Source organism: Rissa tridactyla, chromosome 4, assembly GCF_028500815.1.
Source record: "Rissa tridactyla isolate bRisTri1 chromosome 4, bRisTri1.patW.cur.20221130, whole genome shotgun sequence".
In the NCBI taxonomy this organism is placed as follows: domain Eukaryota; kingdom Metazoa; phylum Chordata; class Aves; order Charadriiformes; family Laridae; genus Rissa; species Rissa tridactyla.
In genome coordinates this window covers 39330424-39596386 of record NC_071469.1, presented here as the reverse complement: position 1 = coordinate 39596386, position 265963 = coordinate 39330424, and the positions used below count along the sequence as shown (strand labels likewise).

Here is a 265963-nt window from a genome sequence, read left to right as displayed (position 1 = left end):
GCAATGTCACCCTGTCAACTCCACAATGAATTTCACCCTTCCGCTACTGGTCCTGACCCATATGTCTGCTGAAGCTGTGGGAATGGTGAGACTGTGACGTGCTGAATGGTGCGCTATTGAGGGTATTTTTAAAGGGAAAAATGACATATGTGCTAGGATCAAACGAGAACGCAGATATGTGGAGGTCTTGCCTTGTTTTACCAGCAATATCTGCTGCGGGATTACAAGTAGAAGGACCACGGAATGCCTGTTCATATTCATGGGAGCTCTGCACATGGACCAAGCACTATCGAGTATTAGCAAAATTTGACAACAAAGGTTTTTAATAATGTCCTTCAAAAGAGTCTGTCTTTCAAACTGGCATTTGTGATCATTTGCAAAAAATGCCTACCTTTTGCCTTTGATTGTTTTAGCAAGAAGAAATACCTCAAGGAACTGATAAAAGATCCTAGGACAATCTTTTACAGTTCCTAAAGACTTCAGTGGTCTCTGTTTCTTTGGTTTGCATGTGTTCACGCAGGTGTTACACAGCTCAGTTCTTCTCCACCAGGAAAAGCAGAAAAGACCAAACACATCAAATGCACTGGAATGTAATTGTGTGCGTGTGCGTGTGTGTGTGTGCGCATGTGTGTTCTTAAACCGAATGCAGTCTGACATCCCCTACCCCTTCTTTCTTCCACGTGCCTCACCTTCCCCCTTAGCCACAGAAAGGAGGGTCTCTTCCTGCGAATCCCATGCTGGAAGTTGGTTTCTGGGAAGCGAAACCTGATGTCTGTGGGCTGTTTTTTAAAGCCATGTTTCAGTTCTGTCTTCAGACTCTTTGCTGCCTTTGGGGAATGGAGGGGTGGGAAGGGTAGATTCTTAAACTGTTTTTAAAATCTATTATGGAAATTTTGCATGTATAAAGTTATTCTTAAATCTAAAGGAGTCTCCCCGATTTGTGGACATAGCTCCAGGAGAGCATCGTCACAGATTCCTCAACTCCGGTTTTCATCAGACTATTCTGAAAGGAAAATTTGATGACCAAAGGGGGAGAGAGTGGTGTGATGGAAAGATGACATTGTCAGTATCTCCTTAAATAAATGACAAAAATCAGGCTTGTAAAAGGGAAATTTCAAAACAGCCCAAGGGATTTGTATGTCTGTTTCCACTGGCTGCATTTGAAAATCCTGCCGCTAAATTTGAGTTTGGGTATCTATCTAGACTGTTGGGGGTTTTTTGGTAAAACTAATCATGTATCTCTTCTTCTGTTCTCTTCAATGGTATGGAGTTCAGTCTCCCAGGTTTCTAGGTAAAATTCACTGATGAGTGAAACGTGGATTCACATTTTCTCTCTCCTTTTCCTGCATGACTTTTCTATTTTGGTGGGATACTTTTTTTTTTTCCTTTTTAAAACTTCAGAGCCCTTCATCTGGAAAACAAAAAGGGTGAGGTGAGCTAGAATTTGCAATGTACTTAGTAAACTTTCCCTCAATGAAGGGTTTCCCCATGAGTTCTGATATTCACCAGAATATGATACTGTCCTGCTGCAGAAGTAAACCCGATGCTCTCCTGTGAGATTTCTGTCTGGATTAGTCCTGAAGTGCACACACCTTCTTTGCCATGGACTGAGACCCAGTGAGAATGTAGCATTTTGTTTATCCTGGTTGTGTGCCTCCAGGACTCCTGCCTGTACCAATGGTGACTGGGCAGAGCTCCTTTTTTTTGTATCTGTGCAGTATATTTGCTTTGTGCTTTCTTTCTTTGGTGCTTTTTAATACTTTAATACTTGGATTTTTTTTTCTAATAACTGGTACAATTTTTAATAAAATTGTTAAATTCTTTGTCTGTGGTCCTTGTTTTATTTTTTAAGGAATGGAGGGCATTTACATAGCTGGCCTGTTCTGGAGTTACCCAAATAAGTAAGTGAGTGATACAATTTCCATTGTTCAGCTTTGAAAATATCTGGTAGATCCTTTTACGTGCATTCTAATACCAGGCCCTGCAACAAAGACAAGATTTGCTTTCCAGATTGGACTGCTCTCCTTGGGCATGATTTAATTTGTGAAACGGTCTTTCAAGGAGGTATATACCCCTGCTTGGATAGAGAACTGCTGCTACTTGGAGCTGCATGGTTAACTTGCTGCTTCAAATCAGGAAGATCTCTTAAGACATATGTGGAATGCATCCTTCAAATTTCCAAAATGTAATATTTGATTGATGGCTGCTTACCTACTGTCTACGCAAGTACACTTAAAGGCATTCAGGCCTTGAGGATACATTCTTATTGGTTGGTAATCCTGCCAGGAAAGCATGATTCTCACTGGTCTTCTGACGTAAAGGCAGCGGAGGAAGGTGGCTGTGCCTTTCAGAGGGCTTGTAAAGCGGTGATGACTCCTCAAACACAGACATGAGAATGTCTTGGCCATCCCAAGTGACAGCAAGACACGTGTTTTGGTAATCATCAGGCCTGTCCTTAAGTTTTACTCTGCTCCTGTAGGGAAAAAATACCTCCATTAAGTAACGATAGTTGACATGGCTGGAACAGAAATGGTGATGTGTGTATTGCAAACTATTTATAATGTAGCTGGTCACACTCCTTCAACCACATGCCGTCTCCAGTGCGATGCTGCTCGTAGAGTGTTCATGGGAGGCTTTAGGGAACTCAGTTAACAATCCCACCCGATGTTAAGTTGCCTCGGCTGGTGTGTGCATGTTACAAAAGGGCCTTTCATTCCAAGAACACATGATGTGTGTGGTATGAAAAGCCACATGTGCATCTAAGACCACAGGGGGAAAAAGACAGTTTTTCTTTTCATTGTATTAGATCTAGTGAGAAGTGTGTCCCCTGGCCAGCCTCATGTGACCGTGAAAGAGCCTGTTGTAACACACTGATACGAGGGGACAGAAGTGAGATTGACTTAGATGGGAGGGTTGGCTCTGAATTTCCTCATTCTTGTGTGGTTAAATTCTCACCGTTAATTAAATTCTCACTCTTACAAGCTTTAATAATTCTTGTATCAAAGAGAAGAAGGCTTTTACAAATGAACAGTTTGTAATGTTACCGCAGAAGCATTTGCCAAAGCAGCAGGATGCACTGCACCTTCCTCAAAGCAAAGGCAAGTGTGCAGATGTATGGACGGCCTCCCTTCCTCTGAGATCTCCTGGATTAATCTTGGCTCTTTGGTTTGGCTCTGTCATGACCTGCTACCTGTCACCCAGCCATGGCAAAGTAGACTCAGGGTGCATGGAAACATTGTCAAGGGTAGGCATCAGGACCAAACACTACAGGCTGGAATGTTCCTATTACAACAGATATTAATACATTTTAATTTTTTTTGTAGTTTGAAAGAAACTGGATATGCCAGAAAATGTGCTTCAGAAAAGCTTTCTTCTTAAAATACTAAGCCTGCATGCTAACAGGGCACTTTCCATCTATTTCCAGCCATGACCCCTTTCATGGCAATCACATGTCCCTCGCTTGCTGTACTAGCACGACTAGCACTTTAAGGGAAAATGAATTTCGTTATTAAGTTCCTAGTGGTATGCTGTAGGGACAAGGTAAAAAGTTTAAGTAGGATTACTGCTTCAAGGAAAAAATGTTTATCAAGAAGTGCTCAGCCTGTCTCGTTAAAAATAATAAAGCACTCTGAGGATGAGAAAGTTCTTTGGTTGCGCAAGCTACTGCACAAAGCACTCTATTTTCATGGCTCTGGCTGCTGAAGTTTAGAAGCCACTACAGTATATGGATTGGGGAATATTTTTCATGCACTCGTGACATTGCTTTACAGCGCAGTAAACGTGCCGGTCCTTAGTCTCTGCAGTGCATATGCAAGCTTAAAAGCAGCTCTGCTAACCTGAGTAATTCAGAAATAATCCAGCCCCATTTCCTCCTTTTTCCCCCCTCCTCCCCCTTTTTCTATTTATGGAGAGATGGGCTTTTGGAAGGAAAAAGTGTCCTGAAAGCAATTTTTGACAGTTTTGGGAGATTGTTATTAAAATGCAAGAGCTGCAGTTGCTTCATTGTCCTTATCACTAGTTCCTATTGAAAGGCTTGAACTGAAAGAAACCTGTTTCCAACAGGAATCTAACAAAGAGCGGATTACAATTTCTGGCAGCGAGTTGTCTTCCACCTGACATGATGCGTGGTACCCTAACACACGTACAGAGTCCAACAACAAACCACCAGGCGTGACGCGCTGACGTCAGTATTCATATTCCCCTCTATAAGTCCTTTAAATCTTGATTTCTCTTACATGAATTATGTTCTCTGTAACGTTCATAATGGACTCTTTTCTTTCTCCATTAAAGTCTGTGTCAGCATTCTCCTTCTCTGTGTTTTGCCTCAGGGCTCTTGATGTATACAAAGGCTCCTCTGTTTTCTGCTCTTAGTCACACGCTTTCACTCTTAACCTCAGCGCTATAAACTAAACATCCACCCACTACGGCTGGAGATGACCCTGTTTACGTCTGCTGCTCAAATCACGACAGCAACAGTCATGAAACTATGTTTTCATGGAGACAGTTAGCTCTTAATAAGAGGACAATGAGGCTTGACTTCTTACAACACTATAAGTTTTTGCAAAAATGTCAACAGAAATAAATAGCTGGGAAAAGTTAATGGAATTGGTAAAGAAATGGCTTGTTTCAATCATTTTACTTCTTACTACTACTTACCTTTTTAAATTACTCTAGATGATTCATTGCAGCAGTTCACTGTGGTATTGGGACATGCCAACTCAACCCGAGACAGCAAGGGCACAGGGAGGGGAGTGGGGCTTATGTTAACGTTTCGGCGCTGGTCATGGTGATCAGTCTGGAGCACAACTCTCTGCTATGCCACCAGCAGATCTAGACATCTCTGAGACATTCCCATTTTTGGACGCCTTACTGCAACAACTGCTAAGCCAGGGGCTGGTTGAGAAGATGGCTCCTCCTAAGACCACCAACCCGTAGGAAGCAGGGTGAGCAGCGACAGGCTTGGGAACACGAGGGAAAGGGGCAGGAACACTGTTAACAACTCACAGTGTGGGACAACTTCTTTTGTTGGCTGTTGAAACAGGCTGCCAAGCTGGAGCCGGGTTTATTTCTCTGCAAGCATGGCCAGCTGAAGAGTATGTGGGGACCAAGGTGCATTTCTCCATGAGGGGCTGCTGCTCTTCTGGCCAGGTCTCAGCAGGTGCTGCTGGAGGCAGGACAGCCCTGGAAGACCAGCCTGTTGCTCTGACCCCCTGCCTCACCCGTGGTCACCTGCTGTGCTCCCCGTTCCTTTTCATCGTTTGGCAAGAAGGTGCTGAGATGCTGATTTCAGTGTCCTCTCAACAGGTCTCCCCTGCGACCTTGCCCATCTTGTCCAGTGCTGGGGCGGCAGCTTGCTGGCCCTCCTCGCACCGCTCGCCTTCATGCAGGGAAGCGCATGGCTCTGCAGCTGTCAGACAGCTCGCTCGGTCTCCTCGGTGCTCGCACACAGCCCTCCTCCAGCAGGACGGGGTCGCAGAGCTCATTTTGCCTGTCAGTGCAAGCACGCTCCCCGTGGAATATTTCCTGGCACTTTCATTAGTCTAATGTTAAATATCCCAAGTGAATGCCTTTCCACTATTTCCCTTGGGAGACTGCCGTACCTACTAATAAATCTCACTGACAAAAGGTTTTCCCCTATATCCATCCTAACTTCTTTCTCTCTTAATTATATTCCAATACCCTAGTTGTATGTCCTTGTGTCACTTTGCAAGGAAACCTTACCAAAGTCATTTCTATAACTTATGCACCCCAGAGCTCACTGAACTCCTTCGCAAAAGCTCCTGCTGACTTCAGTGTACTTGCAACTGGCTTTTGGGGAAAGATCAGCCTTCCCCCTCACTGCAAGCCTATATCCCTGGAGCCAGCGTGGTGCGTCACGGCACGGCACAGCACGGCTTGGTCAGTGTCGCCACCCAGCCCTTTCACTGCTGCCCTCATACCCTTTTTGCCTGGGACCAACAAAGATTTCAGTGGGGGGCCGAAAATGGAAAACAAGATATTTTTCAGGTTTTGGAGGTTCCCAGCACCCCTGCCTGCTGGCACTGGCTCCCCCAGCAGGGCTGGCAGCCTGTGGGATTTGGGGCCAAAGCTCCAGCAGTATGGTTTGGCACGTATGTCCTGGGAGCAGCTCACCTGGGAGCAGCAACCTGGCTCCACCCCAACTACCACTGGTCTGGCAGCCACAGCTGTGCCCCTGCATGGCAATATCCCTGCCTGGGGTTACACTAGTAACAACAACATGACATTCGTTGCCGCAAAGTCGGATGTAGTAAGGCATTTCCCTTAATTTCCTTCCCTGTACAATCGTGAGTCATGCTTCCTAGGAGCAGATAACTGGGGAAACCAAACAGTGCCTCGAGTTGTGCCCAAACATGAGCAAATACTTAATCAATCAGGGATTTATCAGAAAAAGAAATGTTTAATGATGTAAGCTGTTATTTGGAGTTGACATTATGTGGTCTTTATGCCTCCACCAGAACTAGGCACTTTTCCTGCGGGTAGCCTCACCCACAGGAACAAAAGCGTCCTCACTCCCACTGCACTAGTTCATTTGCCCCTTTGGAAAAGAAGAACCAAAGCAGAGCACCTGGCTTTGCACCAACCGCCCGTGAAGTTGCCTTGGGGGAGTCTCTCTTGCTGGGGGGGGTTCACCACAGCCCACATCTACAGCAGGTCTCTCCTTGACGTGGTAGATGTGGCTTGCAATTCCTAATATCTCACTGCATTGTGATCTTTAGTTAAAGGTGCTTAGAGTCAGACAACCGATTTGGCACTTCGTCAGAGTGAATAAATTCTCCTTATTTCCTTTGTGCCTCAGTGACCCTCCCATCTGTCTCCCTACTGAGGACACCAGCCTGAGTGGCCTCCACTCATGGACATCTACTGCTTCTTATGTTGCCTGAGGGGCAGCTTGGGTGCCTGGTTCAGGGTGGTGGAGGTGATGGAGTGGCTAGGCACCCAAAAGTTGGGTGTTGCAGAGTTCAAAGTTAGGATGTTAACTTCCCTTTGTCTTTGTGCTTCTACTTGCTCATGACTGTGTAAAATAGGGTAGTGCATTTTGTTAATCTCAGAATAGACGCAGTTCTATAATGGGACATTACTTCTGTGCACTGCACTTCTTTGTCTGCGATAAGATACAGTTTCTAATGTCTCATTTTTTTTTGAGTTGGTACTTGTCCAGAGCACTTCTTCATCTTGCCAACTAGTGATTAATTGGCTGTACTGAAAGGTTCAACACTTTTCTGTACGTTTACCAGAGGAGGTAGAGGAATGTGTGCTCTATACAGAGTAAAAGCATGCCCTAAGTGGGTTTAAAAATGGGCCATCACTTGCTCATCTTAGAATCTGTGCCCTTAAAACACATAAGGAAAGGTGCCCTACCTTTTCGGTACTATTTTTAAAAATCTAATGGTGAGTGGGAATCTCAGTGGAAAGTTCAGAGACTTCTGTTTATCTTCAGGTAAACAGTACAGATGGCTCAAGCACGAACCTCCTTGTCTTACCTCAATGTTGTCAGCTGTCATAAAGAATGTGGTTTTGTCCCTTGCTGCAGGAATTCCCATGATGATACAATTTTTACCTCTTGACAGTTCAGGGGGGAAAAAATTATTACAAGAGGTTGGCCTAGGCAGAGGCTTGTCATCCATAGTTTCAATTACAGTACCTATGCTGACCGAGGTGTCTGTCAGCATGCTGAGCCCTGTATTAAGGCTTTGGAGGGTTAACGGTCCACTTCACAGCTAGGAGACTCGAGAACACTTTGAGCAAAGCTTGGACTGGGGCCCAGCTCTCTAATTCACAGAACTACGTCTCAGCTACTTGCTACACAGCCTTTTAAAAGGAAATCCCAAATTAGGACCTTCTACAACCCTTGTTGTCACCCTTCTGCAAGAGAAGTTCGTGAAGCAATTTGACCTTGTTCCTACTTCTGTGTTAGCATCTTATTCGTTAGCCCTAAGGTTGGAAATTCATGCTCTTGCAACCAGACAACCATGGTTCATGTCTTGCAGATGACCCAAACATGGGTGTGTTTCAGCTGGCCATGATGCTTGTAACCACTAGACCACAATCTGCTCACAGAGCCAAGAATAGCAGGAAGATTTCTGATGTTCAACTTTCAACAAAGCTGTCTCACTTGCAAGACATTTTGGAGTGTTGGCAATGTTAGTAAACTGACAGGGATCCTAGGAGTGGGCAGGTAGAATTGGAAAAGGAAAGGCAGGACAAAGAAGAAAAAGGATTTTTTTAAAGCATTTTCTAGTCTTGATTTTTTTGTGTAGGTTTTGTTTGTTTGGGTTTTTTTCGAGTCTGACTCACAATTTTTAAATTTGTGGTAGGTTACAGTGTTGCCAAACCTAATATATCTTATCCTTCATCTAATCCTGTCTCCAAAGTTTTCATGCTTATTCAGTCCTTGATCTGTCTTTTGGGATGGCTTCTAAGGATACCAACCAGTAGCAGATGTGATACAGGTTTTTTTTGTATTGTGGACATCTCCTGAAAAAAATTGCACCAAAATAACAAAACAGCAACAGCTTTTGGGAGCTACCAAACACCCTCCAGACAGTCGCTACTTGTGGTCATTGCCAGCTTAAGTTGATTTGAACAGAGAACTGATAAAGAAATGCTGTCAAGCCCAGGCAAGTTATGTTTCTGTTTCTCCATCTGAATCATTTCTTGACTGCTTGTTGAATGCTTGAGAGCAAGTTGGGTGCCTTCCAAAACAAAGCAAAGATAGCCTCCCTGTCCCACAGAGGTTACAGTGCAAACAGAGACTACCCAGAACATAATAGCAATCTGCGCGTATGGGAAGCAACGGAGGCCGTTGATCATATGGATTGTGTAGCCAGGACCTAAAGATGGATGTGAGGACATACTAGTCGCTTGTCTGTTTTATTGGCCTGTTGGAGTTCCCTGGTGCCCCCAGAGGAGGGGAGGTGAGTCTTGGAGGATGTGCTGGCCAGCCCTGGGGTCAGCCTGGTGGCCTTGCCACCTGCAGCTCGCCGCCTGCCCTCCTGCAGGGGACGTGGGGCAGAAAAAAACATAAGGTCTTTTGCCCGCACTGCTTGTCCCAAGGGCAGGGAGCTTTAGGCAGCACAAGCCTGGGTTGAATTGAGGCTACCTATCTTGGACACTAGGTAGCGTGGGGAGGAACCTGGGAGCACTTCATGTCAGGGACAGGAGGGACGCAGCCCAGGGCAGGTCACTGAGCCAAGACATGTCCCACTGGTTGCGCTGTACACACACGTAATGTTTTAAACTGGGCTCAGTAAAAGGATTTGCATGGATATCCCACATGATCCAAGTTACCAAGGTTTAGTTACCAAGCTTTTCAACAGGAAAGGAGGCTTCTGGATCAGAAATTATAATGTTTCAGCACACATAAATTACAGGTTCATCTCCCTGTGTACTGACAGTTATAAACAACTCTTTCTTGGCCCTAGGTCGGATGTATGGCTTTGACCATAATTACGTTTTTCGTAGATAACTTATTTTTGTTTTGGGTACCAGAGTTTTTGTAATGGACCTGGCCTTTGCGTTGCTGTTTGTGTCTCCTGCTCCCTTTTTCTGACACAATTGCCACCTCCTGCCGCCAGCAGCTTCTGGGTGCTCAGCACAAGGGACGTGCAGCGTGGGGTCACCAGCAAAGGGGAGGGGAGCCCACTGGGAAAAGCTCTGACTTTTGAGCAGGACCCGTGACAGCAGCCTATTGAGAAGCCCTGGTGTGGTGGTGTGCAGTGAAGGGGGCTTTGCCCTGCCTGCCTTCCTGCCTGCCGGAGGAGGAAGCGGTGTTCTTTATCACTCTTGTTTCCCTCTGTCCTGCAGTCAGGTTTTCTGCTTGTTTTTCATTGTGCCCTTCATGTGTTTTCCATCTCTCCAGAAATCACTGGCTTTGTTTAAAATAGACTGGGAGTGGCTGCCAAGACTTTATCCAGAGAGAGAGAGAAAAGCGCACGGACGCCAAGTTCCTATAGAGTTATCAAAAGCTTTCACTCCCCATCAAGATCTCAGTATACCAGAAACCTGGTCTTCTCAGGAGGAGCTCTGCGTAGTCACTGTAGCTCTTCCTGCAAGAGCCACCAAAGCGTTTCTGCCCAGGAGAGTGCACCTCAGCTCCCAGTGGTGTCTCCCAAGATCTGCTTGTAAGTGCCCTCACAATTCTCTTACGTACTGGGATTTTTGCCTTCCTTTGCAGTGCACTGAATGTGTACAGAAAAATCACGAAGTTAGAGGAAAATGGCTTAAGGCTGTTTGACTCAGAAACATTAAAAGGTACTATGCTCATAAAGTAATAGATTTCACCGGAGCACAGCTTTGTGTTGTGGGCTTGTAGCCAAGGAGGATTCACCTTGGGGGTCTTTGCTGTCCGTGTTTGCCTTCTCTTTATGCTTCACCACTTTTTTCTAACCCAACCCTAAAGGGACTTCCTGCTTTGTCTCCAAAAGGAGATGCTATTGCTAATTCCCAGCTGGGAGCTCAACATCTCCTTCCCTCTGCAACAGTTCATGTCAGCAAGATGATAAGTACATGTAAAATTGAAAACAACCAGCTCCTCCATCACCAGAGCAAAAGATAATAAAATGGAGACGAAAAGGAATGTCCTTTGCTTTTAGGTAGAACAGTTTGATTTACGTCTGGCTTTTGGACCTGTTTTCTAATATTTCTTGATCAGAAAAGCTTACTGGAAATACTTGAGATGGCTGGTGGGGAGACCTTTCCTAACAGGAGCAGGTCTTTCCGATATAAAGTAAACAAGCCTGGAGCAGGCTTTATGAGCACCACTCCTCCCACCGGGAGTGAAAACGCAATCGCTGAAAGCCAGCAGCTCTGAAGTTTCAGTTGCTGTGATGTACGTCCAAAAGACACCAGGAGCAAAGGGGTGTTCCTTGCTCGCTTTGGTTCCAAAGGGGCAGCCAGGTCTCATTTTGACTGGGGCCGTCTCTTGCCACCTGCTCTTTCCCTCCCAGTACAGCACCAGGGAGAGAAAGCTGCTCCGAAGGGAGCACGTGGTGGATGCCAGACTTTTTTAATGTTTAAAGGAAGGGGAGAGTTGCAATTTTAGACAAAGTGTAAAAATTATGATCTCCTGTTTCTCGTCCTAATGCTCATCTCCCTGCTTCCCTTAAAGGGTGTCCTTCTCTTCTCTCGGCTCTGTCACAGGCAATCTTCGTTTGGTGCAGCTGCTTTTGCTACCTTCCTCCTCTTACTTCTCCTAGGAAAATAACATCGTCTTGCCACTATTTTTCCCTGCATGCTGAGACTGATACTAGCAAACTCTTCTACAAGTCCTGGCTGCACATTGCATTAGTGAAGGCAGCGCAGGTCTTCTGTGAGGCCTGGGAGAGCTGGGTGCCAAGGTCCTTCCCAGCTCCGCCACTGGCACAGGTGCAGCGTTTTCAGGGAACTGGGGGTGTCTCTGACTATGCCTCCCGTGTACGTGTGTGTATCCTTATTGTGATTAAGTCTGCAATTATGATAATAAGCACATGGAGAGCTCAATGCACAAAGTATGAACCCGTTGTTTTGGAAGTCTGGGCAATAACATCTTGATGACTCACTTTATTTCTGTAAATAATGGCTGAAAAATACTTATTTCTTCATAGTATTGTGAAGATTCAGAATACTTCAGAAAGCGTTTTGGGGGAAATTGCTGCTCCTAGTACTATTATAAATTAAATCTTCGGTCATTGACCTCATTCATGGTGTTAACACTGCATAAGAAAGGAGTGCTACTTTCATTGCTTTTTTCTCCAATAATGTTTTTCTGCATAAGCAGGGAATAGTCATTTAGCCCCAAAAAATCTTGAGTCCCAAAATATCTTGCTATTTAAGCTGATGCATAGAATACCTAATTCAGCACTGAGCTAGGTGGTGATCGGATCTCCCAGAAAGCTTGGCATCTGTTCCAGAAATTAGCTTTAAGTGTTGATGAGACATACACGCAGACGCACACACACTTACATTGGGGAGGGGGGAAGGAAGTTAAGAGACAGAGTAACACAAAAACGCTGGTGGTGTGAAAAACAGAGCAAGGTGTAAGAGGGAAGAGATGCGACACCCTGAGTAACCAGCAAGAACAAAGCACAAATTAAGCCCTTGCACAGCAAACAGAAACGTATAAAAGGCATCAGACCAGGATGCTGCTTTTTTAGTTCTTTCTGAACATTTGAACAGTTCTGAAAATGGAGAGAATTAATAGTTTCCAAACCTAGCAGGTAAATTTGCAGCAAGCAGAAACATGAGAATAAAGAGGGTAGTAAAGCAATATTAAAAAAGAAGATTACAGACTGGAAATTGGGCTCAGTGCAAAATCTTTTTTTTCTCTCCTTTTTTTTTTTTTAGTTACTGTAACTATAAGCAAGAAACGCGTGCCAGAGGAAATGAGAATTTAAGAAAATATAGACAGCTTGGCAGGGCCACAAAATGAAAGCTTTAAGGAAAGAAACTTTAGAGAACAGAAGGAAATATTAGTTGGAGAAATGATAGCAGCATAGAAACATCAACTTTTCAAAGAAATAATCTTGCACCCAACTTTTCAACGCCAAAGTTCTTTACTGCATGAAAATGACAAGTTTTGTCATATTGATCCTGGGTGAGGGGGAAATTGCATGCATGCTTTTTTTTTTTTTAACCTGTTGGGAGGAAAAAAAAGCATACACAAAGGCAGGGAAAGAGGAAACCAATTCCAGCAATTGAATAGTTAAGCTGTTGGAATAGTTACCAGACACTGTTTCTGTAGGAATGATGAAGCTGAGATTTAGAAGACGTTGAAAGAATTGTGATTCCGAATGGCCAAATACACATTAGTGCCCCCACCTTGACACAAATAAACCACAGCTGCCTGGACAGCATAATTCCCTTTTGGCTTGAAACTGTATATGTTATTTAGAAGGCTCTTTGAGAATAGAAGTAGCCCAGTGAGAGAATCACAGAGAAGCCAGGGATCTAAAGCTGACCCAGCAAATAACTGCTTCTCGCTGCCTGTGCAAGAAAACTGAGGCAGTTGGATCCTCAGCAAAGGTGGCTGGAGATACAGAAAAATAAGCCCTGATCCTTTCCTCTAAGAAGATAACAAAGCAACAGCAGGTGCTCAGAGGCCACTGTGAAAAGCCTGGTGTTGAATCCCTACTCGCGTGAAGCTTGCGCTGCCATGTTGGCCTTCAGTTGGTTGTTAGCAAGGCGCGGTATCTGGCTCCTCCTCATTCTGTAATGTGTAATTTTTAGTCTCTCCAATACATGAAGTCACCGAACCTCCTGACCTGTTTACTCAGTGCTTCCAGAGGCCGCTCGTTTCCAAACATTATCGTGTTACAGGTACTTGGAGTCCCCAGCTCAACCTTTTATAGTAGTTATTTATTACTTTGGTTTGGTCTGTGAATGCTGAAGCAGCAGATTTTTCCTGACCAACTCTGCCACTGCAGATCTGCACCTTCTGCCTTTGCTGCCCACAACGCCCTGGTCCTTGTGCAAGAGCTGCTTTGGCAATTCATTCGGCCAGACAGTGCTGGGTCCACAGACCCTTAGCCTGCACCTACATCTGCAAACAACATGCTGGCCATGAGTGCAGAACCCATGGAAGGCACCAGATGCGTCACGCCGGAGGCAGAGACATCAAATTATCCACAAGGCCAAGGATGGAAAGGGCAGCCTGCCCGTGGTTGCCTTTCATGAGACTTCATCCAAGGTTCATACGAAGTATACCCAGGGAAAAAAGGGACAATGGGAAGAGCTTGGTGGCATGGTGGGACTTTTGGATTGCTTTGTACCTGTTCCCACAGTGTGCCAGCTTCCAATCATTGATAGAGAAGTGAAAGGCTGAGGAAGATGGTGGAGTAAGCTTGTTTAGGCGGGGTCTGCCAGAACTAACAGTCTACCTGTAACCATGTAGGACTCGGCCTAGGATGGAAAACTGGCCTGAGAAAACTAAATATTTGAGCAGCTAATCTCTGCTACATTATCAGTACCTGCGCTAGGTAATTAAAGCTAGCTCTTGCGCAGCTACAAAGTCTTTGGTCATGTCTTTATGTTGCAGAGTAGGCATACCTCTGGTGTCTGAAAACATTTGATTCAAGCCTCCCTTTGTAATTATTTAATGTGCTAAATGCATCGTACGGTGGGGTTCAGGGATATCTGGTCAGACATAAATATCCCTGAGGGAGAGCATTCCTTGATGCAAATCGTTGCTGTTCATGCTTTGGGATATTCTGCTCCAAGATGCTGCACTGCGCTGGGACAGGCAGGTCACTGCTTCCCAGAAGGAAGCAACCACGAATGCACTGTACACACAGTTTCTCCCTTTCTTTTGCCTTTCAGCCTGCCAAGTGCTTTGGTAGCCTCACAACTGCAGGCATCACGTCAGCAAATCTTTGGATGTTTGCTCCTATCAGTTCTGTTGGTTAAACATTTGGGAAAGCCGGCTATATACCATGCAGCTCACTGAAATGCAGGAGGGATCCCAAAGTGTTTTACAAATGATGAAGTGCTGGCGACCTGGAGACATCTGTCTTTGTCCCACTGGGAATTCCCCTGCTTGCAGTGGGGTGGGTGGAGGGGGAGCTGTTGTCTCATGGAGTGCCTGGGATATGGGCAAACCCCTCTGTTTGCTGGCCTTGATTGCTTCACATCCCTTCCAGGCGTGATCTAACACAACAGTGTGTGTCTCCCTGAAATGGCCCTTCTTACAGCTGGAAACACCGTGGGATGTTGGTTTGCTTCGCCAAAGATGGGAGAAGCACATTGCTCCTTCGCAGGAAACCGGGGAAACCCCTGACTGCAGAGGGAAGGCTCGGAGGTGCTGCTGGTGGAAAGCATGGAGATGAGTCTGGGCCAGGTAAACCCACCAGGCCACACAGGACGGTTAGCAAAATGAGTCAGGAAGAGAGGAACATGCTTCAGAGCATGTGTATGTGTGGGACCAGCATACAGAAAGGCTCTGTGATTCATAGGATAAGCTGTGAACTGCTGGAAAAGGGTCCTGGACCCCCTCCTTCTTCCTAAGCAAAGCTCGGAGCTTGTTCTGCAGTGCAGAGGAGCCAAGGTGGGGAAATGCCGGTGATGCTCACTACTCTCGCCAAGGTCTACATATTGTGCTATTGAGGGGAAGGATTACTTGCTTTAGAGTCCTGGGGAAAGTCTGCATGTTATGTGCTGAACCCAGTGCATGCCCTGTGAAGATTTAGACCATTCCCTGATGCAAGCCTGGAGCTTTCGGGCAGGGTGTGCCAGACCTGCTGTGGGTCTCTCCAGAGTTGGATTCATCCTTGGACCTTAGCGCAGCTAGATGTGTCAGCTTTTCTGCCTGTGAGAGGGGAAGGGATGGAAAACTGAAGAAGGCACAGTGCTGTAGCCCATTTAAATCACAGTATTCATAAATTTAGTGGATTATGGACCAATACAGCCACCAGGCTCCCTTCTGGTCTTACTGCAGCAGCAGCAGCGTACGCCAAGCACGCGTTGCTCAAGAGGAGAAGTGGTCCTCTCTGCTCTTTTACAAGGAGCTTGATGGATGCTTTGAAAATACCAGTCCTGGTGGGGACATGAGGGATGCCCTGTGCTTTCTGACCCAACTGGCCTAGCAAAATGCTTGTGTCTTGACATTGCGAGTGTATGTGTCTCAGGAGGGGTGGTGGTGACTTCGCTCCCCTTGGTGCTGTGGTACCAGTCCATTCCCAGCACTCTGCTGCTGGTGCAGTGGTATGCTGGGCCATCTAAGCGCTGCCTTTCCTTTTCAGATGCAGTGTGTAATTAATCAGTGGGACTCACTGCCACATCACTGTGTCCAAGTGTGACTAAACGATGCTAGATGGTTCTGTGCAAGAATATTGACTTTCAATGTTAAATTAAAAAAGAGATGTGATATGAAAAACATAAATCAAACTCTTGCTATTGGCAACAGAGAAGCAGTTTTCCCCAGGATAGATTACTGCAGAAGATTTCTTACATCTTCTGGAAAAAGAAATGTTGGCTGCTGCCAGAGAGATGATACCAGAACAAACAGACTACGTGTAGGTATGACATTTCAGGTCCATGAGTCAATGGGCCACAGTGGAAACAAACAGCTGTCCCCCACTGCACTGCTGAACATGTTTCCTGAAGTGAGAACAAAATACTGTTGCCTGTGTCCCCAACCTTGGAGGTAATAAAGATCAGCTGGCCATGTGAAAAGCCACCCTTGCTTTGACCCTCCCCTATCTGCAGCAAACATCCTGGGCTACTCGCAGGGGAGGGTGGTGGGCCACCCTGCTCCCCTCCATGGCTGCCCCAGCTCCCCTTGCTCCCCAGGTCGCCTTCCACCCCCACCGTGGGGCTGCCTCCACCACCCTGGCAGGGAGGGTGAAGCTCAGCTGCCTGTAATCTTTAATGTGATACGTGTACAGGCTCTTCGTGTTACACTCGGGCTCAGCAGGTACAAGATGCAAAGGTGGATATTAAAAGCTGCTTAGAGGATTGATTTTTCATTAAGATGAATCTGTTGTAATTAAGCCTAACAGAGATGTTCGTGCTAATGCTACGTTATTTATTGCCTGAATACAATCCTTCTTTTTTCTTTTTTTTTTAAAGCATGTGAAGTTTCTTTACCTTTCTTTCTTTTTCTTTCAGTCTTGTACTATTCCTGCTTCTCCCTCTAGAATATATGTCGATGTGCCTTTTCTTCTTTCAGTGTCTGTTTTCTCTCAAGACCAATTTTTTTATGTTGTATTTAATTGTTTTTCTCCTGATTTATTGTTCCAAGCCCATGCTAGGCAGTCTGTTTATTTATAATTTGGACTATTTTAAAATGGATCCAGAGCTCTAGGTCAGTGTTTAAAAATTAACTAATAAAATACACAAATGAGGCCCAATGGTCAACATAAGATTACACATCCTCTAGGATTTGCAGGCTACTCCAAATAAACCACTGGGGAATACCAGCCCCAGGCCCTGAAGGAATGGAAAATTCAGTAATCTGGACTGAAATGGGCTGGTATGGAAAATATATATGGGGACCCTTCACTGATAGCACCAGGCCACTCTTCTTCTGATTGAGCCAGCAGGTGTTACTGCGAGTGCTCGAGAGGAGCAAGGGTGATGGTGGGGTATGGCAGGGAAACGCTGGACTCTGCCAAGCCCAGGTGTCCACCTCCCAAGGAACCGACCCTCTCACTTCTAGGTGTTGTGCGAGAAGGCCGCTCAAAGGACAGTAAGTATATCGTGCTCCACACAACACAAGTCAGGAGACCACAACGTCCCAGACTTCTCCTGCACCTTCCCCCTTCCACCATGGAGGCTGCTGGTTCCCATTGAAAAGGAAAACAAGTGGGAGGCAATGTGTCGTGTTCTGCACGGAGACACAAACCCACCCATCACCTCCCCTCCACTGTTTTGGCACTACCCCGCGCCTGGTACCCTGAAAGTTATATCCCTCTCTTCACACTCCATTGCAAAAATTCCCCAGTAAACAAACAAGTGGTATCAGCCACTGTGCATATTTGGAGAGGCAGCTTTGGCTTGTGGAGGAGGCCGGGTGGGAGCCACAGACCCGGGGAGGGAGCGGGGTGTGGAAGCAGCCCCGCTGGCAGCAGGCTGAAGGGGCGGCCGTGCCGCAGACCAGCTCTGCCGCTTGTGGTATGGCAGGGCAACGGGACCAAGCCAGCCCGTCACCCGAAGCCAAGCCATCGCGGTAGTCAGCTGGCAGCCACAGACACTGCCCCCACGCACCCCCTGGCAAGCGCGGTGTCCCGCGGCTGGAGCCATCCATGCTGTGAGGTCGGTTGTCCCTGCATACAGGGTGCGTGCAGGCTGGGGGCTGGCTGGAGGCGTCGGGGAGGAGGCGGTGTCCTTGTCCATGCTCAGAGACACCTCGCTGGACAGGCCAAAGAGGAAAGCACAGAGGCTTTGACGCGCTGGCTTGACAACTGGGCACATTGAGTTGGTTTGCAGGAACACATGAAGCAGTGGCAGGGGGTGGCCAGTGCAGCGTGTCCTGCTCCCCTCCCTGCAGACGTGGGGGCATGTCCAGCAAAGGTAAGAAAACTTCTGGAGCTGCAGGAACTAAATCTACCTGCTCTGTCAGTCCCAGCCTGGCTTGCTGCTGCCCTCAAGACGTACAAGTCTTTCACATTGGTGCAAAGTGGGAGCAAAACCTCCCCCCGGGTGTTGGCTGGATGGTGTCCCCAGACAGACTTAGGGCCAGCGTGCGGAGATGCCGACGCTGGACTCAGGAACCAGCGCCACTCCCACTGCGAACAGAAGGGTGTTTTAGCAGTTGCCCCAATGAAAACAAGATCAGGCTTTTTAGTGCGGTGTTAACAGCTATGTTAAAATCCTCACACTTTCCAACAAAAGAAAGGCCCTCAGAGAAACCCAAACAAACACTCACACAAGCAACACTGGAAGTTGGCTTGAGTTACAAACACAGGAAATTAAATACAAAACCATGTTACAATAGCATTGAGGATCTGACTTAAAACAAGCCAGACAAGAGCATGCACTGTTCAGATTGCTGTGTTTTTCCCTACCCCCACTCCCAGGGGGATCGTCTCCATAAATACACACGTGCATGTAAGTAGTGTATGTTTGTATACACACATACATACATGCACAGTTTTAACCACATTAAATAAATCAGTAGAATTAAAATGATACAGTAGCCTTTCTCTGGACCGAGCTTACCCAATATACATGTGCATGAAGGTGCTTTAGCCAGGACCACAAATGTCCTGTTATGGGGAAAAAGTTTGTTGCTGTTTGGAAGTTTTCTTCTTTCCTATACTGAGATCCTTGCAAAGATTCAGTCTACAGCACAATTTCACAACAAATGAAGGTGCAACTGAGAACAGCGCAAAGGTGAGAGCAAGGACGAGAAGGCAGGAGTTCTCTAAATAGGTTTTAGCGCTGAAGAAAACGTAATGTTTAAGCTTCAATTGCATTAGCAGAAGTCACCTTGACTCCAACCAAAACGCTCACCAAGGGTTGTACCGGACAGCAGCGTTGCCCGGAAGAAAACCCCTCTCCTGATGGGCAAAGCTTGACTGGGCTTTACAACTGGTCTCCTGGTGCGCTCTTTCATACCACAGCCAGCGTGCTGCCATCAGGTGACATTATGTGCCCGCTGCAGAAGCCTCTTCCCACCTCCCATCGCAGCCGCAAGCTGCTGGAGGTCGGTGGAAAGGGGAGGGCGGCCTCAGGTTAACATGTCTTGACTTGTTCCTTTCTCTAGGCAAAGTCCTTTCCCTTCGCTGCAAACCCCTATCTCGTGGCCTCAGTCCTGGGGTAGGCGCTTGTTTTTCTCCTTTTATCTTCAAAACACTCACAAATGTATTTCAAATGAGAACTCTATTATGTTTTCCTTTCCTTTATTACACTTTGCTACAGTTTGTCAATACTGGCTACCGGTGTTATTTGAGGCCACACTTAAAAAAAAAAAAGGTCCTTCCCGAGCTCTGAACATTTATCTGAAGTTCTGCATAAGGTCACATGTCTCCTCCAGCAGAAGGTCTTGCAAAGTTAAACAAAGTCCCCTCGCTTGCTCTGTCTGAGTAAATACAGACCATATTGGAGTAAATAAACAGCCAGGCAGTGTCCCAGACAATGGGCCTTGGCGATGAATTAATAAACTCTGCCTCTCGCATTAGCAGAGTGTGACTGGAACTGGCAGGAGGCCCTGGCGGGACTCCAGAAACGATTATTACTAGACAGAGCCAAAGGAGACTTGGCACGGCGCGGAGCCCACAGCTGGAGATTAGGTAACAGAGCCGGAGCGCTCGCGGAGCTGCCAGGGCGTTGGTTCCCCTGCCTGAGGAGAGGGTCAGGACTCTGTTTTTGTAGCTCGTATTCACGTCGGGTGCCTATCTCCACAACTCACGCTGCTCTGGTTTGTAATCCATAGATTTATATTCCGCAGGATCAAATTGCCATCCCAAACTGAGGCAGTCGACCAGAACGCCTGTCTGGGTGAAACCACAGAGGACAAGCGTGCACCATCCCTGTCCTCTCCACCACAGACTGGTCTCCTTGGGTGGAACGGGGCTTGGTGGCACTGGAAAGGGGACAGCCAGGCCATGCTGCGGGGCAGTGCTGTTTTGGGCGGGGGAGCAAGATTTGTTTCCATAAAGAAAAGCTTTATCTGGGCTTGTCTTCTGAGCTGGGGCTTGAATCTGGAGGTCTGCTGAGGAAGGAAAGCCCTCCTAATCGCTTGCACTGAGGGCACTGAGGGCCCTCCTAATGGCTGACACCTGTGGGGAGCTACTGCTAAGCCAGCCTCTTCACAAGCTGGATAAAAGTTGTCACTCAGACACACTAATGAAGGAGGTGTAAATAGGAAGGCACTGTGGACAGCTGGTAAAAGTCATCCCCCCAGTTCTCACATCGACAGAAACGGTGTCTGCGTTTCTTCATGGACTGTGGTGCAGCAGCCCCTGAGCTCTCTCCTAAACCAGAAGAACCATCACCTTGGAGTTTGGAAGCCCAGCAGCCATGCTAGATGAACGCTGCAGCAACTTCAGGTAGCAGGTTTATCAGCTGGGCTACCTCCAGTGTGAATAGATGCTCGGCTGACATGGCTGTCCTGCTTCCAAGAGCTGAGCTACTTTCTTCACCTGGTGTTGTACTGGTTTATTCAGACCTGCTTCTTGGATCTCTGACATGGGTCTGCTCATTGCCATGCACAGACATGCCTGTTTGCAGCCCACATCCCCACAATAAGCTATAAACATGTTAGCAACATCAGGTGGGCTTGGCACTTGTGTGCTAGAGTATAGGTGGAGGGGGAAGTGATACCTACTCCCGCTGTGCAGCATTTTGAGAAGTATGAATGAAAAACTCAAGCTTCTTCAGTGTCTGCTGAAGAAGGGAGGCTGTGCGCTAAACTACCCTCTTCTCATTCATACACGGTGAGAAAACTGGGGGCTGAGCTCCATCCCTGGGGGGCCCCCATACCGTTTTGATGGCCGTAACTGCAGGAACATCTCTCTTTGGAGCCCATGTATTTTACATCTCAAAGACTGCAACCCTGGAAATGAAAAAGAGGAAGAAATCAGTCTTTCTTAGTGCCATTACCGTGAATGGAACTACCTGGACTGCTTCGAAAACACACTTCGCTAAATATACGGTGGTCACTAAAGTTACTGAAATGAAGGGAAAGAAGTCTTTTATTTCACATATATGCTCGAATAAATGGCATTTCTTATCCTCATTTACTGCTGAATCCCCAACCTGTCCCGGACTGAATGCCCCCAAAGAAAAACAATAATAGTTTCCAGCTCTGAATACTGTCTTTTGTCATCAGGTTTGAAAGCCCTTCACAAAGGAGAGGAATCTCATTTTCTTTGTTTTTTCCACAGGGAGAAAGGGGGTCACGCGGGTGTAGCCTGAGCCCCCCAGAGCCCCGCTCAGCTCAGTGCCAGCCCCCCAGTCCTCGGACCCCGCTGCGCCCTCGCCAGCCCACCCCCCTCCACAGAGGCCCAAATGCCGAATGCGACTTGTGTGGACTTGTCCTGTAAGCATTGGTTATCTATGCATGGGACAGCAAACGCTCCGAGCGTGAGGAGCTGATGGTTGGGTCAAAGAGAGGACTCTTCCAGTTAATGCTGACTAGGGCTAAGGTAAAACTGATTCCGCAGCCCTTTTGCTCACTCCCCAAGCTCCTTCTTCCTTAGCAATCAACTGGGTTTTCTTCCTTCATAACAAAATTTGAAGCAAAGAATTGCTTTCCATTAGCCAAGGCGCAGATTTTGTTCTTCTCCTTAAATCACCTTCAGCTTGATGAGCATGGGCACTCCTTGCTGGTGCCTCTAAACATTGCCTGGAGAGAAAACCTCTGCGGAAAGTGAAATTCAGAAGAGCTAATAAAACATTTTCTGAAGGGTTTGAATCTCTCATTCCAAAGAAAACAAAGAGGTCGGCTGACCTTTCAACCTGACCCTTTTCTTTTTTTTCTAAGGCATTAAGAAAAACATTCTGCAAACAATGACTACTCGTGGTAATTGTCCCTCCCCTGTGCCCCAGTTCTTGCCAAAAGCAACATTTCAATGGCTATGGGGGGTGGCGGTTGAAAGCAAATGAGTGAGCAAGCAAATGCTGGCTTTCACACATCAGTGGCTGGCTACGCCCTGGCCACATCCAAGGAGGTTCAAGGTGAGGGAGTCAAGCTCTCAGGCTGTTCCTCACTGAGTTTTACAGTTGCAGGTATCTGAAATATTGTGGTCCAAGTATGGAAATCTGTGTCGGAAGCACTCAGAAAGACCAGTCAAAGGGTAAGGAAAAGGGTCACACAGTGGTAGAGTGAAGTATAATTTAGATCAACATCTCTCCAATCGACTGCTGAATTCCACCTTCACGTCACCTGCCACATCCACTCATCCCTCAGCCTGTCGCAGTCCTTCTCCTGGTGTCAGGGAGAGGCCTGGTGTGAAAAGAATTTCACATCAGAAAAAAAAAAGTGCTGGTTTTAGTTGAGAAAAACCTTCTTGTACGGTTTATCTCCATTGTTTTCCAGCACTAGGACCTGCAGAGGATCCTGCTGTGACATGTTTCCAGCTGCAAAAGGAATCAAAAGATTTAGGGTTGAGTTCCCTCCTGATTCTGGAACATGTTCCACTGTGCAATCTTTTGTAATATCTCTCTGCAATAAAAGCACTAATGCTCTCCAAGAGGCCTCCCCCTTTCACTTTCCTCATAAGAGGTGATGACAAGCTCCCAGCCCAATTGTCTACACACATCCTTAACTGTAGGGAGCCAGAGATTTAGCTACCTTTCCTGGTTCTGACACTAACCTGTATGCTGGTCGTGGGCAAATCGCTTAAGCTTTACCCCATCCGGACAAAATTTTCATAGAATTCCCTTCTTGCTAATACTGGAGCAGCAACGTTAGCACTGCTGGGAGATGGCTGTAGACAGGGGGGCCTTCAGCAGTCTTTGGGACTCTGCTGCCAGAAAAGGAGACCTGCCTATGCCAGGTCTCATCTTGCTAACGCTGGGGCAGCTGAATCAGTTTAGTAGAAGCACACTGGTACTGTCAAGGTCCTGCCTTTGAACGTGTTTCTCCAGCTGTAAAATGTGGATAGAAACACTGAGCCAACTCTGTAAAGGTCTGCTGAGATTTAAGCTATGTTGGCATCCTCCTCCTCGGTGTCAGTAGAGCTGGCAGACACAAGGAGAGCGCAGGACAATTTCTACTTTTCTTTGAATCATACTGTAAAACCCCACAGCCCTGAGAACAGACCTCGTAATTCCCAACAAGCACACAAGTGGGTTTAGGTGCTCGTGTGGGAGGGAAAGAAGAGGTTCGGAGGGGTTAAGTAAACAGTGCATCCAGAATCTTTTTGCTACCCTCCAGATTTACTTCTCCTCTTCAGCAGGAGTTTGTACAGCAAAGTACAATTTTGTGGCTCTTCTTCAAGACCATTAACTCAATATAAAAATATCAGCACTGTTTTTATTATCTGAAAAAAAAAAGAGCTCGGAGCTGAGTTTTTGTGAGCAATGCTTGGTTCATTAAACAATGACTCAGAGTAGGTTTTGTGGTGGAGCATTCAGCTTTTCCTTAGTGGTGAGATCAAGATGTCCTGTTTTCATGATAATCTACCTTTCATCTCTCTCACGTTGCAAAATTCATTTTTACCTTGATCCCACACGAACCTCTTAGTTTCTTGCTTTTGTTATTGTAAATTATTTACTTTAGAAATGCTGAATCATGACATTGAGGTTAGAGAAAATTGCACTTGTATTTAAAGTAAGGATTGTTCCCACATCTTCTGAAGTTTCCTGGATTTTTATTTTTGTATGTCCTTACGTTTTATGGTTTAAAAAAGTTCCAGTGGCGCTTGGTTTGGCCCTCCTCAGAGAGGTCTCAACCTGGACCTTTTACTCTGGAGGTATTTAATTCTCGCAAACGATGCCTGCTGACACTCCGTGGGAGGAACTGTGCCTAGACAACGGAGAGCTGCGTGGGCAGTTGCAGTGCTGGCTTCCCTCAGACCGCCCCAGAGCATGTCCGCCTAGGCCGCTGCCGGCTGACCTCCTGGAAGCCTGGGGAGGCAGAGAACCGGTGGGTCCCCGGCTGCAGCCGTGTGGGCTTGTGCTGTCGGTGAACGGCATGGCATGCATCGTGAGAGAAGCAGGCTGCAGTTCAGAGAAGTGCTCCAGAGTTTCTGTGAACAACACCTGAAGCCTACATTAACACCCTGGGCTTGCAAAAATTGGGCTAGAAATCTCCTGAAAACGTATTTGTAATTCCCAGTTCTGATTTGACCAGAAACACTAGGAGAGGGAGCCAGAGCCCCAGCCCCAGGTGTGCACCGCAGCTGCTGAGCAGCCTGGGAACACCAGTAAACCACGGTCTGGGCCCACAGTTTGGCTATTATGCAGCTCCAACACTGGCCCACCACTGGCCTCCTGCCCACGTTCCTCACCACAAGCTGTGCCCTGGCAGCTCAATCGCATCTCCTGCAACTGAAGACACCGTACTGGTTACCCATCATCTACCGATAGGCAGTTACCAAGGCTCCCTCCATATGCAGTCACATATTAAACTAATAACTTGTTTGTGTGTCAGATGGCTAAAGAGACTGCGAAAGCTGAGACAGGGTGACCTGCAACGTGGTGTGTGCAGTACAGTAGCGAGTGGCTACTATGGATAAAAATGCATCTGAGCCTGGTATCTTTTTTTTTTTTTAATTTTTTTGAAGGTTCTTATGAATGCAAAGGTGAGATGCAGTGGGGCAGCTATAAGTATGCATCTGAAAAAGCCATAATTTACACTTTCCTGTGTGGTATCCGCTTACAAGTGCCTGTTTTACCACCCTGCGCCCTGCCTATGGGATTACTGCAAAACCAGCACTACTGTGAGAGCGAAGCTGATCAGGAGAGGACCAGCAGGTTGGTGCGCATGGCTCCTGTGGCCTCTTCTTGAAGGCAGGCAGTAGCCCACTGCATCTTAACAGCGGCAGCCGCTCGCCTGCTGCATCTCTGCTCCACTGAGCAACGTCTGACATGCAGAGAGGCAGATAGGGGCCACCTCTTTAGTCATTTAATGAGTAAACAAACCATTTCTTCAGCATTATCCAGGATCACTCAGCCTGAGCCGGGACGCCAGCCTGGCAGAAAAGGGGCTCTTGGCCTGGCCCCCCTCCACAGCAGCCAGTGAGGAGCTTGTCCCTCGAAGAAGGGGCTGCCACTGTCTACAAAGGCTGTGGGTCACAACCTGTGCCAACGACGTTTTCCAGAGGCCACCTCAACCCCCATCAGTCAGTCCATGTTTTCTGTGCATTAGACCCCAAGTTCTTTGTATTACCACTGATAGTTGAATTTTCCATTTTAGTGGCTTTCATCTTCTGGAGATGTCAGCAGTGCTCTGTAATTGAGGATTATTTAAGCCTCAGCACATCTTTAAGGCAGGTTTTATACCCCCCATTTACAGAAGCGCTGGGTGAGGCCAGGCAGCCATTGGAGGGTATGTGCCAAGCTGCATCACGGCCAGGGATAAAGCCTCATTTTCCTCTGTTTGTTTCTGCAATGAGACATTGTCTGTTTAATCCAGGCAACTGTCAAGGGATGGGGTTTCCCAGCAGGACGGCGTGATGGTTTGTGTGCGTGTGAGAGCCCAAGCAGAAGCCCAAACAAGCGCTGAAGTGCTGCTGGCTTCTCCAGTGGCAAAGTAACTATTTTACCTGTTAGTTGCCCTGCATTTTACAGCCCTTCCCATCCTGCCAAGACCTCACTCCTTCATGGATGGGCTCTCAGGTAGCGTTAGTCTGCTTACAGCTCCAGGGCAGCCACTAATTTAACCCAGGCTGTGAGGAGAGATGTTGGAGTGCAGAGCTGTGAGGAGCTATAGGACAGCGGTACCGCTGCTCCCAGGGTTTATCTTGTCTCCCAGGCTTTATCAGGACGCCGTGCACGCATTTGGTACTTGCTCCTGCTCCTTGTGTGAGTCTTTGCCGCCCTGTGAAGGAACTGCAGGCGTGCTGTCCCTGCCAGCTGGGAGGCAGGGCTGCGGGCAGACAGCCCGCCATGCCCTCGCTGCCTGCACCCTGCGGCGGGGCAAGGGGAGAAGGGTGTGCTGGGGCATCTTGAAGCAATGCAGGACTCGGGGCGGGGGGAGGAGAGAGAGCGCAGGACTCACGAAGCAGGAACTTCTGGGTCGCGTGTTAGCGCTAGAAACCTGCCAGAAACGGGACAAATGCAGGAGTGCAATTAGCGAACCGTATTCCCGACTGTTTCCAGGGAGCGTGCGTTCCCCCTTCCCAGCTGTGCTGGGGTGGAGGTGAATTTCCAGTGCAGCAGGAGCACTAACAAGTTAATGTTTAACATTATTATTACCTCATCTTCCAGAGGCTCCTTCTAAACATAACAATTGACGACAGGCTCCTGATAGTTTGGAGGAGACCGACCTCAGCCCTAAGACTATGATGAATATGATTTCCCTTCCCCCTCTGTTTTGATTTTCTGCTCTGTTACTCCAGAGCATTGGCTGGCCATGACCCCTGGCTGCTTTTTCTGTAATTACCAGCTCCTGCCAGATTTACTGTGGAAGTTAATGTCTGTTCCAGCCAAGTCAGCCCCACTGTTATATTGTACGAGACAGTAACCCCTTCAGTACAGGCAGAGCTTTAGCGAAACAAAACAAAGAGGCAGGGAAGGGGCTTCTCAAGGCCCTGGGGAAAGCCTCACGTGCTCGACGAGGGTGCTGCATTAACACTAGCGCTTTCATTGCGCGGAGGCAGGCCACAAAAATCTTCCTCGGGGTCTTTCAAATGCTGCGGAGCACACGGGGTGCGCGGTGAGGAAGGAGCAAGAAAGCGACTCCTACAAGAGCTCTGACCGACTCTCAGGCCTTGCTCTCAGTCCACTCTGCTCCTCTGGGCCTTCTCTTCAGGGCCCGTCCATGTCTGGCGGGACTTTCTTTAATAAATTAACATTCTGGACGGTTACCCTTAAAAGTGGAAGGATTTTTTTCAGATGTTTTTGCAAGCAGTTTTTTTTACATGCTCAAATGAAGCTTGCTAAAAAGGGCAAGATTCAGGCTCAGATGGCTATGGAGTAGAGGCACACGTCTCAGCTCCAGTCCAGCCATCAGACACACCTCGTCTTGCATCCACACGTTCTGCCCGGCGGATCAGAGCAGCTCCTGGGCTGCACTCATTGCAACAGTGCACAAGTACGAGAGTATTTTAAAAGTCCGTAGAAGATGAAACATACTTGAAATATAGTCAAGGGCTAAATGCAGTTAAAATAAAGGCCAGATTCTGATGAAAATTATATTCAGCTATGCCTGGACTAATTCCATCTAAACCAGCGGAGCTGTGGGGTGCAAGTCCTGTGCTGTGGCGTCATGGGGAAACTAGTTGAGTAGCCTTAGTATGGTGTGAACCACATGAGCAGAAGTGGTCACAACAGCCGCGAACAATGGCAGAAACTTCTACTCTAGACACAGCATGAGATGATCATGAGGAATCCAAGAGATCACGCAAGTACCAACCTGTTAATGTGACCCGTTACTACGGATGGGAAGACAGTAAGAATAGACCAAGTAGGCCTGAGTAACACATTTGCAGCAAATTCTCCTCTAGGGCTCCTATATTTCTGTTCAAGTTTTTGCAGACAGATGCACAGTAAGTGCATGGTGGAAGTTAAGTCTGGTGCTTCCAGGAAGTATCGTCGGATGTGGCGCGTGTGCCCTGCACAGTTATTCTTTGCATTTTAGGTTGATATTTGGATATATCAGGCAGTACACATGTGGTAGGCCTGTGCGTCGGACTTAGTCCATGCGGCTGGTTTGGCACAGAGCATGTGCACAACAGCGTGAGTTGGGGTGCTGCCTGTCCCAAACACCCCAGGGTGACTCCTGGGCATCTTTCTGAGACTCTGAGATGTGCTGCAGTGTAGCAAGGGGCTTTTGATCTGATGGACCAACCAGATATTCAGAAAACCATGAGAAATCTACAAAGCTTAAACAACAACAAAAAAAATAAATCCAAAAAGATCCAACTGGAGATATTTATGTGTGGAAAATGAGGACATATCTGAAAATGTAGATGTATGGGCAGCCCAGCCCTAGTCTTCACCACAATTTGAATCTGTGGTTCATGGCAGATAGCCTACTCTTGAGGAAAAAACAGCACTCTCTTCTTCATCAAGGCCATCAGAGCCAACTTTCGGGTTTGTGCGGCTGCGAGCGGGACCAGGCACCGGAGCCACTTGGAAGGAGAAGCTCTGTGCTTATTCCCACTGTGGAAGCTGGGACTGGAGACATGCCAGGACAGTGGGGCTGGCAGTAGCAGTTTGACATGTGGGGACTCACACAGAACCCGGCTTTCGGGTAAAAGAGTTTTGGATCAGCCAGCGACTACAGACACCCTTCAGGTGTGAAGAACCACTGGCTTTCTGCATCCAAATTTGACCTGAGCTCACCCGTACCGATGTCCCCGTGGGTGGGTCGGGGTGGGCCCAGGGCTTTCTGGGTCTCCATGCCTTTCTGCACCGATGGGGAACCGGGAGGAAATGTCTCTGCCCTGGCAACATTGGCAGCGGACTGCAAAACACAAACAAGAGTAAACACAAAGTATCCCCATCAGAAAGCAGGAGAGATGAAGAGCTGAAGTCATCTGCAGTGCTCTGGGCACCAATTCTGGACCAAAACTAGGAGGAAGCTCACCTGCCAGCCCCTCTAAGCCCCGGGCTGAGTGAGGACAGCAGAGGGGACCCTGCACGGGCCTCTCAGTGATGAGGCAGACCTCTCAACTCTTTTCTAGCGCGTGAGACAACCCAGTGGCCTGTCACGCGACGGGGGGACGTGTCTGGCAGGCTGGCCCTGCGAGATGCAGGGGCTGTGGCAGGAGGCCACGGCCGCCTGGCCGCCCGCCAGCCCGTGAGGTTCGCCTCCGCCAGCAACCTGCCAATCTGCCGCCCCTGGACGTGCCGTCGGGGAGCGGGAGAGATCGGCCCAGCCCCGCGCTGCGCTCCGGCGGGAGGTATTTATTATCCCCGCAGCGGGGAGGCGTGAGTCGGGAGTGGGATCTATCTGTGAGGAAGGCAAGGGGCTGGCTCTGCCCTCAGCGGCACCTTGAGCCGGGGGGGCAGGAGGGTGCCACGGGAGCCGTGGCGCTGCGGGTGAAGATCTCCATCTTCTTGAGGTGCGCCAGGGTGCCACAGGTGCTTGTTGTTGAAAGTTGGCAAAAATAATCCCCTCTCCCTGCCCTCCCCCTGCGCTGCCTGGGAGGACACCTCAGCCCTGTTCCCAGGAGATCTCCGCACGGCTCCTGCCCCCTTCCACCAGGCTGGCGGGGTCTGCAGCACTGCCGGCAATGTGCTGTAGGGAGCATGCCGGGCACACTCGGGCACACTGGCCTGTCCTCTGGGTGCCACCAGAGGTTTTTGGAAGCACCCCAGGGTGACACTGTGGGAGGCTGTGGCAGGCATGCAGAGATGCCGATGAGTGTCCCAGGGTGAACAAGGGGTGATGCTCCCCCTCGCCTCCCCGCGCGTGCCAAAGCCCCGCATAAATGCTGTTGCTGAGTTGTTTTAAGGCATAGTGTGAAGCACCCCACGGGGTGTCGGGGACTGCCGCTGTGGGGCAGACTGCTGGTCTGGTTTGGTTGTCCGGGTGCCTGCCTCTAGCCATGGCTTGTAGCCACACTGTGGAGTGGAAGGATGCCCATTCCTGCATCTGGGCGGCGAGGCAATGCTGGACTCTGGGCAGGGGCTCCCCAGCCCACACTCCGGGGTGTCGTCCACCTCGGGGGGGCACAGAGTGATTCTATCCATCCTTCATCCCTTCTCCCTTCGGTACGGGGTATGTTCCTGGATGTGTGGGAAGCCACCAGGTACTTTCATGTCAGGACTCACACAGGATAGATAAGCATGTGTTACAGGCCACGTGTTACAGGCCACGTGCAACATCTTTCCTTTGATGAAGTTTAAAACAGTTTCCAACAGTTGCAGCGTGACATCACCTTGGGTACTCAAATAAATTCAAACCTTCAGTTTCACAATATGGAAAGAGTTGGACTGGTGAAAAATGAGACTTAGGCTTTCATAATTTTTATTTCACTCATTGTCTGTTTTTGAAAACGTATTTCCAACCTGTATTGAAAGGCAAAATATATTGTCAGCATCTTCTAAAGTGTCTTCAGGTGCAAGTAGATGTGATGGGAAGCCCTTGAACCAGGGCAGGAGTGGGATGTAGCCCTGTTGGCCTCATTTATGATGCAGAGTGGGATTTACTGCTGAATTTGTTGAGTTTGACTGCAGTTTTCTTTTGATTTTTGGGGTGGGTATGTGCACTGTTTGAGTATCTATTTTAATAGTTACATAGTTATAGAGAATACAATTTTGTGTCTGTAACTCTGATGGTAAGGATGTGGAATTTGTCAGTTTGAAAACAGAAGGATTACACCTATATTGGTGTGTTGATCAACAATTACCTATAAGCAGACTGTTTGTTATTGGCAATTACGGGTACCGGAGAGCCTGTGTAGTGAAATGCTCCCTATCGTAAACACGCTCAGCTGCCTGGTCATCAAGCTGTGGGTTTTTTCTTGCGGGGATGGAAGCTGACACCGAACCCAGCAACAGAACAAAAGCCTGGTCAGAGGGAAGGGGGTTTGCAGCGCGTGGAGTGAGTTTTGATTCATTCCCAAGCTCAGATGTTGCTTTGGGAAATGTATTCTCTTCAGGTCTCTCGCTGTGACTCTATAAACAGAGGCAGCGACTTGCATTTGGAGGCACTAAAAGTGATTTAAATGATTCAGCCTGGGATTTTTGCCAAGCAGCACCTCCTTCTGTTTGCTGCGGGGGCTTTTCTGCCCTCCCCCTTGCCGGTGGGTTGGTTGTTGGTTTTTTTTTTTTTCCTCCTTCCATGCAAAATTTTTTGAGATTGTCCTTTGAGACAGTCTCCTTCTGCTAAAAGAAGGAGAAGGGAAAAAAAAAAGTTTGCTTCTCCAGATGGACAGCTGCTCCCTGCTCCTTTTGATGTTGCTTTTATCTGCCAGGCCAGTGCTCTCTCACCCTCTCCCCTCCCCCGGAGGCAGTTTCCATGGGGGTCTCGGGGGAGCTTTGTCTCTCACATGTGTTTAAAGAGAAATGTGGAGCTGACACAAAGGCTCCACGGCTCGACCTTTCGCCCTCCGCAGTTATGAGGGCCATAAAGCTCGAGTCCCTGGTAACAGCGCCGATGACCAGGGCAGTTCTGGACACAGACAGAGCTTTTTTGGCAGAAAATTGTTTAACTAAAAATAGTTCTAGGGAGGAAAATAAAAGGTTGTGCAAACTAAGCAATGTCTTTTATTGCCTTATTTGGTGTTACTGGTAGTAGTATAAATTTCTTCAGTATGGCCAGAGGCAGATGGCTTCATTGCATTTAATATCAGATTTGAAATGCATCGGGCACAGATAAAACATGACACCCGCTGAGGTGAAGGGGCGCAAACCGGTGATGGCCAGGCTGCAGATGCAAGGGATGAAGGCTGCTCTGCTGCAGCACCTGACCTCCATCCAGGCAGAGCTCAGCGGTGGCCCAGGATGAGGCAGAACCGTCAGGCGTTGAGGCTTTCTTCACCAGGCAGTGGGAGAGCTGCTTCTCCTTGATAGAGAGGAGGAACCTCAGTGTCCAGCAAAGGCCTGAGGAGACACCAAGCCAGCCACCAAGCAACCTTCAGTCTCAAGTCTTGCAAAAGTACTCAAGTGCCTTAGCTCCAGAGCAGAGGAAGGTTTTGCTGTTCCCTTACCACTCGTGCGATGCTCTCCTTGAGCTAGATGTCCAAGCTGGGTGTCTCCCACCATGATTTGAGTCATTAGTAGGGCAATTTTTCTCTTTTTTTAATACCTGTTCAGGCTGGCTAATAACAGATGTTGGATCCAGGTGCTCCACAGCTGAGGCAAAAGGTTCACTAGCATTTGCTTCTCTGCTGAAGCTCTTGCCCTCTGCCTAAAATGGGCCAGACATAGAATGAAAGGGGAGAAAAAACCCCTGATTCTCTTGCCTCCCACAGAGGGTATTTATTTGCAGGAAAGTGTTCAGTCCCTATGCATAAGTTATAACAAGTGGAAAAGCTTCCACAGACAGGTGACTCATTCAGGACATTTATTAGCCTAAACAGAGACGAAGCTGCTCTCCTCAGAGGTGCCAGATACCAGAACAGAAATTGAGAGGTGGATCCTTCATTTCCTTAAGGGAAGCTCTGATGTTTGAACGCTGGGCGTGATAAAGGGCAGGTGACCATGAAGCCTTGTCTTACAGTTTTCTTTCCTCCAAGTTAGACTTGCTGCAATGTGGCCTGGCCGTTCAGATAGCATGGGGGAGGGGTGGCGGGGGGGCAGCTGCTGCTCAGCAGGGGTTTGACTGTGTACATGAAGACTTTGAGCAGGAGCTTCAAAACCTTTATAGCACCTACATATTGTGAGAAAACGCCTCATTCTCTTTGGGAGCAGGTTGTTTGGGAGCAGGGGCCACCTGTTACATATGTATGTTGCGGGTATGTCAGCTCAATGGGGTTCTTATCAAGGCTTAGGGCTATGGCAGTAATAAGACATTTCCCAGGAATCTTTTCTTAAACTTTTGTTCTTCTAAACCAGATAAAGCGAGGGTCACTTGCTGTGCAACAGAGGGACAGGTTTTTTGTACTCACAAAAAAACTCAGGAGACTTTTATTTTAGGTTAAATAAAACAAAGCCAAGAAGCAGGAGGGGAGGGGGGAAATCAAGTGTCCAAAAGAAAGAAAAACCTCAGTGATTTATGCTGAGGCATTTTGTGTTTTTAACCTAAATGCAGCTACTGTGAGATCAGACAAGGAGAACTTTTACACCAAAAGGTACACACAGAAAACACAGCCAGCATCTCTTTCCACTTACATGATCTCTCACCCTGGTAGTCTTTTTCCTTGAAACGAGCAGCTTTGTGCGTGAACACGAAGTAAAACTCCCTGTGCAACCCTGCACCAACAACCACATGCAGTAATTCTTCGTGTAGCTACGTTTGTCTGCCTGTCTTCCATGATAAGGTGCACATATGCACTCTCATTTTCTTCCTATAAATCTCCGTTTCTTTTCAGAAAGTTGTAAACCTAAAGATAACAGCACACACTCTCTTAAAAGCAAAATTGACGCTGAAATCCTTGGCTTAGAAGTGTTGCCTGGAGGAGAAAAATCTCCATCATCCCAAAAGCAGCAGATTTGGCTCATCTGCCAATTGTCACTCTCCCACCACACCATGGGGAACATGCCGGGGGAAGGAACGGTGCAAAAAAGGAGTGCAAAGGGCAAGCAGTCCTTTGGCTCTGGCGATCCTTCAGTGGTATATGAGCCTTAAGGGGATCACATGGTGGGAACAGAGTAAAACAACCATCCAGCTCCTCTAAATCACATCACCTTGTAGGATCAGCGGACACAATCTCTTCCCTCCCATATATCACCCTCACACGAATGCAGAGGAGAATTGAACGCTTCTGCTCCAGAGCATGCGTCTGCAGTTAATAACAGATGATCCTAATCACCGCTCCTGGAGCCCAGGGCTAGCTGATAACTCTCTCTTCTGACTCCTGACCCCCATAATCTTCTCATTCCTGAGAAGGAGCAGATATTGTGAATGATGGGTTTTAGCAATTGCGACAAAAATAGTCCTCCTTTTGCTCAAGGAATTCAGATAGCAAACTAAGGGAGCAGCAGAGTGGCTGAGCAGCCAAACTCCAGGGCTGGGAAAGATCTGCATCGCGTATCTGCCTCTGCCACAGGCTTGCTCTCGGTGACCCTTAGGAAAATTAGCTAAGGTCTCACGGTCTCATTTTCTTCTTCTGGAGTAATCAAGATAATAACAGACAGCCGCTCCAGAATGGCATTGCGAGGATACATCATGAACTGGTATTTATAACACGCGTTGAATTTTCCAGGGTAAGATGGGACATAACATTAACAGCTGAGAAACAGGCTTTGCTGAAACTGCTGCTTTACTCAGAGTGGTTTCACTGCTTCTGCAGCAGCCCTTGAGGCTGCATTACCACTGAAGGGTAGCCTCACCGACTCTCCATTTACACTTTAAAACCTCTACACAGGCAGCAGCAGAGTCACAGATGCAGCTGCAAGAAGAAACCACACACCACAGTTGTGCAGGTGCATATGGGCCCCAGTGGGAAAGAATATTAACTATTTCCTGGTAATAGGGACACAGAGGTCCTTCAGGCAGATGAAATAATCTCAGCACCGTTACAGGACACAGCCTGTGTGGGAAGCTACTATCCAAGTGAATACACGCCTGTGCTTAACAGATCCTAGCCTAAAGGACTACAGACTAAATATTCTGAATTCTCTTTCAAATTCGGCTAAGTTTGTGCATTGTGTGCCCCATGTTTTCGATGTGGCAGGGAAAGCTTTCATCCTATGACTTCCATTAGTGTCAGTTTAAAGCTTTGTGTCTGGAAGGCATAGTTGATATTTCCCCCAGTATTTCAAGATTGGATCCATTGTTTCAACAAGCTAATCATGTTATTTGCATCTCTCCTTGACAAAAAGTTGCAGAGGGATCATTCTTTGTGCCCATAAGGTGCCTGGGAATTAGAAGAATAAATCATAATTGGTACTTTTTTAGAAGAGTTTTCTTGTTGCAAGAAAATTGTCTGTTTTGAATCTTCTAATATATTCTATAATTACAATTATTGTCTGAAATGGAAACTGCATGATTATTTGCAAAAGTAACAAGGCATGTTTCCCTTCTCTGAAAAGACTGAAGTGAGAATCAGGCTTCCAGTACGCGTGTATATATAACTACATTTTAAAATCATTTTCTATGAAATTGCTTCCAGTTATCTGGTTTCCTAGAATATTAAGATGCAAATCTAGGCAAAGTAGATTTTTTTATACACTTAATATCTGTGAACCCAGTAGGATTGGCTGAGCTGAAGCTGCTGCAGGAGATAACGTCCTGCTGAAACACAGCCACGCTTCAATAAACCCTGGTGATGATAATGCATTGAAATAACAACATGTGGCATTGCAATCCACCCACACATCACCGTGCATCACACCGAAAATGTCACGATGTGATGATGGTTAAGTTTCTCTTCTAAAATCACAAAGCTGGCAGTTCTAGCTGCAAGCCTCACAACAAACTGTACTTTTTCATTTCATGTCTTTGGCCAGTTTCAGTCATACCCAGGACCTTTCTTACTTGAGATGGTGACGGTGGATGCTCCTTAAGCATTTAAAAATGGCATTCAGAAAAATCCTTAGCCGTCCAAGTTTCCGCTCTTACAGAGCCCCACCTGAACAGTAGGAGGCTGTAAAACTAGGCAGAAAGTCTAGTAAGAAAGAAGTCTGGCACCAGATTTCCATGCCTTCTTGCTTTCAAGCAGGGCAGAAAGTAGCCTCTGTCTTTTGATTCTACTTGAAATATAACTTCTGCAGGTTTTCCAAATGCCTTTGCACTTACAAACGTTTGAAAACTTAGATTTGGCACAAGTTTCAGCAAAGGTTTAGGGTGGCAGCTAGTTGGAATGATGTCAGAAGTGGAATTTTATCTTCTCTCTATGTCATGATAACAAAATAGTTATGAAAACTTCTTTTTATATTTGCCGCCTTGTCTGTTTGATAAATAAGACAACACATTCAGAGTCACTTACCTTCAAAAGCTTCCACTTTTCCTACCACTGGTGAAGATAAAGTAAAGATGAAAAATTTTAGGAAAAATTGCTTGAATGGATCAGGCTAAGTCCAAAGAAGGCCTACCTGTATTTACGTTGTGGCCTGGATGGAGTTTTGGTGTGTATACCCTAAATTTTAACTTTGATAACCTCAGCTACTGCTTAACTCTGCAAATACCTACTTTCAATAGGTGCTTCAGCTCTTAGTATCAAAAAATCCTAAGCACTCTTAAAGTTCTGTATCTACACATGCTTACTAGCACTTCAGTCTTCGTAGGTCAGAGAAGTACAACTCCCCACAACAAAGGTCAGTGGAGATCCAGACAGAAAACACCTCTTCTCTCCAGCATTCCCTCATTTTCCCTGTTGGGCTGGATGATGATGCCTGCTGCTTTTTTTTTATTTTGCCTCAAAGCAATAGTGATGATGATGATGATGATGAACCTTTGTTTTCACACAAGAGCTTGGCAGTTGCGTCAGCCTTCCTAGGATATACATTAGATACCACAAAGTCAGTGACAGTCTTAAACACAGTTAAAAGTCCATTAGGACTTCTTCCATTCTAACCAAGGGGAGTGCTGTCCTGCTCCTATTTCCAAGCTACTGGGAAGATGGACATAATTCCTTTCTGAAGGACTTGAAATCCACATTTCCTACCTCCCTAGAAAGCGTTATAATGATCAGGGGCAAGACTGGAGTGGGACATTTCTCCTCTTGTAGGTCTTCCAGCAGGGAAGGAAAAGAAAATTGGATTCACTATGTCAGAGAGAAGAGTGGTCATGGCTGTGATGCCTACCGGCTGGAGCACTTGCCTAGCCACAGCCTTGGCTTCCTTGCCCGGCCTCAGGATTGCTTCTGCATTTTGCACTAAGCAGCTATTGCATGAAGTACCCAAATAAACAGTCCTGAGATCAGTATGTGGAGCCCAATGTGTCCCTTACCACCTGAGTGCAAACTAAACAGTTATGTACTTTCCTTCTGGTCCAAGTCGTTTCTAATCCTTTCCTAAAGTTGTCTTTCCAACAAAAGAGCTTGGGAGTACCCCCAAATCTCTCATCTAGTGGCCAGTGTACTCCAAGAAGCTGTGGCATTATGGGGCTGGAGGGGTAGGAAAGGGCAACAGCAGGGCTCCGTTGCGTTTCACACTTTTGGCCAATTGCACCTGCTAAGATACCACACACTCATGAATTACGTGATGCGACAGTGGTCGTGCAACTGTGAGCTACGTATTTCCCTCTGCACTTAGATCAGAGCTGTGTCTGTCCCTGCCTCCTAGGAGGTCTGAACCTCCTCAGGGTCCTGGCTTCTGCTCCATGGGACTGAAAATTCAGTATCGCAAAGCCTGGCCCTGCAGTGACAAAGTTCCTCTTTTGGACCCAGCAAGTGCAGTGTGGGAGTGAAGCCTAATTATATTTTGGTGCCATTCAGTCCTCAGTCTTTTAGGTGATACTGACAGTAATAACTGGCAGTGATGGGCATTTAGTTATGGCAGTGATGGGCATTTAGTTATGGCAGTGATATTTTGTTATGGGAACCCCCATCCACTGCCCACTGAACTGAGCCCACAGGTGTCCCATCGTAAAGGCAAGTGAGCAGCTCTTCAGCAGTAAGAGCTTTGGATGGCTCTTGGGCACAGGCAGGTTTAAAAACAAGGAAAGGTCTTACAGACCCCATCACTGCTCAACAGAGTCACCGACTGCTGCAGCATGGTCAGCACACAAATATAAAAGTAAATGTGACGCAGTGCATGGTGTTCTTAGGGAAGGGACTTTGGGAACTTCCTGTACAGACGTGGGCCGCGTCTCCTCCTTGTACATACCGCAGGGGAAATGGAAGACAAGAAAGACCAAGGGTGGGAATTAAGACTGTGTTTTCATTTCCTCTTTCTTGTTTGTTACTTGGTCCTTCACTAGCAAAAGAAAAAAAAAATATATACGACAACAAAAAACCCAGCTGCACCTGTTTTTTTACATAAATGTTCTCTTGCACTTAAACTCGTTCACCTCCTGGCAACACTGAACTCCAGAAAATACGGTGTACTCTCTCTTTAAGAAAGACTGCTCCCTGCCCAGCTGTTGACTTGCCTGAAGGTGAGACCTCTGCTTAAATTCATGGCTCCAGCTGTCAAAAGCAAAGAAAAGCAGCTTTTCCTTGGCGGCTCTCTGCTTTGGGTAGAATTTGACATCTTCCTCAGTCAGCAGAATTTAATCAGCATCAAGTGCCCACAGCCGCTCAGCTCCACCACTGCTGGGCTGGGGCTGGGGCTGGGGCTGGGGAGCCAGACCTGCCGAGGGGAAGAGGGGGAGAGTCCACCACACAGCAGGCACAAGCAGACACAGCACAATCGCCCATTTCTATAAGCAATCCAAAGCTTGTCACCGTCTAGGGAGAGCCTCATTATACACTTTGACTTCAGAATTGCTGTTATCACGCGGTAACCTTACCCGGCTTAGGCGCTGCTGTCCTCCTGAGCAGCTGAGAGCAGGTAAATGGAGTGAGTTATTGACAGCTGACAATGATACTAATTTCCAAAAGAAAGCTGGTGGAATGGGCTCAGGGATATGGTTTCACAGACTTCAGTGGTGAACAAGTAAAGCCAAGGGAGCGACTCTTGAGATCACTGTGCCCTGTTTGCCTTCCTCCTTGGGGAAAAGAGTGCCTTCAGCGATTTTCACATAGATGTCAATAAACGGAATGATCCAGCTCATGTAGTAAAACTGTTAAGGTGAGTGCCTAACCCATAAAGCCCAGCATTTTGATGCATTCATGAACCTCAAACAGTCAGATTGGACAGGGGCGTGTAGACACAGGTACACGCAGACACAGGTACATGCAGACTTGCATAGGGATCTACCACAGCAGGAAGGCATTTGCTTTTCCTCAGTATTGCCACCTCCTTCCTGCCACCAAGCCCCAAAATCCATCAGAGAGCTCAGGCTAAGGTGGCAGGCGGGGAGGTGGTGGCATGGCAGTTCCCGTGATGGGTTTTGGCCCTGCGAGATGTGCTGGGGGCCATGCTGGCCGCCTCCCTCCTGCTGTCCTGTGCCATCAGGACAGGGACAGGGACAGGGACAGGGAGCCAGCCTGGCTGCCCTGAGACCCGTGTTTCAGGGGGCTCGGTCAGGGTGAGACGGCTGCTGGTACAGCAGGAGTGTGCATGGAGTGTTTTCTCAAGGAGACTTTATATTCGTGCTTACCCATTTAAAATAACCTATTCACAGTAAATATCATCTGCCCATGTGTTTTCAACACCCAGACTCCAGACGTTCCTATACATGTAGTTCATTTCTCGCACCTGCAGCTGTTACCCATTTCCTGACAATATCATCGTGCCCATTGAGGAGAGGAAGGACATGTTGGGTTGTTTGGTTTTTTTAATGTTTACCTCTTCCACCTGTTTGATATTAGCCTGCATAATGGCAGGGAGTTGAGGCAAAGGAGGCAGCAAACAGGAAACGAAGCAATGCCCGAGGTGAGGGAGGCCACAGGCAGTGGGGCTGCCGAGAAACAAGTGTGGGGGGGTATTGACTTGCCTCCAGATTGGGGAGGGGTCTTAGTTCTCTTCTCTTAGTTCTCCCCATATCCCAGCTAGGTACGAGGGGACACTAAAGCACCGAATGCCCCCAGTTGGAAAGGAAGAGGGGTGAGAAAGGAGATGTGTAAGGGGGGAGATGCTGTGGATGGAGGGGGGAGGGCAGGTAAAGGCTTGCTGCTGGGCGAGTGGGGGGAGCTCGCAGGTGCATCACAGCCCAGGAGCTTGACAGTGATCAATGTAGAGCTCAGGCTGTGAACTGTGTACTCTCCTAGCCTGTAGCCATGAATGTGGTGGGGTGTTCCCCCCCCCACCCTGTTCCTTTGTATTTGGGGAATGAACTTCATAAAACCTGCATTCATCGCTTCTGCTCAGCCACGTGACAAACTTCTACTGAACTGTGTCCTGGAGGGGTGATGCAGCCACAATAACAAGATCCCTCCTGCTCCAGTCATTAAAAACACTGCATTTCTCATTTCACAGCGCTGGGGGAGGGGACCGAGAGCAGCCGAGGAAGCAAATCCCACTGAGGATACTGTTACAATATGAAAGAGACCATTAACCCAGCGCACTTACCTACAGAACTTACCAACAAATGTCCGACCAAAAGACACACTTTTAATCTTATCCTAGGATTGCTCATCTTTCTCAACATTTACCTTTGAAAAAGCTGTTCCCGATAAGCAAAATTACAATCTTGCTTCCCTTCTTAAACCTCTTTATTTAAAACTTTGCAGTGCTAAAAGGTACAATGCTGATCTTGTGTAGCATCTGGAGTCTCCTCTTCTCAAATGATATCCCCCTTATATGAACAGCTAACTGAAGACATCTGTTGGATGCAATTATCTGAACGTTGCACATTTGTTTTATACGTATTGTTTTCTATATTACTCAGGGATAATGGATCTAATTCTGTTTTTCTGACAGTGATGTTATTTGTGAAGGCGGTTTTCCACTGTCAGCCAAGTGCAGTGAGTAGTCAAATACTTTGTCAAAATTCTGCTAGAATTTTGTTATCGATTAATGAAGTAGATGTGCACATTTAATTATTTTAATAATTCTTCTCAGCCTCCTGTAACTAGGAGCGGCGAAATGCACACTCAGGTGCAGACCCTTAGCTTTCATTCACTGTAACAGATTTTCGTGGCAGGAGGTGAACTCCGTTACAAGCTTTAGGGCTGCAGGATTACCTGCTGTACAGCTCTCTGCTGGCGGGAAAGGGGCCAACTAATAACATCGGATTAAAGAATAGATGGAAATGACTGAAACATATTTTCTTTCGGAGTCAGAAATATTTTGCTAGAACTTCTAAAATATTCATTAAATTTTGTGACAGCAGCTCACGCTGATTATTTTATAAAGTACTAGGGAAAACACTTTCAGCAAACGTCTGCAGAAAGCTTTTCTCTACCAACTCCATTTTATCTGTCTTCTAAAAAAAAAGGCCCTGTAGGCTCTGACACAGCCAAGTTGCTGTGGCTTACTAAAATACCAGTGTTAGCTGAACCCTGGTAATTGTCCGAACACGTGCTTTTAGCTGGGGCAGACACAAGATAAATGACATTAACTTTTCTCTTGGGTATAAACTAACATGTTTCACCTCACAGCGGGAGACGTGATTGCAGGTCAGGCAGAGCAGCTCGGCGGATGGGCAGTGACTCGCTACGCTGAGGTTAGCCTGAAGATGCATCTCAGCGTGGTGTGAAGCCCTGGTCCTTCCCAACAAGGACAACAAGGGTCCTTCCCTCGTGCCTGGCCTGGTGAGCACAGAGAGAAAGCGTATTATTAGTGTTATTTAATTTGCATTACTGTGATACTTAAGAGCTCCGGTTTGGATTAGGACTCTGTTGTGCTAGGCGCTGTATAAACACACATGAAAGCATGACACTGTCCTCAAGAGCTGCCTGCCTTGTACAAACACACATGGGAGTCGGGTACGGTTTCACGCTGAGGTTGGGCTTTGTCTTCCTCAGTGCCTTCTGCTGTGCCAAGGATGTTGTCAGCTCTTGCAGATCCTCCGTATTTAACAGCCCGCACCTCAGCCTGCTCTTTGCTGAATTGGTGATTTAGCAAGCTCCTGTGTTTGTATAGTGTGCAGTAGGTTACCCAGAAGGATACTTGAGGCCAAGCCGGGACAGACCATGTGAGTCTATTTTAAGGGCAGCTACAAAAAGTCCCCACGTATTGCTGAGTTGTGAGCGGAGAGAGCTTGAAGTGGCTGAGGAAAACAAGCCCCTCGCAGCAGGCAACCCAGGGGTCAGGAGAAGACGCTGCTGAGCTAGAAGGCTGGTTGGGTTTGCTACGTGCGTGACCCGTGCAGGACGACTGAGCGGCCTGAAGGGCTGCAGGGCTCACTGTCCCATGGGAAGCATCTGGCCATCAATGTTGAGACAGGCTGTTGATAAACAATAACAAAATTGTCTTTATATACCTTGGAGGAGGTGACTAAAGCAGGAGCAGACAGCAGCAGTTTGTTTACTCTGTGAGAAATGTTTATCCACTTTCCCTATAGGCTGTTAATAGGACATCTGGCTTTAGCAGAAGAAATCCCACCTTGTTCTCTGAAACTTGCTCAATAAAGATGAGTCATAAGTAATTTCCATGTTTTGAAGCAGTGATCCTTCCTTCACCCTATGTAGGAATGGCAGGGTGACGCCTGAAAAGGAACTGGATAAAAACCTGTTTGGATGATACACTGCGTTCAGTGGCCTATAGTCATAGTCTCATAGTGGTGTGCATCCAAACAGTGCTTGGGATTTCTCATTTTCTAAAAGTAAGTAAAGAGCAGTAATCTTCTCCTAATTCCCCCTCTTCCTCTCAACATTAAAGATCTGACTACATTACTCCTTCAAAACTCATTTAGAAAAGCTACATCCGTTTTTATAGATGGCCGGTAAGTTCAGTTGTGTTTAAGACCTTCTGTCTTGACCTTGTGTCAAGACCTGCAGAGTGTCCTTCAGGACAGAGCTCACCCGTCTGGCTACAGCATCATTTATGGATATGTGGTGTGCTGCTTGCAACTGCGGCATCTTGTGGGTTGAACAAGTGATGTGGGCAGATTGAGGCGGCACAGCGTTCACGTATCAAAAGGTGTAAGAATTCTCCAAACCGGTATAAACCTAATAAACAAGTCTCATCAGGTGTTGTTCAAGGCGGTTTGCTTTTGTTCGGAAGTGAAAATGCAACGCAGTCAAGGTGTTGCGGTCTGACTGATAAACAAGTTCTGGTCAAGACAGGGCCCAAAGCCTACACCGTTGAACCAACCTCGCAGCACAACTGAAGCGTCTCGCCTTTGTTTCGGCGTATTACACTCTGGCTCACTCACGTGATCAGTCACTCCCTATTAAAAATACACATTTTTACTCTTGTAGACAAAATGCATAAACATTTGACCCCTGGAAATATGATATACAGCTAAAGAGAGCCTTTTTAAAACCGGGAGTATGTACGCACATTATAAATTCCTCCTCTCTCACAGGACCAGCATAGTAGGAAAAAAGATAATCGGTCGTGTCTCTTGGGCTCGCTCTCCACCCAGCTTTTTCACCTCCCCTGCGCTCCCCCTCCTTTTTGCTGCGGGATGTGCCAGCACACGTCTTGGCAAAAGCCAGTCTTGGATCTTAAGACTGAAGGGAAATCCAGTGAGTTTGTGCTCTCATAAATCAGAGCTTTGCAATGTGTGTACATGCACGTGCGAAATGCATGTGTGCGAAGGGTGTGTAAACGCGTGTGCCCCACAGCCAGACACTACCAGTGGTGGGACAACAACAGGGCATCGCCATGCCAGTCTGGTCTTGGTCTATGTTTTCAGTGGGGAAGTCAAATGAACAAGTGCTTTGCCGCCAGTCGTAGGGACCTCGATGAGGGTCCTTGTCTGTACTCAGGGCAGGTAACATCAGCTGACGGCTGCAAGATTACCACCCACCACCCTCCGCTACACCCCACCCAGCTACTGCCTTGTTCGCTTTCCCTGTCCAAGCAATCATTGGCCTTTCTAGAAAGATTGCCTGCAAGACTTCCCACCATCACCGCTTTTGGCGGTGGTGGTTTCACGATGCCGAAAACTGCATCTTAGGAGTTGCGCAGCAGCTCATTTTCCAAAGAAGCTACCAAACAACAAAAAGTGACAAAGTGACAAAGCTCTAATTCTCCAGCCACACACAGCCTGGTCAAGGACCGAGATATGACAGGTTTCAGTTCTTACCCCCAGTACCTAATGGTAACTTGTCCTGATCTTTAAAAATGAAATCACCACGTGAGTAAACACCCATGCTGTTCTGAGTGCATATGCATCTATAAGGTCCACGCCAGGACTTTGAATGGAAAAGGGCCTTCTACATGGTCATGGAAATGGGCCTTCTACATCACAAAAAGTTGTTAATAATTTGTGAAGCTCCAACCTAAGCTTGTTCTCTGATTTGCCTTTTTTAAATTTAACGGATTTTTTTTTATACAAGCTTGTTCCCCTAGTCGTTGTTTTATGCCATATTGTTCTGGTATTAAGGTCATGCTTTAGTTTCAATAATTAGTTTTCTCTCTCTGTTCTCTTCTCTTCTGACATATTGAAAGGTTTCTGTCCCTATTTATCCATTCCTGTTGTTTTGTTGCTATATAAATCAGTTTATTTTATGGACTTCTAAGAGAGACTTCTAATTTCCCTGATCATCAGTTGTTCTGGTCTATCTTTTTTTGTAAATATGAGTGACAAGTGCTGTATATGTTGTTCTGGATGATGTTTTGATACTGCCTTACACAACAGCGGTAATGCTTTTCTCATTAGCTAAAGTATCTTGTCTAATACATCCTGTAACCGCATTTACCTCTTCCACGGCTGTCACGCTGGTGGCTCAGTTACCCTGTAATGGATGACACAACCTTGGTCTTTCTTCACCCCTGTTTCTTCCGAATGCTGTGTTCCTGTCTTTACAGCAGGAATTCCTGCTGCCTAGGTGTATGACCTTTTGCGCTGTGAGTTTCTGACACCATCTCTTTTTTCTTGATATTCTACTTGTCCTCTCTGTTGGTGATACACGTTGTCTTCAGTAAATTTCATTAGCATAATAATAATAATAATAATAATATGCTGCCTCCATCAGCCCTGCTTAAGACAAATGATAACAAAAGCTCCTTAACTTTCATCCTATGCTATTCCTGCACCTCATTCCTTAAGTTACAACACAAAACTTCTGTTGCAACTGCTTTTCATCAATGGCAGAAGCTATGCATCTACCTTTCCCCGTCTGTTTCTCCTGGATATTTTTCTCCAGTGCAAGAAAGGCAAGAGGAAAGCAGACTTCTTAACCACGCAGCAGAGAACAGAAGCACACCATGATATGATCACTCCTGAGAAGAGCTGAGGGCAGGGTCCCTTGATGCACTTGGCAAAGCAGTTGACATACCTATGGAGGGGGACAGAAAAGGATTTCTGCTACTTGTACACTCTTCCCAAATGTGCTTTATCCCAGAGCAATCTGGGAGCCATTGCGCATGCACATTTTACCAGGGTTCAGCAATACCTATCTGTGCCCTTTACTCCAAGCGCAGAAGCTAGAAAACCCCACAGTCTCGAGTTTGTGTGGCAGATCATCGTCTTCGGTCTGGTCAGCTGCATGGGGGAAGTCTCAGGGCTTTGTGTGCAGCATTTCCAAACACTGAGAACAAACCCTAAGCATTTGTAAAAACCGCAGAGCGTACAGTTAATACACCCAGATGTGCTCTCAGCCCCACAGCACCGCACTGGAGTGGATGGAGCGCGTAAATCTTGGAAAGGTTAAAGCTGAGAGACCAGTGATATGCATAAAGACTCGTGTTCCTTCCAGGAGGAGGAGGGGGGTGAGGTGTTATCATTCTCCATTAATCACTTACATCTCCAACCTGCCTAAATCCTCTGAAAAGAACCAGCAAAGAAAACACCAGCTGCTGTAGCTCCTACTTTTTCCTCCGTACCCTCCAGTCTCCCTCCCTCCTCCCTGCCTTCCCCAGACTGTGTTTATTTTTACTGCTCGTGAATCAGCCAGGAACTTGCTCCCTGCAACAGGATCAGCTGAGAACAAGCTGCAGATTGAATGTTCCCTGAAATCCTGGGTTTGTTTTGTAGCTTACGACCAGCAGCAAAACAGTGGAGGAAAGGAGAGAAAGTGATACATGTCGTCTTTCTCACCCGGGAAGACGGGACTTTCATTCTGCAGAGAGCGGGACTTCCCCAACTTGCTCTTTGAACGCATGGCAGCTTTCACTAGAGATTTTGAGCATGCTTAACTTATGAAAGTCACTTAAACTGTAAGCGCTTTGGGAAGGCAACCATTGTTTTATATAGGAGCTCCTAGCTCTTACAGTAACCCGGACCTAAACCATGACACCGCACCGTAACGCGCACAACAGCTCTCCCTTCCACAACGGCTCTTCTTCTCACATCGCTATGATGTAAGAATTGTCCTGTCTTGAACACCAAAAGGATTCACCCACCAAGGTCAATAGCGCCATGGCTACCCCAGCTCCGGCATCGGTGCCACAGCTCGCACCGGGGGCAGGGGCAGGCAAGCCCCTGTGTTGGCAAAGGCCCTGCCCTGCTGAGCAGAACCCATCCCGGGTGGCAGCAGCCAGGTGCAGGACAGGGGGCAGCGAGGAATGGCAACTGGTGACAGAGAAGTGACTGATGGGGAGGAGAGAGATGAGAGCAACAAGAGGGAAAAGATGGAAAGGAAAAAAAGGAATTGAAACATACCCCCCCCCAAAAAAGTGTATGTGGGAAAACAAGAAAAAGAAAAGGCAAAAATATTCCTGGGAGAAGAACCGTCTTCCTCAGCCGGGGTAGGGGTGTCTCTCTGGTGCCTCTCTGAAGCCGCACTGTCTAACCAGAGCATCCACGAGTGCAAGGCCTGTCCCAGGATGCATTCTCCTGCCACGATGTGCTCCCGGTCCCTCGGAGGATCACGCTTTTGATCCCCAAGCAGTGAGAACCTCGGGAACCAGTTTTGGAGTCCTGCCCTCCACAGAGCAGGGAAATTCTTATTTACAGAGCCACCGAAATACTAGCTTTCTCCAGACTCTTGTGTTCAAACAGTCCAAAGGCCACCCCGACACGCGCCATCCGACAAATCATTTGCCATCCAATTTACACCCAGCATTTCAACTCATACGACTTTGAAAGGCATGAAGCGCTACCCTTGTCACCAAGCCGAATGGAAAAGCACTCGAGCCGTGGAGAGGGCTGCGTCCCCAGCGCAGCGCTCCACCACGGCACACACCCGGAGGCTAACTTGTCACTTCGGCACTGGCCCGGTACAGAACTGCTAATCTCTTTCAGATTGAAGAGGCTGTTGGCTGCCAAGACTTCTCTGCCAAAAGATAACTTTATAATACTGATAATCAGGCGCCCTGTGATGATAAAATGCCTGTTGCTTGCCTCTGTATGAAGAGTTTCTTGCTGACAAGCTGCTTATTATGGCAAAGCATTTGTGTTATGGAAAAAGCAGAGCCTTCTACTGAAAAGGAGCAAAAAAATCTTATCTTAGCCGAGAAGTGGAGAAAGTGCAATTAATTAATTTGTTTCTGAGTCTGACCTCTAGACATAATAGATTTTATAGCAGAGGTATATATTGTAATTACAGGATAGAGCAAGCCTACAGTGTAGCTTGTAGTTGAGTGCGTAATGAGGAGTGAAAGATTGATGTTCAGTGTGGTCAGATGACTAATACACTGGTAAAGACCGAACTGGTCGAGCAAGAGTAACAGGCACCTGAGATAACATTTGATGTCTCGCTGAATAATGGCGGTGTTTCCTATGTTGATTATCTTCCTCTAACCTGGTAATTAACTTGTCCTGACAGCATTGAGTGCAATGCAACATTCGGGATGCTGCTGCCCCGTGTGTAGCTGATGTCATGCCACTGCTCATCCCTGTGCTCTTTGTCCTCCCTCAAGAGCACCATGGGATTTTCCCAGACTGCACACAGTAAGTATGGGCATATAAACACAAATGACAGGTGATAGATGCCTTCTGAGAAACTTGCTTTAAAGATAATCTTTGGTCTTGTCTGGGAAAACAAAGAAAGAAAAGACGAACGTGAGAGAACATCACGCCTTGATTGCAAAATAATGTTAGGTAAACCTTTAGCATAGAAGAAGCCAGTTTCATCCTAAGATACGTTGGAGGGTTTTTTGGTCTTGAACATAGCCATTTTGTGATGTTCTTCATAAAGACCCAGAGCACTCCTCCTCCAATGGAGTTCAATGGGGTTCTAGCTCTCCTGTTGTGTTCACGTGATGATAAAACACCGCTGGGTCATTACGAGGTTTAAGTGTGACAGACGCCCTACGTTACCGGGTCTCACTGACTGAGCTCTACGCCAAACAAAAGAAATCCTTCGATGTGGAGGTTTCTGGCATGGTATTCTGTAAACCTAGTGCAATACTTGCATGCCATATCTTCAAGCAATGCCACTCCTGAGCTTTAAAAGCTGTAGGACTCAATTGTCACAGTTTTTTTAAGGCTACAGGCAATAACAAAGGAATTGCATTTGTAATACCTGCATTGCTGCTGAGAATTTCCTTGGCAGGGTTGTATTCAAGGCTCTGCGAGCTTGATTGGCAATGGCTGGGTTACCTGCTACTGCAAGCCGGGGTGACTCACCTGGGATTTCTATAGCCTGAGCACTAACAAAGAGCCTGTGACTTCCAATCTGCCTGGGGCTCCTGCCTGCTGCTCTGTGTGTGTCTGAAAACAACATGTATTCAGAAACAGAGAGGGGGAGGCAGAAATAAAGGGACAGGGATAGCAACCAACTCAGATTACAGTTTGGGTACCTGCATTTCCCGTTTCTGAGTGACTCCAGTCGCAGTTACGATGCTTAGTTAGTTTCATCTCCTTTACAGAGCTACCCCCTGCAACCCTTAATCGCAGAAGATGCATTTGAAAAACACGGGCAGTAAATGAGGTAGGGTTTGGATAAGAACGGGGATCATGCAAGCCAGCTCCGGCATGGTAGCAAGGGATGCTGCCTGAGTGTGTAGGCAGTAGGAGGAGAGAAGGAGAGTAAAGGCACTCTGTGAGCTGATAAGGGTGGATTAAGGATTTGGCACTGAGCAAACCATTAGAGAAGGATGATGTTAAGAAAGGCAGAGTGAGGAATCGCTGCCAATGCCGTTCCCGCTCTAATGAACTGACCACGGCTGGAAATGGTTATCTCAGGATGGTGCTGAAAACCATCTACTAGGACAGATGAGATGTTTTAGGTGTTGTAAGAAGGCATGAGCGACTCTTGCTGACACTGATGCTCCAGAAGCGCTGCATGTGGATCTCATTTTCTTTCTCCTGGGAGGCAGGAGGAAAGACACAAACTAGTAATATTCAGCTGCTATTTCAGACCCACTGCCACAGGGTCCAGGCTACTTACATGGCAGGGGTACATACAAGCTCTCGTTACCGCCGTCTTGAGTGCCTCTGCCTGCTCTCCTCCGCTGCCGGCCGGGGTGGGCACAGGAGGTGGGGGGCGGCCGGGGCAGAGCGGGGAGGCAGGAGGACAGCTCATGTAGAAAACAGTTTTACTCTGCTTAGATCCTGCAGTTTTTTCTTTCCCCCTATTGTTAAGTGGCATTGAGCGCCAGCAAAACAGGAAGCCGCTTCCTCCCGCCGCTGACCCGGCCAACCCAGGGTAGCTGCTGGCTGCACAGAGTGGCCTCCCCACGCCACCCGGTTCCTAGAAAGTGTCTGGACATTTGGAGGAGCCTTAGGGAAGAGCAAGAAATATCAGTAAAGCTTGAATAAGCAGGTACACTTGGCAGCTCTTACGAGACGGGAGTCATACTGGAAATACCTGGTGGTAACAGTCAAAGCCATCTCTGTTTTTCCACACTTAGGGCCTATGGAAGTGACAGCAATCATGTCTAAGCCAACCTCGGTCACCTCACTCATCTGGTAACTAACTTAATTGTCTCTTTGTTGTGCCGTGTAGCTCTTGTATCAGACATCCTCACTTAGGCTGTGAAGAAACTATTGTTTTACAGGCACCGCAGCTTGTGTTGTGATCCTTAAATCCCAGAAGTCCAGCCAGGTCTCGCTTCACTGGGCAGCCTTAGCAGAGGCAGGAAACGGTGCTGGTGAGGTGGTAGGTGACCCTTTTCTTCCTGAGAAAGCAACACCCCACGGTATCAAGAGACTATAGGCTGCTTGGGTTTCTGTCCTTCTGAGGAGACTGCAAATGGAGGATAGCAAAGACCTTGTGGCTCCTTTTCTAATTGCACATCCCCTGGTGCTCTCTGATATCAAGGACAATGTTGTCCTCCCTGGTGACATTCTGCTGACCTAGAATTCCCATTGACTTGTTTTGTTGTGTTTTGTTTTGTTTTGTTCTTAACATGGTGTGATATTCTTCATTCTGTCTCCTAAAGACTTACATAGAAAAAAAAATCCTATAACCTCACTGGGAATGTCTGGTGGATATTTTTCACGACTGCATTTCTGTGTTTCTGAAAGTAGGACACATCGACGTGAAAGAAATTATGCTCAACCCAATCTCTGTCACCTCATTACTCTTGAGCTCCAACTTAATTACCTCCCTGATGCTTTGTACAGCTCTCAACCAGACATTCGGTGTCTGCTTAGAAATCTGCCATGCAAAATGAAGTGATGACTGTATACCCTCTTCCTGCTGGAGAGATGAGCTGTGAAGTTTGGTAAATATCATTTCTAGAGCACCCAGAAGGTGCATCGTATTGTACAGTCCCGAACCTGCATCACTGGAGTTCACAGACGACTTACAAAGACCCACTGAAACCATGCTGAAAGCTCATATCACAAAATTGGTTTAAAGATAATAGCAAAGTTTTAACCCCAGTGCATTTGTGGTTTATAGGTTAGAGCTCCAAAGACAGGAGTTACCTTAACAGCTCCCAAGTTCTGACCTCCTGTATACCACTACGGCTGTACTGATGCCAGCGGGATTGCAAGGAAGAAGAATTTGATGGTTGATTTTTCAGAAAGTCAGTCCCTTGTGTGAAAGTTCATACCCCAAAGTGGAGGGGACATGTCCGAACGCCTTGTAAAACTCACTCCTGGTTCAAACGCAGACCAAGGTCTGCCATTTGAGTAGCCCTGTATCCCTCAAAAAATATGTGAGATATACACTGAAAATTAATTTCACATGCCTAAAAATTTAAAATACACTAGTTTTAAGAGTAACAAATAATATGAGCTTATAAGATATATAGTATCTTATAATATATAATATCACAATAAGATATATAATATCTTATAATTTTGGCCATGGAGAAGATAAACTGGAACTTAACCACAGTAAACACCTCACTGTTGCAAGGATATGAGCACATCCTGATACATTTTTGTTTGTTTCTATATGAGTGTCTCATGTGTCTGAACTCGAACCCGATGCTATTGTTAAGTCACTTCTAAAGACTCGTTCTGCCACGTGGTGCAGCACTCTCGGCCACGCAGTCTCCAGCCCACGTACGTGCGTACGGTGCGGTGTCTCTTGCCAGCGGCAGCAGAGGAGCGGAGAGGCTGTGGGAGGAGAGCGGCAGCGGGGACAGGGCAGCTCAGCTGCGTCACCTCACAGGTGCGCTCCGTCACAACAGGCTGTTCCTACACTTCCCTCTGCTCTGCTCGCAACTGAAAGTTATCGGGACAAACGTACCTTCAAAACGCAGTGTGGATGCCCATACTGCATATCTCTTCTTTTTTTTTTTTTTACTGACTGTTGTACTGCAGTGTTTTGCGTTGGTTTTGGAGCTCTGTGGGACTGTGTTTTGTTTGCCATGTCCTTCAAAAGTAAACACATCTGTCGACACGTTGCTTCTTCTCCCTAGGTCCTTCCTCACACCCAGGGAGTTAACGGAATTGCCTCTTTAATTTCACCGTGCCCAGAGGCGTGTTGTGCCCTACGGCATTTTTCACGGATTCATAACACACGTGTCATTGCAGGGATGCACCTTCTCTGCTGCATCGTCCCCAGGGTGAGCTGTGCCGCCGGGTTTCCCTAGAGACCACAGATGACACCATCAGTTGTACAGATGACCAATTCAGCATCCGGGCTGCCATTTTTTGGGCCTTTTTTCACCCCATTTATTTGTGACACAGGGGCACGTCACAAAACCATTTTGAGCATGTGCGAGACACTTAGCAACAGAGTAAATACACATCCCTTATCTTCCCTGACAGAGAGCTTTCTAAAATCTGGACGGTACTTCAAAACCGTGAAGCCCTTTTCCAACAAACAATCTTTTTGTGTCTCACTCCAGCCAGGCTTTGGTTTCCACTACAATAGTAATGTGGTGCATTAGAGTTTTAAGAAACATATCTCTATCTATTTCCTGGTCTCCCTCACAAAATATAAATCACCATTAACACTGCTATTACACAACGAAAGTCAGTGCCTGTTGAACTCAAGGTTACGCTTAACCTACCTTTGAAACTCATTTTGTGTAAATAGAACATAATATTAAATAAAATAGGAGAACTTCACTAAGATGAACAGAAACGTTCAGGAAAGAGCTCGGGGTACATGAACAAGTTCCTAAGACATGGGAGAACACCTCCCGCTTCTCTGTGGAAGTTGAGCTTCTCACCAGGGGCTCAGCAGCTTTCTGGTGGCATGTCCTGGTCACGGAAAGATCTTTCAAAAATACCTTGTGTAGTTCTCTGTCTGAATCTACAAAGTATTCAGAATATTTCTCTTTTTCACGGCTACCAGCTGATCAGGCAAAGAATACCATTTTGTGCACATAGATCTGTCCTGTTCAACTGCTCTCTGATCGTCGTTCTCTTGCATGTCATTTATTTCTTTTCACAAGGGACACTTAAAAAGAGCGTTAAGACCTGATCTGGGGACTGACATTCACCTGTACCCATGTAACCTGCTAACCGCTTTGTTGGAAGCCCACCTACCACTAGAAAAGAGTGAAACTGTTCACTGCTGTAGTTAGAACTTTTCCTCTTTGTTTCCCTGGCAGAGAGCTTGGGGATGTTTTGGTAGCTATTCCAGGGTTAATTGTCTTTCTGCCCAACCAGCCGCTGTTAAATGTTGGCCCTGGAAGGCTTTTCCTTTGCCCATTAATCTCAGATCTGGTGAGGCCGGTAAGGCAGTGAGGTGTGCATCTCTGTTTTTACAGTACTAATGATAGACTTGTGAAGGGGGGGGAGGCTGTGACTGGGGTGTTGCTACAACACTGACTCTTTTTCCTGCACATAGCTGTACTTTGACTGGTATGCTTGAATTTACAGATCAAAGAGAATTACCAAAATGATCCACTTGTGAATTGTGGGCCATTATCTGTTATTAACTCATCTTGAGCACTGTGGTAAGCAAACTGTAATTTACAGTATGTTATTACATTTCTGCTCACTGTGATGTACAGCAGCTGAATGTGTGTGTGTGTGATAGTCCATAACGAGAAGTAATCTTTGCTAGCTAATTCAAATAGATCTTTGCCAATCCCTACTGAGGCTGAACAAGATTTTAATTTACTTCTAATAATTTTGTTTTTCTGCTTCCTGCCCCTCCCACCACATTTAGGAGAGGAGAAGGTTTCACATTCTCCCTTTCTCTTCGGTACACGCTTGCTTCCAGGAAAACTTGGAAGCGCAGCAACAACCTCCTCCAGTTCTCTGCCAGATTTCCTTCAGGACTTAATGATTCAGGTGGCTTCATTTGCTAAATTTTTGCCAAAAAAAAGTAGTTCTCTACTGACACCATATAATAAAGTTGAGCAAACAGGAGGGCTGGTAGGAGACTTATTTTTATTGCCTGGCTCTAGTCACATGACAGATCAGGTTACAAAATACGAATACCCCTGCCAGCTCTCAGGATCCACCAATTCCTCTTGCTACTGTTTTAATCCAACCTGTCTTTTCTTTTTTCTTCGCCTTCTTCCCCCTCTCCCCCCCCTTTTTTTTTTCTGAGGGCAGAGGGTGAAGGGGAAGGCATTAGACTGGGGCAGGAGATAGAGTAGAAAGCAAGTATATCATGATTGGGAGTATCCCTTTAGCTCCTTCAGTGTTTGTTCAGCACTTTTTCGCCAGCTGAATAGCTTATTCCCTCTGAGTGTTGGCAGCCTTTGGCAAAAGTAAAGCAATGTCAGCATTCCCCTGTTCCATCTATTTTTTGGAAAAGAATCATTTAAAATATTCCATTTTCACCTTGTTTGCAAGTTGTGATGAAGGCTTCTCCCCCAATTAAATTGTGACATTCTGGCTCGAAAAACAACTTTAAGATCAAGAAGATAAGCTAATACACATGCATGCACACACACACAAAATCCTCCTTATGGAAAGAAATTCAGCAATTCCGTGGAGCCACTTCTTTTGTTAGCAGTGAGACAAATATATTTTCAGAAAAATTGCTGATAAAACAATAGATTTGAAAAATGTAAACTTTATGCAACTCCCTGGAGTTCTTCACAGTGGTTTCCCCTTTGTCCCTTCTTCCAGCCTACAGCAGTACCAGAAACTTTGGCGCCACGGGTTCCTGCAAGGAATCTACCTAGATAGGTAGATGCAGAAGATCTTTGTACGGTCTCTGATGCTGTAACGACACTGCTACTGATACCTCAAGGTGGACATGACTGTGTCCACAGCGCACTGAAGGCACAGCTCAGCAACAGAAGTAGCTTCTAATAGTGGGTTGAGATTTTTGTGCAAAAGGGGAAAAAAAAACTCCATGGTGCTCATCCCACAGGCATTGATGGGTTTTGTTGCATAAAAGGTATAGAGAATAACTACGTATCTTTCTCCACCTTCACGAAATAAAAGCTGTGGTACAGGGAAATCAGGAGACCTGTTCAAAGCAACACAAGACTTCTCTGGTGAATTCAAAAGTCAGAATTCAGGCGAGAGTTGTAGTCCCCGTGTTTCAGCTAGGAGACCACCCGTCTTCTCCTTTGGCAAACATGAGTGGAAACGTACTTCCGTGTTCCACTGTCTGTGACCGTGATAGTTTCCAAGGGGCAGTATGTTGCAACTGGTTTAGTTTTTTAATTTCTTCTCTTCTTCCACAAGTTGCCTATGAAAATCTGCAACACTAGTGCACTATTGCATCGTCCTCATTCAGAGCTCTCTTGAAAACACAATCCCACTCTGATTTCTGGTACAACAACCTCTTGTAATTAGGAACCTGTTATAACTGCTCCTGCAACCAGGCAGGGTGAGAGGAAGAAACGTGTCAGCAGCAAGTGACTCCTTGCATCCACCTGTCTTCACTTGTTGCGGGCACCGACTGTAAGCTTTTAGGGGCAGGGACCATCACTTTCTACAACTGTACAAGGCTTTGGCCTGTCGGTACTTCTGATCACAGCACTGATGATGTCCCTTTAGAATGCCTGTTTTCAGAAGACTTAAATAACATATATTCTTCACTTCAGTTTTTATGAGTTTTTTAATGCTATGAGAAACAATGAAAATTATTTTTCTGAAGCCTTTCCTCCTCAACTGCAAATAATTCAATTGCAAAAACATCAAGAGGGTAATACCATCCACAGTTAGGGAAAGGCAGTGTTGGATCTCTGCACTTGCTTTGACTCCAACATAATGGATTTAATTTAATAAAATGATAGATTTTGATAAACCACGGCCGTGTTGCGATGACCTGCTTCTTGGGCATTTCCTTGTTCTTTAGGCAGTTTCATTTGTGTGTGTGCAATCACAGCACCCTCTACTGCCTCTTGCTTAACCTGCAAAAGGACAGCAAACGATTGTAAACTCGAAAGAGGACTTTTGGAGTGACTAGACTCTCCGAAGTGTCGTTTTATACATGAAACAAAGCCCCCGCCTTGAGAAGGGAAAAGAAAGAACGTGTTTCGGCTCCGTCTAGAAGGCACTCCCGAGCTCCTGAATTAACAGGATCAGTTCCTCAGGGGCTCAAGCACCCATAGCCTGACCGTTTTTCCCTTTTATCTGTATATAAGGCATTATCTTCCACTTTTGTTAAGTCCCTGGAGGAAAAAGGCATCAATTGTCCTTGTGAGAAACATCAAGAGGCACTAGATCAAATGGTAATTCTGCGTCTTCCCGCATGAACTAACTGAAAACTCCCTTTCCAGAACCTGCCCCTCAGGAGCTTCAAGTCTGCCGGGGGGGAGGTGTCCTCTCGCCCCACCCAGACGCCGGCTTCCTCTTCCCCGTTCCTTGTGCAACCCTCGGGGCCTCCTTCCTTCCCTCTCCCTTCACCCTGCGAGCCTCCGCCCAGCCGCCGAGCCCCTTTCCCCCGGCCATTTCACCCCTTCGCTGGCAACGCCGGCCCAACCACTTCTCTGCTTTCACGGGGGGCCAACGGGGCGCCCGGGGTCGCCGAGCCACGGCCGGCGGCCACCACCCGCTGCAGTGACGAGGAGTCCGAGCTGGCCGACCACCCCCCGCCCCTGCGAGGCACAGGCCAGCACCCCGCTCCTCGGCAGGCCGCGGCCTACTGGCGGCCGAGTCGTTCAGCCCCGCGTCCCGGCCGGCGGGTGACGGGATTCGCCCGCCCGGGGGAGGCGGCCACGGGCCTGCTGGGGTAACGCAGCGTGTGAGGAGGCGCACGGTCACCGTTACCGTGCCGCCGCGGGGGGGTATAACGGGGGGAGCCGTGTAACGGCGGCGGCAGCGGCCGCAGAGCCCGGCGGGGACCGGCGGCTCCTCCTCCTCGGCGGCCGCGCGGAGGGGCGGGGCCGGGGCGGGGCGGTGGCCGCGCGGGGCTGACGTGGCGCTCCCCGGGAGGCGCGTTCCGCCCGCTCCCTTCCTCCCGCCGCGTGCGTGCGTTGCGTGTGTGCGTGCGTGCGTTGCGCGCGCGCGGCGTTTCCGGCGCGGCGGTGCAGGATGGTGCTGCTGGAGAGCGAGCAGGTCGGGAGGGGCTGGGTGGCCGGGACGGTCCCCGGGCGGTCCCCGCCGTCGCGACTGGCCGCCCGGGGTGTGCCTTGTGCCGGCTGCTGGTGGCGGAGGGGAAAGCCCCGCAAGGCCCTGGGGTGCGGCGGGCCCGCGCTGGGCCGGCCCCTCGCCTGCCCCGGCGGCGGGGGAGGGGAGCCAGCATCGCTGTACCCGGTGACTTGGGCGAGGGAGAGGCAAAAACGCTGGGGCCGCGGCAGGTCTGGCGGGTGTTAGAGCTCGTTTTCCGGCTGGGCCTCGTGTCCCGCAGCTCCTGGGTGGGGAAAGCCGGGAGTTCACCGTTCCTTGGTGCTTGTTCCCGCGGAACTGGGGGAGCCCGGCCTGGGGTAACGGCGAGGCCGGGGCTGCTCCACGGGCTTCTCCCTGCGCAGGGTGAAACGCTTGCGAGGTGGCCAAGGATGGGGTCTCTTTCTCTTGCAGTTCCTGACAGAGCTTACCAGGCTCTTTCAGAAGTGCAGGACTTCGGGGAGTGTTTTCATAACGCTGAAGAAATGTAAGTAAGTTTTAAGTCTGTTGCTCGATTAAAGAGGTGTTCATGTAAATCAAACGTACGGTGTTGTTAGCATGTATTTTAAAAGATGCGGTTGTAATTCAGAGTATCTACAAACAGGAGAAATCATATGGACAAATGAATCATCTTAGCTGCAGTATTAATAACCTTGAAGTAAGACTGAGTTTCAAACTGCAGGAAATATTGGAACTTTAGAGTTATTAAACAATAATTGGAGATCCTTAGATCTCTATAAAAGGAGAATTATAGCGTTGCTGTTGTGTGTCTCTGTTTCTCTGGTTTCTGGCTAGCTGGTGCTGCCCGAGAAGTCAAGTGTCCTCGGCTGCAGTTTGACATGCATTTAAAACATACTGCTGCTGGAGCAGGTGGTTCATACAGCATGTCAGGGGAAGGATTTACATTTTTTCCCGGCAGATGTAGTTTATGGAACAGATCCTGGTGGGGTTACAGAGGAAGGGGTCTGTCAGCAATTTGGCAGCAATGTCAGTTCAGATGACCTTAAATTCCAAGGCGTTTTACAGATCTTCTCATGAGCAATTTTTAACATCTCATGCCAGGAAGCATCCAGTGATTTTAGTGAAATATGAATAAACATTCTCTTTCAATACAGATGATGGCCGAACAAAACCAGTCCCACGCAAAGGCCATGTAGAAAGTTTTGAACCAGCAGACAATAAGTGTCTTCTAAGAGCAACTGATGGAAAGAAGAAAATTAGCACAGTGGTAAGTGACAACTTGGATTAGAAGGATTAGTGGCCCTACTTGTCTTTTATTTAATGCCCCATATTTTAAGTGAAATTTGACTTTATATGAATTCCATGAGAACTACCCTCTTCATTCCAGAGAAACCATATGGTAGTTAAACACACAACTGAAGCTGGGATGCTGAAGTGTTACGCTTACCTGAAGTCTTAATACTTACAGTCAGCATTACAAATGGGTCAGTTGTTTATAGTTTTGCTCTGTATGCTGGATTTTGCTTCAAAGTGGTATTGCAGGACAGCAGAAAGGGACCCTGCCTGTTTTCAGCAGCCTTGGCTGTTTTGAGTCGGGTGGAATTGTTTGGAGGGAAGGGCAGAGACATGGGCAGAAGGACACAGGGCAGATACGGAACCTGCAGTATGAGGACAAACAGTGTGGCTCTGAGGAGAAGAAAAGTCCTGCACACCTATGCTCAAGCCTCAGGTGACAAAGAGGTAGTTTCTTATAGACCTTGATGGAATTACCGAAGGTCCTTACAATCCAGGAAAGAACAGGATGTTCCCAGGCTGTAAAACAGTAGGAAAGGGATCCTTGTTGCCTGGCAAGAACGTGTAGGTGTGCGTGGACTCTTTTAAGCCTTAATCTTGCTTAGCATACCTATTTTTTTCTCATTTACAGAGCTATTTGTATTTTGGGAAACGTTAACTGAAGTTGAAAAGCTGAAAAGTTGAAAACCACTTTTGTTGTGGTTTAGCCCCAGCTGGGAGCTAGAACCACGCAGCTGCTCACTCCCTCCCCCCAGTTTGGATGGGGGAGAGAATTGGAAGAGTAGGAGTGAGGAAAAAAAACCTCATGGATTGAGATAAAGACGGTTTAATAGGTAGAGCAAAAGCCACGCAAGGAAAGCAACACAAGGCATTCGTTCACTGCTTCCCATCACTCAAAATGCACACACACACCCCCCCCTTTCTTCTTCCCCCAGCTTTATATACTGAGCACGATGTCCCACGGCACGGAATATCCCTTCGGTCAGTTGGGGTCTGCTGTCCCGGCTGTGTCCCCTCCCAGCTTCTTGTGCCCCCCCCATCCTGCTGGCTGGCAGGGCGGTGTGAGGAGCAGAAAAGGCCTTGAGAGCTTAGCAACAACTAAAAACATCAGTGCACTATCGAAAAGTTTTTCTCATCCCAAATCCAAAACATAGCACTATACCAGCTGCCAATAAAAAAGTTAACTCTGTCCCAAATGAAACCACGACAACTTTGAGTGAGAGACTGGGAAAGGCTTTAGCTGACTTCATCTCTCCTCTGTGATGTAACCCAAGGAAAAATGTTACTTAGAGAAATCATTGAGAGAATCTGGGCTGCGACATAGTTTTATGGCCCCACAGGTAAATAAAACCTTCCTTAGAATGTTTCTTCACATTCTTCCCATTTGAAAACACAGGAATTTGGGACAAATGGCCACCAGAGGATTTTGTTAATCGAGTAGGGAGTGTGTTCAGTTTTCTAAATCAGCAAAGTCCTATGACATGTCAGTACAGCCTACCTTCCACTGAACGTCATGAGTTGATCCAACTGCTGCTAAAAAGACTGGATGGTCGCTGGGGGGTAAACACATACTGATACTTGGTTTGTAATAGTAATAACCAGTGTTCTCTTGGTTAACCTCCAGTATTACTTTTGTAGGTGAGCTCAAAGGAAGTAAATAAATTCCAGATGGTAAGTTTTGTATGCCTTTTATCTTCCTTTTCTGTAGGTATGGGGGAATGGTCAGCTGTGAACGGGTTGATTCAGTGCGGAACTGCCATACAGATTAACCTTGGACTACCCACGTATCTGCGTTTGTTTAAAAAAAAGAAATAAAAATTCCATTGTATTTTATCTAAGTTTCTGCATTGGTTTAGAAACAATAGTTTCCCAGTGTAGGGTGTAAGAGCATGATTCTCTAACTGAGAAAATGCAGATACCTATTCATTATCAATATATAAAATGTTACCTCTAGTATATTGTCGCTTACATATTTGTTCTTGTAATGGTTCTAATTGTTTTTGCAGGCATATTCAAATTTGCTGAGAGCTAACATGGATGGCTTGAAGAAAAAAGACAAGAAAAGCAAAAACAAGAAGAGTAAAGCAACACAGTGACGGAGCAGTGTCCTACCATCACTATAACAGACTTGACCCTTGCTCAAAGCAAAGTCCATTTCTTTTTGAGTTACCACTTGTCTTTGGCTTTCCTTCCAGCAGGATACTGGGATGTTATCAGTACTTTTGTTTAAACTGAGAGCAGAAGGTGCTTTCTCTGGATTGTTGTACGGCAGCAGTATTTACAGGGTTATACTGAAATAGCTTTACACTCAGCTGCCAACTAGTTTTGTACTTATACTGCTGTTTGTTTTGTATTATACAAGTGGGCAATATAAAAAACCTGTCTGGGGGGTAACGTGGGGTGAAGAGAAATGCACTGTGCCAGGAGCAAAGTGAGACCAGAGCAGGAGTCTCCGTGACAGATGCCCAGTTTTATAGATAAGCCTCAGTAGTACTAGGGAAGGTGGGTGCCAACATATTATCAGGAACAGCAGCTTTCCTGTTTCTGTCTTATTTTGAGGGATGCGCCTACGTGATGCAGTGCAGATACCCCTAAGGCTCTTTCAAAGCCAGGCAGCTGTGCCGTTGCTCCATGCTTATCCAGCTGTGCTGACCCTGGCTCAGGCTGGGGGGAGGGCAGGCCTCTGTATCATGTTCCCTTCAGAAAATGCTCATGTCTCCTAAACTTTTTCTTTTAAAGCTTCATCCTTTAGTATATTCAGGGATCTGAATTTCCCCATACTTCACATCTTAAAGTAGCTCCTTCATTTGAGCAGATGTAAAAGACGAATACTTAATTGTTTCTATTAAAGACAATGAAAAATGGATTTGATTGTAATGACTGATGTGACTTATCTTAGTGAATGGCTGGGCATAGTATGGTTATCTGTGCCTTTAGGACTGACTCCCCTGATGCTACTTTGTATGTTGCTCAGAAGTTCTTGTGTTTGTCTTTAAAGTTACCTCTTTACATATTTTAACTTTGCCCTCCTCTTTATGACAAGAAAAGGGCAGGAAAAGTAAGTAGTATTTCTTAATGCAATAAGCCTGCAGTGCTAAAGGCAATCATTTGAGTTAAAGGAAAAAAAAAAAAAACCACAAGAGTAAGCTGTTTAAACAGAAGGTACCAGGTGGGGAGGGAGGGTAAACACCAGTGTATTTCTACAAATCCCTAACATTTTTTTCCTGCATATTTGCTCCAGTATTATAAGCAATTTGATGTGAAATACAATGCATAGTTAACTATGGCTGCTGTAACTCATCTTCAGATTTACTCAGCTTCGTTTGTCTTGATGGGGTTGTGTTACAGCTCAGCTTCAAGAAGATAATTACAACATTGCCATCATTACTATGACTTTAACTTCAAACTTAATCAGACAACCCAAGTGAAGAAAGCTAGTTCAAAACTTTGGTTATGACTCTAGCACACGCAGGTTACTGTTTCTCTTAAAAGTCTTCATTTTAGGTCTGAAACACGTTTTTCATGTATCTGATCTTATTTCATCTCCCAGGAAGCCACTGCTTGATTTTAATGCAAAAGTAGAGGCAGAACAAGCATACGCAGCCAGGCTTGCAACAACTCAAGTTAAAAGCTATTCTCTCTTATATAGAAATTAAACCAATAGGTTTATTAAAAAACAAACACAAAAAGCTTGCACTACACATTTCAAGAAGGCTCGGTAGCCAAACCTTTTATTACGTAAAAACCCTTCTTCAAAAAAGTTTAAAACAGTTACAGCTGAAGATAATTCATCTTCTTTAATCCTTGAACTGAGTTTCTCATTTCAGTACTACTGTTGCATATTGACATAAAAGGCATTCTGAAACTATGTACAAAGAGAAAGCAGTTTTACACCTGCACAGCTGATATGCCTTTTTTGTGGCATAAGGGGACAAGAATTACATGATAATACGTATCTCCAGCTGTAGTCAGACTTGCTCTTTAAGCGCCTATAAAACATTTATTTCCACTTTTTGACATAAATTTACAGTTTTATGTTACATATGAAATTCAGTCTGGACACATAAAGAAGCATCAGTTGCCTGTCTTGCATTATTACAGCTTTTTGAAATTCCTTCAACAAAACACTGTTGTCTGTTAATGAAAGCATCCCATAAAAGATGCTTTAAGTACTAAAACAAAACTTTGTATTCATCTCGGTAACTGTACAGGATAAGCACAGGAACCCTGCAGAAGGAAGGAAAAGAGAATATTTTTAAACTTTGAAACTGCAGGTTCAAAAGCTGTGGCAAATCTTAGCAACAAGCTAGAAAGAAAGGTTCGCTAGAACAGCAGGAAGTTTTAGTTCCTTTGTGGCTGCAATTCCCCCCTTGATTCTCTTTCCATTTATCTAGCCTGTTTAGTTTTCATTCAGTGATGTTGAAGGCTTATGGCTAAGCAGCGTTTTGTGTGCAGGCATCAAATGGGAAAGGAAGACTTTGTCAGGGACTGCATTACATTCATATCCAACACGGTGTGGAGCATTATTCATATGCAGTAGTTGGGTTTTGTTGCTTACAGCCTTGCAAGCTCCAGGAAGAAAAAAAAAAATAATTCATTTGATACTTAGTTGCCTTAGTGAACATTAGCAAACCTGAAGCAGTTTTGGTGCAAAGTCAATTTTTAGTCTCATTTTAAGATTAAGTAGTACCTTCAAGCTGAACACAGGTTTAAGAAAACGCATGTTAAATGAAGCCCACAATAGGGCATAAACACCCAGCTATCACTTAACTGTACCAGTACACACAAGAGTTGAAGATTTGCGGCTTAAAACTAGATGTGCCCAGACTATCAGGTTTCAGCCTCGCCAGAATCCAACAAGGAGACTAGGAGTCGAACATAAATGTTTTTATGCTTAAAAGACAGAAACAGGCTTTACAGTACACACTGGGAGAGCATGCCTTGTGTTTGCTTAAAGATGGGCTGTCTGTCATCTGTGCCAGATTCCCATTGTACTCCTTTAGAGCAGGAGGAATTCAATGTGCTCCAGAGTTTTAAAAGGCACGCCGAGTCCCCTCCACGAGAAAAGGAGGTCACTGTGTAGTAGAACAGCAGTATACCTGAATGGATATAGTCGTTTGCTTTTCGTTTTTATGAACAAAGCAGCAAATGAGATAATAATGGGGATACATTTTAGAATTTCTTAATTTATAAAAATTAAGAATTTACATGACCAAAAATGAGTATTTTACCACAAGTGAGGATTAGATGTCTGGTAAAATCCTACCATTTTGTTTCATGTTAGCGAAAAAATAGTACCCAAGGAAGTACACACATTTCCTGAACAGTTCTTTTTCCCCTCAGGGAGAGGGAAAGGGGAGGACAAATTAAGAGCAGTTTATTTATTAAAATCTGAATGCAAAAAATAATTGAGATGTCTTATGTACCTTAAGAACTTAACAAAATTTACCTCTTTTCCATTTTGATACTGTAAATTTCATCACAAATTGCTTGTAAGTATGAACATCTCTGTTTTGGCCATCGTGACATCAGTTGTCTCACAGCAGCATCAAAGGCTTGTCTATCTCCATCAAACTAAGAAAAAAAATTGACAAGGAGCCATGATACAGTCTTATTCTCTTTGAAGGAAATACTTCTGATTGGATTCAGTCTTATGAACATTGTGTAATGTCAATGCTCCTTAATTAAACATGTTATTAAAAAGGTTTCAAACAAAATCCATACAAACAACATGTGCAACTTGATTTTTTAATTTTTGGGGTTTTTTTTTAAGAAGATGAATGAAGAATTTAGTGATCAGTTTCTTAACACAGATAGTTTAGCAATAAAAAGGCGTAAGCAACGAAAAGGGCTCTATCAGTTTTGTGATGCTTGACAGAATATGAGAACTGGTGTAGGGGTAGTCAAAAGTGAACGATGCAAGCTGATAGTGCGCATTTTTTATTTTAATTTTTTTTTTTTTAAAGTAAAAGGTGATAAATTATCTCCATGATTTGAATAGACTGGATGAACCAAGTATTTTGAAAATATTTCCAAATGTTTCACTGGGGTCTGATGACCAGACAAGCACTGCGTCAGAGCAGCAGCTGTAAGGTGTGAAAGTCCTACATCCGGTTCCAGGCAGGATGCCATTCTCAAGTTTGCTTTTTTGGGCGGTGGGGAGGTGTCCATCTCTCCAATAAGAACTTCTGACTTTAAAGCTACTGTTGTCACTGGAGGAAAGAAAAGAACTTTGTCTTTGGTGGGTTTTTTCCCCCCCTTATCGAGCAGTTTCTGAATTGTTAAGAGTGTCAATGTAATGGTTATACATCCCTTTTTTATTTTGGCTTCACTAAGAGATGTTTCAGCTACTGTACTCAAAACAATTCCCTCTGTGTTTTGGGTCCTCCTTCACTAAGCTTCAAGAAACACCTTTGTTGAAACTGCTATTAGTGCTTATTGGTTTCCGAAAACGAGCAGTAAGACTTAATTTCAGTTAATTATTCCTGGAAATAAAAACAGCTTTGGATTAGGACTTCCTAATGGTGTCTTGTGTAATTTGGGTATTCAACAAAAAGATTTTTATAGCCTCAGTCAAGCTCCATGGGTAAAGAAAAAAAATCCTTTCAAGTTTTAAAGCCTAATTCAAACTCCTTGAAGGAGAAAAACTACAATGGCTGAATTTTATGTTCCACCTCATTAGGAACAGAATTTATCATCTATTGTTCAATTAGAGTTTCAACAACACTACTTAACTGCTTACCTTTAATGATAAGAAGGGCATCACAGTTGCTTTTGGCAGATCTACCTGCAAAAACGTTATCAAGAAATCAATACTTCTCAAGTTCTTCTGTTACCAGTTTGCCAACTGGAGATTAGGTGTACTTAAGGGAGTCAGACTTTGCCAAAGAAGCAATTGTGCTGATAGAACTGTGAGTCTACCAAGCTTTTAAACTTGATCTGCTCATGACAGATTCCACTATGGGAAGTTCCAAATAGGCGTAGGCAAATAGGCAGTATGCTTCCTGAAAAGCATATACCCATTTTGAAGTTCTTTGTGACATGGTCAGTGAAGTCCAAAAGCTATATACAAACAACAGCTACGCTGGTTTAAATAGGAGAGCAAATCAACAGCTACGCTGGTTTAAATAGGAGAGCAAATCTCTTTTGCTCTTACAAGTTATTAAATCCACCACAGTAGTTAGCGTAAGTACAGATTAAGAATTTACAACTGAATACTTGTTAAATTTTGTTCTATGAAACTGTCCAATACACACAATTTGAGATACTTTTCAAGCATTAAAGAAACATGCCATGGCTCTCATTTAAGCAGAAGTTTGTTTCATTTGGTATCTCTAAAGTGAGGCTATTGGCAGTAGTTTGTTCCAGACAGCAACTGCATCATCCAATTCAATTAAGAATTTGAAAGTAATTCAGGATTCTGACAAATACTTACTGCTAAAATCTCAATCTCACTTGTTTTCTGTTGCAGGCTAGAAATGAATGTTTGAAGTCTTGTTTGCACCTGCCAAGAAAAGACAGGCAAAAGTAAAATACACTGCTTCTGTGACACAGGTTGGGAACACTTACTTTTATTTCATAGATGATGAGAACAGAGGAGGCTGCACCTAACATGAGATGTAAACTACATCATATTTAAACCAAAATTCACATTTAATATAATTTTCAGGAACAATTCCACAACAATCCTTGAAGAGCAGACAGGAAGGAGACTGGGGCTGAGCCACTCTTGCAGCAATGGTAAAGATTTGATAATACTGGTATGGTAGTAAAGCAGATAGAACTGCATGTTACAATGTGAATTCCCACAAACGTGGTGAAAAACTGCATTTCTGTTTCTGGGTGTTAGATAACTTTTCAGAGGAATGTCAGAACCTGTGGCTGGATACAGTGAATCACCTCTAGCTGAAGAAAGATTTGAAAACCAAACCAAAGTATGGGCTATGCCTGCTAACACTTTTTTCCAGAGCAAGCTGTAACCCTGCAAAGACAGCACTTTACAAAATGTAGCAGCAGCCTTGCACTGCATTGTATTTTGTACCTTAGAGAGAAGCTTTTGTATATTAAAAACATGAAAGCAGAATGTCCGATTAGCTCAAAGCTCAGAGAATAACATCCACTTCTTTATTTGGGTGCCAAGAACTATTTATAGGGGGCATTTTTTGTTGCACACCCAAATTTCAACTGAGAAGGGGATAAGGTTACAGTTTTGTTTTACTATGTACTCTAAGTATCTTGAAGCCAATAGTCCTAAATGAGCAAATTCTGACATTTGTTTCTAGCATCATTTAATCTTTCCTGCATTATATTATAACATATTTTAGGCAGGTTTTTGTTGCTTTGGTTTTTTTTTTTTTTTAAATTTGCAATTTTTTCTTAGGCCTTTAGTTTGAGACAACAGAATGAGATATATGTGTCACAAACATGTTGCAAATTAAAAGTATGCTGAACTTGCACTTTTAACACACTTCAGCATTTATAAAAGAATGGAAAATTCCAGAACCATGGTTCCTACTAAAGTAAGATTTCTAGCCTATATACGTACAATGATGGCTGAGCCACAACAATGTCACAGATAATCCCCACGATCCGAAACGTTAAATAAAGGGGGTCTTTGCCTTCAACCTTTTGTGTTGTTCATCATCTACTTTATGAATAAATAACAAACAAGATGTTAGGTGATAGTGAAAATATGAATCCTACCATCCCTTAACTTTAAGTGTCGCTTCTTAATACTTATTTGATGTGCATGTACCTGAATTTCTTGACGACGCCTGGCACTGGCAGATAACTTTTCAGGAGCTATAACACTAACATTAGGTACTACAAGAGTTCCATGCGATTCAAACACACCTAAAATGCAAACATAGTTTTAGATTATATTTTTCCTTATACAAGAAGTAGGAAGAAACAGAAAATTCAAAAATATTAATAAACTCAGGTTCAAAAAGCTGCTAAAAACCCCCAAAGTCAGTCAAGTAGATAGGATAATAAAACATGTGCATGTAAATTCTCAAATGCTCAGTGCTCACTTATGACTTTGAAAGACTAGTTGCTAAGAATAAGAAATCTGGTATTTTACATCAGCATTCCCTGAAAATAATAAAAGGTTCCAAATGGCTTATGGGAGGAAGTGTTTCTTAAAAAAAAAAGTAATCACCACCCACTATATGAGTACTTAATAAAATAATTATCAAAAATGGCAAAGTATCCACACAAAGAGTATTTACTTATTTTTTGTCTACAAATTTCTACTGTCGGATTAAGGAATGCAAATCTGTACCTAGAAATGTAAAGGTGTTTTCATTTGAAGAAAAAAAAAAATCTTAGTAGAACAGCAGGTCTCAACACTGTACCAATCACAAATGACAGGTCACGACGTTTTTCATCAAGATGACATTTAATTTCTCCTCAGCTAGGAAACGTTAATGATTTTTGGCCTCCTCATCCTCCCCAAATCACTGCATCAATGAATGCTTGTATGGGGAATATTCTGTCTGTTGGCCTAAGCACTTATTTTATTAGTTTGGAGAAAAATTCAGTTTTAGATCACTTGGAACAACATTTGAGATTAGGAGGAAGTGTCTAACCAGAAGCACAGCTAGAAAACATTTTCTTGCTCTGACTTTGGTGATGCTTCTAAAATGAATGTTCCAGCAGTATTTTCTTATAATACAGTTTTTAAGCAGAAAGGGAAAGAGATTGTATGTTCTATAACTAGAGACTAAATACCTGAATTATTAGTAAATGATCCCTTTTGATTTGGTACTGAAAGACTATCCGGGGTTTCTCTAAAAATAAACAAAGCTAGTTAGGGAAACAAATTTACAATAATGAAGAAATACTGTAATAATACATGGTTTCAGATTATCACACAAACATACTTATTTAATTCCAACAGATAAAGAAATTTATGGAGACATCCCAGCACATATCTGCAGATTAAATTCTATTCTGGAACAGACAGGAAATCATACAAAATTACATTACAAAATCTGATCTAGATGCAATTTTTATGTTTCCTATGGATATGAAAAAATACGCTCTCCATCATGGAAGAGTGATTTAGATCCTAATACCAGAATGTATTATGAGAATATTCTCTCCAAATTCTTGATTTAATCTATAATTTCTTACAGGTTTCTGTGAGATAATACTAACGTATCAAAGTAGTATTTATATTTAAGATCACACATATTCAAAGAAGCTTTAAATTACTAGTTTGGACCCCTTTGGCTTTCCACATTCATGATTCATTAACAAAGAAATTTGCCAGTGTTACTACAATCATAATTACTGCATTTCTCTGTTTAGTATTACTAAATACAGGTTTTTCCTCTATTCTGTTTCTCAGGATCTAGAAATAAGTTAACTCATAGAAAGAATGATTTTCTTTCACAGCTTCTAATAGATCCTGTAGCTCTGTCACAAAACACACCAGAATCAGGTTAGTTCCAAAGTTAAATGCCAAGACTCGCTGAGGCCAGACAAAAGAGATGGAAGAGGTGGGTAGCAGAAGACATCAGCTGCTTGCACAAACTACTGCTCGAGTTAAGCATTTCTCAGCTTAACAATTTCCTTAATTGTTGGGAAAAAAAAAATGGAAATCCTTAATTTCCTTAATTTTCTGTTCAGAAATGCTATGGATGTCAAATCTGTTAGTTTCTGAAATCAAGTTTGTATGAAAAAGCCACATCTGTTCCTGCTGCCACTACATACATATGTATGTACACACATATAAATATATATAGATGTGTTTGTAATTATGTATTTACAAAGCGATATGAGTGAATAACAGTTACACTGCTTATGCACACAGGAGTGACTGTAGCCTCTCCTGTGATATCCATACTAACTTCTATTTGTGACAATAAATAGTAATTTCAACAAAGATAGGATGATGGGGTGTTGTGTACCCTGAGCCTTTGCCGGGTGTTACTTTCACTTGTGCCAGCCAAAGTGTAGAGGCGTGCTACAACTAACACCTTCACTTTTACCGTATCAACACAGCTTCAGAATGAAAGGGATTTGCCGCTTTAATTCTTTGATTACACAGTACATGACCGTAATGGATGTCTGGTCAGTAGCAGGGACTTGCAGGCCCTCCTGCCAGACAAGCAGTACTGGTGTTCTAGTAGCGTTTGAGCTGGATAACTGCAAGACCTTTTAATTTATAAAGGACTATGGACGTTTGAATGTAACAGCAGCTAGGGAAGAATCAGTCTCTTTCTTAATCCCACTAAAATTCTATAACCAAGCCTTTTGCTTTTTTCCCCCTCCTCAAAAGGAATTCAGCAAAGCTCTTATTCTTTATCAAACAAAATCAAGGTTTAAGTGAGCATATCTTAAAATTATTTCATTAAAACAAACATACATTCACTTCTGATTTTGACGATTCACATTGACATGTTATGCTACTTACCTACTACATCTTTCGTCACAGATTTTAGTTTTCAGTTTCTGGATCAGGTGATCTACTAAGTCAGATTCTAAAATCCTTTTCTCCGTCTGTCTGTCTTTCTCAAAGGATTTCACCTATGATGTAGTTCAGTGGTTCTTAAGATTGTTGATTTTTAAAATGGCATACGAATACACTTATCAAATTTAATCAAAACCAAACCGGATTATTCACCCATTGGAGGTGAAGCAGTCAAAGGTAGGAAGCTATCATCATTACCAATCAATCACTGCCAATTAAATCTTTGATTAGATTTTTATTTTGTTTTTCAACCAACTAATTTCTCTGCATTCCCAAAGCTTAAACTAGTTTGGCTACTTATATTTACTATGTGATAATTAATTTTTTAACAGAATAGCCTATAGGTACAAATACCATATTAATAGCAGCATATTTGGTTTGGAGCTTTTTTTTTTTTTAGTTAAGAATTAGGTTAGAATAAGGGTTGCCTTTCAGTTTGCAATAGTTAGACTCTGCTCCATCTTTACTGGGAAGATATTCATCAGTAACACCACCACTAACCTCATTAGCATGCTCTTTGCTAGTTTTGCTTCAATAAAGCCGTATTTAAAAAACCGCTCTGCAATAGTCTTGTGGAAGACATTGATATATCGCATTCTCATCATCAAAATCTACTTGCTCATAGTTACTGCACAGTTATTTGTTGTTAAAATGACTGTTGAGAAATATAAGTTGTTTAGCTTAAGTTTCAGAATAAAAAATTACTTAGGGTTATAACATGGTGTGATTTATGCCATTTGCTTAGCTTTACTTAGCAGAAGTAGCTAGATTTGCAGAAGCCTTTAGGCCGCAATAGAGTTAATTTTCTTAGTAATTTTCCTAGCAGCTGGTACAGATTGCAAGGGTGTAGTGTGCGCAACTCCTTGAATGCTGTGTGAATGCTCGGGCAGCAGCTTCTCCTTTAACAATGAGAAGGAGAGTGAATAACAACTGAAAAATATTTCAGTAATACACATCAGCTAGGTATGCCACAATCTGTCAAATGATAACTTTTTTTTCAGTCAAAGAATCAATCTTTATTCAAAGAATAATAACCTTTTTCGTAATCAAGATTATTTTAAAACTTTTAACTTCTAAAAAGGTACCAGAACCACAGGCTGCAGAGCACAGAAGGTGGTAGTTCATGTTGTGACACAGTCCAGTCTTTCCATCTTAACCTTATCTTTCAGAGATAAGGAATGTGGTTCAGACTCTGCCTGTTTAAACTACTTGGATTTTTTTAGATTTACATTTTAGTTTGTTTGGGTTTTTTTGTGAGGTTTTTTTTTTTGGTGTAACATGGAAAGATGACTTAGTCAACTAATTAATTTTGTAGATTCAAAGAAATCAGAGACAACAGAAACCTTTTTCCAGGTTCAAGGAGGCCTGTGAGTAATGGTGTTACAGAGGGATAAAAACCAGGCTACTTCATAACTTTCTACTACTTAGCAACTGAAACTGTATTTACCTGAAATTCCATCTACTTAAATACTTTATTGAAAATAATCATGATCTTAAAGGAAAAAAAAGAAACGTAGAACCACAGATTATAAATCTGAAACATCGTCAAGCATCCTCTGGTCCCACACTTACCTTCACATGACTTCCTTCTTTATCTGACACAAGAGCCACATATGTAATGCCAGAGCATCTGCAATACTGCTGCAGTTCTTCCTGAGACTAAAATGGGAACAGGGGAAGGGGAATGAGACAGAAATTTTCAGATCGTAAAATGATCACTTAAGTAATCAAAGTCTCCTGTCCTTCATTAAAATAACTTGATATGCAGCAGTTACACCAGTTATATAAGCTTCTGAGAGAGGAAAGCTTTAACAAAAACTCCAGGAGGTGAAACTTCATTATGCTTGTATTTATCCACCTAATGCTCCTTAAAAATCGAAATCTAAGCCTACACTAGACAGAGAGAATGCCTAGGCCCTGCAGTCCTAGTTCCCACATGGAAGGGGCTAGCTGGAGCTAGAAGTGCCGGTCTAGATAACTAAAGATGCGCAATGTAACGTCAATCAAACAGTTACCACCCCACCATCTGCAACTTTCAGTCGTAGCTCAGTCCTGCATGACTGGTACTCTGTCATGAACGCTGACTCCAGCTGTGTTTCATGTAAACCTGAGGCTGACTTACATCATCCTCAGTGCTGAGCTCACTGAAGGGCTCGCTCTGCTGACTTAGCAGTGGGTCGCATTAGTGCTGCAGTAGACAGTGTCAGTAACTACCTAAATCTTCATTCCTTAAGAATTGCAAAAAGAAGAGAACCCAGGGTGATCATAGGAAAAGCACAAAGATCTGGATTTTCTTCAATTCTGAAGGACTGAAACTGTCAAAAATGTTATGCCAAAAGATTACAAAAGAAGTCAGGCAATTAAGCGAGCGAGCTCAAAACTGTCTGCTCTGCAGCGCATGACTCAGAATGGACAACTGCACCATGTTTCTTTTGTTAGTCACCAACTGGCATACTTAAAGGTGAACCAGTTTCGTAATACTCAGATAACTGGGATTTCAGCATTGCTGTGTAGCTGACTACTCCAGTGAGGCAGTAGTGGCTAAAGGTCTCCGTGGTTTCAACTGGAGGAAAGAGGGCAGAACTCAGCTTGCCACTCTCTCTCCTTCCTACCATGCATCTACTACATGGGGACCCCAGAGCATATATAATAGCTCAGTTCACTAAACTGCTTTTCTAACAGTAGAATGATGTCAATATTCCCTCTGAACCTGACAGTCTTCAGCCATCTGGATGTGTTTAAAAGTTGATGCTACTGTTCTGTTCCAGATGTGCCCTTTATTAAGGATTAACTCATGAATTCAGGGATGCCACTTGCAGCCCTCACTGAAAGGAAAACTTATTGCCTTCACTGGTACAAAATATGCTTCTACTTTGAAGCATCCTCACTTCACTTAATTGGAGCTAAAGGGACTCATTTTAAATTCATTATGTGACTTTCCTCCTTGATTTCAATAGGCCTTGGACTCCACACTCAGTGTATAATTATTTGGGAAGGTCACTTAATTCCTCTGTGCTCTGAGAAGCACATAAAGATCCTCCACTGCACTTTAAAATACTCTGGGAGGCAGAGAGGAAGAATGCTGCAAGGCCCGAGAGACTTTCTTAACATTACTGTACCTGAATAGCATCCTACATGCTCAGTTTTATGAGTCTGTAACTCAATAAAAACTAGAAAAAAATGGAAAAAGGATGGTCTTGGGCTGCACTAATCTTAGCAAACAACAATATAGTTTATGCACAGAAACAGAAATTCTACCTGGGACCAGTCATACATTATTTCAGCTGGAATTCCTGCAGTCCAGAGTTTCTGAACAATATTGATAGCTCTACCCATTGACATCTGACCAACACTTACAACCAGCAGGTCACATGAGCTGACAGAAACCTGAAGGGAAAGTAAAAACAAAGGGAGACAGTATGAGCCACAAGACCATCTTTTCCCCTTCATAAGGCAGTTAAAGTAATAAAGGATAAATACACTAATGTTTTTCAAAATGCATCAAACTGAAATAAAGGGATTACATACACCTCTTTTTAGAGCCACCACCTAACTAAGCGTGTTTGAAAGTCACTGAAGCTTTATCTTTGACGAAAAGCATCTGCACAGCCTCAGCTTGCAAACTACCCTAGCCTATTGTGTTCTTTCCTTCCCACTCTACCTAGCAATGTTAATTTATTCTTATAAAGAAAAGTTAATAAAATACACATTCCACAACCAAGTGAAGTTGGGTGACGCTGTACGAAGCAGTCCATTTTCTTAAGTTTCCTTCCTTCTCCACCTTCTATACTTTTATAAAGGCAGAAGTGGTAGGGGCAAAGTAACAATAGCTGAATATCTATAGTTGTACTCTTTATCTGAAACAATCCACAGGCTGAGAAAAATGTCCCATTTAAATTAAAAATAAAAGGGCATAAGCCCGAAGACCCTCTCTTCCGCTAGTTCTTATTTTACTAACCAATTCTATGTAGAGTAACAGAAGAAAACAGGTCATCTTGATGTTTGCTGTCTGTTTCAGTATGGTATTATTTTGGGATACATCTGAACATTTTATTTTTTGCCCCTCTGTGGCTACAATTAGGTTACTGAACTGTCAGGAGTAAACAAAGAAGCAACCCCCCCCCCCCCCCCCCCCCAAAAAAACCAGACTTACAGACTCTTCCATGCTGGAAATAGCAGCAGTTATTTTATCTATAGCTATGCTGACTCCAACAGCTGAAGGAACTGGTCCTACCATCTGCGGCCCTCTAAATTGTGGAATCTCAGAACAAAACAAAACAAAACAGAAGACCCAAATAGTTATCTTTGCAAAATGTCAAAAAGGTTTTTAATATTTTCATGGTTCAAAAAAAAAAGAAAAAATAATCTAAATTAATTATAAGAGATGAGCACATACCAAATGATCATATCTGCCCCCCGCAGCAAGAATTTCAGGCACAGTTCTTTGTCTTCTTTTGATGTATGCTATAAACTGAAAGATAATACCATTGTGCTGCTGTATTTTGTAAACTAGTCCCAGATTTATAGATACCTGTAAAATAAAAATGAATATGTGTACAAGACCTGTACCAATATTACCAGTTAATATAATCAGTTTCCTATTAGCAGTATGGATTGAAAACGCTGTTCTCACATCAGACAGACATACGGAAACACTCTGTATCTCCAGAAATTTAAAATACAATTAAAAATAAGGAAATGATGCTTTAATCTTAAAGCATCCACAGAGACCTATAGCACAAAACCCAAACAGCAAGCCTCAAGGAAGGTAAAGGAGGGGAGGCCTTTCGTAGTCATCAGCTTTCTGTATTTTTAAAATATTTATAGTTTGTTTCAAAATGTAAAATTCCTTTATGCTCTAGGTAAGGCTTTTGACCTCAGTTGAAGAAAAAAAAAAAGTCTGTGTGTCATTAGAAAGAAATTAAGACAGAGACCTCTGACTGGAAGCGGTCTTATTCTTAAAATGCGTCTTTTTTTAAAACAAACAAACAAACAAACCCACAAAAACCCCAAAACCAACCAACCAAAAAAATCAACACCAGTATTATTACTTGTCATCAAAAGACACTTTGATGTGCTTTTTCTATTCTAAAATATCATTACTTTGTTTCCTGGCAAATTACAAGGCCCAGCAGCCTATAAATCCATTAATTTATTAGCAGAGTATTCTACAAACCTGAAGTTTTATTCCAAGTTGCTTTAACAGACCAATGATTTCCTCCAAATCCTTCATGCCATGCTTCAACAGCTGAGTGACACCTGGCTTTTGTTTTATCATTGTGTTTAAAAATGGAAATACATTACTTGCTTCCCCCTTCTGCTCAATGAATCTGTAGAGGCGAGAAAGCTAAAAACAAAATGCAAATAAAAAAGCCATAGGTAGCATCACTGACAGCACTCACAATAGGTCACATCTAAAAAAAAAAAAAAAGAAAAATATTTGACTTGGTGTAAGTAAAATATCTGCATTTTCTGCTTGTTTTGCCTATCAGCCTGTTTTTACCTAGCGAGTTGAGGAAAGGAATGGACAGGCACAAGTCTCATCAGGGCGTCCAGGAGTTAACCTCAACTCTTTATGCACATTCCTCAACATCTGCAATTATTTTTTGTAAAGTTTCTCTCTGTTTGCTTTACTAAATACCACTGTACAGTATTCCATTTACTCTTTAATTGTTTCCACAGTCTGAAAAATACATTTAAAAGAAGAAAGAAACTTGGACAGTTGCAATACTGACTTCCAGAGAGGACAGAGAACAAAATCAGACCACTATGAAAGAGACTGATCTATTTGGAACAGCAGATGTACAGTTTATTTTTCTTACTCTGATTGATTAAATGGCAGTAAATAAAATATTGCTGACTTATGTCAAGTTACAGTGAAATTAACATTGAATTAAAATTACTTACACTATTTGATGTGAGAGAAAGATTACAGAATTTGGCTTCTACTTCTCTTTTCGTTAGCTTTTCAGTCTACAAGAGAAACAGATTCAAATGTACTCTACAACTGAGTTACCAAAAAAACTAAATTACTATTGCCGAGAAGAATTAAACCACAACTTTAGTATCTTCAATTATAGGTTGCATTTTCAAACTGCAGTAATACTGTAAAAGAACAAAACCAATAAACACATTTTCCACCTATCTTGTAGTGAGGCCACATTCGTCTTGGTTTCAAGAAGCAACAAAAAGTATAAAAATACCGATTTTGTTGAAAAACACTGCTGTATAAATACTGAAATGCTTATGTAAATTAGTAAATAAAAAAGAATAAAATTAAGGGAAATAAAATAGGCATTTTGTTGGGATTTAAACACTAGCTTAATTATTCAAATGAATTTAATCTATTTTCTCTGCTTATAAGGTAGAAAAGATCAACATGATATTAAGATACACTTTAAAGTTTTTATTGAATAGCCTACCAGTTCTTACACAGGGGTATAATTCTCTCATAAATACACATTTAAAAATCATCTTAAAACAACCCAATCCAGAAGTACCAAAAAAGTGATTAATCTAAGTTTACAGCCCAAAGATAGACAGTCTTTTTATATATCAACAGGATGTTCCTTATTATGCTGGCGATGGGCTGTTACTCATTTCGGGAGATAGCTCCACAAAATAAGATACTCTACAATGATGATTACAGAGATTAGGTTAATAACTAATATCTTACCACAGCATCATAGAGAATGATGTAAACTTGATTGAGTTTATCCTCTGGTATCCCACAGTGCAAAAGTATAGCTTTCAGTAAGGCAGTGTGGTTCAAGTAAATACTGTAATTTCTTTCCTAACAAACGGTAAGGAAAAAAGAAAGGAAGAAAGGGAAAAAAAAGTTTTACTTCCACTCCATTTTATTAAAAAGAAAAAAAAGAAAAATGGTTTTTCCTAAATATTTAATAGTAGTTAAAAACTAACGTCAGACTTCTTATTCCACCCCCTTACCTTCCATCTAGAGCTAAAGAACAGGCAAGACTTGTACTATTTTACCATAATCACTTATCTGACAGAAGAAAGACTATTTCAATGGCACTGTAACGATTCAATTACTATTTCCTTTGCACACAAACCTATGCCTCATTTTAAGCTTACCTATGAAACATGTTTTTTATTTAAATGACAGTGTCCTATAACTGACTATTGATAAAATGTGAAAACAGTTCTGTACTTGCTAAGGTTAAAGTATCTATCCTTTTTAAGCACGTTAGACAAAAATATTTACTTAGATTAAAATTTTAGGATAGAAAAAGAGAGCAAGAGGGATGATTAGAGAATCTACCTGTAGCACTGAAAACTCCTGAATGATTTCTGAAATGGCATAAATTGTTTCTGCTATAGGCAAAAAGCTATTTCCAGTAGATGTAATAATGTCAAATGCACATTCTAGGAGTTCTTTGGGATGACAGCGGTCTAACTTCCGAGGTCTGAAAACTCGCTCTATACAGTATCTAAAGGAAACAATGAAGAACGAATCAGCATCTTCAGTGGTCACTGTCATAAAGCATAGCATCTGTGCAAAACGTCACCTCTCCGTCCTTTACCTTTTCAAGTTTGATATGTTATTTCGAGCTACAAATCTTGCAAAAGGAATCTGAAAAATAAAGTACATAAAAATCATTAAAGAAAAACTTTCAGTCTGACTAGACTCTGAAACTTGGTATAAATTATTACTGTTCAGTAACACTTGTACTCTCACATGTGTAATAATGCCTTAAATATTTACCATAGCCAAGTAATATTAATGTAACCATCCTTGCTGCAGATTTTAAATAAAAACATCCCGCCCCCCAAGTTCCTAGAAGAGCTTGGAGAAGGACACAAGGACCTTTCTTAATTACCCAAATACGTGCAAAATACATCATAAATTGACTACAAGCCTATTAAAATGTACAAACAGGTATTTTGCTGTCTACGTAAAGATGTAAAGGAATATTTTTCAGTAAGTCTTTGGTCAACACATTTTCTAAAACAAGTAATTTCAACGGTAAGATCACATTTTTAGATCCTGCACAAATCCTTAACTGTGAATCATATCGTATAGCTTGATGTTACAAATGCAAAGGAAGGGTGAGTTTAACGGACCTTTAATTAATGGAACAGAATATAAAGAGTCAGGTTCTTTAACTGTCAATAATAAACAAAAAAATATATAACTTAAAGCATTTAGGTGTTAAATTAAATACAAGGTAATTAACTAGGTCAACCTTGCATATAATTGGGTAGTACTGATAGAGGAATCCCAGACAGTAGAATTTCAACCGCGCAAACAGCTGTTCCTCTCAAGAGTAGAATGATCCTTGACAACACCTGTTTGAGGAACATAAGACTGGGTTGCCTGTTCCCCACATTCTCTATAAAGACTTACAGATAAGAAAGGGATGGGAATATTTCACTGGCCATTGGAAAACTCTTGTCTCTTATTATGTGCAGAACAAAACCCCAAAAAACCAAGAACTGACATCTATCACATTTATAATATGGCATTATTTTCACCTAGGTTTTTTAAAAAAAAAAAAAAAAGGGGGGGGGAAATGGAAGAAAAAAAAAAAAGGTAAAGTATATTTCTTTCCGGTGCAATCAGGGCTCCAGCCATCAAGACCAGGAATACGGCACTAAGGAATACAGGAACAGACATGACACTGAAAGACAGATACACTGCTTCAGCAGTCAGAAGTATAAGCCTCAACCAAATTTATGACTAGCAAATCAAAGGTATCTACAAACACCACAGCTCTCTTCAAACCCAGCTTTGCCTGTAGAGATGATACTACTTACTCTGAGGTCATAAGGAAGCATTACCAGCATCCCACTGTGATCCATGAAATACGAAGCTTCATTATGTTCATATAATTTTTTATTTCTGGGCATTAGCAGTGGAGTATGCAGCTTGATGGCTCCTGCATAAAACCAGTAAAATACCATTATCTCCCATTTCAGAAGCAGCATCTGCTTTTTCACAAGCTCATGAAGAGCCTTGCAGGGTATGATATCTCAACTGACACCTTAAAAAAATGACATTATTTTAAATGTCTTTAGTAGACTTTCTTCTTCCACCATTTAAAGAAAGCTACCAAATAAACTTTGATGTTCTATCTTGCACACTTCTCGGGCTCAGCAGGCAGCCCAACAGAGAACTGCCAATTCCACAGCCCCAGCAGAATCCTCACCTTGCCCTCTCTCTTTAAACACCACCCTTCACAAAAGCCTGCATACACAACAGATGAGAAACTCTCCAGATACCAATAGTGCTGTTTTGGACCAGAAGCACTTCCATAGAGAACAAGTATTGTCCGGAAACGTTGTATCCTGTGTCTCAAAAACATACTGGAAGTGTTTGTGGTTCATTTTAAAACCTCATAAATACCATCTTTTGCTGACTATATTTTGCAACCCTCTATCTGTATGAATCCTTACTATTAATAATATTGCTAATAATTGAAAAATACCTTCCTGTTTTAAATTCTCTACTGATTCTCAAGCAGCTACTTTATTATAGAGGCTTTACTCACATCTTCAATTAGATTTCAACATAAGCACTTAAATCGGGAAAAAAAACCCAGCCTCAAATACAACGAAATACTTCTATCCATTGCAGATGGCAGATACAGACTAAGGGAGAAAATACATATCCAAAAAACCCCAATTTTTTTTCAAAATTAATTAAAACATTTCAATCTCTAAAATGCTGACAAACACTTTCCAAAGTCTGTCAAGCTTTAAATGGGTGGTCTGGGGGAGTAACTTCTCCTTACTCGATGTTGCATTTTTAAGTTTCTCATTCTTTTGTATTATCAAACCCTGATCATGCTTCATCGTATTATGATATATTAGGAAATCTCTCAGTTTCTAATTCTGTATTTTATATAAAATAATATCATGAATCATTACAGTATTTCAAATGTGACTGTGCGCATAAATTTTCTTCGTCTCTTAAAAACTAATTTTAAGCAAATACTATTACTAATGACTGGATAGAGTCCTGGAAAGAAAAGGCTTTAAACACCATGATACCAGCTCTGGATCAGGAAGTTCCTGAGCAGCCAATTATTGCTAAAAGCAATATCACTGAAAGTACCACTAAACACTTGCTCTGTTTCCACACTCCTGAGGCCATTCCCATCCTGGCTATGTTCAGACACAGGTTACTGTGCTATATGGATGCCTGGTCTTTCACCATAGAGCCATCCTTATACTTAGATCTAGATTTTACACAACACTCCCTACCTCTAAAAGCTCATACAGACTTACCAGAACAACCAAATACATTTGAAGATATACTTAAGATTTTCACTGTTCCTTCTACAGAAATAATAATTCAGATTTCAAGTTAACAGCTATTACTGGGATGCCAAAATAACAGCAAAAAACAATGGAAAGCTTCAAATGATATGCAACTATTGAACATAGTGCCTGGACAATTTTCTTAAATCTATTCAGTCACGAAAAAGGAAACGAACAACTGTTGTAAGCACACCCACCGTGTCTTTTAAATATCCGGCTGACAATCTCACATACATGCTGCTGTATCTTGGCTGCCCAAATAGAAAAACTACCCTGAAACCATCACAAATAAACAGAACATATATAATTCATGTACCAAGAACACTCCATGTAATATAGGCAATAAGCATTCTGATATCTTGTCCTACTATAATAAATTGTAATGCTTACATAATAAAAAAAAACCAAACATAGCTATATAAAGCATTACTGTACCACATTACCTTGTATTTCTTTAGATTTAGAAAGAATTAAGAATTGAGAAACCAAGAATTACTTCAATTGCCATGATTAAAAAGGGAAGAAAACAGTCACAGGCAAATCAGGTGCAAGTACCATTAGTTTGATAGAAATGAAGAGTGAAGAAAGCAATCATTTGGACAGAAGCTTAAAGCTCTAGCTGCTACAATCAAAAACTACTCTCATCACTGAGGAATGAACGTAAAGTTCAAATAGGAAGTGATAATTCAAGCCCACATACTACAGATCTGTAGTTTTAAATGGGAACTAACATGAAGGTTAAGAGATAACGCAATTCTCTCAAACATGTTTTGAGTTTACCCAGCAAAACATTTTTTTTAAAATCCAACATAGGAAAACAACCCTACACATCCCCTAAAGACCTACAAACCTTCAGCAAATCACTGTCATAGGTATAGTCTATAGCTGGAGACACACGCTGTGAAAATATCTGACTCATCATAGTCCGGTAGGCCTTTCCATCCACATTTGCTAAGGTGTGGTGGAGTACTTCATGGAGTTCAGACTCTTCCATCTGTGGTGGTGGAAGATGTTCACTTTTTAACAGCTCCACAGCTGTTGGTCGTGCTGCAGGATCATGGTTCAGGAGCCATGTAATAACTGATCTCTACAAATTAAATCAAAATTTTATAGTTCAGAAAATTTTTATATATTAGCAGTATTTACAACAAACATTAATAAAAAAATTATGAGACTGTATAAGGGACAAAAAAGAAAGCAGGACCTAAATCTTTAGAGTGGATATTCTTTGCTTATGAAATTCTAAATATCTTTTATTGTGTTACTATCTGAATAAAATTTACTAAACCACAAAAATTATTAGAAATTTATCTCTTGGGATGACATAACATGTAGTATCCTTTTGTTGTTCTATGTTATGCTAGCTCTGGCATCTCTTTATTAACAAAGTTAAGAGAAAGCAGAATCATAGGCACAACAAGAAAGATTTGAGAGTTACAGATATTAAAGAAGGGCAAATCAAATCTTCCTGGCATATTTCAGTAAACTGTACAGGATAGAAACATTTTTATGGTACCAGTAACAGGCAGATTGCTGTTCCACAAGCATAAGAGACAAAAAGCTAAGGCTAATGGTCACTGAAAGAGTCCACTAGCACAAGGAAAAAACTTATCTACATGGTGCAGAAAAGATTACACTGCTCCTTATCACTTCATTTCTTTGCCACAGAAGCATCCACAACAGCTCTTTACAAACACAGAGCAGTCAATTTAGCTTGCAGATCTCTTTCTGTTCTGTGATGCAGATTTCAAAAGTTTAAATTAAGGGTTAGACAATATAGCTGCCATTTGTCTGAGCCTAAAAAATGAAAATTGTCCCTCAGAGCTTAAAAGGTATGCCAGCGAACTCTGCATTTCTTCCTGACTGTGCTCAGGGCATTTTGTAGGTAAGCATATTTCCTCATCAACTTCGTATATTCTTTCAAGATTTTTTTTTTTTTTTCTTATTTTGTTCTAATGTCACGTAATAAGAACTTGGCAGAGATTACTAATGTAAAATTAAGTGGGAAAAATAATAATTACCGTTTCTTGACAGGGATACCTAACAGTTAAATTGTCTTCAAAATTACCTGTTTTGCATTCTTGACTTCATCAAAGTCTTTAGGAAATACAATACTGGGCTATAAAAAACAAAAACAAAACCCTTGAATTATAACAGGCAGTCCACCTTGCTCAGCCTAGTCTTATTTTTAAGTTCTACATATTTAAACAAGGAAACTAAGCATTTTTATTGCCCGTGGGCGGGGCAGAGAAAGCAGAAAACACATGGCAAATTTAGTTTAAAGAGCTAAAAGGGAAAAGAATGTCACTGATATGCTTTTATGATGTCTTATAAAATGAAGATACAGTCCATAATCACAGGCATTTATCAGCTACGCTGACTGATGGTAATACCATTAGAAAATACACAGTGCATGAAGGCAATGTCAGTACCAGCTCCAAACTTTATTCTTCACTTTTCATTAGATAAACTTTTTTTTTTTTTTTAAACACTCCCCGAGAAAACATTTTTGACATGTTTTGCATCCTTTTCCTTCTCTTAAACTACTTCATGCACAGAATTAGTACCTTTTATATCTGTATACTTACCAGTCTTAGCTGGCCAAGAACAAAGATCCTTTCTGATGCAGTACTCATGGGATGGTAAGACATTTCAAAGAATATTATACCCAGACTGAATAGGTCCACTTTCTAAGGAAGAAAAAAAATGGAAACTTAAATGTAATACCGGTGAATTCTCTGCAGAAGATGACAGCAGAGAAAAAAATAATAATGTTTTGGTTAAGTGTCACAATATATTACATCCAGAGAGAGGAGTGTTTTTTTTGTTGTTGCTGTTTTTGTTTTTCAAATTTTTGTTAAATAACATGATCCAGTAAGATTTGGTAGACTTCAATGCCTTCTATCATCACAGCACTGCTATGGCGCAAAGGACTCCCACTTTGAAAGCAGTCTTGCTTTGAAATTCAGCGCATCTCTGCGTACAAGCAGGATCCTCTTTGATGAAAAAAAATGCACCCCCACCTCCCAAAATTAGGAATTCATGAGAGCAATACATAATTCTGATTATGACATTTTACCTTAACTGAAGACTGCAAGACTTCTATCCAATTTAGTTATAAAGGTCCTCCATGATTACACGCTTTTGACTTGAAGTCACTTGCACCTAGTCATCATCACAGCACCAGCATAAAAACCGACTAGCCCACATCCTTCTACCCTTGGTCTCCTCTCAGAGGAATATTTCTCACTCCCTTGCTTATCGCAGCAGTCCCATCACACCCCATTCCACCTTGAATTCACTTTTGTTGAGCAGGAATGACGCAAATTGTCGATGGTACCTTAGATTCCACGATATCTTTCTCCTAGGCCTGCTTAATCTTACCTGATTGTACGTGGACTTAGTGCTTCCTTGGACCTCTGGGCTGACATACAGCGCAGTGCCAACCATCCCCGTCAAATTACCTACATGGCAAAAGATAAGAGTGCTGGTTTTGACAAAGTGGGAGAGAAATGCAGCATCAAAAGTCAAGAAAATACTTGCTCATCTTCTGTCCTAATTTCTTCTAGGTTGGAATGCATTCCTTATTGAGAGAGACCCAGTCGAGAACAGTTTGCAGAACAGACACGTCTTACCTTCACATGTCAACGATCTGCGTCTGCCTGTAGTATCTAAACCTATCTACTGCTTTACAGAATTGTAGTAGGTCAGCACACAAGTGATACAACTAAATTTCACTTCCATTACACTCATCTTAAGACACATAATGTAGTAAAGTTTTCTCAAAACACAAAATTCAACCTGTTACGGAAGGTGTCAAAAAAACCCTACCAAACAAAAAATCCCTGAAGTCTTGAAATTGTCCCGTACAAGCAGGAAAATGGAAGTGCAGATGGAACATTTTTACAGGATCTCTATATACTTTACCATAAGAAAATCACTTATCTATGGCAGAAGGCTAGCAGTGGAAGAAAATGAATTTTTAGATAACAGACAAAACTGCCAGATTATATGTAACACATCTACCGAAAAGTTGGTGATTGCTTTCCCCCCCACCCCCCATAAAAAAGGTTTTATTTTCAAAGCATGAATGGAAGTTCTAACAGAGTATATAAGACTGCAGAATATAATTGTTTGCTTAAAATAATTTAGAACAAGTTGCTATGTAAACTAACCTGATGGGTCAGATATAGCAAAACTATCCGAGTGATTTTCTTCTTGTTTAGAGACCACCTGAAATCAGGAAAACAAACATCTGAAATGCTTCTATTGGCTTTTCTTACCGCTTTGGTTGGCAGTACATGGTTTAATTCCAGAACCTTAGAATTAAAAAAGTTATGGCATTCGTGGAGTCTCCATTTCTGGAGACATTCAAAACCCGCCTGGACACGTTCCTGTGTAACCTGCTCTAAGGTGACCCTGCTCTGGCAGGAGGGTTGGACTAGATGATTTCCAGAGGTCCCTTCCAACCCTATGATTCTATGATTCACAATATAAAGTCCAATGAGCACTATATTTTTGTGTTTTGTTTTCAACTTTCATGTTAATACAACAGTAAATTCAAGTTTTTTCATTCACTTTCAGTTGTACTTACTGCATTTGCTGGATGATCTGTAGCTAAACCAAAATCACCAATTTTGACATGATCATCTGAATCTAAAAAAATGTTCACAGGTTTCAAGTCTCTGTGGATCATTCCCTGTTACAGCAGGAGGAAAAAAAAAAAAAAAAAGGAGACCCACGGAATATTAAACAATAAACACAACTGAAAATAAAACTCTCTTTATAACAGACTGGAAAACTGTATTACATACTTTTCTTACAGTGGGAAGTCTACTGCATTAAGTCACCAACGATTAATTTTGAAGTAAGACTATAGTCTGTAGCCCAGAAGCTAGAAACAATTTTCAGTGCTACTAGATACCTACAAAATGTTTTTAAAGGTGGTCAAGTTTTTGTGACAAAGGGAAAAATCTAAAGTGTTTCATTACAATAATTCACGTTTATGATAAAAATATTCTAAACCCCTAAACAGATTAATAAATGGCAAGGAACAAATCTTGTTAATAAGCACACAAAAATGAACAGAACATGAAGAAATCCATATAGAAAGAGGTGCAACACAGATATTACAGACAGGTCATAACTTGTCATATTCACTGACCTTTTCATGGATGTAAGCTAACCCATCCAAAATTTCTCGGAAAAGTCTCCAGAGCCGACTGGTGTCTTCATATAACCCTTGGTCAATAGTATCCCTTAACGTGCTCTTTTCACAATACTCCATCTTGAGTCGTGCATGTGAAGGGGGCAGAGGGAAGAAAGAGCAGTTTTGTCAAGAAAAGAAACTATCAGAAACTTTTTTTTTTTTTAATCTGTGTGCATATTAATGCCTGGTTCTGTAACACACAGTTCAGGAGCAAACAGTACCACCAAAACATTCAGCTGTTTGGTATTTTCCCGAGACCTGTCTTTTAGCTAGAAAACATGCATTCACTTACAGGTCCTACCCCATTTGCTGGGACAATGATAGACTTTGTAGAGTAGTACATTCTCTAAAGTAAATTTTAAGAACAAGGTGAAACCAGCCAAGCCATAATGCACACTTAAACCATACTTTAAAGAATCTCTGGCTTTATTTTACTTGGCGTCTTAACTGCTTATATTATGAACATATGCAGAACAAGCTTATTAAAATCTAATTCCATTAATTGCATCTTTCTTCTAGACAAGCTCTAGCATTGTCTGTTATAAAAAAAACACACATCACCACAGAACAGTTAGCTATGATAATCAACTTCTCTCAGAAACAGTCTAAGTCCTAACACAAAGGATATGTTGTCAGTAGTAAAGCCTGAAGTTGCAAACCTGCAGGAATTTTATTTTGTGCCTACTGTTAGGGCCATACAATGGCTTTGCAAGTCACTGTTTTCTGTTAAAAGAAAGCGCATACACAACATAATGCCTTTGAAGAGAACGCATCTGTGAAATACAACTTCACCTCTGGAAGTTAATACAGTAGACTTCAACTCCACATTGGGAATTAACACCACAACCAAACCGAAGAACGCCAGCTACAGTGTTATGGGGTTGGGTGGATATTCTAAACAAACAACAAGCACAAGGCAAACAATGCTTTGGAAGCCACAGACTCAAACCAGTTGTTTGGGTGGGTTGTTCTAAGGTTAGGTCAGGAGTTGCTAACTTTTACTTGTACATAAGCCGCAGCAGCAATCCCATTACACACTATGGCACTACAAAACTTTGCTCTCTCCAGGCATAACTACGGCACCTTGGAAGGCATAACAAGCCATGTGCATTGCACAGTGCCTTCCACAAAACCAGTCTATTGTAAAACCAACACTGAACCCAGTCTCATTCGCGTTTTTTAAAGGTCATTTCTTTTCTCATGAAAACCAGCAATTAATCTCTGCAGGCTGGAAAAAACAATATTCTTTTATCTGAAAATGCAAGCACATTTGTACCTGAATATACAGGTAATGCACTGTCTGAATGACTGGTGCCCTGTCTTCTCCTCCATGGCTATTCTTCTCACTGCCTTCTTCATCCTTTATCACAATAAAAGTAACAGAACAGTTACTACAGGAAGATGTCCAGAGTTTTTTTATGCATACTACTATTTTTTAATGGCTGTAACACATTGATGAGAACTCACCTTCCACGGCTAGGTTTGAATAACAGCAAAATAATATATTGACATTTCTGTAATGCCACTAGTTCTAAATAAACTAGAAAAACAGGTGTGACCCAACTTTCATTTTCAAAGTGAGAACATGTAACATTTTGCCATCATTAGACACTGGAGGAAAAACATTCCAGAAGATCTGGATGAAACCTAAATCTCAAAGTATATCATCATGTTTTTTTAAAAAAAATTAAAAAATAAAAAAATCTGAAACTAAAATATACTAAGCTCACTTAATGCAATTAACATGCAACACCCGCCCCCAAGCAATAATTTTGGTATAGCATATATAGTGACAAAATGCACTACCATATGATTAAATGAGGCATTGAAAGCTTTTTCATGCCAATGTACATTACAACAGAAAGAGGAAGGAGATGAAGCTTTAATAAGAGCATCTTACAGATCATTGGGATTGGCAACGACAGATTCTAGATGCTGTAGTAAAACTGTGCATTAGCTCTCCAGTGAAACAGTGCCCTGACTGTTCACAGCAAGTGCTGTGGCACAAACTCTTATAATCACCTAAAACCTTACACATTATCCTGACTTTCCATCTCTTTTTGACTGCTAGCAACACGTATTGTCACCACTTTCAAAAAAGTGACTACCATGAGCAAATATATTGGTTTATATCATCTAAAAGCAGAACAGAATTTCAACTTCCAGATAATGTAAGGCAATCCATATGGTTAACTGATAAATCAAGTACATACTGAAGTGTTAAACTTGCAATAACCAGGCTCATGACTAAAGCGCAACACACGTTTAGCTCAATGTACACTATGGGAAACAGAGTCTAGCCTAGCTGCATCAGACTATGATTTCTATGGAACGCAGCTCATGATGGCACAACATTTTCTCTGATGGAACATAACCTTATGTGGTTCTGTACTTACACCAGCAGTGAAACAAAACTTCCCAACTAACCTGTTTGCTTGTCAAAGACTATTTTATGAGCTTTTCATTTTCACTAGCTCTATCTTGATACTTACTGGAGGATGATCTTTACTGTTTTCATCCTCGTTATCAAAAATTATTTCGCTGTCAGAATCTGTGGTCGGCCTGTTTAAAAAAGACAAAGAAAAAACCCTAAAGTTTTGGTTTTCCTTAGATAAATATTACCAAGAAATATTGACTAAAAAATATGGAAACTATTTGTGGAAAAAAGAGAAAAAAAGAAAGTCTAAGCTTCTGCTGAAGATGATCTATATGCCTTAAACAAAAAAGCAAAACAAAACAAAACCTGAGAAAGTATCCTGCTTGCAAAGCAACACTTCCTTTGACAGCCCAGTCTCTTAAAGGAAAGGTATATATTTGCATCAGTAAAATTGAATTTCTATATTCAATAAGCAACACTGATAAGTTTACTTACCTGCTTAAACAAAAAAACACCATGAGTGAAAGAACCACTCCATACACAGAGGCAGGTATGGCTTACATTTATAAAAATCAAAACAAAAAGGGCAGACAAGATATTTTTCAGGATTTCTAATATTTCAGGATTGTTTATTAAAAACTTCACTCTCAAGGTTGGAAAAGGCAGCACAACATAAAGTAAACAACATAAAGTTGTGCATTCTGACACAAATGCTATGAAACTTCTAGAAGCCTAAATCAGAATTTTCCTCTCACACTGACAGTTTTTAGCTACAAATTTTCCTCTCCCTGGTTATCTGACTGCTGGAAAATACACTGATATTGAACCAGGGGACACAATGGAAATGCAGTGAGTTACCTCTGACAAAAGAAGTGAGAATAAAAGACGCAAACTTGGAAAAACCAACTCTGCTGACATTCACTACAGTGCCAATACCGAAGCCTACTTACAAAAATGAATGCGAGAACACTCCATCACCATCATCATCGTCATCACTGGACTCCTGATCAGCTCCACTGAATTTGTTGCTGGAGGATCTTTCGCATGAAGTACTCCACTCAACTGAACTTGTCAAAACCAGAGGAGGAGCATTAGCTTCCACATCATTTGTCTCCTCAGCAGCATGGATGAAGAGACCAGCTTTGGTAGGCACTCTTTTCTCTTCAGTTGTTTCAGATGATGACAGAGTGGGAACAGGACTTTCATGTTTTTCTATCCAAGCATTGTAATACCTCACAATATTCTCATGGTTCAAGCGGGAAAGTAATGTTACTTCCCCCTTAATCCTCCGAAATTGCTTGCTGGCAGGGTTTATGCGGATACGTTTCACAGCATAATAGCAACCATCAAGCTTATTTCTCACCTGCAAAATTAAAATAAATCTAAAGTCAAATGCTTATAAATGTCTTACCAAGAGAGCCAGACGTAGAATGATTTAATGGAAGAGGAAGTTTTCCTTCCACCTGGGAAATGACTACAATTCAAATGCAAGCTTCCTCATAATGACAGGCTTCTCCCCAGACTCACAGCAATCTCTCGCAAAACTTATCAGCCTACAGAATTCCGGATAAAAATCACAACACAGGCACAGCACACTAGAAAGTAATAAATAAAACCATGCATACATTGAATATATCGTTTTGCTTCAGAGAAAACAAATACATCCCCAAAAGGATTCCACAGAAGGAAGTAATTTTTTTACCATACCTTGATGACTGCTCCAAAAGCCCCTTTACCAAGTAATTTCAGCTCTTCAAACTCATTGTAGTAGCGTGAAAATTGTCTCTGTGTTTCTGTGAAGAACGAAGCGCTGGATATCTGACTGCTGGGTACAACTGTCTCGATGCAATCTATACCTGCTGAATCTGTAACAAGGACATCAAAATTACCACCACTAGCAGTATGGGGCCATGGGGATAAAGCACAAGGGAATAACAAATAAGCATCAGGAAGAAGATAAAAACTAAACAACTTCAAGTGCAACTAAAACCTAAAATACAGAAGTGCTCTGCTGTGTAGAGTTAAGCTCTGGTACAAGAATAAACCTTAATACAGTTTTAATTACTAACATTAATTATGATGGACAAAGGAACCGATTCTAACAAGAACATAATGAGGAAAGAAGTCTCATTGGAACAGCATCTTCCAAGGACAAAGTTAAGTCTGACATTTACACCATGCAGGAGGTGGATGAATCTACAGGCTTAATTAAAGCATCAGCTGCTTCTATTGATGAGACCACAGCAGTCGGCCTACACCAGCTAGTCATGGATATAAAAGCTAGTATGGTCTTTAATTTCTAGGTTAGTTAATATAAAACACTTGTGCAGTCTTGTGAAGCTCTAGCACAGCTCAATTCTTCTGTTACTGCAGGCATGTAGTCCATTTATTTAGCAGAATACAAAAAGAACCAAGTTTCTTACCATCTAGATTTTCTTCAGCTACAGGTATTTTCATTCGTGGAATGTTTATAAAACTGTGTTGTAACAACTGCTGAGGAGTCCATCTTTCCTTATCTTCCAAGCAAACGCATCTATTAGCAAACCAAGGAGAGATCTGTTCAAAGCTCTACTCCACAGCAGGCCTAAATGTTCAAAGAGGTCTCCTTATATTTAAGAAATTATCACCTTTATCATTCAGATGGGAATCAGAAGCAAAGACAGACTAAATGACTTATCCGCAGTGACACACAGAGTTGGTGGCAGGGCAGAGAAGAAAAGAGCACCAGACCTGTTCGCCCGAACCCCAGAGTAGCAGCCTGAGCCATTAGTGAGCAACCACCTCTTCTCTAAAAACTATGACTAGCGACACAGGGGGATTTAGCTGTTCTTTCAAAAAAACGTTCAAGTCTTTAAAAAAAAAGAAAAAAAAAAAGTCAAAGACAAAAAGATAGAGGAACGCAACAAACATACTTTTCCAGAAAGTCTTGGAAGTCAGCAGGTAAACTGGTAGGAACAGCAACTGGATATTCCTTGGTTAGTTGGCCCTGGCTGAGTGATAGCAGAAGCAAGCCCAGACTCCACACATCTCCTTTTTTTCCAGGTTTGCTGGGAAGACCATCCTCACTAAAACGAACTTTGGTTTGCTCAAAAACATCTGCTTTGCAGATATCAGCTAAGCGTTTGGAAATGCTGTAGTCTGTCACCTTGATGTTTCCTTCAGCATCTACCAGGACACTGGAAGCACAAAGAACTTTGTGCACTACTGAATTATTGTGCAAGTAGTCAAGAGCTGACAAGATCTGGGTCACATAATGTCGCAACTGCTCAACTGGAACTGGAGTCTCTTTGTGTAAGTATGTAGAAAGGCTGTAACCACTTATGTGCTCCACTAAAATGTCCACCACAATTGAATCGTCCCGTTCTTTAAGGTTCATACATTTATAATGTACTATGTTTGGGTGACTTAGCTTCATCAGTGAGCTGAACTCTGTTTCTGCACCCTGAAGCTGTTAGAGAAACACAACATAACATGCATTGTGTCATACCTCATGAACACACCACTACAAAAATATATAACATATACAAAATACATATAAAGTATATGACATTCTCATCCTTTTCTGGAAAGGAAGTGTTGTACACAAGGGGCAAGAACAACTTTGGTTTCTGCCAGGTAAGCTTGATTCCCTCTTTCTCTAGAATTTTAATATTTTATTAATTTATTTATGCATACTTGCAAATACACTTTCTTCCATTTATTTTATTGTAAATGAACTCGTGAATACCCCAATACGCCCATCTTCCGTGGTGCAGATACTCTAAACCCTAGCATTTTCAAGCTCATCATCACCCTCTCAAGTTTAATATGAACTAGCAGCCTCAAGAAAAAGCACTGAACCCCACCTATGCTTTATTAAGCCAAATACAAAATAAGGGCATTACCTGTTTCTTACACTTCTCAATCTTTTCTATTTCTTGCGATGTAAGAAACCTTCCCATTTTTTTTTGCCAGTGCAGAACCCACTCATATACTAAAACAAAGTCTCCACTGCGAATTTCCAAGGCATTGTAGACCGATTTACCAAGCTGTTCATCTTTGCCTATACATAAAGAGAAAGAAGAGGAACATGGCTTCTTTTGTTTCTAAAGACTTGACAAGAGCTCCTACAAATGCTAAACAAACAAGCAGTAAGCCTGTTTCTACAATTTCAGAAACACAAACCTAATTACAACTAAACAAGCTCCATACCTACCATGGTAGGTACAGAAAATGGTATGATGAGACTGAATGCTATGCGGCAGTAGTCAAATGAAAGCAATAACACTTTGGCAAAAAACTGCTGCACATTTTAAAGAATTTCAGGTTTTAATAAACGAACACTCTTCCTGCTGAGCAAATCCCAAGCTCTACACTCAGTAACATAATTGTTTATCCTCAAACTGCAAAACAATAAAATTCTCTTTGCCCTAGAGTCTTTCTGGCTATACCTGAAGGTGTATAGCACTGAGGAAGTGCTACGTTAACAATCAACAATGAAAACATTTGATGGTTCGTTCATGGAGGTCTTTCAGCTCTGACGGTCTCATATCGTTGCCTGTGTTTATGTTTTCGCTAAAATGTCTGCTTTTATGCCATTGCTATCAGCAGCAATGGAAGGACTGTAAGCATGCATTTCTAACCCTGTGCTCATCGCTGGTTTCACACGTTACTGAAAGCTAAATGACTTCTTGCTTGGTAGTCATGTGTATCTGACAAGCTAGCTATTTAAATTTACAAGTAAATAGTTTTCAGTATTATTTTAGTTACATAGAGAATATAAAATGTTGAGAAAGTGCAGGCTTTTTTTGTATGGCCATTCAGTTACGTAATTGTATCTGGAGAAGCAAATTTTTACTTAAAATAGTCCTAAGAAAATACAAAATATTTACCACAAAGTAACTTTTCCTAGTACGCTCTCCCACTCGACTGGGACATTTCACACTCCACAACAATATTCTCTCCGCCCTTGCTGCTAGTACCTCTTAACATTGTTTAAGTTCTCCCTCTCAAAAAGAGCAACAGCCCAAACCCCAATATTTCGAGCTGCAATGGTAATTTTGCTTACCTAGACATTTTCCTTTATGGACAATAAGTTGTCCAGAACCACTTGTGCTGAAGTTCAAAACTTCGTAATTTCCAGGAGACTCTTCGTTATTACTAACAGAAAAGTGGCGTTCTCGTCTGCAACGTGAACAGAACATTTGTCTCCACCTCAAAAAGATATTATTGTTGCAGTCCCTAAGTCCTTAAAGGTATCAGTTTTGCAAGAGGATTAGCTTTCAGAGACTTTTGCATCCAATGATAATATCCATTGATTTTAAAGACACTGAGTTAGTGCAAAGATATATGTTTGATTAGAAATCCAGCATTTTAGCAGCAACCTCATGCTACACTGGGTCGCTATATTCAAAGCCAGAAATAGAACCCAAAACTGAAAACTTCTGCATCTTAGGATGACACTCATAGTAAACATTTTACAGCTCTGAAAAATACATAAGTTTGACTTGATTTGCGTTCTCTTTCAAAACATTACAAACAAAGCAAATAAATACAATTTTGGAAGTTCATTCCAGCTTTAGCTTAATTATTTTTCCTAATTTAAAATGGATTTCCCATTTGCCTCCTTTACTACCCTAAACTCCTCCTTCAAGAAAAGGGAAGTTTTGCAAAAAACTTTCAAAGTAAGTATGATTAGGGTGTTTCTTCTCATGTTCATGTACAGAGCTGCACTCAAGACCAGAAAGAACTCAAGACCACTAAACCAAATCAACCTCCACTCCTTCTTGGTACAATCTATTTAAAAATTAATAGAAATATCACCACTGTAAGAGTATCCTCCAAATAAATGCAATCACGTATAGAGATCACAGGAGTGTATGAAGGGTAATGTAGACGCTCTTTCAAAATATTGAATTTATTAAAAGAAAACAAAAAGAGGTAAAAAGTGCTACATAGAAAGGAGGTACCACAGGGAACTTCTTACAATTGCTTCATAAAGAAAAATAGACAAAAGAAAGCATCTGGCTTTCTGAATTCATATATATATTTTATAAAGGAAATTATTTTAGATTTTAATAGTCTTCTAAAAGTTTGTATCACAATATCCAAAGTTTCAGGCTTCATAAACAGATAAAAATACAGCACCATTCTTCCTGTGAAGAGAGACCTCAAAACTAAACACATCTAGCTTTTGCTTAACTCTACAAACATGGCATCATTAGAAGTTTCAACATTTCAAAATCCTTTGTGATTATTTTCATCACTGTTAAAATAAGTAACTCTGCCTTTTTGGTTTTGTTAGGTTTTGGTTTTTTTCTTAATAAGAACACATAATATAGGAATTTGTGTGGAAAGTCAACATAAGTCCACTGTGCTCTTCATTAAAGCATAGTAACAAACCTTTGAGACGCACATCATGTTCCGCAAGCACAGACAGCGTCTCATTTGTTAGCAAGAGGATAGAAAGAGAGATTTATGGACTATCAAACACTATATAGAAACAACTGCCAAATACGACTTGGGATAGGCAAAGGGAAGAGATGACAGCAAGAGTCAAAGTAGGATAGATCAAAGAAAAACTTCTGCTTCAGGTAGCCAGTGTTGCTGATGCATGATGCGAAAACAATTTTGAAGTCTATAGACAAGAAAAAAAAGCAGGAATGCACTATTTCGATTAAAACAGCAGTCCAAATAACAAGTCATTGGCACAACCTGAATGAAAACTAGGAAAATTAATACCAGGATATCTCCACTGTCTTTGACAGTTATATTAGCTATGAACACAGGAAAGGGGGGAAAAAAGAAAATTAAAAAAACCCCCAAAACCTCAAAACAAAACCAAAACCCCAACCTACCAATCCTCACCTAGACAAGTTATGTACCAGCAAAAGAATCCTCCAATAACTCTGATCTTCCCTGCAATAAGTTGCTCTGCAAATGCAATCAGCATTATCCCATTCTCCAACAAGGAACTTTATACTGATGTATCTTCACAGCAAATGTTTTGAGATCAATACAAGCTTTAAGTTACTGTGCTATTACAAAACCTTCATTAGCTGATTTTAAATATTTTTTTCTGCAACTGCCAATATATTGCATACTTTTAAGAAACTAAGTAAGCCCTGAATATACCTTCCAATGATGGCCAAATACTTTCTAAGGTAAACTAAGGGCCAAGCTGACTCTCTTAATTGGAAAGTTCCCAACTACAGCATGTGAATGAGTTAAACCATAACAAATGAAGTGGGGGAGGAACGGGAGGGGGCAGACCAAAACAAACAGCTAAGCAACACAGCACATTACTCTCTTGCCTTCAAATTTCACTTTGAAATCTAATGTTTGAAAAAAAATTAATAAAAAATCCACATGCAAACAGACATACTTACTTTGAACGTCCAGCTGAATTTGGTCGGTGTTTATTATTCACTTTATGTTCCAAACAGCTCCCATTTAAACTGGAACCAACTCTATATCCTGCAGCATCTCTCCTCTGAGAATTTTCTTGATTTGTCAGAGCAGCTATTTCTAAACGTTCCTATAAATCAGGAAAAACACCAAATAAGTACAGAAACTGCTTCCTATCCTCAAAATATGCCTGTACTTGACTACCATTCTACAAAGTCACCCAGATCACAGAAGAAATAGGCTGAGAAAGATGTGCTGAGATTTAGAAAATACCTTTCAGCACTGCCCATGGGAAAGAAGTAAAGATTCTTTATAATGAAACTGGAAACATTAACACACTGGCTTTTTTCTACATCTGCTTGAAAATGTCCATCTCAGTACACTTAAGATGCTAATATATTAAATTACTTTGCCTTACAGTTGATTTTATTCCAGAAATAAACTCCATATAATCAAGAACTTATTTTAACCTAGGTCTATTAGAAGCACTGTATGAGAAAAGATGTCCAGGACAATTCAGTCATGTAAATTTCTCAAATTTTTATAAGCATATGCTACAGTCCTGGGAAAAAGTTACTGCGATGGTTTTTGCACACCTGCTTAGAAAGAATACCTGTTTGGCAATCTCTTTCTTTTTTCTTTCTTCTCTTTTCTCTTCTTCCCTTCTCTGAATTTCTTTAAGGATTTCACGTTGCTGAAATTAATTTCAGTGTTGTTAGAGATGCAACAGTACATACAATATAACTGCTAATTTTACCCTGGTTAAAAAAACAAACAAAACAAAACACAAAAAACGATTTCATGCCGATTTTTCAAAAGCGTTAAAGACAACTTGTGGATCTCACAAGAATAAAAATATAGAAGTCAAATTATCTCTCCTAAGCAATTTAACAGCATTAGTTGTATGATATAGGAGAACAGAGTTGTTGACAGAAGAAAATTACTGCTCCTGACAGACCCAACAATAAAGTTTCATACACAGGAAACACTGCGGAATAAGCTAAAACATTTTTTTTAAAAAAAAAAATATATTCTATTCGTATTCCCAGCGTGGAGACTCCACACTACTAGTCTCTGTGAGACTATTAATAAATCCCCTCATTTCTAGTGAGGAATGTATGTGGGTCCAAGGTCCCCTTACAATAAATGTATTATGCTCTCTAGAGAATTTTGTCACAGTGAACATTTGAGCCACCCTATAGGTGAATGAAGGTATGATTACATATCTCTGCAGCTAATACTTCCTAGTTTAAGATGGAACACACTTAACCTATATATTTGCTTATGCTTTTGTATAAGGTCCTCTTTGTAAGTGATTTCCATAGGACCAGAAATCAACATTAAGGCTTGTTTCAGGCATAACTATTTCTCAGGTTTAAAAACACACAATTAAAATATTACAATTGCAGCAGTAGATAGTTCATATAGTACACATTGATCAACTCACACTGACAGGTCTGACAAAGTAATAATTCATTAAAACCCACTGCTATGCAGGATGATTTACAGAATCATGATTGTTTATGTTATTTTAAGAATGCAGAGTTATTCACACTTTAATTTCTCTTACCTCCTGCTCCTCTCTTCTCTTAACTTCTTGTGCCCTACGCAATTCCTCCTGAGCCAGTCTTTCCTGTTCTTTTTGATGATTTTTCAGCATTTCTTCATGAAAAGACTTGGAAGGTGGTTTATTGTACTCACTGAGAAATGACTGTACATGATCAGCAAGTTCAAATATCATCACCTGAAAGAAAACAAACACGAATCACACGCAGGGATCAAAGAACAAGTAGATCACACAGTAAAATGACACCCAACTCAAAAAAGCAATACAGCAGCACCACAACTGCTCATTTTGTTACTTATCAGGGAGAATTTACTGTATTTTGGTATTTTTTGTCAGAACTATTTATTAATAAACTGTAACATGAAAAATCCCTGACCACAGTAGCAAATACAGCAAAAATTACTGAAAGACAGCCAACTTCAAATATCTTCTTTTTCTAAAAAAAATTTGAAGTTAAAAAAATTTTTCCTCTTCTCATCTTCTTTTAGGCATATTTTGCCATTCACAAGGATATGTTTATGACATATGGGCCACAACAGAATAAATCCTTTGCAATTTTTATTACTGTATCTACTGCTATGAAATACTTCTTTCACTGCTAACATGAAATCCAATCCTTCCTCTGCAAACTGGACTGCCCAGTTAGAGTTCTAACTAGAACTGTAAAGCCACTTAAATCATTCCGCCTTGATATAACCACAACTACTAAAATAAAGATTGCACTGAAATATCAGCTGAATTCTGCTACATGGTCTGCAAGGTTGGAATCAATTTTCAGTTACTGTTTACTTGAACTGGGTATGTATTGATGATCTGTTGACCTGTCAAGGGCTTAAGCTTTCATCAGTCTAGTAGCATCCCTTTATCAATTCAAGCAATACACAGTGCTAACAGACCATCATATCTCCAAAATTAAAGAGCAGTATGTCAGAAAGATGCATCCCAGCAGTCAGCAGCAGCACTGAGCTGGATCTGCATGTATGGGTGGGAGAACAGCCAAACTAAATTCTACCATCTGCCTGTAACAGGCTGACATTTAGAAGATTCTCAAACTCTGAATCCCCTGCTTGAAAAAGAATGAAGCCAAGAGGCAAGTCAGAACAGAAAGAATAGCACAATATGCATGTATCTGACATGTACAAACTAAAATATCTTTCCCAGGTTACCATTCAGAAGGCAAGGCAATCAATCATGCCCGCACACACATATTAAAAAAAAAAGGATGAATCTCAATTAATTAAAAAACCACAAACAATCTGCTGTTCAGTTTGACAGGTAACTGAGGTATTTTCAAATTTTACATATTGCATGATACACTTTTAACAGAGAATACCTGTCAAGGCAGAGAGAACAGTTACCTCCCTTTCCCTGCAGAGAAAGTAGTTCAGGACTGTACTGTGTACATCATTCACCAAAAATGTGTATCATACCTGTAACTCATAACTGCATCTACACATTGCTGGAGCAAGCACAGTTCTTGCTTTGGGAAATAAAAGTTAGGAAAACCTATGACACATTTTTATCTCCTTTTAATGAGATCAGAAATCAAACTGGGATTTGAAGCCCTATAGGCCAATAGCTCTCCTGGGGTCAAGTGTGAGCAGACTGAGTATATATCGCATGGTTTAGTGGTTACTTAGGAAATACAAGGCTCAATTTCCCTATCAATTGTCCATAGCACAGTCATTACAAAAAAGAAAAAAAAAATAACTCCAGAATATGCTGTTAAACTGCCAATTTCCAAAGATACTGAAAAAATTTAGGAAGTTCTTGGTTACTGAACAGAATGAACAAAAGAGTATCTGGCTAAAACAGTTCTTTTGATGGCATCTGCATAAAAATTTACAATCAAACCAGAAGTATAGTATACAAATGGAAAAAAGGCTTCATGTGGCAAGACTAAACAATGGGCAACCCCATCCAAACCTGTAAAGCCGACAGGCTTCATAAACTGAAAACAGACTATTATCCCATTTCAGCATATAATAAACTTCCACAGCTGTGTATTTCTCACTTTTAAAAAGGAAACTTAAGCAAATCAAATGAGTTCACCTGTAACATTCACAAATAGTGATAAGAATACACCATAAGCCCTTTCGCCAAGAATTTAATGTTTGCTAATAATTCTTTGAATCATTTCAGCCCTCCGCAACAATGGAAAGGTATTGTTAATACCAAACATACCTGGGGACTTACAAAATCCCTTAAAATAAATACAAGTTCTAAGCTTCACGTATTTCTCCATCTTACTCTTTTTATCCTATTCAGAGGGAAGTCAAGTAGAAAAAAAAAAAAGGATAATGTCACGGAGTAACTGTGCTACAGCCACAAAAGTCAACTGTTGAGCAAGCGTTATAACTAAGGTCTCCTGCTCTTCAGTTCAGCATTAGATGAACAAGATCACACTGAAAAACTCCCCAAGTAATAACTGTTTGCTTAAACAAGTATAGCAACTTACAATATTCGAAATTATCTGAAAAGTGCAGAAAACTATTTTAGAGTTAGTATTGCCCTTCATACTGTGAAATAAATCTGAGAATGACATGAACCTTTAAATCTGCCTTTAAACAGGGACAAAGCTCGCATTATTTAACAGCGTGCATATTCTGAACTTTCCTTAATCAGAAACATTATTAAGAAAGAAGGTAAGTGTCTCCTTCCTTAGGAGCAATGAAATATATACTTCCAATGTTTAAGTATTTCATTATATTATACCACGCATTCTTTTAGAACTATTTAGGTCCAGAGTATATTTCTCAAGTAAGTAAAAAGCTCTTACCTCTCCACAGCGCTGTTTTGCCAGTTCAGCTAGTCTGGATTTTAATTCATTGATTTTCTCATTTGACAAGCCTTTTGAATTTTTCAGTTGTATTTCGGGGACACTGGGGGACAGCAACAAAACATAAGAAAAGTCCTCATTAGAAAAACTGAATCTAAAAAGTAATTGTGTAAGACACAGAATGTCGATAAAAATTTGTAGGTGAGGGAAAAGGAATGGAGTTTGTAGTCACCTGTCAATTAGCCAATGCTCAAATAAGCAGTATATAAATATTACATATACAATATAGAATAAAGCCAGAAATAATGTTTTATATTTCCTGACATTAAATTTTCTGGCTGCAGATTGTCAGTTATACTTAGCATAAGAACTATCAAAGAAACCCTCCTGACACTAATAATTCAGCTCTAATCAGTAATTTACATAACAGTCCTTTGAAAATATTACTAGCACAACATTCAGGTACCTAAAATTTATTACCACTATATAGGTTACACAAACTTAAAGAAAAATGGGCAATAAATAAATACCAGCTACATTAAAAAAATGTTTATAATAAAGTAAACAAGTAAAATATCTGTAGCTGTGCTACCTTAAATTAAAAAAAAAAAATAAGAGTGGCTGTTATATCCCTTGTTACAGGTTATAACTGAGTTATCACTTGGTAAGGAATAGCACTCCCCTGCACACTGCTCATGCCACAGCACAAATGCATGAACTAAGGGGAGTTATGCTGTGGACACAACCAGTGGCATAAGGACTGAACAAAACTAGGCTCACAGAGCAACTGTTAACCCAGAAATCACTTGCCAGCCCAAAAAGCGGGGGGGGGGGGGGGGGGGCTCATCACCTGCAATTTTTTTTTGCATGGAGAACTCTCCCAAAACGCTAACCCAGCAATAAACAGGAACACCAGACTGCTTTAAAAACGAAGATTCAGTCCTTCTCTCAGCAGTTCATGAGCTCAAAAAGTTTAAAAAGGGGACTAAGATGCTAGCAGGTACACCTGAGTTTATGCCTCTTCAAGCTACAAACTGGAGCTGCAGTCTTGCACTAACAAATGCACCCCTATTATTCTCCATTGCACATGACAACACATCCAATTCAGGTGCCAAATTTTATAGTCACCTATTATGAAATACCACAGGCTTAACAAATACTGACATGCAGAAAGCAAGAATAAGGTGAATAAAACTATATGGTTTTTTTCAATTTGCACTTTACTATGGAAAACAGAGAAAAAATGTTCAGGGAAAAAAGGTTGTATTTTAATGTTCACTCACGTATCAGGGTAAGTATGTGGACACTTGACCCACAGATCAACTTTGGCATATACTTCATTATCACCAGTCAATCCCTGAGGACGCAGAACTAAATTAATTTCAGGAGGCTGTCGTACCTAAAATGGAAAACAAAATGTTTGATTTAAAAGGTTTTTTTGGTTTTATTTTAATGAAAGCACACAACTCTTTCAACCTGTATTATGGCAGAATTCAGGTTAGACCATCCAAACCATGAAAAAAATATATTAATGTATTGACGTTGTTCAATGAGAGTGAACAGGTTCACTGATTATCACAGTTTAGCCAGTATATTTTTAGAACTTCTTCAATAAGTGTAGTTAGAGTTATTAAAAAGATAATTCAGACTGAGCAAAAAAGAGGTTTTACAATACAATCTTTGTATTCTGCTTACTGTAAGCTAGTAGTAGGAAAATAAGTGTAACACAGGTTGTCTATGGTATATTACAAATTAAACCACTCATTATAAGAATAATATTGTTTCTTTTGTGTTTGTTTTGGATCACTGATAAAACACCAGTTAATATTTTATTTTCTGACATGACAACAGACTATAAAATCACATCTATGTACACCCTGTGTGGCCAAACAAATGGACAGTACTTCTTTTCCTATTTACATTTTCATGTTTGGCATAAACCAGAATTTTAACAAGTATTGCCATTCCTCTCCATCCTGTTCAAGCTGCCTACTCAAAATCAGATTAAAGTAAAACATGCCTGTATAAACACTCTAAACTTTTTCTTTTCAATTAGAAAAAAAAAAATTGGAAAAAAACCACAAAACAATCCAGACCTTAGTAACTTGACAAAAAGGTCGGGAAGTAACACCACATGTAATAACAAATATGGAAACAGGTTAAAAGATGGTCACTACCCCCTCTGCTTTCCCTTTGCATTTCTAACAGGGAAAAGAACAGGTTAAGTCAAGAGTACGTCAGGTATGAATTTAATAGAGTGAGATCTGCAACACTTCTGAAAATCCAACAACTTACTAACAGTGTTCACATGAAACTGTGCAAAAAAACCCCAAACAACAACACAAAACCCAACCAAAACAAAAACCCACAACAAAACCCCAAAACCACGACCAACAAAAAGAAGTCATAGGCTTCTGCAAGAATTTCAAGTTCTTCATAGCAGAAAACAACAGCACGGGCTATGACATTTCGTAGAAACTAAAAGACCAAAGAACAGAAGCAGATATGACAGTAACAGTGAGCTTGGGGAACTGAAAAGGGTGACCAAGTACCTCCAGGTACAGGAAAACAGTGCCACAGATGCAGCTGGAAAAAAAATTCTCAATTAGACATTGTGGACACGAAAGAGAAATGGGAAAGAATACTGAGTACTAGACCTGAACATTAGTTAGTTGTAATTAAAACAAAAAAACAAAACAAAACAAACCCAAAGCAAAACTATAAAAATAAAAGTTCTCATGAAAACACACAGTTTGAGTAAACCACAGTATATAACAAATGTGCAAAAATCAGCAACACGTATACACCAATGAGATGAATTAACTAAACAAGTATGTAATTTGTTGGTTAAGGGATGAATTAAGAGGCAATTTAAAAACCAAACCTGACAATTAATCAAAAGGCAAGTTACAGCCACAGCGCTAATTACAGCGCGAAGGCATGGATCGAGAGGATTAACTGCGAAGGCGGCCAGTTAATGGCGGGGGAGGACATGGGCAAACAGCCAGAGGCCGGGATGCGCCCGGCAAGAAATAAAGGGACTTGACAGCAACGGGAAAGCACCAACGACCGAGGTGCCCCCACCCAGCCCCGCAAATGACAAGGACCCGCTCTGCCTCCTGCTGCTCCCCCTTAGCCCGGCAGGGAGGAGAACCAGGGGCTCTTCCTCTCTTGCGAGGGAGACAGAGAAGGGACGGGGGGGCGGACAGCCCGGCGGGACCCCGCCGGCCTCCCCGTGCCCCGGCGCCCGGCCAGCTCCACGCTCGTTACCTTCCAGGCCTGGCTCTGCCGCAGATCCTGGAAGTCCTGCCCGTAAATGGACTCCAGCACCTGGAGCTCATTCTCCTGCCGCAGCTGGTAGCTCTCCGGCGGCTCGGCGGCCACCTCCCCCGGCAGCTGCTGGGCGCCGCTCGCCCGGGCCATGTCAGCTCCCCGGGCGGGGGCGGGCGGCAGCCATGGCGGGCTGACCCGCGCGCTGCCACCCTGGAAGTGGCGGCGGCCCAAGGGGCGGCCGCGCTCCCCAGCCCCGCCTCCGCGGCGGCGGGAGGAGGAGCCGGGGGGGGCCAGGGTGGGCCCGTCGCGCTTCGGAACTGGTGATGCCTCCGGTAAGAGGGGCTGCGGAGCCACCAGGTGAGGGAGCGCGGCGCACTGCCTGCCGCCGCCGTGCCCCGCTCAGCCCCCGCGGTCACCAGTGGTCCCGCCTGCCTCGTCCCGGCCCTCACAGCTGCCGAGGCCTCGAGTGGCTGTGCCGCAGAGAATCGCGGGCTGCCGAGAGTCGGAAGGGACCCGTAAGGATCATGGAGTCCCCGTCCCGGCTCCTCGCAGGACTACCTGAAACTAAGCCCTGTGACTAAGAGCATCGCCCAGACGGTCCCTGAACACTCTCAGGCTTGGTACCGTGGCCCCTTCCCCCTTCCAGAGACCGACCGCTCGCCCAGTGAAGAACCTCTTCCCAACGTCCAGTCTGAGCTTCCCCAAGATACGCCCCCAGGTATATCTGCAAGAGATACAACAACAAATAGTTACTGTAGATTTCTTTTGTAGACCTTGAGAGAGATTAGCAAAGGGGGAAAAAGAACCACAAAACTGAGAATGGATTTCACGTAGAGCTGGGCCAGGATACAAATCCATGTGGAAACTAAAAAAACCCATTTCCACTGAGGATTACTTCAGTGACTATGAGGAGGTAGAAGGTGAGCAGTATCGGGTCTTTGGTTGAGGTGCCCACACAAAGCCAGGCGAGACCCTGTGCGCACCCCCCAGCCCCGGGGTCTCCTCGGTGGGACGTGCTGGAGAGGCAGCTGGGGGTTTTCAGAGGAGTGGCAGCAAGCGGGGAAGGAAATGTGCTTTTCTTCAGTCACTTTGTGTGCTAACTAGTGAAGGATTGCCACAAGATGATGTGGCCTGTAAGGTTTTGGGTTCTTAATGAAAAACCCCCAAGTAAATTATCTACTAAGTTTGTAATCCCCAGGCAAAGAAAAATGCCAGAGTAGTCCGTAGCTTGCTACCATGCACCCACAGACTATACATACTTAGGTGATTTCATTTGTTAGGAAATGTAGGGAACAAGTGTGATCCTCTGAAATGGAATTAACAATCTTGGGAGTTTTCCTTCTGCCTTAGACCTAGTCATGTTCGTACCAGGATCCCGATTAGTTATCTTTTCTCTAAAGATCAAATTCCTTCTTCTTAATTGAAAACCAGTGTGGCTCTAAAACAAGTTTCAGAGCCATACTTGCATTATTTTACATCTCTGCTGTTGCAGTATAATAGACCCATTTTTTCTTTAGTTTTGTAACTGCATGGAACATCTTCTGATGCTTCCTTTTTAGTTACAAGGTTTTTAGCAGTGGAGTTCTGGTGATCTTCACGTTAATCCCTCACGTTCAAGTACGGACTTTTTGTTATTAATAGATACTTAAGGAGGGACGTACTCTAATGAGTAATTTCTGTAGCCCTCAGTTTGTCCTTCTGAAATTGAAAACTTGTTACACGCATACTTTTGTTTATATTTCCATAATTCTTATGGCCCCGCTGGGATTATAATTTATCTGATAACTGGCAGTTTCATAATGTCATCAGTATCTAACCAAAACCAAATCTTAAACTGTATCACTGTTCCGATGCTATTCTCTGTTCCTTACCATGCCTTGGAATGCCTGGAATGTATCGTTAGTGGTAGCGTTTTTCTGTCTCATCTTTTTTTTTTTGATGGGAAATGCATGACCAAAGCTGTGTAGTGTTTATCTAACAACACCAGAAATCTTCTTTTGCACAGTCAAATGTGACCTGGGGGATTGGAATCGTCCAGTAGTTTCTTGCACTTTCTTAGAAGTAACTGCTATGTTTGACCCACTGCTGCAATTGGGTATGCTGATCTATCAATTTGTATAAATAGTCTCTTTGTGTTAAAGACCAGAAATAAAAGTTTCCAGACCACAGATTCGTCTTCTTTCCCCCACAAAGACACAGCAAGAATGGCCAATTTGAAGACATGATGCAGTAAGTAATTAAGAAACTTGAGTAAAATGTTCTTTAACACAAATCATGGGGTTTTGTGTGGGGCACGCAGCCCAGCACATGGGAAACTTCTCCCGTGTTAGATTGCATAATGATGGGTGGGTCAGGTAACGTTAAGCATTGTTAAAGCTGCCCGATGATTCCCGTTCTTCATGACTTGGCAAAATTTTAACCAGTTGGGATGAAATCTTCTAGACCAGACGTCTACCTCAGTCTGTTTAATTTTTTTGCTCTTAATTTCTCCTACAATGATTCATTGTTTCCAAGAAGAAACCAGAAAAAAATAACATCATAATACAAGCATTCTGAGGATTTCTTTTAAAAAGTCTTGTACCCCAACAGAAGTGTGAAAATTTGATGAGTGAGGGCGAAGAGACAACATTTTTCAGTGCTGTGGCTTTGCTCACTAGCCTTGTGAAAACCTGCACAAAGTAAACCAAATTCTGTTATTTGGGGAGGAAAAAAAAAAGTAAGTATTCACATGCTCTGCACAGATTTACCGGAGTACAGTGAACATCATTGAAGAGTCCACCTGCCCTGAACATGTGCCAGACTGCATCCGGACAGAAGCTTCCCTTCCAAAATTTAAAACTCTTGCATCCCACAACACTAAAATGTAATGAGGTGAGAGTGTGCTCTCACTTCCCCCTGTGCATGGTGAGAGGAGGTGAGTCTCCTGAGAGAGGGGAAGGGTCCCAGAGGGAGGAGCTGTGCGAGGAGAAGCACCTTGTGGGTGGTGGGGAGATGAAGGGGGGGGAGGACACAGCCTGGTCACAGAGACTGGCCAGAATGGCCACAGGAAGATTGGGGGACGAAAAGGAGGAAGAAGCCAATTCAGGAGTCCCAGGAAACAAGGATGAGGGGAAAGCAAGATGGAAGCTGCTATTGCCTGGGGGAGCTGGGATACATATGGGAGTGTCTGGACAAGGTGAAAGGGTTGGGATAGGAAAGGGTAGGAGAGTGAGTGAGCCTGGGGCCAGGCTGGGAGTGGGGAAAGCCATAAATTACTAGAAAAGAGCCTGGAGCAGGGAGCTGAGAGACCTGGGCTCCCAGAGGAGCAAGAGGAGGCTGCCGAGGACAGGCCCTGAAAGCAGGGAGGCAAAAGGGAGGTTTGTCCAACAGCCTCAGGGCCTGTGGTGGGACGCAGCAGTGGCAGCCCCCGTTTCCCTGTGGTCAGCAGATGTCTTTGAACATGGGGCAGAGCACCCAGCTCTTTTTCTGGATCATCCCAGTTCACAGCAGATGGGGGACAGCCCACGGAAACACGTTTTGTCGGTCTGGGGTCCCTGAGGCGGCCTCGCTGTGTGGGGGTTATGCTCACGGGCAGCTCTTCTTCCAGCAGGCGCTTCCAGATCTGCCGGCTAATGGCTGAAAAAATTTTGGCATTTTGTCTAGCTGTCCTCCTAAAATGTTTAAATTAAAGGCAAATGTGCACCTGCTATGTGGATACACACTTTTTGCACAATTAAAACACAAACTTATTATGCTTACAGAGGAGCCTTCCTGGCAAATTGTGCCTTAGCGTGTCTAGAAGTCATCACTGTCTTTTGAAATTCTGCCCTCGAAATTACGAACCTGTTTTAAAATACCGGTTTAGAGATTGTGACTCCCAGACAGCACTCGCCTCCCGAAAAGGGGCTGGAGGCGTAAGGCCGGGCCGCAGCCGCCGGCCTCCCGCTCAAAATGGCGGCCCCGCACCCCCTGCCCAGCCCCGCGGCCACGTGATGGCGGCGCCCCCCGCCCCTGGGGAGCGCGGCGGAGGCGGGAGCTCGGCGGCCCGCCCCCAGCCTAGCCCGCCCCGCCGGGCTACCGCCTCCCGCGGGTGGCGGGGCTTGGCGGCCGTCCGCAGTGTGGAGCGGCGGGGTGGCGGGCAGCGGTGGCGGCGCAGCGCGGCGGCTGGGCCGGGATGTTGGGGCACGTACGAGGAGCAGGGGTGTCACCGGCGGCCGCGCTCGCTGCGGGCCGCGCTCGGAGCGGGATCATCATACGGAGGCTTTTTGGTTCATTGGAGGCTCGAGTGCCCACCGCCTTGGGATTCAAAAGCAAATTAATCTTCCCCGAGAGTGCAGTGGAAGCCACTGAGCAGTCATTTACTTCTCTGGGCGCTGTGTAAGGGTCTTCTGGGCGTCCAGCGCGGCGCAGAGCAAGGAGGGACGAAGCCATGGCTTGCCCCAGGAGGAGCAGGCAGGAGGAGGGAAGGGAGCGCTAGGAGATGTGCCAGGGGGAAAGGGGTGTCCTTGCCTTCTCAGGGCTTAACGCCAAGGCCGAGGGCGGAGCGGGGGGCACAGAGCGGATTGTCCACCAACTTTCCTAAACTGGCGTCGGTGTGCAGGGAGCCCCTGTGCGCGGCGGGCGCCAGGTGACCTTCTGGCGGGGTTGGGAAGATGAGCCGCCGTGTGGATTGTCATCTTCTGGCTCACGTTTATTGCAGTAAAGCGTGCTGAGGAAACGCTCTGGTATCGTGAAGGAGGAAATATGGGACAGCTGATGGCAAGGAGGAGCCTGCTTTATTTTCTGCTTTTCTTTACTGGCTATGATGATTTACGAGGTAGAAACGTGAAAAGCCATCCCTGCTTTCTGGGACACAGAAATGTGGTGAAGATGCCTGAGAGTGTCAGAGAGGGGGCTTTATCCTCAGAAGCGCTTTTTTGCCTGTGGGCTCTGTTCAGTCATTAAAGGCTCAATAATAACCTGTGGTTATCAGGTGGCATTGAGGACGGCAGGAACTTCATCATGGGGTACGACAAAAGCTGGATCTCGAGGAACGAAAGCCATCACGCCCCGTTCCAGGCTGCCGGTAGCGCTCTGGAGATGAGGAACACCTCGACTGGGCAGATGGTGTGGCAGGGTGGGAACGGCAGCCAGACCGGTGCGCCGGAGAGCGAGGAGCACGGCGAAGAGCAGACCTACCGGCATTTCACTACCACCGTGCAAATCGTCATCTTCGTTGGCTCTTTGCTGGGTGAGTGAGCGCTGCTGGAGTTTTTTTTGTTGATGAGGTTTGTTTATCCTGTCGGTCAGGGACTGCAGACCAAATGGGAACCACCATCATTTGCTGCCTTAGTGACTCTTCTTTCTGCATTTTAAACCCACAGGTGTATGATTTCGAGTTCCTTGTGGGTTTTGATGTGTAAAAGCTATTGCTATAAAATGCTATTCATCACAGATGAGAACTGGTACGTTACATGCATGTATTGCTTGTATTGCTTAGTAAACTTTTCTATCGGAATTTAAACAGGCAAAACCAAAATGGGTTGGTTACACCCTTATATTACACTGTAAAGGGATCTGTTGTCTTTACCACAGAAAAAGATGCGGAGTGTTTTAAACAAGTTTTACTGAATTTTGGTTTCATGCTATAGTAATTCTGTGTTTGTGTCCTGCAGATTTAAATTAATCCTTTGAAAGTACTGTATGCTGTAAATATGTATAACCACGTGCAGTTTTGCTTACTTGTTATCCTCAAAGTAGGAATCATACGTTTTAGATACACGGTAGTAAATAAGTAATATATTGCCATATAACTTTGCGAATGTGTGTATGTTTGCTTTCTAGCTACTTATAGTGTTGATTTGTTAGGAATACATGTGCATTTCTTACCAAAAATACCCAAAAACCAAAATAAGCCTTATGGTGAGCACTGTTAGCTCACCATAGCTCAAGTTAGCACTGTTTGGGAGATCAGTAGGCTGGATTTCAGTAAAATGCCACTGCTAGCTAAATCATTCAAAGCTGGTTACTGGAAATGGTGAGGCTTTTCACACAAGTCTCCAGCTCTCTTAGGAGAGTTCGGCAGGACTTTGCTGATGGTCATTGGCTCTTATTATCAAGGATTTGGTTTTGTTTTTCTTGATCTTGAGTAATGCTAAAATCTGTTTCTGTGGTCATGGTAATTAATTCTAATATAAATTTCTTCTTGGTAATACTTAATATCACTTCAATAATTTCGAAGAAGATGGTAAGCATAGTCTTGAAACAGCGTTGAGCTCTGAGGTCAGTCAGCAATACGCTTACTGGTTATTACTGTGAGTCACTGAGTCTTCTGGCCTCAATTATTCCTCTTTTCAGTGGGGTTAATCCTCATGTTTCTTGCTTTTCTTCTATGTAGTGCATAGGTGGTATGGGGAAGGAACTGTCTTTTTCCATGTGTTGGATAGTCCCTGGCACAAACTGGTAGCCAGCAAATAGTGTCCTAAGAATAACAAGATTAGATGAGAAAAGTCAGACTTTTAGTTCATTATCTTTTGGGTCGTGTGTCCAGACTTATTTTCATGAGCATGGATTCTTGAATTTTATTTGAAGAAAAAAACAGACGCTCTCAAGGAATCACACCTTCAGCAGCCAGGAGTTTATGAAAATCAACCAGCCAAAAAATACCATAGCTATACATTTTGCAAGGCTACTGTAAGTCATGGTTTGGCAGTCCTGCAGTTTGCTTTCGAGATGTGGATTCTGTGAAAAGACTTAGACCTGTTATAAGGGGTTTATCTGCAAATTGGATGTCTGGGAGGCTGATGAAGCTTCCAGATTAGTAACTTCACCAGGCCCTTCAAAGAGCAAAACGGGAGAGGAAACGTGTTTTTAAAATAGGAAAATGCAGTAGTCCAATGACAAATGTTAGCAGCAGGCCTCAAGAATTTACAGTGATGGAAACAACTTGATATTTACCTCACTCTTATGCTTGTACAAACGCCAGTAATTAAGTTTTCATCTTCATTTTTTCTCTGCCATGGTCCTTAGAGCATGGGTGGCATCCAGCTCTTTTCTCCATCAGGTAGGCCCCTCAGTTGAGCTGCAGAATAGCAGTTCTTTGGTCTGGTGAGTCTCAGGTTCCTCTTTGCACAGGGGAAACCCTTAAAGGGGAATTAGGACTCTCCTTCCCCCAGAGCATGAGATGGGGGGCACTCTCCTCAGAGGTAGGATGTGCGTGCTTGAATCCTTTCTGGTTTGGGTGGATGCACAACTTGTACATCCGGGCCACTTTGCTATTGGATAAAATATCTCTGCCCTTTTAAAAGGAAGGAATGATTTCTACTTCCAGCTTGAAAGGGAACAAGCGTATATGCCTCAGTCTTGATAGTGAATACTGGGCTCTGACATAAGCGGCGGTCTACAGCATGGAGGGGTCCAGGTCCTACAAGAGGGATGAATCACAGTCGGGGTTGTGAATTTAATTTGGGTTCCTGTTGCGCAGAAGAATGTGGTAGTCAGTTGTGAGAGAGATGTACACTGCTTTTTTTCTTCTGTTTAAGACCCTTATTAGAGGCCTGTGGGGAGACTTGTAACACTATGAGAAATTCTTGTGTTAGTTTTTGCTGTTTTGTGAAAGGACAGGGCTATGGTGAGTGTCTCATGATACCTGCAAAGGGCAAGAAAGAGTCAAACTGTTCTTGCTTATGGTTACTTTACAATACATTGAAAGCACATCCTTAATTTATTTATTTACTTATTTTAGCAAGCAATAATGATGATACCTGACTTTAGAATTTTTGTTTGTCTTTAAAAGGGATTATGTAGCTGTCACAAGCTTGCCAAAGCTTGAACCTGGCTGTGATCTTCACATACATGTCAGAGGATCTAACTGGTAGAATGAACAAGAAGTATCAAGAAGAGGCTTGTTAATTGGTAGATTTTTTTCCTACTGTTTTTTGTCCTAATTTGCAGAAAGTTTTCATTGTTAAAGATTTCTGATTCTGTAAAAAATCAGATTATTCCATGTTTGGAATGAACAAAACATAATTATTAGTCTAAAAATCACTTATAATTTAGGGCATTTAGAGATGAGAGTTCTTCAGATAACTTGGTCATGAGCTACTGAGTTAATGAAGCCATGATGTGCTTATATGCTCCAGTTTTAAATAGCTGTTCCTGTGACTTTGAGTCTGCTTGCACAAACTTACTACTGTTGCTCTTCCACTGCTTGTGTGGAAGTTCTCACTTAGCAGACTACCTATGATTTTAATATTCAAGGAGTGAGGAATAAGATGGGGTAAATCTGCATCTCTATACTTTGAACCCAGCTGGTACTACCCGTTACGCACTCCTTTGGCTGTAGCCTACCACGAGGTTTCTGCACAGGACAGGAAGCATTGGAGGGAGGAATTTGGTCAATTTAGTTATGCTGATCAGCGGCTCGGTTTGCCTCTGTGAAGGCAAGATTTGCAGTATATTCAGGACTTGCAAGGCATTTCTGTGACGCTTAACTGAGTGCATGAACTGGGGAATTCATCTGGGGAGCTTTAAATTCTTTGCACATGTTGACGGACTTATTTACCAAATGCACGAGGTGAGGTACCAAGTATGTATGAGACTAGAAGGCCTTGTTAACACTGTCTTCCTGTGCAGCTCCATGGCTAGTAATGGCAGTTCTCATAGTAATGGCATTTCCTAGCCTGTAAGCCATCAACTCAGGGCAGGGCTAGGAGAAAACAGTGCAAACACTTGCAACCGGTGTTTCTCGTTCTGCTGTTTGAACTATGCTTGGATCAGGGACTGCGGACCATGTTACAGAAAAAAATACAAGTGTGCTGAGTATCAGCAGAAGAACTAGGACTAGGACTAGGAACTTCTCCTTACCACTTTCCTTTGCTGATCCACATGTGTACTTCGTACTCCCTGAAATCAAGAGAGCGGGTGCGTCAGGAACTCTGGAATGACAAGCGCATGTGTGGAGATGTGTTTCTGGTGTAGGGTCAGGTGAGTTGCACTCAGTAGTATGCTTAGGCCATAGTTGTGCAGGTACAGTATGATTAAATCTGTTGCTTCTAAGAAAAGTTACTATAGGAGAATAGAAGCTAAAATAATTATGCTGCTTCTGTCAACTCTGTCGTCTGACTACCTGTTTTTTGGATCCCTCAATTGTCCCTCATTGGCTTAGCAAAAGGAAAGCTGATGTGTTGAATTTCTGTGTGTAATGCAGCAACTTTCATTACCTTAAATGTGAGGGAAACTGAAAGGCACCAATGGCAAGAACTATATGATTTTAGTGGCCACTGGAATGATGCAGATGGGAGCAGCGTGACATGAGCAGCAACACATGCTGTCAGTACTGATGCCCTGTGGTTGACTTAATCTTGTGTGGTGAAAGGTGTCAAGAGATTCGAGCTTTGCATGTCCAAACTTGTTTTGAAAGGATGTAGAAGTCGTCAATGGAAGAACAAGAATGGTAGAGAATCGCTTTGAGATTGATTGCTTCACTTCTGCTAATCCTGCACAGATCTATCTGCTCTGCGGGTCCCTGAGTATTCTGCCCGACTCAGGGTAGATCCATTTTTTACTGCCTTGTAAGAACTGCAGGAACTGTTTTGCTTTGTCTCACCGGTGTTTCAGGCCAGTTGCCTCCACCTGCCACCAAGTGGATGTGGCTAAGATGACACAGTCAGGATTACTTGTGCACGTGAATGATGATTTGCACTCACGGCATTACTGGCTAGGGTCATTAGCTGGCAAATTCAAATGGCTGCTATCGAAGGGATGATGCTGTTCATGTGAGGTTGATAAAAGGAAGGGTAAATAAAATTTAGGTTTATAACTACGGTCTTGTTGAATTACTGACGTTTTGAAGATGGAAACTGCATTCTCCATCCTCATAATTTTTTTTGGCCTGTTACCCTGTTTGTCTGTCTCTGGGTTCTTGTTTCAGAGTCTTCTGAGTCTGTCCACGATGTTGTTCTGCCACCTATTGCCATAATAGCAGAGTGGCATCAGTGATACAAATCCATAACGAAAGCGCAGTTTTTCATGTAGTTTCTAAAGTTGCTTCACTTTGAGCAGGAGTAAAGTTCTGCTTGGGATTTTTTTTTCTTCTTTAAATCAAAAAAAGAAATTTGATGAGTTGTGCTGATTGTGTAGGGATTTATTTAGAAAATGACTGACAAGTACGATTTGAATGGCAGAGAAGGAAAGTTTATAGTGTTCCCATGTCCATGGGAAGTTGGTTCCCCTTGCTGGAGAACAGTTATGCTTCAGCTTTTATATAGTTTGTTGTGATCATAATGATTGGCATGTCCCAGAGCAATGCAGGGCACTGGTGGTTGTGCCCATGACCATCATTGTGCTAGCTCGTCTGGACCTTACCGTATGTGGATAGGGCTTGTTCTCACAGGGCAAGGTGAGGAACCAGGAAGTTCAGGAGCCTTTCAAGGGGAGACCAGTTTTTGTTGCCTGCTGCTGTGGTGAAGAGTATGATTTGACTGGCTGAGATCCATGTGCCAGGAAAGCGAGACTCCACTGGCTTCTCCCATAGTGACTAATAGCCTGGGAGCTACATCTGGCTGTGCAGATGTATCTGCAGTGGCTTTACATATAAGAGTACCCTAAGGTAAAGAAATTCCTGCTATTTGAGAAGCATGCTGCGCAGCAATTCTGTTATATTACCCTAGGAAAGGATGTCTTGGTTTTTGTTTTCCATTCTCCCCCTCCTGAGACCTGAGTAAGCTGGGTGCATTCTACATGTTCTCTTGTTTGTTCTCTCATTGTGAAGACCATATAGTGAGATGGAGCTCATGCAGTGAGCTCTCTTCCATTTTTTTGGGGCATGTCTCAGGCTGTGTGGGCTTCTAATATACCGAGCATGCTGTGAGGATTAACTGCAGCATGGTAGGATTGCAACTAGGACTGCAGTATGTTTCAGCAACGCACAGCAGAGCAGCCAGGCTGCAAAGGGGGATCATTAATGCTGTTGGTGTTACTCATCCACACACTCACAGTCAGAAGAGATAGAGGCTTCAGATCTTTCAGTCCGAGGTCAGAGGGGTAGAGCAAAGTTTATAGGTTGTTTTTAATTTGATTTAAGAATTTAAATTTGTAACCTGAAATTTATTTTTTTAAATTTATTTTTTAAATTCAGATAATTTATTCCCTCCACCCCCTCCTCCAGCATGAAAAGAAACCAGCAAAAAGCTTTAGTGTACTCTTGGCTGCTCTTCAAACATGAATTAACAGTTTATGAAAATAGAATATTTGAACATGGTAACTGTGAAAGAATACTAGCTATTTGATTCATTAGAATATGGAGTTACTGCTTTTACTCTTGTGGTTTGAAAAAGAATATATGTGGACAATAACTTTCAAATAGATGACAATTTAACTGATGAATGGCTTTTTTTTTTTTTAAAGCTAGGGATGACATAGGGCTCCTTTTCAGTGAGTAAATTTTTAATAGCTTCCTTTTTATCAAAGAAGATTCTTGAGATCAGATTTGCAGTGAATATAGGAATACAGCAATATTGCTCTACAAAGGTTATTTTTTCTCTTGCCATTAGAGGTGATCAATCTGCAGAGATTAATTATTACTTTAGCACAGCAACCAAATCTTTGACATAAGGAAGAGGGAGTATTACTTCTGAGCTTTGTTGGGGAGAGGTCACTGGAGGTGGCTGCAGCTGCTTCCAGTTGAGTGCAAGCAGTGAGAGGGGATCTTGGAAATGAAGAAGAGAATCTCCAAAGAGTGCTTGTAGCCAGCATGCACAGTGAGCTTAACTTGAAAAGGAGATAAAATTGATGGATGAAATGCAATGGACCTTCCGTTATTCTCAGGAGAAGGAAAAAGAAGACCAGGAATGACTGTTTTGACACTTATTTATGTACAAATTTACATACTATTATAACTGCAGTTAAATGGGGGAGCTTATATGAGTTGTGCTGTTACTGGCGGTAGCCTGCGTGTAGCTGAATGTTCATGTCATGTTAGGCTTAGGTGTGATTATATCCCATTACCATGGTTTGTAGTTTCTATTCTTTTCATATTTCCCAGCTCTGAGAGCCTGCAGGTGCCCCTGAGGTTATTTGAGTCTTTTCATAATTTTCGTGTTAGCCACGTAGGTAAAACTGCATGAATCTCTTCTTTACAAAACCATTCCTTTCAGGAAAAAAACACCCTACCCTAGACAATTGATGAAAATTATAATGAGAGAGAGATGTCCTCAGTGCCAGTGTCTACTCCTCAGACTGAATATGCATCTTACAGTTAGTAAAAAATGCACAGAAAATATCCCAAAAAATCCTAAATCCAGGAAACTTCCCCAAACCTTGTAAATCAGTGCCTTAATTAGGGTTTGTAGAATGAGGCTCTTTTATTACTTACTCTTCTGTCTTCCCAAATCTGTCTTGTACAGAAGGAAACTTTACTGGACAGGTTGAGGATGCTCTGATATAGTTTGCACTCTAATCTAGTGGTTACAGCACTTTTTGGGAAGCTGTGGGTTAGATTGGTTACCTCCTGGTTTCTAACCACACTGTGGTGATATCCAAGGGAGGTGTCCTTTGAAAGAAAACAGTGCGCTTTGAAAGAGACACCAGATTTCCAAGTGAAAAGTGAAGCCCTGCGGCCTTCCCAGTGTCCTGCAGGACAAGCAGGGGCAAGGCTTCAGGCTCACCCCTTTTCCTGAGCATTTCCCATGAGCTGTTTGGCTCCGGTGTCTCCCTGCTCTTGAAACTGATTTTCATCTCCCTGTCTTGACATCTGTGCACAGCAGATGTAAAATGGAATTGTTACAGCACCTAATTTATAAAGGGATAGATCCTTTCCAGGATACAATCCTACATTATCTGGCAGGCTAGGTAACGTGTTTGTAAAGGCAAATGCATAGTAGCGTAATGAATAAATGTTTGTATTTTGAAATAGCTACCAGAGAAGTTTGCCACAAGCATCTTCTCTAAAGGATGAAGCAGGGAGTCTTGCAGTAAAAAATACTGCAGGTACACGATTAAAGGCTAGACTGAGTGAAGTTCTAAAGAAGGAGAGGCATATCTGCAATAGCTCCAGCAAAAATTTGTATCCCTGCCCCCCAAAAAGGGGAACCATCAGAGGGCAAAAAAAAGTGTACTAATGATTTGGGGATGGGAAGGATGATGTTTTGTTTCTACTGGTGTCACTCTTAGAAAACTAGGATTGTTTTAGATGGAATCTGTTAAACCAAGCACTTTGCACAGAGGAGTTTTGTGGGTGATCAGCTGGAATAGTTAAAGTTCGGCAAAGCAAAAAGTGAATGAAAACCAAGTCTAATGAGAAGCCTCAGGCAAATGTAATGATATGAGTGGTAATATGTTCATGTAATAATAATTGCACAGTAATAACATATTACAGTATCATTGCAGTAATGATTTTCCTGTGCATTTTCCTATGGGTGGTTCCAAGCCTCAGGAATAACGGGCCCTGCAGCAGTAAGCTCAGTTCAGGCCGCACCCTTGATAAAGTCTGTCTGGAATAGGTATTATGCTTTTGCTTTGTGTGTGCGTCTTCAGGTGGGCTACTAAGCCATTCTCTTTGGAAGAAAAATTGAATTTGGGGAGTGGGTGAAGAGGAGGGGTTGTGAGAGCCCCCGTGGTCCCCGTTGCTATGGAGACCTCTCTTCTTCCTCGGCTTCAGCAGAGGTGCCTTGTCTGGCTTTGGCTGAGGGGCTACTCGGATAGCACCACCGTATTTTAAGAGAGAGATATGGGGAAAATAACGATTTACCCAGTCTGGAAATGTGTGAGATGCAATGATTTATACTTGTAATGCAAGTGCCTGGTATTCTGGGGGTACTGTATGCTAGAGCATTCCTCAGACATATACTGTGTTAGCCGATGTCTTTAAACATTGTGTGTGTTGAGAATGTTAAACTGATCCCTGTTTAGGCTGAAACTGATTGATATCAGTCACTTTATTGTCTGTCGCCCCCATGTGAGCACTTTAATGACAACTATGAACCAGAGCTGTTTAAGTAAGTGACTGGATGTCATGTTTTGCTTTTCATTGTGAGTTACATTTGCTCAAATGCCAGCTGGTGTATATATCACTGACTGTTTTGAATTTCAATGAAAGTTTAGATACATCAAGGTTTTGTATTGGATATTATGGGCAGTAAGTGTTTCAGGCTTGAATGAACCCAAGCACTTAGGAATGGTGTTAGTTCTGTTGCTGATCTCATTTATTGGCTTGCTATTGAGAAGGTGCCATGAGCAATCAAATGAGGTTTTTATTTTCTTCTGTTCATCTCTAGTAATTAATGTCTTATTTGTGTGGAGTTGGAAAAAGTAAGTTTGCCACTTATTGGGAACACTTTTTCAAGATCTAGGAAATTGTATACTTTTCTCCCACTCAGAAAAGATGCTGCTAAGTGTTTAGGTGCTGCTGAACCCCAGAGGCCGATAGAGGTGAGCCCACTGCAGCTCTGTGTCCTTGGGTCCAGCCATAGCAAGGCTGAGCACATATTTCCAAGAGGCACACAGGCACATAATAACATATGTACATACATGTATGAGCAGCCAGCCAGACTGACACAGAAGAAAATGCAGCACTCATGCAAACACAAAGAGCAGCAACAGCCTCTTCATCTTCCCTCTCTGGTCGCTCAGGATGAAAGCTCATTAGTGTAAAATATGTGAGCGTATATATATATGCACATCAGTATGGATCCCTCTGTAGTAGCTGGTCTTAGACACCCATCTATGCAGTAGCTGGCCCAGGATTCCCTAGTCTCCCTGTTGCCTCACACACAAGATGCACAGATGTAGATGGATCTCTCCAGTTGCTGGCCTGGAACTATTGACCTTACCAGTAGCTGACCTCCAAATCCCAAGGTCTCTCTGGTAGCTGGCTTGGACCTTCTGGTCTTCGACTAGTCAACTTTCAGAGCCCTCTTGTCCCCCTCGGGTATCTAGCCCAGATTTATGGCCACACCAATACTTGCCTCCTAAGCATCTTGTCCTACTTGCTGGCTAGTATAGCTTGATGTTCAGTCGTGATTACACGCCAACGTACACACCCACACAAATGCACACTGCCTCGTAGTCTGACTCCCAGTTACTGCACTTGGATCTCTGCGTGCACACAGACCCATGGAGTAGTGAGCCCCTCACCCACGAGAAGAGCTGAAAACGGAGTTTAATGAGAAGACAGGATAGACTGTGCTAATCAGGTGCAGGGCATGGCCAGACAAGCATACTGACCAAATGCTAGTTGTAGATGGCTTTTATCCCCTTTTCCCTCTAGTCTCCCACACTTGTTCCTCCCCAAACCACCCTGAACTCTCCCTTTTTCCCTTATCATAATAGGTTTTGTACAGTCCCACAATGTTCGTCCCCTGCATCCCACAATGACTCCCACACCCCAAGGTTAAACCCTCTCAGTCTGAAGGAAGTCCCAGAGAGCCTCCCCCAAACACTCGCGGATGACGTTCACCTCTGGCTCATGGGGCTGAGGCTCCCCTGCAGCAGCAGCCCTGGGAGGGGCTGGGGCTCCTTTCCCTGAGTAGGTGGGTTATTGGGGTTCCCCCACCTGCTGTTGTGCCTTTCTACTCCTTTTTCTTTATAGAGACAAGACTGTAACCACGTTTCCTAATATAAGCTACATACAAACTGCAATTCTTTTTGATAATTTGAGTATAATGAGGCTCTGCATACTAGTAGGAGGATCAATTTGAAGTGTTTTGCAGAGAAAACCAAAAGTGGATTTTATACATATCCTGTATATATTTAAGGAAAAATTCCCAAATAATCGAGATAATATTTTGTTTTCCTGCTGTACTTCTTTTGATTCTCCCCCTCCCCCCTGGTCCATCTTCGAATTTGTAAATGACTCTGCATTCTTGGGTGTCCAGTAAAGGTGGTCACTGAGGCAACACCTGAACTGGAAGTCCAAAGACTTGGGACTTGTCTGTGTTATGTTTCTTATACTTGCTGTCTCAATATCTACATAGAAGGAGTTCTCAAAATGTTCTCAGAGTGGGCTAGGTACCGCTAGAATGTTTGCAAATGGCAGAAATAACAGTGAAACAATTATTGTATTGTACCTCTCTTCATTTCACTGATGATTAAATGCTATCCCTGTAGGAAGTACGGCCTCTTGCTTTCTGAACAGTACTATTACATGTAAGCCTTTTTATTTTTAGCATCTTTAAATTAAATTTAGCAGCTGGAAGCAAGGACGAGAAGTGATGCCTTGTAGTCAGCCAGCTTCCATAAAAACATTGCAATAAGGAGAAAATCCTGTATTGGAAGGCTGGTTGGGTAAGAAGTCACATAACCTCTCATGGTAAGGCATTAGATCAACCAGACAATGCAAATGGCAATTAGGGTAGTAACAAAAGCAGTAGTGAAGCTGAAATGGTGATGGCAGGGAGGGCTATAATTGTCTTAGTCTCTGCTCGTGGTCTTTTGCTGTTGTTGGGGATTGCTGGGAGATTGCTGTGGGCTGCTGCCTTTTTAAATGCTGTATTAGTTATTATATTCAACCTTGTAATTTACAGTCTTCTCCATCATGAATAGTCTGGCTGACTTCCTGACAAATGTGGTCCTTCCTTCTGTTCTCCTAATTCTCTTGTGGGGGGGGGGAAAAAGCCTGTGATTTCTGGGGCGGACAGGCTCTGGTTTTTGTCTGCTGTTTTCTACCACCTTTGACTTACTCTCTTGTCTGTCAAAGCAATTCCATGCAATAACTCAACAATTTTTTCCAGGAGACTGATAAAATATGAAGTGATTTTGCTTCTCATGTAAACTCCTGTATCACTCGGCTTGTGTTCAGATGCCAGCAGGCCTTACTTTTGCTGTGTGCCTGTGTTTCTTATGGCATAACCAGATCATTTCTGTGATACTGTAGAACAAAGAACAAAGTCAGTCCTACAGGGAGCTAAAATACATTTTCTACTGCTATTGCCTGAATTGATTGGAAAAAGTGGAAAATATTGAGGTAGGGTGTTTTTTGTGATTGTTTCATTCTAGTAGCTGTAATTTTAATCAGTATCTAGAACATAAGGGTAGTCTGATTTGCCTTTTCCATTTGCTGTATTAGGCTGTTTATTTCCCTTAGACTTTTCAGAGGAGCATTAGCTACAACCCCTTTGGGACTGTGTCAGTCTAAATCAGAAACTCCTTTGTGCCTTTTGGCTTTCCTCAGCTTTTAGTTTAAATGTTTTGCTACAGTTTTCAGCCTGACTCCATTTTGGTTAAGGTACAGCCAGCCTGTCTTTCTTTTACAGGTCTGTCTTGTCCCAAAAGGTATCACATTTCTTAACGTATCTAAAACCCCCTTCTCAGCATGACCATCTCATTCATGCATTGAGACTCCAGATCTCTGCCTGCCCTTAACATACAGGGCTCTTAAAAAGTCTTGTAATGGAAGTGGTTATGGAGGTCCTTGGCTTCAGTATCTTGATTGATCGCCTGAATTGAGCGTTCAGAACGTCCCTCCAACACTTCCCTGTGTCGCCAGTACTGATACAGACTGAGCATTGGCCCTGTTCTTCCTTGAGACCTATTTGGAGATCCCTGGAGGTCCGTTCTCTTTGCAACTGACTGGCAATCCTCTATGATATCTCAAAGCCAGCTAACTCTGTGCCTACTAAAGCAGCCTCCTGCCACTGCTGCTTCTTGTCATTGGAGTCCTTTCTCTGCAGGACGTCCAGTATGCAAGAGGACACTCTTGCCCAGATGGATACTGTCCTTCCCTGGGACTCGTGTCCCCAGCACGAGCTGCTGCAGTGGAGGTGAGACTATGCAGCAGTGTCCCTGTAGGCCTTATCTGGGACCTTTTTATTTCTCTGAGCTGTTCCAATTTAGCCATGGCTACCTGAAGGGGATGAGGGCCAGGAACTCTTTGCACTTTACACACACAGACAAAAACCCTGCCCCTGAATAGTTAATCGCATGTGCTACACTCCAGCCAGTAGCACTATCTGTTTCTGGACTTTGGCACGTTGAGCTTAACATTTTAGAGTTTTAGTTTTTTAGTTTTATTAGTTTAGCTAGTCTTTTGCTACAGTGATTAAGATTGATGTCCTCCTACTGTACTGTACCCTCTTAAAGATGCTTAGCAGTGAAGTAAGATGTAGCATATATGAGATAAACTGAGGAGTGAGTGTGTGCACATGTGTGTGAGGCTGTGTGGAGAAGCAGGCTCATCTGTACCTTTACCAGTGCAGGCTCCCGGTGCACTCTGCCGTCTTGGCTGCCCCATTCACTCCACTCCTCTGGTTATTTGGCTTCTGCCTTTTGCCCTGTTGTCACCTCCGCCCTGGGTATGCTCAGCCCCCTTGTCAGGATCAAGGGACCACCTTGCAGACCCCTTTGCATCCCAGCCCCTCACACCCTCCACTGCAGTTGCTTGTCAAACACTCAGAGCAGCCTCAGCAAACTCCCACTTACCCAAAACACATGGCCACCAAAGGAAGCAGGCCAGCCCCAAACCCACCAGTCTTGCTTGCCTTCCTGTCTTTCCTGGGCAAAACAGCTGTGCCACCTGCCCTGTTTGATTGGTCTTTGTTTGCTACATGTACTCCCACCGCAGAGAGATAAGCTTTCATCCCGTTTTGTTTGGAGTGCACAAATACCTTGTGATGGCTGGACGTAACATCCGTCTGTTTTTTTGCAGGTAGATCGTGTCTCCATTGGGTGTAGATTAAGTCTGGGAAATTACACATATGTATACAGTAACACTGTGTATATGACCACTAATAATCAGGAAATTATACTGGGATGTTGCCACATACACTACTCTGTGACATGTCCATATTTTTTTGGAGCGCATGTTTTAAAAGATACAGTTCTTATTTTGCCCACTTCACCAAACATTGATGCATTAATAGAAAAAGGGAACATTGCAAGGAACATCATGTACAGGTCAGCAGAATTACTATAATACTTCCAGAAAAAGCTACAGAGTGCAATAGTGTATTACAGAATGTTCTTTTATTTCACTTATAAAAAATTTTATCTATTATCCTTATTTTCATCCAGTACAGTTCTTTAGTGCTCATGCTAGATTTGGCTAAGTTCAGTATTCTATGTCTGCAATTTAATTTGAAAAAAGAAATAAATTGCCACCACACCACACTGAAACTTTTCTGACTGTAACAAGCGTCTGTAACATTCATTTTTTAAAACATTGTCAGCAGAAGAAAAGAATCTCATTAAAGGAGATACTGAAACATCCATGCCTTTGGCAGAGGCAGATGTGGTACCAGACTCTGGAGACTTATTTTGATTATTTTAAGCGTTTAAGGAAGTAAAATTGCACTTCACGTTCCAAAGGAGCTGAAAAACACTGAACTACTCTTTGGATTCTGTTTCTCCAGTAATTTCTAAGAGCATAATGTGGTCAGATCCAAATAAGTAGCTCTCTGAGAAAACCTTATATTTGATGGGGCCAATCCAATGGTCAGAGGTGATTGCTTTGCAGCTGAAAACGCAGGCTACATGGTCAAAGACATGTCTATGTGATAGGGTCTAAAACAAATAAATTATATGTGGAAGTGTCTAGGAAGGGCAAATAGAGCCCTAGAACCTCTGGTGTCTATATGAGCTGCTAGTAAGTGGTCTTCGTTTAATATCATGTAGAGAGCTAACAAAGATGGTAGCTATTTGCACAGTAGTCTCTTAATAATGTTACAATTAGATGCATCTTAGCATCGTTGATGCAGTGTTGTTAACAGTCTCTGTCCATACATTCCGCTGTTTTCAGAGAGCAGGTAACTTTGCAGTCCCGAGAATCTGACATCTGCAAGAGAATTTCTTTGATTTTTGTTTGGAGGGCTGGAGGGAGACCAGGTTCAGGTCTGTCCCTAGGTGAGTTAAGATGCTTGCAGGCTGTCTGCAAGGCTTCCCTGTGGACTGGGAGAGAGGCAGGCTGCTTTGGTTTTCGGTCAAGGCCATCTTCATATATTGTATTGTCATATCTATCCAATAAAATGTTGAAATCTGACTCTATGGGTTATCTGTGCTGTATATCCAGCTCTAGTTCGAAGGTAGATTATCTCTGAGACTGGTGTGGCAGCTTGGGGTGAGATGACTGTCTTATGTTGCTGCAGGGTAGAAAGAACATGTAAACCCAAGCAGTAAGAATAGACTCAATGTGACCAATTCTACACATATTATATGGCAAGTAAATGGCTCTATGCAGTCTGTGTTGGAGCCTCAGGTGGCAAAAACGCTACTGCATTGCATAAAGTACAACATGATCAATATAAGGTAGCAGCAACTCTTTAAATAAAGTAATTTTTGGTTAATTGTTTGCTTTTAAGGTATAGAATTTCTCAAATATCTTTGTTTTCTTTTAGACATGGACTTAATGACTTGATGTGTTTGGCTTTACCACTGACTTACCTGAGCACACTAAAGAAGAACATACTTTTGTTGTGCAACAAATTAAATCTGTTTATCTAGTCATCTTTTAAAGATGGGTTTTCTGGGAGAGAGAGCAAACTGTCCCAAAAGGCTCGCCTTCCTGTTTAAAAAAAGAAAAAGAGACAGTATCCATCTTTGTACACACTTTTGCTTTGCTGACTAGTAGTTGAGATTATTTACCTAATACATTATCTCTCTCATCTAAGAGCAAAGCTTTTATCTGGTGTCTCTTCTTATTCAGGCTATTATACTAGCTAACATTATAATTTGTAAGCTGTGTTAACACACAAAGTGCGTTCATTTACATATACCTGTTATAAATGATCACTCTTATTCAGTGTCAGCACCTCTATTCAGATTAAAATGAAGAAATGTTCAAATGGTCTCTTGCACCTGGTAAGAGAGCCATAGTGTGCTTGGGGTGACACTTGAATTGAACTACCACACCCCGGGGACAAGCATATTGGCATCCCGGGCTGAGGTTTTTTGGTGCCTGGCCTTATTAAGTGACAGGTGCTTTAACCACTTAGTTTACTCTGATAGCACAGTCATTTCTCTTGAGCTTTGATACTTTTGTCATTAAACTTATGAAATTAAAATTTCACACACACAAGTGATTGGCCCTAGCGGAAAAAATTCTCCCCTTCTTTCCCTTGCCTTCTCCAGCCTCTTGTTTTGTAACCTTTAGTTTAACACTGGGGGAAGAACAAGACTTAGTGAATATCAATGTAAGTTATAGCTATTTAAATATCTGATAAGCATCCCCCAATCATGTACGTACACAAAGCTTAGCAATAAGCAATGTGCAGCTCTTAAACCTGATGAGGTGTGCTCCAGGCAGTGCTGAGCGTCATAAGCGTGTGTGGGAATCGTGGCATTTGAGCGTGTCCTGATGAAAAGTACTGTTTTTACTATGGAAAAGCATAGTGAAAGTCATCAGCAGCCTCACCATCTTCAACATCACCACCTACTGCACTCGCAAGGGCACCAAAGGGAGGACATTTGTCTTGAGACCCCATTGCTTCCCCTCCCTGTCACTATGGGGGAGAGTTTTTCTTATTTCCCTTCTCTCTAGCTTTCTCTCCTTTGTTTTTTTTAATCTGTAAATTAACTTTGAAGTCCATGCATGCCATCAGCTATGGACCCCATGAATAAATTTTTGTGCGTTTAAGCTGGCGTCAAAATGCTTTGGACAATGAATGGAAAGTGCTCAGACTAGTCAAGACTATGTAACTTTGCTTTTTGCTGTAACAATTTACTTCATGGATATAATGCTTCTAATTTCTAGAGTGGTTTCCTTAGCTATGTCTTGAACTAATTTACTGTTCTTTTATTCTTTCCTGACTTAACAATTTTGGTTAAGTTTTAAACTCAAAATGAGCTTGTACTGTGTATTCTGGATCAATATTTGGAATTGTGCTTCCCCAGCATTTGGAACCCTTCAACATGTTTGTGTAAGTCACTCTTGATTTTGCCTGAAGTTGTCTGAAGAGCTTCTAGTTTAGATTTCTTAAGCCCAAAGAGTAAAAGAACATGTAAAAGAAACTAGAGTATGTGAAGGTTAATAGCAGAAGGAGCAATGGTTGTGGTGTGCATATATGTCCATACAGGAGAAGTTGTTGGAAATTATGAGTGAGTTCTGGCTGGCTGTCCTGAGAAGCTGTACAGATGGATGTTCACCATCTCCTGATGGCTTAGGGTGTCACCCAGCAGAATCATTATCTGCTCTTGCAAAATTGGGCCATAAGTGACTTCCAAAGGTAATGTGACTACTTGGGGAACCCTGTGATGTGATCTTGTCTCAATACTTCTATTTTGGATCTCTCATTCTAGACAGTCGCCAGGCTGTACCTTTGGAAGCTCTAGAAATCAAATTTTCATATACTTTTGATTTAAAAAAAACAAACCACACACACAAAAAACCCACTCTATTTTGCTTCAGCTAAGCTATTTTTAAAATAGATTTTGATTTGCAGAATGATTCACTACATTGGAAGAGTCTTAATTAGAACATCCCTGCTGGCTGTTGAGTGCTTTGAGTTACTCTGATTAATCGGGTACTACCACTGTGTGGAATAATTCTGCCATAACTTGGGGAGTCTTTTGAACAATTTGCTGCTGCTCAGGGGTTCCCAAAAGATTGATTATAAACCGAGACCATCACAGGAGCATGCAATAAAAAAAATAAAATCATTCTGTGTGGTTTTAACTATGAAAGTTGCAAAGCTTGTAAAGAACTGGAATAAAGACTGAAATCTGACTGCAGATGCAGAGGTAAGTTACAGAAAATTATTTTGGTCTATGGAGAAGACAGCAATCAGACTGAAGAGTTTCCTCACATCTCCTTTTTCCTGTAACCTTTGGACTCTTGCTTTGTTGCTAAACCTCCTGAGTGCAATCAGAGAGATTTTTTTGAGAATTGTCTTTTTGGCATGGTAACTACTGCAACAGCAGCATGTAATAGCAGTCACGGATACTAGTAGTGTGTTAGTAGTCAGCAGCGAGTATTTACTTACAGACTTGTACTGCAGCAATAAGTACTGCAGCTAATAACTTATAGACCTGCACCGCACCCAAGAAATACATGCTAGACAGTGCCATGCATTTCAGTGAAGCAGTGGGGAACCTGGGTTTGCTCTTAAGTATAAATGAGAGCTTTTGATTTGTTGTATTTAACTTTCTTTCATGTTAGGAAACCAGCCACAGAGATAGCTACCCCAGCTGTAATGGAGAGGGAGCTTCTCTAGTCAAAATAAAAAAAGAAGCTACGTACAGGTTAAGAGTAGATTTTGTGTGAGATGTTTGCTATCTTTTTGATGTTCTCTCTCTTACGGAGGAGGAAAGGGGCAGTACACACTGTTCAATCTCTTTAACTGGAAAATGAAGTGACATAGGTCTGAGATCCATGCAAGAGACAGGCAGACCTGTAACATGGCTGATGCCAGGACGGCGTGCCAAGGTCAGAGCGTAAAGGCAGCTGCTGGAGCCAAGGGCAGGGGCTGGTGGTCCCAGGTGAGGCCAGCGGGGGCCCTTGAGGCCCTCATAGTTGGCCTGTGTGAAATTCGCTTTGGCACATAATCGTAAAAAGCGTGCGTGCAAGATTAATGGTAATACAAGACATTATGTCTGTGTGAAGGTACATCTGTAACCTTACTTTGAGTGTGGCAATGGTTAGTGCTTCTCTGAACACCTTTCTGGCAGAGAGAGGGTGGCCTGCTTTCTGCCTTTCTTGCCCAATCTTGCCCAATCTACATCCCCACTTAAAAAGCTAAGAAAAGTGATAGGTGCGGTACCTTGCTGAAAACCCGTTAGGCAGTGCAACCAGATCTGTAATATGCTTCCCTCTCCCTGCTCTGGTCACTCAGGCATAGTAAGGGGAAAAACGTACGCTCAGCTCTCTGGAGCATCTCGTACCCTCTGGTAACTGGTAAGAGAAAGAGACTGAAATCTCAGTGCGGCAGTTAGCCTTGGTTACTTTTCATGAAGGTTTTCACAGGAAGATTTGTAGGGAAGTCAGTCATCAGAGCAAAATGTTTTCAAAATAGAATAGAAAACTTGCTCAAAAGTTATAAATGTGAGAGTTGATAACTGGCTAACCTTTTATTTACTGCTGCTAACAAGGACAGTAGCCTATATTTTTTTGTAACATCTGAGATCAGAAACTGTTGGCAGGTCTGAGTTTTCTTTTATGGGTCCAACCAGGACCTCAGAACTGTAACAAAGAAAGTACGGGAGTTTGCTTTGGTTTTCCTTGCACAAATGAGTAGGTGTCAGGGAACTCAGTGTCGTCCCTGGAGTAGTGGGACTGCTCTGTCCTGACTGTGTGGGCTCAAGGTACAGTGGGAGTACGCTGAAGTGTTTGTCATCCTCTGCATCCAAAGCTATGAAGTCATGGATGTGATTTGTACTTAAGAAACAAGCATTCAGACTCCTCATGGCTGTTCCTTGCAAAACAAAATCTTTGTGGCACGATGCCGTACTGAGAGGGCTCATTTTGTAAGGTTGTTTTGTTCCAGCAGATTAATGGAGTTCGGGATGACCCAAAGCTTCTAAAAATAGAAATGTTGGCCTGCCTTTCAAGTGTTGTTAAAACGTTTTTCTGCATTTATACAGGTTTTTCATGATAAAGGCAATTTTAACATTGTTAAAGCTGTAAATTTGTAGATTATCAACTATTCCAGGGTAAAAAAAGAGGTTGTCTTTAATCAAGTTAGTTTATTTTCAGTGTTTTATCCTTAATTCAGTTGGGTTAGCATGATCAGAACTAAGCCTCTTCTGGCCCAGTAAATATCTGCAAGATTTTATTTTGAAAGGTGCAGAGTGAAGAATACGAGAGATTTCCTTAATGTATTTGACTGTTAATGTTCCCCTGTGTTTTTTAAACATTTTTTGCTAAAGGTCACAAAAGCACAAATCATTTTTGTCTACAAACAGCAAAATAGAGGGCTCTGGATGATCCTGCCACTGGTACCAAACATAAAAAAAGTGAAATAACACTGCAGTTTTACCTCCAGCTGCTCTGATTGCAGGCTGTGTGGTATTGTGTGGAGCAAGTGCCATGATAATCCAAATAGACAAAATTTAAGTTTAAGGGCGCATAAGTAAACGTTTTTAGGTAAATATGCTGGAAAGTGCTTATGGAAATAGTTAAGTACTATTATTCCATCCAAATAAACAGGTGAGCTGTGTACACGTTACAATATTAATACAGTATTTGTCACGATGACAGCATTGTTAGAGTCACAAAACTTAGCTTTGAAGATTACTTAGTATTCACATTTGTCATGAACTCTGCTTTATTTTGCATTTTGTTTACCTGCATTTCAGTAAATATAAGAAATATTCTACCAGGTTTGTGCTAAACCAGATAAAACAGAGCTCTTGTAAATAATAATCAAAGAATAAATAATAGATCAAAGAGTACTGAACAGCTCTCATGTCTGAGAGGTCTGTCTGCAGCCTGAACGGTTCTCTTCCCCCCCCCCCCCCCCAGCTTTTGCAGTTGGTTTAATAAAAGATACTGCCTCCTGTACCATCTTGGCCTCTCATTACTTTGCAGAGCTGTGGTTCTTGTGGGTGTTTGTTGTACTGAAATGGTAATTTGAGATTAGATTTTTTTTTCCCCTTCATCATCTGAAAAGACGCAAAGACCTCACCTGCAGAGCAATTCCATGAAAAGTACATGACTATTCCAATATAGCTTTATTAATAGGTATTGAAAATGTGTTTAAAAAACCAAGCAACCATGAACAATTCAAATAGGGTAAAAATGGAAAATGAATAAGTAAATAGAATTAATAATGTTCACAAATGTAACACTTGGCAGAAAGAGGATACACTGAGGGGAAAAAAATTTACCCACTAATATCTATTGTAGCCAACACAGCGTGAAAACAGTCTTTGTGAATCTTCTTGTTTCTAAATGTGATAAAGATTTCTTAGAAACAAAAAATTACCCTAAGAGTATATATGTGGACAAAGAGGAGGAGGTATGCATTTCTTCTTCAATATTTGCTCTGTTTCCCAGCAACATGAAATTGGTAAAATAAGTTAACAAAACAAAAGTCAGAATAGAGGAGAGGGAATAATTTTTTATGTATTTTCAGAGCAGTGTGAATCCAGTAATCATATTATCAGTATTCATCTAAATGTGATGTTTGAAGGAAGCAGGAATTTAGCCAGATAATGCCTTCTGGTTCCTCTGGTAGGCTGTGGAGAGGAACACTGAGGTATGTTAACACTGAGCACACCGAGGTGACGTTAGGTGGTGTATGATGGCAGCTTGGGCTAGGTCCTTTGTTGCAGAGAGAACTAAAAGTGGTGATCAGATCAATACAGATCAGTCTCTGAGTTTGTGCCTCTGGGAGGCTAGAGCTATACTTTTATGCTCCCAGTAGAATTTGAACTTGGCAAGTGTGATACGCTTACAGTCTCTTCTTCTCTTCCTTTTTTTCCCCTCGCTTTGTATTTCACAGAAAAAACACTGATAAAAGGGTTGAAAGTGTAAACTGTCCATCTTCTTCTCCTCTTCATTCAGTTGTCCGTAGCAGGGAGAATTAGAGATGACCTGCAAGTTCGGCTTTCTTGTCACTGCTTGTGTCACAGTCTTAGCAGGGTTGAGAAGGCAGTAAGGTAGCTTTGTCATCATGTTCATCTAAACAAGTATGGGACAGCCAAATTAATTGACAGTGACCTGCTTGAAGGATGAAAAGTGGCTTCAAGTCAGTTTTGCATTTTGTTTTGGTTTTAGCTTTTCTAAGTAGGTTTATTTATAATGTATGTCTCCTTGTGTGCCCTACAGAGACTCCATCATCACAGCAAAGGAAAGCTAGTTATGAAATATTCTACAACTAATTCATAAAACAGGCAGCCTGAGATCAGTGGAATGACAAAAAAAAGGATATACAAAAATGCTTCCCAATTAAGTCTGCTCACTTCCAAGGAATGGAAATAGTCCTTTGGGTCATTCCACAATTCTCTTAGTCTATGGCATTATAAAATTTATTTTTAATTTCTGTTTTCTTTGCAGAGTATCATTATCAGGTCCCACGAAAAACATTACGGCCTTGAGAGAACAGTGTCTTCCACTGACGTTTGTAAGGGAGCTCTCTGTACACCAGCAGGCACATCTGTGGTTCCAGAACATGGCAGAAGATAAAGCTACATGACTGCCATTAATATTGTAATGAGCCATGTGGCAGAACTCACTGGCTGAGTATTTGGCCTGCAAGAGAGTTGCTTTTATTATTCTTTTTAAAAAAACAAACCCAGACATGTTGCAAATTAGATATAGAACAATTGAGGCATTGTTTAGTTTAACCATTTAAACTCAGAAGAGGCTATTGACATACTAGCAGTATTTGCTGCTCTGTGCTGCCAGATTAAGACTTATAAGTAGGCTATTAAACAGCAATTCATTAACAGTAATTATTAATGTATATACAATTCAAACATTAATATTGCATTGTTATTATATTATTAATTGTTATTATATATATCAAAGATGCTTTATGAAATATTTAACCATCGTAGTTGTCAGTTACATCTCTCTATTAGCATATTTTACCAACAAAGCTTGAAATGGTAAATTAACTTTTCCATCCTTGAAATACCAGGAGTTTTAGGTTTATTTGCTGTTGGAACACTGAGACATGAACAAAAATGAATGATCTCCACTAAAAATAATTTTATAGGAATCAGGAAAGTGCTGTATCATGTAAATTCTGCTTTAGGATAGAGGTGGGACAGCCTTGCTGTCCTCAGTGTGCAGGTTCTGCTGTGGTCTGTTGTGTTACTCACACAAGCGATGGTAGAATGAGTCAGGGTTTAACAGCATGTCTTTGAGTTCCCAGGTAATGATTTTTTTTTTTTCATCATTATACTGCTAATTTTTGCAGTTAAATTTCTATTGGGTAGGCTCCAGAGGAGATTGTAGACTCTCAGTAAAATGCTGCGGGCTTTTTGTTTTTTCTTTCTTTACTTGCAATCCAAAATATTTATTTTTTAAATTCCAAGTTTGTTACTTTACTGATGAAGTCTTCCTCTACTATCCTTTTAGAAGAGACTTCTTCTAAAGGCCCTTCTCATAAATGCAGGCTTTTAAAGTGGTGTCAATGTTTGTGGCATTCTTACAGTGTTAGCACAAAGATCCAAATGGATCATGGATATGGACCATCATCAGGTTTCTCTGTGCATAGGAGTGGGTTGGCGGGACAGGGCAGAGGGTTGTCATATAGCTCCCTGTACTGAATTTTTTTGGTTTTTTAGGAGAGCACTGGAGTGTTGCAGTCTGTCAGTAAAAACTATCTTTTTTTAATTAAAAAAAAAAAAAAAGAAAATGGAATCATCTCAACAGAATCCGAAAGAAGTCCGTATGCTAGTTTGCTAAAATGAAGACATCTTAATGAAGACATTTTAGAACACAGGTGGCTGTTTTTTCTGCTATATCTATGTAATTTTCAAAATATGAAAGAGAGGTTATTACAATTATGCAATCTAAAATGCCCATTGCTGTGAATCCCCTCTCTGTTTGCTTACATTAAACTTGTCTTTAAAGCTTACAGAGTGATTCTAATGTGGTTTTCCCCAGTACATATCTGGTAGCAAACTGTTTAAAACTGTTACTGCCAATCAGTTGTCTCCCACTGGAAAATAAGGAAGACTTGAGGTAACCTCTGACAGTAGCTTGTGCTGTTACTTGAGTGCCACCTCATTAAGCATTACTTATGCTTGCATTGGCACTTCAACACCTGAATGGCTTATTACAATGTTGCTTAGAAAAAGAGATTTTCTGTAACGCCTTTTTCTTAATTTGTTTTTTAATAAAATGCCCTACCCAGATTGAATTGACACGAGGAAAACAACTCCTATACATATTCATTAGTTTGCATTTGAGATTCTTTTATGGTTTATTCTTAGTGTAAGCACACCAATGGTTTGCTTTTGGAACTTTAATGACAGTTTGGTAACGGACTTGTGAGTAATTTTTCTGTTACGTGATATGGTGCACCGTGTACAATACTGTTGTTTTGATTTTTTTTTAAACAATCCTGTTTGGTTTTTTTTCTTCCCCAATTCATTTATCATATATTTTTGATGAGATTTGCTTGTTTCCAACACTGGTTTTATGTCTAGTTACTTATTTTAATAGAACGACCCAAATACATTCACAAATACACATGCAAAATCATTCCACAACTAAAAAACCCACAGTTGTATTGTCATGGACAATGACAATTGTCAAAAACCCACAATTGTATTGTCATGGACATTGTCCAAAATATGGAACGTTTTTATTAAGTTGTTTTTGTGATCATTGCTGATACAAATTAGTATAATCAGTGAAATAAAAGCTATCTAAAAATTCAAATAATCTTCCTCATAAAGGAATCAAAAAGATATGTTTTGAAGCAATTAAAAAATGTGTCCATATCAAAAATAATAATGTGTGGTTAAAAAAAGCTAAACCTTCTGATAGCTTCTTAAAGGTTTCTTCTGAAAGTTAGCAAATACACTTCAATAAGGAAGAATTCAGTTTTTCAGGTGCAACAGCTCCAATTGACTAAGACCAGGAAAAAATGCAGAACTGGTTTGGACTGCCTCTATCTGATGCAGTATCGTTACTGGGGTCTAAGGATATAAGCAAGGTAAGGTTTCTGAGGAGGAATAATATATTTCATCATACTGAGTGGTGTAGCTGGAAAAGAACAGCTCCATGAGGTGAGAAGCAGACAGAACTGTAAATTGGGTATCGTGAAATTAAAAAAACCCTAGTAACATAGTAGTGTGGTGCCCTTGGAACAAATCCCGGATTTTCTTTTAGGGTGCTTTAATTGTAGCCTGGGTTCTGCTCCTGGTTAGTTCCTGCTGGCTGCGCTGGGCTCTGGGCGTGTGAAGAGTTGCTGAGACTATAACTGACACCTTGCGAGCAGAAGTTCAATGTCATTTAAGACTTTTTTCTTCATTTGAACTCCATCAGTGGGAATTAATGTCCAAATTGCAAGGCATTAACGTGTTTTGGAGTTGGTGTTGGGTAATACCAGTATTAGAATGAGGTTCCTGTTTAACAAAATAAAAAAGGAAGACAAAATTTAAGCTGGTATCTTAAATTCTACAAGGATTTAGTGTAACGAAAATCGATGTGAAACCCTATGAAAGGGAAATAAAATTTTATTTTTTAAACGACACTGATTTCAGCCGTTATTCTCTTGCACGTGCTCACAAGCACCAACACGTGTGTGTTCAAGTGGTCTGGGTTACTTGTGTGCAATGGGGAGGGTGACAATGAAATGGGTTTTGAACAGGTCTTTTAAACTTGTTAGGAGTCAACAGTTACTATGGGAGGATCTTCTGCCTCAGAATCCTGCTTACTGTGATTCTTAGTTACCCTCTGTGATTCCTTGGGAAGGTCGCTGCCCCTTGTCTTTGTTCCATCGTTTTTAGTGGATCATTACAGCTGTGGTCTGTATTCCTGCTGGAGCAGGCAGGAGAGCGGTGACTGTACTGCTCCACCTCAACCTCCATGCCATCCTCCTGTATGACAGCACGAGTCCTCTGCTGACAAGTCATCTCTGCTGTGGCCGTTTCAGAGCACAGGCCTCCTGGTCTTGATGCAAACAGCACATTCCTCCCTGTTTACCAGTTTTATTGCTGCCAGTGGTGTCCTTGTTTTATCAATAGGAGATGTTCTTTCAACCCTTGCTTTATTGTTTTGATGCATTCACACACTTTCACTTCCATTCATGTTTCATTCAGACTGATCTTAGTATCTCTGTTGCAAATCTCAACAGGCAAATCTCTAAATGCCTCAGGAAAGGATCCACACATTTTTCATGTATTTGGGTCACCAGTTGAAGTATGCCAAACACCTGTAGATAAATTAACAAGAGCATTTTCTTTAGCTCTGCTATCTTGGAAGATCTTTTGCATTTGCAATAGCAATTTTCTGGGGACTAGTAAAATATGCAAACTTGATCTTGCTCTTCATATTCATCCTGAAGAGTGCAAAGTGTGTCTATCAAGACTGATTATATAGCTTTTACTTAAAATTGAAAATTTTGCATCCAGGCAATGGAGTTACAAGCTGAAGGGGTTTCATCTGTAAATGGACACCTTTTAGTTCCTTCATACATAAATGGCATACATTTTTGGTGCTACTTTGTCTGTGGGAGCCAGGAGAAATTGCTGGATTGTTTTTATTTTCTGTTTGTTTGTTTGTTTCCATATGGCATCGCGAGATTTGAAACATTTTCAGTTGCTGATAGTGGATAATTCCGTACAAGAGAGGAGCAATTATACAAATGTATCCTGCAAGTATTCACAGAATCACACAGAATCACAGAATGGTTTGGGTTGGAAGGGACCTTAAAGATCATCTAGTTCCAACCCCCCTTCCATGGGCAGGGACACCTCCCACTAGACCAGGCTGCTCAAAGCCCCATCCAGCCTGGCCTCAAACACAACATCCCTGGGCAACATGTTCCAGTGCCGCATTACCCTTACAGTAAAGAATTTCCTCCTGATATCCAATCTAAATCTCCCCTCCTTCAGTTTGAGGCCGTTGCCCTGTGTCCTTTCATTTCACTCCCTGATAAAGAGTCTCTCCCCATCCTTCCTGTAGGCCCCCTTTAGGTACTGGAAGGCTGCTATAAGGTCTCCCTGGAGCCTTCTCTTCTCCAGGCTGAACAACCCCAGCGCTCTCAGCCTGTCCTCACAGCAGAGGTGCTCCAGCCCTCTGATCATCATTCCCAGCCATTGTGACATGGTAATTTTTGTAGGAAAGCAAAAAGGAAGAAGTGGACAAGAAATGTAGAAATAGGAAAGACAGCTGCTGAAATATAAATAATCCATGCCTTGGTTTGTAGCAATAGGTGGGCTGAATGTTTAATACGCAGAGGTCAAGATACAATAACTAACACCTTGGTTATTTGTGGATTTACTGCCTGTTCCACAACAAGAAATGTTGTTTTACACATGAATGCAGATAACAGATGCAAGAACCCTGGAAAGCTTTGCTAATGAGCATGTATTTGTATATGTGTATAGGAAAACACAGCAAGCTAGCTGTGATTTGATACACCCACCCTGATTGGCCCCGTCAAACAAGTCACTGCCTGTGTGCAGTCCTCTTTGGTGGAAGAGGCAGGATATGCATATATGGTTCTTCTCTCTCCGTTCTGATGGTGGCTGCTCTCTTATGTAGGGTTGGTTGTATGCATAGTCGTATACATGTGTCTTAGGTTCACTTAACGTTTACATGCATATGGCTAATACATGGTAGACCTTATCAGGTTCTATACATGTAGCAAGACAATGAAATAATTTTTTAGTTTCAGAAATAAAACTAGGAACTAATTTTAGGTCACATTGTTCCAGCTTTGAATCAATTTTTTTTCATATTGAAAAATCATATTGAAATCAGTTTGATTTTAATATGCGAATAGACCTAAAATTCCATATATCGTCAAAAAGATTCTCTTCAGCTGCATCTATCAGCAAAAGAAAAGTTTAAAATTTTATACTGTGTATAGATGATTGATGAGGGAGTTTGTGTCATCAGCCCATGCTAGGTCATAAGCCTATGCTAGTGCAAGGAAACATACGGCAAAATTTTGGCAGTGTTATGGCAGGTTTTAGTGTAGAGTATCTTCTGCTTTGCCTAGCAGCTTATGAAATCCATATATGGATGGCTAATTGTGTTTCTAATACTAGGGAAGAAAAGGAGACTTACCGTAAAAATGGCCATATTATCTTCCTTTTCCAGTAGGGCAGTCACCTGGATTCTTGGAAGGTTAAAATAAAACTTAAAAATTCTTTCCACTCCTTAGTCTTTGGGGTGAATGTTACACAGTTTTACAGCTTATCTTACCCTCAGAACTATTTTGTTGCTAGAGGGTGTCCAGACCTAGAATTTTTAAAACTTTTCTTATTCTTGAAGTCAAGAAAAATTTCAGTTTGTGTAATGGATCTGGTTCCCTTTATTTCAGTCAATCCTGGGCACTTGCATGTCTCTGGATTTTCAGTCATCAGTCCTGATTAGATGATTTACAACCCTTTGGCCTTGCTGAGGAGTTACACAACGTGTATCAAGATGAATTTCTCCCTTATTTTAATAACAGGGAAGTGGTAAGCAATAATATTAATTTTTAATTGTGTTTTCTGTGAAGGCATTTGAAGGACGAATGATTGTGGCCCATTTCACTAAGCCCAATGCTATTTTGGGTTCAGTAGTGCTGCCTTGCAGAGAATGGAGCTGGGAACAACAGTGTCTCTTGCTGGGAAGATTTTGAGCAAAGAAAAAGGAACTCAGTTCTTAAAGGAGTAAAAGAAAGCAGAATGGAGAGTGGACACTGTGGAAGTCCTACAGTGGAGTTCTGTTATAGATGAGGGACTGCAGAAAAATGAGAGAGAGGAAATTTGTGGAGCGTCTCAATCAAGCATAGTTTTTGTAAATGAAATGCTTGATCAACAAAATCTCAAATTTTACTTCAGGGCTCTGTATGTTTTAAGGAAAAAAACTGCAAACCAAAACTCCACTGCTTGCATTCAGTCAGGCCAGAAAAGTCACTGTGATCTTGACAGAGAAGACCTTGTCTGCCCCGAGGGATCCCATGGGAACACATCTCTTCCCTTTGGCGAGTTGGAATAAATCTGATTTGCCTCTGTAAATTCATTTTTCTTCAGTGAAATGCTTCACTCTGGTAACTTGACAGAATATTTTTCCATGTGGTTTTTTTTTTTTAAATCGTATTTGATTTACAGTCATACTGATTTTTTCAGTTTATAACTCATGGTGTTTCAGATGTGTGTCAGAGCCTCCAGCTCTACTTTCTTCTTCCTAGTGAGTATTGTTTGAATCCATTCGCAGGGCTGGAAGGAGTGGAGAGAACCATTCACTACAGAGTCAGCTGTGGAGGGAGGAAAAAAAACTTGTGTCTAAATATAACATAAATTAATCCTATTGTGCAGGACGTATTAAGCATATGTAATTTCTGTCTGAAGACATCTGTGTATAAAGAATCAAGAGCAAATGTGCCCAGCTGGTGACCTGGTGAATGGCTGCATGGCAAAACTATATAAAGAATAAAATTATGTTTCTGATAACGTGGCACTTTGGAGAAAGGGAGGCACAGTCAAACTGATCTAGAAATGACATCAGATCTTTCTTAGTTGTATAAAGCAGACAAAAAGGTCACAAGACTAGGGGGTAGGCCAGAAAATAATTTCTGCTCCATGAGATAGCTGTTACTATGGTGTCTTTCAGCTGCAAACTCTGTAATTTCAGCTGCAACAGAGGATGAAAATTGATGCTAATGGGTAGGAATTATATTTTTTAATCAAGAGTGCAAGATAGCCTCAATTACCAAGGACAATACAAAGTCGGTCTTCCAACTACTAGTAATTACCACAGGCTTTTTAAATTGTGCTCCTCTGTTAAGTATCATTCATTTTAAATTATGTGTATTTCTGCTTTTTTCCTCAATAAATAAGCCAGGGAAAATCAGCTAACCAGTAATTTAGTCAATTGTCCAGTTGGTTGTATACTGTTAGACAGTATAGATCTCACGTATCCGCTATACTACAATGTGGCACAGCAACTAATTTCTTTTGGAAGTTTTGTCTTAATATCTTGAGTGAACTGGAAAAGTATTAGATACAGAAAAAATAAGTTTGCATAAGCACAATGCTGTTGGACCACATCCGCCTTGCATTCTACTCTGGCAGCATTTAGTACGGATGTGAGGGTGAAGGCAGGAGTGGGTAAGACTGTGCAAAGCACAGGAGGTCGTCAGGTCCAGAGTGGAGGGTAGAAAGTTGTTCCAGTCTGCTGTGGATGCTGGAGCAGCTTACAGCCCAGGACAAATGCTGGAGTTTCTCTAAAAGACATTACGTTTCTCCACAGCCTCACAGGTGCAAAACTGTCAGTCTCCTCCTGGATCTCACCTTGGCATGTCATGCAGAGAGGACAGGGGTCCTTCAGGTTTCTCCTGGAAGAACCTAGTAGGGACTGGGGCTGGCCTTGTAAATGAAGCAAAGTTGAGCCGCATCTGTGATGTGAAAAGTCACATTTTAGTGACCACATCTCCTTAACAGCACCAGCGTGCCTGCATGTGAATTGCAGGTGCATGTGGGTGAAGTCAGACAAAAAAGGAGCATCTGAAGAGGCATGGACATACATAGCGAGGCTACCAGCAGAAGTGGCTACAGGCTCTCTACAAACAAAGAAGTACTGGCAGATAGCACTGTTATTTAAAAACAAATCTTAAATGTACTTGCTCCCTGTGTTAAGACTGCTATTTACAATTATTCAGCGCAGTGGTCATGGGAGCTCAAGTAAATTGCTGTGTTGCTTGACATCACCTTGCATAAGAAGTGCTACTGTTGCATACCCTCAGTTGTTTCATGGCACAGAGGTTCAAAATGGCCCATTTCTGTGTTCTTTGTAAAACAAAGGGACAGATGCTATTCCTCTTGTAACAAGGATGATGAACAACAGACAGATTGGCTCTTCAGAAAAATTACCTGCTTCACTTGCATCCCTGGCCTTGTAGTGTTTCAGTAACAACATCAGATTTTTGCTCTCTGAGGGCGACTGGCCCAAAGCTTGGTGTAAGAAAGGCCAGATGGTCCTCTAGATGTGACACTTGGTTGGCAAAGGAGATGTAGGATACAGTACTTCTGCTAATGATTTAATGATGTTGTGGACATTCATTATTTTTACGTCTTCTATATCTATTTCCTTTATTTCTATTTTCTTTGTCTATAGTAAAGGTAAAAACATTGGTCCCCATGTCATGGAGGATTCACATGGGGGTCATTTAAAGTCCTTGGGTTTAAAAAATTTTGGTTCTATTTTTGCAATAAGTAAAACAAGCTGGTCCCTTAGGCACTGTGATTCAAAAAGCTAATAACTTTGAAAAGATTTATATTCCTGTTATGATTACAGCAGTAAATCTGGACATTCATTTTCAGGTTTTTAATTTCCTAGCTTAGGTTTCAAAGGCAATGCTATACATTTGTCATACTTTCCTGACGTGGGACCAATCCAAGGTCCTGAAGTTGCAGACACAATGTTCTTTAAACTTCTTTCCTTCCCAGGAGCTTGAAGATCTTCGGGTTCTTCGGGGACATCGGTTTTAAAATAGAGGCAAGGAATTCAGACGACTCAAGTGTACTTCAGAAAAATAAGCGGGTATGGTTATTTCCTTGATTGGCTGAAACGATCGCAGTGGCTGTTGAAGGACTGTAGTTTATCGAAAGGGAGAAAATGGTTGTTCCTACCTCGAAATTCTGTCCATTAAACAGGGCAATAAGTAGAAAAAGTGAGGTAGGAAAAACTGTCAATGGGTGTGAAGAACTGGAGAATTATTGGTGCAGCACTTTATTATCTCCCTTCAGATATGAAGTCTGAAAGAAATACAAGTGGGGTATCCAAGACCTTCAGCACGATGCAGTTACTTTAGAATCTGCCTACAGGCAATAAATTTATAAAATACCAAGGACAACAGTAAAAAATGTCAAAAATGGAATTACGTTAATGATCATTCCCCATAGTGATTTTGACATTACAAATATTATCGTATCACACAAGTTATGTTTGCTGTAAGAACAACTTTAAATTTCTTCATATATGTTTTCTAACTTTACTCCATCTTCACAGGAAGTCACAGCAGACAGCAGGTGCTGTCAGTGGATTGTGTAGGCAGGTATTTGCCTTGAACTAGCCCTAGGCAACACCGCAACAGAAGTCAGGGACTTACCTGTTCCTGCAAGGAAATCTTACGTTCGCTTTCCGGGACTAAGCTGCTATGAACTAGCTCTTTCCCTAAAATCTTTTCTACCTTGTAAATATACACTTTTTGGGGAACAGAAACCATGTAGGCAATTATCAAACTCTAATGAAAGGGCTTCCTTTAATTTATATGAAAGGAATATGTATAAATTACATCTGTGCTGAAGCGCTCAGCAGGCAACTACTCTGTACTGGGCAAATTTGTGCTTGATGTAGTTCAGTTGAGCTGAGTTTGGTGACCAGAGCTACACACTGATAAATCTCTCACATAATGATTCTTCTAAACCAATAGTGATGATGTAAGTGGGAACATGTGAATGAGAATACTAAGAATAGGAGTGAGAAACATTATCTTAAAATTAAGGAGATCACCTGTTTTATGAAGGAAAAAAACGTTTCGATATACAGCAGACCTTGTTCCAGGGTAGTTCTCTTGCAGCAGACACTTCATCTCGGATATAAAACATTTGGTTGCATATGTGCACAAACTGAAAATGAAAGAAATATGTTAAAACAACAAATTAAGTTAAAGTTAATGCCCACTCCTTTTAAGTGGAGTGCAATTGTTATTTTATCACTGAATTTTGAAGTTGATAGCTAGAATGTTAAAAAAAGGCTGGATTTGGTTTCAGGAAGTTTACTTTTTGTTTTTAGTTTTTTTATCATCTATAAAGGCAATTCTGTCAGTCTGATGACTATACTTTTTAAAACTAAAATATACAAGAATTAAAGAATTACAAGAATTTGGCCCTGCTTGAGCAGGGGTTTGGTTCAGATGATGTCCAGAGATTCCTTTCAGCCTCAACCATTCTGTGATTCCTTGATAAAGTTACACATTTCTTCAAGTGATGTAAGCCAACATGTATCCTGACACATCCCTGTTCCCTCTGGACATGAATAAGTAAATAACATACATTTTAACATAAGAAGGGTATTTGATAGCTACCTGTCATGGGTTGCCAAAAACGTTTCCAGTGAGCTGCCTTTTGAGTGAGGTTTGTCTTTTAACAAAATAAGTTCTGCAGAAAACACCTTCCTCAAAATACCTCAGAAAATATTTAAAAAGAGAGAGTTTGGGGTTGGGAATGTGGTTATCCTGGTGTTTCAACAAGAGGAGTTTTCCCATTCTTCACATTGACAGAACCTGTGACTTTTTCAGTTAATTGCTTTTAATGGAAGATTTTAATGGCTAAACCCCAGTTTCTAATATTTTTTGTTGCTTCGTGGTTTGTTTGTTTGTTTGTTTGTTTTAAATAAAGAGGGCTGCCAGCTCCTTCCCTGTAATGCTGCTCCGAGCACGGGTCCGGTAGGCAGAGGCTCTGCTGGGAAGGATGGCTGGATCCTGAGAGTCCCGCTCTGGATGGGAGGGAAATGAACAAGCAGAGGGAGGCAAGCTGTGAGGAGGAGGATTTTGCTAGAGTGTGGACTTTGTTTTGATTCAATTACGTGCTGATTAACATTAACAAAAATGTAAGATGAATGTCATACCCAGCTAATGGATCGGGTTCCATGCATTAATCAACGAAGAGCAATATTTGTTCTTCTTTTCTTTGAATGACTGCATGGCAAATGCATTTGTTTTAGATTACAGTCTCTGGTTTCCATGGGGATGGTCCTTCTACTTGTTAAAGGTATTATTAAGAATCTTTCACGTTATTTGAATTATTGCTAAGAGCTATTATTTCAAAACTGTCTCAGCTGTTGATGCCTCTGTCAAACACTGTGTCTGGCAGTAAAATCCAAGGAGGGTACAACTTGGAAGAGGAGCAAAAATATTTTTTTGCTGCTTTGAATCAGATTAATGCACTCTGAGAACATTTCATGCTCAGAGAACGTTAATCCTTGCAGATGCAGTGAACATGAAACACTACAAAGGCTTAAAGGACATTGTCTGGGCAGCATGTTGTGTTGGGCCAGTCTTGTATTTACTTTCTCAGTGTACTTCTGTGCAACTTCATGTACTGTGTGGCTGCTTATCTGTGATATTTCTCAATTGGAAAAAAAATGTAGGGGATGACTGGAAACAATCATCCTTCCAATCTGAATACAGTGGAATTGGTAAACAGTGCATGGAGATTTTATTGAATGTTGATACTTATGATAATATGGGGATAAAACGAAGCCTGATTGACCTTGTTTGGCAGGCTTTGTACATGTGTTTATTTCTAATGTGAAAAGAGCTGTTTCTCATGCAAGGGTTACCTTTAGTATTTCCTATTCCTCTTTTTTTACTTGGAGAAATTTTCAAAGGCACAGACAAGCTGGATACTTGCCTCCTGCTCATTCAGTCTGTGTACTGACAAGGTTGTCAACTAACGTCAGGTGTAGTGAGGGTTTTATTTAGACACAGCTTGTTCTCTCAGAAGACCAAAGATAGGTTTTTCCTTTTCAAATGAAAATCACTTAATCTTTTTCTTTTAGTGGTGGAGTTCTGTGCAACCGGTGTGGGATATGCTTTGTCACATGTGATCATTTCTAAGTGACACTCATGTCCCAAGCAGCATTGACTTACAGGAAACAGCAAGTTGCCATGTTTTCCAGCTGCTTGTTCACTCTAACTTTCCCTGAATGCCTCCCAGCTAACCAGTACAATTCCATGTAATTTAGGAAGTTTGAATGCAAGGTTATGTAGCCCTAGACCAGTTATCCAGCAGAAACATCCTCAAAACTAAGCCATGGTAGAAAATGACAGCTTTGCCCACCGTGAGGATGTGCAACAGCCCTGTACAGTTGTAAGCCAGGGAGAATACTGGTGTTTGAGTAGTTCCTTTCACGGGTTCAGCAATGAATGACAAATACATACAGAACAGGAAAGTACCTCTAGACACTACGAAAAGATTCAGAGCGCAATTGCTAATACTTGTTGAATTACCTTGTTGCCTGGAACGTTGTTATCCTCTTCCATGAAAAGGAGTTGCTGGGGAAAGGTGAGGAGCGATGAAATGGGAAATGCATGCAGTTTTGTTCTGAAGCTTCTAAATGTTTAATGCCGTGCAAGGTTTCTGGTGTAATTTTTTCTCTGAGTGGGTGACTTTGAGATGCATGAAGGGAAAGACTTGGTTTGAAGGCATCAGCAGAAAGATCTACCAGTCTATCCTGAAGCTGATCTGGTTCATCAGAGCAGCTTACTGGTGTACAAGTTACCCATAGTTGCAAGTGGAAAAAGAATATTTCCTGAGGGATATTCACTCAATAATTTTCCAGTGTCCCAAGTGGACACTTCTGTCTGATTATCCTTTTTTCCCCTTTGAGGCTCTGACTTTATTTTGTCTGTCTAAAGAGTTCTTCCTCATCTTAGAACCAATATTTTTTTATGCTTTTTTCTTTCCACTTCCATTTAGGATCAGTCAGGACTGGAGCTAATTTCATTTCCTTGTGACTCTGATGTGTAAATTACAATATGACATAATTTGTAGAAGTAATTAACCAGTTGAGAATCTGGAGTCTTCAATGAAACTCCTCTGTAGGACCCTGAAGAATAGCTCAGGAATTCTCTAACAGCTTCTGAAGTACTAATGAAAATCCCTCTGATTTATTGTATTTTTCCATTCTTCATTTATATTCATTCTAATGGAGGTGAAATTTGCTTTGGAAGTAAGGTTATAAAATCAATGCAGTTCAAGCTAGATGAACACTTTAAAAAAAACAACCAAACAAAAAAAAACAAAACAAAAAAACCCCAAACCAAAAAAACAGCTTCTCCCCTACTCCAGGGCATTGTAATAATTATAACTATATGAGAAGTGCATCTTTAAGAACTGGTGAGTTAGAGATATTTTTGAATGCAAACGGTTTGATTGACTTGAGTATCTCCTAGCAACTTAGGAAGCTTTGAATACAACTGATTGAATACTGTCTGTGGAATATACTGTCAAGCCCAAAGCACCTGCCAAAACCAGATGATGATACCATTCTTTAAAACACAACAGATAGTAAATGTGTAACTCAATATTTTGTCAGCTACCAAAAAGGAATTTGCGTAAGACACATGACGCATTATGTAGAAAATTAAATTCTAAATGACATTCAAGCTCTGCAGACCTAACTAGTACATCTGTGGGGTAGAATTTAAAGTTAATACTGCATGCTTCTATTGAAACAGTGTACTGTTTTGTCAAGGAGCTAAACTTGACTTTGGTATTTCTGGGTACTTGCCACTTGGTATACACATTGGCCATATGAACAAAATATGATCTTGCTGGCATTTCATGGGGGCAACTATAGGAGAACTCTACTTAGCAAGTAAAAGCTTGGGATGTTTTTTATTGGGTAGGGGAAAAATCAAGCCAAAAAATGGTAGTGTCAGCAGAGAGAGGTGTGGGGCACTGCAGATGCTTTTTCATATCTCAATCAGCAGCTTAAGATGATGTTTTCTCTTATTATGTGTATTTGTAGGTACCCTACAAAAACACTAATAAATCTGACTGCCTTATAAATCAATTACATTTCAACTCAAAAGAACTTCTGGTAAGTGCCAACAACATACAGTATCAACAACATGTGGTTTTGATAGAGTAAGAACAACTTGACTTTTCTTGGAGGTAGAAAGCTAAAGTCTCCTTTACATGCTGTCCAGCTGCAGCAGAGTAAAAGTTGTCTCGTCAGGCAGTATTTTTATGCTGGTAGCGATGCTTTGTTTGATCTGGTGATATTGCACGGTATGTCTCCGGGAGAAATAAAATAAAGGAGAATCGGATTTCATTAAGATGATACTGGCCTTTACCATGTAGTTACTGCTGGTGCAAAACAACTAGCAGACACGTGAGCTGTGCACTGAGAACAGCTGCGTAATTTGGCCAATGCTGGGAATTTTACTAACTCACTAGTACCTGTCATTCAGGACAATTTTTGTGTAGTGCACAGTGAACTGGATAACAAAAAATTATTGCAGTATTTCTTCAGTATGAAAATTTGAACATAGTTTAATCAGTCTCATGCACTGAACTATTATATTTTATTTTTGTCTTGGATTTGCTGTCCGGTAAGATGATTGAATGACTCTCTATTGCTTAGTGTCGTACGGAAAGAGAGGTATTTAATAATCTACATTAGAATTGATTAGCTAGGGGATAGTATGATCAAGAGATACGGGCTCTAGCACTAGAGATTTTTCTCCATTAAAACCATTGTGAAGAATTACTAGGGGGAGTTGTATAAAGTATGTTTGCTTTCATTTCTTTGTCAGATCATTTCATAAAAGGGTGAATGCTTTCTGAAAATAACTCTGATGTTTTCTATGTTTACAAGGAAGGCTTGTGAAACCCTTCAGAAAACTTTGTGTGTTTTTGTGCTGTTTTTATGATGTTTGTGTGACAAACACTTAGCTGACACATTAGGCACCTTTCAGTGTGAATTGGACAGCTTACTTAGAAATCTATGATCTGCATGTATCTTTAAAAATGTGTGCTTCTAACTTGTTCTGGTCACCTTGCACATTCATCTGCTGCCTTCCAGTTTGAAAGTTTATATTTCCTGTTGCTGCTGGTGAGTCTTCAGCTGGACTGTCTGAAGATGGCACTGAAATGTTCCAAGCATTAGGTGCTGGAGCCTGAGCCCAAATGGTGTCCGTGCAGGCAGGGGTGGAAAGCCAGGACCAGGTTACCTGGTGTAGAATGTGTGCGCCCCGCTCAGCTGCGCTAGCAGAGGTCCTTCTGCCTCCTTACCTCTGCACTAGTACATCTCCATCTGCTTGGGGACCACAGAAAGTGTCTGCCACAGTGTTTGATCAGCCTAAGAGTTTGCTGCCTGTTGGGTGTCACCCGCCTGGGAGGGTAAAGCCAGTGCCAAGAGGACAGGGAGCAGGGAAGCCTGACCTGTCTGCTCCTCAGTGCCCTCTCCCTCCTTCAGATCATTCCCCTCTGCCCATATAGACACAGGGGAAAGGGACTTCTCAGCCTGAGCAGACCAAGGCAGACCAAGAAAGCTATTGCTGAGACAATGTGTGGTGTAGTTCCATGTACGTCGGGTCCGTGGAGCTTAGTGCCCTCCAGGCAGTTTGCAGCAAGTGGTTAAGTACAGACGTCTAAGTACAGCCGTGGTGGGCTGACCTGTCTTTGGGAGGCTTTTGTGCGCGTAAAATATACTTTTGGCAAGTAAGCATTTCCGTGGTCATGTAGTGTGTGTCTGCATTTCTTTCACCTATGGCATTATCTTTAACTTGTATTAATTGGAAGTGGCAAAAGCTTTGAGAATTTTAGGTGGCTTATGACATTCAAGATAAGACTTCAATATTAAATTCATCTTCATTTTTGCACATTTCTATTAAGCCTTATTTTTCCTGGTTGTACTCTTTTTTTTTATTATTTATTAAAAAAATAGCACACATCTTGCTAAAGACAGGTTTTAAAAGGAGAGATAAAATCCTATATTCTGAGAGTGAGTTTTCTGGCTTCTTGGTATGCATTAGAAGGGGCCCAGAGCTGCATGCAATGATTGCTTCATTGACTCTTGCGCTCTTGCTGTGTTAGTTAGAAATATAGGGAAATCTGCGATGGAAAATTTGTTTCTATGATATGATATTTCTGTCTGAGAACTGGACAGAATAAAATACAATAATAAGGGAAAATATTGTATTAGCTAATGCTGGTTTCTCTCTGTACTTCTGCTTCACTGCCATGCATTCACCCTATTTGAAACAAATGTATAGGGCTTGAATATCCGAAACAGTGGGTTGCATTCTGTGTTTACTTTTGTGAAGCTATGTAAGTTATGTGCCTTGAGTCTTTTTTTTTTTTTGCCTGACCCTTTGTTTAATTACATGTTATTATGTATATCTAGAATCATTTGGGGGGAAATACAAAAGAAAAAAGACAAGTTTCTTCTGGATGTGGCTTCACACAGGCCTGTCTGTGCAGTTGAAATGGCCAGTAGAAAGAAAAGCAAACTGGTGTAATCCACTTCCACGCAGAGACAAGCAGATTAAACCCATATATTTGTATTTTAATTACATTTATACTTAATTACAGTGTACTTTTATCTTTAAAAATAATTATGCACTAGTTATTAAAATATGAGCACTTTAGGAATTTTCTATATTTGAATACTCAGGATGGTTAATTTAATGCAGGAGTCAAGATAAGCATCTAAAAACATGGTTTGGCTATCCTACTTAGGCATTTGCCTCTGAAATCCCCTCATTCATTCATTACCAGAAGCTGGGAGGAGATAGCTGGGGCGTAATTGTTTTCAGTCATCTGATTTATAAAGCTACTAGCCATTACAGACTTTTTAGTTTGAGCAGTGTGTTGGTTCAGATCAGTAACTCCTGGCAAACTCCAAACAAGTATTCTTATCTGCAGTACCAGGGAACATTAAAATCTGTTAAAATTGTTGTTGTTGGGTTTTAGGGGTGTTTTTCTGTTTCTTTGGGTTTGGTTTGGTTTGGTTTTGTTGTTTATTTTTTTTCTTTTCTTTGTTTATCCTTCCTGTCTCTACTTGCAGGTAACATCATGGTGCTGTGGTCAACTTGCAGAACATCGGTACTTAAATCTGTAACAAACCGATTCATTAAGAATTTGGCCTGCTCGGGGATCTGTGCCAGCCTAGTCTGTGTGCCTTTTGACATTGCTCTTAGTGCCAGTCCGCACTGCTGCTGGTGGATCTATACAATGCTTTTCTGCAGAATTGCCAAGTTTCTGCACAAAGTCTTCTGCTCAGTGACCATCCTTAGTTTTCCAGCCATTGCCCTCGACAGGTAAGAGAGCAAACTTGCCAGGATCCTTGATCTTTCTATCTTCTTTCTCCCTTTGAAACCCTTTTCTTCCTTTTGTATTGTTCTGACTCTTGTTCTGGTGGTTTGCTCACAGCGTACAGCTTCTTTCTAGAATGTATTGGGATAAATATTCTTCTCTGTAACATTGAAAACCTTTGCTTTTCAGTTTACTCTGATATCTCTGGGTATAAAGGACTTTGAGTCTATAGATTTGTCTTCAGAGAAGTTTTTATCCTTTCTTTCTTCCTGTTAATGATTCTTGGAACTTGAAAGCAGACAATTTCAGACTATAGATAAGGTGCACATTTTTAACTGTGGAAGCTGAAAGCCATTGCCTGTTAGAAGAATTTACCAATGCCTTAGGCAGATTGTCCATCAATTTCAAATTTAAAATGCAGATTTGTTTAAAAAAAACAACAACCAAACAATATGAATACAACCCAAATTCATTCAGAGAGGTTTTTGTATGTAGAAGATCAGTCTAAAACAGAAGTGGCCCTTTGGACTGTCTAAGTTTTTGGATTCCATTCATTTTGCTCATTATTATTACCAGCAGTCACTGATCCCACCTACATGCACAGCTCTGTCATCTTGACAGTGACTTCAAGTTAGATATTTTTAAGGAAGGGTAGATACTGGTTTAATACAGTTTACATTACTAAAACAGGGAATTTATACATGTTAGATAAAATTATTGTTAGTCTGTTATTATATCTCACCACAAATTACGTTAGCTGTACAAAACCAAACTGTATACCTAATGAAGTGATATGTCTCTTACTTAAATGCTAATGTCTTGATAAATGCGATATCACTATCTGTAATGCACACCAGTGTTGCCAGTGGAACAGCTGTCATCTGCTGTTCACCGGTAAAACTTTCGATCTTCCTCACAAAAAGCACAAACTATTACTGCTCATAATGGTAAGTGTAAAAGGACAGGTCTCCCATGAAAATTCAGTGAGCTTCAAAGTCCACAGTAGTAAGCAAACAATGAATTAGTGCCTGAAATATTTGAAGTGCATGTCAGAAATGCACTTTTTTGTTTAGTGCACACAGAATGTCAGTGTTTGACTGCTCTTTTCCTCAGGGCCTTGCCAACCAGAACTTGTGCAGAACAAAACCCCATTGTACTTCGAGTAGATGGGTACATGTAATTTGTGACCAGCAGCTTTTTCCAAATATCCAGAGAAAAAAAATCTACCATAAAGCAGCTTTTCAAATTAACTATGAATCTTGCCTTTCAACGTGACATATCTATGCCTCCATCATGTTTTCTGGAATTTTGTGCCATGTGCAATATACTGTCCAGTTTACAAGTAATTAAATGATGAAATCTCCAAATAATGTTTATACAAATCAGCCAAAGTGATGTAGTCACAATTATTAAAAGAGTTGTTCACCACCAATAACCTGATCCTGAAGTTTGAATATTCAGGTTTTTTCTACAGGCAGACCTGCAAAGGCGTAGACCTTTGGGGTTTTTTTTCTCTCATAAGCAGGTAGTCAGTTGTCAACCCAGTTAGGGATTTGGAGCATTATGCTCAGACAGATCCTGAGAGGCTTCTCATAAGCACTGTGCTCATTATAGACTTCACCCTTGGCATTGTATCAATTGTAATTTTTTTTTTTTTTTTGACAGGTACTACTCTGTTTTATACCCTCTGGAAAGAAAAATATCTGATGCAAAATCCCGAGACCTGGTTATCTATATCTGGGCCCATGCAATAGTGGCCAGCATTCCAGTATTTGCTGTAACCAATGTGTCTGATATTTATGCCATGTCCACCTGTTCTGAATCTTGGAGTTACTCCCTTGGCCACCTGATATATGTCATCATCTATAACATCACCACTGTGATTGTACCAGTGGCTGTAGTGTTTCTTTTTATGATTCTTATTCGCAGGGCACTGAGTGCCAGCCAGAAGAAAAAAGTCATCATAGCTGCCTTAAGGACCCCTCAGAATACAATTTCTATCCCTTATGCCTCCCAGCGAGAAGCCGAGCTTCATGCCATGCTGCTTTCCATGGTTATGATATTTATTTTCTGCAGTGTTCCCTATGTGACCTTGGTGATTTACCGCACCATACTCAATATTTCAGATATTTCGGTCTTCTTGCTCCTCACTGCCATTTGGTTGCCCAAGGTCTCTTTGCTGGCTAATCCTTTGTTATTTCTAACTGTTAACAAATCGGTACGGAAGTGCTTAGTGGGGACAATAGTACAGCTGCACCGAAGGTACAGCAGGAGAAACATTGTCAGCTCAGGTGGTGTTGCAGATGCTAATTTGGAGCCCAGTGTCCGTTCGGGGAGCCAGCTTCTGGAGATGTTTCATATCGGGCAACAACAAATCTTCAAGCCAATGGAAGATGAGGAGAATGAGACCAAGTCCATTGGGTCTGGTGACTTTCAACAGAAAGACATTCCTACCACCAGTTTAGAGGTAGGAGAGACTTTGGTTCACAAATTTATACCACCGACAATTGCAGACTCTGCAGCTCAGGTGGCGCCAGCTGTGCCCACAGAAGCTGATACGGTAAATGACAAGTATTCCATGCAGTTTGGTTTTGGACCCTTTGAGCTGCCTCCACAGTGGCTGTCAGAAAACCGAAACAGTAAGAAGCGGCTCCTGCCTCCTTTGGGGAATACCCCTGAAGAGCTAATCCAGACGAAACAGCCTAAGTGTAAGGCAGAAAGAAAAATCAGCAGAAACAATAAAGTCAGTATTTTTCCCAAGGTGGATTCTTAGGAAGAGCAGGAGCTTTAAGTGACAGAGGAAGGTCACCTTCTATCATATGTGTGATCCCATGGATCTTTGTTATGCTGAAATTTGTTACAGGCTGATTTTTTTGTGCCAAATATAATTTAAACAAACAAACAAAAGGGAAGCATATATACAAGTGTTTCTTATTAATATGTTTTCATGAAAATAATATATCAAAAGATGATGATTCTTTTATCTGTGAAATCCCTACAATGATACTTGCCTGATTAACTTTCAAAAGGTACATATGGCTTTGTGAACACTTTGCATGGCTGAAGTATGGAAATATGGCAGTCGGTTTGCTGGGAAACCTCATGTGGTATTAAAATGGCTGGGTATCAAAGTATCTTAATAGGAAAGGCTGTAGGGAGCAGAGGAGAGATGTAAAATTTGGTAAGTCCTAACCTCCTGTAAATAGACACAGCAAGGTTCTGCACGTTTCATTAATGAAATAAGATGGACTATTAAGAACATCTATTTTCTGCTAAGCCCATTTCTTAAATCAGTGTTAGAAATAAAACTTGCTGGACTTCTTGCACAAATTAGTTACCAAGTATCTGCCAAATATCTAAACTTTTTTAAAACCTAAGCCACTATTTTTTTGGCTTAAAGCTTCAGCAAAACCCAAATCATCATGTGTGTCAAACCTGAGAAAGACCCTTTTAAAAAAACCAAACATGTATTCTTGTAGTTTTAAGTAAAAAACGGATTAGAGGCCATGCAGGACCAATCCTGACTCCAGTAAACGAGTATGTATGTGCCAAGGGCATAAATAGAACACTTTGATCCTGTGATAAAGGGCATATACAAATGTCCCAACAGTGTAATGTATGTATTGTGTAAGTAACCAAGGGGTCAACCTTAAAGTAAACTCATCCGCTGGTGCACTCTGATGTTTTCTAATGGGAAAGCTAGCAAATGAAAGAAATGGGCCAGAGTGTTGGTAGCCTTCTACTGAACAGCTGAGTGAGGAAGCTGATAACAGACCACAAAAGGCAAAGCTATTAATGCTCAGTGTTGTCAGAGTTAGGGAGGTTTTCCGTCTGCCTTCACCAGATATAGATACCAACCATCCTCCTCCACTCGTCTCACAAAGTAGACCACCCAGTGTAGGAACATGAGACTTTCAAATCTGGTGCCTAATTCCTGAGTGAATGAGAGTCATGCCATCCCTGGTATCAGCACGCCAGCCTTTCTGTGAGAGTTCAGGCACTGTACTGCAGCCTGTCCCCCTGCATCATCACAGACGTATTGTCTCGTTTATACTGACTGTGAATTTTAAAGTATATCAGTCTGTTAGATGACCTGAAAACTGTTGTAACCCTGACATTTTAATCCTTGTTCAGTTGCAAGTAGTCTTTCCTTCTTCCTTATCTGCATTCACTGTTGTCTCTGTGCGTAGTTTCTTAAAAGCACAATCTGGTAACATCTGTGTTCTCCTTGTGGTTCTCCTGTACTTCAGCCCTTTGGTGCATGCTGAACCTTTATCTGTAGTTACTGCCTGTTTATGAAAGTAGTTTTCTTTAAAGCGTACTTTTAAAAGGACAAGGTGAAGAATCTTGCCAAGTTCACAGTAACTTACTAAATCGAACGAGTTAATGTTAAAAGTGAGAAAAAATTCTGCTGAAGCAGGATTTGGAGATATTCCTGCTCTTCCTTTGACATGTTTGAAGAAAGTCAGCAGCTTCTGATGGCTCCAAGGTGGTGGATTTCTACAAGGCATTAAAAGCAAATGTTTTAATAAAAATGTATTTAAAAAAGGTTTATAAATGACTGTGTAAATGATGTTTTTCTCAATTTCCTCTTTATTTTTAGCGCTTTTCACTTCTTTCTAGTTCAAGAACTTCTCAGCTTGGGAGTGAGGAGCAGTCTTCAATGGGTCCAGATGGGTGGTGGGAACCCCAGCTGCCCTACTGCTTAGATACAGAGATGAGAAGGCAGACATAGCCTCCCTGAAATCAGACAGAAGAAATAGTCCAGGAAAAGGTGTTCCTTCTGTGGCAAAGGTAGAGAAATATCATAGCAGACATATTTTTTTAAATGCTGATAAAAAGTAATTTAATGGGTGTTTGTTTATCCAAAGCTAGTGAAAGAACAGATGCCATTCAAAAAATCCTGAAAACCTCAAAAGCAAAGAAGGAGTTATAGTTTCCTTATGAATTTTGGTTAAATTTAATATTTATGGCCCATTTACATATAGATACTGGTCAAAGTCTCTGTGATCAAGGAATGTGGATAAATGGTTACTCAGATCTGAACTCCTCTGAGGAAAGCAAACTTAGGCTTAGTTTTGTCCTTTTCAACTCTCACATTGAATGAAATGACAATGATAAATTGAAAGAGCCAAATTGCATAGAATTTAGTTTATCTGGAAAGCAAGGGGTCTGTGGTGATTTTTGAGTGTTGAGACAAAAATACCTTTTTCTTTCAAAGAGGACACATGTAAAAACTTGCTTGTATTTTTCTTAGCAAATTGTATCTGAAGACATTGAAACCTTTCACCAAGAAATTAACTAAGGTAGTTTTCCATACCTGAAGAATTATTTAGGAATGTTTTATTTTAGTCCCCCTTAGTGTGAATGTTTAAGGGAAGTGGAAAAAAATACACAAAAGCACATCTTTGCATAGAAAAAACAATCTGTGTAAAATTCATAATACAGCCTCTGTGCTAGAATTGTCACCAGAAAACAGTAATTCATGAGATTCTTTATGCAAGATGGAATATTAGACTTGTAGAGTTTGATTTTTAACTTCATCCAAGACGGTGGAAACTTTGACTTGTTACTGCTTGTTGTTCAGCTGATTTGCACTGGGCAAAATGTTCTCCAGCATCCAATATGAAAAAAAAAAAAATCAAGACTTGTTTTCTTCTTTATCATCACATTAGAGATACGAAAAAGTGTGTGGTTTTGGTTATGATGGTTGTTTTTAACCACCAGAGGTGTTGGTAAGATAATTTTTTCTCTCCAGATTTTTGATGAAAGAAAGTGAAGTACAAAGCAAAGCTGTGGGAATTGAAGAAGTGAAAGCCTGGGGTAATTTGGCTAAATTTAAAGGCTAAATCTTACTACACTGGAGAATAAACTTGGAGGAAGGAAAGTTAAAACTCATTATTCTAGCACTTAGGGGAGAAAAATAGAAAATGGAACTGCTACTAAACAAAGGAAGAAATCCTTTTAAAAAGATGAAAAGACTGTGGGAACAATGTCAATTTACTGTTCCTAGATATCCTCAAGAAATATTGTTAAATTCAAACAAACATCATGTAAAAATTAAAAAATCAAATGCCCATATAGTCTTTCAGCACCAAATAATGCTGTATTGGTTGGCTACTTGTCAACAATGTATTTTGCACAATGGGATAAACTTCCAGAGAAAAGCAGTTGTTCTCTAGAAACTCCGCAAGTATTCTACTCTATAACAGATCTATTTGTTATTAATCTGCAGTAATTCAATTAATGCATTTGTTCTGGTTTTAAAAATACACCTATAGATAATGTTTTGCAGAAGAGGCTGGCTGGATTTCTGTAGGGCATTTTTTTGTCTATTCTGCTCACTGTTTCCTGGGAAAATATTCCTCTATCAGTGGGCTGTATCTTGAAGAATGGAGAGGAAAGTCAGGCTGTGGTTCCAGATCAGTAGGACTGGGACTTGGCAGATGGCTCTAGCTAAACAGGAGCTGCCCCATAAGCTGCTGTGTAGGTAACCAGCTCTGGAGGTGATTACGTGTCCCACAGAACTCAGGTAGTTCCTTTCATTCGTGTCACCTGACCTTGCACTGCATAATTTGATAAAGAATGTAAACATAAAAAAAGCAAAATCACTGCTTTCTAATTTTGTTTGATGTAAGTTACTGTGTAATTGTGCTTTACGTAGGAGTAGTATGAGATAATGAGTTCAGTGGTTTTTTTCTTTTTTTTTTTGGGCCATAAAGGACTCACCCTCCCCCCCAAAAAAAAAGATATGGTTGAAGTCACTGCTTTCAAACTTAGAAGATTCTTACCTCTTCAAAAGACTGCTTCTTATTTTAGTTGAAGTGACTTTCTCTGTGCCAAAGTAGGGATATTAGCAGGATTTCTAAACAAATTGATAATGATGTCTTTATCAAACTTGGAGCACAAAGTTAGTGACTGCAATCTGCAGTAATTTGTAATTCAAGGACAGTTTAGGAAACCAAATGAAAACACATCTTGTAGAAAACTGCAGAACTCCAGATGCAGATGCTTGCACTCGTGAGCAAGTTGATTCCTCCCCTCCCCTGGAGGACACAAGAGGTGGGAACAGCAGGAACCAGCCCAAGGTGATCTTTGTTCCAGGTCTGTTTTCAAGCTGCTAAACCAGACGAAGGTGGTGAAGAGTATGCACAGCCTGATTTTTCTAATTGCTTTCTTCAGGGACAACAGTACAGGAGTGGGATGCAGAAGCATTCTTCATCTCAGCGTGTGCATAGGAGCCGTTCTCTTGTTTCTTCTCAGTGAGGAGAAAGTGGACTATTTTTTAAAGAAAGCATAAGAAATATCAAATCGGATCCAATACCTTTGGTAACTCAAACCAGGGTTTCTTTACACAGCTGCTGTTCTGCATCCTGAGGTTCCTTATGGCTAAATATAATTCACTGAGATGGCGATTTACTCTGAAAACTCCTTTGTGCACAGTACTTACCTAAGCAGTATTCTTTTTTCTTGGCCTCCATTTTCTGTAAAACTAAACCGTCTACTTTTTGCCTGGATCATATCCTAAGCCATGGAAGAAGGTCCTTAGACACTTGTAGGATCTTATTGTTCTGGTCCCCTTGCACCTGTCACGTTGCAAACTCCAACACACTGCGCCCCACGGCACTGAAACGTCTCAGCACAACACAACCCATTTTGAGCTCCTGCTTCCCAAACTGCTCTTTGCCAGTAGCAGAAGGTGTGGCCGCATGGAAGACAGTCTGGTCAAGGCAGGACCTTTCCCAATAAGAGCCAAAGAATGAAAACCTGGCTTTACTAAACACAATGGAAGTTTTACCACCGACTCTGGACTTAGCCTTTTAGTTTAGCCTTTCCTCCTCGGCTGACAGGTTCCCATGCTGTATCACTGTTGCTGATGGAGCACACTGCAGAACTCCACTCATCCTCACTGAGGGCTTCTGGAAAAGTTGGAATATGGCCAAAAATTCCTGGCTTTTTGCCCTCGACTTGGCACACATCGATCAAAAGGCATGCATACATAATCTCTTTGTCCTTTGCAAGAAAAGTGTCTGTTTATTCCCCTAATATTTAAGGGAATTAAGATAAGGAAAATTAACTGTGCTGCTCTTGATCAGTGTACTGGGACTGTTGCAGTCTACCTTAAAAATACTGCCTGTGGTAAAGAAAAGCTACTTCAGGTGAGTACACAAAAGAATATTGAAAATATCAAAGACTAATAGCTAATAAGCATTTGCCCTCCAACTTGTGTGAGACAATGAAAGTGTTTTGGCTACCTATTTGTGTATTAAAATGCTGTTCAGCAGAGGAGTATGAATATGTAGGAGTAGTAATGGAAGAAGTTTTCCTGTATTTTCCCCCTCACTTGCGTTTCTTCTTGATTGGGTTGGGGAGAAAAGGATAAATGAATTCTGTTACTATGGTGACCATGTTCTCAGGATCAAGACAGCCTTTCTAAATGTATCTTCATCATGTTGTAACCCATCTTTTAGGATAAAAAGCACACCTTGGAGTGCTTTTCTTGCTATGCCCTTTCTAGTCGCAAGTTTTCTCCAATGCAGCGCTTTTTTTTTTTCTTTATTCTCATCATACTTAATTCAATTAAGTATCTAATTTATCATGGAACAAAACTTACCTATTCCCAAAAAGGCAAAAAAAAGGAAAAAGGAAGTCACAGCCTTTTTTCTGCTTTTCTAGTTCATACTTCATTGTAAATACACCTGCCACCTGTACCAATATTTGAGATTCTCTAATATTTAATGAAGTTTAGAAAGTTCAGTCCTCTTATTGGACACGAAGACTCTTATGGCCCGATTTGCAGGATTTGGGATGAACTCTGAACCTCTTCTTTTCCTCTCTGGGTCTTGTAGGACACGTAACACTCACAGACAACTGTGATTTGAGATATCCCTGCTGAGCCACTATTATTAACTCTCAGGTGTGACGGCCTTATTGATAACCTTCACAGATTCTGTGTGGACAAGCAGCAGTAAGGAGCCTATTCCTGCACCACTTTCAAAGGAATTTTATGTCTGTTAACAAATGCGGAACTGGACACTCTCCCGTGCTCTTCTGCGGTTGTAGGCAGCCTGTAGTGTGGGAAGCTGATAGTCAGAATCTGTCAGCTGTTAAGCACATACACTCTACTGAAGAAATAAATAAATATTGGGGTAGTTATACCTACCCGCTTTCCATACCTCATTATTCATAGTTAATATAATTCCTAATATAACAAAAAGTAGATTTTAGTTTAGCTAGCTCTGAACTGGATTCTCCATTCTCCTGCTTTCTCATTGTCATTACTGGGCTTAAATACTCAACTTGTGGATGTAAACATTCAATCTTATGTGGTTTTTATTTATGAAAGCACCACACATTACAAACACCACTATGGTATTGCATTAACAATCGCAGGATTAACGTTAAAATTTTCATATATCCCCCTATGAGGATAGGCCAAGAGAGTTGGGGTTTTTCAGCCTGGAGAAGGCTCCAGGGGAGACCTTAAAGCGGCCCTCCAGAAAGCTGGGGAGAGACTCTTTATCAGAGAGTGTAGTGATAGGACAAGGGGTAACAGTTCTAAACTGAAAGAGGGGAGATTTAAATTAAGTATCAGGAAGAAATTCGTTACTGTGGGGGAGGTGAGACACTGGCACAGGTTGCCCAGAGAAGTTGCTGATGCCGCATCCCTGGAAGTGTTCAAGGCCAGGCTGGATGGGGCTTTGAGCAGCCTGGTCTAGCGGGAGTCTAGTTCCTCTAGTCTTTCTAGTCCCTTCCAACCTAAACCATTTGATGACTCTATAAAATACAGGTGGTTCACTAGTGTATATTCTATACTTGTCTTTAGCTCTTGACTGTAAACCACACTGCATCCTTACTGCACTAAGTAACAGTAAAAAATTGTTCTTCTCTTGCCGTCACTTGCAGGAATATTGACAGTAAAATGCCATTTCCTATAAGCATCAGTAAAAACTCTACTGTTGTGGGCATGTATTTGCTGTCTGCAAAGTTAAGATTTTGGCAGAAAAAATTGTCAACCACAACCTTACTTTGAACGAGATGCAGTTTGTTTCTTCAAACTGTTTCTTGTAAATTTTTGCCACTGTAAATTTTGCTAATGTAAACCTGATTTTAACATATATGGGTATCAAAGGAATATGTAGGGGACAGTAACTGTCTCATTTTTACAAGTTAATCAGAAAACAAGAATCACTTGTCACATCATATTTAAATATAAAAAAGAAATAAAAAGAGATGGGATTAGGAAGCTGGTTACAATCCCCTTATTAATTAAAATTTATCATTAACAGTGGATATTCAGATAAAAAATGGTGACTACAGTATTAGTTTTAATGAGTTTATTTAAAAGTCATTCAACCATCCTTCTTTACAAGTAAACATGACACAATTTATGCAGGAAACTGGACAGACTACCAAAAGAAACAACTCACAGCACAGGCGTATTATTTAAAAGGCTGGACAGGGTACCTTTTTCCTGCTGAACACTTCAAAAATTCTTCTTTTGCTGACGTGGGAAGGGCAAGGAGAATTATGCCATCGTGGGAATGGTTGCAGCACCCGCCTGCGACACCCTGCCCGACAGGTCCCAACGGGTCCCGGCCCGCCCCGAGCCCCGCTCGCCCGTCCCGGCTCAGAGCCGCTCGGCACGGGGCCGGGGCGGGTGGACCGGGGGACCCGCCGCCGCCGCCGCCACCCTGCCTCCCGGTAACAGTCTCAGCCGGGCTCGGACGCCGACTCCCCCGCGCCGGCCCCGCCACGCAGACACGGACACTCCAGCACCGGCGCCGCCATCCCGCCGCGCCAGCAACGGGCCCGGCACAGCCCAACTGTCTGCGGGGGGGAGGGAAGAGAAGGACGCTCTCCGTACAGCATTTCTCTCGGTCAGGACGGAGAAGACAGGCTTCCATGGGGTTACCCGGTAGTCCGGACTTCGTGAGCAAGTGACAGCTCCATTACATGTGCGTTCCTGGGAAAGGGCTAAGAACTTTTTATTACCACCTCCGCGCCTCCACCGCCACCACCCCCGTCCCGAGGATGGTACCGCCCCGCCTCGCGGCGGGATCCTGCAGTTGTCGCGAGAGGTCGGTGAGTTGGTTGTCGTGGTAACGGCGGCTGTGCCGGCTCTGCTGCCCCCCGCACTGCCGCTCTCCCGCCTTCCCGCCCTACGGACGGGACGGGCCCTGCCGGCGGGTCCGGCCGCACTCCCAGGCGGGGCTGTTGGAGCCGTGGCCGTTGGCGGAGGCCTAGAGACGGCCAGAAGCCGTCGACGGGTGGGTGGGTGTCCCGGCCGGCCGCGGTGGGCGGCGCTGTGAGCGGGGGGGTGCGGGGCCCGCCTCAGCGTCCCCCCGGGCGCCCGTGGGCATCTCCCGCTGCTGTCACCGGTCCTGGCTGCCGGTGGGAAACGGTGTGAAGGGGCCTGAGATTCATAAGCCGGAATGCATGCATGCATGAATGAATGAATATAAACGACTCTTTGTCTTCTCTGCCCACTTGCCGTGTCAAGTTACGGACGTGTGCGCATGGCTCTGGTTGTCCTGTTTCTTGTACTGAAATAAAACGTTGTATTTGCTCGGGCCTTCTGCAAATTAGCAGTGTGTGTCACATACTCAGATACCGAATTCCTGTGAATTCATGCAGTTTTTTGCGGAGAACCAATCATTTCTGTTGTTTAGACTCCAAATTGAACTGGGACTGGGAATGTGGCCGTTTGGATTTGGGAACACCCCCCCTCCGCCCCTGCCATTTAGAACTACTGAATGTAAAAAGCTTTTGGCTGCTTTATTTGAAGTGGTCAAGAGGTCTATAAAATACCCTCATTTTTTTGTTGATGCTAGCTTTGCTAGTCCCATGTTTTTAAAAATAGAAAAAAACCCCAAAACATGACATTTCCTTTGTTGTGAAATTACTTTTAAGATTTAAGTAATTTGAAGTTTCTTTGAAAGTAAGCTCATTTGAATACTGTGGTTGGCTTGATGATACAAATATGTATTTGTACATATATTAAAAAGCATATACTTGAGCAGCAAGCTAGTCTATACTGGAAAGAACTCTCAACATTGAATTGCCAGAAAGGATTTGAAACTTGTTTCATCTGCATCTGAAATATTACTGGGCTTGTGTTGCTTTATTATCAAACTGATAGTTTGGAAGGTTGTTTTTGTTTTTATTTTTTTTCCCAATGTTAGGTCACAATGGATATTACAAGGGGGAGCTTGGATAAAATTTCAAGGCCTGCATCTAGCTCAAGAGCTTATCCTCATTGTAGGCCTTTAAATACATCTATGGAGTTATTAACACCAGAGCCACGTTTGCAAAAGGTAATTCTTTTCACCTTCAGCAGGTTAGAAACTCTGTGCCTAATTCTTAGTAGAACGCCAAAGAAATAAGATTCTGCTTTTTTAGCTTCTTATAGAGTTCTGGGCTCTGCAGGAGGGGTTATTTGAAAGTTTATGCATGTGGGCTGCTCCTTATGCATAAATGGAGTGGTGTTTAATTTCATTTTTCTGAATACGTGTTACTTTTATATTTGCCACAAAAAGGGCTATTCAGCACTACAATCTGGAAAACTTGGTTGTCTTCCTCTTTATATTTAATCAGATTATTAAATAAATTCTATTTGAAGGAAAAACATTTGAAATTCTGTCAGTAATGTGTAGAGACACAGCTATAGGCTGTTGATGTGTGAGCCAGCATATGCATAATTTCACTTCCATCCCACTTGTGCTTTTAAATTTAAGTTGGAATAAAAATTATTTTTCTTATTGAAAGAAACCATTTGGGCAATCCTCACAAGTTGAATTTTTGACTACAAGGCTCTCTCAGTATATGTTTGAATTAAGTTTAAAAAAAAATATTCATAGTATTCCAAGAAATATGTCAGCTTCAGGGATCCAACAAAGTCTGACAGAAGTAAGTGTTCACCTGTCCTCTAAGAAAATTAATATTGGGGATTAACTTAATTTTGGGAATGGGATATGTGATACGGTTGTTGGGATGTAGGAACTGGGACATGGGAGTTAGAGATTTAGATTGATTTATTTAGATTAGTCCAATTGTATTGTATCTCTGTTCACCTGTCTGTAGAATGGGATCATACCTAGCTTCTTCACAGAAGTATTAAAATATTTTTTTATAGATTCACAGTTAGGTATTAGGGTTAATATCTGATAACTCTGAATCCAAGTTCTCACCTAAACATCATAAGCTATTGCATGAAAATTGCAATCTCTTGAGACTGATGAACTACGCATAAATTTTTCAGCCCTTCAAAGACTATAACAAACTCTATAGTTTGAGCAAGAGATTGGGATGCTACCTGATGCAGAGCACCCATGGTGTCAGGAAATGGATGGGGCTGTTGTACATACAGACTCCTAACAGGTTGGCTGTACCCTCTGCTGCAGCAGAAATGACGTAAACCTTTGGAATCATTTCCTAGCCTAGCAATTGCAAATCTGTCAGTCTGTCGAATGATGAGCATGAGACTCAATGTGATATCAGATCTGAAAATGGTTCTTTACTTTAAGAAGGACTCTGCAGTCTTGTATAGCATTGTTGTTAGCCTTTGTGATAGCATGGGATTATTGTGATTATCTTTTTCTTCCCCCAAAAGATTTCTATTTTTATGGAATTAATTAATTTGCATTTCATAGGTTGATTCACCTGTCAGTTTGCCTGGTAGTTATCAAAGAGGCAATCTAGAAGACTGCTGTCCAGAAGAAAACAAAGGTGATGACGGAGAGAAATCTGATGTCAAGGAAGTAAGAACAGACCAGCAAACCACAGCGGAGAGTACAATCTTTGTTCTTCAGAAGTGTATACTGAATCCCAACGAGTTGTCAGGTGTGGGAATGACTAACGCTTTCTTGTCTTGTGGCTAGATGAAATATGTTTGTATCGTTTGGTAAAATTCTGTTGGTGGAGGGAAAAGAGGATGCAAATAGGTAACATTCTAGAAAAGAAGGAGGTGAGGAGGCGTCAAAATTCATAACTTCTTTTCACTATTTTGAATCCATCTTTGAAAGAAATGTGTTATCACTGGCATTACCACTACAGCATATGTCTCATGGCATCTAAGCTGTGACCTGCACCTTGGTGATGGCCTAAAAGATCGGGAGAAACCATCTGCATGTGCTCCATGGAACCATGTTAGAAAGTGTTTTCAGTAAGGTGTTTTTATCAAACTTCTCACAGATATCATGATCATGTGTTAGAAACTTCGTATCCTAATAATGCTCCACCCACCAAAAAAATTGGAGATTATGGTTGTAAGCTATAGTATTTAACAACTGAACAATGCTAATACTAATAGCATACTTTAAATATAAATATGCAATGTCTCATTTTAATGAAAGCACTTGTAGAAGTGCTTCAGGTGGCCTTCTTTTAGCATTCTATAAATGGTAATAAATTAACTTTCTAGGGCTTCTGGCTATTTAAAAATAAACAAGCAAAGGCCAGTCTGTGAAGCGGAAAGTTTGTATACCTTATTCAAGTTTAGATAAAATTTCATGACAGAGTTGTGGTCAAAAGAAATCCCTTGATTCCTGCTCCTTTGTTTAACATGAGTCCTGATGTACTAGTACATATAATTTTTTAAACAGTAATCCCCTGCATAGGCTCTGTGGTGATCCCTAACTGACAAAAATGTGTTTGGTCTCTTAATTGTTAACATTTCAAACAGTGTCTTTAAAAGTTTATTTCACATCTATTTTATTGTGAAATTCTTTTTCCTGTGTTTTTCAGGATGTATGTCTAATTCAGATTCAGGACATGATAGCACTGAAACACAGACTTCAAAATTCTGTGAACATTCCAAAGGAAAACTAAGTAATGCAAAAGCAGGTATTAATTTTCATATGTATAAAGTGAACAGTGCAATAAAACTTTTTTTTCCCCCTTTTCTTGTTAGTGCTTCTAGGAGAGTTTGGGACCATAGTGTATTTATGTGTATATTATATAGTTATAAAGAAATAATACAAATTGAAAATGTATACGCTTTTGTTGTGATATTCAAGAGGTATCAGATGAATTCTTTATTTTATTAAAGAATATTCACTTTTTAAATGATATGATAGTATTTGAATTTTACATAGATTTGGTCAATCTAATAAGGCAGAATCCTTATTAGAATCACCACTAAACAGTGGTGATTCTATCTAGCACAGCAGTGCTGGCCATCTAACATAATATTAATTTATTCAGAACAGAAATTGGATAGAACACAACTTCAAAGCTTCACTCAGTAGTTTTATGTTCAAATCCATCTGCTGGGTTCAGGCCAGTTGAAATAAGTGCTCTTTTTTTATCTGCTGTCCTTGGGGCTTACCTGGAGCTCCATGAGATTTTTATAGCTCTCCCCTTGTTGTGTCACTCATCCTATTTTATGGCATAAACTAGACCAATGCATCACAGTAAATGCTTGGGATCAATCAGTGTGTAAAGCATTTGAACTCAAAAGATTAGAAGATGAAAAAGTGTTGGAAGTCTGTGGGATAGGGACAGTACTACGAGTGTTTCCTCTACTCTTGCTACGGAAGCTGACCAGAAAAGAGGGCAGAGCATGAGGATGCTATAGGAAAGGGAAAAGCTAAAAGTGATCAGAAATTGTAATCTGCATGTTTAGGAAAAAAAGAGACAATACAGAAATATATTTTGATTAAATACTGGTAGTTTCCATAATGTTTCACCACTTCTATTTTTCAAAACAACATTTTTCTAGAACCAGTATTAGAATCTGTTTTGGCTGAGATATGTCAAGACTGGAACATCTATAACATCTAAAAGTAGAGATATTAGTCTCTCTTAAGCCCAGAATTATTCGTTTTAATGAATGACATATTCTACTAGTCAGGCTGAAGAAATTATTTTTTATTTTTAAGCTTTTTTTGTCTGTGATTTTTGCTGATGCTACGAGATGTTGTCACTCTTCCATTATAAATTTGATTGAATCACCTGCCCAAAATGGGGGGCTCTTCCTCCCCACCCCCCCATAGCCAGCTGATACAGCTGAGAGTTTGACTCAGCACGGTGTTACAAAGACTTTTATATTTTTCCTGCTACAAACAGGTTTATAAATAAACATGATTATATATATACTTGAGGGTAGTTGTACTCTTGTCTATGGTTGTTATCAAATTACTTGTACTGCTTTTTAGTTGTTTTTTTTTTTTAAGGTCGAAATGCTTCAAGCTAATGTTAAATATGTTCTGCAGCAAACTCTTCCAAATTGGAATATTCTGAAGAAACAGAAGTAGATCCTCAGATTCAAGCAGCTATAAAGAAAATGCATAAACTTGACACAATATTGGCAAAAAAATGTTTTAAGGAGACAGCAATTAAAAAACAAGGCAAAGAAATGAGGGCAAGGCTCTGTGAAGAGCTTCAGGTTAGAAGTGTTTTGTTTATTTTGTAAATAGTGTATCTTAGAGTACTGTCTTACAGAATTATCATATTCACAGACACATTGTTTTATTAAATAACTTACAGTTGGTTGATTAAAGGAAAGAAATGGATCTTAAAAATTAATTTTGAATAGGTTTTAATATTTATTGGCTATGCAGGCTTTGAAAGAAGGCTGTGGTCCATAAAAGCTGTTATGACCTATAGCCAAATACGCAGCTGTCTAGGCGTGGTTTACTAGCATAGTTTTATGCTTGAGCTCGCGACTTGCAGGTGTGATAAGGTGTGACAAAAGATAATGTCTGTGAACCCAGGCCTAAAAGTGTTTATTCTGCTCTAGTGTGACCTGGCCGTTCTTAGGCCCATCTATTTTAGTATTGTCTGTTATTGATGAAATCAGAGATGCCCCCTGAAGAAGGCATAAGAACGCTACAGCACAAATTCCTTCACGTTGTTCCTATCCTGGTCTCTAGCAGTTAAATGTCACTTTAAACCTTGAAACATGAGAGTTAGTATTTCCTCTGAGGTTAAGTACTGTATAATTTACATGAGTACAAATGTCAGTTGCTAAAAAGATATGATTGCTGTTGGTCTGACTGCATCTCGTAATTTCAATGGATTTGGATTCAGAGCCATATGTATATTATAGAACTTCTTTGTCTTGTGAAATGTGTCTCCATGTAAAAGACAATATGTAACAGAGACTTTAAAGTTCCATCATGTCTTTATTGTAACTTTAGGAGATGTTCAGATAGCCTCAAGAAGTAAATAGTGGTAAATAAATGTTGCCACTGAACAAGGTATTTTTAATAGGGTCTGAAGTTCATTCGACTTGATAAACACACAACGTATTTAGCTTGTATTTACTTTAAATATATGCATATACCTGTATATTTATGCTTTATTTCTTTTGAATAGTCTCTCAGAACCACTGGAAGCCATGAGGAGATAGAAAACACAAAACTTTTTTTAGCTTTGATCTCATCATGTCAGAATACAGCTGGTAGGTAAGAAAGAGAAGTAAATACCCTGATATAATTATCCTGTATTTTAAGTAATATTAATATTTTTGTTGGATACTATAAAAATAAAGCTTTCAAACCTTTACAATAAAATAATTTTTGCATGTAAAAGTACATCAAAGGAATACTTGAAAAAATAACTGAAATAATAATTTTTGCATTATCACAAATGTAGAAGTTGTACTTTAACATTAATTTTGTTTATAGAAACTGCATTTTTTCAAAGAACTGATTACTCTAGAAGGGTAGAAATCCAGGATCAGTAAAGCTTGCATTTTTCAAGTTGATGGCAAACACAGATGATTTCAGAAAGATGCACAACTGATAACACTGGTAAATTAAAGTAATGATAGCAGGTATAGGGAAAATGAAGAGTGGAAACCTGCTGAAAAAGTTGGATGTCTTTACCACTTTGGAACATCTGGGCGATACGCAAGGAATTCAAAATTGCTTTGGTAAACAAAGAAAATGATGAAGTTACTGATGTCTGGTGGTCTCAGTCGGAGAGTTTGCCAGGCTGGAGTACTTGGTGTAGGAAGGGCAGGCGGTTAAAAAATATTAGGCCTAAAATGTTACTTAGAAGCTTTAGGGATGTGGCCCTGCCACACATGTATCTTGGAGAAAATTTTCACGTGGGAGTGGGAGAGAGAATGAGAAGGAAGCAGTGGCAGTGCAATGGTAAGGATCTCATAATATGGCAGGTCCAGAGGGAGGGAAATCCTGAGCCTTTTTAGGAATTGTTAACAGAAGAACAAAAAGAATGGGAACAAATTATGATACTGAGTTATATGTTGGAAAACAGTACAGGAAGACGTGTGCACAGCCTAGGTCCTGGAACATGGCCCAAAAGGGAATATGGGCCATTTATGTGAATTTGATTCTGATTGTGTTAAATTTAATTCGCTTCTAAAAAAAATTTAAGATTCTGAACATAAGACAGAATTGGGGTAAAAGGGATCATCAAATAATATGGAGCGTGATTTAAGGAAAAGGTGTGAATATGAAACACGAACTTAGTTTTTTTAATCGGCTTTTTTCCTGAGAATTCTAGGGAAGGAAATTTAGGATAGATGTCAGTTTTAGAAAGTGAAACTATGTTAAAGACATGCTAGCAGACTATTCTCAGGAAAAGACCAGAAGTCTGATAATTTCTGACTTTCATCATGATATGACAATGAAGACAAAAATATTCAAAGTGGAAGTGAACACACTGATAAGAATAAACATTTGCATTTTAGTCTTAGTAAAAATCATTTCCATCTTCAGTAGCATTTAAACCACCAAATTCTATAGCTGCATTAATACTAGACAAATGACTACATTTCAACAAGACTTATTATTTCTGTGCTAAAATTTGGGTGTTAAGGGAACAACACTGAATTTGATGAGGGTGATATTTAAAAAGTATCCAGTAGATGTCAGGATATAGTAAAAAAACAGTAGGCAAGCAAGACTATATGGTTCTTAATGAACTCCATGCTTCAATTCCTCTTTTATTTCAAAGGTAACTCCTTGCTGTAGAGATCATGTGCATCATATGTGTTCTGATGTACTGCAATGGCAAAATTCTGCAGAGATTAGGTTTATATTTTTCCCCCAACTTGATATTTATCTTGAATTTTCTGTGATATGCTAGTGCCTTACTTTTCAGGTCTTATTTATTTACTTATTTAAATAAGTGCCCTGATAGCTGTCTGGGTTGATACTGAAATAGAATGCAATTCATATATTTTGCTTTTCAGAGCTTGAATTTGATAAAGAGCTTTATTAAATATATTATATAGGGGAGCTATTTAATTATAGCTTTTGATGTGACTGTGAAATCAAACCCAAGTTCCAAGTACAAAATCATTAATAACTTATGTGTCCCAGCATCTCAGGCACAAAAAGACCTCCAACACACTCATGGCAGAAATGTAAATCAGGAGTTAATTAAACGGCCTTAAATTTATTCCCCTGTGCTCTGTGTAACAAAATCATACTTTCAGTTTAGTCCGTTAAACTTCATTATTACAGGATGTTGGTTGGTTTTTTCATTGTGAAAAACACATTTTTCGTATTTGATATATATGGGTCTTTGCAATATGAGTCCTCTTGTGTAATTGTTAAGTGTGTAGGCTGCAAGTTTTAATGCTCTAACTTATACTTCCAGTTACCATGACAGATTTTTTTTCTTTAAATAAGTGAAATAACTCTTGCATTCTAGGATGTTTGAACACTTTTGCTAGACTATACCCTTGACCTAAGCCACTTGGAAGTCTAATAATTCACGCACAGGCAGACACCAGCTGTGAAAACCTGGATACTTTATTCTCATTCAAAGTTCTACATGAATTGTCACATGGTGTCTGCAGAGGCTTTTGAACTTTAGGGCCTTGGACTGTATCTTTTAGAATGCAATTATTTGTCCTGTGTAGGCAGTGGTTGTTAAAAATGAAAACACAGCCATATGAAACAGCATAATTATTCATAAGACACGCTCTCCCCCTTTATTTCTTGAGAAATATGGCGGTGATGTAATTTATGCAAGTAAATTTCTCTAACTTTCATGTGTGAGATCTTATAGTTTGATAACACATAAAACTAGATCTTCTTTACATTCATTTCAATTAAATTTTACTGAAAAAAATTCCTTGCAGATCCCTCCCATGCTAAAGAAGATGAAATACGTACTTCAATATTTCACACACAAATTAATCCCGATGATTATGATTGCCATGAAACCCAACATAATCAGGGTAAGCTTTATTAATTGTATAGTTTGTATTTCTAGATATGGCAAAACAACATGTACAATGGATGGATAATGAACACTTGGCCTTTGTTGCTAGGCCAATGAAATCAGAAAAAACAAGGTTGCTTCCTGGAATGGTGACAGTTCTTATTTTTGTACAAATGATAAAAGAGAATAATTTTGTTTGTGACTTATCTAAAACATTTAACACAACATGCTTAGAAAATTTTTACTGTTGGGTTAATAAAATCTTTTCATTGCAAAATGATGAGCTGTGTAACTGATTTGGTGTAAAAGGTATCATTAGTTCTTCATGGAAATTCTTTAAAAACTTGTCTTTCCTGTTATTCTAAGGTCCTGTAACTTTCATTAGTAGGCTTATATTCAAGTAACCATCTAAAAATGAAGAGTGGTGCTGTATATAATTGAAACCGTTCTGTAATTTTTTTGTTTTCAGGAGAAATTATCCGGATGTGACAAACCTAAATCTTCAGATAGCACATTTTCTATTTTCTTGTGCTGACTATTGTAAAGGCGCATTGCTCTTATGGATTAAGTACTTTCTGGCAAAAATCAAACATTTGTGCTGATTCTTTTAGACAACGCTTGCACCGTGTAGAGGTTTCAAATGCTGGTAGTAGTGTAGTGTGTCCAATGCTTCAAGGTAAACGGAATTGTGCTTTTGTGCCTCTATTCTCTCCCTATTTGAAATTCAAATTTGTATGGTTGAGTAACTTCTCACATGTGTTGTGACATAAGAAGAATAGCTTCATCTGCCATTGTTATCAGCTGCAGTTGTTTATTTCTTTGTCATCTATGTAAACAGAAGGAATCTATCTTCCCGGTGACTGGCTAAGATGGCAAGGACAATAATAAATGGGTGTTTCTCAAGGTTGAACTACTGATGGCAGCAGAATCTCTGCACTTTTTAGAATGTTTTAATTTTTAAACCTGGACCTCACCTCCCTTATCATTTTATCACTTTTCTTAGTCTACCAATATCTGGCCTTAACTTTGTGTTATTAAATGTTTCTTTACACTGGGTTGGAGCGGTGCTGTGCTTTTGATTTCTCCGTCTTCCTAACATGTGTCTTCATTCTTCCCTTAAAATGAAGCTTGAGCCTCAGCTTCCACGTTCACAATTTCTGAGTTGTGCCGGAGTGTCCCTGAATAGCAATGGCAGGTTTCATTACCAGTATTCAGGACAGCAGTGACTTCTGAAGCTCCCAGTACAGGCATGGTTAGGAGTTGCTGTTGCTTGCAGTATTTTGAGACATTCTACATTCTTGGGAATGCATGAAATAGAGATCACTTACAACTTCTGTGCAATAAATTACTTAAATGACTTTTACTATTTCTGCTGGAGGCTTTTGATATGGTTTCTGAATAGCTCAGACTTATTGTTTTGATTGCTTTTAGATTTCTGTGTTACAGTTGTCATAAAGGCAGACCCTAAACAAGAGGAGCTTAACTTGTAAAGAAGAATGTATGTACTAATATAATAATATTACTTTAGAAGCCTCATCAAGTTTTGTACCAGATCTTTGAAATTTGTACCAAGTCTACCAAAACTCACAAAATTTGTTGAGTGGCATTCTCTCTTTTACTTACCCATGGCAATCTTGGGTGTATTCTTTGTCCCAGTGATCCGTACATGTCCCTTCTTTACCTGAATGTTCTGAGATGTTCTGTATGATAGCTCCATCTTAAAAATACTTATTCTACAGTTAAAGATCTTGCTTAAAAGTAAAGTTTCATGTATGTTGCATGTTATGTTGGGGTTTGGTGTGTTTTGCTCATTTCAGGATACAACTTTTCATGTTTATATTGATTGGTAAATTCTTATATGATCCAGTCCTTTGATAAATTCAAGATGTTACCTGGTAACGTTAAAGATAGTTTGGGATGCTTTCAGTAAACAGTTGTGCATTTGAACTCTGACAGGGTTTTCTTGGTCAGAACCAACACCTCAGTCCTTTAAGATTTACTTGTCGTTTGAGAGTTAAGTCTGATTGGTGAGAATGTTCCACAGTTTTTTGTCCATAGTGTGTAAAAGGATGCATGGAATTTATATCATATCTTTGGAAATTTGCTTTCAATGTACTGACTCTGAAAAAGAATTACTTCCATGTAAACTTCCATAGCCTCTCTTCTATTATCTAACATATTAAATTGGGTTTTATTTGTAGGCAAATAGCCCACCCTTTTTCAAATCTCTACTTTCCAGAAAAGCAAAAAGTACCATGTCTACTTTTGAAGTAGGTTTTGAGACTTAAAAGTTGGTTGTATTTGCTTAGATGTGTTATTTAATGTGATAAATATTGTCTGTTCATACAGGAATTGCTGTTTTAAAACTAGTAAAAGTCTCTGAAAAACAGAATATGTGCCCATTTTTGTGTGATAAATAGAAACCCAGTGTTGAAAAAAACATACGTTTGATGTTGTCAGAATATCATGTGGCTGTTTAATAGCTTTACAGCTCTATGAGTTTTATTTTTAAACAACATTTGTTTTATGAGCTGTGTTATAATAATGTCAACTATATCATCTGTTCTTCAGCTGTTTATTTTAAAAAATGTACTTGATATGTCTCCAAATAGTTCTGTGGTTTTCAAAAAAATTATTGTCTGGTTTTGTACTGATGATAAAACTGAAACAATGATAGAGTTCGAAGGAATGCCGTGGCTTTTAAAGCCACCATGTTTAACATTTTTGAGGTCAGAAATCCAGAAGTATTTTAGCCTTTGCCACATTGAATGATCTCATATAATAAATGCTTAAAAGTAAGATTAGATTTTGACATAGTTATGTTTTAAATGTAGCAATATAGTTTATTTAAATAATGAAAACAGCATATAAAAAGTTTGTCTATCCGTTTTATATGTTTGTTAAAGATTTAAACGAGATTGCTGTTATTACAGTTCTCATTGAGTCTGAAAAGGAATCATCGTAACTTACCAACTGTTCTTCCTCAAATTTCAGATTATTCAAGTGAATTAGAAAAAAATGAACTTCTTAATCAAGCAGGAAAAACGCAGAGCAAAAGTAAAAACAATCAGGATTTCATTAAAAAGAACATTGAGGTAAGCATTAAAGCATAAAATCATTAACATTTTGTTAAATGTTAACTAAAATATAGTATGTAAGTACTTCTGAAGACAGTTGGGTTTTTTATCAGGAACATTAAAAGCTAATTAGGCATACATGAAAACAATGTTGCTGTTGAGAAGTATCGTTTATGGCAGAGTACTGTATAAGATAGTTCTCATTTTGGATGCTCATATTGGTGGGGATAATACTGCTTCTGTGTATTTGCTAAAGAGTACTGGAAAATTAATCATTCTGTTTGTGCCTGGACATAGCTTGTTTTGGGGCCAAATATTTCTCAACACTTTCTTTAGATGTATTTACTGTTAAGTTAAAGGAAGATGTTCTTATGCATCGATAAAGAATAGGTATGCAGGTTGTTCATGTGTAGCCTGCATGGGACCCTTATTTACAGATGACTTCTTTCTTTCAGCAAATAGATGCCTTGATTTTCATGTGGGTTTTTTCTGTGAAGATCTAGTAGCTATAATGATTTTTCATCCAATGAAAAATATCTGCCCCCCCACTATGTCAAAGGCTGTTACAAGATAATCAATTTATTATATGTAGGCTGCTAGGTTTTTCTGTCAGAGTGATAATTTGCATTATGGCGATAAGCAAGATTTAGATGCTAATTTCACAGGTTTTAAAAACTTTGCGCTGTTTGAGCTAATGGAGTTCTAAAGTTTTTTTTTTTTTCTTTTTGTAAATATTTCAGCTAGCAAAGGATTCAGGAAACCAGATTGTTATGCTTGAGGGAGAAAAGAAAAGGCTAATCGAACTATTGAAAGATACAGAAGATGGAATTGAATTACAAGGTATTAAGGTATGTCAACTTTAATGTGTACTGTCCTGTTGTATTTGGCTTATTTTTACAGTAAATCTAAATTTGATTTGGTTTTAGTCAGTAGGAGATAGGAGAGAAAAGCTGGACAAATCAAATTGGCTTTGTCTCCAAGAATGAATTTGCATTGGCTTCTTTGTTGATTTTGCTCACACTTGCACATGCCTGGCATCAGAAGAACAGCAGAACTTAAAAGCATGGGTGGAAGGAGCCTTAGAAGCACATTCAGAGAAGAAGATGACCTATTTTCTCTGCATGAAATGTGAAGTTGCAGCCTATCAATCTGAGTGGTTAGTGCTGTAGTCTCTGGTAGAAGGGCCAGCAGGTACTTCAAAACAACTCCAAGGCTTCTTTGAGAAAATGAACTTCAGAATGCAGCAATTGGGGACATATGAATCAAATCAAAGAATCATAGAATGATTTGAGTTGGAAGGGACCTTAAAGATCAGCTAGTTCCAATCCCCCTGCCATGGACAGGGACACCTTCCACTAGATCACATTACTCAAAGCTCCATCCAACCTGGCCTTGAAGACTTCCAGGGCTGGGGCATTTGTATTCTCCATTCATCAATATACAACGATGAAACTTATGTGTCCATTTAGAAAGACAACATGACACATTTGTGTGCTTCCAACTCACTCTGTCTTAAAACTATACAGAGGAGCCAGAGTCTGATTAAGTATTAGGCATTTATGCTTTAACATAATGTTGCTAAAGAGCATGCATTCTGCATACTGCAGTAGATAGCAAGAGATGAAGTAGATAGAAATACCTTTCCTCCTGGAGAGTAAAAAAGAGTGTTTGTCTCACCAACCACCGCTTCTAGGAGAGTCTGTGACACAAAATGATTCCCAGTAACAAAAGACATCAAATAGTGTTTTGACCTCCCAGTTACTAGGAGAGGGGAATGTCACACTGAAGGAGTTCTTGGGGTCTCTGTTGTTTTACAGAAGTCATCATCAGGCTGCTAGGATGGGAAGATAAACTTTAGTTTAAAAAATGAATCATACTAGAATCTTACAGTAGTTTTCAACTATATATGTTATTAAACATGCTAAAGATGTGTGTTTTTACAGAATGAACATCCTCAAACTATTTAAACTTGATATAATGCTTCAAGAAACCTGTATTTTAATAAATGAGAAGAAATATTGGGAAAATGCTTGCTGACCTTTCTAATTTGTTATACATTAAAATATACATTATGTTAAGCCTACAGTAACATTACGAATTCTTTCGCAACATTTCTAAGTATATACTGAATCACTGTACTTATAGAAGAAAGATGTGAACTTTGTGTAGAATGAACAAAATATATCCAAGGTCCAGTTTCTGTTCAATTCATACAGCTAAAGTGTTTTGGCATAAATTATGTTTCAGTAGGTTAAATAACAACTTAGGTGTGAGAGAAAGAAACAAAAGTAAATGCAATGTATTTTTTTTTTAATTCTCTCTTCCCATATTTTACTTTGAATTATTTTTTAGTAAGTTGGTGAAGACATCTTTTCTAAAATGTGTCTAAAAATCCATCTTTACAAATGTAAAGATTACTGTTTCAGGATGTGGGATAAGGAGGTGAGCTCAGGATTTTCTTCAACTGAATCCAAAATGGTTAAGGAAACAGAGAACTAACTTGCCCATGGTCTGTGACATTAAACAAATCTGTAATCCACACACCTTCAGTATGATTTCTAGGTTGAAACTCATTCAATCTGTGGTCCAAAACTTTTGCCTTTACTCTAGGGAAACTAATAAATATACGCTATGTTTTTGCATTTTCAGAGCTTTGTGGGGCAAAGCATTAAGTCTGTCTTCCTCTCCCACATTTGAATTATATTATGGGTGAGACATTTCCTGTGGCTGCTTTATAACAAAGATCATGAGGAAATTAACAGCTAATGAGTAATCTAGACTGCTTCAAGCTGGCTCAGGTAACAGTCCAGCTGATGGCCACTTTTGTCGTACTTCATTCTGACTTTTAAAAAGCTGGTGCAATCATATTGGCTAAAATAATGTTCCGGAGGTTTTCAATCAAGGCAGAGCTGGCTACGCTATGTGAATTCCTCTGTATAATGTAATGTGGATTAGATAACTTCATTTGACTTGTGCTACTAAGTACGTCAAATGTCCAAACAGTACTTCTCACTTTTTAAAAAAAGCGTTTTATGAGTATTTAAAATATTTTAGAAGTACATAGTCATGCTATTCGAATTGTCAAAGCTGCAGGAGTATAATTGTTTCAGATGTCCCACAGTAATAAGCACTGACTGTGCTGTTATAAAAGTATTGTTCTGAGTTAACACACAGGAAGCTTTGACAGGATAGAAGCTTATTTTCCAAGTAAAGTAATCTTGAAAATACAAAAGAGAATGTGTGAGTCTATTTAACCCTGGAGTAAAGCGACTGCTGGAGTACTTTGGGTACTGGGAGCATGGGATATACAGACACTGAGCTGCAGCTAATGAGCCCAGTTGCAGCTTAACTGACTCCTGTAGAGCCATTTCAGTGTGTTTGCACTGTGCTCTTCAGTGTCTGATTAGGGGGTGGTTAACATGGCACAAGCGTATTACCACATTGGATACTTATGTTATGATGGTCACCGTATCACCTGAACAGATGCTTCCACAAAGCTGGCAAGCTTCTGGAGACAATTCTGAGTGGCGCTTCTGGCATCAGGTCATGTCCGGTGAGGCTTACTAGTTATGTCATCATATTTGTATGAGAAAGCATTAGAAGAACTGATTTTGTTTCACAGAAGAGATGACTCTTTTTAATTTAGTTATTTTTTATTTTAGTATGGAGGTAATTTATGATGGGTGTTTGGGGTATGCTTTTTTTCTTTTTGCAACTGATGTGCTTTAGGTTAATGGGGATGAACCAGGGATGACCTCATAGCACTGGTATTGTAATTGGAAGCTGATATTTCCTCCTCTTTTGTGGATGCGTCTGTTTGAGTAGCCAGAGGACTAATCTGGAAGCTGTAAAGGAGTGGTGGACATGAATCCCTTGCAAAGACAAATTATGAAGTCTTAGGGCAAGGTGCTGGCCCTCTTCTGTTAGGAAAAAGAAAGGAAACCAGCAATGCACTCGTGTCCTCCCCCACATCCCTGCCCTGCCTTTCTGAGGTCCTGCTGGCTGTTCTTTGCAGTCAGGGCAGAGATGTAATCTGCTAGTGTCATTCTCACAGAGTGGTGGCTGCGCAGACCTGCTTCCCTGAGCGTGAGACAGGAGTGACAGGTTGCTGTGGAGAACCTGCATCTGTTTGTGAATATGAGCTCATTTGTTTGGGTTAAGTGGGCCAAGCTCACTCATAATACGCAACTGTCTGTACTAGGAGCACATATTCATATTGGTTAGTCAGGTATTATTGCTCTCAAGAGGAAAAAGTCGTGCAGATCACGATCAGGAAAAGAACCCTATGCTTTCTGTCCCTCCCAGTGTTTCTGTGATAACACACTGGGCCGCTAGAAGGGCGGCAGCTACTCACTTCAGTGCAGTTCCTTTGCCTTGTTTTCTTCTTTGGTGATACGTTGAATGTGTCACATTACACCTCATACCCTCATTTAGAGATTTCGCTCCAGATGGTTTCTGACATGGCATCAACCTCTGCAGTTTCATTCTAAGTCTGGTTTTGGTCAGGATTTCCCTCTTTTTGACTCCTTATTGGATGGAAAGTGGTTGTCCTTTTAGACATAGCTGCTGGTTGTATTTCCTTCTTTGACTTGCACAGGAGTCTGTTGCTTCCACTTCCTTCAGAGGACAACAGAGTAATGTATTGTGTTCCACTTTATTTGGACTTCTAATGTGCTGCTGTGCAGGTGTGATTGAGCGTGTACCAGAATAGATGTCTCTGCATTTACCGCCAGACTTTGAGATACAAATTCATTGGAGGAGTTTGACAAGATGTTTGTCAAACATTGTCAAACATTTGTCAAAGATGTTCAGTGTAGTTGAGAACATCTCATTTTTATGCCTGTTGACTTGCATTTGTCTTTTTTTAAAAGCAAAAAATATCTTACTGTCTCAAATTTGCTGTGTGGTCAATTCTCTGTACAGTTCCTTGGACTTAAGCTGTAATATGGTGTGTCCAGAGTAAATGTGCAAACAAGGAATGCTGAGATACAAGGCATAACAGAAGTGATTTAGGATGATGTTGAGGACAGACAGTTCTAGTGCAGTTTCTGAGGGCTGTGCTTTTCCACTTCGATATTAGAATTGTAAATGTGACCTTATAGCATGTTCTTTCTGTTTTCTGTCTTAGAACTGGTGGTTCTACGTCTGCCAGACGCTTTCCTCTTCATCTCTATCCTCTGCACTGTTTTGCAAAGTAGCACAGCACTCCTAAAATTGATTTTTCATGTCAGGGGATCAGAAAGTGATGCTTACTGTGCAGCACTGGACAGCAAGATCGATATGCAAGTTAGACCATGAAAAGCTATTATGTCTTCAAAAGTGAGCTGGGACTGTTATATTTTTAAGTCCATTTAAGTTCCTACTTGGTTATATTTAAAAATGAAAAAGGCATGCCTCTAATTGTTCTGTCCGTATCTGCTTTTGAGTGTGCATGGTACATGAATATTGTCAGATTTCAGCTATATATTGAGATGGATGAAAACTTACATTTTATTCTTAAGTACAGTTTATTTGAAAAATAAATACACTTGATGTGTAACTGCCTTTATAGTCTGTTTCCTTTGGGAATGAGGATTAAATATTTTCTGTATCTTTCAATAGGAGGATGTATCTGGCTGGCTAGCACCAGGAGAAGGGTACACACCTGAACCGATGGAATTTCATCACCTCAATGAGATAGACATTAAGCTTCAAGTACTTCTATCTGATGGGGATTTTTCTGCGATTTCTAGCTCTTGCTCAAAATCTCCAAGCCAGATTTATCAGGTATATTACAGAAGAGAACTTATGTTGCAGATTTCTTGTTTGAAGTGTGTGTTGAGATCTGATGTATTTGTATTTTTTGCATTTCTCTTCAGTTACCTTCTTTTTGTTCTCAAAATATATGTGTTAAAGAGTGAAGTGAAATCTTTGGCTAGAGAAATCGTACTGAAAAATAGTATGTTGCTATTTTGAGTGGTATATAGTTCAAAGACTGTCTTGTTTTTAACATTTGTTGATACCACACTTTCAGCAAGGAATTTTATATGCAGGAATTGGTAACTCAAGTGTTTTTAACTGCATGAGGACTGCAGTGGTGGTGTCAGTATAGTGACATATTGCCCATGATTATTCATCTTTGGGAATTACAATTAGGTTTCTTCTTACCTCAGGATTCCAAAAGGGCGTCTTCATTTATGGGCTGAAAGATAAAGCAGTTACCGATAAGCAATGTTAAGGACTGTAGAAAATAAATTGAAATTTTATGTCCCTTGTTTTTAATGGCCTTTGTCTTTTTTCCTTGCCAGTGCTATTAAGAACCTTTGTGATCTCAGCCTCGAGAAATGATTGTTTGAATTTTGTGCATAGAAGACTTCAATTTATCCCATGTCCCAGTAATGTTGCCCCTGATATAATGGGGGAAACACAACATAAAATACCATAATTCCTATTTTGCACTAATTTGCACAAAAGTTGCTTAGTTCTGTAAAATTTACAGTTTATAGCCAGAGACTCTGTAAGAGTGTATGTTGGCAAAACTATGTTTTCAGTTAACAGTTTATGAGAAGCATGTCTTTGAATGGCTAAAGTAACTAGGATTTTTTTTCTTTTTCTAAAGAGCACGTTAATGTCATTTTTTGTATCGAATTCTTTCTGAACTTCAGGTGTTGTTCTGCTTATAGTAGTATTTTCTGTTGATCTGACAGTTCCAGAGGAGTCACATTTTGGTGTTGATCATTTACCAACTGGGATTTAATGTGTGAAACAGCGACTCCCTCTAGTGGGTAATCACTTAGGGAAATGCAGTTATTACCCAGTAACTTCAGGTTCATGGACCTGAGCTTGCCAATGATTGCTGGATCTTGTGTTCATTGTTATGAGACATCAGCTTGAAGTTAGTGCGACTGCCTATGATACCGAACACTGTTTGGGAACGTTTGTCCAAGCAGTTGCTTCCTTTTCAGGTAAAATCTTGGAAGTATTTGAATAGAAACTTGCATTTCTGTCTATGTTTATCGAAGAGTAATGCATTATCTTTTTGAATAATACTAAGCTTAAAACACAAAACGAGATAGTTTCTATAAATTACCCTTCATTAGTGAAAAGCAGTTGCCCTTCAAGTTTGTTTTCCAGCATGTAAAAGGCTTTCAGACATTGTAGTTCCAGGAAACACGTAGAGGATTCCATTTATCATTTTTTGGTTTGTTCAGATAAACATGTGAGTCATTTTAATGAAAGCTACCAAAGAACAGGACTATTTAAAGGTCGTTTGATAAATCTAAAGAAAGAGCTAAAGAGAATAAATAAGTTAAAGTGAGTAGGAGGCTTTAGTTATTTTAAACTGGATTTATAAGGACACTAATTGCATAAATGCAAAACTAATTTAAAAACAAACAACAGAACAAACAAAAAAAGCAAGCCCTCCCGCTCTGCATCTATCTAATTCCAGAAGTGTCTTGATTTCCAGGTGCCTTCCCAATTGACTCCAAAATCCCGTAGGTTCCTTCATTCCTGCTTCTCTGCTTGCCCAGAGCTGTTTATCTCAGCAGAGGACAGGGTGGTTAGTGGTTGCCTTATTTTCATTTTGATCCTGACTCTAGGCAAGTCAATGTTAAGTTCTTCATGAAGCCTGATTTGGTAGGTGCAATCTGATTGCATCTGGCACTGTGGCATAACTGGGCTGTTTATATTTACATAGAATTTCAGCTGCTAATTTTTTTTGTTAATGGTAACTGGAGGAGAAAATAGTAGTCTCAACTTTCAGGAACTTCACTGCTTACTGTAGAAGATTCATACCAGTCTAGCCCTTAGTCCTATATTCTTGGTTATTGTTGTTTTCGTAGGTAAAAAAATCACTCTTCAATTCATACATAGCAATAACAACAGGCCAAGTTCTGAATTTGGTTATGCGAGTTCATTCTCAACACCTTTTGTTTTCCAATTCCTTTGACAGTTGCTTTTTCAAAAAAATCAGGAAGTAAGATGTGGCAGTAGCTGAGAAATTAGTGACTATTTTGAATTTAGAGACCTTCCTGTCAAAAGGCATGAAAAATGACTTTTTTTTTTTACAAGTACTTGTTCTAAGTTCATTGTTGCTCATGGTCTTTTTAAAACAGCTGTGGTTATCACGATCAATATCCCCTAATATTGTTATAAACTGGAAGTTTTAATGAATTTGCTTTTTAAAAAACTTGTTGATACTGTTTGTATCACAAAATAGGTGGATCGCAGAGCAATATCAGAATTCTTTGTAGTGAATATCTTTTGGAACCTGATCAAAGGCAACTGATACTTAGCCAGAAAGGGTCTGAGGAAATTAATTGAATGATGCTTTTGCTAAAAGAAGATTGTGTTTTGTGATATGTTAGCATGGATGCCACACGCAAGGCAAGGCAATAAGAGTTCTGCCCCTTGTTGGGTTTAATTTCAAGTGTTACAATTACAAGATTTTCAATTGTTTCTTCAGTTGACCACAGCAACTAAATGAGCAAGTAAACTAGCTATCAGGCTGTTATCCTCTGTAAAACCAGGAATGCAGGAATTACCTTATTTATTAACCTTCACAGGTAGTCTCTAAATATTGTGAGAGATAAAATATTTGTTGGTGAGACTGGGGATATGTAGCATTCAAAACCAACAATGATATTCTGGTATTGTTGAATAAATTGCCATTGCTTTCTTTTATTCAGAGCTTTAGCTTAGATTGCATCACTACTTCTCCCATAACTGAGGTAAATTCTATAAACTTAATTGCTAGATAAAGATGTTGGCACAGATACCACGGAATACAAATTTGAATGCAATGCAGTATTTGTTTCTTAGGAGTTCAATTTTTTAAATGAAGGTGCCAGGAGAGGGCTAAAAAAGACTTGAAAGTACAGAATTTAATTTGAACGATTCTAGTTGTTATGGGACACAAGTCTAATTTGGAATGTGCATGTCCTTTCATTTGGAGAAAAGGCTGATTTCAGTGGCATTAATCTTTCTTCTAAAAATCAGTGGTTAAATTCTTTCTCATTTCCATGAGATGTGGATTTTGTCTGTTGTGGTTGAGTAGGGTATAATGCATTAGTGATAGGGAATGTTGGGAAAAATTGTTAGCGTGTAAATTATCTGCTTGGATTTTCATTTAGAATTTTAGAAGTAATTAAAACAAAATTAGCTGCTTCTTTTCTTTCAAGAATTGCAGTAGATATAACTTTCAAAATGCAAACACGTAACCACCACTGGCTCAATGGGAGAGCTGCTTTCTGCCATTGGTAGATACTTTGTCAGGATATAGGAATGATGCTCTGACTCTGAAATCTTTAACAACTGGCTTTAATTATCCTACAGTACCATAGCTGAGCTGTTACAGAGAAGCATACAGATTCATCTTTTTGTGCAATGAGTCCAGATGGATTCAGAATGCTTTTCTATGACTAATGTTCTCTTTTACATGGAAGTGTTTCTCATCAGAACTGTATTTCTCTCTGAAACATTTCTTTGTTCTGGTGCCAACTTAATTAAATATTTAAAAATGCTTCTGTCTTACTTAATATTTTCGAGGAAGAACAAATTAAGTTGAGTGTAATCCTGGAAAAGACAGGAAAATGGTAGGATGAAGAATATGAAGTGTAAGACTGTGTGGGATGAGTACAGTTAGCAGCTTGAAAACTGGAAATCTACCTGAAAATAAAAGGAAATGGAGGTGGTGTTTAAAGAAGCAATAATATCCGTCTGCTTGATTGTCTTATGAAGATAATTACTTTAGTGTTGTCTATTACTTTGATGAGTTCTTTCATACCTGATTGGGTTTCTTTTATCAGAAAAATATTCCATTTTTCAATTATAGCAGTAGAATATAGTTAACAGTTTAAAACTAAGTAAGAGGGAATGTGACTGAATGTGTAAAGCCATGCTGATCAGAGAGAGAGTAAATAGTAACAAATTTTTTTACCATCTTGTCTAAATAGAATTATATCAGTTGTGGGTGTGGATGTTGGAGAAATGTTGAAACAAGTACTTTTTACTTCTGTTTTTTAGCAAATGTTCATAGTTCAAGTTTTATCCAGCACTCTCCAATAAGAACTGGTTAGGTGTCATGGCAGAGACCAATATTCAAGAAAAGTTTATGGAGAAGAAAGTTGTCATGTTTATCCTAGTTAAGAATTTCTTTTGATAGAACAATATCGTCTTACTAGAGGAGCAACCAAGCTTAAAATCGTATTGAGTGTGATAAATTATAATACATAGTTTTCCTAATGTTTGAAGAGGTTGCTTGTAAGTGCGTGCAGCAGTTGAACTGTCTGTAAAATGAAATATGTATGCCTGAAACTATTTGAATGACTAGGACAGAGGTCTGCATAAAGCTTTTGCATCAGAAATGTGTGTGGAAAAGAAAGCAAAAATTTGAAGATAGTAACTTTTTTGATTTTATGACTCCTCTCTCTGTCACCTTTTTAAATCTAGCTGGTATTGCAGCAATAATAATTTCAGAGATGCTGTTTGCAGTTTGAGCTCTGTTCTTCATTGAAGGCTGAGTTCATATAAAAATGTGAACCAGTAGTCCATGCATACAACCCCCACAATAAAATACTAGGAAGTTTAATATAGTATTTAGTGACTTCTCAGTACCACTAGTTGCATATTCTTATAGGTGTGTCCATAACATTGCTTTTTAAAACAAATCATAACTGCAGCTCTGATGCATGCTGAGCACTAACTGCTCACATGGGAATGTCTCTGTATATGCACAGAAAATACTGCATTTAGAAATGTAATTGCAGAAATAGCTATAATTGGTTTTTTTTTAAAGAAATATGATGCCATCATCTTCCTCACCACCCTTCCATGAACAATTTCACTTGTATTAAAATCACTGGAAGAACAAAGCCATGTAAAAGCAACTCCTCTTATTAGAAGGAGCTTCAGTTTTTATATTTTGAGCTGCTTTGCCAACTCTATATTTATATTGCATTTATATTTATGTTTAATGTATTAATAAATACAAGTTTAAATAAGTCCTCTGGGTTTTTATGTTCTGTATAGATGTCAGTCATGCAGATTTCTTGCCATTGGGCATCATATTTAATTAAAAAAACCTCTCTCTGCATTTAGAAGCCTAGCTTTAGACACTCTGTATTAAGAATTTGGCCTTAGGTGGCCCACATTAAACTTCAGTCCAGTTTGGAGATATTCTAATCATTAATAGGTGGTGCTGTTTATATCTCTTTCTGTTACAGGAAAATTTACTGGCATTGTAGTACTGACAGCTATTTCTGATTGTAAATATATATTCAAAGATTTGTACTGTGTTAAAATAAGTTTATTTTCAGGCAACCAATAGTATGGCTTAAATGTCATAACTCATAGATTTGGTTGATGTTTAGAAAAAGTTGTTTACAGATGCTCGCAGTTTTTTATACATTGTAATTGAGAATTTTTTCATTGAATGTTGAATTGCAAAGGTTGTTTTTCTTTCTGGTTATACGCACTATTTGAAATTCTTTTCCTTGTGCGTGTTTATTAAGATACCTTGATCTGCTTCTGAAAATAAGAATGAATACAGTGTGCTTTTATTAAATAGTTGCCCATGTTCCTTTGCATTGAATTGACTAACAGGGCTGTATGGTTTTGGTTGTTTTTTTACCCTCTACCTTTATTTGGATTCCTTGGGTTGCTCTATAGGATCTTCGGCTTGCAAGAGAAAGCCCTGTTTTTTTCCAATTACAATATAGCTTTGTTGTTTTGCCAATACTTATAATTCTTAATGATCTAGGTTACATGTAATATTGAACCTTGAATGTATTCAGGACTGATACAAACTTGAGAATCTGATCCAAAGCTATTGAAGGATTTGGGAATGTGTAACCCGAATCTTTAATAATGGTTCTGCATCTAACTTCAACTTACAAGAGAGGGTTATTTCTCATTTACCATGATATCTAGTAAATAAAACCTACCGTGATTTCGGTTCAGTTCTTTTTCCCTTTTGGCCTAATTCTGATCCCAGGAGCAAGCTTTGAATGCCTCATTGAGTCTCAGTGCATTTTTATTGTTGTAGTAGTATTTAAGCATTGAAGTGTTAGCTCTGGAGACTAAGAAATTCCTCTTAAAATGCAAAGACGAAGAATTCTTTTATTGAAGTATGTCTAGCCTGATGTTTAGCTATTGTATTTGAAAATGTGCATAATGAAAACTACGCATTTGCCAAATTCGAAATTGACACATTAATCTAAACATTTCAATGTTTTCCTGATAGAAATCAAAGGAACACTCATCTGGCTTTGAAGCAATATAAAGTCATATGTTTAATTTCTGCCTGTTCTTCCTTTTGTCAGGAGTCTCTGGTTTATGCAAACAGAAGTCTAGAAGCAGTTCCAGGTGAAAAGGTTCTGCGAGACAATAAGGAACAACGTGATCAACAAAATCGTCTGAAAGAAATAGATCATCAGCTGAAAACCTTAGAGAGAAATCTTGTAAGTCTCCTATTTTTGTCATTTTTTTTACCCTCAGTTTGAAAACTTTGGAGTTTATCATTCCATGTGTCTTAAAATAAAATCAAATTCTGTATCCTTGTGTAAATCCCTGAAGGGATCCCCAACGAAACATACAAGCAAAAGTCTCAAATAATTTTCCTTAGTCTGGGAAACATATTTTTCAGTTGTAATGCATGTTTCCCATTAACATAGTGTATTTCAAAGTGAAAGAAATTATTCCCCTCTCTTCCTCCCCAGAGGGGGATAGCATAAACAATCATATATAAATATATCCTAAAAGGATTTTTTAATGTCTCATATAATCCAGTGCTCTCTGAAGGACCAGGTCTGGTGTGAATGTTGTATACACTAAGTTATTGTGTGATTTAGTTTTGCTGAATTCATTTACTGTATTTCTGTAACTTAATTTTCATTTAATACATGAATTTCATAGGTGCAAGGGCCTTTAAAATAGGAGCATGTAAGTAAAATGGTAATAAACATCATTACTGTTTTAGAATAAGTACATCATGTCTCATCCTTATTACTTCTTTGAGTGAAAGCGGGTAGAGAAAAGGCAATTTAAAATCCAAGAGGATCCTATTGTTAACCTAGTAGGCAGAAATTATGTTTATTTCTAAGTCATAGAGTCAGGACTGACAAACCAAAACTTATGTGCCTCTCTCAAGTAATATATTACTATTCTTTTTACTACGCCTTGCTCAGGTGTAGTCAGGGATGAAATTGCTGAAGACTCAAAAGAACATTACTGCCTTACTGAGGTGGCAGTAGCTGTTAAAATCTTCAAAATATGCATATGTATCCAGGTTTTAACAACTTTGTTTAGTGTTCTTTTTCTGCTTTGAGATGAGAAAGCTTTTGTTTCTCCATAGAACGTGCTATGTGGAGAAGACAAACTCATACAGTAGTGTTGGAGAGACTGAGGTGAGATGACAGCTGGCATGGGTAACCTCATGAAGCTGGATTTTTACTAGGAAACCCCAAATATTTTGGTACATTAGCAAGAGGCATCAGTATAGGTAATTGACGTAAAAGAGGTGTGCAAATGAAGAAGTGGCGACTGGGAATAGTGAGGGTGGACTTACCAAGGGTAAGCCATGCTTGACCAACCTGATTGCTGCCTTTGATGAAATTGCTGTATCTGCAGCTGAAGAGTAGGGCTGCAGCTCACTCGGAGTGAGGCTGGAGGAACGGGGTGACAGGAACCATATGAAATTCATCAAGGACTAATGCAGACTTCTGCATTAAAGAGGAATAACTCCCTCTAACAGTGCAAGGAGGAGCGTGGCTGGGCAGGGAGCAGCCCTGATGAAAAGGACCTGTCGTCCTTGTGGACAATACACTACAGTGTGTCCTGCAGTGATGAAGGTTAACAGCATATTTGGCTGTATCAACATGAGCATGGCCAATAGATTAAGGGAAGTAATTACTCCCTTTTACCTGGTGCTCATTAGACTGTGTCTAGAGTACTGCACCGAGTAAAGACAGGTGTTGACACACCTGAACAAGTTCAGTAGAGGGCTACTGAGATGGTCTGGGGCTAAAGCACTTGACCTGCGAGGCTGAGGAGACTTGGTTTGTTTAACTTGGAGAAGAGATGGCTCAGGCGGACCTAACAGTAGCTTTCCAATAGCAAAGAGGATGTTACAGAGAAGACAGAGCTGTGGTGTCTTTACTGAGTTACATGGTGGGAGAACAAGAGACAATATTCATCAACTGAAACTGAGAGGTTCCAGCTGGATTTAAAGAAAAAAAACCCAACCTTTGAGGGTAATCAAGAATGGGAAGGAGGTTGCATGGAGAGACTGAAAATCTCTATTCTTGAAAATTTTGCAGACGTGTCTGGACAAAGCCATAACGCATTTGATCTGATCTCATAGCTGACCCTGCTTTGAGCAATAGATTGGAGTAGAGACCTCCTGATAACCACCCCCCCCAGTCTGATGATTATTTGATTCTACAAGGAAAAGGATCAAGAATTTTTATGCATTTCTCAGGTGGTAATCTTTCTTTATTATCACTAAATTGAAGGAAAACCAGTAATTTTTCATAGCTGTGCGTTGTAGAAATTTGTTTCTTGTGTGTAGGTGATTTTAGTGTTTTTCATGTAGTCATAAAAAGATTAATAAGTGTTTGTTTTGTCAGGCCAAAAATCCATCCTTTGGCTTGTGAAGGTCTTTATTCAGCAGTAGGCTTACCTTCTGCAGTAACCAGAGTTAGGAACAATACTGTTCCAGTTACCTTTAATTGCCCTGGAAAACGGACCTCCAGTGCGGATCAAAAGCTTTGTGATTCAGATAGCAGCATAACCACAGTGGTATAATCTCAATTACTGATAGCACTATCACTACAGTTGGAAAGGCTTCAGCTACTGTCTACATATGCAGGGTTTATGCTGGCGGTGCTTTAACTGCACAGCCAATATGATTAGACTTCTATCAGGTTTAAAGCTAATTTGGATACAACTACATACATCCAGTCTTTGGGGGGGGGAAAGGAGTAATAGACACATTCTTCCTGATGTCAGTTACTTTTACTTATTATTTTACGTATTATGTATACGTATTATTACGTATATAAAGACCTATTATTATTACGTACTTATGGACTATGGGAACAAAGTCTTCGGACAGGGAGACTGATTGCTTTAGAGGCTGTTCACTTGTATGTGTGTGTCACTACAGTAAGGCAGCATATTTAGCTCTTACCTGTTCAGAGGACCAAAACAATATAGAACTTCATTTTAATACACTGCTCTATTATGTTAGATAGTCAAAAGACGGGAGGCAAATAACTGGAGGAATTCTGTGGGACTTCAGTATATTGAATAGATTAATGGGTAAACAGCTAAAATAAAGTCTGCGTATTGTCATCTTTTCCAAGTCATTGACCTTTATATCACTTTTTGTCACTCCTGACCTTGTTCATGAGACAAACACAATCTGAGGAAGTGCGTCTGGGAACTGTATGATAGTCTGCAGCAGGCCTGGGAAACGCAGTGGACTGCTGACTCATTCAAATATTTTGTATATAGATGGGTCAGTTCCAGGTCTCAAGTCTAGGTTGGGTTATAGCAGTATTGTTTGGTATCACATTACACGCAGACTCTTGCAACATACCGCACATTTTTCCTTGGCTAGATTGTCTGTGTTTAGAAGTCGAAATCGATAGAGCATAATGTTAATTTACGGTGTTTATAAACATAGAATGTGTCCTCTGTACCAATGTGTAACTCCTGTCCAGACTAGCATTGCTGCATGCTATACAGCACCTGGTAAAGCTTCTTCAGGGGGACATACTGTGTCTTATTATCAGTTGCTGCTCTGTAGCATGACTCTGAGATCATAGCATATGTATATGAAATAGTTGTGCATTAAGTCCTCTGAAAGATACTTTGGTTGCCAGTGTAAGTAAAGTATTCATCTCTGAATGAAAAGTAGGTTTTTCCTTCTAACAGTAAATTATATATAAAATGTACACTTTTTTGTGTGAACAATGAACAGCCGTCAGAAAATACTGCTTTTTTTAGTTTCGTGTCCTTGATACCATCTAATCTTATTTCTGGAAAATACAATTATTACTAGAGAAGATTGGACAAAACAACATGGTATCTCCTTCTGATGCAACATACATAACTGAATAAATTTTTTCTTATTTGGTGTGGGAATGTCTAAAAATCAGGTAACTCACGCAATGTGGATTGGGCACCTTGTTTCTATACCAAAGCAATGTTTTGGCCATCAATTCTGTAACATTAGCAGCAAAACTGCTGTTTGCCAGGAAACTGCGTGATGAAAAGCTAAACTGAATGCTTGAGGAGGGGGGGCAGTATGTAGATGGCACGTTTCCAGAATAATTTAATTATTTCTGAAAATACTGTTTGTTATTCAATAGGTGGCACTCTTCACTGTGTGTCAGAGGAAGAATGCTTAGGCATGGTTCTAGAGGATATTATTACTGGTGAAAACGTTGTAATTTCTGTGGTATAAAATACAGGTTGTGAGAGATTGCCTTTCGCTATTGGCAAGATTCCAGGTGTGCAGCTTTTAATGTTCAGTTATTTTTCCCGCTTAGCTAATTAAATTGTCTATTTAAAATCCACATTGCATTTAAATTTGTCCTTCACTCTTTCCTACACCACTGTAATTTGTTGCATAAAATTGGAAATAAATTCTCTGCTCTGAGTAGAGAGGTGATTTATCAGCAGTTAGGAACATTATTTCTGAATGCATGATTATACTGGGCTTTATAATTTTAAAATATAGTATTTAACAAATTTAATGTCTGAGAGATGACTTTTTAAAAATATATTTTAAAAGATCCCTCAGATAAAATATTTTCTTGTCGTTGTTTGTGGGTTTTTTGTTTTTGTTTCCTAGGTGTAAATTATGGATAGTTTAACTAAGCAGAATGTAGCTCTGAGTGTTAGGGAGTAACTTACAGTAGGTGTAAAGGTAACTTTACTAATTTTTTTTTTTTCTGTGTGTGTATGGTAAATGCTGTGTTTCTTCTACTCCTGTAAAATGAATTATTCAAATGGATTTCGGTAATGGTAGCTTTACTCTGACCTCCTCTTCAAGGAAGAGGAATACATTAACCATATTTCTGGAGCAGGCTATTTAGTAGGTGCTGGCATCTGAAATTTTAACATTTATGGATTCCTCCACTACACCTTACCTCATGTGTGCTGTGAGACTTCAGCTAAGTTTAGAACTGAGCACACTAAACAAGGCTGGAAGATAAGACTTTAACGTACTTTACACTTGATAGAAAAAAACAGAAAATCTGCTAAGTATTATGCTTGAAGTAATGAAACTAAGGGCTTTGGAATCCGAGTTCCTCCTTTGTTTTGAAAAAAATTGTCCCCAGTGAATTAATATACCAAAGAATGTATTGTAAGCATTGTTGAAATGCATTGTGAAATTTCAATCCAACTGAAATGTATCTGTACCATGGTTTCTGGGCCCTTGCTGAATTTCTTTTAGGTTTTAGTTTGACCTTAGTTCACTTGTTCTTCATTTGAAACCATGGCTGACTCTCTCCACATTCTTTCATCTTTCAGTTTCCTGGAAACCATTGAGCTTATCTTTGTTTTGTGAATTGCATTGTTAACTGCCGCTTCAAAAAAAATGTTCAGCTGCCAAATGCGTGTTGCTGAGCATTAATGAAAGGAATTTTATATAGAAAGAATAATAAATGTAGTTATTTTTCAATTGTGGCTTCTACTAGTTGGCCATTTGTGATAATCCAGGAGCGTGTTTGATGATGTGTTGAATTTCTTCATGGCAGATAGTAGGTTTAAATGCACAACCAAGCAAACTGTTAAATAAGATAGTTTCACCTTTGCTGGCTATATGTGTGTTTATTTCAAATGTCTTACACTGGAAGCTGATTCTTTCCTGACAAAATCCAGCCACAGTTGCCTGTTTTGGGTTTTGTTTAAATATATATAAATTCAAAAACATTTCAAATGCATATAGAATATATATCCATCTAATTGTGTGTGTGTATATACACACATATGTATAGTGTCATCTCTTAGCATGACTGAAATACTGATACCTACTTAAAAAAAATGTCTGCTCACTTGCAGTAAGTACTTTTAAAACACAGGCTAAATCTAGTTCGCCTAGTCTTAAATTTAAATTTATCATCAGATGTCCATACATCTCTAAATTGCACAAGTTTATGCAATTTAGTGGCCAAACACAATGTGTGATTGTTAATTATTGAGGTCTTTTTTTATATCAAATAATATGAAAACACACCTATTCTGTTATCTGAATAGCTGAACTTTGCAGGAAGGTGAGCAATTGGTGTGGATGATGCAGAACAAAAATAGTAAATATGTCGATGCTACCAATAACTTTGATTACCTACAGGAGCTTACTCCGAGTGGCATGATTCTTATCTTCTTGATGCAGAATAACATATATCTGTGGGGAAGTAAACCTCAGGATAAAATTAATTACTGTTTAGGGTTGGAGGAGGTCTCTCAAACCATTTCAGGGTTTACCCTGTATCAGGACAATGAGGGCATTTGTTGCATTACATAATTTTATTACAGCTTTTTCCCCGAAACTGATTGAATTCAATGCACCTGATCCTGAGTTTGTCTTAGGCACCTTCCAGAAAAGGAGAATAATTTGTTCCTGACTTCTACCATAGTTCCTTTCTTCCCCTTTAATGAGAAGAAGAGGGCAAGATAAAGCCTTACCATATATTTAGAGAGCAATTTGTCAACTAGACAATCCTGTAATATGGTTTTCAGTCACAGTGTCTGCAGAAATTAATTGCTAATGCTTTTGACAAGAACATAGCCATATTTTTTCACTACTTTGTGCGTTGGTAGTTCTTCTAGGTTCTTCTGATATGCTGTGCAGTAACATATAAATAGAAAACATCTTTATTTCAATTAATGTTATGTCATGTAGTTGTTGGTTTCTGAATAAGCATATATTTGTTCATAAAAGTAGAATTTGTTTAATAAAACAATTTCAGAACATATACTTAATTGCACCAAATAAGGGGAAAAAGGACAACTGCTCTGTTTAGTACAGGTGTCCACAGCATTTAAGTGTGTGTGTCCTTTTGAGGCAAGGAGAAGGTGTTTACTTGTTGTTACACATTTCTATAGGCAAACTTAGGAGTTCCTCATTCTTTGCTGCCAGTTAGCACTGTTCTTTAATCTCTGTAGGAAAGAAACCTTGTTTTTGTTGGCCTGCCTGCACCCTGTCTGATAAAGAGGAATAGTCAGGGAAAAGTCTCTGTTTCTCTGCAAGTGTTGTAGGAGAAGGCCATGTTTCTGCTTTGCCCCATGTAAGATGTCACATGCAAAATAAGAGATGAGAAACAACCGGGCTGCTGTGAAGAAAACCTTCTGCAATATGTCCTTAGGTGTAGTTTATCCTTAATGGTTGAGTATTAACTTCTTAATGGTTGAGTATTAACTTCACCTAAAAAATGTATTAAACAAAAAAGTTATTTTTGTATGATTCCTGGAAGTATACAAATTCCATTAAATCTGTAGATTTAAATACAATTATAGATTTATTAATATGTTAACACAAACTGATGGCATACTGTGATAAATCTGATAATCAGAGGTTTACAACAAAGCTTAGTTGAAAATGAGAAGTATTTCTGATGGATTTTTGGCTTCTAGAAGCAGTTTCCTGAGGTGACAAGAGCGGTATTTCTAGCATGAATGCAGTCATTTTCTTTTCAGAAACACTGTAATCCTGTTTACAGAGTTTACAGAGTCAAACAAAGTTGGTTTGAGAAAAGCTTTGGAAGTTTTGTCTCATTGATCTAAATAGTCTAATTACACAGCATATTTTTAGTTATGGTGCACAGTGCAGGCCAGTATCAGAAAATATTTAGGGAGTTGGGATGTCCCTTTTCCAGAAAATCTTTACTTAAAATATTCCCCCTCATTAGAATCTGAAGAGCTAAGGGCATATAAACTTTTGATGGAAAAATTATGTAGATACCTAACATTCTGCTGTTGAGTATTAATACTGGTTGCCAGTTTGGCAGAGTTGGGCATCTCATGGCCTATCTCATGCCTAAGTCTGTTTTTTAATTCCCAGACTGAGCATTCCTTTGCTTGTAGGCTCTGTTTGCTAGACGTGCTCAGAGCATGCCAGTGCACCCAAGCAGCCTGAAGTACAAAGCATGTTACCAGTCACGATCAAGATTATGCCCATTTTCTTTCAGAAACACAACGTAGGAAGTTAGCATCTCTCTTAGAGCACTCCTCCACTTTCTTCAACCTCAACAATTTCGTCTTAGTAGCTTTGTCTCCATTTTCCTTCACACAAGAGAGTGACCCAACCTCTACATCATTTTTCTGTAAGTTTGAGAGGAGGAAGGACATCATCTCTCCAGTGGTGAAATTAAGATATTCATCCAGGAACACATAATTCACGGCCAAGCCAGCATAAATTAGAACGACAATGTTCCTCTAGCCCAGTGATAGGTGGGATGCTCCTCTGGAAGAAAAGAAGGTAACATTCTGAGCACTGCTTGTACAGGCTTTGATTCTCTCATGCAAAACGCACAAACAAATTATTGTGTGGGTACTAGGGACTTCCTTTTTGCAGATGACAGTCTCATCATTGATCTGGATTAATTCATTTTGTTTTTCCTAGTGCTTTGTTTCAGGTCTGTAGTGAAGATAATTTTTGCCTGTGTCCTTGTTGTCGAGGTCTCCCCTCATAAAAGGGGGAAGTAGATTGAGACTTAGAAATCACTTTCTGGGCATGTGCTTTTGTAACTATGAAGGGCAAGTGTAATTGCCATCACACCACCTGAGTGTGTGTACCTAAGAGGCTTGGCCACATACTCTGTGATAAATTCTAGTCTTTAACGCAGTACACTGATTCTGAAAGAAACAGGGTTGTAGGTTCTTCTATTTGCCTCTTTCCTGTTGTCTGATTTAGTTTTGATTTTAATTTCCTCTTGCTCCCATTATCTCTTAATTTTGGCACTGTTCTGCTTACAAATATTGAGAAATGCACATTGGTACATAATACTGCATGATAGTGATCATTCTTTATAAGTTTTCGCTTCCAGAGTACTTAGTTGTGAAGATATGCTTACTAAATGTGAAGATATGCTTACTAAATGGTGTGTTTCTTTTAGTTTCACTTATTTGGGTAGTACCTGAAAAAGATGCCCATTATAATAAGTTGACATTGGACGACTGAAGATACAGACTGGACTTTGTAAGAAATGTTTCCTCAACTTCTTAATATGTCCCATTTTTATTTTTCTACTTTGCTAATTATATTTAGGAGAGAAGAGGTTTATTTGAATTACTTCCATAGAAGTCCCACACTTTTAAGTTATTCCTTCAAGGCTACTTGCAGTGTATCTTCACAGGCTCTTTTTTCTTTTCTTTTTTTTTCTTTTAATAAAGAGTAAACCATGGTTTTTTTTTCTTTTTCCTAAATGCAAAAAGCAGTCAAAATTAAACACACCTCCACACTAAGAATCTCCCTTTGTATGCTTTCTGTGAATGCCCTTTTCTAGAGCACCTCCACATTCTTCATGCGGTTGTCTTAATTTTCTGACATGCAGGGGGCTCCCCATCCCTTTCTGGTGGGATCTAGTAGTTCATCTCTTGATCATATAGGTTTTTCTGCCTGGACTATTGATAGTCTTTGGTTAGAGGGTATATATTTTTCTTCTGAGTGAATTTATCTTCTCTAATGCTTTATTGCAAAGTAGTGTAATTATACTGCGGTGTGTGTGTATATATATATATGTATATATTGAACACTAAATAATATTTGTTGCTAGGAAGAGTATTTAACTCTAAATGCTCTGAATGGTTTCACTTTCTGTGATGTTCATGGAAAAAAAGATTAAAACCGGGTAACTGCTTATACAAACATGATCATGTGGTCGCAGCAGACCTTTTTTCTTCCTAGCTGCTTTTCTTTTTGTAAATCAAAGCTTTCCTTCAAAGAAATCTCAAGGAAAAGTGGTGTCTCTCAGCAGGGAGTCTTCATTCTACAGGAAACAAACATTTTGTGCTTGTCCTCTGCTATTGGCTTAAGTGTAATAGAAGCTTATTAAGAGAGTGCTGGAAGCTGCTGGTTGTGAGGAGCAGTCTACAGGACTTTGCCCTTTTTGTTGAAGCCACGTGTAGTATTTTCTTAATTTCATAGAATCTTCCTATTGAAGAAGTTTTTGTCGATGTCGACTTTTGCAGTTAGTGGTCTTTCTATTAAAAAAATCCAAAGATTCATATGTTAGGATAAGAAGTTTTGCATATAAATATAGCCCATTTTAAAAGTTTTTGGATTTACCATATATTTAATAGGTATACCTGTGTAAATGGAAAAGTAATTAGAATAGTTTATTGCTAGAATTGTCATGCATATGCAATATCTTGGACTAATTTTTCATTTAAGATAATTGACTGGGGACATAAAATCCAATGAAAATACTGGCAAGTGTTTTTATTACTAGTATTTTTAGGGACAAAGCTAGAAAGCAGTAATGAGGAAAGTGACTTCAAAGTGATAGCAACAAGCAGCTAAGAATTTTTAGTGTAATAAAGCAGCAAAAGAACAGTGACCTTTTTGGTATTGTATACAAAGGAAGTCATTGTGGCTGATACTTGTAAGAGTAAGTTCAAATACAGTGCGATAATGGATTCAGGGTATTTTTTCAGAAAGGCATGTCTTTAACTTGAGTTTATATAATAATAAACTTGAATTATGTGAATTCAAGAAATGGCAAAATTAAGTTTTGTATAGAATGTATGGACTGATTTGTGGAGACAGATTAGAAATAATAATTATGCATATATTAATCAAACTCTTTATGAATGATACACATAGGCTCTAACCTGTCAATAGATCAGGAGTATACATATGAAGCATGGAGAGAAATAGGTGGTGCATAATGAATTCATGCAAACAATCATTATGCAAGCAAATGTCTTTCCAGTTGTAAATAGTAAGAAGACAGAATTCTCAGTGTTTGAAATTGTGGTATGAATAGCTTTGATAGCTGGTTTATTCCCTGTCTCATTACCAAGTGACTCTCAGTGACTGTTAAGTTTCTGAAGGTGAAACAGTGTTGCTTGATTTTGAATGGCTACCCCATCAAATAATTTTTGATTGCAGGAGGAGGGGAGGATTTGTTCCATGTCAATTAATATTTTAGTAGAAGTTCTGATACAGAAATGGCCTTTTAACTTTGCTTTGTATTCTTTATTTTTCAATTACCCATACTTCCTTATCTGGCAATTTGTTTTTTAAACCTCTATAATAGAATGCTTCTCGTTTGTTTATGAAGTGCAATATATTAAACCTAATATATATATTCAGGTGCAATATAATAAACCTAAAAAAATAAAGCATAGTATTGAAAACTGAATTGATAATATCAGCAGGAAAATCAGCTGCGAATTTAGATTCCTTACATTAATGACATGTTTTTATTCTCATAAAAATTAACAGAAGATGAATCAGATGGGCTTTGTTCTATTGTTACATACTATAGGAATTGCTGCTTTTTATAATGCAAGTGTTGCTAATAAGAGGATGTTCTTGGTAGGAAAAGTAATACCTCACTCTTGCTTGTTTTAATACCAGGGTTTCACAACAGCATTTAGCTACGGAGAAAAGTGAGTGAGCAAATATTTTAATTAACCGCCATGATTATGCATCATGCCCTCTTCATGAAATAGATCTAACAGGGAGAAAAGCCAGTTGTTTCTAATAATTTTCTAGTGCTTTAGTGGTTTGTATACTTCAGTGTTCTGAAGGTCAGATAGAACTACCAGACCATAAAATCCAGCCAGCGAGAGATGTGGAGCTAAGAGAGCTCAAGGATTTATTAAGTGATGTGAAACTCTATTGTTTTGTGCATGTGTTACATAATTGCTGTCAATGCAAGGCTGTTAAAATTCCCTGCTAGTAATAACACGAATACCATTTTATAGCTTCAAGAGGAGATAAAAGAAGTTTCTTAGTCAGCACTTCAACAATATCACAGCACATGTCAGTTTTATTATTCTGAGGCCTTCAGTTTTGGCAGATGCTCTCCATTCTGGCTGTGGTGTGGTAATTACCATATAAATTAAGCAGTGAAATAAGCTGAGTGCAGCCTTATCCCTGCTGCCTGTAACCAGGTTGCAAGTACCGCAGTGTGAAACAGGCATAATTCAGGCTGATTATATTTAGAAGGCCACATTTTGAAATGCTGGGCCTTTATCTCTATTCACGTCAATTTTAAAAGTAAATTGAAGCTGTTTAGTTGCTGTGCAAACAGAAGGATCATTCTTTCTCCACAAGGTACTCTCCATAATAGCATTCCAGGAATTAGTTTAATCCATCCAGGTTTGATTCATAGCCACTAATTATATTTCAGCATACATTCTAATGCTTCAAATTATATGTGTCCTTACTTTAATGAGTTGTAACTAGTCCTTAAATTGGGAGCTTTGCACTTTTCTTTTATATCTAACAGGCTTTACTTTGGATTTTATGGGATTAAACTGCTATGGAAAGTCTAGGAAAGTGATCTGAAATGAGTGGATTTATTTTCTTTTGCTTTGTGTTTTTTTCCTAATTCAGTTAATTCTGCTCATTTGGGAAGCCTTGGAAATTTTTAAATCAAAAGTCCAAATGCAGATTCCTGAGATGATAGTGATAAACCAGATATTTTCCTCCACGTGACAACTAACTGCATGTGTCAAGAGTGGGCGAAGAAAATAAAGATGATGGTTTTTAAAAAAAAAAGAAAAATTGTGTTGGAAAATAAAAACCTCAAAAGGAAAAAAGTGTTACATAATTTTTTTTTTTTCCTGGTATTGCGTTATAGAAGTCAAAGCATTTTACAGAACTGGATATGTTATGAATGGTGTAGTGGACGCACAGAAACATGGCCGGGATCTCGGTGAGCTGGTGACAAAACTGACAATGTAACTGCAGTCTTTTGATTTAAGTTCTTCTTTTCAATTTGGTGTCATGGAACAAACTAGAGCAGAAACTCGTGCCATCAGTGTCAGGCTAAAGTTAGTTATCTTTTGCTTTACCAGGCTGTTTTCTCAATAGATAAAACGTGAATCTGCAAAACTGTTTGCTGCTTCAGAGATAACTTCTGATCTTTTAATAAGATGGAATGTAAAACTAGGGATTTTGGTTCCTGTGCTTGCTTTTCACCTCTGAGGGAAAAGTTACAAGATATTATTTGAGGTTACACTTTTTAAAAATTATCTTTATTATATTCAAAACAGAATAAAATTTGAGTTCTCAATTTTCAGGGTACTTTTAGAATAAAACCTGTTTTCCCTGTTTTGGTGATTTTCTTCAAGTACAGGATTTGGATTTCCTTTAACATTCTTGACATTGAACTGTCAGTGTAAACAGTGAAACAGAACTGAAATAATAGGATTTTTTAATCTTTAAATAGCAGAATTGTATTTAACTATAGTAGAAATAAGCACTAATGCCAGAACCAATTCCAGATCAGCTAATTTTATTATTTCTGCTTAAACTCCTCCTTGGTGTCAGGTATTTCTTTTTCTGCCAGTTGTATGTTTGGTTGGACTTTCTCCCTTTCCTTCTCTCTTTCTTTCTTATGATATGCATTGCTCAACAGTTGACTTACTTATTTTTCTAACTGACAGTTTAGGTAGTTTCATGCAGCACTTCAGTGTCCTTTAGGAACAAAGGTGCTACATAAAAAATAAGCTAGTATTTGAATATCTTGATTTTGAATTGTTAAATATTCAAATTGTTAAATAGTACGGTAAACTTTATGTGAGCATATTGAGTACATTTTGATATAGTTAATCAAGGAGAAGAGGCATCTCCAATCTACCAAACAGATGGTACATGACATTAAATGACTTTTTCTGTATTGTACAATCCTATCTTTTTCTCATTTTTGTAAGCCCTTTCTAAGGAGAAAAGAAAATTAGATAAACTGCTTAAATAATTATTTTCTATATGTGTATCTGGTCTACGCATTGTTATTAACTCTTACTATATAATTACCTTCATTAGGGCTCTTTTATATTTGCATTTTCTTAGAGATTAAATCAATAAAGACATACTGTAATCCCACAGAATCTTGAGAGATTTCACATAAGAGTGTGAGTGGTCATAGAGATCTGCCTGGGGAGAGTAATCTTAAAATTTAATGCTGAAGTTACTACTTGGTTTTGATACTCAGACCATTCCATCAATACTTAGTTAAGCAGCAGGTTTGGGAACGTCTGGTCTGGTAAGACCTTCACAAAAGTATTTTCTGTGGTTGACAGAAATGATCTGAGAACACAGCTAACAGTGGATAAAAACAATTAATTCACACTGAGAATATGGGAAGGGAGGACCTTGGTTAACCATTAGAGATGTGTCACAGTTAAAGTTTGATATACTGTTGAATTTGCTTCACAAGACAATACATCCAATAAAACAACTCCAAGCTACTAATTATATTATACTACTTATTATTTGGATTTTTGCCAGGTAGAAAATGATTAGGCTAAATCTTACTTGTACTTTCACAGTTGACCTCCCTGTAATCCCATGGAGGAAAAAAAAAAACCAAATGCAAAAAACATGGGAAATAATACAGCATGGGGAAAAATGTGCTTGAGTTTAATGTTGCTTGTCGAAAAACTGCATTCCACCACCATCTTTCACTCTTAAATGTTATTAATTCACAACTTTACTTGTCATTCCTTTACTGAAAATACTTGTAAATACAAGTAAAATACTTGCTACACCTGACCCAGTGGCACTGAGTATTTGATGCATATAACCAAGACATTGATAGAATCTGTTACAGTAACTCCAGAGACTGGATTATATGGGAAGTGCTCTTGACAGCTTTAGCTGTTGCTTTTCCACTGTCTCTCAGGCTTTCTGTTTGTACTCTCTTTGTTATTATTTATAGTACTTCTCTTTGCATCTCATAGTGTGCAAGTGGACTAACCATGTTAATCAGGGCAATGGTGGATCTCAGCACCTACTTGTAGAGTTAGGATGCTACCACCTGTGGTTCCTCTTATTTTTAGTCAGTTTTGAGTATGGAGTATTGTTGTTTACTTTTATAAATTCCATTGAGCACGCGAATAACTGGAAACAAATTTCACTGTGAGGACAACAGATTTTAATGTGCAATTTTATTCTTGATTTATAGTTTTCGCTCATTTTATTTCTAGAACACGGCATGCAGCAAACACTTTCTAATTCAATTTGTTCTTAACCTTCTCCATTTAAAACCATTCCTGTGGTTTACCTAGTAATAACTTATTTGAAACTGTGAGCTGACAGGTGATGTGCAAATTCACTACATATATAAACTTTAAGGTTAGGTTAAGTAGTGTTGATATACACTTTTGGTACAGGATACCAGAAACTCATGCAGAAATACAGTGAAATCATTTATGGTTTGATGAAAGGTAGAGAGAACTGTCAAGTTATGTGTTAATTCATCTCCGTACGTCTTTAGGGCTTACTAGGTCATTTTTCACTAAAAAAGAAAAATTTCTGCCTTAAAAAAGCCTACACTCGTCTTCTAAATGTGACTAAATGTGATGTAGACAAAAGGAAACAAACTGTTATGAAGTAAGGATGGGAATGACTTTGAGCTTTTTGATACCACAAAACTGCTAATGTCTTTAATAGAAGTTTTAAAAGAGGGTAGAAGCAAGTAAAACAATATAGTATAAGAAAAATATAATAAACAAGATTGAAAAATTATGCCCATTTTTGTGGGTTTTACGGTAGAGCAAGCCAAATTTTGAATTTAGTGATTTTAACAATTGGTCTGGCTGAACTAGCTAAATGTTGTCTATAGGACAGCATTTCCAGTGCAGTCTAATTAATCATTAACACAACTTTGTGAAATGAATGCCCCCTGCAATGAATTTGCTTCATCTACACAACAGCCTGTTGTCAGCCACAGCTGAAAGTTGTAGGTAGTTTCTGCTTTGAAGCAAAACATTAAATTCTTTGTTATGTTATTGCAAGAAAAAAGAGAAAAAACTTCTTAAAATCATACTTAAAGATTAATTTGGACTGAAATTGCAGGAATGTTCTTTCAATCATTCTTGCATATCCGTCTAGTGTAAAATGCCTTAAAGTACTTAACATGCATATTTCAGCTTGGTGAACTAGTATTACATTGGCACAAAAAAATGCAGTCTGCAAATAATTAAACAATAATTAGAACAAGAATAAACCAGATTTCTTTTAGTACTGAGATCATACTGTTGACAGCTGATGTTCCCTCAGCCTTTTGTGTTTCTTTTTGCCAAGAAGGGCTAAGTCTGCCCAAAGTTCTTTGTACCTGCTAGATCCTTCGCAGAATCCCTGTGCACAGAAAGCAAAGTAGCTTATGCATGTTGCTCTACACTGAAGGTTTTAACCCTAGATGCTGAGGCTTAGGCCGGTGTCAGATAAGTTCAGAGAGGGAGATTCCTTGCATAAGATCATTTTCAAGTCCATGTATTCATTTTTTATCATTGGTAATTAAGATTTTTTTCTTGAATAATCTGGTAATTCATATTCTGTTAAATCACTACATCTGTTTCAGATAAGATACATATAAGTGCTTAAATCAGTACAAGAATGATGACTATAGAAAATCTTGATGTTATATAAACAAGTGCACAGTGCAAGAAAGTGGAATTCATTTAGTTTAATGTAGTCGTAGTCCTGCATGGGCATTCATGTGCTGTCTATGAATGCTGTTTGTGCTTGGGCATCAGGTTGTCTCAAAGGTACAAAAAAACCCTCATGCAGTTCCATAGTTTATACTTGAAACGTTTGAGGGGTCTGTAAATCAGTTTAAGGTTCTAAGCTGAAGGTAGTCCTAATCTGTGCTCATGACTGCAATTAGTAACATTAAGAAGTCTGATTTTTACCAATTTACAGACTGATTTTTACCAATTTACCTTCTGAAGAACTAGAAAGTAGAGAGCTGTCCTTTCATTTTGCGCAGAACACTGTTATTCTATATTTTGAGTACAGGATGAGTAGTATTACTTGTATAAAATAACAGCTCTTTCATTCTCAGGCCCATCTAGTTTCAAGGAATGTCATTTATGTTGTAATTTCCTTCAGCATTTATTGCCTGTCTAAATCTTGAATGAATCAAATGGAATATATTACCTGTGGCATACATTTTAAAATAAGAGCCTCTTGAATATCTCTTGGGGGTGGGGGGGAACAGCCTGATAGTCTGCTACTTCTTATGCTTTCTTAAAACTTTGTAAATTAGTCATTCAGAATTACAGCTTCTTTTGAAAACCAGTGAGTTTATTTAGATATAAGCATACCTGCATAATAATCTTTACAGGTAAACTAGCTAATTTTTTAATGAGCTATAATCTTTATGGATTTTGGAACAGAGTTTATCATGAATGTTCAGGCTGGAGAATCAAGAGCATTATTCTTTGTTATGTTTTTGTTATTGTTGTTGCTGAGAAAGAGCAGAATATCTATTTGAAAAAGAAGATTCCAAACCAAATTAATTTTCTTGAAAACATTCATCTTCTTCCTCTTTGTAGATATTTTGTGTTTGAGCGCAGTAGTCTTTGCAATGAATTCTGGCATAGAAAACTATTGATAATAGAAACAGTGGCCTTATATCTTGGACTTCTCTAGTGAGCTGCTAATCTACAAGTTGTTCAAAACATTTATGGAAACATCATGAATATTTTAGTTCAACATAGAAAGTATCAGATACATAGTTTTGAAATAAACTGAAATAAATTAAAAAAACTCAAAAAGTTGTTCTTCCATGTAATGTGTTTTTGACTAAGACTGATTTAGGCTGGAAAAGACCCTTAGGATCATAGAATTCAGCTGCAAATCTGACACTGCCAAGTCCATCACTAAACCGTGTTCCTAAACGCCACATCTACACGTGTTTTAAGTACCTCCAGGGATGGTGACTCAACCGCTTCCCTGGGCAGCCTGCTCTGGTGCTTGAAGAAATTGAAGAAATTTTTCCTAATATCCAATCTAAACCTTCCCTGACAGAACTTGATGCTCTTTCTTCTTGTCCTATCACTTGTTACTTGGGAGAAGAGAACAACCCCTGCCTCACTACAGCCTCCTTTCAGGTAGTTGTCGAGAGCGATAAGGTCTCCCCTCAGCCTCCTTTTGTCCAGGCTGAACAACCCCAGCTCCCTCAGCTGCTCCTCATGAGACTTGCTCTCCAGACCCTTCACCAGCTTTGTTGCTCTTCTTTGGTCCTTAATGACTTCTCTTAAATAGTAAAGTTATCAATAAAACAAAATGCTTACTGTGATAATTCAAAAGCCATATGTAGTTTTTGAACATTAATAATTCCTCAATCGTGCAAAGCAGTAAAGAAAAAGAACTAGCCATTCAAAATATAGTACTTAGGCTGAAACAGCAGTACAATACAAAACACAATGAATGACGCATATTTAGCTCAGGACAGAATCTATTTTGTATCTTTTAATTTTTTCATAATTAATACTTAGGTTACTGTTTTTGTTGGACAAATGGAACAGTTGTCACAAAACTATTAAAGCTATTATTATGTAGAAGATGTTAGAAATAGTTTTCCTCTCAAGTTACCATAATTCTTGTTTTCATTCTGACAGATTTATCAGGACCATTCATATAAAAAATAAAGTAGTAGGAAATGTTCTAGGTTTATTTTCTGTTGGAAGAGATAACAACATCTACAAGTCACAAATGTGTTATTCATGTTATTGTTTATAAAAGCAGGATAATAGCTTGGCTCTGCGTGTCTGAAATGTCAATAGTTCATCTCTAGCATTTGGCATCCTTTAATTATGACTATGGTTTATTGACATATATCTGCACAACACAGTCTTTAATAAAACAGGAAACCTTGCTATAAGTGGGGTTTTGTTAGTGTGACAAGTAGACTAAACAGTGAAGGTGATTAAGTGTTAAGAATTCATATTGGATTTCAAAGTGTTTTACTTCAGAGAAATGGTGTTGAGTTCTCTTTCATATCATATATGAAAGACATATAATGATATGTAATAACATTGCTAGACATAACTTTTTTTCTCACTTTTGTTTTCAATGGTTTTCCTTCACCAGAACAAACAATAGCTCTGTTTAAAATATGTGGTCCCCACTTGTGTATTTGGATGCTTCTGTGGTGTAGACTAAGTTTCAGAGATGTTTCCATGATATACTTCACTTACTGGGAAGCAGTAAAAGGAGTGGTTTTGTTTGTCATAATTATGTGCACATGCTTAAGATTAATCAAGTACACAAAGAAAGCTGTACTTCTTTCATATTTTAAGGGTTTGTCATTCTGTCTTCACTACTTAAATTGATAATGATCCTGTAGGTCCATGCTTGTAATATGAATTCAAATAAATATTTATGATTGAATTTTGTTCTGTGTATATTTAGAATTAGGCCTGTAATTTGCATTACTGGAAATTATGGAAGAGACAGAAAAATTACATAATTCATTATTGTGGCCTATGCCTGGGAGAAAATTTTTAAAAATAATTCAACAAAGTTTTAGATCATTTAGGAGATTTCTTAACATAGCAAAAATACATACTTCTAGGATAAAAGTGCAGTTTTCTGATTGCATATAGTAAGTGGAACACTTTGGGTTTTTTACATTTTCTTTATGAAAATACCTTGATTATGTGCTTATTCCTGTTACATGAAAAACTGGACAGAAATATTAATGGTCCTATGTGTGAAGTTTGAGTTTTGTGTGATTTTTAAATTATCATTAGATGAGCTTTGAACACATACGTGTGTATTTGGATGTGTATGCTTGCTTAGAATGTTGTCTTGCCTAGTCAGGCAACAGAAACCAGGGCTAAATTTTCAAAACACTGTCATATCACTGAACTGTGCGTAGCGCACATATGCTGTGTGCAGAGTCATTTTCTCATGCAAATCAACGTTCGCGTATGTAGTTACTGCTTCTAACATGGTAACACGTAGATTTGCTTGCACAATAGGAAAGCGCCCATTCTGTATACATAATAAATTAGATGCATAACTCTAATCATGTGAAAAGAGTTTTTGCATGACCAGATGAGGCATTGCAAGGTAGCTATAGCCCCCTGAGATGGCTGGCTGTGAAAACAGCCAGTGAAAATAGGATAGATATTCCTTTGTTTCCGTTTTGGTGGTTGTCTGTTATATTCAGTCATTTTGTAAATCTGACTTTAAAAAGTTTGTTTTATCTCTTTACTGGTCAAGAAATATCAGTCTTCTGATATGTAAATCATATCATTGCTTAAAGCAATGGTTCATATGCATGCATTTTGTATAAGAATAAGAAACTTTTTTGCTATAGGTGTATTGTTTGGCTGGATGCGGTTTCTACCTACGCTATTTATATGTACTATTACTGATCTACTTTAAGACCAACTATTTTCTGCTTTTATGGGAAACAGATGGAATGTCTGGAATTCCACTTACAAAGAGGAATCTGTATCCTGCTGAGTAATAGCAAGACGGTTGTCTTTTTTTCCCTAACTGCAGATGTAAAATTCAATACCAAAGGCATGCAAAATATTGAAGGTGATTTGCTGCTAAGATTTAATATTGTTTCTTAAATTACATTGCTATAAGGAGTATATCTGTCTGCAGGATTAATTTCAAGAGATGTAGCTTAATCTTTTCTTGGAGAAATGTATTTCTAAAAGGAAGAAATAAAAGACATAAATTTAAATCTTTCAATTACTGATATTATTAGCATTTTTTATTTTATGTATTTGTTGCTATTTATAAGCATCTGTTCCATGCATGTGTGTTTCCTGTGACTTTAGCAAGTTTAGGTACATAGTGCAAATAAAATTGCAACACATTCCTGAATGTGTTTTGCTTATGTTGATGGCAGCGGAAACAGGAGATGCTCAGAAACTTGTTGAAAGATGTAGGTTTATCATATTCTTAAGAAATTTAAATACATTATTCTTAAGACTTAACTATCGGGCACTTATGGCAATGGCAAAGAGCCAAAAATGTAGGTCCACTTGCACCACTAACAGTCATATAAATAAGCAGGGCATATAACCTCTTCTTACGAACTAGGCTTGTATCATTATTTTAAGGAGATGATAGTTTATGTTTACCTAGAAAAATCCCTGACATCTTTTTCATTGATAGCATCTTGTTGATATTATTTCCTATTTTTCAGCTTTCTCTCAGAGGAAAAGTAGGGTAGTAAGATGAAGGTGTTGCTAATTATACATTAAAAGAACTTCAAGCCATTATTCAATGTGAAGCAGATATGCTGTGGTGAAACAGCAATTTTCCTGTGGTTAATATTTGCTTACGTTTTCAGAGTCACGTGAATTTTAAATAAAATTAATTTGAACTCTGTGACTGCATCCCCTGGATTTCAAAATTTTTGCAAATAATTGTCATTTTTATAATGAATTTAACTCATAATTTTCTTCTTTAATAAAACACTTGGGTTGGCAAGTGAAGTGACGTGACCAGTTTTTATGTTACTAGCATGAAAAATATTTAATTGAACACCATTTTATGTTATCAGATACCTGGTTTTAAATACAAAGTCCTGTACAAAAACTTTTGAGCACTTGTTTCATGTTTTAAAATATTATTGACAAAAACAGACAAAAAAATAAGACAGACAAGTTGTTGACTACTGTTCAGAAGTGCGCCGTATAAATACATATTCCATAAAGATATTTTTTACATTTAGAAAAAAATCTTCAGAAGTAGTTTCGGTTTTGTAAAAACACAGGAATACTCGCTTTTATTTTTTCTACAACCCTCTGGTTGTAGAAATTGCAGTGCTGATCTGCTAAGGACATCTAGCAGTTGGAAAAATCCCAGGTCTCTAGGAAACGCATATTTTTTTTCATGTTGGGAGAAATTTCAAATTTACAATGTCATTACTTGTAAACTCTGGGTGCAAAGTACTAGTACAGGATCATGATACACTGCAGTGCATATTGCGTCAAATTTCTAATAACATTTGAGTACATAAACCCTCTGTCTTCTATTATTGTTTATATTTTTAGGAATTTTTTTAATAACATTTGGAATTTTTACAAACATCAGGAGTAAAAGTGTGGGAAAACAATACTTGACTTGTGCCAATTATATGTCTAAAGTCAAACACTTCATGACTCTGAAGAAGTAGCCATGAGACGTATGCACTGTTTCAAAGGAGGAAATATGATTTCTGGGGCTGGAGATTTTTTAGAGTAATTAAAACACACAGCTCCTGCTGAAGTCATTGGAATTTGGTTGCCTAATTAGTTTTAATAAATCTTATTGTATAGGTTTAAAATACTTGGTTTTTAGACCTGTTTCTTTGTGTAATTGATAATGATGATTCTATTAGGACTGACTGACTGAATAATTTAGACCCCTGTACTCAGGTCAGAACAGGGTATTTAACTGCTTACCAGTTTGCCTCCTTTTTGTAGTTTGATTTATCTCCCCTTTGATTGCTTCCATGGATTTTATGTTTGGGCTTTTTAGACTATTTCAGGGAAATAACTTTATGTTATTTTTTTTTTTCTGTCTTTAAACTGTAAGTATATTACCGTGTCAGTAAATAATGCTCAATGAATTCATGTAGTTAATTACAGAAGGAGGAGGACTGCGTAGGTGCCCTTACATAAAGAATGAAACTTGGAGAGAATGCTGCCATATTAAGGGGAAAAAACCCTCAAACAAACCACCACATTTTCTCCTGACTAGTTCTCTGGGGCCGGGGGCACACTCTTTCTGAACATTTTAGAAGTCACTCTAGGTATGAAATGTCTATGAGAACTTTGTGATTGGAAGTCATCCAAGAAACACTGTGCCATAAAGGAAGCCATAATAAATACAGTTTTACTACTAACTCTAATTATTAAATATAACATTATCACATTAAAAGCATTGTAATAGTAGCCAGAGTGAAAGGGGATGCAAATACATCTCTATCTCTTTGTCATATTTCTTATCCTAGGTAGAGCACACCAATAACAATGGCCTCAAAGCATTCATCTGGTGTAGATGACACTGTTGTAGGGAACGTTCAGCATTCGTACAGTTTTCTGAAAGTTTGAGGTTTTTGCTGCATGTATTCAGCATGACTTGCCTTTTTTTTTTTAGTGCAGGGTTACCTCTTGGTCCTTTTTTCCCTACAGGTGATTTCAGGTGGTAAAGTAGCAGGACAATCAATAAGGTGAGCAGAGCCGTGGCTTCTGATTCATGGCTCTTGATGGAATTTTTAGGCAAATCGACTGCTTTGAAGTGGAAAATAGTTTTTAGTTCTTTCCCACCTCCTTGTTTTTCAAATTTGAGTTGTGTTAAATTTCTTAGTATTTCCAACATCAACTTCTGTTTGCTTACTCGGATGTCATATTCTTTTCCTTTTCCCCGCTTTCTCTGTTTTCCTCACAATAGTGATGGTCTCTTTTGAGTTGTTATCAAACTGTTACGATGGTTGCAACCCACTTATCTCTTAATTTCTTACAATATCTTTCTATCATTAGCACTGTCTCATACTTCGTGTTGTCTCCTTTAGTTTATGTAGCATCTCTCCTTGATCCCTGTGTGCTGCTTCTCTTCCATGTCTCCTGCAAGAAATTTCTGATTTCTAGTCACTGTAGAAACTAGCCGCTGTAGAGCAGATAGAGAGGGGAGTGTAAGAAAGATGAGCAAAGTATAGAATCTCCTTCAAGCTCGTTTTCTCTCCTTGTTGCAGAGAAGGAGGTAGAATCACAATGGGAAAATCTTTCCCTACTCTCTCTACCTTCTTAAAAGCACTTTTTTCCCTAGTAGGGAAACAGCTTGACAGTGTTTACCCAGACCAAACAAGCAACCCTGATTATCTTTTCCAAGCCATTAAAAAAAAAGTGTTAGAAGTCTGTTTCAAAGATTGGGATCTTCAAATCAGCTTCCAGATTACTTTTAAGTCAGAAATAAAAGATCATAATCTATTTTATGAAAAGATTTGCTTTGTGCAATGATTTTTATAAGTATTGTTCTAAAAATTTCTTATTGTCATTCAACTGGATGATTTTCTTAATTGTCATTGACATTGGAGATACTTATTTGAAATTGTAAATGACAACATGTTTGTGGGTGTGGTAGAAACAAGAAGAGAGTTCACTGAAGGCTTGAAATAAAAAAAAATCTGTTTAAAAATAGAAGTTGTCATTACTGAATCCTTCAACAAGGTATAAAAGCATTCATATCTAATGAATCAGAGCCATTGTCTATTACAACCGTATTTTATGTAATTGGTATTCTACTAGATTTCCTAGACTAGTAGAATACTCTTTCTGCAATTCTTGAAATTTAAAATTTTCACTTCAGGTCAATCCAGGCATGCCACTTTCCATACTTCTTTAAAACACAGCACGAATCCCTGTTTGGTTAAAGCTCCACTGAGGCTGTATACATTTATTCCACATGTAGTCTGTAAAGCTTTTGAATTCAAGAAGCTTTTAGTTGCCATTAGTGAGACGGGATTCAAAACCAGGTGGCAGAGATGAATAGACAATGTCTGTGAACAATGCTTTGTTGAATTCCACATCACAATACCTACCCTGATGAGATTCTTTTTTTCATACTGAAATAAGAATTAAATAGCGCACAGTGGATCACTGAATAATGCTTTCAGAAATATTAAAAAAAATATGTCAAGTTATTCTTTTGGTATCTTTGTCTGTTTCTTTGTTGTCTAAATTCAAACTGTTTTTAATCCTTCAACCCCCGTTGTTTCTTGCATTATTGGTCTCAATGCACCACACATTGTTATTTCTGCCCAAGTTCCCTTCAATGAGAAAGGCTTGGTCCATTGTCACTTCTAACTTCATATTGTGGGGAAGTATTGTGAGTATGAACTACAGAGATTTTTTTTTATTTGGAGTACTACTGTGATTATTAATATAGCTGTATTTTTTTCCTTGCTTCTGTTCAGTCTTTATCAGCATGAACCTGCAATTGGGTACTGAATTTGGTATTTGTCCTGAATGCTCGCCTCTCTAGAATATGTGACTCCAGGGGAGGAAAATTCCTCTACTGTGACATCAATTAATGGTATTGTGTTGTATAGTAAGCATGAATGGCAGAAATCCAGCCAGTCAGAGGAGGCATGTAACTTCAGGTTCTTTTGTTGTGATCGTCAGAGTTGGTTTAAGCTGGATATAAAGCTTTGGTTAGTGCATAAAATTCCACCACTTTAGAAAATGAAATATAATTTAGCTATTAATTGGAGATGGGAGGGCATATGGACACTTAGTTCAGAGTCTAGATTTTACTTAGTCATGGCCTTCTTAGCTCGGATAATGTATTTGCAGAGAATAGGAGGAAACTGGGAAGCATTATTTACATAGATGACCTACTTTTGTTCATAGTGATTATAAAGTACAGTATAAAAAAATGTTCTTGTTAAGTTTGAAAATGATGCCAAATTGGGGGGGGGGAAGCGACAACAGTCAGTACTCTTGAGGGCAAGGCTCCCATGCAGAGAAACTTCAGTAAGCTGGAGGAATGGGCCAACAGAAACTTTATGAAATTCTGCAAGGGTAAATCAAAGTCCTTCACCTGGGAAAGAAAAACTTTGAACAACAGTACAGGCTGGGATGGAAGCTCCACTGCAAAGGATGTGGGGGTCCTGGTGGGTAGTGGGGTCAAGCTGAACAGGAGGCAGCAGTGTGCCTTGGCAGCAAAGAAGGCAAGCAGCATCCTGGACTGTATTCACGGGACCAGAGCCAGGAGAGTGAGGGAAGTGATTAACACCTCAGTCAACACTTGTTAGACCACATCTAGATTTTCTGTATGGTTCTGGATGCCCGAGTTCAGGAAAGATATCACTGAACTGCAACAGAGGGAAACCTGGGGGCTGGCGCACTTGACCTGTGAGAAGAGGCTGAGGTAGCTGGTCTTGTTCAGCCTGAAGAAGTGGTGGCTACTGATAGCAGCCTTCCAACACCTAAGAGAATCCAGGCTCTTCATGGCAGTAAGACAAGAGACCATGGACATAATGTGAAACAAGAGATTCAGACTGGACGAAAGAAAGAGTGTTTTCATGAGATCGGTTAGGTGGTGGAACAGGTTGCCCAGAGAGGTTTTTCCATCTCCATCCTCGGAGGTTTTCAAGACCCGACTGGATAAAACACTGAGTAACCTGGTCGTAACTTTCATTTCAGCAAGAGCAAAGAGAAAGATGGTTCTGGATATCCTGAGGAATAACTGAGGGGTAATAAATGACCTCTGCTAGCTAGATGAAGATCAAGTCAAATTGAGAGCTCCTATAATATGACAAAGCTAAAATCAGAAGCAAGAGTTTAGGACTCTGAGTATATATTAAATGCCAGCTGAGGAACTGAACAACCACTTCTGTAATTGGATTTGCCTTTTGGAGAACATTCAGTTCTCTGTGTGTTGATATAATATGAATAAATAGGTAGTCTTAATCTTTAATCCTTAAATGTTCAACTCATTTGTGAAATGAAAGTTTGTTTCTTTATCTACTAATTTGGAGGTTTTATTTGGTATGAAAGTAATTTTAACATCAGGTTAGTTTATAATAATGTTATATCTTCTGCATATGTTTACTTAATATTTTCTTGTTTAACGTGCTTTATCTTAATTTTCTGTCTTCTTTTTGCATTATAAACACTGAGAGCATTGTCTACTACCATTTAAGTTACTATCCACTTTACAGATTTTTGCTTCTCCAACTTTGGGCAAATTTCCTTCTTTTTTGAGGCCAAACTTGTATATGTGTTGCTGCATTTCACCATGCTCACTGGAAGTTGGGAATACATCACATGCAATTGTTGCCTTTCTCCCAGAAATAATTCCCATTATTCTAAATTTCTACACCTTAAGTTAAGGGGAGATGTATTTACAAGGTGTCAGTCCACCATTGTACTTCATTTTATGTTTTGCGAAGAAAAAACTTACTGTTTGAATGCTTCCCCATTTATCTCTCAATAAGTAGTTGCTGAGGAATGCTGCAAAGTTCTGCGGGCATTTTTTAAAAAAGTAAAAGATTGCACAGGTATTTGAAACCTGTGTTGGCTATTCTCCAATTATAATCAGCTTGTACCTTATTTAAACTCAAATCAAACTTGCTAGTTGCCCTGCTAGTGATGGCCTAAGGCATTATGAAGGTGAAAACATTTCTAGCAAATGAGAGACAAGTTGGATAAGAATGGCTTTTGTCACATTACTGCATTCGTGTGTTTATCAGTGTTTTTTCATATGTAAAGATTTACCCCCTTCCTCCAATTTAAAATGCTTCTAAGCCCTGCTGACCTCAGTTTTGCTTAGGCCTAATACGTGGCATTTTTAAATCACTTTTACTGTCTCTTACCGCATTTAGCAAAAAAACAAACCAGGCACTTAACGTAACCCTTCACAGATGTTAGCAGGGTTATAGCACAGTTGTTTTAATAGAGCACAGCAACAGCTTTGTTGCAGGAAATGAGGGCAAATATCTCTTCCAGTGGAAACTATGGAAAGAATTTAAATGGAAAGAATATTACCCAAACTAGAATTTGGTTTTTTAGGTGGTAAACCTAAAACCTGTATGCTTAAAGTGTCAAGGGATGTCTCTAGCAGAGTGGTTAAAAACTCCAATTTTAGGTCTTATTCCAAATAAGGCTGATTGTATTATAGAACCTCCATATGTCTCTGTAGGACAAAGATCCATTATTTTTTCAAAAAGTCAGCTGAGTCATGAACTGGGAGTTAATCAGATCTCTCTTGTACAAATTCTGAGTTGAAGCTGATTCTGCTTATAGCATGCAAAATCACAAAGATGGTAGGTTTCTTTTTCTGCTGTATTTATGTCAAGTGAAATTAAATCTTTGAATTTGAATATTCCCTCTGATGGTATTGTGAGGTTTGTGATATCCATCTTTAACTTACTTTAGGAAAAAAATTCCAGTATAATTTACTATCGCTTCAACCATTTAGTCTTTCTAACCATTTTGGCATCTTTCTCAGTAGTAGTAGGTGATTAAGTGTTACTGCAGAAAAAAGCCAAGGTATGGCCGATGTTTTAAAAATAAGTTTAAAAGAGAGTAGCAAATTTTAAGCCATCTTGAGCATGACAAATGGGTACATTTGTTAAAATAGTAATTATGATTTATTCTTCTGTATTCCTACTAGTTAATGAGAGAGTTACAAGGGGAATTAGTCAGGTTACAATATACTCATGAGTACATCCACTGCCACAGTGTATTCAAAGAACAAAGATTCCAGCTGGTTAGAAAAGTCTGTAATATCAGTATTAACAGGAGAAACTAGCCACTGCAATTTCTGATCTTATCAGAAGGCAGATTGTATTCCACCTCTAATTAACCACCTGTTGAGATTAAGAATAGGTATGCTGTCCAGGCAGGAACAGAAGATGAAAACCCAGCATTTGAGAAAGATACATTATACCTCACCGAACGCTGTGAGGATCTTGAATCTGAATTGCAGAGGCACCAAAAAGTAATGGTGGTTGGTGGTTCCACCCTGAGAGCAGTTAGGAGACTCACCACCCTTAAGTACTTGTCTGGCAGGTGAACTGCTGCTTTATGGGATTTTTGATGTGAGGTATTGCTGAAAGGCTGTTGAGAGTCATCAGATGACCCTTGCTCTGTGCTTATCCATATGCTGTTGCCAAGAGTGCTTTTAATTTTTGACCACATGATGATGTTTCACAAGCTGTTCATAAAGTAATGAGGGTCAGAATGAGTGATGGAAGTCCGTGGGTAAATAGAAATGGCAACTTGGGAATTGGTATAGAAACTAAAGTGGATATGTTTTGTGAGAACTGTTGGTGGGGGGCGAGGTGCAGGACCAATGCATAGATAGATAGGTGGATGTTAGAGAAGTATACTGTTGCAGGAATTATGCTGAATAAATCATATAATTGTAAGTCTTAATATACGATCAAGGTATGTGACACAATTGACATAATTTAGTGAGAACTCATATGAGTGGAATATTACTATAATCGCGTATAGCCTTTTCAAAGACAGGCCAAAGAATCAGGAGAAAAAAGAATACATATTGAAAACGTAGAGGAACCTAGAGTTATTGAACGATATGGTAAATTCCGAAGGGAAAATAAGATAAAAGTCAAAATGAGCAGACCACCACCACTATATTTTTTAGTAAGGAAAAAGAAAGCAACTTGCTGGGAAGTTTCTATAGACGTGATTTTAAATAGGGAGAAACCAGCTAGGAATGGGTAAATGAAAGGCAACTTGATCGATGTGACAGTGAAATGATGGTACTCACAATGTTTAGCAAAGAAAACAAAATAGAAACAGTGGATGTCAAGAAGCAGACTCTGAGAACTAATAGAACGAAAGATCTCAGGGGAATAAGGACTGAAAGGAAAGCTTTTTAAAAATAACAACTCTCCCATCCCCCCTAACTTTCAAACTCATTTGAAAATGGAAAGGTCACAAGTGAAGGTAATCCAATTGCCAAGGATAGTTTGGGAGTCACTTGTTGACTTCAAACACACTAAGATAGTGTTTAAAAAGGGCTAATAATGTTGTATTAATAAGGTAATAAGGGTGACTATAAACGAAAAGCATCAGTTTAGAGACACAATTTCAAACAGGCTAAGGCTCGTATGAGCTAAAATGAGCAAGTTATGTCAAGGAAAGCAATGTGTATGTTAGAAACTCCTTGTACTAAAAGAAGGACCAAAACCTACCATTCAGTAAAGATCTCTTTTAAGTCATGCTAAGGACAAAGTTTGTAATACTTTTTTTTTAATTGGTCTTTGCTGAAAAGTTTGTCTGCAAGTACTAACCTTACTGTTTCTGGTATCAGTGGATTAGCATGTCTATCCATATCTAAAAAAACAGGGTAGATTTTGTACATAGACTGGGTGGTTTTGAATTATCTGTTTGATGGACCTCATCAAATGTAATTACTGCATGAAGAAATCTCAGAAATATTAATAGTCAAAGATGGCCATGAGAGTGATAGCTGAGAGACTGGAAATGCCAAAAGTAATGCTTGGTTTTTAAAAACAAGGAAAAAATAACAGGGATGCAACAGCAAATAGATTTGTCAAGTAAAATAGCATCAAGACAAAGGAACTTCCTATGACAGGGTAGCAGACGGAGGCCATTTAGATAGAAACAATAGATTGAGGTTGGGTTCAAATCTATTTACACAAGCAGGCTAGAAATATTAATCGTTCACTGTCAAAATATCAGGGAAATGTGGCTCTGGAGGGATTTGTCCTTGTCTCAGTTTTATTCTGAATTTTCATTTATGACCTGGAAATTGAAATGAGCAGAATGTTTATTAATTTTTGGTAGCATGAATTTGACAGATGTGTCAATATCTTAAAAAAAGAGAATTGTATAGAAATGGTCTAAAAAAAAAGTTAGCATGCAGATCAGCAAGGTGCTGTGATTAGAAATAACAGCACAAATAGAAAGGAGAATAACTGTTTAGGTGGAAAGTTTCTCAGGTTTATAGCAGATCATGAACTGCATGAGTCACATCATGTGTGCGCATCACACTGTGGTGTATACAAATTAAGATATATTTCTGCTCTACGCATGTTTGTTAGGTCTCAATTAGAATCCCACATTCTGTTATGTTGACCTTAGTAAAAAAGCTGTGGACCTTTTGGTGGGAGAGCATCCAACAATGTCCAGATGCCTAGATTGCAGACCTGGAAAATACCTAAATCGATATAGAAAGAATTGGGGTGAGTCGGAATGAATGAGAGAAGTCTTGGGAGGATGTGGTAACAATCTTCAAGTATGTACTTCTGCAAAGTGGAAGGAAATAAATTGTTTTGATAGTGAAAAGACGAAAGACCAATTGTGCTTGATTTGAAGGAAGAAAATATCCAGATTAGATATAAAGAAAACAATAAATACCTAGGGTTTTTATGTAACCTCCATCCACTAGAGGCCTGAAAAGAGATTAGACAAAAGTTGTAATGGAAATGGCATGAGGATAGTTAAATATTTCTGGAAGGCTTGGAATAGGTGATCTCTTGCAATGATTTCTCATGTTAGTTTTCAAAAAATGTCTAATTTTCCATATGGGCAAAAGGAGATGTTGCAGAATTTCTTACAAGTTAGACCTAGATGCACTCACAACACAGTAGACAGTAGTAATAGGGAAACTGTGATCCTCAAAGGAATTCGTTATTACAAGACCTGGAGTGGATACACCACATAGGACTTATGGGGAGGCTATAGTTGCCTTAGATTGTCAGTACATCTGTACCTGTAAAATGCTGAATATGAACTATTGTACATCTGAAGGCAATCCAATAACGGTCATCTGTAAAGTGTGTGTAAAACACCCTCAGGTAGTAAAGAAGAGAATTAAGATAAGCATTCTTTCACTAAAAGAAGATAGATCAACATGTTCTGTGTAATGTAATTTATTTTTCATGGTGTGTTAACAGTCTGTATAACAGTGCCAAGTAAATGTTTCCTTTGATGTATTTAATATTTTATTCTGTTTCAAATTCTGTAGCATTTGAAAGCGTTAAGTATGGACTTGATTCTTTGAGCAGTCATGAAGTCTCAATAAAATTTAAAAATGGTTTGCATCTCAGGATGTGCAGTATTAACTTAACCTGAAACCTGAAATTGGTTTCATAATGTGAATACCTTATTGTTATATAATGAGTCACTTAGGAAAAAATGTAACCCTGGTACAGAACAGTATTTCCCAATTCATTAAATGGAATTATTGGACTACTAAGGCACATCTAGTAATTTCTTGTTGTCAGAGAAAACTCACAGAATTAGTAATCAGTGAGACAAACTTTTTATTTTTGTACTAATATTTAAAAAAGCAGGTAGGGAGAAAAGCAATAGGAACAATGACTTTGAAGAGGTCAGTGGAGTAGTACTATTAATTTCTAGTTTTGTGAATGAAATAAGAGCTTTCAGCGAAGGCTGAGGCTTAAAATAATCTAAGTATGATTCACTTGGATTTCATGATGGGATATAGACAGCATCAATTTAGTTTTACTGCACAGATGTCATACGTCTAGACTCTTTTACTAGGAATCTCTGGAGTTTTTCCTAACTTGCGATCTGGGGCTTGTTCTTTGTGGTTGAAGAAAGAAACACTGTGAACTGGAGGTGGTTGTGGCTCTTAAGTCACTTGCCTGTACACTGTGGGAACAGACATGATTTTTAGCGCAAATCCACTAAGTGCTTGGTAAATCATCTGCCCTTGAAACCATATGGAGAAAAAAAAATGTGTATTTGAGGGTCACGATCAGCAAGGCTGGCAGAGGGGACTTGTTGTCCTCAGAGGGTTGGGAGATAAAGCAGAAGTATAGAATTTCTGTGTGGATTAATGCAACATTAAGAATACGTGTATTGTATCGGTCTGTGCCATCTCTCACTCCAGAGAGCCCAGAAGAATGACTGCAGCAGTGGTACTAAGTACCGATAATAGAGCTGTCATTAGAATGGCGTCACCATGGACTGCAAATGCTGCCCAGGAGATCCTGAATAGATTCCATAATAGCTGGCCCGGGTTGAGTTCTCTGTTGCCATGGTTTTCCTGCTAACAGCTGTTTTCAAGATAGTTTGTATATGGCTTGACAAACAGCAGCCATCCCTTTGGATGGCAGTCCAGACACAACTTGAGACTTGCATATGCATTTGATATATTTGACACAGAGCAGTTTTGTACTAAAAAGTTCTTGGTAAATGTTTCACTTGAGAGCAAATTGCAGTGTAAAACTCAGATGAATTTCATCCATTCTGTCATGTTCTTACAGTTTAAGATGTCTGTCTGGTTTTTTTGAAGCTTCGTTTTGCTAGCTGTCTTATGCAACCCAATGATTGGCTGATGATTTTTGTTTTTTAGAGTAGGCAAGCAAATAGTAAATTTAGCAAGCTCAGAAAAGAATGTAAATGTTTGTGAACAATGTGTTGTTAAACCGTTATGATGGTTTACTGACATTGTTAAAGGAAAATTAATTAACTTGGTGTTAGAAGATGAAATGTGAGATAGAGAGCGTGCTTATTGATGGTGGCACATATTGTTTTAGTTTTTTAAGGAAGAGCTTTAAAATCTTGGGTTGGTCAAGAGTATTAAATTCCTGGCATTGTGTGAATTTTTTTTTCAGGCACTCCTTTGTAAGTATTTCAAGTTTATTGTAGTTTAACTAGAATCAGTATGCAATTGGTGGAAACTAGCTCACAAATCACGCTTCACAAGCATTGTTTTCATATCTTTTCCTGAAGAAAAAAGAGATGGGTACAAATTGAAGTACAAGATGTTCCTTTTAAACATAAGGGGAAAAAAATACTGTAAGAGTGATTAAACATTGGAACAGGTGGTTAAGAGATTGCGTCGCTCCTCAAAGAGAGTCAGAACCTGACTGGACACAGCCCTGAGCAACGTACTCTAACTGACTCCACTTTGAGCAGGGTGTGTGGACCAGGGGTACTTTCCAACCTCAACTACGCTACGATTCTGTGATTCTGTATCTGATAAAATGTGTTCATATTTTTGAAGAAATCTGACTAAATATTTGATATCTAGTTAAATTACCTTCTTTAAAATAAATGATTCTGTTTTTTTCATATGTTTTTATTATTTTATTGGACAGCTGGAAAGACATACTGTATTGGTTGACTGTTTCATGCTGGAAAAAAACAGACAAGCCCAGTATTCTTAATGTTCATCAAGAAAGGAGGAAATGCTTTACAAGCACGAATATGAGACTTCTGGCTACCATGCATGTGGACAGCATAATTCACATCTTATTTCTACAAATTACATCATGATAGTGTCTAATGATAGTAATCTTTGACTTTTGGCAAGGTTGGGATAAAGGTGCATCTCTGAAAACTGTAAGAGTGGAATTTTGCCTAGATGTGTGTATCTTTTTTTGGAAAAATGCCCTAGCTTAAAAGTGCTAGAGGATGTATAGGACCTAAGGTCTTGTGTTTTACAGTGAAAAAATCCTCTCAATCATGGAAATACAAGTAGGTATTTAATACTGCTTTACAAGAATTTCTCTCAATTGTAGATGTCAAGGGTGGTGATGAGCAGGAGGGTCAAACTACAGTGGGCCACTCTGTCATGATTCTGAAGGACCTTGCCCCTGAGCAACCCCTTGAACAAGCCAAAATTAGAAAGGAAGACAAGGGTTTTTTTAAACCTTTTGCCCTATACTTCCCATAGGCTGTAAATTCTTCAATGCTATTAAAAGGCCCGTCGTATAATCCCACATCTGGATATTGTCTGTGTCCCTACTCAAGCTTCTTGTAGTTATATGACAAGAATACTGAAATATGCAGATGCAAAGAGCATATCAATATACCATGGCATTACCTCATGGTATTTTCTATCATCTGAATTGTTCATACGTTCAAAATGTAGTGTTCTCTTTGGATAGTACTGTAAACAGTGCAAGCTAATTGCATTCAGAAAGCTACCTTTGGCACTCATCTTTAGGAATGGTTTTAAGTATGTTTAGTAATGCTGTAATTTTAATTACAATTCTGTACTTTTATGGTGTCAGACATACTGTGCAATAGGGGCTCTGTAGATAGTTGGCAATCGTAGGATATATAGCAGCCAGGATTAAGTAGTAATAAAGGATTCACTGAACTGCACTAACAAATCAGACGTGATTACAGACTGTCAATGCATATGCAGAGATTAGAAGATGTGTGCTGATGAATAGGCTGTAGTCCATTTGCTATGTTATTTTTCTTTGTGTGAGGTAAGTGAAGAGAAAATGATAGTAAATTATATGGTCCTAAATTATATGAAATATTTTATGAAGGCAGTAATAACTGAGGAGGTTCAATTAAACATTCCTTCATTTTTATGCTGTATGTCATCTCTCATTTTTAGCTCTGTTCATCAATATGTTTTCCTCTTTCCATTATTCTATAGCAATCTTACCATTATATGGGTCTCAATAAAATATTTTTCTTTAATGTTCAAATAGTGTAACATTTAATCACCTGTGCTGTCCTACTGTTTCTAATTTCTGTTTTCAGAAGAAATATAGAATGCAGTTTTCATTGTTTGACTTTTTTGTGCTTGTCTTTCTCAAACTCTGTTTTTTGTTGTAATCTCAATTTTGCAATGGGTTGTATGAATAAAACCACAGCATTGTGTGAAGTGATTTGTAGGTCTAGGTTCTCATTCTGAACATATATAATATTGCATAGTTTGCCCATATTAGTATTCTTTCCTGACATATAGTATTTTTTATTCAAGGAACTCAGAGCTCTCCAGTCACGCTTTTTGACTGAACGATTTTGTCCTTTAATAGCATTACTTTTTTTCTCTGATAGATAAACTTAAATATAGTAAATGGCTGAACAGAAAAACTTCAGTAGAAAAGCCAGGAATAGAATTTGGATGGTAAACATAATTTACCCTTTTATGATTACAGTACCTTTGGTGTTTATTTCATGTATGATAGAAACTGTATATAGAACTTCTAGTAGCAAATGAGGTTTATCTGCTTAAACTCTTGTTTAGTTTGCAGCAGCTTCAGAATAGCCACAGATATTTTTAAATTTAGGACCTGGTTCACTTCTGTGTTAGGACAAGAGATTGAATAAGATGGATCATTAGTTCCCTGACTCTCAAACTGTTCTTGTCCCCAGATTTGCAGTGCTCTAACTTCAGACAGGTGTGGTTTTACACTGTAGCTATAACCAGATGTAAGTGCTTAGAGCAGGGCGAGGCTTTCTCTCCCCTCTTTGTTACAGTATGCCCCCTTTTGCACAGGCAGTAGAGTACGTGGCCCTTGGGGCTGTCCAAAAGCCAGAAGATTCCCTCCTGGCAGAACTCTCAACCAAGTACTGCTCATTGGAAATAAAGAGGCTTTGTTTGGAGAAGGGTAGCTGTCCTTTTAGTTCGTATCTCATTATATTTATTGCATTAACAAATATCCACCACTCCTTCCTTTTTTTCACGGAGTAACCTTTTAACATTTTCAGCATGAACTTTTTTCCTGTGTCATGACAAAAATAAATCTTAAGGTCTTCATTATAGAAAGTATCAGAATTCTTTGATGAGTCTTGTTATTATTCCTGGATATTTTAAAAAGATGGATTTTTCCCATATGGTTCATTTCATGAACATATGGGTCTGTTTTGTGGTTTTGGGAGATGCAGTGATCCAGATTTTCTCTGCGTGTCCTGGAGTCAAGCATTGGTGTTTTTTTTTTTTAATTGTATAATTAACTACCTAATACCACAGAATAGGAATTTGCATTATACGCATCCACTGTACTTACTAACTCATTCTTAATGCTTTATTATTTTGTACTGTTTTCATTAGCCGACTCTTCCTGTGCCCACCCTGATATTTCTCGCCTTACCCCTACTCCACATACATAGATATAAATCAAGCGAGTGAGAGAGACTTACATCACTGATTCCTTTTTATTAGTGAGACTTTTTAAATTGTTATAATTTATTTAAATAACATATGAATTTCTACTAACTAAGCTCTAGGAACATCATTAGAAAACAGTGGGTACAGTGGCTCAGCTAACTCTCTGCCCTCCCACCTTGGGCAAGTCAGTTAAAGCTGTGTTGAGTGAACGTATGTTAATTCCTGGGCTTTCTGTGCAGTTCAGGGTAAGGATTATGTGGTTTAGAATAGTATTCAGAGCAGCCAGTTTACTGAGCTGGAAACAGCCTAAGGCTAACTTATAAGAGCAAAAAAAACCCCCAAAACCCAAACCTGTCTGGACTCTCACCCTTTCTGGAGCTTAGGTATTTTCTGTGGGCTCCAGTCAGGCAGCCTTTGTCTTCTTAAGATCCAAAACCTAGAGGAACGTTGTAAAGCTGGGCACATTTAAAACATCTTTTTTCAAATGAGGAAGAGCTCTTCTAGTTACTACATATATCTGGTGGTTCAAACATTTGCCTAGCAATGGTAGAACTAAATTTAGTTCTTTGTAAAGCCTGCTGTTTCAAACTCCATCTGTGATCTTCTAAGAGAAAACCATCCATCCTCAATAAGCTATAGAATAGATTCAGTGCGGCACTATTCATGGCTGTTGTTGAAACTGGGCTCTATTATGTAAGGAAAGCCAAGCCAGAGAGGCTGTGCCTGAAAAGGTGCAAGATGTTATGACCCTAGTGCTTTTTTGCATAGCAGGGACCAAAAGTGAACACAGTATTCTATGTGTGACCTGACAAGTGCTGAGTAGAGTGAGATAATGACTTCTTTCTCTCTGCTGGTGATGCCCTTGTTGATGCAACCCAGCATCCTGTCAGCTTTCTTTGCCGCAGCAGCACACTGTTCACTCCTATTGAGCTTGTTGTTCACCAGGACCCCCAGGTGCCTTTCCACAGAGCTGCTCCCCAGCTGGGTAGATCCCAGCCTGTGCTGCACTCCTGGATTCTGTCTTCCCAGGCGCAAGACCTTACGCTTGTTGTTGTTGAAGTTCATGAGCTTCTTGTTAGCTCAACTCTTCCAGCCTATCCAGGTCTTCCTGCAGGGTGGCTCTCCCTTCTGAAGTGTCCATTTTCCCACTCAGTTTGATGTCATCAGCAAACTTTGTCAGGCTACACTTGATCCCATCATCCAGGTCACTTATGATGATATTAAACAGTGTTGGGCCCAATATCAATCCCTGGGGAGCCCCACTTGTGATAGGTTGTCAGTTTGAAAAGGAGCTACTTACCACCACCCTCTGAATGCAGTCTGTCAGCCAGTTCCCCATCCACCACACAGACCATTTGTCCCGACCGTAACAGATCCGCTTCTCTAGGAGGAGGCTGTGGGGAACCATGTCAAATGCCTTGGAGAAATCAATGTAGACAGTGTCCACCGCTCACCCTTCATCAATCGAGCAGGTTACTTTGTTGTAGAAGGCGACATGTGTGAACAGATTCCACAAGGCAAGAACAAGTTGGTTGTGTCTCCTGCCAGGCAGACAAATGAGATCCACAATTCATTCTTCAAATTCCAGAACGAATGGATTTATGATGTCTCTGAAAAGGATAGAATATCATTGTGTGGCTCCATGATGTGTCTTTCTTAATTAAAACTCATTCATTTTAGCAATTAGATAGAGCTCTAAAATTGTGCCAGCCAGGCTAGTATATACACACGTAATTGCATTGTAGAGACTATACTACTACACAGCATCATCCTTCCAGATTGCAGCTGTATTCAATCTTGATATTTATATAGATTTTTATGTCTCTAAGAACAAAAAGTTAGATATTTATGTATGTTTATATTATTGTTATTAGCATAAAAAAATTCAGATACTTAGAACTTCCATCTCTTCTAGTATGTTCTTATTGCATTTTATGCAGTATAACAATGCTAGAAACAGCTGCTAAACTGTGTGTTTCCAGAGGTGTATACCTTTCTATGAACACCTGTTATACTTGTCTTAGCTTGATGTGTGAACTGCGTTTCAACTAGATCCTTGGTACATTTAACTTGAATAATTTTCCCATGTATCCTGAAACGCCTTTAAAAGTTTTAAATATTAATAAGCTTTATGGAAAAGCATGTTAACCTAAGGAGTGAGTGTCCTTAGTTAAAGAAGTTACGACTTTTAAATATTTATCATCCACCCTAAAGTTCTACTTTTCATTTCAAAAAATATGATTTGTTCTTTTCTCAATGTATTTCAACAGGAACTCTCTATCTGAATTAGCCTAATGAATAAGGAGCCTCCTGCTAACTGCCTAGAAGATGCACACAAAACACTTGAGTGAGTCATTGCCTACTGATTCAGTAGCTGTGATTCCACATAACTGAGAGTAGCGTAGTGTCCTCTAAAACCAACAATGTCATCATCAATTCATCAGAAACACAGCTGTGAACTTTGGCTGTTTTTTTTACCAAAGCAACCGGGCAAAAACATTCCAATGTGCAGTAAGGAAAGTTCCAAGCAACTGGGGTGCACAGCGCTTTGTGTTTAAGCCATTGACCTCGTAATGTGATCACACAGACTTTTTGTAAATTAATCTTTCAGATCTTATGAGTGACACGTGAACTTTGACTTCATGGGCAAAAGACAGACTCCAGCTCCAGTAGAGTCACCTGTATCCCCAATGCATGATAAATTTACATAACTTTCTTTTGAAAAACACGAGTCTTTTGGTGCTTTCATGTCTTTTACAAGGGGGAATACTAGCCTTTTTTACCTTTTTGTGCAGTGATGTACATCACCAAGTATAAATGGGATTGTCCCAAGCTTCACTTAAAAATATATTTTAGCTATTCCTATAGCAATTATATGTTTCAAACTGCAAAACACTGTATTTTCTGTGAGCTACATGCAGCTGTACCATTTTACATTTTGGTAGTTTGTTTGTTGTTACTAGAATTGTATTAATTTCCCTAAAAGTAAAATTTCTTAGAATCTGTGTTTACACAGCTGTTTTGAATTACATTTTATATATGAGCATGTTCTGCAGAAAACGGGTGAAAAATTCAAACAGTAAAATGTTCCTACATCATCAAGACATTATTTTTTAAACTGTGAGTCTTTTTACTCTAAAGCCTTTAGATTTCTACATAAGCATAATTATTTTTTGTCCCTGGTGCAGGAAAGCGGTATGCTTATGCTTAATAAATGCTGTTTGTCCTGTACATCTGTCACTTGGCTTGTGTCATTCTCTTTGGTGATGAGAAGTAAATACAGGAGCCTACCCAGGGTGGTTGTGTGACCTGTCAAATGCAATTGTTGCTTCTAGTTACAAACACGTAAGCGTCTCTTATTGACCAGGCATGGATTTACCAGGAAATGAGTAAGTGGAGGGAAGGAAACCTGTGTACTACAACATTGTGTTATGTACCTATTGGCCCGCAACTTCCATAGTCAAATCAACCTACTGTCTCTGTAAATTGAGTAAAGGCTTTCTTGCTTTTTATCCATGTGCAGATACCTGTGCTTCTGATTACGTGAACCAGAATAGTAACAACAAGGAACTGCAACATTTTGAATGCATGTACTTTTCTATATGTCTTTGTTCTAGGACATGAGAGAGGATCTGTGACTGAGAAGAAGAACAACAGAAGATGCTGAAAAGGGTTTTTATTTCTAAGGCCTAGGGAATCAAAAACTATTAGAGACTTAGTGGCAGAAGGTAACTGTGAGGTTTTTCCTTGTTGCCCCAGAAAAAAAAGGAGGTTGGCTGTCCTACCTGGTCGTATAATGTTTATGCTGTTTCTAGTTTGGCAAGGACATAAAATACATGGATTTTGGTTATCATAATGTAGGAAATTTATCATGCCAAGAGGAATACAGTTATTGGTACTATTGCACATTTACTATAGGTGTGAGACAAGTCTGAGGAAAAACTGTTGTTTAATAAACAACCAAAACTAAGATTTACTTTAACAACTAGACCTTCTGAAGAGGGACCTTTGTAGTTAGACAAAAAATTAATAATATTATCATTTTGCCATTCTAATTTAAAAAAAACAACAAACAGCTCTCAAACATTAGGTAATAATAATAGATTAGCACTTGTTTTATCTCAGTCTTAGCTCTTTTATTGTTATGTGGTAAATGTAAATTTTCTGGTGATGTATATTTGAATGTTTCAAGGTTTAACTCCTGTTCTTGTACTTACTGAAAGGATCCGCCCACCACTTCCTCAAAATCAAGAACGGGTGCAGGCAGGCTTGAAACTCCAAGTAAAATGTTTTCCCTGGGGCAATATTGTTCATCACATTCTTCCTAAAGGCTTTTGGGTTTTCGTTTTGAATGGAAATAGAAGAGCCAGATGCAGGTATCTCATTTCAAAATACCCTTCCATTCTTTAGAGAAGAAAACAATTCCTCATTATTCTCTTACTTTTTTAAAAATGTTTTTTTCATAAAATATATGCCCACATTGACAAGTACAGCTGCAACCTGGTGTTCCCTGTAGAAACTTTGCACTTGCCTTGTTGCAACAAGCCCCATCAAACAGAAAAGACAATCACGTTCTTTATCTTTCTCTGACCTCCGATAAGCAGAGACTGAGGTGTGGCAAAACTATCCCTACCCTTACTCATTTATCTGTACTCACATACAGTGATTTTCTCTAAAAGCCAATGACAATTTCATATATTTCAGACGGGATGTTCCTTAGTGAGTGTAATTCTTCATGCTGTGACTTGAAAGCGTCAGAAACATTTCATGACCAGTAAATGGGAACTTGATTTTTTTCTTTTTTAAAGACACTTAGTAGTCCTGCCATTGTGAGGTAGGATTCTGTATTTACTGTACAATTGTACACTGTACAACTGTAACAATTAAAAGATCAAAACAAGAAGAAATTACAGTTTCAGATGTACTCGACCTGGTATTTTTGGAGAGGTGTCCTGGCTCTCAGTGTTTAAGTGCTTGCATTTGCCAATACATGGCAATACTGCACGTGCTTTTATTGAGCTTGCGGGATGAACTACATCAACAAGACGATGAAAGCTAAGCCAGTGTGATACATTATGGGTCTTGTTATTTAAAACTACGTGTCTTTACAATTCTGTACTTCAACATATTTCTCGAGACAAGTTTCTGAAAAGTAGTGTCTCCTATACCTTTTTCTAATCCTCTGTGATTTACCAAGTTTCTGTTGTAATATTGATCTCTACTTCTTCCCACGTATTATCTTTGTGCTTAGTATCCTTTGAATTGCGTTGTCAGAAAGAGTTCAGTTTTGAAACAGTAATTTGTAAGCAAAATTCTAAGTGTTCTTTTCTTTAGATTTTAGCTGGGTTGAATTACAATCTGAGGTGCCAGCATCTCTCTGCCGACTGCGAGGACCTGGGGGAACTACAGTTAACAATAGCACTTGGCTGAGACTCTTGAATTCGGTGGCATGAATGTGAAACATAGAGGAATGCTATCATCTGTATTTAATGCAGAGTCAAAAATTCTGTAACAAATTCACGTTTATAGAAGAAACTGCATGCTTTTTTCCTTAACTTGGATAATAGAGATTGCATACTACCTGTATTACTTCACTAGAGAACACTGCAGGTTTCTATATCTTGTTATTCTGCATGCAGCAGAACTTCCTTCATATCATACTTCCGCTATTGGGAGAGAATATTTCCGTCTCCAAAATATATAGCGCAGGTCAGGTTTACCATATACATATATATGTTATATAGAAAAAGTCAATATTCAGAGGTGTCTGCTGCTATTGATACACAGGGACAATTAAGAAGAGTCACTTTAAAAGATACCCCTAAAGAATATCAGGAAATTTGGTCTGTACTTCTAGAATACATAAACTATTATTTTGTTCTTTTTTAAGCTTCTGTCTGTGGTTGCTTTTGATGAGTCTTTATGGCTTACTGCTGCTTAGGATGGCCCTTCTTGTTTTTAGTGAGACTAAACTACACCTGACTACATAGGTCACCTAAATCATGCGTTTGTGGCTTCCCTGTTTTCCTTCTTATCGGGTGGAGGCATTTTGTTAGGTTTTTTGGTGTTTTAGCACTTGCAGTGAAGTTTGTTATGTTAGAAACAAATCTCCATGCCCTTAGTTTTATTGCTATTTATATTTTCTGTTCCCCTAATAGATTATAGACCTGTAAGTATTCTTAAAATCTCAAGATAGTTTGTTGCAGTTTTAAAATTGCCATAAGAAAATACTGTGGCACCATTATGCTTCACGGTATCTATTTCTTGGAAAAATAAAAGCCGACATGACCAAAAAAAGGAAAATAAATGGGTTTTTGTAACAGAAAACAGCTGCAACCACATCAAGGCATTTTTGTCTACTCTACTGGCTTTGCTGAAAATTAAAGCCACAGCTTAATAATATTCAAGGAAGATATTTCTATGGAATGCAATCTGTTAAATGCTTAATAACAAACAGTTACAAACACAAAATGGGATGTTTAGGAAACTGTTTTTGAATGTTAAATAGCCTAGATTGGAGAAGTTCTGCTTCTTCAGTAGAGACTAGAAAACGAAAGTCTTATTCAGAATGATGAATTGTAAATACCAGTTCAGGAATTTCTGTCTTAAGTTCTCGCACACATTCAGTGTGTTCAATTAAAACCAGCTTGCTTTCTACCCTAAGAATACTTGAAAGTGTATGAAATCAAGTGCTCTAAAAACAGGGAACTATCCATTTCTTGAGAAAGATTTTAGAAATGAGAGAAAAAATTATACAGTGACTTATAGTACAATGCTTAGTTTTTTTCTATCTACCAATGCAGTAGATTAGATGAGCTAAACATTGAACTAATCTGAAGTTAGAAGAGCTGAATTATTGCAAAACATCTGTGGAGAACCTTGGAGTAGATGGATTTTAAATTCAAAGTTATTTAAATCAGAGAGCTTTAACATACTTTAGTATTTAAATCCAGGGGCGGTTACATCATGATTTATGCAGCTTTAAAAATTCTTAAACTTTTAAATTATTTTTTAATAAAGAATTGACAGTTGACTCTTATTGTTTAGTGACTACTAGGATGTGTTGATTTTTATTGAATATGTCCATTACATTAAGTCAGTACCTCTTTGCTCCAGCCAGGAGAATATACTCTATGCACATTTAATTGCACAGTTTAATATATGTTTACTTAGAATTGTATTTCTTACCTTTTCTTCTATTAAAGATAAGGAATAAAATTTCTTCCTTTGTTGATTCCTGCTTGCTACAAATTTGTGCCCTTTATTGTTGATTTATTCTTACTCTTTATTTGTTTTTGTATTTAGGTATTATATACAATATATTCGGAATTTCCTTTGATATTCCTTTGTCAAGCATTTGCTTTGTTGTGTAAAACCTACTATTCATAAGTTAATTGGGTAATAAAATATATGAGTTTTTGTAACAGTTTTGTAAACAATAAATCAAAACTCAGTTAGCTTTCCTTTATAACATGATGTATAAGTCTTATGGTATATTAGCTCCAAAAATGACAGAAAAAGCCAGCATACTAATGGAAACACAAATTTTAATGAGTTATATTTCAGATTTTAACTGTCTAGGTTTGAATCCAATACTGTTTAGGATCTAAAGGTTACAAAGCCATATTTAGTTCAGGTAATGAAAATGGAGCTTCAAAGTCATAATCTTCCTCTAATACAGTTATAGGCAATTGAGAAAAATAATTATGTAATCTTAAATTACTTTAAAAATAGTAATTTTTTATTAATAAATACATGTCTGGTAGGAATCTTAGAAACTTTAAACCTGTGTGACATTTTCAAATTTTGTTTCCTAAAGTTACCTTCTTAAAACTTTGGTGACGACATACAAATTTAGATTTTTATGTCAATGGGTGAAATCTTCATTGCTAATATTCAGGCACCTAGAAAATGATATAGAACCTGTAGATCAAAAGCTACATTGAAATGAAGCTAAAATTAAAAGTAAGCTCCAGAAAATGAAGGGTAAAAAGTATGACTTGTAGCAATTCAGAAATAAAGCTTGTGGGATCTTTAAAAGTTATAAAATTATTTCCATATGCTTCCAAGAATAAATTCACACTTTGAGCCCCCGAAACCTCCTCTTTATATTCTGGTGTAGTACCATGCAAACACTGCAGCTGTGAGTAACGTAGCCTAGTGTCCATGGTATCAAATGAGAAGAAAATTATTGTAAAAGATATTTTCTCTTCCTTGGGTTTTTTCTACTTTTGTCACCTCTGGCAACCAGTTGCTTTCTCTTTCTAAATTCTACAGGGTGTGGCATAGATGATGAACCACAGTTTTTTCATTATTTGCACATTCACACCACAAAAAATTGAGTGGATTTTTTTCGAGAAGGATAAAATTAAACCAAGTAGTATGCCCCTTTGTAATGACTAAAATATGCATATTTAAATTAGTTTTGCCAGCAAGAACTTGTCATAATTATTTTTACTTGTATAACCTGTAGGCTATCTTAAAAATCACGAAGGAATGAACTGCTGCAATTCCTATGTCTCTTCTTCACAATTTTCACCTACTTATCTTTGTGTCTCTTGCTACTCTAAATAAGAGTAAAGTTGTGTAAACTCATGTCCCCCTTTTGATGTCTGTTAAGATTTCACTTCGTCAGAGAAAGGGGAAAAATCCTGTAGGGTATTTTATTTCTGATTTATTAATGAAGTTCATTTTTTCTTTTGAATTTTTATACTATTTTAAAATTTATTTTTTAATGGAGATTTTATATGGTTCCCTGAAACTTAATGGCTTTGATGTTGTGGTTCTGATGGCTCATGATGTCACAAGCTGAATTTTCTTTTCAGACAAGGTGTTACCAGGTGCCCACTAATCTCCTCTTTTTTTTTTTTTCTGCTGTTCCTGTTTTCTTGCCTAAATATTTCTGTATTTCTGTCCTTTCTGCTTTCTGTTTCTTAGCAGCAGCAGCTACAGAAAATTGACTACCAGACCTTTTCATTCTGCCCTTAAACAAACAGAAACAGTGGAAAAATTTAGAGAAGGGAAAATGTAACTAACAGAAGGAAAGAAAGCCGAAGGAGGAAAAGAGCAAAAGCAGGAGAGTTTCTCCTATTGCTCAGGAATCCTATTCGTTCTTAAAGATTTCTGTCTTCCCTGAAACAGTACAGAATTCCCCAAACCCACCCAAATTATACATAAGCACCAGACCACCAGTTGGTGAATCATGATGGTAGCACAAGGAGCTCTTAATTTCTGAATCCATTATTTAGTTTCCAGTCTTAATTTTTAACACTATCAAATCAAGACACATTGTTGTCCTCACCAGAAACATGCTCACTGAGTTGTAAGCATGTTTTTGATCTACTCCAGTTACCATTTTCTCTCATTACATTCTGAAATAACTCTTCTGAAATAGCCTTACGGAGGAAAGATTAACCTTTTTCTTTTACAATCTTTAAGCTCTTTCTTGTAACGCATTGTTTTTAAAATGAACAAGCAAGCACTAAAATTCGTAACATGACGTGTGGGATGCTTAAGAATTTCTTTGTAGAAGTGGAAGTACTCTGTACTGTTTCTGGCTGGGATGGAGTTAGTTTTCTTCATAGCAGCTGGTATGGTGCTGTGTTTTGGATTTGTGACCAAAACAATGCTGATAACACCCCCATGTTTTAGGTGTTGCTGAGCAGTATTTGCATGGCATCAATCCCTTCTCTGTTTCTCGCTCTGCCCCCAAAGTGAATACACTGGGGATGCACAATAGGTGGGGAGGGGATACGAGGCAGATGACCCAAAGAGATATTCCATGCCATATAATGTCGTGCACAGCAACAAAAAGGGAAAAAAGAAGGTCCTACAAAGTTACCCATCTTTTGCTCAGGAGCTGGCTGGGCATTGGTCTGTCCATGGGAGATGCTGAGTGATTGCCTTTGCATCACATGTTTTGATTTCTTTCTGTCTTCCTTCTCTTCTCCTGTACTTTTTCAACAAGTTTTATCTTGATCCACAAGTTCTATTGCTTTTACTCTTCCTTTCCTCTTGGGTGGGGAGGGTGAGCAAGCAGCTGTGTGGTGCTTAGCTGCCTACTGGGGTTAACCCACAACAGTCTCACAAGGACATGTTCCCATAATTTAGATTAGTTTACAAGTTACGGACACCAATCCTGACTTCTGTGGTGCAAAAGAACTTTGGGCTTTTAGCATTTCTGGAAACTGGGAGAAGTTCTTCCACAATGCCATGATGTGTCTGGTTTTGTGTGCAGCATATTAATAATATTCCACAGTAGCACTGACCAGTACTGTTCATAGACAAGAGCACAGTGCTTTGGTGTGATGCATAGAGGTGAGACCCTGGAGCTGATGGTGCACGTTGAGTTGAGTAGTGTGGAGATACAAGGCAGGGATTGCCTTTTCAAAGCAGAACAGAGCTGTTTGTTTGAGAAACTATTAACAAGTCATGAAATAACTAAAACTTACAAAACCTTCCTGTGCCGATATGTCAAAAGTCTGAATATTGTCTCAATAGATCCGTGTACTCTTAAAATGGAGTATTTTTATCAGGATGAGAGCAGTTACTTTAGAATTCACTGTTGCAGCCCTACACATCAGTAAAAATGTAAGTAAATAAGAGTATCATAGTAAATTGTTTCAGGCAAATAAAGTATCATAAGAACTGTTGATTGTAATATTTTCAGATTAAGCAACAAAACGTACATCTTTATAGACATGCCAGCTACACAAGTCCTTAAATAGTCCTGGCTTTCTAGCACTTACTCATTTACTGTGTGTCATTTTATGAGTATTTACTATAATTAGAAATAATCCTGGCATATTAGCTTCCTCCCCATGCTAAAATCTGATAAGGCCTTTCAGTGTTAGTCTGTTCCTGTGACTGGAAAACAAGCCTAAAGCTTTGAACTCGCAAGCCAGTAGTCACAGCAGGTCCGTCCACAGCAATCTACAAGTTTGCATTCCTACCACATGCAGTAAGGTTTTCTCTATAGACCCGTGTCACCAAGGAATTCAGCAAGGAACAAGAAATCTTCAGTCAGAGAAGGGCGACAAGTGTGTGAAAAACTAGCCACATATAAACAGTAAAGGTCATTAGCAGGCTCCTAAACTCCTGGCTAGAAATTAGTTTTTTGGATCATTAACGGTAAAAAGCCTAGGAAATGAATAGGACTCAGTGTCCTATTAAAAATTAGCCAGAACAATTAAAAGGTTTTCCAATTTCTAACGGGAACCAGACCTAATAGCTCATTTTCCCTTGTCTAGTGTGCTGTTTCTGCATTTTGAATTACATTAATTTTATGTCCTTGTATTTTTAAAGAAATATCTTGAAGTAATTTTTCTGTATAGGAGTTGTAAATTATTTACAGTGAGGGCAGTGAAACCTTGGGAGAAGGAGAATCTAGTGTCTCCCTAAGACTGTGTTACTGATTCCAAGTCTCTAAACTATTACAGTTAGCTGTGACAGGATTTCTTCTGGTGTGGGCAAATGTATACTTTGCAAACTCTCAATGCAGTTGCTGTATTATGCGATCCCACGAGTTAAAATGCTCATTTGGTTGCAAATGCACAGCCTTTTTCGTGTGAGGTGTCTCTCCTTAGGGTATTACATGTTTCCCTAAACTCAGTTTTCTGATTTCAACAGCAGCCTTTCTGCTTTCATTTCAATGTAAGTTTCTTGCTGCGGAGTGGATGACTTATGGCTATTTAAGAGCTATCTTGTCCTCTACTGTATATTTTTCCTTAACCCTAAAATGATTTTGGCACAAGAAAATTGGGAACAATGAGCCTTTAGTTTTTTAAAATGTAATTTTTCGAGAGATATGTTAAACACTTTCACTTTCCTTATTTTTCTGTTCTTGCAAACGTGTGTTACAAAACAATCCAAAGGGAGGAAGAGATAAATAAAGAACAAAAATAAGTAATTTTTTACACTGTCTGCTTTGCCCGCAGGCCTGCCATTCTGGAGGAAAAGAAGCCCACAAGTCACCAAACTTTTTCGCTCTGTAGCTGTTACACTCATGTCCCTCCCCACTCGCCTTAGGGTCTAAAGCTCTCCACCTAACCCTCTGGTAATAATCAAGATAATCTATGAACTAATGGTCAATACAACTCTCATGATTTTCCTGAAAGGAAAAAAAAAGAAAAAAAAAATTTGGACAAGGAAAAGTAGATTGCAGATAAATGGGGTGGGGATGGGGAGAATGAAAGGACAGGACAACATGATCTTCCTCACTATGTTCATTTTGTACTCAGCCAGTCATTTACACCAGACGCAGAATTCCTTTCTGCAGTGAGTGAATTGCCCTGTCATTAACATAAAATTAGCTCCAAATGATCTTGGCCAAGAGCTTTGAAATACGTTAGTATAGAACCACACACTCAAAAACATGTGGGACTCCAATGCGAGCTTCCAGATGTGAGAATCTTCTGTGGTACAAATATAGTTATGTTTACGCAGCATAATATTCTTCTCTGTGGATATACCTTAGATGCAGCTGTGCTTCCAGTAGTGGTATAACTGTGTTACTGTGGTGCTCTGCCTGGGTGACTGCATCTTGTTTCTTATAGTGAGTCCATTCTAATAACAACTACTTGTAAACAGACATGGTCCTGCAAATTAAAATACTCCTTCAAGAAAAGTAAGGAATTCAGCATAGGCTGGTCGATTAGATTGAGAGTGAAAATTAAAAAAATTCTGTGTTTTGTTTTGGATTTGTCATGTGCTTTACTACTAATTGGTTTTCCCCGTCTGACTTATTTTTCATCAGTGAGTACTTTCTCCACTATGATTAAAATTTAAAAGCCTGAGAAAAGTTTGAAGAGGTCATAATTTTTTCCTTGTTATCTAAATAAGTGCTTATGGTTGTGGTTTGGTTTCAGTTATATTATCAGAAGTACGTTGATTGATACTAAGATTAGCTGAATCTCAATTATTTCCTGATTTTACGTTCATCTAAATAAAGCTCTCTACACATAATGATAGTGTGTTGATGCTCTTTTTTTTTGTTTTGTTTTGGTTTTTTTTTTTTTGTTTTGGTTTTTTTGTTTGTTTTTTGGTTGGTTGGGGGTTTTTTGTTTGGTTGTGGTTTTTTTGTTTGGTTGGGTTTTTTTTGCTTAAAAGCCCTTAACATCTGAATTTCTTTAAGGCAGTTTTCTTCTTTTGTATGTGTAGGAAGTGAACTCAAAATGTCTTTGGGAAGAAAATTGGTCTGTACAGGAAAACACCAGTGGGTTGAATAAATCTATAAAACTGAGTTTAAGTATGTCAGCTAGTGCCTGAACTGTAAAGTAATCAGTCTATAGTGGTGGTTATTAGCTATTGGTGATGTTTGAACATGTAAATACAGAATGGTGACCGAAAGTAACCTAAAATGTCTTTCTCCTTCATTCATAGTGTCACCTTGTAATTTTTAGTAGGCACGAGTTTTACAAAGAAATACTGTTTCCTTCCTGACTGAAAACTGTCCCTTTTCGTGAACATGAATAATTAGTTTTCAGGTGTGATCCACACACCCTGTGCTACTTACGCTGTGATCTCATCATGTCATATGCAGCAAACAGGGTCATATCACTCCTGTAGTTGGATAAGAGACCTTCAGAGAAAAAAATCAGCTAGACATCCGATATTGATCTTACCTCTGAAATGACAGGAGCTCCACGCTCTAGCACAATATAAAGTAATCTCTGTTATAGTCATTACACAGTGAATAAAATTGTTGTTTGACATAAATCACTGCAGCCTTAGGGAGTTCACCAGATTGTCAACTGATCCTTTGCCTCTGGAGGTTGGGTTAAACTGAGGTTTTGGTTGTAGAAAGCATCTTTTTCCATTAAATGTCACATAGTATCTGTAATTTTTATAATATATATTATTATATCTTCTATATCTCATATTTCATGGGCAAATGTATTATGCATATCTAAAATATGTCCTGTACTTTTCATTATAATCTTCAAGTTGTCAGGGAGTATTGTGCTTCTCTATTACCAAGGAGCATTAAGGATTGTAAAGGCTAGAAGTAACTTCCCAATGCAAACCTCTCTAAGCAAAATATCCTTTGCTATTCTTCACCATTACCAGCTAATATCAGTCATTATGTTTAATATAAAATTTTAAGAAATGTCCAGTAAAGGAAACGTGCATGATAAAAATGATGGGAGTGTTCCACTTTCTGAATAAGAAGTTGACCGAAAAGTGACATCTGTGAGCTATCCAAGCAGTGACAGCGTGTAGAAAGCAGCAGAACTGGTGTACAGAAGATGATAGGGCTTTCTTCTGTCACATGCCATGGGACATACTTGAAGTGGTAGGTCCTTTAGAAGAGTAACTGTTGTGCTTTTTGTCACATGGTAGAGAGAGGCTGTGTTGCATTTCTACAGTGAGCACCTGGGAATACTTCAGTCAATATGTGACAATCTTGGTGGGCTGGTGCTGTCCAAAACCATTTTTGACCCCAGTTGCATCGCCCCAACAGCTGAAAGTCTTTTAGCAACGCGCTCTTTTGCTTTCCATAACTACAGTCTTAAAGTGTGTGTGTGTCCATATGTGTACACAACAAACCAAGATATATGAAAAAGTATGTGCTTTGGCAGTTAAAAAACAGTGATATCTAGTGGAAGACTATGCAAAATTAAAAGCCTCTCGGTGCCTTGTGAACATCAGACTTCTTTCCTAACTTTCAGCATCTAATCTATCTAGAACCTAGTGAAGATATGACATAAATGATGTAATTATCTGAATGTATATTTAAATTCAGTTTGAATTGAAAAACATTGATATCAGTTTAAGAGTTCTGCCAGTGCTTTTGTATTTCTTGAACTGTTTTATGGCGCTGCTTTTCATTAATTATATTTTGACAGAAGAAATTCTTGCCCTTTTTTTTTTTTCAGACTGACAAACAAATGGGCCTCTCTGAAGAGCAGCTTAAGACCCTTCTGGAAGAATGTATGCAGCCTCAGAGAACAATAAGCAACGTTACCATGCCAAAGTCTCAGGAATCTCTTTCTTGTGGATTAAGTCCCCCTTGTTACACAAGTCAAGACTCCACTCTTCACTCCACATCTACTCTTTCCAAAATGTTAGTTGAAGACCATATTGTAGGGATGTTAACGGCTGAGGAAAAGGCTGGACTCGAAGACAAAAGCTTATGTGTTAATGCAGAGAGTGAAATCCCTGGCTACTATATCAGCAAAGCACTGGCTGGTAGTCACTTATCAAAGGATTCACTGGCCCAAACAGAGGAACCTGATGACCTAGAAGGTTTACAGAAGATGGGAGATAAGAGTATTACTGAAGGTTACTTTATGTCAAGAGCACTCAACACAAAAAGGTTGAAGAAACCTTCTTTCTTGGGTGAACCATTATATTGCATCAGCATGAACAATGAGCCATCCACAGAGGCTGACATTCTCAGCATACCACTGCAAACCAAAGGAGGTGAGACTCTTAACAACCCTTCAGAATAGGCTTTTGATTATGATGAAAAAAACCAAGCAGGTTCTCACCAAAGGTATGCACCAATACACACAGATTATTATGGTGGGGCAAAGATGTACTTTTATAAAACATAAAACTGTGCCAAAAATAATACACACAAAATAACAGAATGTTTATTAAAATTCTTGCCCTGACATAATTGACTATAAGACTAGGATTCTTATGAAATATAATATTGATGTTGATTAATTCTGTCAACTGGAAAACAGAGTTGACAACACATATGGATTATCTTTTTGATAGTAGAAAGTCATGTTTGCTGTTCTGTGGAAAGCAAATATTCTCCCAGTAGTTGGTATAACAATTCACACAAAAATCCAAGTGTTTCTTGAATGTTTTTAATAAGGTAAACTCAGTAGTACAGAAACAAACACTACCTAACTGTATTTGAAATAATAAATTGCTTTCAGGGAACACAAATTTACACATAGAAGATAACAAAATGAATAAATACTGCATACTTTCCGTAAATTACGTTTATTTCAGTAAAAGAAAGAATAGAGTTTAACCAGCAAAAAATTAAATTCACCCGATCTGGTATTATAAAAATATTTATTATTTACTTTAATGCAATTATATAGTGATATTGTAATCTAAATCCACACTTTTTTTTCTGGAAAACAAACTGTTCGAATCAACCAGATTTTAGGCAGGTACACCGACATCTTTCATTTCTTTCATAAAAGTTGTGACAGTATGAAGTTGTTTGTGATTAAAGTGCTATAGTTTAATTCTCTTAGAAATCTATGAATTTTGCTAGGTTTGTCAAGGTAAATCTTTGTTATACTGGTAATCTGTTCTGAATTTGTTCACATTCAGTGGTAATTTAGAACATCGTAATGCCTCTTAACTGTGTTATCATTTCTTAATTATGATCACAGCTGTTTCTTTGATTGTTAGTACTTAACCTTTCTACAGTGAAGGGAATGTTAATATTTTTTAAAGTGGTTCTTTTGGGACAACAGTTCCACCTATCAGAAAGCATGAAGGTTTGTTATTGATGTTTTTACACTGCCAGACAAACTTGGTATCCAGACTCACCTGCTACATTTGCCCGTTATGAGATTTAGGCCATAGCTGCAATAGGAATAAAACAGAAATACAATACAGGTAGCAAAGGTTGGGGTTTGGTTGTTGGTTTTTTTTGGTAGGTTAGTTTTCCGCTAACTTCACGTGCCAGCTTTGCTCTTCATGTAGATGCAAGCATCAGAAGAGTGGAGCAAGGGAAGAAGGAAGTGGTCTGCCCCAGCGGAGAGTGGGGTGGCACCGGTGGTGATGCAATAGGGTGTTACGATTATCTATTTTCAGTAGAGGCTGACTGACGTTCAACCATATAGACCTCAAATCTGTATGGTTAATGTATGGTTAATAAACATCTTGGTGTTATGGTCATTTTGCTTACCATTTTTTTGGGGTGGTGGTGGTGGAAGTGTTCTGAATTTTCAGAATCTCTAAATATTTTCATTTTTACTAAAAACCTAAAAAAAACCCTAAGAATATCATTACAGATATTGTCAGGCTTTGAGTCTTTGTGTCAGTGTCTCTTTTTAAAAAATGGTCTGAACAGGTAATCTTTAGGCACAATAAAAGTAAGTGCAAAATAAAACCCACTTCAGAGGTTTGTAATTGTTTTTACATTAGTGCCAAATATTTTGCAGTTATCCATAAGTTTAAATTCATTATATTCAGATTTATTGTATTCCATTAGTATTACTCTAATGCTGAAACATACATCCCAAATTAGCATTTAAATAGATAGCAATCCGTTCTTATTATTTTTGTCAATGTACAGCTTATGAGACAGTGTACAGCATAACCAGAAAACCCTGATACCTTTCCATGGGATTTGTTTCCCACAAAGGTGACTCAGTTTTACCTTAAGCAATAATTCCTGGCCATAAGCAAAAGGTTGTGATTTTTATCAAATTTGTGAAGTTGCCTAATGTGTTCTATTGGTAAGCTTATTGTTAGTTCAGACATGATTAGATGTGCTAATTGCATGGAGGAATAGGGATCCCAGTGGAGTCCAGTTTAAGGCAAATACATCTGCAGATGAAGGTGTCAGGCATATTTTTATTTTTAAGAGACACTTACATAGTTGAGCTTTGTTATGGTCTTAATATTAAAGGACATTTAAATATATATACGTAAACTTCTGTACACAGTTTGATTTTCTGGCCTGCTACACAGCGTTTAAGCTCTGTGTAGTGCTGTGTAAGCAAACAAAACTCTGTTTGTGTGAAACTGGTTTAGCAGAATTTCGGTTTTGCAGCCATTATGGTACTGTAGTCTGTGATATAGATTTACTATAATACGTTATTTAAGGAAAGCATAATTATCAACATCATTCATATATATCTATTTGTATATATATATTTGAAGGTAACTCACGTGCCTTCAGAGATAAGTAATTCCTGCTTCTTGAAAGAAACAGTAATTAGCATCGGGGTCATATGCATGTAAATATAGGTAATGTTTGCGGAGATAAACAGAAGCCAGACTTACCCACATATACATATGAAAATCTTCCTATTTCTCAGTTGTATGAGCCAACTGGTAATTACTTCCAGCTCTTTTTTTTTGTTTGGCTATATTAAGTTTTAAGTAGAAATTGTATCATAAACCGTGGTTGCTTTCTCCTCTTGCAAATAATATTGTGCTTGCAGCAGTTCAGCGTATGATTCTTTTCTTTTTTACAGATGATATGAAGATTGAAGGTTGAGGGAAGATTGATTATATGCTTCTTCACACAATGTTTTTTCTAAAGGTGTGGTTTTCAGACACTCTGAAGGGAATGAGTTATCATCATTGAAAAGTTTACATGAGGTGCTTTATGCTTAAGAGATAATTATTATTATCATTTTCATATATTGTTGCAATTCGATTTCAAAATAAACTCTTGCACTTCATTGAGTTTCCTGGGAGTATTCTATCTAAAAAATAAATGTACATTCTCATTTCTGTAGCTGTGTGTCTGATAGAAGTGTGTGTCTTTGCTCATGAAATATACAAAATACCACTGGCAAAGCTCTGTTTCTACTAATGAGACGTTATTAGAATGGATATGGAACGTATATAATAATTTTATCTTTCCTCCTTTACACACAATCTACTTTTTTCATGTAGTTAACTAAAACCTGGCCTCCGTTACCCCAGCACAGTTTGCTGGAGCTTGCAGCCTGACTTGGTGAGCCCTGACTCGGTGAAGGACCCAAATACGTCCCTCGGTCTTCTGCCCCAGGGCTGTCTGCTGGACTCCTGCTTTGATTGAAGGTAAAGACTCGCACAAGTCCTCTGCTGGATCAGAACACCCTCACCAGGCTGCTCAGCTGTCTCCAATTCTTGATCCTGCGCAGAGCGTAACCATAGAGCAAACAATCTTATCCTCTGCTTAGGAAGTGTAATGAAGCGATGAAAGATCGCAATCCCTCCTGAAGGCTTGGTGCGAATAAAAGTGAAGGCGTGCAGAAGTTTGCCCTAGTGGTTACTGGGTTGTGAAGCCTTATAGGAATGGCTAGCTGGGGGGAGGGGAATACAGCTGGTTTGTGTTTCAGATAATAATAAAAATTCATTACAAGTTTTTGCTTGTCTACTCTTCAACTACTGTTTCTCCTGAATTTTCTACATACATACTGAGCTAATGGTTAGTTTTTCATTTCATGCACAGTAGTGTCAGAATAAGAAGAAATTATTAAAAACACATGGTTCTCTCTTAAAGCTTTGGCTCTGTTTGGGGTTTTTTTTTGGTAGGAGAGCTATTCTAGCAAAGAAAACACAATACATTTTCCCACTGCCAGGCTCTCATTTGACACAATCTAAAAGGACAAATTATTTCACAGATGCTATACTAGCCATTTAACATTCAATAAGAAAAGACGTATGGATACAATGTTAACTACACAATGGTAGTGTTATGTTATAGGGATTACTTGAACTAATCTGCGTGTTTAAGTTAATGCACATATTGACCCAGATTTTAATTGCATTTATAGAGTTGTCAGCCTGAGTTGATGTACATTGAAGGAGCTGGGACTGTTTAGTTTGAGGAAGAGGAGGCTGAGGGGAGACCTCATCACTCTCTACAACTACTTGAAAGGACACTGTAGAGAGGTTGGTGCTGGTCTCTTCTCACAGGTAATTAGCGATAGAACAAGAGGGAATGGCTTCAAGCCGCAGCAGGGTAGGTTTAGGCTGGACATTAGGAAAAAGTTCTTCACAGAAAGAGTGGTTAGACACTGGAACAGGCTGCCCAGGGAGGTGGTGGAGTCACCATCCCTGAATGTGTTTAAGAGTCGTTTAGATGTGGTGGTAGGGGATATGGTGTAGGGGAGAACTTTGTAGAATGGAGATGATGGTTGGACTCGATGATCCCAAGGGTCTTTTCCAACCTAAATGATTCTATGATTCTACACTCCTGAGGAAGTAGTAATCGTGTGGATATAACAGAGATCAGAATCTAACTATATTTGTCACTATATTTGTGACAAGCAAGTGCTATTTATTGTTCTATTTTCTGATATTTTTACTTGTTTTGCAACAGCAATAACAAATCCATGGATATGGGGTGTTCCGCGTAGTCAAATCGCTCTGCATGGGATTGCTGTAAGCACATTTCATGGAGCTTTGCAAATCTCACCTAGGTGTATTTCTTATCTTTAAAATTTAACTCTGTGTCGTAATTTCTTTACCATAAATATAATCAAAACAATACTGACAATGGTTTTTCAATACTGACATAGGTATTTTTCGTGCCTTCATGATATTCGTGCAGGACTGTCCACTGGCTGTAATCTTTCCACAGTCCAGTTATTTTCATGTGGAATTCATGTTTCATAGAATCCTACTCAAAAACAGTGTTAAAGCGCTTGTATAGGTTTTGAAGAAAGCTAAGTTTTGTTTCAAGTTTATATGTAATGTAATATTAATGTATATTAAGAGAAATAATAATTCATTCTTACTTTTCCAGTGTATTTTGTTATCCTAAACCTCACTGTTATGAAAATGCTTTTCTTGGCACCCTCATGGAAGAGCCTGTTGCTGACTAAACCTTAAAATCTTCGTGAAGCTGTGATACAACTTTTTATTCACATCTGGCATTTTAGGGATAAGCAGGCAAGTTTGAATGACTGTTCACTTGAAGAGTATATTCCGACAGGCCTTGGGAAGTGCCGAGGACCCTGCACCAGCTGTAGTCACTGCAAACGGCAGGGACCCAGCGCTCATGAAATGCTCTTCCAAAAGTGCTCAGGGTCAGTACCCAAACTCAGCCTGTGTCAAAAATTAGCGACCTAATATTTAGCTGTGCTGCATTTCTACTGCATTATATCAAATAACAGATTCTTTGCGAAGATTTTATTTCTTGCATGATGTTGCAGGTGAAATATCAGTTCAAGCCCTCCTTTCTTTTCAGTTTTAAGTAAAACTGTAGGAAACAAAACTATTTTGTAAAGCGTTTACTGGTATGAGGTACAGAATAATGGAGATATTATGTAAAATATAGTGAGGTCATTTGCTGAAACATCACCAATATCAGGGTAAAAGGAAAGTGGAGCCCAGGAGGATTCATGAGTTTTTCTCTTTGTTTTTCCAGTGTCTCTCGGTTGTGACCTGCAATAACCCCTCCATTGAGCTCGCCACTGGAATTCCAGCTGCACTGGAATGTGGTGGCTGCTCCTCGGGGCGCGATGCAGCACTGATGATTGAGATTTTTAAATGAATTTTCATTTGCAGCCTAACTCAAGATTTAGAAACAGGTTTTCCAAAATACATACCTTGATTTATCATAAGTTGAATTTGGCAAAAAATTCTGACAACTAGCTTATTTACAGTCTTTCTTAGCTCTGTTCATCCCAAAACACAGCAGAGCACAGGAGAGTGATCTTTAAAGTTATCCTTCTGACTTCTGGGTTTTGAGATCTGTTTTATATTGAGGAATAAGAAATTTTGTGTGTGCATGTAGGTTTGTGCTGTTTTGTGCTCCTAATCTGATTGCCCACTGTGATTTTACAGCACAAGACAGATAATTTTGTTCTAAAAATTGAATATTGGTGAAAGCAACATACCCATGAAGAGAAGATTTTGGTGTGCTTGCATCTATCTGCTGAGCCATATGTGACCAGACCATTCTGCCATTGTCACCGAGACTCCTCAGGAAAATACATACAGTGCCAATGCTCAGCTGTCGATATTGATTTACTCCAGTGGGTATGTTTCACTGCTGCATGGTTTGCCCTTTTAAATTACAAACTCCATAGTGTTTCCCTCTGAAAGAGGAAAATAAGGGTGATTCACTCATTTTCATGAACCATATGTGTATATATATAAGTATATATAAACTATGTATTAAAATAATATATATCATATATGATATGTACTATAAATACATATATTTGAGTAGGATTATTTAAAGAACTATAGCCTTGATTTCAGTATACTGTAGTGGTATGAGAAGTTCAGTCCATGTTTACAGTTATTATGCAGATTTGGAGCGGTTGAGGATCTTTTCCATTTCAAAGAGAAGTGACAGACTAAATATCCTGATTTAAAAAAAAAGAAAAGATAAAGTTTGTTGGCTATAGAAAACAATGATAAAAGGAGTGAAGTTATTCTTATATGTCCAGAATTCAAGTTTAAGTAAAAGTAGTTCTATCAAGGGGTGAAAAAGCTTCCAGATCCATCATAAGAAAAAAAAAAAAAAAAAAAAAGAAAAAGAGTAAAACACCCCACAAAAATTCTCAGCCAAATGCTTTTTTCCAAGCCGGATGACGGCTGGTATCTACTTTGTGGATCTGTAGTGCATGTTTTCCCTCTCACTTCCCCAGCAGAACTCCTGCAGAGCGAGTGGACATGCTGAGCACAGAGTGAAAACAGGCTGCGCAAAAATTATCTGCTGCATAGATCAGAGAGGAAAGGGCTGCTTAAACATGTCATCAGAGTAGCAAGGACGAGTCTGGCAGAGCGAAAAACTATGCCAGTAATTCATGGGCTAGAAAGGGTGCAATTTTACCTCCCAGTCGGGGAGGGATAGGTGAGAGGCTGTTGTTTGCAGCTCAATTTCTGTAATTTCAATAATGATAAGAATTTTTATATTTTACTAAAAAACGCCATTTTCTAGATAAAATTTCAACAAACAATATGTGAATGCACCTCTTCTCTTTGTTTCACTTCTTAGAAAGGCTTCCTAACCACAGCTTTAAATGAGATCTCTCTCTTCTGCTTTTTAGGTGCAAAATCTGCTGCACTGTTTACGCTTCCAAGAGTGCCTCCTCCCCCACTTACAAAAAAAGAGCCCCACCTCTGGAATCTCACAGTTTGAAGGGTAGACACCAAAGACAAGGTGGTTTGGCAGATGCTTGGGAAGTTGTTAAATTAGGAAAGTTCTTGAAATCTAGGAAAAATAACAACTGTAATTTTTTTTCTCTCTTTCTTTCCTTCTTTCTTTTTTTTTTTTTTAAATTCTCCACAGATTTATTGAGAAATAATTGCTCTTTTATTTGTAGCTAGATTTAAAGGTCAGGAAAACTGTTTCCTTTTTAAATAGCATAGAGGCGCTTGAATACTACTAATGCTATAACCTACAGTTATCCAATTATACGTTTCATTGAGGGATTGGCTGGAATCCAGGTGCAGTGGTTAGAATAAAAGGCTCCCTGTCATTTAAGTCTATGCGAAATAGTTCACTGCTTGCAATTGGATCTGCAGTACCTTATCTATTATGCTTAAAAAAAAAAGAAAAACAAAAAACTGGAATGCTCACAGTGTGTATAATTTCTAGAGTGCTCAAGTGCATGAATAACTTTGACTTACAGGCAGGTATTCTGTATTGAGAACTTTTATTTTTCCACTTAGAAGTTTGCTATCTTGTGGAAATCCTCTTCTATGCCATTATTTTCCTATTGTTTGCTTTGTGTATTTGGTATGCATAGTTTTGGTGGGAAGGGTATTGCCAGAGGCGTTCTACCCTAATTTTACAATAACACTGAAATGGTCTCTCCGTACACATTTTGTGAGTGGAGTCATCAAGGGAGACTGACACAGTATCTAAGCAGCACTCAGTTTAGCTCTTGTATGTGTGGCCCAGGCTAGCAGTTCTTAAATTTGAAAGCAGTTGAAAAATTAAATATAAATGGTGGCTGCGCTTCCTGGGATTTGTCTAAATTTGAAAATCCAAGTTTCTCTGTGATACTTGCCTAATTTTATGGGTTTCCTATGGAAGATTTTATCTTTAAGACTTTTGCTTGCCAAACACTTTTCTCTAATGAGTTCTCTTCCTCTCTTCATAACTCTGCTTAAATATTCATACAACTTTGTTCACTTGATCTTTCTCTCTTGGAAAAGATGAGAAGAGCTAGAAATCCCCTTGTTGTTATATTAAGATGCTCTCTTCTATAATCTCAGCAATCCTTTCCAAAATGAATTTATGTTGAAAAATCAACCAATTACCATACTATGACTCCACTACAAAATCATGGCAATACCAGTAAGAAGTGCACTGTTGTCATTAAGATGCAGATCTTGTTACCGTTACCTCAGTCTTTATCTCCATAGGTTATCGATACCTACGGCTTAAACTACTACACCTCTGTAACATAGGTTTGATGCAGATGGCCACTTGAAAACTTCAGCTACTGTGTTTGCATGGACTCGGAGAAGAGCGTGGTATGGTAAGAAAACATTGCAGTCTCTGCAGCAGCACGAAACTCAGAGATTATTTATGCAAAAAAAGTTGGCCAAGTACCCAGTAACGCTAAGAGTGACATGCACTGGTTGGAACATTTACGTGTCCCACTGATAAGCCCCCAGGGAGCTGGCAACAACATATTTCCCCCAGGCTTCACCTACGGAGTTTTTGCCCGTGTGGAGTGGGGCTGTTTTCCATGCTCTTCCTGTTTAATTTTTCTTTGACAGTTTTTCCTTTGGGCAAGTACTGGCCCAACTTATCTCATCTATAGCTCTTTCTTGGGTCCTCTTGCATTCACACTGCCCAGGAAACAAGTGGGTGGACTTAACCTATGGGTTAACACGAGGGTTATGGCTTGCCTCTATTATTCTAAGGTATGTATCATCCCCGATTCAGATACTACACTGATATAAGCTACATAAACGCATGCAATAAATTAGCAGGAAAGTTTGGCGTGGGCTGAGACAAGGTCATTGGAATGGGCTGCCAAGGCTGTCTTCCCCCACACCAGCAGCAGGTCTGTCTCTTTACATAGCTTCTATCTATGTACATCCATGCATAGATATATCTGTTTATACAGCTAATTGGCTTTCTAAATCCAGAGTATCTTACACTTTCCGCAAGTACAGTAAAGAGATTTCTCCAGGTGTGAACTTCATTTTTTGTAGTTCTGGCTCTTGGTGCCCCTGGGAGGCAAGAAGAGAGTTTGAGACCAGAACTGCAAGACATTGGGTACAGCAGGCCCAGAGAAGGTCAGATGGGTTACACTGGGGCTGCTCTCCCACGAGAGACTGCCACACCTCACGCCAGACAAGTGAAGCAGACAATCCTGTAACTGGCGAGGGCAGAAATTCAGCAGCCACTCATATTTTGGAAGCAACAGGTCAGGAGTTCTTTGTCTTTTTTCTCCCTCTTCTCAGTGGGATAAAATGAAATATACAGGACTGTCCTCAAAAGTTTAGTGACAGAAAAATAGGGAAAAAAACTTCATAGATCAAGACTCTTCATCCTCAGGAAAAGGAGATGTAAAACTTAATCTTGCATACCCACAGAAACCCCTAAATACACTTCTTGTGGATATCCAGTGCTCCTAACGCAGCACCTGACTTTGCTAAGGGGCTCATGAGACAAACTGCTGCTGTAATTAAAGACTGAGCAACTAGTATTAACTGCTCGTATTTTTAGCAGCGTGTTGCAGCAGTTGATAGAATGCCACATCACCAGCTTTTGGATTACACCGGCAGTCTCAGGCTAGAAGAGATATTAACAGATATTCATCTGCCCCTGCAGATTGTCATCCTGCTGCCTCTTCATGTGAAAGAAAGAAATAGGTGGTAGGCCTGAAATCCCTCAAAGAGGAGCCTGTTAGTGTGCAAGAGTGGCTTCACCAAGGGCAGCGTGGCTGTGTCGACACTGAGCAGAAGCCTTCAGAATCAAGTGTGCCGGCTGTCCCTGCTAACTGCTGAAGTGCCTTCAGGGGGACAAGCTGTTGGACCAGGGGTGAAAGCACAGGTGCATCCCCTCTTGTCACAGTTTTAATGTAAAGATCGTAGAGATATTTTGAAGCCCAATTTGACAGGAATAAAAAAGCAATGCGTTAGCATATCAGCGATCCACAGAAGTATCACAAAACATGAATAAAACTAAGAGGGCAAAGGTGTAAATATAAATGTCCTTGTTGGTTTATTGTTCTTTGTATGTAAGAAGCTTTATTGTACAACTTACACAACTTTAAAATGGAAAATGGTTAAAAATGTTTACAAAAAAGCATGTCCTTAGAAAATTATGCTAGCAAAAACATCAGGAAGAGGGAAGCAAAAACAAATCTTCAGTTCAGTGTGCAAACATTTTATAAAAATAGAAATACTAACTCTACAGGTAGCATTTCATGATAAATTATTTAAATAGCGTATCTACACAATTATGTGATTAACTATTACAAGGGCAATGAGAAAAATAATTTATAAAAATACAAGCAACGGTATACAAGATGACAGAAAAAAAAATATAACACAACATTAGAAATTGTATTTGACATTTGTTTTTTTGTTTTTTTTTTTTTCCAATGCCATTTCCTTACTGGGAATACATTTTCTGCAAAGAAATTTTGACTATGTACAGCATTAACTTTAGTACTACAGTAGCTTTAAAGTTTATTAGACATTTGAACTCTGCTTAATCCAAAGGTTTTTCTCAGTCACACAACAATGAGGTAATATTTGTACGTAAAACTTTCACTGTGTTCATTTCTTCTCCTTTTTTTGAAAAGACAAGGAAATGTTATAGGTATAAGGATGCTGCCCCTTCTGTTGGGGAAAACAGTCTTCTGTTAGTGTACATCAAGCCCTCTCCCTCGTTTGCAAGGAGCTCCTGAAATTCTGTCTGGTCCGTGAAGGATTCCTTTTGCAGCTGCACATTGCAAGTTACAATAATTAGTGTGCAGTGGCACAAAGAGCCCATTCGAACAGTTACTGATTGCAGACATTGTGCCCCTCTCTGCAAGCTCCTCAGGGCAGGTATTCTGGTTTCGCGTCAGCCCCACTGACCAGTGGTAAAGCGCTGCAGACACTTCCCAGCACTTAATAACCACTAAGATGTTAAACGGCATTCCCTCATCTCTAGCGCTATGCATGGGAGACAGGAATGGCTACCATCTGAAGGGACTTGAGTTCTAGCTCTGGGGAACAGTTGCCTGCCAGGCTACAGCCTGCCTTGCACAAAGGAAGGAAAAGCCAACACTGAGCTCAGACTGAGAAAAACAAACATCCCAATCCCCACCCTGCCACTTTTCCCTGTGCCTCAAAGCCTTTATGGGAAAGTTGCTCTTTGTAACAAATACATCACCATTATCTGCTCCAGACAAGAGTTTTTCCTCAACTAAAACCCCTCTAGTTGCAATATAGAACAGAGTTAATAAATAATCTGTATTTACAATCTTACAGTCATGAAGACTTGTAACAATGATTAGGTGGATAGTCTTGACGCATTTCTTGTTGTTTTAATCAATAATCCCTCAGTCATTATAACATCAAGGATATGTAAAAATAAATATTTTACAATTTCAGCATTTTATCTACAGGCCCCTTCCCCTCCCCTCCAAAGAAGCGAGGGGTTTAAAGCGTCTATGGCATGTAGAAAAGGAATGTTTTCATTACTATTGTTTTTGTGCCTTTTTAACCATAGAGAGTGAAGCACATGCTGGTTTCCTGAAGGACAGCACAGTGCTAGCTGAGATGGCGGTGCTTTCTGGCACCATATCTGAAAGAAAACGTTTAAAGGTAAGAAAGATCTGCATCTAATCAGGAACAAACAGAATCTAATTGCAAATCCCAGTTCTCCCAAAGCTGGTGTGGTCCAGTGTGCCAGTTTTTATCTTCTTTCCCTTTCCCACCATGGAAATCAGTTTTAGGATCTCTGTTTTGTCCTGTGTAATAGAACAGCTGATCTAGCTCACCACAAATAAGAGTAAAAGGCTGTGTTTTCATCTGAAAGATATGACATATAGAACGATAGTAATTTCTCCAAGTTAAACAGATGTAAACCAAGGTAGCGCAACCCTCATTAAAAAAATTCCTCTCCCCCATTAAGAAAAGACTTAGAGTTCACCCTCCCACCCAAAAACCCTTTTCCCCACACAATGAAAGGTCTTCAGTTTAAGTAGTCCACAGCACATCCAAAGATGTTCTTTTTACAAAATGCTACTCCATGGGACCTCCAGTTAGAGAGGCAGTGACACTGCACTGTGATAAACAGCAAACAAATGTCTTTCCTACTGAAAGAAGTGTGCTTGTTCAGTGAAGACAATTCTCATTTGCAAGACACATTTGTTTCCTTCCACTTCAGCAGAGGTCAGATACCAAGTATGTTCTCACTTTCATTCTCTCAAAAGCATTCTCTTGAGGCAGGTCATGTGTTTTGAGTCCACATTTACGCAGAAAGAAGAAAGGAAGGAATAATATAATGGTCCCAGGATTTGTAAGGCTAAACGTTTCAGAAGGTGCAATACCAGCATTTTTAAATAGTCTCTGGATCCAGTAACCTTGTGATTATGGATCTGTGAAAAAGAAAAAATAAGATATTTAAACATTTCTGTGTATTATGCATGATTATGTCTAAGACATTAATCCCTAGAGACATTTGTAAAGAGCATATTGGTAAAGAAAACTGAAAGTGCTTAGGTACTTTCTTGAGTTAGACTTTAGAATCTAGTCTGTGTAACCAGTATATAATGAAGACACAATTTAAGACGACTGGGGCACCTGGAACTAGTCATATGACCTTATCTCCACTGAACCGCAGAGTACAGTATATGGACAACCTTCTACTTTGCTTGCTTCTAAGCAAATCAGTTTTTTGCATGTCAGACACTACTCTCTTGCTCGCTAAAGTCATTATTTTGCATTTTCACCTTGGACTTTGTCAGCTGTGTTGATTCATTCTAGTCAGGATTTTAAAGGAGATCCAAGTTCCAGATACGAAATGCACCTTAACATGGTTTCCTGATACTTTGAAATAACAGGATAGAAATACACTTAAATTTTATGCATTTAAAATTTTAACTGTGAAGAGTTTATCAAGAAAGATCACTTTTTCTCTTAGCTTCTGTTTCTTCATTGATCCTTTCTATTTTTCTTGAGAGCAGCTTTCTTGAACTGTTTCATTTATATGGGATCTCTTAAATACAATATCTCCCTTACCTCTGCATTCATATTTAAGATCTGAGAAGAACACCATTTCTTGAGAGAAGACAAATAATCCTAGCCGACCACCAGCATAGGTTTTATCATAAATGGGTCCTGAGTCTGCCATGATTTTCTTCCCTTCATACATTACAACCCTACGAAGAGACAACACGTCACTCATCTTTGACAAGCTTCTGTTAGGTTTATCTTTACAGACATCCACTTTCCTTGTGATAATTACTTAAGATAAAAGGATGATGCTCACCTGATGTAACCGGTCTTTGGTCTGTGGCTAAGGCGCCATCTGTATGCAGTGAAGTCTTTCCAGCCTATGTGACGAGGGTCATGCCACAGAGTTCTCACCTAGGAAAGAATATTTTTTTATTAACCAAAGGCCTGAGATAACACAGCCATTATTTTGACATGCAGGTGCCTTGAGCATCATCATTATGACTAGTACAGACTTAAAGTAAGTCATTAGGCTCTGTAACGGGGTCTTTTGAAATCAACTGCATTTGAATTTACTTTTAAATATGTAAATAGGAAGCTACACCACAATTCCAGAAACAATTGATTCACTGCTGCGGGAAAGCTTGTCTGCAGCATAAAATCCTGTTAGTTTTGTACAGTATTTTGAATGGTTTGGAGTAATTACAGAGTTATTGGTCTTTGCCAAGAAGACTATGCCATACTGATCAGCATGTGCAGACCCCCTGTAAGTCTCTAACAGCCTGCCTTACAGTGCAGAAGAGCAGGTTATCAGAGTGCCACTCTTACCTGGCCAGGAGTGTTTCCTGTGTGCCACAGAGCATTACGAAGGTGTTCTCCCGGGCCAGTGGTGGAATTCACAACTTTGATGGAGAGACCCGAGTAGCCTTGAGCTTTAGTTGGTGTGGAGTCCCAGTAAGACTGGGTGATCTGCTTCCACATGACAACATAGAAACGACTGCTAGATTGGTAGCCAAATACAAAGCCAGCATAATCATCATCCCTTTCTGTATTGATGAAGAAGGTGCCACTGAAGTCCACAGCATTGAATTCATCAAAACCTATGGGGGTATTAAGGGAGAAAGTTTTAGGCATTGCTCTTTTGTGATTCTTAAACAATTCCTTAATAATTTCTCAGATTCTCCCTTCCCTGCCCACTCCCCCAAACCAAAAACTAACAACAGTGTAATGCCTGTTAGAGTTAAAATTGTCTCTTACCAACTGCAAGGCCAGGGTCACAGTTGACTGTCTGAACCAGTTCTTTACCCTGGTGACGAACCACCCAGTTTGGATCATTTTGGGATGTTCCTTTGGGATCCAGGGGAATCATCTGAAATCTTCTGAAATCAGTCTCACTAATGTCCACATTTTCAGGGCAGATATCATCTATGTCTGGCACATTGTCATGGTCAAAGTCATCTTTGCAAGCATCTCCACGTCCATCACCTACAGGACACAAGTAATTTCACCACTGTATCACCATTGTTTGCTTCCAAGTCTTACAACTTGAATTTGAAATCTTAATTGCAGATGTGACTGCGCAGGTGCTGCCAGCAGACACGCTACAGAAACCACAACAGCTACTGTATAAATGCCCCTTTGCTCCAGCCTGATAGTGATTTAGGAATAAGTTGTGTATGTGGCCATTTTCACATTGCTGTTTACTCCTGAGAAGCACTATAAGAACAGTATAGACATTCTATCTTTTTATTACTTGTAGGTTTTGTCCAACAATAATGTAAAAAAAAAAAGGCATCAAGCTATTGGAAGATACTCTTAGAATGTTACTGGCCATCTTACCATCAGAATCAGCTTGATCTGGGTTGGCAACCAATCTGCAGTTGTCTTTGTCATCAGGGATACCATCATTGTCATCATCATGGTCACAGGCATCACCTTTTCCATCCTTGTCATGGTCAGCTTGATTGGCATTGGGCACATAGGGGCAGTTATCAAGATTATTTTGATGGCCATCTTCATCTATGTCCTGGTTATTGTCGCACTGATCACCTATGCGGTCAGAATCAGTGTCTTCCTAAGTAAGGGAAAAAATAAAGAACATTTAAAAAAGCCACTTAAAAAGAGGCTGAAATAGGAGTCTGAACAGCTAGAATTAATTGGGATTTCTGCTTGCTTTAGCAAGAGCCAAGATGGATGTAGTGAGGCATTAGGATTAATACACTCTTACAGCTGCCCATGCTAACTGCTTTTGGGCTGCTTTCATTGCCCTGGTTTTAATTTGAATCCACAGCAGCAGAAAGCAGTGTGGTCATCAGCTTCTCTTCTCCCTTCTGCCATGTGACTCTTCTGTCACTAGTCTGCCATACCAGACACAGGGTACTTTACTTCCCACCTTCACTGGCACCTCCCTGGTTCCAAGGGTCAGATAAGGATAATGCTACTCTGTACCTACCCAGTAGAGACTGTAACATTAAAATATAGTCTACCAAGTCTTGGTTTTACCTTTCACACCATGTCATAATTTTCTTTATCATAAAAGCTGATAATGCTCTCCATGCTCCCTGACTCATCAGTCAAGATGGTTATTCCCTTAAGTGGTCAAAGACTGCATGAACTGCTGGGCTTGCTGATCCCATATTTTAGTCAGTCATTTGCTTAGTCACCTTCTGAAATAAAAGGAGAATCCAGGCATCCTGAAGTTGCCTCAAGGTTTAGTCTAGTAGTCTTGTCACTACTGGTGGATGACCTTGGTATTTAGCGTAGGCAGAAGGCATACCACACAGTTTGAATAGCCACTCATTCTGTCATTGAAATCTAATATCTCCACTTCTAGAACTTGATTAGAAAAGTGTCTGAAAAACGTTTAGACTTATATTAAGATCTCAAAGTGCTAAAAGAAACGTTGCCTGTAAGTCATGGAGAAGAAAGTAGAAAGAATCTTCAGGCACTTTCCACCCTAAGGTGGGGAAGTAGTGAAGCAAGTGACAAAGACTAAGAAATTCTATATTATCTGTTAAAATCCTTCAAGTAACACTGCTTTTAGGCTCTATGACCACACTACACTGGATTCCACTGATTTGCAACAGCTTTTCTAGCCCTTCGGACATTCTGATTATGTCCCTGAAGCTATTAAACTTAAAGCCTGTGCCATCCTGTCAAGTACAAGGCTGTATCTACTTCTGCCTTCAAATGTTTTTGAACCAGTAAGTTGTGAGAGGCTGGATTCCCCCACAGGTTTTAAGTGTCAGAATATGCCTTTTCCTTAAGAGAAAAGTAACGTGTGCTGCCTTCAACTTACTGTTAGAAAAGTTATATTTCAAAATGCAGCTGTTTCAGCCTTAAGGACAAAGGTCAAAGAACAACTTTGTGTTTAAGTGAAGACAGCACTACAGGCTAGGTGGGTACTTCTACCTACCTAGGTTACGTACAGTGCTCCCAGGAATTTCATATCCTTACTATGAGAATCTCCACAACTGACAAACCTAAGAAATGTTTAGGAGGCAAGTACATGCAGTAGTCTCAGAGATCTTCACTAGAGTTACTTTTCAGAAAATACCTAGCACCTGTTTGAACTGTGAGGGCATGTTATTTGATACAGGCACCATTTGGCAAATTAATAAGAATGATTTGTGACAAGCCAAATTAAAGCTGTAACTTGTTCAAATGTTTTCTAAACTACATAGCATACTACCTTTTTATACTATCAGCCTTCTATTTATATAATGCAAATCCCTTACCTGGTCAGGATTGTGTTCCAGTGGACAGTTATCACACTGATCTCCCACACCATCCAAGTCTGTATCCCTCTGGTCTACATTGTAGACATATTGGCAGTTGTCCCTTTCATTAAGGACCCCTACAAAATTAAGGAGAGTTCATGAATGAAAGTCAAATGTTTAAATGCTGCAAAGGACTGTATAAAGCCAGCACACACTTAATAAATTTCTGAAAGCATTTTGAGCAGCATTTGAAAGCTCTGAAACTTGACTCATCACTAGCTCTGCCACACGCTTCTGTTCCTACTGCCTGTGCGAGCAGAGCTAGAATTTAACTGTGCCAAAACGTGTATATTTCAAAGTGAATTTCCATTAGCTATAATTGTTACTTCAGTAGTCTTTATATCCTGAGACCACTAAAGCAGAACTTTCGGGTATTCAGGGATGAAGTTCTGGTAGGAAATTCGTGGTACATTTGATCAATTTGTGATTGGAAAACCATCTAAAGGCCTGATTAGAAGCCACCTACCATCTCCATCAATATCCACTGCACAGGCATCTCCTTCTCCATTGTTGTCAGTGTCAGTTTGATCAGGGTTGTGATTGTAGGGGCAGTTATCACACCGGTCACCAACATCATCCCTGTCATAGTCATACTGCTGTGGGTTGTAGATGAACGGGCAGTTGTCCTGCAAGAGCGAGAAAGAAGTCAAGCTTTAAAAAGAGTCAAAGTAAAGCTTAAACCAGATTCTGCTTATGCTTTTACCACTATATGAAAGGAGAAATGAAAGGCAGGGAAACAGTTAAAACTGGAATGCTTCTATCTCAAAACACCCCACTGCCTGCATGAGTGTAGGAACAGCTGAATAAAGATGAAGATTCACTTCCAAAGCTCAACCAGCTGCAGAAAGTTTGCCTGCATAGTTATGCATATCTAAAGGTTTCTAGGATAGCTGTCAGTGCCAGCAATTTCCTATGGTCCCCTTTTAAGATTAAGGTCAGAAGCTAGACCCCAGCCTTAGGAAGGGGAATGGGAGAGCTACATTCTCAAAGGCTGTTCTTTCGTGGTGTCTTACCCGGTCATCAGGAATACCATCATCATCGTCATCATTGTCACAGGCATCACCAATCCCATCCTTATCGTAGTCTTCCTGCCCAGAGTTGGGCAGATTAGGGCAATTATCCTAGATAAGGACAAAGCACACAGATGTGTTTACTCCTGGTGTGATTACAATATTGATTTTAGCAGGTAACATCTAATCATTAGGCAAAATAACAGCAGCTCAATCAGGCAGGTGTAATCTTACTGTAGTTCTCTCAGTTTTAGCTAGTCATTACTGTGAGGATATCTTAGAAAGCCATAACTCAAATAATTTTTAAAACAAAGATTTGGCCACTTTTGAGAATCTCACCCTCTTTTTCTTCCCCTGAAAATGGATATCTGTCAGAGCAAAGCTGATACAGGTATAGCCTGAACTAGATTCTTCCTAGAGCATTTATAACAAACATTTATAATTGTGTCAGGCTTCAATTTTCCCCCATATTGCAGGAATATCTAGAGCAACAGCAAGAGCCTCCTAGCAATACCTTGACAATGGTATCCCTACACAGAGGGATATTTTACCAGTTTTATTTGCAGAGAGGATAGTTTAATAGCTCTAACTAGACAGGTTGGAGGTATAAAGCAAGCCTCTAACATATTTTGTATATTTTTCAGATAGACAGGTTGTTATTATGGTAGATGGAAAAACAGGATAAACTTACTTTTTTACAGTGGTAAGTGGCATTGGCAACACAAACAAGGTTCTCATTTGGCCATCCATCCAAGTCAGTATCTTCTCCGCAGATTATGCCGTTGCCAGCATAGCCTGGTTTACATTCACAACGATACATGGGGTCACTGAAGTGGCCAAGGTAATTGCATTTGGCATTCTTGTTGCAGTCATGTGTTCCATCTGTGCATGGATTACGTGGCTTGCAGACCTAGAAGACCACACAGAAATTAAATCCACTGGAAACATATTTTTATCCCTCCTTTTCTCCCAGAGTTTCAAATAAAACATGGACAATACATGCTTGTTTTGATCAGAGATCCTTCAATGGGAAAAAAAAAAAGAGAAAAACCTCATACATTACTTCCTTCCACTCCCCAAATCCAGTAGCAGTCTTAGCACTAATTATTATTTTTTCTTGTTTAAACCTTATTTATTTTCAAGTGAAACCAAGCACGAAAGTAAGCGAATACTGATTAAATTACTCCCCTAAAATTATGTGTAACATCTGAACCCCCCATGGCAGAGGACAGTGATTTTTAAAACTCATTTTGAACTCCAATAGAAACTGCTTAATGCTCCTCCTGTTCTGAGTCACAGAGGATGGTGTTTTATTAAATGTACAAAGTCCTTCCCTGAAACGCATAGGTGCTTTCTGTTGTTTAGAAACTTAATGAGATTTCATAACCCAGAACAGTTCTCAAGTTGACAATACCTGTTTGTTAGCCATGGCATCCTCAACACTGCGACCGAATGGCTGTGTCCCAGTGAAACGCGGTGGACAAGGCAGACAGTTGTACCCAGGTTCAGTATTCTCACACCTGTGCACTCCGTTGAAGACAAAGCAGGCATCAGGAACCTCTTTGCACTGAAATACAAGAGTTTGAGATAGATGAGAACAGGGGTTAGCGTTATGAAACGCTGGGATTTTATTCTCCCTTCCCATTTTCTTCCACTCCCTTTCAAGAAGCAAACTGTAGTCTTCTTACCTCATCAATATCTTGGCAGTGGACACCATCACCATGGTAGCCAGCAGGACAGGCACCACACTTCCAGGAACCATCAGGGGAGCTGGTACACGTAGTCCCTGCAAAGCAGGGATTGGACAGACACCCATCTGAAAAAACAAATAAGGAAGTGTTAAGATGAGAGATGCTTACCATGCTACTACAATACTGTATTTGGCCAATATGCCAGTTTAAAATTGCATAGCAGTTGTGTTTTACAGACATATGTCAAATATTTTTAATCAGTATTTGCAGGATTGTCCACAACCTTCAGATGTTTATGGGACAGGACAACAGATACTCACCAATTGGACAGTCCTGTTTGTTGCAGACCTGAGTCCCTCTAGCTTCACCTACGCATGTCTTCCCACCATACTGAGGCTCAGGGTTATTGCAGAGACGGCTACGTTTTTGAAGTCCTCCTCCACATGTCACTGTGCAAGCATCCCATGGAGACCATGGTCCCCAGTTGCCATTAACTAAAGGGAGACAGAAGTTAGAAGACATGTATGGCTTTAAATTTGGTGCTACAACTAGTTTCTACCTTCCTAAGGACTATTACTTTTGTAGTGAGAGCACTTCAGACATTGTTCAGACATAAATAACAGAAGGAATGGATAGAATTAATGGAAGAGCCACAGAAAACAGTGTAGTTTCAGCTGAAATTAACCTGTGAGGTTTTACCTAGCCCACCTCTAAGGTTAAAGAGAGAACATTACTAGAAATAGATTATATAGCAGCTACTCAGGAAGTTCACTGTTTAAGCTACAGAACAGTAGTTACCACCTGGACACACTTACTTGGGCAAGGATCTTTCTGGCAGGATTTGTTTTCTCTTGCCTCACCCTCACAAGGTTTGCCATTCAGCTGCGGTACTGGAGAGTTGCACAGACGAATTCTAGTGATGATGCCCGTGCCACAAGTGACAGAGCACGATGACCATGGTGACCAGTGACTCCAGCCACCATCCTGTTTAACTACAGGAGAGAGATGTCTGTTAGTAATAGAGTTTCTGGAGAACAGATTTCAGCTGCACAGCACCTAGGACATAGCTAGTACCAGAACAGTACCAGAGACTCCATATATATTTGGTAGTCTCAGCACTGTCACAGATCAAGTTGTTTTGTCACTAGAGAAGTCGCAGACCTAAACTGGCCTCAAATTTTGTCCTGGGAGCAGTGCCCAAACATGCCTATTTACTGCATTAACAATCTGCTCCCCTTTACCTTATTGATGGAAGTCCTTAAAGCTAGAAGCCAGTGCTCCACCCCAGTGACAGAGCTACGCTGTAATCTTTACTGTTAACATTAAGCCAATGAAAATGGCCTGTGTTTTATTACCAGTGTGAGTAGATTAAGTACTTACATCTCTTATCGCACTCCTGAAGGTGGCAGGTCCGAGTCTGTACAGAAGACCCTTCACAGCGGTTATTGAGACTGTCACAGGATCGCCCTCTCTGTTGAATCCCATTCCCACAGGTCACAGAACATGAAGTCCATTCAGACCAAGGAGACCATCCATCATCTGCGTAGTCGCTAGCTGCAGAGGGATGCAGTTCCGTTACAGCTCTGAATATGACTCCAGGTATGTGTTTTTCAATAGCCTTTTCTCCCACCCCTCTCTCCACAAAAAAAAAAGAAAGAAAAGGATACAACTGTCCTCAAAAGTCACCTGCATCTTCCTTTCTTGTACAATACAAGACAAAGGCCATGAACTCAAAAGTTGCAGTGCTCACATGCATCACCTAAGTGATTAACCTCAAAGAGGCATCAGGCTAACCTTACTCCAGTGGTGCAAGGTTATATCCAGTTGTGGTATAGTTTAGAGCAGCATGTGTCTAGCTGGATGAAGCCAACTGTATAGAAGTGTGAAGGTATTAAGTACTTACGCCAGCATCGGGGGCAGCACTCTCCATCAGGCACAGTGGCATTGGAACAAGGCATGAGAGGACAGGACACTTTCCGGCATATAGTGGCAGAGTTCTATAAAGAATTGTGAGAATTGCAATAAGCAAGCGGAATATAAATGATGTCTGGAGTCTGGTTAAATGATAAAGAAATCTTTTCTGCAGCACTTAAAGACTCAATAGCACTTCTAACGCACAGACCCTTGTATTTAGAGCTAATACAACCCAAGGGTACTCCCAGGTAATTTTAGTCAAACTTCATCTCATTCCCATTCTCACTCATTTTTCAGTCAAGAGGGGAAGTATTTTGGTTTTGCAGAAGTTGATCGAGAGTAGCTACCAGATGCCAGCTAAAGTAAAAGACTATCACGTGATATCCAAAGTACAAGGTCAGGCTTCAAAGGAATGAAACAAGAATGAGGGAGAAGCCAACTTTCTTTTCAGTTAATATGGATTTAAGCTGATTATATGGTAGAGATAAAATAAGTTCAGTGGACTCTGCTCAAGAGCCATGAAATCTATAACTTGTACTTAAAAGTCTTTGATCTTTAAGCCAAGCAGGCAGGGTAAGAACACCCACCTCCAATCTCAATGAGAACTAAAGGGCAGCCCATAGTTTTGCCTCTAGAAGGTAACTGCTTGGTCAGAAGAATGCTCTCATGATTCCTATTTTAATCTCCCCAAGCAAGCGACCGCATTAAGACAATAACAGCTGACATTGAGTAAGAGGGTTGGTATGAAAGAGGCAAATGCAGAAGTCACAGTATCATTTGCTGACTACAAGACAAAAGACGCAGACCTGTAGAAGCAGACGCAGAACTTTGTGAGATGCCTCGAATTGCACATGTACAAATACTCAGCCTTTAGTTTCTAAACAGAGGCAGGCTAGTTAACCCACTCTTCAGTAGACTGGTGCTCCGAGATGCTTTTGCTAAGGTATATTTAGAGTTAAAGGCAGCAAGCAATGAGTTTAAAGAAACTCTGTCTATTTTGGTGTACTTTTACAACATTCCACAGAAGCGGAACACAAAGCATAAACATCTTGCCAGGTGATCCTGGGATTTAAACAGCTAAACTGAAATCTGTAAGGGATTGCTGTTCCTTATAATCTGTAACAGCTAATAGGACACAGCTAGAAGCATTTGTTAGATGAATAAAAACCCTGTAAATTTGTTAAGAGCCTTTACCGAGTACTGGAATGTCTTTTCCTACTAAGCCATCAGGAGGTTCAGTGGGGACAGAAGGTGGATCTAAACTATTCCAGGGGACAAAGCTGATGATAGTACTATAGATTTATTCCACTGATGACGACGACTTTTAGTTTACTCATGGACCCATGTAAAGAATACAGGCATCCCTCAAATTCAGGAATTAAGTGTGCTAACAGCTGTATCAGAGTGATATTTTGTATCATTTTCTGGATTACTGCTGTTGTAACACTGTATGAAAGCTGCATTTATACCAGAGATCTAGTAGGATGAAATGAACTGAATAATTCTCTGGCTACTGTCATATGCCCAGTTCTGTGTAGGATTCACTCTTTCTAACAAAGAATGTCATTTAGAAAATCCTGTTAATTTCAACTCATGAATTTATATACAGAGGATTTATGAATGTAGGGAATCTTACCTGGCAGGTACATTCAGTGCAGCTGTCAATAGTCCATTCCTCTTTATTTTTGTGCAAGATGCCATTGTGAATGCATACTCCAGGAGTGATCTGGACCACTTTGGCAATCAGTTCATTTTCTTCAGTCTTAAGGGGAGGTGGAAAGGGAGGAGGGGCAGGGGAGAGAAGCAGAGAGAAGGTATTAGTAAGTTAATACAGAAAACACCCTTTTCCACAGAAGTCATGGAGTAAAGTTATTACTGTTTATACAGGCTCTCAAAGGGCAGGTTATAATTCATTCACTAAGTGCCAGTTAATGAAAGGTGCCATGAATTTAACCAACACTCACCACTTTGCGAACTCTGTCTTGAAGTGTTGTAACCATGGACCGGAGCCCTTGCAGTTCCACAAACATATTTGTTAGTTCATCACAGGAAAAACCACAGACTGCTTGGATGTCCTTTGTTTTATGGCCAATGTAATTAGTGCGGATAGCTGGGCTGGAACCATTGATGGGGTTGTCCAAAGTAATGATTGCACTAGTGGCTAAGAGACAAAAACACACATAAATGCATTTTTTACCACGTGCATTTATCATTCCAGGGTAACACCTGCTAAACAGCTGCCACCAGATTCATTAGGGTGCCTGCAGAAATGTAATCTTATTTCTCATGCAATGTGGATTTGCATGTCAGCATACTTCTGAGTTCTGTTTCAACTTGTCTTTCTAAGGTAACGAGGAATCTTATTTTTAATAGGTCATTGGATTCAGCAGATTGCAAACTTACAGCTGGAGCAGCCTTTGTTCCTCAGGATAGTTTCCAGAGTTGTTCCAAACACAAACCGCACATTCTGCAGCAGTCCCTGTGGACAGAGGAAGAATTACAGCTACTTGCAGTGACTGCGAGGGAAAGAAGTACAACTTGCATGAAGAGAGCCTGGAGGCGCTTACGGTCACATAAGATCATTATGAGTAATTTCATGACAGACAGATAGCAAAGTGAAATATGTTACTTTATTCTTCTTAGTGATAACAAGCCCTGCTTCCTAACATTCTCAGCCTTGACCACAAGGATCTGGCAACTCTCCAGGCAGGAAGGAACCCATGAATTTCCGAATCTCGTATAAGAACCTGAGCAATGAAGCTACAACTAGCTTCAGTGCCTTCTTATTGCTGCAGAAAGTCCTATCGCTGCAAATCTAATGCTTCACCCTTCAAATTCCATTATTAAAGTTTAGTAGATTTAGAGGTGGTCCATATCAGATGGACACAAACTAGTCAGTGGTGGAACCCTTTCTCCATGTTACCTGTGTCTTTGTAGCTATTTAGGCTGGTTGAGTAGCTAATGCACCTTCAAGGCAGATGACTGAAAATACTAGGCAAAAATGTAAGTGAAATTCTTACCTGGAAGTTGTCATTGACTCCCCCTTTGGCGATACGGAGCCTGGCACTGCTGGCCAGGTCCCTACTGAAGATGTTCTGGATGGGGATGTCCAGTTCAGCATTCTCCATTTTCTCGCACCCTACATAGAGCTGAGCCCGGTCCTCCTGCACAAACAGGGTGATATTCTTCCAGTGTCCTGTAGCTAGCAAGGCATCCTCCACCGACACTAACTGCTGCTTGCCATCACCAGAAAGGCTCAGGTCCAGGGTGCCTGCCTTGCCATTCGATACTAGACTGAAGACATGACCAGAGCCATCTTTCTGTTCCACGGACAGCAGTGTGCCTCTACTCTTCTTGGCTTGCCGGAGAGTGGCCAGGAGGATGAAGCCCTTCTCAGCATGGATGGCATCTAGTAAGTCTTGGAACTTGGAGTCAGGGACAGCAGGGATGCGACTGGCATCTTCAATGCGGTAAGCAGGGCTGGAGGATTCCGGTCCCTTCACCAGGTACACCCCGGGGGCCCGGCGCCCAGCTCCCTTGCGATTGAAGCCGATGAGTTCAAAGAGATCAAAGACGCTGTTATCATCACTCCTGGACTCTGCAGAGAGATCAGAACAAGCATCATGAGCAAGGGACAAGAAGAGGCTGAGCAGGTGCATACCTCCCAGGATTGCTTAACATATTGGCTGGCGGCGCATATCACACAAGGTACACTGCCTCACATCAGAGTGCAGACAGTCGCTCTGACGGTACGGCAGTCCCACCAGGAGCTGCTGTGCGGCAGTACATGTGCATTCTTGTACAGGAGCCAGTCAGCGCAGGAGCGCCAGGTACCCGCTGACTGACACACAAAGGTAGCAGCCGTTCTGGCACCTCATTAGGCTCTAGCCGAGGAGAAACAGACAGCAGAAGCCCCGACTGCGATATTCCTGTGCTAGGACACAGCGAAGTGAGTTTGCTCCATCCTGCAGGGTGACAGCAAGCACCGCAACCGCTTCTCTGTAGCGCCACAACAGCAGCCCACTGCCCCACTCCTTCTCCAGCAAGTTCCTAGATCACGTTCCCCTTTTCCTCTGCCCAACGCAGAGGTGGACAACCTCTGGAGACTCTGCACTTCTATTTCTGAACGTTACACAAATTCCACACCAGGGAAAGTTTCCTGCTCTAGCTGATGCTCACGTTAAAAAGTTTTTGTCCATCAACAGCTTTGTAGCCCTTCACCACCGAAGACAGTTTCAGCTGCCAACACAGACACCCTGGAGTGTCTTTTTTTTTTTTTTAATTTTTGCCTTTCCCCAACCACTCAGAGTACCAAACCTGCCGGCTCCCCAGGACAGAGCTGGTCTTACCTGCGGTGCGCTTGGCCTCCGCGGTGCTGAGCATGAGGAGGAGGAAGACAGCAGCCGTCGGCCCCATGGCAAAGGTCCGTCTCAGCGCCAGCCTGGGGACAGTCACAAGGAAGAAGGTCACAGCGCTGCCGTCGCACCCAGGACCGACCGTCCCGCCACCAGCGGCTCCTGAGGGCTCCCCGGGGGCAGGAGGGCTGCGCGGCGGGGACAGGGCAGGTGGCCTGGGAGGGGGCAGCCAGCGCGGCGGCCGCCGCTTCAGCACTTACCTCCGGGGAGAGCGATCCGGGCGGGCAGCGCCGGCCTCCCGCACCTTCGGGCACCGGCGGGTAATATCCTGGGGCAGCCCTCGACTGTCCCGGCGTGGGAGGGAGTGCGAGCGGCGGTGGCGGGTCCCGGTCGACGGTGTGGAGCGGCGCTGCCGGGGCACTGCGGGCGCCGGGCGCCGCGCGCGCCTTTAACGGGTGGCTCGCATTCCTCGGGGCGCGGCGGGCCAATCAGCGGCGGCGGGGCAGGAAACGGGAGGCGGGCGCCGGGCGGCTCGGCGGCCAGAGACAACTTTCCACGGGGGCCGGGGCGGGGGGCGGGACCGGGACCGCCGCCGCCGTCGTGCCCCGCCGGCCGGGGGAGCGGGCGGTCGCCGCGCCGCTCCTGAGGGGAGGTGCCGCGCCCGGCCGCACCGCTAGGGGGCGCCGCGCGAGCTCCCTTCAGGGCCTGTCCCGCGAGCTCCCTTCAGGGCCTGTCCGCCGCTCATCGGCCCCGCGGCGCCCTGACGCCTTCCCCGCCAGCAGCCGGGCCCTCGGGGTCCCCCTCGTCCCCCGAAGCTGCGGCGAACCGCGTTTGGCACCCGTCCCCCGCCTGTTCCGCTGCCCGCCCGGCCTCACAGCCCTGGCCTCCGGACCCTCGGCTGCCGGCCGCTCGCACCCGCCCTAGCCCCGCGCTGAGGGGAAGGGTGCCCGGGCCTGGCCGTGTCCGCCAGCCGGCCGTACCCCCCGGACACGCCAGGGAGGGCCGCAGCCCGTCGCAGGTGTCTGCCGGCGGCCCGGCCGGGCGCGGAGCCGAGGTGTGCCTCAACACCGTTACCTCCGGCTGTCTTGAGTGACTTCATGAGAGCAATCTTCACTTAATTAACTCAGTTCACTTAATGAAAAGCATCTCTTCCTGCTCGCGCTTTGTAATATGCGGCACACAGGGCATTGGGTCCACAAAAGTGGCAATAACGTGAAGGCTCGTTGGGTCTTTCTGCCCACCCTCAGGAAGGACGCGGGCTGAGTGGCCTGAGGGAAGAGGGGAGCGATGGCCGGGGAGGAAGGCGGCCGGAGGAACCGGGGAGCCTGGCGCCTTCCCCTTCCCTCTCCACTTGTCCTTGTCACTGGAGAAGGGTGCGTGGGGATGACCCTCGGGTTAACGACTTCACTTAAGGAATGAAGTGACTAATGCTGTCCTGCAGCTGAGAATCTCCTGTAGTGACTTTGTTTCATGAACAAAATGACTAACACTACTTCAGCCAAGAATTCCCCACGTAATTCGTATTTCAGGTAAGAGGAAAGCTTTTAAAGGTTAAAAAGGCAGGTTCTCTACGTCATGTCATACTCTGTACGACCAAAAGTGACTTGAGTGTGTGAAATGGCTTTGAAGTAAACGAATTCCAAAAATGGTTAATTCCTCTGCATTCCCCAGCTTTTGTGTGCTTGGCATGTGCTCCTGTGGAAAGCTGAATGTCAGTGAACGAGAAGGATCTCGTCAGGCGATTGCGTGTGTGGTGAGGGAAAATTGGAGTGAGCTTGGCAACCCTGCACAGTCACTGAGTTGGACTCTAAACTGAACCGTGTAAAACAAATCAGGCAGTCGGACTGCCTAATGTGTGAGGAGGCATTACCGCTCTACAGATTATCCCAGGAAATGCCTTGGGAAATTCTTGACCCAAAGAATGAGATAGCTTCAGAATTGTGTATATTAGGGTAAAGTCAAAATGATTGTCTGTCCTTTTTAATTTAAGAGATAGAGTATACGATCTGAAGTAGGCCTCTTTATTGTCTAATGAGTCATAGAAGAAAAACATCAAGTGTCTCAAAAAACTGAGAGAGAAGAGAGATGATGGTGATGATGAGAGCCCCTCTGGGAAAAAAAAATAAAAGCAAGAGAAAGAGAGAGAAAGAGACACTGACTGATCCTCCCTGGACAGGTCTAATTGACAGGTGGTTGTAATTCTTAGTGGTCCGCCACTAAGCCCTTTGTATACCGGTGAGTTTCTGTGATGGGTTGTCTCATGGAAGCCAAAGGGGCTTCTGCGCATGGGAGCTTGTGTCTTGGAGCCTGGGGTGTTATGATCAAGCTTTCTTCATGTGGCAGTAAGTCAAGCCAAGGTTAGATTTGAAAGGCAGTGAGAGAACCTCAAATGTGGTTTTATATGAAGCAAAGAGATTGGGGCAGGCAAGCAGGAATCATCCACTTCAAAATGAAAATTAATGTCCAAAATATATCTCTTATTTCGTACAAAGGTGTGTGGATGAATCTGTAATCTTTTATCAGAATACTCCTGCTTGATAACTATTGTGAGATTTTGTAATTTGGACCCATCTTTAAATTTTAAAGAATGTCTTTAAAACATCGATTCAACTTCAAACTATCTGATTACAGTAGCAATACACCACTATGATTGAGGTCAAAATCTGACCCATAATTTCAGCATGTCCTACACTTCTAGGTTCAAATTCTTATCACAGTGTGTAAACCTAGCTTTGTTGACTTCTGTGGAGCTAATACCAAATTACATCCTTGTAGCTGATGCTGGAATTTGACACTTAGCTCTGCTCTAGTAGGCAAGAGATGACTGACTTGTTGAAACACTTTTAGTGGAATTTACCTGTTGTCATTTGGATGTGTTCAAGAATGTGAGCTCTGTTAAAACTGGTAGCTAGGGCTCAGGAGTGCATGGATGTTTTATGTGATTAATCTGTCGTTCACTCTCTTGCCCTCAGTCCTGGAGTCACACCCTTTTCCTTACTTTCTCTTGAGTTCAGGGTCCTTTTTTATTTTCATTGAATATTCATTGCAGAATATGCTTATGAGTCCAAAGCTTCTTAGTATTGCTTCATTTGAGACTGTAAAAAAAAGTAGTTGGAAAAAAGCAATGGATATACAGTAAGTATTTGGGAGAACATTGGTAATGGTTTCACTTCTGTGAGTGTAAATGTGGTGTCACTCCATTGTAGTTATTGTCTCAGACTTATTTAATATGTTCATGATACCCTCAAAATTTGAATAATTGATTTCTACTATTCATTTAATTGGTGATATATCCAGAATTAATTGTCACTCTTGCAGTTGCTGTACACAGAATAATTTTGCTTACTCTGTAAAGCCTTCAGTGAAAAATGTCGGAGCTTTTTATAAAGTCTTTATTGACTTGAACAAACAGATTAATTTTCAGTGGGAGAGGTGGGACCAAAGTACTGAGAAGAGTATGGTTTCTGAAGTGCCAATGTTGGAAACAAAAACTGAGGAAGTGTAGAGCTGGATCTTCAACTTGTCTGAGCTCTGTAATAGCTGACTATACTTCATATAGTTCATATAGTATACTTCATATACTTCATACTAGTTGAGATTATTTTGCTCCCTTCTTGTGGTCAATATCCTCCTTCTCAGCAGAAATCTGAAAATCAACGTGAATGTGCTATCATATCACATCATATCACATCATATCACATCATATCACATCACATCACATCACATCACATCACATCACATCACATCACATCATATATCTTATCATATCATAGAGTGTTTTGTGTCCATAAACATAATGGTAAGGTACAAGAAAGAACAGCAGATCTGCTGCGATAACAATATGCAACTTTAAAAAAAAAGAATCAATTAGTGTGTTTTCAAGTATGGTTTGATGCTAGGGCAAACCACAAAGAAATATTATGTTGCTGTAATAGAAGTGAACTTTTCTCTAGGTAAAACCTTCTGTCTAGCATCTCTTTATAATGTTATCCCCTAGAACACAGAAAGAGATTTTTTTTTTCCTCATTTTTTCATTTAAAGTTACATAAATAGAAAAAGGAATCTTAATAACCTATGCTGAAACTGTAATTTAGGGGTAATAGGACAGACAATGTACATTGGAATGTTGCTACTGAAATGCATGGTATTAAAACAATTCACACCACTTTATCTGATATGTTTTAGTCACACAGAAAGAAGAAAGCTTTAAAAATATACAGTGTATCTTTTTATAAAGGTACAAAGTATATGAATATAAATATATGAATATATAAAAAATCAACTTCACAGCACTGAAGATACAGACAGTTTGCTTGTTTATTATCATTTTACAATTTAGCAAAGATCTAAAAAGTTTTTATGATGCACAAAATTATTTTAACATTTTTTTGGGGTGGAATTCATTTTGCCTACCACCTGAAAGGTAGACTTTTTGCCCAGGTTTGCTGGTCAGGTGATTCCTCTGTTAAATAGAGTCTTCAGAAGATCTCCATTTATTTCAGAATGATATGAATCCCCTCCTAGAGGTGCTCTGTGTTTCCTAAAGAAATAGCTAACTAGTTTACTTTTAGTGTCTAAAGTCAGATGAGAAGGATCTCACCATTTATGACTTTCTGTGTCATATCCTCTCTTGGTGTTTTTTGTGCGATCAGTAAGGAAGCTAATGGTTGGCTCCCTGAGGAGATAGATACCTGTTGGAGAGGCACAGATTTGAATGTAGGCTGTAACTCTTCCCTTCTGGGGTGGAATCCAGGACATCGTCGTTTGGCAAATCTGTGTCACGTCTATGAAAGGGTCATTCTGCATAAATTACAGTTAAAAAATATGTTGGTTCACATGTGCTTGACAAGGAAACGCTGCTTATCAGTGTTCTTTCTTTGCAGGAGTATTCCCTGTGCTAATCTCGTCTGTAAGGTGCCTGTGTACACAAATCAGATTGGATATTTTTTGTCTTTGAAGTTCTTGCATCAGATGCAGACCTGTTCCCATATCAAAAATGTGTGGGAAATTGCAATGTCTGATTAATGGATAGCTAGCTTATTGACCTGAGCCTTGACCCCTTAATAAGCAGAGATATTTGTAGCTGAATTTCTTCTGAATTATAATGGGTGCGCGGCACATTGGTTTACTGTTAGTCAGATATAATATCAGAGAAAAAGTGAAGCCATTCAATAACTTTTACGCCTTTTTTCCATGGAAGGAAAAAGCATTTCTTTTTAAGAAGTAGAATTTGCAGTATGAAGCAAAAAATACTACCCCACTCTATTCCTGAAACTAAGAACTTTTACTGTACTTCAGAGTTCAAGTGGGTTTCCTTTGTCTATGAAGGAATAAAGAGGAAAAAACCTAGTATTCCCTATCAAAAGGCTTTTCATGTACTTCCTTTGTCAGCAGTGGATCAAAGGTAACCTTAGATATAGGCACCTAGTCTCTGCCTCAGTAAAGTATTTCTAGTCAGTGAATCATTAGAGCATGTATTCAAGCGCATGGTAGAGTTTCCTTGGTTTTCATTAGAATTCAGAGCATACTTGTGGACATGCGTTCTCAAATGTTTTGCTCAGTGGAGGTGAGCATAAGCACATAATGTTTGTACGTTTACATACTGGCACCTTTGATCCCATGAAGTGAATGAAAGCTGCTCATTTGCACCTGTTAGCAGCCTGTGTCCCAGTGTGTTTTTGTGTGTTGTAAACAAGCAGCTGCAGAACTTATATTCCTCTTGAGGTAATCACTAGGTGAAGTAAAAAAGAGACTTAAAGTTTATGTTCACCTATCAAACAGAGCATCTCTTGTCTCCAGTATTAACTTTATATTACACAATCAGGCAAGACTTGATTATACACAAGACAGAACATACACATTTCACCACAACATGAAACCACATTCGAACAAAATGCTGTATCGTATAAAAACCTTTACTCTGTTCGTTTCTTCTTTTAATTAGGCAGAAGCAATCAATTAATCACGGATCCAATACAGCACTCTTAATAATGCCGTTGTTACTTCATGTTGCATAATATCTTTTAAGCATCAGGGAAAAAGGTATTGAAAGATCTGTGCGATACATAGCTGGGTGTTGCTGGCAGTCATGTGGTAGAGAAAGTGAATAACATGTATATTAAAAAAGGACTGTCCTGTCATTACACAACTTGAAAGATATGCATTTAAAATAACTAAGAGAAGTGACGAATAAACAGTAAAGTGCTTCTGAGAAGGAAGATTAACTTTGTGTTAGGAAGTGATGTGCCTGGGAGTTTCTTAAAGGCCAATTGCTTAATATGTAGAGCCTAGAAGGGACTGAAACATAGAATAAAAAGCCTGTTTTGCTATTTCCGAAGTCCTCTCCATGTTATCACAACATACGTAGCTGGCTGCTTTTTTCTACTTCCACAAAAACTGATAGAGCACCCTGTATTACAGTTTATCTGTGTTATGAACTCGGTTTAGATTAACAAGATAAGGCAAATGCTGAACTTCGCTGTTGAGCTGTAAAGTAAAAAGTACTGGCATTTAGTCATTCCCTTATTCTGCACAAGTTTCTGCAGCAGTTTTATGCAGCAGCTGTTGCACAATGTGCACATACAGAGTAACAGTAGACACTTTAGGAAGAACACAGACTGGAAGAGATTCCATTCCATGTTGAGGAAGGAGACTGAAAAAGAAATTGCCTGGTATAGTTATTTGCAGGCTTTTATTACAAACAATGTCTTGGGGGCAGGGAAGTAAGATGTCTTGCCAAGAGATTATTTTGAGCAAATAAAATGGTCTATGAAGTTTATGACTAAGAATCCTTGACACACCCTGGCTGAAACTCCCGTGCAGTCTGCCGCTTAATGGAACTGCAAACTGTGTAACATACATTCATGAGATGAAAAGTGCATAGAAAATATGGGCACATTTCTTGCAATTTCAGATTGTGTCTAGCCTTTTCTTTATCCTAGAGGTCATAA

General features: G+C 40.3%; 5 protein-coding genes across 15 annotated transcripts; 3 read left to right on the top strand and 2 right to left on the bottom strand.

The window, feature by feature from the left end:
- The first annotated feature begins 55818 nt into the window (after positions 1-55818).
- Positions 55819-60134, top strand: SRP14 (signal recognition particle 14). 2 transcript variants are annotated; one of them, XM_054198267.1, is made up of 5 exons: positions 55821-55966; positions 56429-56501; positions 57130-57242; positions 58907-58939; positions 59275-60134. In XM_054198267.1, the coding sequence occupies exons 1-5, from the start codon at positions 55943-55945 to the stop codon at positions 59362-59364; spliced, it is 333 nt and encodes a 110-aa protein (XP_054054242.1). In that variant the 5' UTR covers positions 55821-55942; the 3' UTR covers positions 59365-60134. The 2 variants fall into 2 exon arrangements, with proteins under 2 accessions (XP_054054243.1, XP_054054242.1); XM_054198268.1 differs by lacking the exon at positions 58907-58939 and having other exon boundaries at positions 55819-55966.
- EIF2AK4 (eukaryotic translation initiation factor 2 alpha kinase 4) lies at positions 57241-101849 on the bottom strand. Of its 9 annotated transcripts, none has more exons than XM_054198262.1 (39): positions 101620-101849; positions 99633-99748; positions 98350-98452; positions 95574-95747; positions 94617-94697; positions 93985-94133; positions 91665-91780; positions 90502-90659; positions 89530-90065; positions 89041-89150; positions 88325-88482; positions 87568-87980; positions 86733-86802; positions 85517-85600; positions 84196-84318; positions 83626-83730; positions 83207-83264; positions 82416-82495; positions 81620-81721; positions 81100-81150; positions 79882-80118; positions 79229-79304; positions 77526-77647; positions 76292-76341; positions 76030-76198; positions 75424-75540; positions 74655-74720; positions 73924-74094; positions 73144-73218; positions 72901-73008; positions 72006-72134; positions 70320-70406; positions 68691-68803; positions 67001-67059; positions 66024-66121; positions 64704-64772; positions 64011-64055; positions 62718-62842; positions 57241-57633 (listed from the first exon to the last, which is right to left on the bottom strand). In XM_054198262.1, the coding sequence occupies exons 1-39, from the start codon at positions 101770-101772 to the stop codon at positions 57501-57503; spliced, it is 4989 nt and encodes a 1662-aa protein (XP_054054237.1). In that variant the 5' UTR covers positions 101773-101849; the 3' UTR covers positions 57241-57500. The 9 variants fall into 9 exon arrangements, 7 of the variants coding, with proteins under 7 accessions (XP_054054237.1, XP_054054234.1, XP_054054238.1 ...); XM_054198259.1 differs by having other exon boundaries at positions 73144-73278; positions 101620-101848; XM_054198263.1 differs by lacking the exon at positions 57241-57633 and adding an exon at positions 60972-61495 and having other exon boundaries at positions 73144-73278; positions 101620-101847.
- Positions 101850-102026: 177 nt separating this feature from the next.
- Positions 102027-150547, top strand: GPR176 (G protein-coupled receptor 176). Of its 2 annotated transcripts, XM_054201275.1 has the most exons (6): positions 102027-102340; positions 103748-103851; positions 104364-104536; positions 106574-106831; positions 145703-145955; positions 147616-150547. In XM_054201275.1, exons 3-6 carry the CDS (start codon positions 104413-104415, stop codon positions 148721-148723), a joined length of 1743 nt encoding a protein of 580 aa, XP_054057250.1. In that variant the 5' UTR covers positions 102027-102340; positions 103748-103851; positions 104364-104412; the 3' UTR covers positions 148724-150547. The 2 variants fall into 2 exon arrangements, with proteins under 2 accessions (XP_054057250.1, XP_054057249.1); XM_054201274.1 differs by having other exon boundaries at positions 102027-103851.
- A 6615-nt stretch (positions 150548-157162) lies between these two features.
- On the top strand, positions 157163-236161 carry FSIP1 (fibrous sheath interacting protein 1). Its single transcript, XM_054200296.1, has 14 exons — positions 157163-157224; positions 158136-158267; positions 159603-159792; positions 160696-160794; positions 162165-162337; positions 163270-163354; positions 166013-166111; positions 169090-169190; positions 169913-170020; positions 174774-174938; positions 181475-181612; positions 232347-232893; positions 235653-235779; positions 236080-236161. The coding sequence occupies exons 2-13, from the start codon at positions 158142-158144 to the stop codon at positions 235673-235675; spliced, it is 1854 nt and encodes a 617-aa protein (XP_054056271.1). The 5' UTR covers positions 157163-157224; positions 158136-158141; the 3' UTR covers positions 235676-235779; positions 236080-236161.
- Positions 236162-243293: 7132 nt separating this feature from the next.
- THBS1 (thrombospondin 1) lies at positions 243294-259422 on the bottom strand. The gene is made up of 22 exons (XM_054200886.1): positions 259274-259422; positions 259008-259099; positions 257679-258256; positions 257062-257137; positions 256623-256819; positions 256295-256420; positions 254648-254741; positions 254125-254298; positions 253560-253736; positions 253065-253238; positions 252742-252869; positions 252468-252620; positions 251745-251963; positions 251057-251164; positions 250510-250669; positions 250002-250120; positions 248104-248338; positions 247522-247749; positions 247093-247364; positions 246581-246678; positions 246331-246470; positions 243294-245687 (listed from the first exon to the last, which is right to left on the bottom strand). Exons 2-22 carry the CDS (start codon positions 259072-259074, stop codon positions 245680-245682), a joined length of 3531 nt encoding a protein of 1176 aa, XP_054056861.1. The 5' UTR covers positions 259075-259099; positions 259274-259422; the 3' UTR covers positions 243294-245679.
- Between the last annotated feature and the right edge of the window lie 6541 nt (positions 259423-265963).

Excerpts from the sequence above, each read along its gene's own strand:
- SRP14 (XM_054198267.1), top strand. The coding sequence starts at position 55,943 with ATGGTGCTGCTGGAGAGCGAGCAG. Across the intron at positions 55,967-56,428 it reads TGCTGCTGGAGAGCGAGCAG|TTCCTGACAGAGCTTACCAG; the intron begins GTCGGGAGGGGC and ends TTTCTCTTGCAG. Across the intron at positions 56,502-57,129 it reads TTTCATAACGCTGAAGAAAT|ATGATGGCCGAACAAAACCA; the intron begins GTAAGTAAGTTT and ends CTTTCAATACAG.
- EIF2AK4 (XM_054198259.1), bottom strand. The coding sequence starts at position 101,772 with ATGGCCCGGGCGAGCGGCGCCCAGCAGCTGCCGGGGGAGGTGGCCGCC. Across the intron at positions 85,601-86,732 it reads ACAGTAAAGATCATCCTCCA|GATGAAGAAGGCAGTGAGAA; the intron begins GTAAGTATCAAG and ends ATTGTGATAAAG. Across the intron at positions 70,407-72,005 it reads TAATGTATGACTGGTCCCAG|TCTCAGGAAGAACTGCAGCA; the intron begins GTAGAATTTCTG and ends TTCCCATTTTAG.
- GPR176 (XM_054201275.1), top strand. The coding sequence starts at position 104,413 with ATGTGCCAGACTGCATCCGGACAGAAGCTTCCCTTCCAAAATTTAAAA. Across the intron at positions 104,537-106,573 it reads CCTGTGCATGGTGAGAGGAG|GTGGCATTGAGGACGGCAGG; the intron begins GTGAGTCTCCTG and ends TGTGGTTATCAG. Across the intron at positions 145,956-147,615 it reads CCAGCCATTGCCCTCGACAG|GTACTACTCTGTTTTATACC; the intron begins GTAAGAGAGCAA and ends TTTTTTTGACAG.
- FSIP1 (XM_054200296.1), top strand. The coding sequence starts at position 158,142 with ATGGATATTACAAGGGGGAGCTTGGATAAAATTTCAAGGCCTGCATCT. Across the intron at positions 162,338-163,269 it reads GGCTCTGTGAAGAGCTTCAG|TCTCTCAGAACCACTGGAAG; the intron begins GTTAGAAGTGTT and ends TCTTTTGAATAG. Across the intron at positions 170,021-174,773 it reads TTGAATTACAAGGTATTAAG|GAGGATGTATCTGGCTGGCT; the intron begins GTATGTCAACTT and ends ATCTTTCAATAG.
- THBS1 (XM_054200886.1), bottom strand. The coding sequence starts at position 259,074 with ATGGGGCCGACGGCTGCTGTCTTCCTCCTCCTCATGCTCAGCACCGCG. Across the intron at positions 252,870-253,064 it reads CAAACAGGACTGTCCAATTG|ATGGGTGTCTGTCCAATCCC; the intron begins GTGAGTATCTGT and ends TTGTTTTTTCAG. Across the intron at positions 246,679-247,092 it reads CAGGAAACACTCCTGGCCAG|GTGAGAACTCTGTGGCATGA; the intron begins GTAAGAGTGGCA and ends ATTCTTTCCTAG.